General features: G+C 50.4%; 8 protein-coding genes and 1 long non-coding RNA gene across 18 annotated transcripts in view; 3 read left to right on the plus strand and 6 right to left on the minus strand.

Moving 5' to 3' along the window:
* The window catches only part of Polm (DNA polymerase mu), a 10,485-nt gene extending 5,047 nt beyond the window's left edge, over positions 1 to 5,438 (minus strand). Inside the window, exons 1-5 of one of the 2 annotated variants that reach the window (XM_048450056.3) lie at positions 5,138 to 5,438; positions 3,924 to 4,104; positions 3,435 to 3,533; positions 3,136 to 3,306; positions 2,403 to 2,474 (exon numbers count right to left, since the gene is read on the minus strand). In XM_048450056.3, coding sequence (XP_048306013.1) covers positions 2,403 to 2,474; positions 3,136 to 3,306; positions 3,435 to 3,533; positions 3,924 to 4,104; positions 5,138 to 5,325 — 711 coding nt within the window. In that variant the 5' untranslated portion in view covers positions 5,326 to 5,438. The remainder of the gene's footprint in view (positions 1 to 2,402; positions 2,475 to 3,135; positions 3,307 to 3,434; positions 3,534 to 3,923; positions 4,105 to 5,137) is intronic. The other variant, XM_048450057.3, reaches the window with a different exon arrangement.
* A 19,511-nt stretch (positions 5,439 to 24,949) lies between these two features.
* Positions 24,950 to 34,493, plus strand: Aebp1 (AE binding protein 1). Its single transcript, XM_048450058.3, has 21 exons — positions 24,950 to 25,465; positions 26,942 to 27,283; positions 27,638 to 27,709; positions 27,830 to 27,901; positions 28,005 to 28,115; positions 28,190 to 28,258; positions 28,866 to 28,943; positions 29,279 to 29,359; positions 29,442 to 29,495; positions 30,096 to 30,205; positions 30,278 to 30,417; positions 30,714 to 30,798; positions 30,895 to 31,039; positions 31,142 to 31,227; positions 31,466 to 31,589; positions 31,836 to 32,032; positions 32,131 to 32,310; positions 32,512 to 32,863; positions 32,943 to 33,082; positions 33,175 to 33,274; positions 33,652 to 34,493. The coding sequence occupies exons 1-21, from the start codon at positions 25,219 to 25,221 to the stop codon at positions 34,254 to 34,256; spliced, it is 3,390 nt and encodes a 1,129-aa protein (XP_048306015.3). The 5' UTR covers positions 24,950 to 25,218; the 3' UTR covers positions 34,257 to 34,493.
* Positions 34,494 to 34,589: 96 nt separating this feature from the next.
* Pold2 (DNA polymerase delta 2, accessory subunit) lies at positions 34,590 to 40,405 on the minus strand. Of its 2 annotated transcripts, none has more exons than XM_087909162.1 (11): positions 40,330 to 40,405; positions 38,836 to 39,105; positions 37,354 to 37,475; positions 37,082 to 37,205; positions 36,658 to 36,772; positions 36,367 to 36,565; positions 36,066 to 36,146; positions 35,765 to 35,922; positions 35,424 to 35,551; positions 35,065 to 35,166; positions 34,590 to 34,814 (listed from the first exon to the last, which is right to left on the minus strand). In XM_087909162.1, the coding sequence occupies exons 2-11, from the start codon at positions 39,101 to 39,103 to the stop codon at positions 34,654 to 34,656; spliced, it is 1,458 nt and encodes a 485-aa protein (XP_087765288.1). In that variant the 5' UTR covers positions 39,104 to 39,105; positions 40,330 to 40,405; the 3' UTR covers positions 34,590 to 34,653. The 2 variants fall into 2 exon arrangements, with proteins under 2 accessions (XP_087765288.1, XP_087765289.1); XM_087909163.1 differs by having other exon boundaries at positions 40,303 to 40,330.
* A 19,246-nt stretch (positions 40,406 to 59,651) lies between these two features.
* Myl7 (myosin light chain 7) lies at positions 59,652 to 61,695 on the minus strand. Its single transcript, XM_048449842.2, has 7 exons — positions 61,671 to 61,695; positions 61,357 to 61,470; positions 61,113 to 61,188; positions 60,808 to 60,912; positions 60,369 to 60,447; positions 60,174 to 60,222; positions 59,652 to 59,797 (listed from the first exon to the last, which is right to left on the minus strand). Exons 1-7 carry the CDS (start codon positions 61,671 to 61,673, stop codon positions 59,696 to 59,698), a joined length of 528 nt encoding a protein of 175 aa, XP_048305799.2. The 5' UTR covers positions 61,674 to 61,695; the 3' UTR covers positions 59,652 to 59,695.
* Positions 61,696 to 63,719: 2,024 nt separating this feature from the next.
* On the minus strand, positions 63,720 to 102,065 carry Gck (glucokinase). 2 transcript variants are annotated; one of them, XM_085692170.2, is made up of 10 exons: positions 101,585 to 102,065; positions 73,228 to 73,390; positions 72,620 to 72,774; positions 71,425 to 71,544; positions 69,996 to 70,091; positions 69,792 to 69,891; positions 66,912 to 67,095; positions 65,641 to 65,796; positions 64,992 to 65,225; positions 63,720 to 64,772 (listed from the first exon to the last, which is right to left on the minus strand). In XM_085692170.2, exons 1-10 carry the CDS (start codon positions 101,627 to 101,629, stop codon positions 64,628 to 64,630), a joined length of 1,398 nt encoding a protein of 465 aa, XP_085548296.2. In that variant the 5' UTR covers positions 101,630 to 102,065; the 3' UTR covers positions 63,720 to 64,627. The 2 variants fall into 2 exon arrangements, with proteins under 2 accessions (XP_085548296.2, XP_048306019.3); XM_048450062.3 differs by lacking the exon at positions 101,585 to 102,065 and adding an exon at positions 78,495 to 78,680.
* On the plus strand, positions 78,751 to 83,747 carry LOC146893909 (uncharacterized). Of its 2 annotated transcripts, none has more exons than XR_015002779.2 (4): positions 78,751 to 78,930; positions 80,405 to 80,497; positions 82,396 to 82,509; positions 83,349 to 83,747. It is a non-coding gene; the product is annotated as an uncharacterized LOC146893909 (long non-coding RNA). The 2 variants fall into 2 exon arrangements; XR_015738601.1 differs by lacking the exon at positions 78,751 to 78,930 and adding an exon at positions 79,235 to 80,248.
* Positions 102,066 to 106,253: 4,188 nt separating the features above from the next.
* LOC146893910 (uncharacterized) lies at positions 106,254 to 109,617 on the minus strand. The gene is made up of 4 exons (XM_085691410.2): positions 109,537 to 109,617; positions 109,204 to 109,430; positions 108,960 to 109,101; positions 106,254 to 106,877 (listed from the first exon to the last, which is right to left on the minus strand). Exons 1-4 carry the CDS (start codon positions 109,615 to 109,617, stop codon positions 106,746 to 106,748), a joined length of 582 nt encoding a protein of 193 aa, XP_085547536.1. The 3' UTR covers positions 106,254 to 106,745.
* Ykt6 (YKT6 vesicular SNARE protein) lies at positions 109,495 to 121,177 on the plus strand. The gene is made up of 7 exons (XM_048450065.3): positions 109,495 to 109,719; positions 112,774 to 112,856; positions 115,133 to 115,233; positions 116,173 to 116,277; positions 116,537 to 116,602; positions 118,253 to 118,354; positions 119,414 to 121,177. The coding sequence occupies exons 1-7, from the start codon at positions 109,616 to 109,618 to the stop codon at positions 119,447 to 119,449; spliced, it is 597 nt and encodes a 198-aa protein (XP_048306022.1). The 5' UTR covers positions 109,495 to 109,615; the 3' UTR covers positions 119,450 to 121,177.
* A 1,800-nt stretch (positions 121,178 to 122,977) lies between these two features.
* On the minus strand, positions 122,978 to 211,046 carry Camk2b (calcium/calmodulin dependent protein kinase II beta). Of its 6 annotated transcripts, XM_087909164.1 has the most exons (24): positions 210,888 to 211,046; positions 174,799 to 174,893; positions 162,396 to 162,455; positions 153,826 to 153,880; positions 150,214 to 150,279; positions 145,733 to 145,805; positions 142,999 to 143,101; positions 142,842 to 142,925; positions 142,255 to 142,349; positions 142,018 to 142,140; positions 141,649 to 141,732; positions 140,940 to 140,982; positions 139,899 to 139,973; positions 135,539 to 135,576; positions 135,295 to 135,366; positions 133,917 to 133,961; positions 132,616 to 132,664; positions 131,591 to 131,704; positions 131,002 to 131,130; positions 129,948 to 130,076; positions 125,967 to 126,042; positions 125,786 to 125,880; positions 125,381 to 125,614; positions 122,978 to 125,092 (listed from the first exon to the last, which is right to left on the minus strand). In XM_087909164.1, exons 1-23 carry the CDS (start codon positions 210,950 to 210,952, stop codon positions 125,382 to 125,384), a joined length of 2,001 nt encoding a protein of 666 aa, XP_087765290.1. In that variant the 5' UTR covers positions 210,953 to 211,046; the 3' UTR covers positions 122,978 to 125,092; position 125,381. The 6 variants fall into 6 exon arrangements, with proteins under 6 accessions (XP_087765290.1, XP_085548300.1, XP_085548299.1 ...); XM_085692174.2 differs by lacking the exons at positions 129,948 to 130,076; positions 131,002 to 131,130; positions 131,591 to 131,704 and having other exon boundaries at positions 122,978 to 125,186; positions 210,888 to 211,042; XM_085692173.2 differs by lacking the exons at positions 129,948 to 130,076; positions 131,002 to 131,130; positions 131,591 to 131,704 and having other exon boundaries at positions 210,888 to 211,041.
* Between the last annotated feature and the right edge of the window lie 30,570 nt (positions 211,047 to 241,616).

Genomic DNA, 241,616 nt, shown 5'->3' on the forward strand with positions numbered 1-241,616 from the left:
TGCATACACGATCATAGCTGTGGAGAATACCAAATACGTGTCCGGAGGATGGAGGTCAGGTGTGGCCATGCATGCCTGTCATCCCAGCACTCAGGAGACAGATACAGGAAGATCTCGAATTATAGGGCAGCTTTGCACTATAAGCAAGACCCTGACCACAAACAAACAAAATGGAGCTGTCTTGTAGAAGAGCAGTCTCAGCCCTGCCCTTCCTGGGCTTTTCTCAGTCCTGTTTTCCCTGACTCTATCAACTCACAGTGTAAGACAGACCACTGTCATTGCAAATTACAGAACCTGGCTTTCAAAATCTGCTACTAGCTGGGCGGTGGAGGCACATGCCTTTAATCCCAACACTCAAGCGGCAGGTGGATCTTTAAGTTCAAGAAGCCTACCCTGGTGTATAGAGCAAGGACAGCCAGGGTTACACAAAGAAACTCTGTCTCAAGAATACAAAAACAAAAACAAAAAAATATCAAGTACTACTCTTGCAGAGGGCCTGAGTTCAATTCCAGGAGTCTACAACTGCCTATATCTCCAGGAGATCTGTCACCTCTGACCTCCTCACTCACTCATACCAAAGTGAATGTGTGCACACCTACACATGCAAGCATATATGTAATTTCAATAACAAACTGACAAAAATAATCTGACATGGTTTGAATATGGCACTGCATTCTGGTATCTCAGCATCTGGGAGGTGAAGGCAGGAGGAGAGTGGGCTCGGCTACAAAGTATGTTCCTTCCCAGCTTGGGCTGCATGAGCGAGAGGTAGGCGGCCAAAACCAAACCAGTCCCTGGTACTGTGCTACTTGCTTGTAAGTCTAGCACTTAGGAGACTGAGGCCAGCCTGCACTACAAAGCAAAACTGTTTTTTAAGATAGATAGATAGATAGATAGATAGATAGATAGATAGATAGACAGACAGACAGGAAGAAATAGGCTGGTGAAACTCCGCAGGTAAGGCATTTGCTGCCAAAGCTGAAGTTTTGGTTCCATCCATAGACCCTACCTAGTAGAAAGGAACCAATCCTTGCAAGCTGTCCTCTAACCCCCATGTGTGTGTGCCTTTCCTCAAATAAATAAATAAACAAAATTTAGAAAAATTAAATCTGCTGATAGGTGGTGTCATACACCTTTAATTCCAGCACTCAGAGGCAGGTGGATCTCTGTGAGTTGAACCTGGCATACAGAGCAAGCTCCAGAACAACCAAGGCCTCACAGTAAAACCCTGTATTGAAAAAAAACAAAAACAAAAAACAAAAAAAAATCCCAAAACAACAACAAAAAAGACAGTAAAATACTGAGATAACAACTACATTATTTATTTTTATGAGTGGGAGGTCTGGATACATACAATCTCAGCACTTGGGAAGCAGAGGCAGGAGGATTGCTTTGAGTTTGGGGCCAGCCTCAGTTTCGATATGAGAAAGTATCAAGCCTCTTCCATGGAAAAAAAATTCTAATATATAATATATAATTTTCTGCTAGTATGGATATTTTCTCAGACTTTGGGGTGCCCAGGAGGCAGAATGGAGAAGAGATACCTCTGACATCTTCCAATGTATCTCTCTCTCTCTCTTTTGCCCAGAAAACCCTCACGGGGGCTGGGACAAGGGCTGATGGAGAAACCATTCACTTACTACGTCAACATCAACATCACTTCAGCTCAGACTCTATGCCTTAACTACCCAGCATGGCCAGAGTCGGGCCTCTTGGCTAGAGGACTCTTTTCTAAGTCCGCCCTGTCACTGATAGTATTCTGTGCAGTGTTCCATACCGCGAGCCTCACCTTCCCAGGAGGCCATAATTCACTGCCACAAATCTCAGGTCACTGGTCTGACAATCTCCAGCTAAAGAAGGAGAAGCAGGTGTCAGAGCAGATAAAAGTAAAGCACCCAGGTGACCTCCATATCAGGTGAGCAACGAGTAGGCACAGGTACAACAAGTAGGCACAGGTACAACAAGTAGGCACAGGTACAACGAGTAGGCACAGGTACAACGAGTAGGCACAGGTACAAGTGTCCCATGGAGACAGGCAGACCCACAGCACCAAGAACAACACCGTGACCGCAGAGATGGGGCACTGCAAGGTGGCAGCCCCCCTCCCTACACGTCCTACTGCACACACTTTGTTCAGTGTGGTCTCTAACACACACAAGACTATTCCATTAAAAAAAAAAAACCAGACAGTGCTGAGTGATGCAGAAAATTCCCTGTGTTCAAACAGCCTCTACCTGCTCTCCATGTGGCACCTATAAGGTGTCAGCTTAGCTGCCGTGTCTTAGGGACCTACTATGACCCCAAGACTGGGTAAAAAGGCCTTTGCTGGCCTCTGGCTCACACGGAGGATTGTGCTGTGCACCCCTGCCAAGGTCCTAGCTGTCCCCTCCCTCAACACGCACCTTCATGGTCTGGTGCCTTTCTGAGCAGCGGACTTGCTCCACCTCCTCACATGTTCCATGTTCTAGCAGGTCCTGGGACAGGAGACAAAACAAAGCACTCAGTCTGCAGATCAGGCAGTTCCTCCCATACCCAGCAGAGAGAGGGCTCTATGGTGTCAGGGACACCACAGTAGTCTTGGGAATGGAAACTGTAACCCAGGAGGTAACCAAAGCTGCAGGGCACAGCTGGGATGGCAGGGACTCCAGCCACAAAGGTTTTCAGGGCTGGAGTTGTTACAGTCAATGGAATCTGTGGTATGGCTCATTCCTCATATGAGTCCCAGAGTATACCAATGTTTACCTATTGAAATATGTATGACTTCATCTAAAAGTGGCTTTTGCCACTATGGGTTCTTGAAGGAAAAGTATCCAAAAGGCTTGTCCAATGATGGGTCCTCAAAAAACATTTCAGAGTGCTCTCTTACAACACCCCAGACATCCTGGGACTGCTAACAATGACACCAATGCCAGCAGCAACCTCCACTGAGTCTACTCATCTACCCAAAGGTAGGGGAACAACTCCCATACTAGGATCTGTGAAGACAGTTTACTGTGGCCACAAGGCAGCGTCTGTGTGCATGTCCCTATTTCCAGACTGGGCTATGAACCACCTGTTCACAGTCTCCTGTTGTTCCACCAGGCCCAGGTCTCCCCACTCCATACACTCACCCCACTCAGTATGACAAGCACCTACCTGGATTACTCTAGAGGAATGTCCACCAAGGTGGGGCAGCCCCTGCAGCTGGCTCATGGATGTGACAGGCCAGGGAAGGGACTTGAGCACTGAGGCTGCTCTGCAGAAGGAGAGGAAACGGCCCTCATTGCCTTCAAAACCTGCTGCCTCTGCCAGCGTCTCCAGAGCCTCCTGTGGGGAGGACCCTTGGTTAAGTACAAGGTGGCCATGGGACTTTGCCTCAGCCTTTTAGCTACCAACCAGCTCTACCCATACCACCCACTTTCTGAGGTGGGGATCTGTTCATAGATGTGACTTACTGAGAGGGTAGTATTGTGGTGTGTAAGAGGCGTGGGACGTTGGCAGGCATAAGTTGGCATCATCACTGAGCCTGGGGGCTCCTTCCTGGGTTCCGCTATCTACAAAAGGGTAAGGCACAGATCATCATGAAGCTGCAAGACTGGCAGGGACTCTATCCCTCAACTCTACATATGTGGGCTGAGGACTGAGGTCTCAGAAGCGAGGGAGCTTGCCTCCTGTCTCCTAGCAGCCTGGCTCCAGAGCATCCCAAAGACAGGTTCCTGCTAACTCAGTTCATCCCAAGTACTAAGGAAGACACACTTAAATATACTGGAAGTAGGTATGTCCCAAATGATCAGAACGGAGGTGGGATGGTCTAGCCCCCAAATCCCTGCTGTGGCCTCGGCAGTCTTGGGCCCTGAGAACCCTCACTCCCCACCTCCTCCCGGGGACAGAGGCACTGCTATTGTGTCATCTATCCCAGCGGAGCCAGTCCCTCACTAGCTCACCTCCAGGCGGTGCCGGACCTCCTCAGGGACAGGCTGCCCAGCTGCCATGCTCTCTGTAAACCAGCTGATGTCCAGCAGAACTGGCCAGGGGCCGCCTAGATGATGAGCAGCCATATTCTTCTGCCAGCAGGTGGCCTCCTTGGCTGAGGTCTGCTCCATCACCACATGTGTCACCTCTGAGCTGGGGGAAGAGAATGAAACCTAGGGCCCCTGCAGTTCTGCCCCTTATCCCAAGCCTTGGCTCTTGCTGTGCCCTCTGCATGGTGACTGCCCTGCATTCTTAAAACACCCTTTCCTCCTGGAAGCCTCCCCAGCCCTCCTTGGGAGAATCCTCTCTACTCTTTCAGCCGGTTCTATCGCAGCCATACTCACAAGCCAGTTTGACTTGTGACAGTTAACTGTCCGCCACCCTCTGCCGCAGGGAAAGGCGTGCTGTAGGGGCCAGGGCCGGGTGGTTCTGATCTCAGTGCTGACTGAAGACTTACTGTGGAGGACAGACTGGCCTGAACTCTAGCACTCCTGCACCAGGATTACAGGCAGGCATTCCGCTCTGCTAAGATTTAAATACAGACACAAGAGTCTTGCCCTATTTGTTCAAACCCCAGTAGGCAAATTCTTGATGCAGGGAAAGCGCGGTCTCTGTATTTTCTTTACATTGAAAATTCAATGTAAAGAACTATCTTGTCAGCTGTTGTAAAAATGTAGAGCTGTGTGCAATCCAAGCTGTTTTCTCCACTCTTTACAAGTGAGTCTGGCGCACTAGCTTCTAGTAATGTTTCATTATTGGGAGGGGGGTGCAAACAAGATAGCCAGCCAGAGGGGCACAGGTTCCAAGTTCCTTTATCATTCTCAATCGCAAAGTTACACCATTGCCCTGGGCATGTTCTCGACTGGAGCTGGTTAGTGACTTCTGCAAACTCAGGACATAATGGGAGGGAGAGCCGCTAGCAAATATGGTCACTAACTACTTTTCCTTGTATGACTTAAGACGCCTCTGGCATGAGATGGCACCCTTTCAATCTAAGGAACTCCCGAGTTGGAGGAAGGTACCGCAACCGCGAAGTGCCAGGGCTGGCTTAGAACCCAAAGCCGCAGGTGCATCATCTCCTGCCCTGGGCCACGTTGGGTCCATACACTGGGGTGACTGGCTTATATACCAGCCCCTCGCGAGGCTGGCATCCCACCAACACCGGGCCCTAGCGGGAGCCGCACACCTGTAGGCATCTAGGACGCGGAAGCCTTTGGACCGCGCCAGGCGCGTGAGAAAGGCCCGGCGACTGCGGCCCATGCGAGGCTCGGCCAGGTAGATGGCCACCCCCGGGAAGCGCGCCGGCGGCGGCGCGGAGGAAGCAACACCGCGGTGTGGGGACTCGGCCCGCACTCGCCGCCGCTTGGGAAGCATCTGGACCTCAGGAGGCACGAAAGGCGGCAGAACCGAGGAAGCCACGGTCGGGAGAGAAGGCGGAAGGACAGCCAGGAAGCTCGCGAGGAGAGGAAGTGGTGCTTGCTCTGCTGCGTGGGGAGGAGGACTCTATGCAAATGAGGCGCGCTCTGTGTTGGCTTGGGCTCCACCCCTGAGGCCCCGCCTTTATGCAAATAACGCCGAGGACTCGCCGGACGTTGGACTTGCTCTGTGGGACAGCCCCATTGGCTTCGCAGACCTTAAAGGGGAGGGCCTGGGCTTGTGGGCGGGGCTTTAGCCTTCGAGTGGGCGGGGCTTATTTTCTCTGGGGGCGGGGTCTTCACCATCCCTTTTTCTATAACGGACGCCCCTTCTCCCCGCCCCAAAGGGCGGTGCCTCGGTTTAGCCGGCACCGGCTGCCCCTGCTGGTGACGCGGCGCCTGCACTGCAGCCTCTGTGTAAGGGAAGGAGTGTAGATACATAGTCTGTGAGCTGATGGAGTATGAAAGTTTTCCAATCTAACGGCACTGGGACAGCTGGCCGTCCACTTGGAAAAATAGAAATTGGCCCCCTCCGTCATTGCTTAACATCAAGTAAATCCCAGATGGGGCAAACATTTAAATCCGAAAAGAAACCAAAACTGAAAGGGCGGAAACTCGGTTTTTTTTTTTATTTAAAAAGTATTTATTAGACTTATTTATCTTTATTTTATGTGTGTACGTGTTTTGCTTGCATGTGTGGCTGTACACCACGTGCATGCCTGGTGCTTACTGAGTGAGAGAATGTCAGATCCCTGGAACTGGAGTTAAGGGTAGTTGTGAGGTGCAGCCCCTTTGAATGCTGGGAACCTAACTCAGGTCCTCTGCAAGAGTAACTGCCAGGTCATTTCTCTGGCTTCTTAACTTTTATTTATTTATTTTTTAAAAAAGATTTATGTGCTTGATTGTTTTGCCTGCATGTACGTATGTGCACCACATGTATGCCTTCAAAGAACCACCCTTCCTCCATCTTAGGCTTAAAAGCTATCTTATAGTAAAAAAACAACTAGGTTCTGTTTATGATTAAACCTCTGTTTCTCAAGGATTGAGCTATGTCCCACCTGTAACCTTAACCACATATAGTTCTGTACTGCCTGTTCCAGGAATGGAAATCAGGTCTTTGTTTCAGGAAGTTGTTTATAGCCATCTTACAATCCTACCTTTGTTTCAAAAGGTTTAAGACCACCTCTTGTGTTCTGCTCCTATAACCCCACCTGTTTTGCCTGTCAAATCCTCCATTTGAAAATCCTCTACCCTGAGTTACAAAAGCCTTGTCTTCCTCACATCCAATGCCAACCTCTGGAACCCCACCTTAGGGGGAGGCAGCCCGTGTTCCCAAATTTAAAAAAAAAAAGTGCTTTAATGAATTGCTCGCTTTAATTAATTTGGCCATGATGATTTGGGTTGTGGTCTTTCTCCTCCCATCTTTGGATTAACACCTGGTGCCATTGGAAATTTGAAGAGAGTGCCGGATCTCCCTGAGCTGGAGTTAGGAAGTTTGGGAACTGAACCCAGGCCCTCTGCAAGACCAGCAAGGGATCTTAACTATTGAGCCATCTCTCCAGCCCCAAAGGAATATTTTTGTAATCTAAGTAGCACAATCAACTTGGTAATACCGGAGGGAAAGAATGGCAAGAGGAGCCATATATAAGTTTAAAATTTGGCCTGGCAAGGCGGCATGCCTCTGGACTGTCAGCACTCCAAGCTGAGAACGCAGGGTCTCCAGTTCGAGGATAGTTTGGACTAGCTGTGGCTTGTGAGTACTGAGTGTGCTATAGGTGTTTGTGTGTCTATTTGATCCCAGAGCTGACTAAAGAACAGGTCTGTAATCCTCCCGGGACAGGTGGAGAGGAACGAGACAGCTCCTGGAATGCCGAGGGACCTGTTTGAGACTCTCTGGGCACTGGAAGGAGATTTTGCAGTAGGGCTAGCAGTAGGATGTGTAGTCATGGGATTGGTCCAGGACCCAGTGCCACTGAGATGTGCTTGACTGGAGTTGCCTTTCTTGGGGAGGAGTTTTGGACTCCACAGAATGGAGACTTCAGATTCATATATGGGGCGGGAGAGATGACTCAGAGGTTAAGAGCACTGGCTGTTCTTCCAGAGGTCCTGAGTTCAATTCCCCGCAACCACATGGTGGCTCACGACCATCTGTAATAGGATCTGATGCCCTCTTCTGGATGCAGGCATATGTGCAGCCAGAGCCCTCCTACCTATAAATAAATAAATAAATAAATAAATAGATAGATAGATAAATAAAATTTGAAAAAAAATTTCATCTATGTAAACTGTCTTTAGGTTTCATTTCTCAGTTGTCTTAGTCACCCCACACAGTTCTACTGGGGTAGTCACTGTAGGAAGGTGGGAAGATCTGCCATAGGGGCTGTAGTGAGGCAAGTCACTTCCTCTGGATACATCTAATACTAGGTGTCCTGAAGATAAGAGGGATGTGTGGCACAATAGCCTGGAGGAGTCCAGAGAGCGATAATGCTAAGAAGAAAGAACCATGCTGTATAGGTTCCCTCTGCCTACATATATACCCTGGAAACACGGGCCCACAGAGGGTCTGTGATTGAAAGCAGTGGTTCTCAGGAGGCAGGCCCAGGCTGAGGACCAGGATCTGACACAGGTGTGGGAAGTCTCTGACCTTCCCCTTCCTGAATCCCCAAACCCCTCTTGTGACTCTCTGGAAACGGTGACATCTCGCTGGTTTTGGTGGTCTGTTCCTGTGAAGTTAGTTCAGGGGTTCCCATCTAAGTCTCAAGCCTCTTAGTTGCCTCTCTGAGATCCCCACAAAGTCAGAGAGCCTGCAAAAACTCCCGCATGCCGGGGCTCTTTTGACAGCCCCTCCCCCACCCTCTCCAGCCTGGCTATTCCTGCCCATCTCAAACTCATGTTTGGATTACTTTTGCCCAGACGTATGAACTTGTGTTTTTCCAAGATGAATATCCTGCTCCGACCTCTAGCTTCAGAAGACTTTGGCGGTCTGCGTGGGGTATGGGGGGTGGAGGGGTGGGGGTGAAGGGGGATGGGGGGAACGGACAGGGACAGACTACTACTCAGTCCTCACAACCTTTCCAAAACTACCCAACCTTCGCCACACCCCCGCTCCTCACCTCCACCCCACCAGCACCTGTCTTTGGGTTCACTTTGGTGCCCTTTACACCTGAGGGGCTTGGAGTCAGCTCTGCCCCTCCTATCTTGATCTCTTTCCTCTAGAGGCCACTTGCCAGCAGCTCTTGGAAAACCTGTGGTTAAACTCTTACTGCTGCTGGACCGGGATCCTGGGGACTTTTGGCCCTTCAAAGACACTGGCCTGGACCTTCACTTTGACACGCTGTAATCATTAATCTCTGGTGTGCCTGTCCCATGACTGCTATAACAAATTGTCACAAGTTGGGCAGCTTGAACCAACAGAAAAACACTCTCTCCTAATTCTTAAGGCCAGGAGTTTTTTTGTTTTGTTTTGTTTTGTTTTTAAATAAGCTCCGGATTTCAGCAGGGCCACATTCCCAAAGTCTGCAGCTGAGACCGCTGCCTGCCTCTTCCTGTTGGTGACTGTACCAGTCTAGTCTCTGCTGTCACCTCTGGTAGTTGTCTTTCCCTGGGCTCTTCTGACTGTGTGTCCTCTTAGAATGACCCTGGTCAGGAAATATCACTCTAATTCAGGAGGACAGCATCTCAAGGTTCTTATCCTAATTATATCAGCAAAGGACTCTTACTCCAAAAAAGGTCTGGAAGGACATGGATATGTGTGGTGGGGGGAGGGGATGGGGCATGTTACTTTCCAAACAGCTATCCAGGTCTAGTTTATAGATGTGTGTGTGGGAGTGGGGGGTGTTTCTCTTCAATCTGCTACCTGGGTCTAGCTTTACCACCCTTCTCTGACCTTTGTAGACCTGTCAGAACCTCAAGATTTGTGTAATTTTTTGAGACAGGTCTCACTATGTAGCCCAGATTGGCCTCAGTCTTCCAATACCCTACCTCAGCTTCCTCACTGCGGGGATTATGGGTGTGTGCCACCGTGTCTGTCTTAGACTTGGATTTTTGGCATTCAATGTACTAGTGCTGGGGCTTGCCAGGGCCTAACTGATTATGTAACAAATATAGAGGCTTTATTTTTTGAGAAATATTTGCTGCCTTTTAAGGAAAGTTTGTGTCTCCACTTCTGGACAGTCACCACCCACAGTGCCCACCCAGGTGGGCAGTTGGAGGCCCAGGATGGGACCCCACTGGAATACAGGGGGTGGGGAGAAGGCAAGAAGCACCAGGACCCTAGGATCCCCTTCTGCTTAGAGATTTGGCCAGAGGATCTGTAGCAAAGGGATTATCCTTAAAATGAAGACTCATAGGGTTCATTTGTCTAACCAACCCAGGCATAACTGGCAAGGAGGGAATGCCTTGGGGACCCAGAAAGAGAAAGACAAGGGGTGCTTACAGACCCCAGCTCCACTGCAAGTCAAAAATCCAAAGATGGCCAGGTGTGGTGACAAATGTCTTTAATCCTAATACTGAGGAGGCAGAGGCAGGCGGATCTCTGTGAGTTTAAGGACAACCCTTAGAGAGTTCCGGTCTAGCCAAGGCTATACAGAGAAACTCTGCCTCAAATAAACAGACAAAAATAAAATCCAGAGATGATTTCCTTCACACTGCTGCAGAAGTCAACACTATTCCATTTGTTAGTTATTTTCTCATTTTCTGTGATTACTGCTGAAATAAAACACAGGTACTGGGGAGGGAGGTCCCTGGTTGATGGACACCAAGTTAGAAAATCTGCCAGCTTTCCTGGGTTCTGACCCACGGTGTGAATTGGTGGAAATCCCTGAGAGGCTGGACAAGGAGGCCACAAGCCACCTCGATAGCATCAAGCCAAGGTCAAGGGAAAAGTGGGAGAGAGCAGCCAGGAAGGTTTGTGGAAAGACCCTGGAGTCCTCGTCAGGGGCAGGGCCTGCCCCAGAAGCTAAGTGGCTGGCTGAGAGAGAGTGTTGGAAGTAACACTATTTTGTTTTTTGTTTTTTTTAATTGATTTTATTGAGCTGTACATTTTTTTCTGCTCCCCTCCCTGCCTCTCCCCTCCCCACTTGAACCTCTCCCATGGTCCCCAGGCTCCCAATTTACTCAGGAGATCTTGTCTTTTTCTACTTCCCATGTAGATTAGTTTCATGTATGCCTCTCTTAGTGTCCTCATTGTTGTCTAAGTTCTCTGGGATTGTGATTTGTAGGCTGGTTTTCTTTGCTTTATGTTTAAAAACCACCTATGAGTGAGTACATGTGATAATTGTCTTTCTGGGTCTGGGTTACCTCACTCAAAATGATGTTTTCTAGCTCCATTCATTTGCCTGCAAATTTCAAGATGTCATTATTTTTCTCTGCTGTGTAGTACTCCATTGTGTAAATGTACCCATTTTCCTTATCCATTCTTCCGTCGAGGGACATTTAGGTTGTTTCCAGGTTCTGACTATGACAGACAATGCTGCTATGTGTGGAGAGCTGCGTGAAGCCGCACCTTGAAAATGGCGCTGTCTTCCCCCCCATCCCGAAGGCGAGTACTCTCCGGGGTAAACAACCCCATATTTGGAGATGGTCTGGCTCTTGCGTTTCTCACTCGATGATCGCAAGATGCTTGTGTGTGTGTGTGTGTGTGTGTGTGTGTGTGTGTGTACCTATGGACAGTGCCTACATGGCAATCCAGGGTTGGCGGCCCAGGCCTACTTAAGGGCTGGGAGGGGCTTGCCCTGTGAGAGAAGTGAGAAGCACGAAGCGATGTGTAAAAAAGGTCCTGAATAAAACTGCGTGCAAGAAGAGCTCCGGAGTCGTGTAGTCCTTGCTGGTCAAGGAGGGGCAACGACAGCTACGAACATAGTTGAGCACATATCCTGGTGGTACGATTGAGCATCCTTTGGATATATACCCAAAAGTGGTATTGCTGGGTCTTGCGGAAGGTTGTTTCCTAATTTTCTGAGAAATCGCCATACAGATATCCATACTATTTTGTTTTGTTTTGTTTTGGTTTTTCAAGACAGGGTTTCTCTGTATAGTTTTGGAACCTGTCCTGGAACTAGCTCTTGTAGACCAGGCTGGCCTCAAACTCACAGAGATCTGCCTGCCTCTGCCTCCTGAGTGCTGGGATTAAAGGCATACACCACCGCTCAGTGGGAAGTAACACTGTTACATGGGTGGAGGGCTTGGAGGCAGTTATATACCATGCTAATTATTTATTGAGGTTTTGGGTTTTTTTCTGAATATGTTGAATTGGTTGTAGAGGTTCCTTGATCTGTGATGGGGCTGTGCACCATAAGCCCATGGCAACTTGGAAATCTTACAGGTGAAGAGTGATTTGGTCCTACAGAGCACCCAAGCTGAGTGATACAGCACACTGGAGGTCAGTGACTATTTCACGTCCTGGTCAAGTGGTCATCATCGCTTTTATCAAACACTACACATCACTTATCTGGGAAAAGACACAAATTCGAAGTGTAGTTTCTATAGTTGCTTTCATACCACTGTAAATGTGAAAATTTGTCAGTCAGACCATCATAAGCTGGGGCCCTTTGCACTTTGATGGTGGTGGCTTTTCTCTCTCTCTCTCTCTCTCTCTCTCTCTCTCTCTCTCTATATATATATATATATATATATATATATATATATATATATATATATATTGGTTTTTTGAGACAGGGTTCCTCTGTGTATCCCTGTAGACCAGACTGGCCTGGAACTCAGAAATCCCGAGTGCTGGGATTAAAGGCATGCACTACCACACCCAGATTTGTTTCATTCATATAGTTTTTTTATGTGTATAAGTTTTTTTATGTGTATAAGTTTTATGTGTATAAGGTTGAGGGTGTAGCTCAAAGTTACAGCGCTTGTTTATCATGCTGAGTGCCAGTCACAGCAAAAACCTATTCCCAGCAACACACACACACACACACACACACACACACTAACTAGCTATTTAACTTTAGAGTCACCCTTCCAACCATTCATTCAACAAACACACAGCCTGCCGTGTAAGCACATGGAATATAGTGTATGTGACATACAGAAACCACTGCCCACATGGTATAAGACAGACAGGGAGAATCTACATTGGACCAGCAGGTTAGTCAATGACAGTGAAGGTGGCCCCAGGAATCTGTCCCACCTACTGGTTTTCTGTAATGATATTGATGTCCCTTCCCCCTAGAAAGCAGAGTCTTGCTTCTTCTTTTTTTGCTATAGGTTCTCTCCTTCTACCACGTGGGACCCAGGTATCTAATTCAGGTTGTCAGGCTTGGTAGAAAGTGCCTTTCCTAGCTGAGTCAACTCACTGGCCCCTTTTGATGGTAAGTTGGTCCTGAAATTTGCTTTGGCCAACAGAGTGCAGCTGAAGTAATTTTGTAGCCCTGTGTGCTTATACTTGCAAGGTCTTACAACCGCCACGTCAATAGGCTGGTCCATTTGTAGAGAACCAGAAGCCATATACACCAGAGCCACAGACCTAAACACCTGCTGACCACGAACAGAGCAGGAACTCACAAAATTGTGTGTATCAGTAGAGTTTAAAATCAAAACCAGGGGAGGGGCTGGAGAAATGGCTCAGCGGTTAAGAGCACTGGCTACTCTTCCAGAGGACTTGGGTTCAATTCCCAGAACCCACATGGCAGCTTGCAACTGTCTGTAACTCCAGTTCCAGGGGATCTGATACACTCACACAGACATAAATGCATACAAAACACCAATGCACATAAAAATAAATAAATAAATCAAAAGCAGGGAGAAACACATGCCCAGGGCCAGCAGATGAAGGTTTAGCAGTGCTCACGTAGACAAGCACGCCTATCCTTGGCAGGAACTGGGAAGGTCAGGCTGTACTCTGCTTGTTTAAGAAAGGAAGTGCCCATGTGGCTGGAGCAGAACAACAGGGAAGAAGGGCAAGGAAGAGTCAGATCCTGTGGCCCTCTTAGTCACTCGAGTTTTCTCTTCGGGTTTCACTTTGAAGGACAGCAGAGGTTTCAAGCAGAGGCTCAAAGTAGAACTTGACCCTTATCAGCTCTAATATAACGGAATAATGGCAGGAGCAGGGAGACCCCTACAACAGGAGACTGTCCTGCCCCAGGTGAGGAATGTAGGCTCTGGTCACACTGTGATCTGAATGGATCCATTCTGGCTGTGAGAGACAGAGGCAAGGATCTGCTCCAGCAGCAGAAAGGCTGGAGCCGCCATCACCTGAGAGCAGAAGCTGAGTGTGGTACATAAGTGACCTCCAGGGACAGCAAGGAAGGAGGGTGAGGATTACCTTGCTAGACGAGCCACAGTCATGGGCAGTGAGGTCTACGGCTGTAAATGAGGGTACTGTCAGGAACAAGAAGACCTGCAAAGGAGGGGCACAGGCATAGAAGGTGCGAAAGGACTGAGTGCCGCTTCCCACTGAGACAAGAAAGGACAGGCAAAGGAGCTATCCAGAAGCAAGCACAAGGAGGAGGGTGGGGCTAAGTGGGCTAGAGTTGCTGAACTACCTGAGAACTATAATGTAACCCATCCCCGAGGCTTTACCAAGTTCTCCTGGAGGCTGGGGTGTCAGGAGCCGGCTTCCTGACCAGAAGCTGTCTCTGGAAGAGGGGCCTTCATTTTCCATCCACTTGAAGGCGCCACTCTGCCTGTCACTTAAGTTAAATGACAGCTCAAGATCTAGTTTCCTCATTCAGGAAGTAAAATTCTGAGTGTCCTGCAGAAGCTGGATGCAAACTGTGAACCCCTTTCCACCTGGACATCCCTTGGTTACTCACGGCAGCGCCAAGGTGAGATGTGGGTGGCTGAGAACCCGTCTCCGGACACCGTGACTTAAGGACCAGATTCTTTAGTTTGACTTTGCCTTCTGATAGCAGGAGGCCAGGGGGAAGGGAACAAGGCACCCTTGCCAGACTGCAGCAGGGTGGAGTGCTCAAATCAGCGTGAAACCACGCAGGGAAAAGTCAAACTGAGTTTTCAGCATTCTGAGGTTTGGGGCTGAATTCCTGCACACGACAAATATCACTGCATTTGTTTCAGACGTTTGGTGTGGAAAGAAGTTAGCAATATTCAGGCATTGGGAAACTTCTGGAGAAGCAACCTAGATACAGTTAAATGTTCAAGAAGATAAAAAAGACGAGGGGAGCCCAAGGAGATATCCCAGCCCGTGATTTTACATAAATCCTGACTCAAATCAACCATAAGTGCAAAATGAATGGAGTTTTTAGGGACGTTTGTGCTCTGACTGAATCGTGGATATTAATGGGTTGTGACTGTGTTTTCAACCTTGCTAATAGATGGAAAGAGAGAGGGAGAGGGAGTGTGTTTACTCCTTGGAGGAATCATCTGATGCCTTCAGGCGGAGGAGAGACTGAAGCCCAATGGAGCAGGTGGGCCGCAAGTCGAACTGCAGCAGCAGGCACCAGGGCAGGCAGCCTGTGCAGACGACTGAAGTTTCCACAATAAAATGTTTCTAAGGGTGTGAGCATCCTTGCAATGAGGTCAGCCTGGCTAGTGCTCCCTGCCAGACTGTTCTCAGCACTCCACACATGTCAACTCTTTAATGTCCTGTCACTTGGAGTGACATCAGTGCCTGGATTTTGCCAGGGAGGGGTTGGAGATGAAGAGGCCAAACAGTGATGGAATGTGCACCCTCCTTACTTGCCCCCCTTGGGGGTCTCCAGGTCTAAACACAAACCTCTGGAGGATAGTAGTTGTTCTTTCTTGTGGGGGAGGAGCAGCCTGTACTTTGATAACGCATATCGATAATTTTGTTATTTGGCCCGACGTGCTTTCTCATTTTTCTAGAGTGAGAGCAGGATACTTATGCAACCGAAGCCTTTGGAAAGAGCCTTTGCAGGGCCACAGCCAGCACTGACCTGGAAAGGTGTAGAGGGACTTCTGCAAGGTGGAGATGCTGAACCCAGGGCTCCCACCGGATGAAAAGGCATAACTGAGCTAGGCACTGGCCAAGACAGAGACATACTGCATAACCCCCACATTTTGGTAGGGGAGAGGGAATCAAACACTAGAGGCCCCCTGTCCCATCCCTGCCCCCTATCAGCACTGAGCCAATGCCCACAGCCCATCCCTGACTCAGAGTAGTTGGCAGTATTCCGGGTCCTACAGGGAGGTAGGGAGGATCACCCAGGATCCCAATAGCACCAGTATCCGAAAACAAACATGGTGTGGTTTCCAGTGGCATTTCAATACCCCTAGGCAAGAGCCTATTTTGGGAAGGGGCATCTGGGGAGGGGGTCAGTCAGTCAGTGTGGTCACTGGCCATATATGAATTTTTCCTTCACAACTTGCTGGGGTGGGCTCATTGCCTCCTCCTACCAACAGGAGTCTGCTCCCCATCTCTCAACAGGATTTTACTGTGTGTCAGCTGTCTAGGGGACACACCAGGAGTGAGGCACCTCTCCTCTTCTCTCTCTGGGGTTCCCACCTGCTGCTTCCAAGCTTTGCTGGCTCTGTTACCTCTCTGGCCATTTCTTGTGGTTGTGTGTCTGCATCGTCCCCATCCCTCTGCTCTGTGACGGCCACTCCAGTGACTTTTATCCAAACCCAGTAAAGATCCAAGCTCAGGCTGACTTCTCACTACTTCCAATCCCACCTTCACCCCTTCTTTGCCTCCTCCCCCAAGGCTTTTTGATTTGAAGTCTCTGGACACGCCTGTAGTGGGATTGTGGAATAATGCCTTTGTATACTGTAAAGATTTGTCACTTGGATTGGTTTAATAAAACACTGATTGGCTAGTAGCCATGCAGGAAGTATAGGCAGGGCAACCACACTAGGAGAATTCTAGGAAACAGAAAGGCAGAGATGCACTCACCAGCCAGATATGGAGTAAACAAGAGGAGAATGCCTCACTGAGAAAAGATACCAAGCCACGTGGCTAAGCATAGACAAGAATTAAGGGTTAATTTAAGTTGTAAGAGCTAGTTAATAATAAGCCTGAGCTAATAGTTCATACAGTTTATAATTAATATAAGCCTCTGTATATTTCTTTGGGACTGAATGGCTGCAGAACCAGGTGGAACAGAAACTCTGTCTACACACGCCAGCCCTTCTCTGCAGGCCCCACTCAGCCTTCCTTCCAGGGAGTCTGTTGATCTCCAGTGTAGCCATTGTCTCCCCTGCTGAAGAGAAACTTCAGCGACAAGTCTTCCACATGGTAGGTGTCTTAGTTAGGGTTTCTCTTGCTGTGAAGAGACACCATGACCACAGCAATTCTTATAAAGGAAAACCTTTAATTGGGGTGGCTTACTTATCAGAGGTTCAGTCCATTATCATCATGGTGGGGAGCTTGGTAGCATGCAGACAGGTGTGGTGCTGGCTACATCTTGATCAGAAGGCAACAGGAAATGGTCTCAGACACTAGGTGGTATTTTGAGCATAGGAAACCTCAAAGCCCACCCCCACAATAACATACTTCTCCAACAAGGCCATACCCACTCTAACAAAGTCAAACCTCCTAATAGTGCCACTCCCTTTGGGATTATGGGGGCCAATTACATTCAAACTAAGTGGGTAATCAAGTCTTGCTTCCTCACCCTGTAGAAAGGGGATTGTCTAGAGGACTGTGAGTAGGTAACCAAAGCAGGCAAGGTACTAGTCCTTGAGGTTTCAGATACATTTCAGAGCTAAAGGAAAGGGGCAAGATGTGGGACAGGGTTGTCTTACAGGCCATTAGAGTGGGCCTTCCTCCATCGTGTGGAGGCCCTTAAGTCTTTGCGATGGCCTGAGAGTGGTACATGTAGATGGAAGGAGACATGGGGCAGGGGGTGAGTCAGTTGTGATGCACAGACGCCAAACTCCCAGACCAGTGGGAGGCAATGGGGCCAGGGAGACAGCAGACGTTGGAAATAGTAACCCAGACGATGCAATGCCAAGAGAGAGGGCAGCTGGACCTGGTGGAAAGTCAGAATGAAGTCCAGGCTAGACATGGAGAACAAGAGCTGTCTGAGGTGAGGATGGGCAGTCATCTCTGTAGCAGGAGTTCTCCCACAGGGAGAGGACAGGAGGAAAACAGTAGGGTCCTGGGAAGAGTTGGCCGAAGGTTCGGCCTAGTGTGTGCCAGGCCCTGGGTTTGACTCTCAGAATTGAAAAAAAAAAAAGAAAGAAAGAAAGAAAGGATAGATCAAATAATACTCTTGGGACCCCTTACCTCAGAAGGAAGGAGAAGAAAGAGGAGCCACTTGGGAACTTGGGGCAACCCGAACTCTGCCCAGGGGAGATGCAGTGGTTGAGCTATGAGGAACTGCCTGAGGCTAAGGAAATGGACGTTTGTGTGTGTGAACAAGTCCTTCTTGACTTGGGAGGGGTGGGGGTGGCATTAGAGATGGCATCCAGGCAGCTATAGGTCCCGGAATTAGACCCAGGGCACTCCAGTGTCCTGGCTAGCACTCTCGATGCTGGCAGGAGCTGGGCAGCTGGCCTGGGTACCTGCAGGGTGTCTCCCAGGCTGGAGCTGGCACCCACTTCATGTTTTCCTTGGCTGGGCTCTGGCTGAGTCTGCAAACGGCAGGAATATGAGTACCTCACCCCCCCCAGTACACACACACACACACACACACACACACACACACACACCCCACAGCTGTTGATGCTGCTGCCTCTGACTTCTCATGCTTTGACCAATGCATGCGCACACACAGACACACAGACTCACACGTGTGCATGCACACCCACACGTGTACACACACCCCACGGCTGTAGATGTTGTGCCTCTGACTTCTCATTCTTGTAGCTCACACTCTCCTCACCCAGGCACTGACTTTCTTTTTTGGTAATATCCTTATATTTTAGGAATCTTACTAGACACAAGAGTGAGAAGAACACCACGTGTAGCAGAGGCTGCTAATACCAACAACTTTAGTGACAGCCAGGATGTCAGGAGGAAGCCGGGCTTCACTTGGCTTTATAGCTAGCTGCCCATGGCCTGCGACACAGTTGTGACTGAAGCCAGTGGAATCAATGGAATGAATGTGGAGCTTTTGGGAGCTTCTAGAGAGTGTTAGAAGCTTTTGTTGTTTTTTGGTTGGTTGGTTGGCCGGTTTGGGGAAGTAGGGGGGTTCTAGATGACTTTGCAGTGAAGTCTCTTGCTTCTTTTGCCTCTGCCTACCAAGAACTGAGACTATAGATGCCAGCCATCATACCTGGCTACAAAGTCCTAAAGAAGATGTCTGCAGGCTTGGATGTTGTGAAAATGGCCAGATCATAGCCTTGATATGTACTGTGAGAGAGAGTCTATATGTCGAGGCTAAAGGAACAGGTAGGAGGAGCCAGAGCCTCTGACAGTTGTTAGCAGTTATTAGGCTGCTGTACCCAGAATTCCTTGCCTAGATTTAATTTATAAGAGCAAGAATTACATTTTTTTCATATTTTAGCTACTGCAGCACTATTTGTTATCACAGCAGGGTGCTTGCTTGTTGGTGGTCAGCTGCTTGATTTTTCTGTTCTCTGCTGCCAAGTGTTAAGTAAGACGGCCTCCCGAGGTGTTCCTGTTAACAGTGTTTAGACAGTTCCTGGAGACTGGACTTCTTACATGGAAAGATTGTGTGTGTGTGTGTGTGTGTGTGTGTGTGTGTGTGTGTGTGTGTTTGTCATACCTGTGAAGATCAGAAGATAACTATCAGGAGCTCCTCCCTCCTGGAGGCCAGAAGAGGGTAATGGATCCCTGAGGCTTGAGTTACTGATGACTGTGAACTGCTGAAAATAGAACCCAGGTCGGTCCTCTGGAATAGCTGTCAGTGCTCTTAACCACAGAGCCATCTCTCCTGTCCCCTTTGGTGAGGTCAAACATTTGCATACGTTTAGTGGCTATCTGTGTTTCTTTTGTGAATTATCTGTTTATATCTCTTAGTTCACTCTAAAAAAAGTATTTTTTTCACCAGGTGGTGGTAGTGCCCGCCTTTAATCCCAGCACTCAGGAGGCAAAAACAGGCGGATCTCTGTGAGTTCGGGGCCAGCCTGGTCTACAAGAGCTAGTTCCAGGACAGACTCCAAAGCTGCAGAGAAACCTTGTCTTGAAAAAAAAAAACAAAAAAAGTGGTTTTTTTTCTATTTTTATATGTGAATGTTTAGGCTGCTTTTATGTCTGTATACTACATGCATGCTCGTTGTTCATGGAAGCCAGAAGAGGGCACTGTATCCCCTGGGACTGGAGTAACAGCTGTGGGTTCTGGGAATAGAACCCAGGTCCTCTGGAAGGGCAGCAAGTACTCTTAACCTCTGAGTCATCTCTCCAGCTCTTTTAGCTCACTTTTATTCTTTGGGTTTTTCTAGTGGTAGAACCCAGGGCCTCATGTGCGCTGGGTAAATGCTTTCTCAGTAAACTAGACTTTTAAAAGGGAAATAAAATCAAATTAACTTTTAAAATGTGGCTTCCTGCTGGGCAGTGGTGTCACACACCTTTAATCCCAGCACTTGGGAAGCAGAGGCAGGCGAGTTCAAAGCCAGCCTGGTCTACCGAGTGAGTTCAAGGACAGGCTCCAAAGCTACACAGAAAACCTTGCCTCGAAAAACTAAACACAACAAAACAACAACAACAACAACAAAAACAGCTTCCCTTACCAAGCTGCAGTGGCAAACTCACAGGCAGAGGCAGGCAGATCTCTGTAAATTCAAGGTCAGCCTATCTACAAAGCAAGTTCCAGGATAGCTAGGGCATCAAAGAAACCTTGTCTCAAAAAAAAAAAAGTAAAGTAAAAAACAATCATAATTAAATAAAAATCAATAAAAGTAAAAATAATTACTGTTTTTCAGGTACAAGAATGCAGCTGTAAGCTGTATCTCCGTGATAACTTGAACCACGCTATAGAGATTTAATAGTGTCATTTTGACCTATTTCACAGAAGAGAGAAACTGAGACTCAGAGAGAAAGTCATTGGCTTTGCATTCAGGAGGCTGAGGCAGGAGGATCAAGAGTTCTAGAATGCAGTGTTGCGGGGGTTTGACGCCCCAGTAGGTTAGTCCGGGTTGGTTCCAGATGGTTCCTCAGACGAGGCTAAGGACGCTCACGCTCTTTCCCAATGTTCTGTCTCCTTAGAAATTTCATCCCCAGTGACCTTGGTTGTACATGGGGCCAACACTGGTCCACAACAAAATTTTCTGTTCAGGGCGAGAAATCTTGACATCCTAACCTGTCTGAAGTTCATTTTGTTGAAGGTGTGCGGGACAGCAAATGCTCTTTGTGTTCACGGCCCCGTTTTGGAGGGTCTCGTCATCTCCGTCCTCTCCGGTTTAACACTGGGATGATTGTTACACTAATTTGTCACATGTCCTCTTCCCAGAGGCAGGCTGCAGAATTACTCATCAGAGCTGGATGCCTGCCCTGCCTGGATGTGGTGACCCCCCATTCCAGAGAGTCTCCCCACAGCTGGGCCCACTGTCTGCCCTGTGGTGAGTGGAAGGAATTCAGCAGGAACTCTGCTCGCTCAGCAGCCAGGCCCGGGGAGCCTGGACTATGGAAAATCACATGTGGTTTTCAAGCTCTCAGTTTGGAAACTGAGAGGATTGTTCTGCCAGTTGTTGGAATGGCCGGCCACTGCCTGGAAGACTTGTGCTCACACAGCACAGGGAATCACCTCACTCTGTGGGCTTGAGCATCGGACCCCACTGGTGAAGTCCAGGCAGTGGGGCTGCAGAGAAGGAGGACTTCTCCCAGGTCAGGGAAGAGTCTGGGAGTCTGGTCCTTTTCCCTTTGGTCCCTGGGAAGACCCAGTGTCCAAGAGGGGCACTCTCTGAGGTTCCAGAGGCCTGGTGGAGAAAACCAGATTTCTTGAACCTCCAATTCAAAACCACGTCTCCCCAAATACACATGGTGGAACTAACCAGTAGACTTGGGAGCAATTGGAAAAAAAAAAAAAAGAGCTCCTAGAGCCATCAGTACACATGGCTTTACTCTCCTCAGACCTTCCATAGAGCTCTTGCCATAGAGAGTCCACAGGCTGCAGGCTCGGGTTAGAGAGGTCTGTCTGCTGCCTCGTTTCCAGGTTCTTGCCGCCTCCTGCCCATATACAGCTCCCCACTAGAGCTCAGGGCTGATGGGCCTTCTAGCAGGTAAGTCTTGATCAGGAGCTGACCAAAGGGCTTCTGGGAAGAAAACTGGCTTTGCCCTCTCCACTGGTGCTGCTGGGGACCTGCTGACTGTTGACTCGTGTGTGTGTGTGTGTGTGTGTGTGTGTGTGTGACAGAATCTTTAGAAGGTGGGTTCTGTCCAATCTTAGAAGGCTTACCTGGAACTTTGTCTATCACTGATACTCTAAGTACCCTCTCATGGGGAGAAACAGACTTACCCAGCAGGCTTGAACTCAGGGCCCTAACCGGGTTGGGCTTGAGCCTTCATGAGAGGTTTGCAGCCATTCTGGTATTCCTTTCCCCTCCCGCAAGGCAGCTTTGGAGGTCCTCATGTGGGCTTTTCTGTCCAGGGTCCCAGTTGCTGAGTTCCCAGCCTCAGTCTTCTCTACCTCAACTTTCCACGGGAGAGTTCCACATCTTTGGTGGCTGGAGTTCCGGCCGGTCCCAAGCAAACATCCTGTTGAAAGGTCTGTACATTCTATGGTGTTACGTAGATTTCAGCTGAGACCTTTAGGCTTGCCCAGTTCCCTTAGAGCAAGTAACAGCATAAGGCTCCCACTCTGTGGGGTGAGAGGAACAGCTCCAAAGGGGTGATATGAATTACTCGGGAACTCCATGGAAGGCCACAGCATTTCTCAGACATGGGGAACAAGTGAGGAAGCTTGTGACACCATTTGATAAGACAGGCCTCTGAGATCTGGATACAGGGGAGACTGCAGTCACCAGCAAGCAGGAGTAGGTATGACCCTTGTGACCCCAAGTCCACCCAGTGTTTTCTGGGGGCTTGAATGGTACCTGCAACAATGGCATATGCTAACTAGAACTTCCCCTGAATGTTAGGTCCAAAGGGGCAGACCCTTCCTCTCAGAGTCGAACCACTCTTTCCCACTGAAGTGCAGGGAAACTAAGATCCTCCGTAAGGTAGGAAGAAACAGGAAATGCCTTCCATCTCCTGCTCCTCCCTAGTCCCCCCCTTTGCTTCTGATCCATCATCAGTCAGCATTGAGTGACTAATAATAAGTAAGTTATTTTACTTACTTCTTTATTATTTTGGCTATTTGAGACAGGGTTTTTCTGTGCAGCCCTTGCTGTCCAGGAACTCACTCTGTAGACTCAGAGATCTGCCTGCCTCTGCCTCTTAAGTGCTGGGACTAGAGGCATGCAACACCACAGCCCAGCTCATTTCTTTATTTATCTCTAAATATTCATTTTAATTGTGTTTGTACTAGTGTTTGCCTACAAGTACATCTGTGCACCATGTGCATGCAGTGCCCGTGGAGGCCAGAAGAGGGCATCAGGTTCCCCAAAATAGGAGTTACAGAAGGTTGCTAGCTGCCATGTGGAACTGAACTTGGGTCCTCTGCAAAAGCAGGAAGTACTTTTAACCAATGAACCATCTTTCCAACCCTTACTTATTTTCGAGGCAGGGTCTCACTACAGAATCCAGACTGGCCTCAAGAGTGCAGTCTTCCTGCCTTGACCTTCTGAATGCTGGGATGGCCGGCATGCTCCCCCTGACCCGGCCAATCAGATCCAAGTTAATTAAAAACTTACCCTGTTTGCACTCTTTTCTCTCCACACCAAGAGCCTGGCCCCAAGATTGGTCTCTCACAAGGAGGGGTGGGTGTCCTTCCTTCCATGGAGAGATTTGATACTATGAAGGGAAAAGTGATCTTTGTGTCCTTTCCTATGTGACTACTGCACTTCAATGACACCACAGAGCATCGGTCTTCCTTGCCCATGACCCAAGCCTCTCTCTCCTGGTTCCTCTCCTGGGGCTTCCCTCTGGCAGGTAGCTCTCTTGGCAGGATGCTTGTTCCAAGGCCTCAGAAGTGCAAACTACACAGATTCAATGAAGACCTCAGGCCTCCACCCTTGAACAGCCTCCACTTCCCCAGAAACTCTCCTGCCAGCTCTGCAGCACTGAGGGACACCACCCTTCTCTCAGGCTGTTCTGCTGTGCGATCCCTCGAGAAGACCATGTTACGTTCACACGGAAGGCTGGAGTCAGGAGGCCAGAGTGTCTTGAATCCTCTGAGAGCTCTTGGTCATGGAAGCCACCAGCCTCCCACTTCCTCAACTGACCTTGGCTGTGCCCTCCAGACGTTTGATTTAGATGTTATGTTCTTCGGCAGAGTGGAGGGCTCCCCTCACAGGATCTGATTTCTGGTTATCCCCCTGCCCCAGAACTGTGGGCCCAAGTCAGAAGGACTTCCTGAAAAGGGTTCCTTAGGGGAGGAACAGCAGCCTAGCATAGTGTTCCCTGTTTATCTTCCCGGACTCTCAGTGTTGAGGCCTCAACCTCAGAGCTCTGGAACCCAGCTCCTCACAGATATTCTGCTCACATTCCTGTTCGTGACTCACCGAGGCCAAGGACAAGGATCTCTAGACCTTGGGGTTTTTTTGTTTTGTTTTGTTTTGTTTTACATTTTTGAAATGATTTCTGTTTTCCCTGGCAGAGAATATCCAGGGAAATTCAGTCCAAGTATGACCCATTCCTAGGGAAGTGACATCCCATGGCCCCTTGTGCACCCTGTGGCCTCCCCAGCATGACACACTGGACCCCACTGGGTGCATGGAAGCAAATTCCCAGAACTGATCTTCAGGATAGTGATTCAGCGGAGGACAGTGTGGGTGAGACTTGCTTCATTCACTTCACCCTTCCTGCTACCGCCAAGCTGAAGTCACTTCTGTGCAGGGCTAGCTGTGAGAGAGATGTCCTGGGGTGGGTGTTGGGGACAGCACTGAGGGTCAACAGGCTGTGGGATGCAAGTGTTGACCATGTGTGGCAGGCACAACACAACACAATCCATTTAATAAGCATACGGTAAGCTGCGGATTCTGAGGTCACTTGCCGACATCAGCTGGCTAGGAGGGCAGGGATGGGGTAGACCTCAGGGACTAGTTCTTGCTGTAGTAACCCTGCTGCTTAAGGAGAGCAAGTGGGTGGTGGGGACTCCTGGTTAGAGAAAGGAAAGAGAATTAATTGTCCACACTGGGACCTGAGAGCTCAGCTCTAAGTGGGGCTCCTAGCTTCAGGGCAGCAGCTGGCTTGCTGAGGGCAGTTTTTCCACACCCTCCCTCGAAAAAGTGAATCCTCACAAGGCTGTCTTTTCTGTTGTGAACAGTGATTGGCTTCAAAGACCTGGGATGTTGGTGACAACTGCAGGAAGGTGACATCTGCACCTGCAAGCAGCAGGTGATGCACTTTGAAGAACCAACCTGGGGGCCCTCCCTCCCTCCCTCTCCTAGCAAGCTGGGAGGCTCGGAGCAGAGGGAACAACAGGTAGAGCATAGGCCTCCTTAGACCCTGCACACTTCCTTCCCGCATAACTTCTACTCTGTAGTCGCTCCTCCCAGGCCTTCCTTCCCCCACTCGCCCTGCACCCAGACCCTCTAAACTGGGCGCAGACGCTGCTTGTAGTTGGGGCTTCATACGGCTCCGCCTCCCTCCCCCGCAGCCCCCGGTCCAAGGACGACTCCTCCTCCTCCCCCTCCGGAAACCCGAAGCCCCCGCCCTGGTTAGGCCGTCGCAAGCACTCTGGAGGGCGGTCCGCGTGAGAGCTAGCCACGCGGGGCTGGAGCGCCCAGGGCCGCCAGAACCTCTCTCAGAACCCCTTGTCCTCTCTGACTCTCCCTCTCCCACTCCTTTTTGGATACCCTCGACGCCCACGTTGCTCCTCAGGGTCCCTCACGCCCTTTCCCGCCCCCACTCGGGGCACCGCCCCTGCTATCCAAGTCCTTGCTTGAGCCCACCCCGCTCCCGCGGGTGCCTAAAGCCATGGTTGTGGTGCGCACCGCACCTCTGCTCTGCGGCCTCCTGGCACTGCTGGCGCTGTGCCCCGGGGGGAGCCCACAGACGGTGCTGACGGACGACGAGATCGAGGAGTTCCTCGAAGGCTTCCTTTCGGAGCTGGAGACCCAGTCCCCGCCCCGGGAGGACGACGTGGAATCCCAGCCACTTCCAGAGCCCACCCAGCGTGCCCGCAAATCCAAGGCAGGGGGCAAGGTTCGAGCAGACGCAGAAGGTGAGAACCTGGAGGCATGGGACGCTGGAGGGATAGGCCACTTCCCATGCTGCCCAGTGAGAAAGTGCTCTCCAGTGCAACACCGTGCCAGGCGGCAGTTCTAGCCAGACCTGGAGGTATGTCCAACACAGGATGGCACTGGGCTTTTGCGGTTCTGAGGATCCAGTCGTCCAACACTCACGAGGATGCAGGTTTGGGCCAGAAGGGAATTGTGTTTCACCTCCCCCGTTCAAACTGGCCCAAGTCTGTTAGTGGTAAGCTTCTGCCTCCTCCCCTCCCACAGGAACACACAGGCAGGGGAGGGGGATGCGGAAGACCTCTGTTCTCCAAACTTGCAGGTGAAAGTGGGTAGTCTGAGATGGTCAGAACTAGCCGAGGTGATAGCATCACCAAGGCATGTAATCTGGAGCCTCTTACGTAACCAGATGTCCGTAAATCTTGGCTGTTTCTCATGGCCCTCTGGAGGGTGGCAGAGGATCTTGTGATCTCTCTCCCAGGAGACTCTTAGGCACCATTCATCATTCCTGAGGTCAGCAGCTCCCCCTCCAGCCCCGACTGCTGTAGGTCTGTCCTGTTCTCCCTTACCCCTCACCTCTCTGCACCGCTCTGCCTGCAGCAGTCAAGGCTTACTAGACATGGCTGCAAGGGCTTCTGCTGCATGTTTTATACTATTCCCGATGGTGCAGGCAACTGCCGTTCTGTTTCCCATCCACCATTAAATTCTCTGCAGTATTTGCAGCTCTCAGGGTGCAGGAGGGTGGCCCCTGCTACTAGACTTCTCTGTGATGAGCCAACTAGGAGCTACCTACCTGTCCCTCTGTCCTTAAAGTGGTCCCCAGGGCCTTCTGTTGGTTCTGGCTTGCAACCTACTGTAGGCCTTCCTTTTAGGCTTCAAGTCATGCCTGTCTGCCTGCCTGTCACCTTCCTCCTTTGGTGCAGTGCTAGGGAATCAGACACAAGGCTTTGCACACACCAGGGGCTGCTCTAGTACTGAACTACACCCGCAGCGAGACTTGAGAGCCTCTTTGAAGTTCATCTTGTCCCTTAAGAAGAGGCTAAGCCATGCCCTTTAATTTGCCTGGCAGTTTGCTCGGGGAACCTTGCTCCTTCAAGCATTTTCCTGTGCCTTCCCTGCCAGGAAAGAACTGTGCTCCAGGACTAACCAGATATGGAAAATGTGGATTGTGAGGGACCTGCATGGACGTTTTGGCAGATGCCGGTGTCTCCCTAGACATCATGCCTCTTGCCGAGCCTTCAGAGCAGCCGAGAGCTGATGCTGAGGGCTCTAGATGTGCAGACAGGAAGCCTGGACACGGATCTCATTCTGCCACTTGAGCAAGTGGCTAACCTCAGTTTCCTGATCTATACCAGGGGCGGGCGAGTGCCGCCATACCCAGGCTGTGGGCATTCTGAGGGACCACATGGGCACACAGAATGGGCTCTGATTGATTAACCCCACATCTTCATCCTTGGCAGTCCCTCCGGAAAAGAACAAAGACAGAGGGAAGAAAGGAAAGAAGGACAAAGGCCCCAAGGTTACAAAACAACCTGTGGAGGGGTCCACCAGGCCTCCCAAAAAGGGAAAGGAAAAGCCACCCAAGGCCACCAAGAAGCCCAAGGAGAAACCACCTAAGGCCACCAAGAAGCCCAAGGAGAAGCCACCCAAGGCCACCAAGAAACCCAAGGAGAAGCCACCCAAGGCCACTAAGAGGCCCTCAGCAGGGAAGAGGCCCTCAATCGTGGCCCCCTTAGAAACGCTGGAGTGGCCACTACCCCCACCCTCTAACCCCAGCCCCGAGGAGCTACCCCAGGAGAGAGGTTTGTAACAGGCTCCTTGGGGTTCTGACCTCTTTGGGGACATAGGGAAACGAGGAGAGATCCCTGGGACTCTAAGATAAGGAAGCTTTGAGGCCTTGTCACAAACTTGGTGGTTTTATCAGTGAATTCTCTTAAGGCTGCCACTTTGGCAGGGAGAGAGCTTGGGAGTTTATAGGTGGAGAACCCTGCCCCCTGGCCCCAGTGGAGCACTCTAGCCGCAGGGTATACCAGCAGAGTGCCTATGCTTCCTCATAGAGAGTTGCGGCCTTAGGAGGGTATCCGCAGGTCCCTTAAGCTCTCAAGGTGGTCCAGGTGGGCACCCGTGTTTATCCGCTCCTGGGTCTTGTGTTGTAGGAAGAACCTCCCCAAATACCTGGCAGGGTCAAGGAGAGGGGACCCAGGTGGAGGCCAAGGAGCACCAGCCAGGTGAGTAGCTGTCATCGTCTTGGTCTCAGGATGGCCAGCCACTCAGCCCTACTAGACTCAGGGGCTTTCTGGTCTGGACCTGGGTATGGCTGTTAGAAGACCACTGTCATCTCCCCTCAGAGCCAGAGGAGGAGACCGAGGCACCCACGCTGGACTACAATGACCAGATAGAGAGGGAGGATTATGAGGACTGTGAGTAGGACCCCTGCGTGGGCGTGGACTAGACTCTGGCCTGGGCACTGATGGTCCTACCTAAGCACCCAGGATGGCTGCTTAGAATCTGCTTCCCCCTTAGTTGAATACATCCGGCGCCAGAAGCAACCAAGACCGACACCCAGCAGGAGGAGGCTCTGGCCAGAGCGCCTGGAGGAGAAGGTCGAAGAGCCAGAAGAAAGGAAGGAAATCGGTAAGATGGGAGACCGTAGAGGGGACTCAGGGTCAGGGGAGAGACCCTAGTTCACCTCCACCTTACCCCCACAGATCCACCTCTGCAGCCCCTGCTGCCTCCTGACTATGGGGATGGCTACTTGATCCCCAACTATGACGACAGTGAGTATCTAGTATCCCAGAGCCCAAGGGATGCAGGCTCGTGGACATGGGCCTTCTCTGCCTCCCTCCCTGGCTCCTGACTTTGCTCTTGCCTCCAATAGGGGTGTCCCTAGGACTCTGCCTCAGGCCTGTTACCATATGTGGACCCAGCCCTCCCTACCCTGGGGGCTAGCAGGCTTCCTGCCAGCTCACTGCCTTCTCCAGAGGGCTGGGCTGTTGCCCTCGGTGCTCTTCTTTCCCAGATCCCATTGGATCACTCAGCTCTCCTTTCTGGGCTCTTGCCTTGTACAGTCCTTACCATTTCCCTGCCCTTGTGTTACTATTAATGACTCCAGCCCTTGGCCTCAGCCCAGATCTCAGGGCCCGCCCTCTCCTGGCCACATGTGCTAGCTGCCACCCAGGCATATCTCGTGCCCTGGCACCACTCCCTGTTCATCTTTGATTTCTTCCTTCCCATAGGCAGAACTTGCACCAGGTTTGTGACCTCAGTCTTAGCCTGTCCCCCTGCCTTCTCGCCTCTCTCCCCTATTGATCAGGCCTGCCCTGTGAGCTTCTGTGAAGTCAGGAGTGAGGCCAGGACAGCTAAACCTGTCTTTCTCTCCCACAGTGGACTATTACTTCCCCCATCCTCCACCACAGAAGCCAGATGTTGGACAAGAGGTGGATGAAGAGAAGGAGGAGCTGAGTGAGTGAGACCAGGCAGACACCATAGCAGGCCAGCAATTGAGGCCACTGTGTCTGTTCCACGAGCCCTCCTGCTCAGCCTGATCCTTATCTGCATGCTTCAGGCTCAGCCTCCCCCTTCCCCACATGCTCTCAGGTCAGCCTGACCCTCATGTGTCCCCAGCTTAGCCTGAACCCCGTCACATGCCCCCAGCTCAGCCTGACCCCTCCTGCTTGCTCTCAGGTCAGCCTGACCTTCACGGACCCCTAGCTCAACCTGACAGCCTTCTCCATATCCCCTGTTCAGCCTGGCCCAGGGCTAACCTGACAGGCCTCTCTTATCTTACATGCCCCCAGAGAAACCCAAAAAGGAGGGCAGTAACCCCAAGGAGGAGACAGAGGACAAATGGGCTGTGGAGAAAAACAAGGACCACAAAGGTTGGTGGTCAGTCCCCATGGGGTAGCATTTGGCTTTTTGCCTCTGTAGGCCCTTGGCTTCAACCCTTCCCTTTGTCTACAGGACCACGGAAGGGCGAGGACTTGGAAGAGGAGTGGGCCCCAGTGGAGAAAATCAGTGAGTAGGGTCAGGTGTCAGGTGATGGCCCACTCAGGACTGCACACTGGACCAGATTTCCTGGTGTAGCTTTGACCCCCAGAAACCTATCCCACCGTAGATTCTTGTAGCACATGGAAGAACCCCGTGAGCTGAAGACAGCTTTACTCAGCTGTACCTGTGCTCTGACCTGAGGTTGGCCTGCTTAGGGGGTGGGGAAGGGCAGAACTTCTTGGTGTCCAGCAGCTGGGTGACAGTGGGATGGGGACAGGGCCTAGGGGAGGAAGGGAGGACTCCAGCTGCCTTTATAGGTTTCATTTTGAAGCCATGTGCAAAGGGCCTCATCTGGGTGAAGTCCCTGGAATTTATATAAGTGTTGGGCACCATTTGCTCATTCTTCAGATGGTAGCTAAAGCAGGGGAAACAGGCTTGGGTCATACTGGCTCCTGGCCTGCTCTGAACCCCCTGGAGATGGGTGGAATCTGCAGTCTTCAGAGTCATAGCTATACAAGTGCCCTAACTGGCACCCCCATGTAAGGGGCATGGGCTATAGGCCTGTTGGCACTGGACTAGTGAAGGGAGGTTGAGCGTGAGCCGCTGACCCAGCCCGTGCATCTGCAGAGTGCCCACCTATTGGGATGGAATCACACCGCATTGAGGACAACCAGATCCGTGCCTCCTCCATGCTGCGCCACGGCCTGGGAGCTCAGCGGGGCCGGCTCAACATGCAGGTGGGTGAGTGGACGGTCCATCCTGCAGTGGGCGAGGGCTCCCCCGCCCGTGCTCAGCCTCCCCTTTAACAGGCTGGCGCTAATGAAGATGACTACTACGATGGGGCGTGGTGTGCCGAGGATGAGTCACAGACCCAGTGGATTGAGGTGGATACCAGGAGGACAACTCGGTTCACGGGCGTCATTACCCAAGGCCGCGATTCCAGCATCCAGTATGTAGATGGGCTCTTAGGCAGTGGGCAGGGACTGACTCCAGCATAGCTCTGAGTCCCGTTTGGGACATTCCAGACGGCCCTTGACCTGAACTGGGAAGGCCAGAAAAATCAATGAGAGGTCAACCATGCACCTGCCCCTCAGTCCTAGCTAGTAGGTTTGCATGTTCAGACAGACAGACAGACAAGCTTTGCAGCAGCCACTGCCTATGACCAGACAGAGAATCTGGCTCCAGAGGTCCAGGCCATGCTCCACTGCCTAGCTGACGCTTTACTTGGCTATGTCTGCTCCACAGTGACGACTTTGTGACCACCTTCTTCGTGGGCTTCAGCAACGACAGTCAGACCTGGGTGATGTACACCAATGGCTATGAGGAGATGGTGGGTGCCTGAATCTTCTGCTTTGCCCTCATTGTCTGGGCCAGGGTGGGGCCCTTGGGAGAGCAGGGTACTACACAGAGGCCTGTTTCTCCGCAGACCTTCCATGGGAATGTGGACAAGGACACGCCCGTGTTGAGCGAGCTCCCCGAGCCGGTTGTCGCCCGTTTCATCCGCATCTATCCGCTCACCTGGAATGGCAGCCTGTGCATGCGGCTGGAGGTGCTAGGCTGCCCTGTGACCCGTGAGTGAAGCGGGGCTGGCTGTGCTTGCGGTGGCTGCAGTGTGACTTGGGTCTGGAGCAAAGAGCAGCGGATTCAGGCCCTGTATACCTGCTCTTCTGCAGCTGTCCACAGCTACTATGCACAGAATGAGGTGGTAACCACGGACAGCCTGGACTTCCGGCATCACAGCTATAAGGACATGCGCCAGGTTAGAAGCCGGAGTTCAGGCTGGGATGGGTCCTGGGCTGGGGTCCAAGAGAGCTTGTACGTGGCCCTGTCCCTACTATGCCAAAAGTATAATCTCCCTTTAAGGAGTATTGGCCACCCCTTGCTTTAGGGAAAGAACTAGTACTGGTCATCTGAGAGGGACGGGAGTTACCCGCCTCCCATAGAAACCCGTCACGGGAACAGGAGGATAAGTCAGTGACCTGTCTTGTCCCTGCCAGCTGATGAAGATGGTGAATGAGGAGTGCCCCACAATTACCCGCACCTACAGCCTGGGCAAGAGTTCACGGGGGCTCAAGATCTACGCGATGGAGATCTCGGACAACCCTGGGGAGCATGAGCTGGGTGAGGGCCTGGGGACATTGTTTTGCCAATGCCTAAAGTAGGCATTGGCAAATGTCCCCTGCACTGCTTCCCCCTGCTGGGCCTCTACAGCGTTATATAACACTCACCATCTGGTCCCTGACCTGGAGACCCCAGGGTACCCAGGCCTGCCTTGCTGAGCCCCACAAGCGTCAGCTGCCTCCAACTCCTTTGGGTGTATCTGAGCCTTGCCGGGCTAAGTGCTTGCTGTGGCTCCTGTCTTTGCAGGGGAGCCTGAGTTCCGCTACACAGCTGGGATCCATGGTAATGAGGTGCTCGGCCGAGAGCTCCTGTTACTGCTCATGCAGTATCTGTGCCACGAGTACCGCGACGGGAACCCCCGAGTGCGCAGCCTGGTACAGGACACGCGGATCCACTTGGTGCCTTCACTGAACCCAGACGGCTACGAAGTGGCCGCGCAGATGGTGGGTTGTGGGGCTCACAAGGGGTGGGTAGAGATTGGAGACATGGGTGGACCTTCCCTGACTTACCACCCCATAGTCACCCATGGTTTTCCTTGCAGGGCTCAGAGTTTGGGAACTGGGCACTGGGGCTGTGGACTGAGGAGGGCTTTGACATCTTTGAGGACTTCCCAGATCTCAACTCTGTGCTCTGGGCAGCTGAGGAAAAGAAATGGGTCCCCTACAGGGTCCCCAACAATAACTTGCCAATCCCTGAACGCTACCTGTCCCCAGATGCCACGGTGAGGAACAGGTCCTGGTGTGCTGAGTGGTGGCAGCTGGGGTGGAGGGAGGGCTGCCGACAGGGAGCTGAGGTGGAGGCATTGAGACCCTGGAGGCCAAGAGGAAGAATCGGGGACATGGGGAGGATGTGAGAAGTATATCATTAATGTGGGGTTCCACAGACGTTGGGGAACATGGCTTTTTCCGCCACATATCTCCAGGTATCCACAGAAGTCCGGGCCATCATTGCCTGGATGGAGAAGAACCCCTTCGTGCTGGGTGCAAATCTGAATGGTGGTGAGCGGCTTGTGTCTTACCCCTACGACATGGCTCGGACGCCTAGCCAGGAGCAGCTGTTGGCAGCAGCGATGGCAGCTGCCCGTGGAGAAGATGATGATGAGGGCTCTGAGGCCCAGGAGACTCCAGATCATGCGATTTTCCGCTGGCTGGCCATCTCTTTCGCCTCTGCCCATCTCACCATGACCGAGCCCTACCGGGGAGGGTGCCAGGCCCAGGACTACACCAGTGGCATGGGCATTGTCAATGGGGCCAAGTGGAATCCTCGGTCTGGGAGTAAGTCTTCCTGGGGAGAGCTTGGGAAAGGCGTGTAGCCTGGGGAGGGGATGACCGCGGGTCTGTTTTGTCTGTCCAGCTATCAATGACTTCAGCTACCTGCATACTAACTGCCTGGAGCTCTCTATTTACCTGGGCTGTGACAAGTTCCCTCACGAGAGTGAGCTGCCCCGGGAGTGGGAGAACAACAAGGAGGCGCTGCTCACCTTCATGGAGCAGGTGGGGCAGCCTGGGCTACACAGGAGGAGGGCGAAGCTTGGGAGGAGTGTGGACACGGAATCTCCATGTGCGCCCACACCTCCCTTTTGCAGGTGCACCGTGGCATTAAGGGTGTGGTGACAGATGAGCAAGGCATTCCCATTGCCAATGCTACCATCTCCGTGAATGGCATCAACCATGGTGTGAAGACAGGTATTCAGCATGTACCTCCCCACCCCTACCCCATTTTTAAGGATCCCGGACATGTACCTCTGGCTAGCCTAGAACTTCTGCATAGCCCAGGCTGGCCTTGAATTCAAGCCCTACTTCGAGTACTAAGATTATAGAGCTAGTGTCATGACATCTGGCTCATGTGTGTATAGCTTTGCCTTCCCAGATGGGGACCTTGCCCTTCCAAAGTAGTAGCAAGGCAAGCCTGCTTTGTATAGAAACCCAGGACCCAGAGGGTTCTTTGCACTCTGCCAGAGGTACTGGGCCTGCCTAGGACTTGGGAGAACTGGGCCTAGAGGAATCCGAGAGGGTGGAGCTGGCAAGGCCCTGGGAAAACCAGACCTATCTTCTTTATACAGCAAGTGGAGGTGACTATTGGCGCATCCTCAACCCGGGTGAGTACCGTGTGACGGCCCACGCAGAGGGCTACACCTCAAGTGCCAAGACTTGCAACGTGGACTATGATATTGGGGCCACCCAGTGCAACTTCATCCTGGCTCGTTCCAACTGGAAGCGCATTCGGGAGATCTTGGCTATGAATGGGAACCGGCCTATTCTCCGCATTGACCCCTCACGACCCATGACCCCCCAGCAGCGGCGCATGCAGCAGCGCCGTCTACAGTACCGGCTCCGGATGAGGGAACAGATGCGGCTGCGCCGCCTCAATGCTACCACAGGCCCTGCCATAAGCCCTACCCCTCCCCCTACGCCTCCTCCTTCCCCTACACCAGGCCCTACACCAGGCGTTACCTGGAGGCCCTGGGAAATTCCACCTACAACCACTGCAGGCTGGGAGGAGTCAGAGACTGAAACCTACACAGAAATAGTGACAGAGTTTGGGATAGAGTATGGGACTGAGTTGGAGGAGGAGGAAATGGAAGAGGAGGAAGAGGAGATGGACACGGGCCCCACATTTCCATTCACAACGGTGGAGACCTACACAGTGAACTTTGGGGATTTCTGATACTCGGATCGCAATGCCCAGTTCAAACTAAGACAGCACTTCCCAAGCCCGTGCTGGCTGACACTTAGCCATCGGAGGTCCCCCTGGGTGGGCCTCCCCTCCCCAGTGTGGGACATCAAGGCCACCAGGACTCCTAAGCCAGAGTCTATGCAGAAGCTCCAGTTCTACCTGCCAACCTTTGGGGAGGGCAGGCAGGCAAAGAAGCCACAGTCACAGCAATAAAACAAACTCATGGCACCCACGGAACTGTTCTGCCCAGCGGGAGAGGAGGCTGGCTTGCTGGGGTTCCTGTCAGTCCCCATCCCACACAAGCCCAGATGCTCAAGGCCCAGATCTGTAAAAATTCACGTTTTATTTACAGGGCTCACGCGGCAAGGGTGAATGGCCCGCTGCCTCATCAGGGACCCAGCCCCAGGTCTCCCAGGTCATCGTGTTCTGCTCCAAAGCCTGCGAAGCTGATAGGCTGGCAGGCCAGGCTGCGTAGGTTCACCAGACAGGCAGTCTGTGTAGAACTAAAGTCAGGAACGGCCACCAACAGCACCACCTGGTCCTCAGGACCTGCAAGACAACATATGGGGCCTGCTTTAGGCTCTGGGTAGGACCTGCCTTACAGGGATGTCCCCAGAAACGGCAGCCACGGTCGTACCATGTGCTCGGGTCCACCTTAGACCCTCGCCAGTCAGCCCACCACACACCATAACACAATCACCACCACATACACTGTCTATCCTGTAGGGACCTTTATACCCAGGTAAGGCAAAATTGTTTCTGATGACTTAGGTCTGGAGCCCCCAAAGATAAAACTTACCTTGGACGATTTTGGAGCCAAAGCTGGGGGTGTTGCCACAGAAGTAGACATGGGGGCACTCCGCAAAGATGAATGGGTCACTTTTGTAGAAGGGGTAACACCCTGCAGAAAGACCTGTTGTTGAGCTGCCCAATAAGGTGTCCCCCACCCACTTCTCACTGAATGCAACAGCACCCCAACTGTGACAGAGTGCCCGGTGATCACAGGCCCAGTGATGCTAGGGGCTTTATGCTCCTAGTCTGCAATTGTACAGGCCTTGGCCGTGGACAAAATTAGGATTCCAGAGTGACTTCCAGAATGGCTTCTCTGAATATAAGGCTGTGCTGGGAATGTACCCCAAAGTGTAATTGAGCAGATACCTAGGGTGTCCGGAGCTGTAGGGCTGAGGTGACGGACCTGTAGGGTCCACTCTAGGATCTCTAAGTGGTCTTCCATGCTGCTGTACCGGAAGATATCACTCACATTCTGTCCAGACGTCCCCAGGAACCTGGAAGAGGAAGGCTCTGCTGACTGTGGCCTGGGTAGAGTGGGGTGGCTATCACTGCCACCCAGCTACAAAGACTATCTCAGATCGTACCCGGTGGCCCCACGGGGATGCCCAAGCCAACCCTGCAGGGTAGACAGATGCCAGGAGGGCCTTCTGCAGTCCTGTGCCCTCCCAGGCTTACTTTGTCCCCATGTCTTGTGCCATGCTGACTACCTTACTCCATCGATGGTGGCTTGATACGGGTTGGTGACCAGCTGCAGCGTGGAATAGGCCGTGGCCAGTGGGAACATGCAGGGGTGCAGGGGCTGCTGTGGGAGTGTATAGTTGGTTGGATCGAATTCGCCTGGCATCACATCCACAGGTACCGAGGCCTGGAGGGCACAAGGCAGGGGGAGCGCGTAGGCTGCGAGAGGCCCCACCCCTACGACTCTGCCCACCCTACCTTCCCTTCCCCATCCGACAGCAGCTTCACCAGCTGGGTTCCCACAGCCCTGCCATTTCCCAAGCTGCTCACGCTCAGCTGCAGTAGGATCTCATCCAGCATTTTGACTGCCTCCACGCTGGCTGCCTGGGTTTTCTTGGTGAGGTACTTGGCCTGGGAGAAGAGACCTAGGATGTGGCCGGGCCCTCAGTGCCTCAGCTCTGAGAAAGGCAAAGGTCAGCAGCAGGTATCTCTACCTGCTGAAAGGTAGATAGGGGCTGACTGCACAGGTCCTGAACTCCACCCTGGCTCCCATACCTTATGCGGGCAGCCCTGGAGCAGCAGGCCCAGTCATGCTAACAGGCCAGGCTGAGTAGTCAGGCGAACTCCATACCTTGTTGATGGAATCTCTGCTCTGGGTATTGTGACTGAGGAGGTTGCCGGCAAGGATGACTCGAGAGACATGCGCAGCGCTGCACTGTTCTCCTTCGTCCCCAAGCTGTCCTGTCACCACGTCCACCAGCAGCTGGGTGCCCAGGAGGCTCTCACCGCCACCTCCGCCCAGGCCCAACCCAGACACCAGCAGCACAAACCTGCAGAGGTTGGTGAGGTCTTGCAGGTTGCTGGAAGGAGGAGGCGACTCCTCCCCACAGGGACACTGGGGTGCTGGAGTGGGGTGCCTCACCTGTCTGTGTCAAGAGGGGGTACAGGCTTCTGTGGAGCCAGGTCAGCAAAGCAGTGGTCCTCAACCTGGAACCTGCCATCATCTCTCACGGAGCCAAACACTGCCAAGACCGTTCCTGAGGGAAGGTGAAATCAGAACCCCAAGGTAGCCTTTGTGGGTCTCCTACGTCCAGGCCACCCCCTCAGCCACTCCAGTGAAGCCTCGATTAGATGTCTCCCCAGGCTCACTGCTTTTGAATGGAGACAGGAAGATTGATCTCCGAGATAATCCTCCATGGACTGGCAGCCTTTGACCACATGAACCCATATCTACTTCCCAAGACTCTAGGGAGGCAGCCTGTAATTCACAGGCTTCCCCATCCACCTCTTGCCAGGTCTCCCACAGCCACCCTCTTTTCAGGATCCCCACCCCTCTGGGCTCCCACCTGTGACCAACTTCGACACGTCGATGGCGCCTTTCAGTTTGATGCGCTGCAGCTCATCCTCCAAGACCAGCTCATCGTCTGGGTGGATGTATTTGCTCCGAGGAGGCTGGGGGACCAGGTTGTGCTGAGGGACAGATGGAAGGCGGTCTTAGAGCCCAGGTTGCCATAGCTCCTGTGTTATGAAGTGGCACCACATCCCTGCCTGCCTGGATTGGCTTTCCTACCCCCTACAGTCAGAGGACAAGGTTGGCGCACAGGGCAGCAGGGCTCACCTCCTCGCTTATCTCCCGCAGGATGGAGGGCTGGAGCGGCATGGCTTTGAAGAGCGTGCCCACCACACAGCACTGCTCCCCAGGCTGCAGCTCACACAACTTCTTCACTGCGACTCCACTGCCTGGATGTGAGGGCGGAGTCAGACTATGAGATCCCATAGGACCCTGCTGCCCAGCCTCTACCGCAGGACACTTACTGGGGTTCACAGGAATGCTGCTCCCCCGGGCTTTGCCAGGAGGGAGAGCTTGTTAAGTGAAGGTTCCTGGGACCTCAATGCAATGGTGAAGGGGGTCCACCAGAGGGGATAAAGGGACTGTGGGTGAAGTGGGACTTTGATGCCAAACATCTACAGAGGCAGGGAAGGCCAGGGCAAGGCCATGCGAAGACAGGAAAGAGACGAGTGGTTCAGGCACAATCCCAGGGACTCCTGGAGCCACCAGAAACTGGAAGGAACTACCCTGAAGCCTCCAGAAGGAACCAGCCCTGCTGACAACCAGATTTCAGACTTCTGGCCAGCAGAACCATGGGAGAATAAATATGTGTTGTCCTAAGTCCCCTGTTTACAACACTTCATTACCATGGCCACAGGCAGCAACTGCGAAACACATTACCTACATCTCAGTCACATGCTTGTCCTGCCAACTACCATGTCCTTGAGACTTCGGATTCTTCTTTGTTTTTTTCAAGACAGTGTCTCACTACATAGCTCTGGCTATCCTCAAACTCACTCTGTAGAGCAGGCTGGCCTCAAACTCACAGTGACCCAGCTGCCTCTGCCTCCCATGTGCTGGGATTAAAGATGTGTGCCACCATGCCAAGCTAAGACTCTGGGTTCTTATATGCCAGCCTCTGCTCTGCCCTTGCTCACTCAGAGCCCCCAGGAGGCAAACAGAACGCATGTGAATGCCCATCCCATTGTGCTCAGCAGGAAAGATGTGGAAAGCTAAGCTGCGCAGGAAGAAGAATGCCAGTTCCAGAAAGTTCCAGGGATTCATCAGCACAGACCCAATCCTAGAACAGATTGCTGAGGAGGCAGGGTGAAGTGGGGGCTGGGCCAGAACCACACTCATGCCCCGGAACAGCCAAGAACATTCCTCAGAGCTCCACCCAGAGAGCAGGCAATTCCACAGCAGGAAGGGGGACTGGAGCACCACACAGAAGCCTCGGATGCCAACAGAAACAACAGATTCCGAATCGCCACCTGCGGCTCTGCTATGGTTTGGGTGCGGTCTATCCCTCAAAGACCAAGGCTTTTGGTGCCCAGCCTGTCATGATAAGGGGCTCTCTAGCTAGGTTCGGAAATAGCTGTTCATTTTCAGAACTCAGGCCTTACCTCAGACCAGCCTCTGAACAAAACCTAACTTGAACCCTACAGGTAAATTTAATCCTCATTCTTATCTTAAAAAGCAACAGAGCTAAAGGGGCTGTTTCCAAGGTAACTGGAAAGTGTTAATAGGTTAGAGAAAAGTCCAAGTTCTTACCCCAGTGCTGCTGGGCCCGGGTCACCAGGAAGGGTCTCATCTGGACCAGGCGGGTGGCATAAATGTGGGCATACTGACGGCTAAAGCTGCGCTCTCCCAGTCGAAAGGGCTGTGAGGAGTTGGTGTAAGTTGCCACAGGCACCCGGGCAAAGGTGGCATTGCTGGCCGATGGTGGGGAGAGCAGAGTGTGCGCCCTCTGTGCTGCCTGCTCTGAAAACATGGCAGTGCTTCTGGCTTGTCCAGCAGCTGTGTCCAGGCTAAGGAGCATCACTGTAGAGACACATGAAGACATCCCTGCAACTCCTGTTTGAACCCAGAGCAGCTCCCCGGGTGTCTCAACCAAGCTCCCCACACTGCATCTGATGAGCACCGAGAAAGGAGGGGAGCATGTCTGGAGATGTCACCCTGTAGACTTAATCAGATAAAACCTGCAGCTCGCTCCAAACTTTGTCATTACCTTCTCCATATTTCTACCCACTTTCCAGGGTCTCAAATTCAGCATACCTTCAAATAGAATTATTGATCTGCCTTCCTCCACTTCCCTGGAAACTACCCTACTTCTGGGAACGCTGCCAGGCATCATCAAAGAAGCCTGCCATAATATAATTAGTGATAACAAGAAAACAGAGCTGTGCCTGCTCTGCTCAAGGCTCGCCAATGGCTGCTATTTCTGCAAATAAAGCCCCAAGTTCTTACTTGTAAGATCAGCTCTGGGCCCGCTGGTACTCCCCTCCCACCTGTTCCTCCTTCCAAGGGTCCCTACCACAGCAGGGGTTCCAGTAGAGGCCTGGTTATTCCGTGTGCCTCCCAGGTTCACTGGCTCTTCCCCTTCAAGTCTTTCCTCAAAATTCACCTCCCCACATCTAATTTACTACATCTGCCACGCCAAATGCCTGCATTCTTTGTCTTCTCAAGCATATTTACTTTGCCTCCTCCAAGTGTACCTTAAGTTCCAGGAAGGCAGAGGTTTTTTTTTTTTTTTCTTCAACGAGATATTGCACAACGGTCACACAACAAGCGCAATTAAGATGTGCTCGGGGGATGCACGGAGGATTTCAGTAAATAGTATTGGGTGCTTCAGCACATTTTCCATTGCGTTGGTGAAATGACAACAGTCTGAGCGTAGCAAGTTCTGAACACAGCTTTCTTCTCATTTTACTTTTTTAGTACAGCTAATACAAAGTTCAAATTCTTCTGGTTAGCTCTGCTTCCTATAACGCGCAACTCTGGCTTAGGAAGCCGACTCAACGAATTTGCCAAAAGGGCACATGTGAACTCAATACAAGTCGAACACGCACGGTGATGGGCAGAGAGGCCCATACGGTGTCCCCAGCCGGAGGCGGCGGGCGCCGCGCCCCGCCCCGCCCCGCAGCAGACGCCCCCAGCTCGGACCCACTCAGCAATCCGAAGCACCACCGAACCCCCGGCCCGCGGCCCCGCGAGCCCCCGGCCCGGCCCAGCACCCACGTTAATCCCGTTTAGCGGTACACTCACCGCGCCGCGCCGCATCCCGCCAATCTCCGCGCGCCCGTCCCGCCCATTGGCTTATCCGGCCAATCGCCTCCCGCCTCCGCCCCGCCCATTGCCGCACGCCTCATCCGGCCAATCCCCGTGTGCCCCGCCTCTGGAGGCCCAGGAAACCCGGAGCCACGCCTCCTGTTGCCCGGACTACGTGCCTCCCCCCCCCTTACCCCGCGCTACGTTTCTTGCGCACGCGTGTTTGACGCAGGGTCGCAGCGTGTGAGCTTGCTGCTTAGAGTGTGCCGCTGCTGGGCTCTCCATCCGGCTCATCCCTCGCCAGACTCTGGTGGCCTGGTGGCTCCTGGGTGTGTGAAGCTTCCCTCCCACTCTCTGTCCTGCACCGTGATTCTCACTTCTGCTTCGTAAGGCCTGTGCTAACAAGCAGTTCATATTAATCTGTGCAAGCTTCTGAATCGTCAGGCGTTACTGCACCTACTTCTCAGATTCCCTTTCAAGCATGAGCTATTCCGTCTTCTCACAGGCAGGGAAACTGAGGCAAAGAACAATCACTCAGCTAGTGAGCAAAAACTGGGGTTCACACTAGCACACCCTGACTGCTTGAAGTGCAGCAATTTTCATTGGTAACATTGCACTTTTTCAATTTTTCTGGGCCTAATTTCTCACTCTGAAACTTAGTATTTAAGGTAATTTTCTTCTAGCTTGGTGAATTTCTTTTGTTTTCATTTTATGTGTGTGTTTTACCTGCATGTATGTTTGTGCCCTACATGAGTGCAACGTCCTCAGAGGCCAAAAGAGTACACAATAGCCCCTGAAACTGGAAGTTACAGATGGTTGTGAGCGGTCGGAATCCCTCTGGAACAGGAGCCGGTGCTCTTAACCACTGAGCCATCTCTCCAGCCCCTGCTTTGTTTTTGTTTTTCAGCGGGTGTATTTATTTTAGTTATGTGAGTGCATGTGTGTCTGTGTATGGGTGTGTGCGTGTGTGTGCAGGTGGCCTCAGAGGAGTACAGAAGAGTGTGGAATCCTTCGGAGCTGGAGTTACAGGGGCCCCTCAATAGTGGGTGCGCGGAGCCCAGTGCCAGCATTCTGAAAGAACACCAAGTGCCCTTAACCGAGCCCTCTCCCCAACCTCTTGTTTCTGCTTTAGTAATGATCTTAATCATTTGTTTTTAATATTTCACTTTGTCAAATGCTCTTTCCTATGTATGTTGGGATGAGTGTGTGAGGTTTTGACCTGCTGTTTCAGGTAGTCTGTGGCATTTTTAAATACTATGTTGAATATTTCTTGTATTCCAGGGACAAACCCCATTTAATGAATGTAGAAACCACTGAGTGGAATTAGCAACCAGAGGTATAGTAACACTAAGCTTTCTCAAGGCTTGTCTACGTCTACTAGAGATGCTTATTTGGTTTTTAGCTGCTGTCAAGCAGTATTGACGTCAACCCACAGAACTCTTTAGGATGTCTTACAGTAAATGTCTACTGATGATGAACTCCATCACATCCTGCCTGCGAGTGTCTTTATTTCTACTCTTTCTTGAGACAGGTCTCATGTATCCCAGTCTGGCATAGAACTTGTGGTGTAGCCAAGCAGGACCTTAAACTCTGGATCTTTCTGCCCACACCTTCTGAGTGCTAGGCTTGGAGGCATGTGCCAGCGCCCCGAGTTTCATGTGGTACTGGAGACTGACCCCAGGGCTTCATGCATGCTAAGCAAGCACTCTGCCCCTGAACTCTGTCCCTCGCCCCTGCTTCCACTTTGGTTTTGAGTCAGGCATCTTGCTGTGTGTTCCAGTTAATCTCTGGTTTTTAGCTTCTGCCTCCAGAGTGCTAGGATTGCAAGTGTTCTAGTTAGGGTTCTATTATTGCAATAGACACCAGCCAAAGTAACTTGGGGGAAAGGGTTTGTTTAATCTTATAGGGAAGTCAGGTCAGGATGGATATGTTGGTCACCTTGATGGTGTTCACACGTCTTGGGGGATCTGTTCACTTTAGTATTTTTTTTCTGTTTCTTAGATTGTTTTTCTTTTAAAAAATTGTATGTATATGAGTGTTTGCCTGCATGTACATCTGTGCACCACGTGCATGCAGTGCCCGTAGTGACCAGAAGAGGGCATCAGATCCCCAGGAACTGAAGTCACGCTGCCACGTGGTTCTTCCAACCAAACATTTCAGACTCCTTGGATAAAGGGGTCCCAGGGAGCTGAGGTGACGCTTCCAACCAAACACCAGGCTCAAGCAATCCTTGAGTGTTCCAATTAGTGTTCTGTGCTGTGAGAAGGCATCATTTCCAATGCAACTTATTTTTTAAAAAAATCACTTCATTAGAGGCTCGCTCACAGTTTCAGAGGGATAGTGTAATGGTCTTGTCGCTGCTTAGTTAAAATCAAACCAACTGAACAGCCTGGGCCCTCAATACTTTGGGCCTGCGTTGGGCTGAAATGCTGCTCGTGGGAGCACGTGGAGGAGGCTGTTCCCTTCATAGCAGACAGAAGCCAAAGGGTGGGGAGGATACATACCGCTAGCCGTGCCACCCTGGCTCAAAGCTTAAAAGAAAGCCTGTGGTTGCAGGTGTGCTTGGCTATTTCCCATCTCACGCAGGCATTTTGAGCTTGGGGCCGTGCAGAACAGCCTTCAACTGACTGCAAAGTTAAGCCAACGGTCACAGAAGGTGGTTATTTCTTTCTTGGTTTGTCTGAGATGGTGGGGTGTGGTTTTCATGTCCAGGGCTCACTTACATCATCCTGGCCAGAATGCACTTTTCCACATCAACAGAAGCCTAAAAGGATAAACTCTATGGCTGGTTCTTTGTTTTCCTCCAGTTACCATTTTTTCTTGTAAGACAAACCATCCTTTTCCTGATCTCTGCTTCCATTAGCTGTTCCCTTAATGCTTCTTCTAGCCTCCATTTGGTTCGTTGTCTGAGAAGAGGCTCTAGAAAAAGTGTCCCTTACCTAAGGCCACTTCACCCGAGAACCAAGGTGATTTCCAGTTCTCTGGCAAAGGGTGTTGGGAGAATCACTGAATAGAGAAGGACCACCCTTGGCCAGCTGAGCTCTTTTGACAACTCTGGGAATGATGGGCTGACTTTGGGAAGAACAGTTAAAGAAGTCACCAATGTCAGGCGTCATGACAAAGTAAATACAGTTAACATAGGGCTTCCAAAAATGGCCCCGTGGGTAAAGGCACAAGCCTGACAATGGAGTTCCGTCCTCAGAACCCACATAAAGATGGAAGGAGAAACTGACTCTCCATTCTTCAAAATGTTTTTAAATAATAGCTTTTTAAAAGTAAATTATTCTAGATTTCTTTATTTATTTTATATGTATGAATGTTTGCCTGTATGCAGGTATGTGTGCCACATGCATGTCTGGTGCCCATGGTGGCCATTAGAAGGTGTCAAATCACTGAAATTGGAGTTATGGATAGTTGTGAACCACTGTGTGAGTGCTGGGAATCGCATCCAGGTCCTGAGTCCTCTGTAAGAGCAACAAGTGCTCTTAACCACCAAGCCACCGCCTCAGTTCTAAAATGATAGTTTTAACATCTGGTTTCTGGTCAGGCATATGAACAGTTGGGAAGTGACCACTCCATCTACCCGATAAAGAAAAATGCTGAGCACACCAAAAATTAACAGCTTATGTTAGAGCCATGAAAGAATTGAGGTCTTAGGGTAAACCACCATCCGAACTCTCGGGACAGACAGGCAAACACAGAGAACCGCAGCTTGCCCACAGCTGGAACCAGACTCAGACTGGAGAGCTTACACTGTAATCGGGAAATTGTAGACTCTACATGGACAGTCTTTCGGGTCTTGCTTTAAGACAGGGTCTTACTGCTTGGAGCCCACAACCCTCCTGTCCTGGCCTCTTAAGTGCTGTCTTACAGGTGGACACCGCTATGCCTGGCCCTAATATGGACAATACTGAGAAACAACAATCAGGGAGCTAGGTATGGTTGTGAGAGCCCATCATCCCAGCAGAGGGATCGTGGATTCAGGCTAGTCTGGGCTTCACCTGGTGCTGTCTTCATAAAACCCCTAGGGAAGCTGTTTTTCTTTTCTCAGTTGTTCACAATTTATACATAAATAATGGACTTTGCTAATATTTCCACTATCTTTCCAACAGCCCCCTCCTAGTGGGTGATAGGTTTTTGTGTGTGTGTGTGTGTGTGTGTGTGTGTGTGTGTGTGCCCAACCATTTAATTATGGTTGTTTGCATGAGAATGAGTGAGGGGTTATTTACTCAAACAAGCGCAACTTCTGAGTGGCTGCATCAGTAACCCAGGTGTAGTGGTGCATGTCTTTTAACCCCAGCACTTGGGAGGCTGAGGCAGGCGTGTCTCTGTGAGTTCAAGACCAGCCTGGTCTACAGAGTGAGTTGTGAGTTCCAGGACAGCCAGGGTTATGTAGAAAGACCCTGTTCAAGAAACCAAATAATAGTAATAATAAACAATAATAATAAATAAAAAATGAAGAAGGGAGAGAAGAAACGACTCCTTCGTAGCAACTATAACTGTTCTTGGCCCCTCGGAGAGGGGTGGCCTATGAGTCCCTTCCCCATCCGTGATGGAATGTTGATGGGCCCAGTCTTGTGCAGGTGGAAGCTTGGTTTTTTATTTTTAATTTTTTAAAATTTTTATTTATTTATTTTTTATTTTTTGAGACAGGGTTTTTCTGTAGCTTTGGAGCCTATCCTGGAGCTAGCTCTTGTAGACCAGGCTGGCCTTGAACTCACAGAGATCCACCTGCCTCTGCCTCCCAAGTGCTGGGATTGGATTAAAGGCATGTGCCATCACTGCCTGGCAGAACTTTGGTCCTACCTTCAGAAGCCCTGGTAATGATGTTACAATCATTGGGATCCTTTACCTAAACAGAAATAGTGGATGGGCAAGGCAAGCTTTGCCAGTGCTGGAGTTTGACAGCTTTTGTTTCCCTCCGTGATGGCGGCAGTGAGCCATAGCGGTGGGGGAGTAGGCGCTCTCACAGCGGCGCCCTCTAGTGGAGTGCTTTGCGGCCTCGGGTAGGCAGACACTGACTCTGTAAGCATTATAGCTCTTTGAAGTTTTTCTGTTATGTTATTTCATGCATATGTATGTTCTGTGTACCATATATATGCCTGTGACCCTTAGAGGCCAGAAAGAGTTGGATCCCCTGAACTGGAGTTACAGATGGCTGTCAGCTGGCATGTGGGTCCTGGAATCGAACCCCAGTCCTCTGGAAGAGCAGCCAGTGCTCTTGACTGTTGAGCCATCTCTCCAGCCCCACATTAGAGCTCTTGTGTGGGCCTAGGAAATTGGCTACAGTAGGCATTGCAATCGCAGGCAGGCCTGAGCCTAGAACTCCTGAGTCATCCAAGGCAGCAGTGGTCCAGCTCCCGGGCCTGGAGTGTCTGAGACCCTTCGCCCTCAGGCTTGGCAGTTCTCCAGAGCGACTCCTGCCAGCCAGCCTTTTATCCTGCTTCAGCCTCGGCTCTCTGCCTGCCACTGTTCCCCTTGTCCCTGCCCTGGCCTTGATCCTGGGCTCCTGCTCACTCAGCTGCAGCTGCCCCTCTGCCGGCTCTGTTGTTTCTTTCTTCTTTGAAAATTATATTATTTTTAACCATGTGTATCTCTGTGTGTGTCTGTGCACAATAAATACAGTGCCTGTGGGGGCTGGAGGCATCAGATTCCCCCTGGAGCTGGAGTTCCAGAAGGTTGTGAGCTGCCCACATGGGTGCTGGGAATCCAAACCAGGTCCTGTGCAGAAACAGCACACACTCTGATCCCCAGGACATCACTCCAGCCACCCCACTACTGCCACCCCTCCCCCGCCAGCAGCCTGATGTTGCAAAGTCAGGGGTCATATCCCAGGAGAATGTCTCTAAGCCACCCCACTAAATCTAAGCAGCCTGTGAATATAGTCAGAAAAGGGAGTTTGGATCAGTCATAACACACACCATGTGCAGATGAAGGTTAGTGTTTGAATGAGACACTTCTTGCGTGTAAATCCTAGCCTTGCCTCTTTAACATGCGTCACAGCAGTGTCGTGTCCCTGTCCCACCAGGCCACTAAGGGAAGTCTCCCCTTCTGACCTCAGGTAGACATTGTTGCAGGGTCATCAAGAGTTCACGATGACTTGTTAGAGTACAATGTGTCTGGTGTCAACCGTTTGAAACATTCCTGCCAGAAGCTGCACCTTCCAGAGCTAGAGCAGTCAACTGCGGCTGTTGGGTAGTTTTTTTCAAGATATCCAAGGAACATTCAGAATGCTGGTAGAAGGCAGTCTCACTGACTGTCTGACACTGATGGTCCTGTTAAAAATAGATTATTATTATTATTAGTAGTAGTAGTATTGCTATTATTTAAAAAAAATGTGCATGGATGTTTTGCCTGTGTGTCTGTCTGTGCACAATGTTCATGCAGTCTTCTCAAAGGCCAGAAGAGGGCATTGGATATCGTAGGACTAGAGTTTTAGACTGTTGCAAGCCATTATGTGTGTACTGGGAATTGAACCTGGGTCCTTTTGGCAGAGCAGCCAGTGCTTTTACCTGTTGAGCCATCTCTCCAACCCCTGACAGTCCTTTTGCTCAAGGCAGCCGGGGCAGCAACAGAGTCCAAGCTGCCAACTAAGGAGTCACATGTCCTCCCCCATCTTTGCTTATTTACAGGATCATGAACACCAGGAGAGTCTTCAGTAATGACATCATGGATACAAATAGTGGTTTTAACAGATTTTAACAGTGCTTAACACCTGCCCAGAGTGCCAGGGATAGGAAGGTCTCCCTTTTTCTGTCTCCATGGTTGCTACGGTGAAGCAAAAACTGAGAAGTCCCTGAGCATCTTCAACATGGGAGTCCTTTCAAAATAGCAGTTTTAAAATAGGCAAGCTCCTTCTGTTCTTTTAATACTTCCACAATAAAAACCATTTTACCGAGGACATGTATCATACTCCAGTCACCTTCCAGTCTCACCTTAGGGTTAGGAGTGGAGAAAAGAGCCCAAGAGGTACTGGGAAGGTCACAGCCTCGGGCACACTTACTGACGCAGAATCACAAAGCTATGCCTATGCCTGCTTCAGCAGTGCCTGGGAATGTTTGGGCATGCTCAGTGGTGAAGCCGTTTGTACCCGTGCTCTTATGTGTGGCTAGTTTCTCAGTTTCTGATTTCGTCTCTTCAGCATCTACTTAGGTAGCTACAGCATCTTCCTGACAGGCAGTCAGAAGGATGTCAGTAGCGGCAGGCAGGGGCATGGCCGTTTCTAATCAAGGGGCCCGTTGGGCTGTCAGGGTATTTCTCCAAAACCTGGGAGAGGTGAGGATGTAGAGGAACTCAAAAGTTCAGGGGGTCGTGGGGAAATCAGGGTGGAGGTGCCACTGATGACAAGTGGCCAAGGGAGGAGATAGGGTTCTATTTTGGAGCTGTGGAGCTTTACACATCAGCGGTACATTCCGGGAGATGATCTTCTGTCAGGCGGGCAGGGCTGAGGTTAGGAGATGGAATGGCTGACATTGCTTCAGATGCCTAAGGTTGCAGAGACAATGCCCTGGAGAAAAGGGGCCACATATACAAAGGGTGTGAAAGAGAGACCAGGAACAGGGATCTCTCTATTGCGTGAGCGTGCGCGCGCACACACACACACACACACACACACACACACACGTGTTGTGATCCAGCTGCCTTCACTCCCCCTGACTGACAGCGGAACTTCCTTGTGGTCTGTAATTGACAAGGATGTTTGTGTTCTTTCTGGCCAGTGGGTCTCCACAGAAGGAGTAGAGGTATAAAAGGTTGCTGGGCAAAATAAAGGTTGCTGTTCTTTCACCTGAAAAGAAGCCTCCATGTCTCAATCCCGGCACCCCCTGCCAGTCTTGGCTATCTAGGCTGCGCGGGCCGCAGCACACACGCACACGCACGCACACACATGCACACACACACGCAGTGCAGATGCAGGCAGCAGAGAGGTGCCCCTGTGCAAAGTCAAGCCTCCCCTTGGCACCACCTTTGCTTGCAGGGGCAGGTCCTGTGCCAACAGCCTTCGAGGGGAGACACACTCTGCTCCCCAGAGAGCAAACTCTGGCCATAAACTGCTCCCAGTGGCAAACTCAGTGTGGAGCCTGTCTCCAAAGGCTCCTCAGCCTCAGTGTCTAAAGGGCTGGGGGTTATTTTCTCTATTCCTGACTAAGGCGTTGGCAGAGCCTGTTCTGTGTCAGGGTGGAGGGCTACTCTCACATTGCTCTCCTGAAGTCACTGTGAGCCAAGTGAGCCCTGGGAAGAACATTGTCCAGACCTGAGGCGAGACGTGGCCTTCTGGAAGTGGTCACCGCTGGACAGTGTCCTGAAGCCTATGAACACAGGCAGAGAAAGGACTTCTCCTGACAAAGATTGTCTGCTTGGCCAAACTGCATTCATGCCCCTGAGCCTTCTTGGCCCTGGTGGTCACCTTCATGTGTCCAGTTTTAGCAAAGAACCTGCTAAGTCAGTTTGGTCACAGCCCCCACTGCCCATGCCTGATGAGGTTCCTCCTCTCTCCCTCTCTCCCTCTACCACGTGATGTCTGGCCACTCTGGCTTGCCTTCAGCAGAAACTCTGGACAATTAATTTAGCCAGAATTACCATACTCTGGTGTCTTCTCTCAGTTATTTTCCATTCCCCGGTGCTGCCTTTGGCTCCTTGACCACGCTGTCTGGGGCCAAGCATCTCTCCCCACCCCTACAAAATCCATGGTTGTGGTTTCTACACCTAGTGTGATGGTCCAGAATAGAGTCTGTCTTACTGTGCTTTAGCGGCTGTCAGTGAAGAAGGTTGTTTGGTTTTGTTTGTTTGTTTGTTTGTTTGAGTCAGGCTTTCTCTCTATAGCCTAGGCTGTTCTCAAACTAGTGCAATTCGCCTGCCTTAGCTGCCCTGCTCAACTTGTCCACATTTTTTTTTTTTTAAGAGAAGGGGGACCAGAGGGAGAAGGCCTGGCAGGGCTCTCTTGTCCCGTGACGGTGGCAGCAGACACAGGAATCCTCTGTGAATTACTGAAGCTCTTCCCATCTGGATGACCCAGCCAGAGCTGCTCCATGGTCTCAGGCATGACCTGGGTTCTCTGACCTGGTGCTCCAGGCCCTCTCGGGTGACTGTCCAGAGAGCGCTCGGTTCCTGTGATCACCCGACAATTGGGGTGGGAAGGCGGTGATACTCTGTTCCTTACAGCACATGGTCAAAATGAAGTCAAGTCTCAAATTTGTGTTGATCTTTCTTAAATGTTGCCTAACGCTACTGTTGGTCTCCACTGGGGCATTGGCTAAGCTGATGGACCACTTATCTACAGAGTTTATTGGCTCAAAAAAAGATGTTGTAGGCTGACCATGCAGATCCTGGTCTCTGACTTCCTGAGCTTGTACATGGCCATTTGATTGGAGGTAAGGGTCCATGGGAACCTTCTTCCCGCATGTGCAGCCCCAGATGAATGGCTAAGGGCCCCAGATGAATGGCTAAGGGTCAGGGCCCTGTCTGTATATGGCCTCTTACTCTGTTCAACAGGGCCTCACTAGGTAGCCTTAACCGACCTGGAACTTACAGTGTAGGCCAGATGCTTCAAACTCACAGAGATCCACCTGCCTCTGCCTCCCAAGTGCTGGAACTGAAGGTGCACACCCTATGCCCCGCCCATCTCTTTTTGCTCAGCATAGTGAGTGCCCTTTGGGTTCTCAAACAACTGAGGGCAGAACTTCCAGCCTACGGTCGGCATGTCCACGGTCGACATGTCGCAGGCTGTCTTGCTTTCCAGCTTTGGAGCAACAGCTTTGACTCTTTTAAAAAAAAAATTTTTTTTTATTGATTTTTATTGAACTCTACATTTTGCTCTGCTCCCCTCCGGAGATCTTGTCTTTTTTCTACTTCCCCAGCTTTGACTCTTGGTAGGTGCAGCTCGTCACTAAATTCTGTTGTGTCGTCATCGTGGGTCAGGGCTCACACAGAGCTATGGCTTCTAGGACTCCCTTACCTGGAGAGGAGACGGGAGCACTCACTCAGGCCCACGTCATCTGCTTGTTTGGTTGACGGTGGCCTGATGTCAGACAGTTCATTCTCACTGCAGCAGTGGTGGCAGCAGCCTGCCTGCTTCGGCCACCAAGGCCATCACCTGCTGCCAGGTGCCTTTCCGCCGTCAGCTATGCCACACACCGCGCCTCTTAAAAGTGCCAGTCCGCTACAGTCCCCGCTCTGGCTTCTCTAGTGCCTCCTGCTTTCCCGTCTGTCTGTCTGTCTGCCTGCCTCTCTCATGTCCCCGACACTAAACCTCTTGCAGCAGCTGTTGCGTGAACTGTTCTCACTCAGTGGTTTCCTTGACAGGACCCACTGAAAGGTACCCACTTCACCTTTTATTTTTTTTAAAAAAAAAATCATTACAAGATGTGCCCATTACAGGATGACCCAGAATCAGATGACTCCAGAAAGACCACAGAGGAGGAGGCTGCAGGGGAGTTGGATGGGAGCTGTCTGGAGTTTGTACAATGCTGAGGTCTTCATGTATAGCCTTTGGGTATGTGAGAGTCCCAGAAATTTCCAAGCGCAGGGAGTGGCTTCACCATGGGCTGGTTTATCCGTCAGAGACACACCTCGAGACCTGGCCTCTCTGCTCTGGGATTCCTCTGCACAAATTTTAACGCAGGCATTCCCAGGGTTACAGAGCCTACAGTCCGACGGGCCGATCTGAACTGCGATTGTGGAGAACTGGAGCCAAATTATCTCGAGCTATCTTTAGCCACTTGAGAGCCCCTTGCTGTCCATCTCTGTGTGTGACCTGACGTCCTTGTGACTATTTAGGTCAATCATGTTTGGAATGTGTTAACAGAACACCAGCTTCCACCAACCAAAGGCTAAGAAAGTCGTCAGATATCCGAGGTGAAAGGAGGTTCCTCTGTCTGTCTGTTTGTCTGTTAGGACGGAAACTGCTCCTTGGTTGTATCTGTGGGAAAAATTGCTGAAAGTGGAAAGCCAGGAGTCCAGCCTGGCTTAGTTACGGTGGAACAAGGAAGAGAGGGCAACAGTGTGTGTGTTGGAGGGGGAGTGGACATTGAAGGGTATCCACAGAGAAAAGAGCACCATCGCCAGCCATTGGGTGCCACTAAAGTGTGTTCCAGTCTTGAAAGATGAGGAAACAAAACCTTAGAGAGGGTGAGGTCATACACGTACACAGTACAGGGAGGGTATGCCTGCTTCTTCACCCTGGCTACGACTCCCTCTATATTGTCACACCTCCAGCTATTGGTCTAGAAGTTTCCACGAGTTTCACTGCAGATGTGGGCTACTTCATCTGTCTCCATAGCACTCCTGGCCCCTCTGTCCCCTGTGCCAAGTGGGGTCCCACTCTGTGGCGGTTGGTCTGGGTTAGCAGGCCTGTGAGCAGGCCTTGACACTGTGAGGCTGTGACTGGCCCACTCCTGCTGGAGGAAGCAGCATGTGGGGTCACATGTTTCTCATACTAGGGCAACAGTCTAAGAGTCTGGCTCCCACTGAATCAGCGGTGTTAATTCAGCTAAAGAAAGAATGTGTGGAGAAAGGCTGGGTGGGAGGAAGGCAGGAGCTGAGACCCAGGGGCTCAAGGGGTCTCAGCACAAGAGCAAAGAACACAAGAACATCAGGATCCCAGTCTCCACTGACTGGGCCCTTATTTAGGGAGCATCTTGTGTTGTGCACCCCAGTCAGCCTGGTGAGTACTGCCCCCAAAGTCCCTTTGCCACCATGCCTTTCCTTGGCTCGTGAGGGCCCTGGAAGGGTGAATCACTGGACCGTGTTGATAACGCAAAACAAAATCTCCTGTCAATCCAGAAAACATTTCCACAGAGTAGACGGAATAATCATGAAACACTCTATAAGCCTTGTCTCTGACGACATAGAAGAGATCGAAGGCAGACATCAGGCCCCTGTAAGCAGCCAGGGATCGCCTACTCCATCCACTTTATGGAGAGATACAAGAACCATATGTCACACACAGTGAATCCTGAGTCCCCCTCAGGATTGGGCCATCTGGGTTTGCTAATTGCCTTTATCCAAAGAAAAAAATAAACTCCTATCTTTAAGACTGGGAGTGCAGGCACAGCCAGGCGCCTGCTGAAGTCCGGCCTGTGCCTTCCCAGGGAAGCTGGGGAGATAAGGATAGTGTCTCCCGCGGTGATGACATGCCAACTGGGGCCCCCAGAGCATTAGGAAACCGTCCTGGGCTGTGACTCAGGAAAGAGGCTTATTTAACTTTCAGACAGATTTTTATAACTAGAGGCCAAAAAAGATCCGAGAGTTACAAGATTTCTAAGTAAATGCTCTAGTAGAAGATGGGGCAATTCCTACCCTTCCTTCAGGCTCTGGGGGATTAACTTGTTCTTATTTTGTTTATTTTAAAAGTTTTACTGTGTATTATTTTATTGACGAGTGTGTGTTTTACTTGGATATATGTCTGTGCACCACATGTGTGTCTTGTGCCTGCAGAGGCCAGAAGAGGGCGTCAGATCTTCAGGAACTGGAACTGTAGACAGATGTCAGTCACCATGTAGGTATTATTTTATATTTTTTATTTATGAGTTGGCAATGCTGAAACATACACGGGCAGTCCATATATGATGGTTCTGTTGAACTTGTCCATATTGGGTTTCATGGTCTAAGTTGATGAGGACAACTGACCAGGTCTCTTCCTCAAGAGAGCACCAGATCTCATTACAGATGGTTGTGAGCCACCATGTGGTTTTGGGAACTGAGATGGCTCAGTGGTTAAGAGCACTGCCTGCTCTTCCAAAGGTCCTGAGCCCAATTCCCAGCAACCACATGGCTGGCCTGGGACTCACTCTGTAGACCAGCCTGGCCCCAAATTCATAGAGATTCACCTCTGCCTCCCTTTAATTCCTCTGCTGGGATTAAAGGTGCGCACCACCACACCCAGACTGATTATTTTTAGCTGACACACAATAGTTGTTAGCATTTTTTGGAGTACCTTGTCATGTTTCTTTCTAGCCATATATGTAACTGAAATGAAGTAAATACATCTGTCTCTTCAAACATCCACCTCTTGTCTTTTATAAAGACATCCAATGTCTGCCCTTCCAGAGGGTCCGTTATTATTTGTAGCCACCTTGCTGGGTCACGGCACATCTGAGCTATTTCTCCTGTGAAGTGAATTTAGCAGCCACTTCCTTTTACCCCCGCCCCATGACTGTCTCATGTTCAACTGCTAGGAGATCAACTTTAACTTTTTCTTATTTTAATAAGAATCATCTTCTAGATGTCTCTGCTTCTACCCTCAAAAATTATATTAGGCACTCTGCTACACAGCTGGGCCCTGCCCTGAGGGCCAAAATGAGACCAACACCTGCCCTTAGGGAACCATATTGTAGGGCAAAGAGGCTCCCACCAGCCATTACATCCAGGTCTGCTGGGGTGTAGGGCATGAGTGGGAGATGGGTGGGGTCCTTTGTTGGGAACTGTGGATCCCCGGACCCTGAATTTCCTGTGACCCCTCTGCTTGCCGGAGTAAATAACTTGTTTTCCTATGCTTGCAGCTGCTCTGAGCACGAGACCCTCAGGAGTTCCTGATGGCAGAGGAGTGGGTTCTGGTGGGCTTGCAGCTGAGAGTTAGGGCGTGGCCATTAGTCAAGGAGACCCTATATAAGCTGCCCTGGTACACAATAAAGGGGGTATTATTGACTGACTGGTGTGTGTTTCAATCTCCAGGCCCTTGCCCGGCTCACAAACCACACCATAGCACATTGTGTGTAGAGCAGGCATTGTGCCACAAATGGAGGCCCCGGCAAGATTGGGAAATAGGGATCCCAGGGAGATCACCCTCTGGGATGGTGAGGGTGTATTGAAGATGGGTATGTGTCTATGTGTTTTTTCATCCCCAGACTCTTGCCTGATAGCGATTCCGGGTGGTGCACCACGTGAGGCACCATTGAGATCAGACACTAGAGACTCTCTGAGGGATGCCCTCGGAAGACTGGCCAGCAGGAAAGTAATAGAGAGGAGGTGGGAGGGTGAATTGAAGGCCTTGAAAAGATGGAAAATTCACGGAGAGTCTGTATGTATATTATGTGTTTTCTTTGAAGTTCTTGACTGGAGAGAGACATTTGATTCTGAGGACTGCTAAGAAAGGTATCTTGATTTCAAAACATGGGTCTAAGGATTTGTTGCTTTGGAAAAGAGGTTCTGCTTTTGTTTCCACAGAAGATGAGAACCTGTGGAATCCTTCCAGACTAATATGGTTTGATGGACCAAGACTGGTCAAAAGGTTGCTGTGAATACCCCACAAAAAATTACTTCGCCCAACTAACAGCAGGAAGTAGTTTAGAGAGAACTATGCCAGGTTCCCTAAATGATTATTTACTGGAGGTTGTGGTGCCGAGGGGGACGCCATAGGTGGTGGTGGTGCCAGGAGCTGCGGTGGGGAGTGAGGCACATGGGCAACCACAGCATCAAGTGCTGGGACCGAGGTGAGCCAGAGCCACCCAGACCCCACCAGGCTGCCTGTCAGGTATAGAAGGCAGCAGCGGGCCCTGGCTCTGTATGGCATGAGTGCTGGGCTTTCCTGCAGGACCCAAGGGACCTGCACGGTAGCTGTGGAAGGTCCCTGAGCCTGCCTGCTGCCCTGGCTCCTAGCAATGGCAGGAGGCATGTTGCCCTGTCCCAGTCAATGCCCGGCCTGGTGGAGCAGCCCCGGCCAGTTGTGGTGGCACACGCTGGTAGGATTTGCTGAAGGAGACAGAGGCAGGAGGATGACTACTAAGCCATCCCAGCTGAGACTTCGGGATCACCACGGCTGCTATTGTCACTACTGTGGTCTCCTTCACGGCAGCTGGAATTGCCATCAGCCAGATGGCTGCTGTGGCTATCTTATACAGTGACTATGTTTGCTAGGGCATTTTCCAACTTATTGCTATCATATTTGTGCTGCGCTCATGCTGGTCTAGAACCTTGGTCTAATTATACAGAAAAGGGGGAGATGTTGGGGACTATGGACCCCCTGCCTGCTGGAGTAAACACCTTGTTTTCCTGTGCTTGCAGCTGCTCTGAACACGAGACCCTCAGGAGTTCCTGATGGTAGGGGAGTGGTTTCTGGTGGGCTTGCAGCTGAGAGTTAGGGTGTGGCCTAAGGAGACCCTATATAAGCTGTCCTGGTACACAATAAAGGGGACATTCTCGGCTGGCTGGCTGTGTGTGTTTCAATCTCCAGACCCTTGCCCGACTCGCAAACCATACCATAGCTCATAGCGCATAGAGGAGGCATTGTGCTACAGTCCTCTAAAAGAGGAGGAGCAGAAGGTGACTGGAGTCCCCCCAAGGAGATAGGAAAACTGATGCTGTTGTAGAAATAAGGGCAAGAAGCTTGGGGTGTCCCTATGTGGGGCTCTGGGGTAAGATGGGTTGGGAGGATCCAGAGGACCAAGGGCTTCTGGGGCATCTGGAATGTTTACCCTGGGTTAGAATACGGTGTCTTCAGAGCAATGCGGCTTCGGGGTGTGTAGGAGGCAGCAGGACCAGAAGAGGTTTGCATGTAACCTTCTAGTAAGGTTCCCCCAAGAGAGCCTCAGGAAAAACTGGGTGCAGGGTAGTAAGTGGTAGGAGCATATTCAGAGACCTATCCTCAAGCCACACAGAACTTGGGTGCAGAATGTGGGCTTCTGAGGCCCTGCTGCATTGCTTGGGCCTGCTTTCCAGTAGATGCTGCTGCTTGGCAATGGCAGGTGGTACCCGTGTGTGTGTGTGTGTGTGTGTGTGTGTGTACAACCTTGGATGCCATTGCTCAGGAATGTCTGCCTTATTTTGTTTGGTTTTTGTTTTTTTGAGACAGGGTCTCATTGTGTAGCCCTGGCTGTCCTGGAACTCAATTTGTAGACCAGGCTGGCCTCGAACTCATAGAGATCCAACTACATCTGCCTCCTGAGCGCTGGGATTAAAGGCGTGCGCCACCACCACCAACTTGTTTTTGTATTTTGAGACAGTCTTTCAGTTGGCCTGTTACTCACCAATTAACCTAGCTTGGCTGGTGTCAGAGACCAGCTTCAAAAAAAAAAAAAAATACCATTTACCAGGGTAGGGCCATGGGGATTAGAAAAATAGTAAAGAAAGCAAAGACGCGAGTGAAAACAATAAATAGAAACATAGGACAGTGCCAGGGAGCTCCAGTGAGTACTGAAATCCGCCTGCGTTTAATTTCCGTTTGCTTAAATACCCCGGCCCCTAAAGGTAGGAGTAAGATAAAAAAAAAAATCTGCATTGACATATTACCAGGAAATGAATAGACCAGTTGAAGGTTGTGGGCTACATTCTTAGTTAAACATTCTGTTGCTAGAACAAGACAAGTTACGCTCATACCCTAGACCAAAATATTCTGTAGGCAAACCACTCCCAGGGTGGAATCCATTGTTATCTCCCTAAGGGAGTAGGAATTTAGTAGTAACCTTAGACTTTTGTTTGGGGTACATTTCTTCTCTATTCCTGAAATATAAGGTCAGGATATTAGCCACACCTGTTTACAATAAGCTTCCACTCTCTGATCTAAATCTAAGTGGGACCTTTGAGGTAGAAACAGACGATAACCTTGAAGGAATAGGAGTAACCTCCAGCTCTCTGACCTTCAGACAAGGTGGAAATAGTTTCACATTTTTCAGGCCTCCACAGGCTGGTCAGTGAGCTTTGGGAACCCACCTGCCTCTGACTCTGCAGTACTGGGGTACAAGCGTTCACTACCATATTCAGCTTTTTTTCCCAGAGTTTCTGGGGGTTCTAAGGTCCTAGTGCTCACACAACAACTGAGCTCTCTCTAGCCCATTAAAAGACACCCCCCTCCCAACCAGGTGCAAAGCAGGACCTTGACTCAAATACAAAACAAAACGAACACCTTGAAAAGTTTCTGTACCCCGATATTGGGTCTCTAGGCAGATGTAATAAATCAAATCAGGCAAAATTAATAAGTCCAGGTTTAATGAGCAAAGCAACTCCAGGGTGGTCTGGGGGAAGAAGAGAAAGTACCAGGGAGAACCAAGTGGCAGATTGGGGGGGGGGAGGACCATGCCTTAAATAGCCTGTAGGCGTGGTCTTGAGCATCGCAGAGGAGGAGGCGCCAATGGCCAGCTTTCTCAGGGGCAGGATCTGGAATGGAGGAGCGGGGCTGAGGGGAGCGTCCCAACACACCTGGCAAAGACTTATTTGCTCTTTCACAGGGAGCCAAGGAGCTATTAGGACTAGTGTGAGGACAAACTCAAGGAGCACCATATGTGCTGGCAATCAGGAAAGCAGAGTTGAATCTGCTCAGCAGATGAAAGACTGGCTTCTCTCCCAGAGCGGAAGGGCAAATCGCCTGCGCTCTGCTGCCCTCATTTTCATATCCGCCGAGGAAAATCATGATCCGGTGGCTAGTTCCCCATAAACTACAGTGAGAAATCCTCAAAGACAATGAGAAGTGCAAAGACCCCATCCAATCTCTAGAATCTCTTTCTGAAAGAGGGTTCTGCCCTGCGGCCCAGGCTGGCATTGATTCATGATCCCTCTGCCCCTGCCTTCTGGGTGCTGGGATAACAGTCATTCACCACAGTCACACCTGGCCTCTGTGACCTGTCTTCCACAATCTCTCCTGTAGAGGTGGGGGCTACAAATACGTCTTGCTCTATGGAACCCTCTTGTAGACGGGTCACAGCATCAGGACAGCTAGATCTGTCTGTCCTGTCCCTGCTGGCATGCCCAGTGAAGTGGGCTGTACTGGCCTCTGGATGGAAATGTAGTAAAGTCCGTGGTCTTTATGATTACTTTTTAAAAAATTTATTTATTTTATGGGCAGAGTGTCTTGCTTGCATGTATGTCTGTGTAAGAGTGCTGGATTCCCTGTAACTGGAATTACAGTTATGAGTTATGTGGGTGCTGAGAATTGAACCTGGGTCCCCCAAAAGAGCAGTCAGTGCTCTTACCTGCTGAGCTATCTCTCTAGCCATTATGGCCACTTATAAGCCATAGAAAAGGCTGCGATTGTTTTAAATCTCAAGTCTCTATTTAGTTATTGTCGGATCCAGATAGAAGCCAGTGCTGAATACTTCTCCTGGTAAAAAGGCCTTTTCTCTCCCCCTCGCCCCCACCTTCACCTTCAGGAAGGGACAGCGTAAAAGATCTCCCCACCCCTCCTCTGTGTGTGTGTGTGTGTGTGTGTGTTCCTCTGCCTTCCCCTCTCCTCTCCTCTCCTCTCTCTTCTCCTCTCCTCTCCTCTCCTCTCCTCTCCTCTCCTCTCCTCTCCCCTCCCCTCCCCTCCCCTCCCCTCCCCTCCCCTCCCCTCCCCTCTCCTCTCCTCTCCTCTCCTCTCCTCTCCTCTCCTCTCCTCTCCCCTTTCCCTCTCCTCTCTCTCCCGTCCCCCTCTTTCTCCCTCATCCCTCTCCTCTCTCCTTTCTCCCCCCTTCTCTCCCCCTTTCCCTCTCCTCTCTCCCCCTCTTCCTTTCCCTTTCCAATCCTCTCCCCCCCTCCCTCTTTGCCTTCCCCTTTCCTCTCCCTCTCCTATTCTCCCCTCCACCCCCCATACCCCTCCTCTCCAGCTCCAGGCTGAGCACCATTGCAGGCTTGGAGGGAGTGTCGCAGAGAAACTGCTGCTCAGCTCTGGTCTGACTGAGCGGTCACTGGTTTTCTGTCTCCCTTAGGTACGTATGGGGAATCACCTGCTTCTGCAACCTGTGATTCTGGCAGAGAGAATGGGGGGCACTAGCAGTTCTGTGGGGGCAGTCATGTCCCTACTCTCCAGCTGGGTGACCCCATAACAAAGTCCTTGATATGAGGCAGGAGGCCAGTTTCTAGCAGTGCCTGTGAATGGCTCTGCCTCCAGTGTCCATGTCCCACCATGTCCCTGTCTCCTGTCCTTCCAGTATGTTTGTAACACCTCCCCCTTCTCTCCTCTTCTCTCCCTCTCTTTCCCTAGAGGGAAGGGGCCCTTACTGGGAATTGAATACAGGACATGCAACATGCTAGACAAGGCACCCACCACAGGTTCCTCGGTGGCTTTCCCACAGGGCCCCATAGCAAGCACATCAAGAGGAGACTGTTAGTGTCGAGGGGGAGGCTGTGTGGTTGCAGGTCCCTGGGACTGCATCCGCTAACTGAGCTGTTGTGCAGAAAATCTGCAGAGTGTCCAGCAAGGGGTTTCTCCTTGCCCCAGACCTCAAGATCAGGGTTGCCCACTTGCGGCTCATTCCTGGGCCTCATGGAGGTTGTGGACATCCCGTTTCCTCTCCTGGAGTTCAGCAGTGGGCAGAATAATGGTTCATATTTTACTCGATAGGTGGGATCTCACGGGGTCCCATGTCCTCTGCCTGGTCCACCCCCATCCTGTATGTCATAGCCAACACATCAGCTCTAGTTCAGCCACAGAGTTTATTGAGGTGACCCCAGCCTGCCTCTACTCCTCTTTCTCATCCCCGTGGGTGATGATATAGCAGAGGGACTTGTAGTCGATGTTGCCTGCCAGGTCCATGGGTGTCAGGGCAAACAGCTGCTCCACCTGTGGGAGGTACCACGCAGAGATACGGCCTAACGATGCCCTGTCCCGAGAGCTGTACTTTGGGACTAAGATTTTTCAACCCCAAACTGCAGTCAGATGTTTTTGTCTGTTGGTGGACAGACTAGGAAGTGGGCCCGAATGGGGGAGGGGTCAAAGGCTCCCCTGACCACAGAGACAAGCCCTCCCTCTTCTGAGTCTGTGGTCTCCCCTTTGGGTCTTAACAGAGGTCGTGTCTCTTCTGGGAAGATCCTGCCACCCTTAGCTTACACCACATAGGATCTGGGTTCTGAGCCCTGTGGGCGCTGGGTCATGAGGCCTTCCCTGTGCGAGGGTGGCAATGCCAGGAACAGGTGCTGATGGGGCCAGGGTGTCTCACCTCAGCAGGAGAGAACTTGTCTGCCTGGGTCAGGAGAAGCTGCTTGAACCTGAGGAAAGAGAAGGCTGGAGCTGGGAAGGAGAGTGTGAGGGCCCAGGGGAGGACTGGTCACCTGACCAGACACAGAGGACCTGCCTTACCGCCCTCTTGTTTCCCTGTGGTGCCCACCCTGGGGGACACAGGATCCTCACTTACTCATCCTTGTTCACCACCCCCTGGCCGCTGGGGTCAAACATTCGGAAAGCGCTCAGGATGGCTTCCTCAGGGTCTGTCCCTGCGGGTGGAGGCAGCCAGGTGAACTGTCAGATTCCCAGGCTCTAGGCCCTACCCAGGAAGAACTCATACTACCAGGGAGCTAGGATCTTTCCTAGAGGGTGTTGATGGAGGCCACAGAGCGGGACCTGAAACCCCACAAAGTGTTTCTTGAGGCTGGAAGATCAGAATTGGGCTTTGAAAGCAGACGTTTTCTGAGCCCAAGTCAGCCCAGGCTGCCCCACACACTCTGGGTCTACCATGGCCAAGCAGGCTCCACAAGTTTCGGGGAGTTCAGGTGAACTTTGCACGGGGTTCAGGGGTCAGGTGAGGTCAGGTTTGCTTACTTCAGGAGATTCAGACATGAATGGTGCTGACTCACCGTTGAGTTTCTCCCCAAAGAGCGTGAGGAAGACGGTGAAGTTGATGGGGCCCTTCCCTTCCTGCAGCATGGCTTCCAGCTCCTCCTCTGGGACACTTACCCGCCCTGTGAGGATAAGACATAAGATGACCCAAGTTGCTGTCCCCTGCTTTCCGGGCAGTGAGGGGAGAGGCAGGGGGCAACTCCAACTGTGGAACCGGTGGGAGATGGGGAATGTGTGAGGGCAGGGCCCTGTCCTCACTCCAAGCAGGCCCCTAAGATGGCTGAGATGGGCCCCTGGGAGGTGGACCCGTGCATCCACTCACCGAGCTGGGAGTAGGTCTCCTTCAGGTCTGACTTGCAGATGATGCCATCGCGATTCTGGTCAATGCAGCTGAAGGCCTGCGAGGAGAGAGAGCCTTCAGGAGGGAGCTACTACCCCCTCTCTTCCAGGGGAGGCAGAGATAAGGGAGAGCCTTGGGTGGTGAAGAGCAGGTGTGTGTGTGGGGAACCCCTGACCCTCGGAGAAGAGAGGGCGGAGTGAGAGGCTGCTGGAGGTACGGTACTCACTTCTTTGAATTCCTGAATCTGGGCTTGTTCAAACATTGAGAAGACATTGGAAGAGCCACGTTGGGCCTGCTTGGTGGCTGCGGCCTTGCCCCGGGTCCCAGCCTTCCTGCTGGCCTGTAATACTGATGGTGACAGGGGCCCCCTCGCCGGTTCTCCAGAGTCCCCCCTCCCTACCACTTGTCGCCCCAGGGCACAACCAGGAGTGCCAGGCTGGGGGGCCTTTCTCCAGCCCTAGAGATCACTTCTCTGAGCCCTGCACAGGCACAGAAATCCCTGGCTCTGCCCTGGTCTCCTGTTCCCCGCCAAGCACTTACCATGATCTGCAGTGGTCTGGCTGTGTGATCTTGTCACCGGCTCTTTATGTCTCAGCCTTATCACCCAGAGGCCCAAATAAGGAGAGGAATGGGTGATGGGGCTAAACTTGGAAGCCCCCACTGGTAGAGGAAGACAAGGGCCCCAAGCAGATCCCATTCACACTCCTGGTGACCTTCAAGCTCCCAAGTATAACATTCCAGGATCCACCGGCCCTTGTGACCAGGCTTTTCCCTGGGCAGAGAGCCTCAAAGCTTTTCCTGCCTCTGCTCATGTTGAGGGGTCCCTGCGACCCCTCGTCCACCAACCCTCCTGCGAGCCCAGGCTGGCCCTTCACCAGCATCATCCGCACTCTTTGGACTGAGGAAGCAGTGCATGTTCTGAGGATGGTCAATGCCCTGAGTCCTCTGGGGTGGATGAAGACCCTGAGGTCTGGCCTGCCGCCCAGCTGATGACAGCCAGCAGTTCTGAGCAGGCTGTGAGCCCCACAGAGCCATTTGCTTGGTTTGGGGTAACTCAGGAGTGACAGACCCACGACTGCTCTCTTCATGGTCACACCTGTGCTGGTGTTTGAGCCTGCCCTGCTCAGACGCTTGTACCACCCTCTCTGGAGTCTTGTTCACTAAGCTCCATCTCATCTCACACCCCTCCCTTCAGAAAATTCACTCTGACATTCCCAGCTGAGAGTTGTCACCTACTCCTGAACCCACATCTGGAATCCAGAGGGCCTACACAGGACAGGCCTGTGTGAGGTTGTTGTGCAGGGAAGCTTTGGAGCACAGGGCTTCCCCAGGGTTCCTGTGGAAGCGGCTCACGGAGTCCATCTAGTGGTTCTGAATTTCAGACCAAGGGGGCTCCCGTTCCAAGCAGTAACACTGTCAACTTCTTGAGGACCCTAGTGTGGCAGAAGAGTGGGAGAAGCCGCACAAACTTGGGGGCTGCATGAGTAGTTCAGGGTTCATCCTCACCCCAAGTTGTCTGTGCAAGGTGGGTTGGGAGAATGTGGGTGCCCCCCACCCTTAGGCCCCAAGTCCCACCCACACTCCTTCAGTTTGTGGTAGGGTTAGCTATGTAGCCAGGGCTAGCCTGGATTCCAATCCTGACCAGTCCTCATGGCTTTAAGGCTTCCTTTTGCATGAGAATTTTATAACGAACGCCTCCTTTGCTCTCTGAAAATGAAATTCATTCGTTCAAATTAGATGTGCAAGGAGAGACTTTAAAAGAGAAACAGTACAATGGCTCAGATTCCAGGTTTCCTGAGACATGAAAGAAGATGACAAAAGATGGAGAGCTATATTAAAAATCTGTTCACATATAAGTGCTTTCCTCGGATAGTGGCAGAAGCAAATGCTTGCGTCAGTTCAAGAAAGTGGAGATGATCCGGAGCAATTCTACATGAAAACTGCCAGAAAGTCAAGATCTCAAGGAAGATGGGACTTTCCCCTAAATCACCAATTTTGTGAGTTTTCTTTTTTTTTCCTTTTTTTACCCCTGAATGAAACGGAGGACAGTTGCTTTTGGCCTATTGGGTAGTTCCACTGAGAAATAAACGTGCACTAAAATCCTGCAAGTCTGTGCTTACCTGCAGGTATGTTTGTGCTGCAGAGAAAGGCATTAGGCCTTTTGTGATTTCAGAGTTTTCCTCTGCAGGGACCTTGAAAATCTGTGACATCACATAACCCTGGCCCTTACTGCTGCTTCCTCCATGGTTCTGAGGAGACAGAATGCTGCCGAGACCAGCTTAACAGCTGAGTCAGCCCCCACCCCAACCAGAGCAGCATCGGGCCTGATTTCCTGCACTCTATCTTTCTCAAGTTGTAGGGGCAACCAGGGGCTATTCAGTGCCCAGAGTGTCCCCATGTCACCTCATTCCCGTTCCTAAGGCCGACCTCTCACACTCCCCTGGCACAGTGTCTGGAGGGTACAACAAATTCTGAGACACAACCCAGTTTAGAGAGTACCTATGCACACCAGAGATGCTTCTTTGTATACCATCACCACGATCCTTACAACCCTTAGCACAGAGGTCACAGAGCAATGGACAAGCCATGTTTAAGTGTTTTTAAATATTTAATTAAAAACTCCCTCCCACAGTCCCGGGTTGGCATAGAGAGGGTGGCATGGTATTTGGGGAGGATGAGGAAGAGGGGCCTAGGAGGTCTCTTAGAGGGATACTTTGTCCTTCTGAATCGAGGATGTGAGAGCTGAAATGCCATCCTGCTTGAAGGAGGGGGACCTCCCAATAGTTCAAGAGAGGCTTCCCCTTTCTGGTCCCCTTAGGGTAGGAACTTGGGGCTCTATTCTCCGGCATCTCCTGGGAGGGTTCATTCCAGAACCGTAAGTCACTCTGGGGCAGAGGTATATGAAGCAAACAGTCTCTTTGGGAGTAATTTTGGCCTGGAAAGTCTCCTCGATGCAGCTGGACAGTTAGTCTTTCATGACTCCCCAGCCTCTTTGGTCACAGGCAAGAAAACAGCCAGGCTGGGTGATTAGCAGCCCTTGCTCTCCTAGGAGAGCCCTTGCTCTCCTTGGTCTGGTCTGGCCAAGCTGCTGGAGCTACCTCCCCGTGCAGGGTGTGTTCCCAGGGAAGTGAGACCATTGAAAGGACCAGGAGGCACTCACTCCCCTGGGAGGCCAGGCCCCCTGCTGTGAGAGGCAAGAAGTGTGAAAATGCAAGTCCTGAGTGTGTAAGGCCTTTCTCTGTAGTTGATTCTAACAAGAAAGGCTTTGGTGCCTCTGATCCTCTTCCTCTTCCCAGCCCCCTGCCCCTACCCCAGGCTGAGAGCCCTAGGGCTGTCCCACTTGACTGACTGTAGAAACGCCTGCTCAGCTTGCAGGGGCCTCTCCCTATTATCCAGGGGGTAGCAGCTGAATAGATCTCCTGCCCCCGTGGGCTGGGAGCACCTGTGGGGCATGGAGTCCCCATGGAGCCCAGGTCCCTGTCCTTGTGGCCTGGATTTCACTGGCCCAGCATGCAGGCCTTCTTGCAAGCCACCGCAGAGACCAGGGCTGCTCCCCTGCCGCTGCCCTCCTCTGATTCGATGAAGGTGATTTCGCAGTTGGGTGTCAGCCTGCGCACACTGGCGTGGAACCGCTCCTTGAAGCTGAATAGGAGGAGAATAGGGCTGCTATTTCTCCTCCCACCTTTTAGACTTCACCATAGCCACCCATCCATCTACGGTAGGCTCCCCGACTGCAGCATCCTCCAGGCCTGAGAGGAGCCTGGCAGGAGGGCTCACAAATGTCTGCAGCTGAGAGCCACGCCCTTTGAGCCTCCCTTTTTTGGCGAGAGGTTGGACCCGGGAGCTAGGGTGGAAACTAACCTAGGGTGCAACTTGTACACAGAGCCATCCACGCCCACCGTGATACGCATCACGTCTTCACTGCGGCTTTCGCGCATGCGATTTATGACTCCCGCTAGTCCCGCGGAGCACATGTGGGCGGCACGCGTGGACACGCTCTCACAGGCACGGCGCACAATGTCGCAGTCGGTGACGGAGGGCCGAAGCCCCAGAGTGCTCAGGATGTTGTGGATCTGCTTGCGGTCGCCCGAGTCGCTGCGAGCAGGATGGGGGAGAGAAGTCATTGAGGGTCCTGGAGGAATGAGAATGACGCCCCCTTCTCCTCGCTTCCCTCCTCCCGCCCCCGCTGCCCTGCCCAGCAGTCGTTTGGTCAGCCCTGGATTCTCTCTATAGTGAGGGTGACAATGCCACAGTCTCGAGGCTGTGGCATGGATGAAGTTGAGACAGTGGCTCTGGGTAGTGGGGAATGTGTGAAAAACACTGAGTCGGCGGACAGGCCTCCGCTTGACTAGGGGTCAGAGGCCACAGGGACGCTGTGCTAGGATCCATGTCTCCCTATGCCCCTGATCTAATAATGCTCTGCTTCCCCTAGAACCCTGATCCATTCATCTGTCCCCATCCCATTCCTCGTCCTCCCAGACCCTGCCCCTGGTCCTGCCCCTCCAGGCACCTCTCCACCTGCGACACAAAACGGGTCTCGAAGGCGCCACGTGTGCGCAGTTGCTCCGAGGCTTCTCCACGGAAGAGAAGATTCTCGTCCACTAGCTTGAGCAGTACAAGTCGTACCAGCTCGCCCATGTACTTTCCACCAATGAGCTTTTCGTACCTGTATACAGAACAGTCGGTTATGCCAGCTGGCCCTGGGGAAATCCCCACAGGTTCCATTCCAGTTAGGAGGTGACCACGTGGGGCACCGTGATCGCTTTCTCATTCCCACCCCATTTGCACACAGAGGCTTCCGAAAACTCAGGTCCTAGGAACGTGCGCATTTTAAACCCACTTGAGGAAGCACATCTGGCCACCGCTGGTCTGGTATATGAAAGGGGGGACAGAGCTGAGGAGCCACTGTGAGCCTTTGAAACCTTACTGATGATGGCAGGCCTTGTCTGAGTGTACATCCTGGGACTTTAGTCCTTCCTCAACCATGTGAAGGGATGCTAGTCTCATTGGCAAACAGGGTTGGTGCCCAACAGGGCACATAACAGCCTAGTATATTTTTCCCTAATCTGTGAGCCTCTATATTTTCATCTTGAAACCCAGCAGCTATTAATGAGCTAACAGAGGCCTGTGAGGGTCTGAGATAAAACTCATTAAGGAGTTGTTAACATGAGAACGGTACCGTGTAGGTGGCTAGCCTGCAAGAGGCACAATTCCTTTTATTTATTTACTTTATGAGACAGGGTCTCACTGTGTACCCATGGCTATCCTGGAACTTCTTGCTATGTAGGCCTGGCTGGCCTGGAACACAAAGAGATCTGTCTGCCTCTGCCTCCCTAGTGCTGAGATTAAAGGTGTGCGCCGTACTACGTGGCAATAGCCGTGATTCAAGACAAGCTCTGTTCAGCTGATTCCCAAGACATGTCTGCCAGCCTACAGCATCCCCCCTCATGCTAATATTCATTTCTGTGGAACTAGCATACATATGTGCTTTGAGGGATTCTGGCTTAAACCAGATGAGCCTTGCAGGTCTTTCAGAGCTGTCTCTGGTGGGAGGCTACCTATAAAAGTTGAGAGGTCGGACTTTATAGTAACCACCATGACACCTCCACACCTCACAGGGGCAGCTTGTGACTGACCTGAAGAAAAGAGCTGGTTCACAGAGGGATCACTGATTTGCTTCCCCCCAGAGCTCTTTATAAACGAGCTGTTATTGTGGCCCAGCTACGGTGTGCCGGGCAAGAGCAGCCCCAGGCGTGGGTTAGGAGGGCAGGGCATCCTTACAGTTGCTGACCGGGGTTCGCTGAGCTCTCGTCCACCATGCGGTCGTACTCCAGCAGGAACTCATCCAGCTCGCCCGAGTCCCCAAAGGCGCCCCACTCCGTGTTGACACACATGCGCCCCTCATCCCCTTCCACCAGCTCCACATTCTGCATCTCCTCCATGTAGCAGGCGTTGCAGCCAGTGCCTGCAGGGATGGGGCACAGAAGGTCATAAGAACCAGGCATGGAAGCTGTGTAATGCAGAGGAGACTGGTCAGTCTGCGGGCTGTCCTCTGACAAGGATGCATCCTCACTCTACCTGCGTAGTCAGGGGCAGAGAGAAAAGGTGGGCCAATGTGGCTTGGCCACTGGAAATAGGTGTTAGGTGTCATTTTATTTATTTTTTTAATTAAAAAGACTTTTAAAGATATGAGTGTTTTGTTTGCACGTAGGTTTGTGGACCACAAGCATGCCTGCCTGGTGCCCATAGAAGCCAGAAGATGGTATAGATTCCCAAGAACTAGAGTTACAGACAGTTGTGAGCCATCATGTGGGTACCGAGAACCGAACCCAGGTCCTCTGGAAGAGCTACAAATGCTCTTAACTGCTTAGCCATCTCTCCAGTCCCTTGTTGTCTAGCACTTTTGTTTGTTTGGTTTTGTTTTTCAAGACAGGGTTTCTCTGTAGCTTTAGAATGTGTCCTGGAACTCACTCTGTAGACCAGTCTTGTTTTCAACTCATAGAGATCTGCCCGCCAAGTGCTGGGATTAAAGGCACGTGCCACCATCACCTGACTGAGTTCTATCATTTTTTTTTCAATCTTGGTGTTAGATATATTTCTTAAGATGAGCCTCTCCGCCAATGCAAATAATTTCAATCAGACCAAATTAGATCAAATGAAAAATGCCCACGTTTAATGCAGCACTCCCGGGTGGCACTGGGAAAGCATGGCGAAGGGTTGGGTAGGGGACCCAGAGACCACGTGTTCCTTTTCTGGGCGGCAGCCTAAACAGCCTGTGGGAGTGTTCTCCTTGGGTTGTCACTGCTTGGCAGGCTTTCGCCCCCTCCCCCCAGGTGGAGTCAAGACCAAGGTGACTTCCAGGAGGCTTAGGATGGATGCCAGGGGCTGGGGTGATGCTTCCAATCACTTGGTAATTATCACGAATGTGATTTTAAATACTGAGCAGGCACCATGAATGTTTCTGGGTAAATGTGAGTGTTGGGTTACCAAAAGGTAGCCATCACTTTGGATCATGCCACAGGAGGTGTGTCCCCAGGCAGAGTCGCTGTAGCTTGGCCTGGGTTAAGTGAGGTGTCTTGGGAGCCCCAGGAGGAATTATGGAGGACACAGCTTGGGGAATATGGAGGGAGGCACAGCCAGAGACATCTGGAGAGAGAATTTTTCACTAAAAAGGTAAGATAGAAAATAGATATAGCAAACAGAAGGGAGATGCAGTGGGGTCAGGCTAGAGCAGGGACTGATACATGCTGTCACCAATGAAACTGAGAACATTTATGATAGATGAAAAGCTATCAACCTGCGGGTTGGGGCAGGGGTCGCCTAAGACCATTGGAAATATCAGGTATTTACATTACGATTCACAACAGTAGCAAAACTACTGTTATAAAGTAGCAATGAAAATAATGTTATGGTTGGGGGTCACCACAACTATACTAAAGGGTCACAGCATTTGGAAGGTTGAGACCCACTGGACTAGAGTGTAAAAATATATGCACACAGCTGGATATGGTGGTACACACCTTTCGTCCCAGCACTCAGGAGGCAGAGGCAGGAGGATCTCTGTGAGCTCAAGACCTGGTCTAATAGTGAGTTCCCGGACAGCCGGAGCTATATAGTGAGACCCTGTCTCAAAACAACAACAAGCCAGGTGGTGGTGGCACACACCTTTAATCTCAGCACTTGGGAGGCAGAGACAGGCGCCTCTCTGTGAGTTCAAGGTCAGCCTGGTCTACAGAGTGAGTTCCAGGACAGATAAGAATGTTATAAAGAGAAACCCTGTCTCAAAAACAAAACAAAACCAAAACCAAAACCAACAAATTATATATATATATACACACATATATATATGTATGTATATATATACATATATGTGTACATACATTACAAATTATATGTGTGCACCTATAATGTTTTATATATGCATATACATAAAATGAATATATTATTTAGCATGTATTTATTTAGGGGGCAAGTATAAGCACAAATGAACACTTATGGTATTGGAGATCTGTCTCTGAAGGGCCTATAGCACAGGATTTTCTGGGTAATCGGGGCCTAAATTGTCCAAACAAGCATCCCTACACCTGTGTGCACAGTAGATAACTGATTTGGTTGGCACACTCACTGCTTTGGAAGACCACAGGAATTTCTAAGACTGTGCGGGGGGAGGGGGGAGAGGGTTGGTGTTGAGTTCCCATCCCTGGTTAGGAGGTGAGAGCTATGGCTTCTTTTCCTGCAATGGCCTCCCCTCCGAGAGTGGGTTTAGGGCCTGGCAGTTCAGAGATTCAGTGCTGGGCCCCGTGTCAGGGGCAGGGCCAGGGCCAGGATGGGGTGGGGCCGACTGGCGGCACGGATGAAGTCACTTCTGCTGATTTTCTTCCACTTGGACAAGTTTGTCCAGTATGGTCCATTTACTAGACAAAGTGGTTTAATTACATGCAGATAGGCAGGGCGGGTGTGCAGCTGGCAGGCCACCTGATGCCCTGATGCTGCAAACATTGAAACAGTTCCCATCAACACACAGTTCCCTCCACACCACATCCCCAAGGCCACCTGGCCCAGGGGACAGGCCTCCCCTGACTGGCCCTAGCAGTTAGTGCACTGACATAGACTGTTAAGCTCCTGTGCAGCTGGGAAGGGTTACAGGGAACAAGCCCTTACCCACAATCATGCCGACCTCACACCGGTGGTCTTCATAGTAGCAAGAAATCATCGTGGCTACTGTGTCATTCACCATTGCCACCACATCCATCTCAAAGTCCTGCCGAGAAGTACGGAGACTATGGGAATAGGGCTGAGGAGAGGGCCTGTGAGGAAGGAGTAGGGGCCCAGGACAGCTCCTCGGGGAGGCCAAGGTATCCTCACCCCTCTCCTCTTGATAGCATCTCGGAGAAGTCCCACAATGTTGTTCCCTTCAGCTCCGGAGGCCTTGAAGCCCTTAGTCCAGTTGAGCAGGATGCCCTGGAGGAGTAGGAAGGCATTATGGCTGCTGTTGTGGCAAGGGAGCTGTGGCCCTCAACCAACCAGACTATAGGCCCATGGCACCCCCATCTCCTGCTTCACATTTGAGGAAGTAGGCTCACACAGCTTTGAGAAGTATTGGGAATAATTTCCTAAACACACACACACACACACACACACACACACACCCATATTCACACACACACACTCAAAGGAACCCAGGACCTTGAGAATTTGGGGTAAATGCTCTTTGGTTAATCTGTACCCTCCGGCATAAGAATGTTGGGCAGCAAAGCTCAGAACTGTGATTCCAAAGTAGAGGAAGGACAGTCAGGTCCCCGTGAGAACAGTGCTGAATAACGTTGGGGTTCCTCTCTTACAGTGAATCCTGCTTCACATGAGGGTCTCACATGAGTCTTTCTCTGTGGAGCTTGAGGCTTAGAAAACTACTGGAGGTGTGGGTTTGGCTGTTGTTTCTGCCCCTTGGGACAAGACCTGCTTTTTTCTCTGACACAGAGAGGTTGTAGCGATTTGTTTTGACTGTTAACTTGACTTTATGTAGCGTCACCTGGAAGAGAGTCTCAGTAAGGGATTGTCTAGATTAAGATGGCCTATGGACATTAATCTTGATTACATTAATTGAGACGGGATGACTTGCCCCAGTGGTGGTGGGGAGGCACCATTCCCGAGGTAGAGGCATGTTAAAAGCAAGCCGAATGCAAGCAAGCATGTTGCTCTGTGTTTCTGAAGATTGCTAGTGAAGCGCCTGCCTCTGTGACTCCCCTGCTGTGATACACTATAACCTGGAACTGTGTGAGCTAAATTAAGCCCTTTCTCCCCTAAGTTGCTTTCGTCAGAGTGATTTATCATAGCAACTATAAAGGAGACTAATGCAGAGATTGTGTGTGTGTGTGTTTGAGTGTGTGTGTGTTGTAACTTATAAGTTTCCCAATGGGATAGATTCTCAGACCCTTCCCACTTCTGACTCAGCCAGAAGTGGTGAGGTGTCTTTGTGCTCAGTGGTGAGCTGGGGCCCCTGTCTTATGGCCAATTGCCATCTCCCACTGAGAGCAACTTGCTTAACCTGTTTCTTTACCTGTAGTGGGGTGACCAGAGCTTGTCTCCTGAGAGGTTTTGCCACACAGTAAGAATCAGCTGAGGTTGTGGCTGTTTGCCAAAGCTTTACAGATAGGAAGTGACAGGGCCCACAACTGAAATCTCTCCTAAGCTTGGGATCTTTTTCAACCTGGGCTGGGAAGGCAGTGGGAACAGAATTTTCCCTGGGTGTGTTTCCATCCGTTCACCTCCCTTCCCTCTCCTCCTCCTGGCTCACCTTGTCTATGTCTTCGTGCCTTACAGGGAAGGAGAAGGTGAAGCCCAGGGGTAGCTTCTTGTGCTTCATCTGATGTTTGTCCAGGAAGTCAGAGATGCACTCGGAGATGTAGTCAAAGAGCTAGGAGTTGCAGCAGAGTGGCATCGGATCAGGGCTGGGACAGCAGCAGTTCTCCCTAGGGACTGTGCCAGAGTGTCCCTTGGAGGTGTTAAGACATTTGACCCCAGAGGCTGCAACTGTATGTTGGGCCTGTCTTCAGTGTTTCTCATCAGCACTCAGGCCCTGTGCCTTCCCAAATGGAGAACCAACCCTGCAGGCTGCAGTACTGAGAGCAAGAAGTGCAACACAGGCTGATCCCCAGCTTAGCCGCACCTCCAAGCCCCCTCCCTCACTTGCCCAGGGAGGACTGACTGGCATCAAGCCTGGATGGCTGTCTTGTGAAGCTCTGGAGGGAAGCACATTCTTGGCTTCCACATTTCTGTTTCTTTTGCTGTTTTCTAGGTATCCTGGCCACCTGACCCCCGCTGAAGGCTAGTCCCAGTTCCTCCCAGTGAACGGTTCGCGTGAGTGGCCCTGCTGAGTTTGCAGATGGGTGAGGGAGCTGCCTCATAACCAGTCCCAGGCTGAAGTACGCTGAGGGAAAGCTGAGTGACTACAGGCAATCTCCTGCCTGGCTGCCCCTCTGGTAACGGTTTTTGCTTTGTCCCTGGGAATGGCAGGGCGTTCTGGCTTAGCCCACAGCTCCTTTATTTCTAGGTCCCCCGTCTGAGTCTCCCTTATGCGTAGGGGACCCTTGCTGCTTGGGCAGATAGTGTGACTCTTGCTACGCCACTTGGCATATACCTGTTGGTGGATTAGTGATGGCCTATGAGGAAGGTTGGGTTTTGAGAACTGCAGAAGGCAGAAGGCTGGGCGAGCATGGCTCCTGGCTGCTCAGGCCTAAGCTTTGTTTTGCCTCTGGGAAATTGGACAGACGCTGGGTTTTTCTGCTGCTCCTGACCTCTCTTCAGCCCTTCTTGTTCTGAGCAGACTGGAATTGGGACTTGGGACACTTTAAGCCCCTGAGCCTCCTTTTTGGGTCTCTCTCTGAAGCTGGGTGGCTGGCCCACCATCTCTCCTGCTCTTGGAACCCTCCCATCATCTCCCGAGACCCTGGGGGACCTTGACTCCTAGCCCGGCCCCTCAGGCTGCTCACCATCTCTGCGGTGCCCGTCATGGCATCCTCGGGGATGGAGTACATCTGGTGTTTGGTCTTCACACTCCACTGCCCTGCATCCCCCTCTCCCACCTTCACCAGCATCACCCTGAAGTTGGTTCCTCCCAGGTCTAAGGAGAGAAAGTCTCCAACTTCTGCAGGCAAAGGGAGAGATGTTCAGCCTCGCTGCCTATCTGACAGGAGGGTAGGTATGGGGACCCCAGATATTGTGGATGAGGAGAAGCTAGCCTAGACACTGGGGGTGGGGCAATGGTAGAGCAAGCTGTGGAAAGGTCAGAGGTGAGCTAGGGACTATCCGTGGCAAAACCCTGCCTTAGCTAAAGGCAGCCAGAACCCAGAGAACTACACATAGACCTAGAGTAATGGGCTACACTCTGGTTAAGGAGGAAGTTCCAAGTGACCTTAGAGACAAAAAAAAAAAAAAAAAAAAAAAAAGAATGAGCCAGTTCTCCTGAGGATTGATAGCTCCAGATTGGGCCTGAGCACCCCACGGCTTCAGGCAACTGGACAAAGACCTATCCAGTGACTTAGGGATGCCATCGTTTGCCTAGGGGGTCCTGTCTAGGGACAGAGGATCCCTGCGGTACCTGAGCCTTCTGGGGTGGAACGCACGTAGGTGGGCAACATCTTTACACTGGCCTCCTCGTGGGTCTCCAGTCTCAGGCCACGGTCCATCTCCTTCTGCATCCGCCTCATCACCTTCTTCAGGTCTTCCTCCCGCAGCTGGAACTCTGCCAGGATCTGCTCTACCTACACAGGGAGGGGATGGGAGCCGCTGTGGCTGTCGCCAGGAGCCTCCACACACCAAGGGTCTCTTTTTTGTTTTCTTACCCCGGATACAGGATGATCCACATCTCAGACTATTTATCATAGTTTATTTCAAATATTCCAAGGCCAGCCTCCCAACAATTAGCCTGGGTACTCTGGAGGAGTGAACAGCAGGGAGCTGGATAGCCTTTGCAGCACAACGCCTCGTGCCTCCTATTGCCCCAAGACTTTGGATGAGGGGAGGAAAATCATCTAAATAGGACTTTGGTGAGGCAGGACTAGAGTAAAAAGAGCCAGGTTTTTATTTCCTACTGCAGGACTTTATGGAATGAATGGACCAGTATGCACATGCCAAGACTAGAGCAGCTGCGGGACCCCAAGCACCAAGCAAGGGTCTGGCCAGCAAAGCACGGCCATCCACAGTGTGCGGGCTTGAAGCCCAGAAGGAGGACGCTCTGGCCATCCACAGTGTGCGGGCTTGAAGCTCAGGAGGACGCTCTCGATATCAACACAGGAGACCTGTGTACAAGAAGTTCAGAACCAGCGCTGCTGTTCCTGCATGTGGATGGCCCAGATTTGGGTTCACCCTCCACGTACTGGCACAAGGATAGCCAGAGCCTGCAGCTGTGTAGCCGTTTGTTTTGTACAGCACTTGAGCTCATGCAAAAGTTAGTATACTGGGTACTGAGAAGTCATTGCAGAAACACTTGTACTTTGAGTCAAAAAGAAAAAAATGAAGGATCTGACAAATGCCACATATTGATTTTTTATTTTTATGAGAATCTGCACTCTTTGCATCTTGCACATAAGCTCCACATGTTGGAGGAATCTGGATGATAGCAGGGCATCTTTTTCAGTTACCCAGATTTTGCTTAGGGGGCTGGGTAGAACAGTAAACCCTGATAGACTAAGTTGAACACAGTGATTCTATCGCCTTTGCTTGGAGCTGGAACATATGACTCAATTCATCAATGGCAGGTGAAGGGAAGCCTGATTTTAACAGGAGCGGGGAATTTAGGGCCTCTTAGTTTGTGAGCACAGCTGTGTGAGGATGTGATGGTCGGCATTGCAGCAGCCAAATGTAGTCATGCAGAGAAAGACAGGAAGGAAAGGACTGTTAGCCTCTTGCACATGGCAGAGAAGAAAGGTGGATGCCAGCAGTCATGTAAGCCATGAGGCATCAGACTCATGGCTTCCATCAATCAAAAGCATTCCCAAGAGATATGGAGCATTGGTTAATGATCGTTTAAAAAAAAAAAAGCCCCCACATAGAGTTTAAATCCAGGGAAATCAGAAAGAAATAGGGCTGATAAGGGTTCTACAGAGGTACCAAGCAGACACCAGCATCAGCTGGGCGTGAGGTGAGCGTGTGGTCAGTCTCTTCTGCCGTTGGCCCTGCAGAGCAGGCCTCTGGACGTACTCAGCTCTCTGTGGAACAATTTGTGTTGTACCCGGAAATCCAGGATATCCCCAAAGCAGCCCCCTCAGCCCCCTTTGTCTCTTTCCTAGACTTGTAGAATTTATTGAGAGTTAGCTGCTGAAGTAAGCTTGGCTTCTCTCTTGAGGTTCAGCTGCTCAGAAGGACCCAGTGACCAGCTGGGTGTGGGTACTCAGGAAGGCACCCAGGGACAGGCCATGAGCCATGACACATACTTCTAATCCCTGTGCTCAGGAGACAGAGGCAGGAAACCCTGTCACAAAAACCAAACCAAACAAAAAACACCGGAAGGGACCCAATTATAAGATACCTGTGACCTGTGGTTTCATGACACAGGAAAGGCTGATCTTAACAAAAGTTCAACCCTCAGGCCCTGTTGGGCCCCCTTCCTGCCTCTCTGTCCAGTCAGTTCCTCTCGGTGACTAGAAGCTAGACTCTGGGTTAGGGTTAGGGTTAAGGTTAGGGCTAAGGTTATGATTGCCTTCCGGTTAAAATTCTTCATGAAAGGAGCCAATACCTCAGGCTGGGTCCCTGAAGAGTTTCAGGGTTAGGGACTTGGCCCAGGGTGACTTGGTGGTGTGTGGCTGGACCATGTGGTTGATGAGGGCTCCAAGTGACTCGTGCCTTCTTTATGGAGCTGAGAAGAACTTTTCAAGAGCTTAGAGGTCCCGGTGACACTGTGACAAATGGGTGCTGTTGGTTCTTTCTCACAGAGTGGGGATCGGCAGGGCCAACCTGTCTGCGTTATCACCTTCCTGTAGAGTTTGGGAAAATCGAGTGTACTGCATGGTGCCCAGGCTCCACAGCTCCTAAGCCAGAGTGTGTATCCTGAGGGTCTGGACCCCAAGGAAGCCAAACTGATACCACCTGTCCGGAGGACCAGTACTGTCTCTACCAACGCTTAATTTTGTTTCAGTAACTTCGGGATACAGAGTCTGTAAACACTTCACAAGAAGTACACAAGAGCCTCCTCTTTGAAAGAAGACCCCCCCCCAAGTACACCCCAATACCCTGTATTCACCAGCAAGGCCAGGATGAATTAACCTAAGACACCTGCCATTACCAAGTCACCTTCGTCCTTTCCGGAGAAGAAGGTAGAACTTTCTGGCACTGAGGAAGTGAGATGGGGCCTTCTGCAGAGCCCAGTCCCATTCTCAAAAACGGAACTGCATCTGGCCTATGGATCTGCCAACATTTAAAAATCTATTTAAAACTGAGATCCCTTACAGGAAGGCTAGATTTCTTTCAAACTGGGTCTGCATGCTCGCTGAGGATATAGGGAAGTGGGGAGCCTGCCCCCCAGTGGTAGAGCTGGTCTAAGTCACCTGGTCACAGACCCCTCATTTGGAGCCAAGCCTGGCCTATTGCAGTATGTCTCATACTCATCTAGACCACTGGGGCTAGAAAGACACCATCACACACACCCACATTCCTTCCCCAAGCCTGGCGATGCAGGTTGGAGGTGGATGTGAAAGAGTTTACGCTGAAGCTGTTAAGGGATTCTGCTCTTGCTGTGGAGAGTTTTCCTTGGAAACTGAAGTCCCTTCCTCAGAGTGCATTGGGCCTGACAATGCCCACACTTCTGGCACCAGGTCAGTGCACAACTCAGGGCAGGGCGGTCTGACCAGAAGTGGTTTTCACAACTCTTTAGGCTGTGGGTATTGGAGGGCGGAGATGGGCATCACGCCATAATGAAGTCTATCTAGCAGTTCCCACGGCTTGTGCACAGGGACAAGAACTATAGGCCAAGCCCACCATTGTCATTGCTGGGTTTCCCCCACACTCCTGAATCATTCCAAGACACCCCTAGGACCTGAATACACACTGTCCAACCCCTCCCCATCAACCCACAGAGCCAGGAGTGCAGAGTTGGGTGGTGAGCAGATGCCTGGGCTCGGAACCTACACCCACCCATTGGGCTGCTTCCTACATGATTTTGGGACCTGACTTTGGCTGGCATTCAGTGAGACAGTCTGCTGTGTGTGTCTCTACAAGGGTCTCATGTTGCAGGGAGGCACCGTTAACTTGCTTGCTTCTCTTGTGCACCTTGTCCGAGAAGTCACAGGACACATAACCAACGTTCAAGGTCACAAGCAAACATAGGGCTTTTCCTGTGGGAGGACTCCCCTCCTCATCATTCCCTGGAGAGCACTGGAAGGTCTCCTTAGCAGATGCCAGCTCTGGGCAGTGTGCTGTGTGCTGCGTGGGATGTTAGAGAGGAGCTGAGAGCACGTTTGCCATCTGTCTGTCCAGGAGCATCTGTCCCAATGCTCATAGAGAGCCACCGAAAAGAATTACATGATGTTGGACCTGAGTCAGGTGGAGAGGGGAGAGGAGGGGAGGGGAGGAGAGAAAAGGAGAGGAGAGGAGAGGAGAGGAGAGGAGGCAGGTACCATGGTTGGTAAAGAGAGAGTGCAGCTGATGTTAAGGGAATGACTCACACACATGTGAGAAGCCTGAGACTCTGGGCTACAGAATGGGAACTTCTTGAATGTTCCACAGAGTGGAAGTGGGGAAATTAGAGTGTCTCCACAGTCTGGGTACAGTGACACTGAGCATGGACAGACAGAGGGTAAGGTCTAAAGGACATATGCATTTGCTGGCAGCTTGAGGCGTAGGGATTTTAGGTAGAGACACATTGCGAGGATCCCATGGGCTAGCCTGAGCAACTAGAGAAGGGCTCCATTGCGACTGAGCATTCTGGGAAACTGACCTAAGCACACCACCCGTCTGCCTGCGCACATTTGTCTCAAGTGTGTATGTGTGGCCATGTGAGAACAGAGGTCGGGGGGCACAGTGGAGATGCACACTTGAAAGTCCTCAGTATGGAGATTTCTTAAGGCTGCAAGTCTGGAAGAGTTCACAGGTCAGATAGCAAAGTGGGAGGAATGGAGCTGGCAGAGTCAAATACCCTGAACAGGCTTTGAGATCCCACCTTAGAATGCAGTAAAAAAATAACACGCCATCTCTGGTCAGTGAGAGGCAGAGATAGGTGGGTCTCTGAGTTCAAGGCCAGCCTGGTCTATAGAGCTAGTCTGAAGAGAGCCAAGGCTACACAGAGAAATCCTATCTTGAAAAACAACAACAACAACAACAATAATAATAACGCAATGTTACATTTACCAGATGAAGAGGTCTCCCTAGCACCGGGAGAGGTGGTCCCAAGGCACTGTAGATCTCAGAGAATCTGGACAAGGGCTAGAGAAGCCTGTGGATAAAAGCTACAGTGCCCAAGATCCAGAGGTAGTCTCAGTGCCCCCATGTCCAGCCTCAGACTGGCCTCTTTTTTCCCAGACCCATGGTAGCTATATATACAGGAATAAATGACCCTAGGCCAGTCATCCATGTACTCCTGAGGAACAGAGCCCTACAGTCTTCCAAGTACAGCCATAAGGATCTCTGAGCGACAAGAAGCACTAGGAAAAGCCCCCAGCCTAGGCACCGTTGTCCCAGGAACAAGCCCCCTTGGATACCTGAACAAGCCCAGTTGGATTCCTCAAGAGATGGATGAGGGGTACCAGTGAGGAGGGTAGAGAGGGAAGAAGGGCCATATCCAGCCTCCTTCCAAGACTGCATCTGTCCTATGGCCCCTCAATCCCTCGCTCCAACTCCAGGGTACTGGCATCTCCAGCTGCGAATAGCCCTTACCAGAGTCAACTGGGTTCTACTCCTTGTAGTATCCTTAGCCATCTCTCCGAGAGGACAAGCCACAGGGAGCTGGGGAAGCAGAGATGTTCCTGCCTCCTGAGGCCACCTGTGGCAGGTGAGGGCTGTCTGACTGAGTGTTGCAAGAGCCAGGCGGCCAAGGGCTTCTGCTCTAATGGGCCAGATGAGCGGCCTCTGAAATACTCTGCCACCTTACGTAGGGTCAGGGCCAGGCGAGGACAAGGGACCACGTGGGGTCAGGTTTAACAAAGGCCACAGGGATAAGGCTATGAGGCAGGCTGCTGTGCTCTTTGAACGTTGCTTGGGATTGCTATGGAGAGGCTGACAGGGTGACTGGAGCCAGCCCACCCACACCCCACCTCTCAGCCTTGTTAAGGAAGATGGCAATGGGTGCCACGAAGGGTCAGAGGGGAAGCAGGTATGTGTGCGCTGAGGAACTGTGCGTGCCAGTGAGGCTTCCAACGGGGATCCCCATGAGTTTCCATCTATGGAGGGCTGGCTATGCATGTCACAAGGTCTGAGGCTCCATCATGGAACCTGGGTGGGAAGGGGAGGCTGGGAAGGGAAGGAAGCCAAGTTTCTGTGGAAAGAGGATAGAGATTAGCCACAAGGAAGAGGGAGGGAAATGGTAAGGGAGGGGAGGGGAGGGGCACCTGTGCAGTACAAACAAGGGTGGATTCAGGTCCTCAGGGCTGCTCTGACATGTCCCCCAAGTAAAACAATACTGAGTGTTTCATTCAGAATTTTTTTTTAGTGCCGTGGGCGCTCCTTAGACTGCCTTGAACCCAAACAGAAACAGAATGGAGGAGGCCATTACATTTTGTGACAGACAGGCTCAGGGCATGGGATCTCTTTGAGTTCCTCCCTGAGGTTCAGACACCCCCTAGTCCTTTGCTTGGGTTTGGCAGGGACTGACCCCAACATGCTCTGCACTCTCTGGCATCTCCAAGCCCTGCTAAAATTAGCTGCCATTGGCAAGTAGGTCAGGGTACAGAGGGTGCCTTGCCAGGTTCTCCCGCAACTGGCCAGTATGGTCACCCCCTGACACGATCGATCTCTTTCCCAAAATAGAGCAAAGCTGGCCTCATCAGACCTCATGTGACAAGTCTCTCACCACCCAACCCCTGGTTCTGAGTCCCTTTTGCTGTGGGGACAGAGCTCATGCCTGAATTTGGGGTGCAGGCCAAGGAGCAGCTGCCTGGGGGTCTCGCTCCCATCTTCCGGGGCAGGCCAGATGAGGAGGAGGCAAATCCTCTGGGAGGCAGGAGATGGGGTGTTGACCAAGGCAAAGTCAGAAACAAACCAATCCACTCTCTGTCTTGGCAAGACTGTTTGTCCATGAGCAACAAGCATCCTCCCAGAACCTGTTCCAAGGAATGATCTCTTCTCCTAACTGGCTAAGCACACAGCACCAGATTCCAGCAACTCACACCCACGCTCCTGTGAACCCGTCTTGTCCCTCAGCACCGTGGTGAAGCTAGGGTAGTGTAACACAGCGGACTTCCTACACTGGAGGGTTGTGACTGGATAGCCTGTCCAGAGATGGGGGATCCGGACAGAGGTGCCTTGGGGGCCAGATCTCATGATGCATGCTCACGACACAAGAAGCTGCCCAAACACCGTGTCTGCTTAGGATTCAGAGAAAACAGTAGAGCTTCGCAACCATGACCGTCTCTCCATCTTCATCTTTTTCTGCTAGAGTGAGGGAAGCAGACCAAATGGATCGTTTTCTGTTGGTAATATACCTCCTTCTGTGTGTGTGTGTGTGTGTGTGTGTGTGTGTGTGGCGTCTGTGTGCAGGTGCATGTACCTAGGCGCTGCTGTGCAGAAGAGGCCAGAGAAGGCTATTGGGTGTCTTTCTCTAACACTCAGCATCTTATTTTTTGAGACAGGATCTCACAGTGAACACGAGGCTTTCAGCTAAGCTGGTGGCTAGTGAGTTCCTCAGATCTGCCTGTCTCTGCCCTCCAAATGCTGGAGTTTCGGTAACGTGTCCTCACACCCGGTTTTAACGTGGGTCCTGGGAATTCAAGCTCAGGTTGCACAGCAGTGCTCTTACCCAGTGAACCACCCCTTCCCCACTGCTGTGCCTTCTTCCCTTCCTCCTCCTCCTCCTTTTTCAGACAGTTGTGAGCCACCATGTGGTTACTGGGAACTGAACTCAAATCTCTGGGAGAGCAGCCAGTGCTCCCAACCCTGAGCCATATCTCCAGTGCCCCCCACCCCCAACGCCTTCCTATTCAAGAAGTTAATTCATATGCAGGGCTGGATTTTCTTTTTCAGTAACCTCAAAGCAATGGCATGACAAGTGTAGTAACTGATATTCAGGTTTATTCATTCTAATATCACAAATGGAGCCGGGAGGTGGTGGTGCACACCTTTAATCCCAGCACACAGAAGGCAGAGGCAGGCGGATCTCTGTGAGTTTGAGGCCAGCCTGGTCTACAAGAGCTAGTGCCAGGACAGGCCCCAAAGCTACAGAGAAACCCTGTCTTGAAAAACTGCCCCTCCAAAATGGGCCATAGCACTGTGTGGTACTTCCACGCAATCATAACAAAGGTAACACTGAAACCTGACAAGATGGCTCAGTGGGTGAAGCCACACAAGTCTGATCACATGAGTTTGATTCTGGAACCCATGTAAGATGAAGGAGTGAGAGCTGGGGAGATGGTTCAGCAGTTAAGAGCACTGGGTGCCCTTCCAGAAGACCCAGGTTCAACTCCTAGCATCCACATGGTGACTCACAACCTCGGTAACTCCAGCTCCCTCTTCTGGCCTCTCTGGGCACCAGGCACACACATGGTACATAGACACGCACATAGGCAAAACATCCAGAAATATAATGAAAGAAAAAAGGCAGAGAGAAGCAACTCCATGGAGCTGTTATCTGACGTCCACCAGTGTGTCAAGGCATGTGTGGCACCCACCCCCCCCACACACATGCAAGAATAACAAGTTAAAATGTTGAAAATAAAAATATTTTTTGAAAAAGTAAGGTTGATCTAGATTATTTTTAAAAATCAATGCATATGGCTGTTTTGCCTGCATGTACGTTGGTGTGCTATCTGTGTGCAGTGCTAGAGGAGACCAGAGGAAGTCATGGGATCCCAAGACTGGACTTAAGACGGTTGGGAGCCCCTGTGTGGGTACTGGGAGTGGGACCCAGAGGAGCAGTCAGTGAGTGCTCTGAACTGCTAAGCCTTCTCTCCAGCTCTCAGGTTGATCTTTCCCTGTTAGCATATGTGGTCGTTAAATATGAAATAGCCCTCACAGGATCGTGTGTTTGAACACTGGGTCCCCCCTTGGGGGCGCTATTTTGGAAGGCCTTAGAATCTCTAGGACAGTAGCTCTTAATGTGTAGGTCATGACCCCTTTGTGGGGGTTGAATGACCCTTTCACAGGGGTCGACTATCAGATAGCCTGCATATCAGATATTTACATTATGACTCAAAGCAGTAGCAAAATCACAGTGATGAAGCAGCAATAAAATAACTTTATGGTTGGGGTCACCACAACGTGAGGAACTGCATTAAAGGGTCGCAGCGTTAGGAAGGCTGAGAACACTGCTCTAGGAGATGGTGCCTCCCTGGAGGAAGTGAACCCCTGCCAGGCAGGTCTTAAGTTTTACAGCCAGACCCCACTTGATGTTTTCTCTCCACTTCCTGACTGTGGACTCAGTGTGAGACCAGCTCCTCACAGTCTACAGCTATTCCTTCCCTGCTACGATGGACGTGTCCTCTAGAACTACAGGCCGAAATAAGGCTTCCCTTATATGCTCTGGCTGTCCTGAAACTCACCCTGTAGACCAGGCTGTCCTCTGCCTCCCGAGGGCTGAGGTTAAAGGAGCGTGCCACCACTGTCCAGCTCTCCATTTACTTCTTAGCAGGTACTGTCACAGCAAAAAGGAACTAATACAGCATGCAAAGATGTCAGTGACATTCCATCGAAAGGGATTGGCAGCCACCCTCCTGTAGCTCACTACTGGACACTGCCTCTGGTATGCACTTTAGGTATATCCCCCGTGCTGTGTAGGTCTAGCCTGGGTAACTGCCTCTGGTATGCACTTTAGGCATATCCCTGTGCTGTGTAGGTCTAGCCTGGGTAACTGCCTCTGGTATGCACTTTAGGTATATCCCCCGTGCTGTGTATGTAGGTCTAGCCTGGGTAACTGCCTCTGGTATGCACTTTAGGTATATCCCCCGTGCTGTGTATGTAGGTCTAGCCTGGGTAACTGCCTCTGGTATGCACTTTAGGTATATCCCCCGTGCTGTGTATGTAGGTCTAGCCTGGGTAACTGCCTCTGGTATGCACTTTAGGTATATCCCTGTGCTGTGTAGGTCTAGCCTGGGTAACTGCCTCTGGTATGCACTTTAGGTATATCCCCCGTGCTGTGTAGGCCTAGCCTGGGTAACTGCCTCTGGTATGCACTTTAGGTATATCCCCCGTGCTGTGTAGGTCTAGCCTGGGTAACTGCCTCTGGTATGCACTTTAGGCATATCCCTGTGCTGTGTAGGTCTAGCCTGGGTAACTGCCTCTGGTATGCACTTTAGGTATATCCCCCGTGCTGTGTAGGCCTAGCCTGGGTAACTGCCTCTGGTATGCACTTTAGGTATATCCCCCGTGCTGTGTAGGTCTAGCCTGGGTAACTGCCTCTGGTATGCACTTTAGGCATATCCCTGTGCTGTGTAGGTCTAGCCTGGGTAACTGCCTCTGGTATGCACTTTAGGCATATCCCTGTGCTGTGTAGGTCTAGCCTGAGTAACTGACAGAATCTTGCAGAAATGATGGCAGCTAAGCCATAAGACACTGTGGCTCTTGTGTCTTTTTCTCTTTTAGTCTGTTCCCTCTGAGGGAGGCCCAGAGCCATTGGTGAGAGCATGATTCGAGAAGCTGAGTGTCCTCATGACATTGGGAGAAATAAATGAAGAAATCACTAATTTGCCATATTGGAAACAGATCTACCAGTCATGGTCAAGCTCCCTGCTGCTGCCCAGACACTCCTTGAGCAAATCTCAGGGGAGAACAGAAGGCAGACTGCCTGCTGGACCACAGAGATCGTGGTCAACTTGTCTTGAAAGTGGCTTTTTTTTTTAAACACAGCAGCAGATTTCTAAAACAAGACAAATGGTTGTTTCTTTTTGATATTATTTGTTAATGACATTTTCCCCATGGATATGTGTAGATGATGTTGACAATTTTCACAACGGAGCAAATACAACAAATGGGCCACCATAAGGGTGTCAGTATGGATAATTTTATTTTTATTTCATGTGCCCTGGCATTTTGCCTGCATGTGTGTCTATTTGAGGGTGTCGGATCCTCTGGAACTGGAGCTACAATCATGAGCTGCTATGTGTGTGCTGGGAATTAAACCCAGGTTCTCTGGAAGAGCCATCTCTCCAGTCTGAGTAGTTTTATTTTTATATATCTGTATTTTATACATTTTCTGTGATGAATGGAACATTATTTTTACTTTTAAAAAGACTTATTCATTCTTATTTTATGCATATTGAAGTTCTGCCTATGTGTATGTCCATGTACCACATATATGCCCATTGCCCACAGCAGCCAGAAGAGGGTAATGTGTCCCCCCTGGACCTAGAGTTATTAATGGTTATAAGCCATCATGGGAATAGAATCTGGGTCTTCTACAAGTACCCTTAACTGATGAGCCATCCATTATTATAATATGTTGAAACAGGGTCCCACTGTGTAGCTCTGACTGGCCTGCAACTTGCTGCATAGACCAAGCTGGCCTCAAACTCACAGAGATCCACCTGCCTCCACCTCCCAAGTGCCAGGATTAAAAGCAGGAACCACCACATATGGCTGGCATATTATTTTTAAATTAGGTTTTAAAATAGAACAGAATGAAGGGGCCACATAACTGGTTTTTTGGTTGGTTTTTTTTTTTTTTTTTTTGGTACAAAAGCTCCAAAGCCCAGATCCACAGTTATATTGGCCAAATTTCCAGGCCCCTTATGCCAGAGGGAAATAAAGAGGATGCCAGGGGGCCCACAATGCCAGCCCATCCCCCAGTTGGCCTGTTCTCTGACTGCCCTCAGCACTAACCAGGCTCCGGGCACCCTGATGCAATAGGGTGTGGAGGCCAGTGAGTGTCGCAAGTGTTTACTTACCACAGAGTAAACTAGAAATTGGCTGGGCCTTTGTGTAAAGGGGCAGGCCATGAGCCTGGTGAGTGGGAGGTGTCAGACAGTGAATGGGTAGTGGTTTGTGACTAGGATGCTGGGAATGGAGAGCCAGAGGGAGGTAAACTGATGGCCAGCAGAGCACACCCTGACGGACGCCACAGCTCATCTGAGAGCGGTGACTGCACCTTGTCGGGTGCTATGGCAGAGTTTTGACACAAATGACAGTTGTGTGCTTGTGGAGACTGAGGCCCGTGAGAGTTAAGGGATGCAAGGATGCTCAGCTAGTAACCTTTCAGTGAGTTCATGCCCAGGCCATTCTGATTCCAAGATTGTTAAGATTTAACCTCCTCCTGCTCTCCTTCCTCCTTTGAGACAGGGTCTGGCTATAGCTCATGATGGCCTCAAACTCATGATTCTCCTGCCTCCACTTCCCACCCAGAGGCTGGGATGACTGTTGCTCAAGACTTCATTCTTCCTAACTAGATGTAGAGGGAGAGCATTCTAGGACCAAGCACACATGGCTGAGGAAACAACCTCAGAGCAGCTTCCATGGGAAATAAATGTGGAGACTTTGGCTTCAGCTGGCAGGTGAGGGGGTGTTGTAGCCAGTCTGCTTGCCTCCGACAGCCGGTGGGGCTGGAGGTCTGGGGCCCCTGTCACGAGCAATGCTCAATCCTACAGGGCATGGGGTGGGGACAGGACAGAGTGCAGGGCATGTAATGGAGACAGGGCAGAGTGAAGTGCGAGCGGTGGGAATGGGGCAGTGCGTATGGGGCAGCGGGTGCAGTGAGCATGTGGTGGGATGGCGCGCAGTGCGGGGGCGGGGGACAGTGCAAAATGCGGGTGAGGAATGGAGTCGTTTCTGTTTCGATACCAAGTTCATCTTCTTTGCTGCTGCTCACTGCTGTTGCCTTCCTTCCGTCACTGATTTCAGAGCCCAGCCTCCTCGGGCTTCTTACTATCGACTGAGGCTCTCCGGGAACCATCCTTGCCTTCAGCAACAGTCCAGGCCCTCCGAGGCATCTAGACTCATGACTCGTGGCTACCACAGTCTTAGCCTCTCCAGTGTGACAACCGCCACTGTTGGACTGCCCAGACCATATGGTGGAAGTCACTCTAATAAATCCCCCTTTTATCCCTATTAATTCTATCAGTTATGCTCCGCTAGAGAACTCGAACTGATACAATAAAAATAGGAATCATAGTGAAGAAAAGAATCCAAAAGAAACTAATATCCAGGGAGCTCAGACATGGAAGTCAGAGGTTAAGTCAACTGTCTTAGACATGCATAGTGGATCGAGAATTAGGGGAAGTCAGGAGAGACCATAGATAAAGATGATAATAAAAGCACTGAAATTATTTTAAAAGGAACCCAATGGAAATTTTGGAGTTTAAAAGCAGAATAACTGATGTGGAAATATCTCTGAAGGGCTCAATGGCAGAGTTTAGGTTCGTTATTTTTATTTATGTGTACGGGTGTTTTAAGAGAAAGTATGTCTGTGCACAACATGCGTTCCTGGTGCCTTACAGGCCAGAAAGAGGGTGCTGAATCCCCTGTAAGAACCGTATATGTGCTGGGAATTGAACCTGGGTCCTCTGGAGCAGCAGTCTGGACCATGGAGCCATCTCTCCAGACCTCAATCAGAGATCTTAATGGGCATAAGATGGAATCAGGGAAGTTGAAAATAAGGCAATGGGGAGTATTCGGTCTGCAGAACAGAGTAAGAAAAGCGAGAGAAAGTGAACAAACCTGAGGGGCCGATGAGACCTACCCAACACATTATCGTCAAGACGGCGGCTGTGGAGGGAGAGGGGTGGCGAGGGGCGGGAGAGTAGTTGAGAAGTAACGGCGACACCGTTTTCCAAGTCTGCTGCAAAATAAAAACGCACATACAAACTCCGAGCAGAAGCAACCGCGAGTGATCCAGGCAGAGACGGTTTATAGGCATGGTGTCAGCAGGCCGAGACTCTTGAAACCCGCAAGGAGAGTGAAACCCGGCACACGCGGAAGCCGCAGGGAGACTGGAAAGCTGCCTGTCATGGGCAGCAGCGGCACCCTTAAAACCCAGAAAGAAAAAGTCATAACTGAGAGCTCAGTGCCTTCAAAACGTGTCTCCAGCAGAAACAGAAAGGAGAGACTGAGATATTTCAGATGAACGGAACCAGGCGGAATTCATCCCCAGTACACCTGCCGCACAAGATAGTCGAGAAACTGCCTGTGGCTGAGAGGGGACCCAGGGTGGGACAGGACAGTGAGAGAGGAGAGTTGTGGTTCCTATAAACGTCCCAACCCGTGGCACCTGTGATATGTCCCTTCAAGTGACACAGACGGAAACACAGCTGACATTGTACTCAGTGGTGAAAGACTTAATTTTTTTCTCCACTAAGTCAGGAACATGACATTTCTCTTCAACACAGTGCTGAAATGCCTAGTCAGAACGGTTGCGGAAGGAAAAACAAAGATACCCAAACTGCAAAGGGCTAAAGTGTGGGCATGTTTGACTCTCAAAACCCGTATGTAAAACCCCAATTACCAGTGGGACGATCTTAGGGTGAGGTCTTTAAGAGGTAGTTAGAGCACAAGGACAGAGGTAATTAATGCCTTTCCGTCGGGTTCCAGGGAGCTTCTTGCCCCACCCACCATGTGATGGTATTGAAAATGAGAATGGGCCCTGACCACAGCGCAGCTTCATCTCGGACTCCTAGACTCCAGAACTGTGAAAAAGTTTACAAGTGTCTTAATTTGTAAAATTTTCTTTAGCAACCAAATGGACTGCAAACCGTTTCCAATTCAGATGGCGTCACTGTATCTGTAGAAGGGCACAGATAATCCACAAAAATGTGTGGGTCAATTCACCCATTCACAGAAAAGTCGTTTGCATTTTTACCCAGCTACAGCAAGTCATTCAAAAACAGTAAGGAAGCGACTCCATTTACAACAGCGCCAAGGAAGGAGCTCCTGGGGAATAAAATCAAGGGGATGAAAGACTCATTGACAGCTGAAAACAACTAAAGGAAGCAAGAGACACCTTAACAGATGGAAGGAACCAGTGTTTGTGCTGTGGAGACACCAGAGCTGGGGAAGCACTATCCCAGTGACCTGCAGTCTCGGCAGGCCCTAACAATATCCGATTATGTTTTTTTTTAAATATTTATTTATTTATTATGTATACAATATTCTGTCTGTGTGTATGTCTACAGGCCAGAAGAGGGCACCAAACCTCATTACAGATGGTTGTGAGCCACCACGTGGTTGCTGGGAATTGAACTCAGGACCTTTGGAAGAGCAGACAATGCTTCTTAACCACTGAGCCATCTCCCCAGCCCCCCGATTATGTTTTTTGCAGAAGGGAAAAACTTGTTTTAAAATTTAAAACAGAATCTCAAAGAACCCTGAATATTCAAAACAATCTTGAAAAAAACCAAACAATTAGAGGATTCCGTAGTTCCAGTTTCAAAGTTACTGCAAAGCGGCCTAGTAACCGAAAGGGCATTATGATCGATGTTGCTTTAATGGCGCACACAACCCAGTGAGACAGAACAGCGTGTCCAGGAACAATCCCCCTTGCATGCCACTTGATCTTTGACAAAGGTACCAAGACAATTCAATGGAAGAAAAACAATCCCTTCAGATGGGTAAATTTGGTGTCCATGTACATAAGAATAAAATTGAATTCTTCCCCAACACCATAACAAAAATGAGCTTGAAGTGACTCAAAGGGCGAGAGGATGCACATGGTGATGCTACATATGTGTGAGAACAGTACAATGAAATCCATCACTTCTTATGCCAATCAAAAGTTAGTTACAAAAGAAATGTAATGAAAGGATGAAGCCAGAATACTCTTAGAAGATACGGGATAAATCTCAGTGGACTTAACAGTGGCCTCTTTTTAACTTTTTGTAGTGTTGAGGATCAAGTCTAGGCCTTTACACCAGTGAGCTACATGCCCAGTCCTGGAATAACTTCTTAGGTGTGACACCAAGGACACTGGCAACAAGAGGTCACAGATAATCAGGCTCTATCAACAGTTAAGGGCTTGTGCAGTGGCCTGTTCAGTAGCTACAGCCTCAGGAGCCTGAGACAGGAAGATCATTTGAACCTAGGAGTTCAAGGCTAATCTGGGCAACACAGCAAGAGCCCTATCTCAGAAAACAACCACAAAGTTAGTGGGTAGACGGGCACTATTCAGAGGGCACTGGATGAAAGAAAATATTGTAAATCTTGCATCAAGTAAGGAAGGGCTTAATTCATATAAAACAATAAAGAAAATTCTTACAATTCAACAGTAACAAAAAAGTAAATAACGCCATGTGCTGGGCAAAGGATTAGAACAGACCTTTTTCTCAAGAAGATTTAAGAGTGGACAAAGAGCATGTGAACAGACGCTAGTCACTGGGGGAAATGCTAAGCATAACTCTGAGATATTCACCACTAAGACAGGTGTGTTTAAAAAAGGACAGGTTTTCTGGGTGGGGGACAGAAAATAAATAGGTGTTGTTGCCATGGTGACGTATTGGCAGAGGAAAGAGTTTGGGTCCCTCATACATTGCTGGTAGGGATGTAAATAATTCGGTTGTTGTGCAAAACAATTTGGTGATTCATTGCAAAGTTAAACATGGTAAATGTCATATGACCCATCGATTACACCCTTAAGTACACACTCTTAAAGAACTGAAACGGGGACTCAAACAAATTCTTGCATGCAAATGGTCAGTCATTAGGAGTGATATTCACAATACCCAAAAGGTAGACACACCTCAACTACCTATCAACTGACGAATCAATGAAGGAAAAGATATCTGTACAAACCAGTAAATGTAATTTAGCCATGAAAAGGAATGAAGTTTTGGTACACAATATAGCACAGATTAACCTCAATAATAGCATGCTAAGTAAAGTAAGCAGGAGAGCTGGCTCAGCGGTTAAGAGCAATGACTGCTCTTCCAGAGGTCCTGAGTTCAATTCCCAGCAACCACAAGGTGGCTCACAACCATTCATAATGAGATCTGGGTGACCTCTTCTGGCATGCAAGCAGACATACAGGTAGAACACTGTATACATAATAAATAAATAAACCTTTAAAAAAATAACTCTTCTAAAAAGGAATGATTCCATTTTTGCAAATATAGAAAGGTAAATTCATTAAAATAAAAAGAATAGTGCCTGTTAGGGATATGGAGGAATAGGAATCTAGTGAGTTTCTGGGTGGAATGATAAAATAGTTTTGGAAATAGTGGGGTGCTCTGGAATATTAGTTGAAGATGTGTCACATTTGTTTATGCTGTAGAACATTTGTTTAATGACACTTTAAATGGTCTTTATTCATTTAAAGATTTATTTACTGTGTATACAGTGTTCTTTCTGCATTTTGCCTGCACACCAGAAGAGGGCAACAGATCTCATCATAGACGATTGTGAGCCACTATGTGGGTGCTGGGAATTGAACTCAGGACCTCTGGAAGAGGAGTCAGTGCTCTGAGCCATCTTAACAGTCCAAAAGAGGTTTCGTTTGTTTGTTTGTTTGTTTTGTTTTTTGTTTTTTGGGTTTTTTTTTTTTTGTTTTTCGAGACAGGGTTTCTCTGTAATTTTAGAGCCTGTCCTGGAACTCACTCTGTAGACATACTGAACTGTATTTTTAAAAATTTCTCCTGGGGAGAAAGCCCAGCAGTTAAGAGTGAATGACTAATAAGCCTCCCATTTTCCTAGTAAAAGCAGGTGTTTACTTCCTTAGTCACAATCACACTGTTCTCTCATTCAACAATGGAAGGTGCTTTGCACAGTTACCACATGGCACCTAGACTGGGCCCGAGCAGTTCAGTACTTCTTTGCTGGTCCAAAACTGGAGCTAAACTTGAGGGCATCTTGGCAAAGGCCAGTCTGGATATCTCAGTGAAACCAAGGGACTCACAAGGTTGAAGACTAAATTGATGGAACTTCTCACTCCAGTGTGCTGTTTCAAGTGCCTCAGAGTCCCACCGTTAGGAGAAGGTAGGGAGCTATACAAGTCAGAGGAGGAGGATCCATGGGCAACCACACGAGAAAAGAATTGAGATATCATGAGGTTTTTGAGGGGGACATCCTAAAAACTTGGCTGGAAAAGAAGACTTTGATTATTCAAACCAAAAGATAACTCTTGGGACCCATATATTATCAGCAGGGAGTGGGCTGCGGAAGGATAGTGCACATCCAGAGTGCCCACAAGTCTTCTGAAGGTAGAGCTGAGGCTGGGGAGGGTGTGAACTCCGCACAGAGAAGAACCAAGTGCTCTCAAATACACTCACCAGCAGGGTGTCCTCCCAGGTCCTGCATGGTGACACTTCCTCATTGCTGTGAAATTTTGTTTCTCATTCTTTCTCTTTCTGAACAGGAGCTGACGTTTAAGTTTGGTTCTTCAATGTCCTCCCAAAGTCCAATAGGGATAGGGAACATTTTAGGTCAGGGTGGGTGGTGCCCCATGACGATATAGTAAGAGTCCAGCCTTCCTCTTCTTCCTTTCACTTTCCAGTCATGAGGTGGTTTTACTCCATTACATTCTCCTATCAGAATTGTCACGAGTCCTAAGCAGCAGGACTAAATCAGCTGTGGCACTGGCAGAAAGTGAGCTGGAGACTGGACTATGCTGTGTCTGGGCTATGCTGCAGTCAACACGGTGGCAGCCAAGGCTGTCCTTTGACCTCCACATGTGTATATGGTGTCATGTGTTCCTCTGTATTCATTCTCTCTCTCTCTCTCTCTCTCTCTCTCTCTCTCTCTCTCTCTCACCACATGCATACACAAAAGATAAGAAATTAGAGACTGGGGGGCTGGAGAGATGACTCAGCGGTTAAGAGCATTACCTGCTCTTTTAAAGGTCCTGAGTTCAATTCCCAGCAACCACATGGTGGCTCACAACCATCTGTAATGAGGTCTGGTGCCCTCTTCTGAACTGCAGGCATATACACAGACTATTGTATACATAATAAAAAAGAAATATAAAAAAGAAATAAGAGACTGCCATTGCATAATATGATCAAAGATAGCAGAAAAGACACAAACAACTCAAAAAAGGGGTTTAGTTATGGATGCAGGGAGTTTGTAAGGCTCATGAGACTTATACATGACTTATACGAAGGCATTTCAAAAATGAGAAGAGATGGAAGATTTTCAAATAATGTAGATTATTTAAAACTTCCCTCAGGAAGACAAGAAGAGAGGTGCCAATAGTTGAAACAGGGATTCATGTGGAGCCTTTCCTCTTATACAAATGCCAAGCCCAGATGCTAAAAACAGAAACAAAAACAAAAACAAAATGATACATTGGGGCTAGGGATGTAACTCAGTGGCAGAGCACTTACCTAGCTACCTGAGAGCCTAGGGTTTGATCTCCAGAACAACAAAAATATGCTTATGAAAGCCTTGCCAGTGACTCGGACAAAAATGACCTATTGAATGAGTGATGACAGTCAAGAGGTTTTGGTGATCAGGGAACGAATGTGAGGGTGTAGAGGTGGGATACCTCATGTCTGGCTGTGACAGCAGGGTGGGTGGGGCTTGGGGAACAACGATGCTCTAACTCTTTACTTCTGTCTCTAGGACTTACCTAGAATCAAAGATCTACCTGCCTCCAAGATCTGGAAGGAGGGGCAAACAAGCTGGGGCATCATATAGCAGGCATCGGAGTGATGGATGAGAGAGGCTGGGGTGTATATACAGAGAGTAAAGGCTGTGGACACGGTTCATAGGTATAAATGTGGGCGTATGCCCTCGGGATCTATCAGGGCCACTCACCTCTTCAAGCACACACCTGGCAAAATGTCCAGGACTAGGACATATAAGAGCCTTGCCTACTCAGTAAGATACAGCATCTCTATTTTAAAAGAAAACATCTCACCGGGCAGTGGTGGCACACACCTTTAATCCCAGCACTCGGGAGGCAGAGGCAGGTGAATCACTGGTGAGTTCAAGGCCAGCCTGGTGTACAGGAGCTAGTTCCAGGACAGCTAGGACTGTTACACAGGGAAACCCTGTCTTGAACTGACAAAAAACAAAAAACAAACAACAACAACAAAAAAAAAGAAAGAAAGAAAGAAAAGAAAGAAAAAGAAAAGAAAATAGCTCCAAAGATTGCCCAATATAGACACAAAAACATATATAGCATCATTAGTCCAAAAGATAAAATGGAAGAGTACCCTACCCTGAATGCCACTGCATAGCCCCAGGATGGCTCCGACTTAAACATGGACACAAGCAGGAACTGGGGGGGATGTTCAGCAACTGGGGTCATCTAACCCTGCCCTGGGAAAGGCAGATGCTGCCTCCAATGTGGAACACAGTCTGTCAGTTCCTTCTAAGGTTTCAATGCCTACTTACACAATGTCATTCTCACAGCTCACTGCTCGCCAAATGAGCACTCGTGTACACACAAAGACTTGTACTAGAATGTTCACGGAAGCTTCACACAGGACAGCTTGGGCTGGGAACAACCCAGATGCTGACACTGCTGGGCAGTGGGAAGGGGCAAAGAGCAATGCGCTGCTGACAGTGCAAAGCTCGTTTCCAGGGAAAGAGCCGGCTACAGCAGACTGGACTCAAGGCCTCTGCTCACAGATATTCTGGAAGGGGAAAATAAAGAAGGAAAAAACCAAACTTAGATTCCCAAGGACTGGAGTGGGAGAGATGATTGACAGCAAGGAGGCAGGATCAAGAGGCCTCTTGGAGTGCTGGGAGGAGTCTTTTATTGTTATTTTGTTTTTTGAGACAGAAATTTTCTGTGTATCCCTGACTGTCCTGGAACTCACTCTGTAGACCAGGCTGGCCTCCAACTTGCTGGGGGAATATTATTTTAAGGTGTGTTACTTTTTTATGTTGAGGAACATTTGTTTTAATGTTGTAAAGATGTGTTGCATTCCTCTATGCTGCATTTGTTTAACTCTGTGAAGCTGTGATTTTTTTTTTTTTTGCCTGTCTAAAACACCTGATGGTCTAATAAAGAGCTGAACGGCCAATAGCAAGGCAGACGCAAGGATAGGTGGGGTTGTCAGGCAGAGAGAATAACTAGAAGGAGAAATGAGGAAGGAGCAACCAGAGAACAAGGAGAGGAGAACACCAGGGGTCAGCCACCCAGCCACCCAGTCAGTCATGGAGTAAGATAGACAGACATAAGGAAAAGGAAAAGCCCGGAGGAAAAGGTAGTCGGGATGACTTAAGAAAAGCTGGCAAGAAACAAGCCGAGCTAAGGCCGGACATTAACAAGTAAGAATAAGTTTCTCTCTGTGTGATTTATTTGGGAGCTGGGTGGTAGACCTCTCAAAAAGCCCAAGGAATAAAACACCAACAACATCAACTCAGAGATCCACCTGCCTCTGCCTCCTGAGTGGTAGGATTAAAAGCATATGCCGCCATTACCCAGCTCGATAGGCAACTTGGTGGTTACATTTGACCAAATTCATTAAACTTCACCTGAAAAGATGGATTTTATGTTTTCGTTGTGAGTTTTTGAGTTTCAGTCTTGCTGTGGAGCTGAGGCTGGTCTTGAATTTTTGACCCTCTGGTCTCCACTTCCCGAGCATTAGGGTTACAAGTAGGTGTCACCACACCTGGCTTGAAGAGGTGGATTCCACTGTAGTAATGCTGCACATTCAGAAGGAAGAGCAGAGGACCATGCTGGAGACAGATACGGCGGTCTCCTGGGAAACTTTTTGGGTATCTAGGACTACGGAGGTTGTAATTCCTGCTCTGATGGTGGGATGCAGGGCAAGGGATGGCATGGGGACTCTTTCTAGCTTCCTTCCATGAGTAATTCATACCTCCAAAACTGCTGCTTCAATCCTATTCAAATAGGGATTTGATGCTAGAACATTTGACAGAACTGCGTAGGGATTAGAAGAAAAATCTTGCCATTCACACAAGTCTCTATTTTTATGGGGCCAAGGTGATATGCATCCTAAAAGGTCTCTGGTCAAGAGAGTCAGAGCTTTCTGGAACTCAGGCTGCCTCGACTGAATGGGAGAGCGAATTCCCTTGAAAACAGCTTCTGGGAGGAGCTCCTCCTCTCCATTTTAGGTCCTAGCCCAAGTATTGGTTGGTGATTGTCACGATTAGAGCCCACATCTCGCTGTGTGCTTAGGTTTATAGTCTTTGCGTTCTGTGCGGCAGAGCCAAGAGAGCAGAAGACTGCACCTCCTGCAGGTCCAAAGGCCCAGGCCTGGCCCGTCATGCTCAGCAATGGCTCTGCGACCTGGAGGTTCTGCCTGCAACTGATCTATGGTCTCATTTGTCTGACGTCCTGTGACTTTGAACTACTGTGGCCCCTGGGCTAGCTTCTTGCCTGTGGTACTTCCAAGGGTGGAGTAGATACCTTTTTTTTGTTTGTTTGTTTCTTAAAAAGCTAGTGTCCTTTCCTGCCTGGCCATAGGGCCTTCATTCTGCCCAGGGTCAGGCAGTAATATGCCCAGCACTGTGCACAGAACTGTCTGGCTTGTCCTTGCTGTCCTCGCCTGCTGGGTTGCTTTCTAGACCATGAGGCATCTGGGAGGTGTGACGATAGAAGCCCTTCCCTGTAGGGATTGGATGAAGTCCTGTGTGGATGTTCGTGGTTGACATGGTGCAGTCAAGGAGCCCAGGGCTTTGGCCCCACTGCAGTAGTAAAGTCTTCCCTGGGTGAGGCTCAGAGGAAAGGCAAACTCTTCTTGGGCCCATGTGTGGACACTGATAGTCTGTGCAGAAAATACCCACTGTGGCTTCCCCCTGGGTATGTGTGATCTGAAGACTGCTCCTACTCGGGTTAGCTACACCTGCCTCCTTGTTCATCTGTGTGCAATAACTCCTCTTCCTGGCTTAGCTCTAAGTGATACACACACTAAACTCCTGGTATGCTGAGGCTTCTCCACCCAAGAACCCAGTGCATCCAATCCCAGTGTTTCTGTCTGTTCATATGCTTGTTTTTCCTTCCGTCTCTCCACTCAGGTCAGTTCCCAGAGCCATGCAAGGATGAGGCACCATCCATTTTTGCTTCTGGAAGATTGCTTGGTCTCTTTGTGCCCAAGGCCCTTGTGATACATCTGGCAGTCATCAGAAAAGCTAACCTGAGCCTTTTTGAGACTGAGAACCCCTGACTTCTAGGCTGTCGGCCAGATGACATGTATCATGTTACCTTTAGATGTGCTCAGTTTAATCTTGTATCTGGACTAGCCCAATATCCCTAATGGACAGGGTGCCACTGACATGTCGTCCCTCGGCATCAGGCAATTCTAAAGAAATGGAAACGAGGTGAAGTGGGCATAAAAAGTGACCCTGGATGGATCAGAAGAGAGGAGGTCAGGAACTTAAGCAAGTCAGGAAGTGAGAGTTCCCAGCAAGGTGACCGAACCCCAGTGTTATGCGGGAGGAGAGCTAGCAACTAGCTTTTCAGGCGAGAGTCCTAAGTGGCCTTTGCTGTGTCCTCCATTGTAAATACTGCCAGTATGCAAGGGAGCCGAGTGGAAATAGCACTAGCTCTAAGTTACTTTTCTGTCACTAAGGTAGAATACCTGGACAAAAGCAGCGTGATGGAGAAAGGGCTTATTTTGGCTTGCAGCTCCAGGAGGATACAGTTTTTCAAGGTGAGAAGATGTAGCAGCAGGCATGGGTATCAGGGAGGCAGAAGCAGAAGGCTGGATGGTTACATCGTATCCACACTCAGGAACCAGAGAATGAAGAAGAAATAGGACAAGGTTGTATCTGCTCAAGGCCCACTCCCAGTGACCCACTTCCTTCGGGGAGGCTCCACTTCTTAAACCTTCCATAACCTCTCCAAACAGCGCCACCAGCTGGGGATCAAGTATTCAAACACATGAGCCTATGGAAGACATTTCACATTAAACCACAACAAGCTCCCCCTGAACGCCGAGATCTGCTCATAGAACCCCTCTCCTAACCTAAGGCTTGCTTTCTCTACCAAGTTGCCTCCAAGCCAAGAATTTTGCTAGACCATCTGATCCTTCAGACTCAAGGGAGAAGCTACTTTGCCCACTTCCAAGAGGCCGAAGTTCTCCGGGAAGGCTTCATGGAGAGGGTTGAGCCATGCCTGAATGAATTCTACCTGCTAACTTTCTCCAGATAATCCAAGCCAAATTGCCCCTCTTAAACTTCCTGGGTATGTGAACTGCTCAGGAGTTTTTTCAGTTTTACATGGTGTGTGTGTGTGTGTGTGTGTGTGTGTGTGTGTGTGTGTGTGTGTGCACGTGCCATGGCATTCCTGAGGCAGTCAGATAACAACTTGCAGAGGTCAGCTCTCTCCTTCCATCGTGTGGGTCCTGGGGACCAAGCTCGGGTCATGAGGCTTATCAGCAGGTACCTTTCTCTACTTAGATCTCACGGGCCTTGCCACCTTCTTGTTTGAGATACAGTTTCTCACAGAATCTAGAGCTTGCTGATTTGGCTAACCTGAGCTGGCCAGTAAGCTCCAGGTATCTGCTGTCTCTGATTTCCCAGCTCTGGGATTTCAGGTGTGTGACTCCACGCTCTGCTTTTGTTTGGATGCAGGGAACACAGACTCTGGTCCTCATGCTTTGTTGAAAAGAACTACACTGAGACATCTCTCTTGCCCTCTTTGCAGCCAGTCTGAAAATGCGTTGGGAGTTAATTTACAGATGGTAGGATTACTCCACAGGAAGCCTGTACTCCAGGGTTAAAAGTTAGAGAAAGTGTGATACCCACCCAGAAACTGTCATTAAAACGCTCTCCAGGTAAAACAAGCCACTAAATATTTCCACACGATATGAAGCAATTTCAGAATCACCTACCCAGTTAATGAACACTTGATCAGCTCTGTATTAGGCATATTTACATGTATGAATAATCATCCTGTTCAGTGCAAATATTCCCACCCACACTTTGGTACCTGGTGGGCCATGGTCCCTCCCTAAGGCTCCGAGATGGCAAACTCACAACCAGACTCACTTGAGATTTGCACTCCAGATGGAATCAACTCCCCCAGAAAGACTGGAGGAGTTACTCTTTTCTTAAATTTGGCAAAGAAAATACAGTGCCCGTGGCCTATTTGGGACACATAATGAAACACTGATTGTTTATCTGAAGTTCAGACCTAAGTATCCTAATTTTTTATTCACCGAATCTGGAAGCCCTGGCCTCTTTCCAGGGTCCCAGGCACCGGGAAGCATAGGAGCGCAAAGGCTGGGCTGGTCTCAGAGTGGCTCCTAAGTAACAAGCAGAGAATCCTGACCCCAGCCTCTGCTTTTATGACCCAAGAAATCCCTACCAGAACAGCCCTACAGTCTGTCTCTGAGGACCCTTTGCTCTTCAACAGGAGGCCCCCTCGCGGGCCATGGACGGAGCCCTGAGAGTCTTTGGCTCACAGAAGCAGTCAAATACCAAGAGTGTTTATGGGGAGCAGCTGCACAGGTGGTGGAGAATTATGTCTGTCCCCATAGATTCTACATCAGTAGGTTTCTCTTCTGTATCCAGGAGCTGACTGACCGCCCCCCCCCCCCATACTCTGAAGGTATTTCCTACTTCAGAGCCCTCCTAGGACAAACAACCAAGGGACAGGCAGTGTTCTCTACTGCTGAGCCTTCCATGCAGGCTGCTCAGGAGGCAACACTGGATGGAAGGCTGAGGACATGGGTCCCGTTCACAGTACACTAAAGACCTGTCCATGCCCGGAGCTCCCTCCTCTCGCCCCCTGCCCCGTGGCTCACTGGGCCATGCAGGAGACTTCAGTATGAAATGCAAAGGCCGTGACCTTGGAAAAATCTGAGCACAACCCACCCCTCTCCTTTATCCTCCTCAATGCTGCTCAGAAAGGCAATGGTCCTATGTGATTGTTTTATATTTAAATGTAAGAATTTAATTAAAACTCTGTATAAAATATACTTTTCTTATCCGTGATGGAGGTGCAGTCCAAGACCCTCAGTGGATACTTGAAGACTTAAGAGACAGAGAAATATATATATATATATATATAGGTGTATATATATATATATATATACACATATATATAAGATTTGGCATGGTAAGAGGCCAGCAGCAACAACTGATAATCAGACTAATTATAACGACTGTTCTTATAAGCAGTGTTCTTTCAAAACACACTGCTTTCCTGCATTCCCCCTTCTGTGAGGGGAGGTAATGGGGCAGCCACGTAAGGAGATGGAGTGAGGAAACGAGACTGGGCGTCATGAAGCAGTTAGGCTACTGCAGAAATGTTATTTGAACACAAGTTTGAGATATTGTCAATCAATCTGATAATGGAGAAAGCTTCTAAATGAATATTGGGCAGGTAGCAAATATAGCCTTGCTATATATTACTCTAAATATATAGTAAATAGTGGATACATTTACAGAAGTATGATTTACAGAGAAGCATGTGAGATGTTTCATCATGCTACACAGAACAACATACAGTTTTAAACTTATGTTGGGGAACTTGAGAGACGGCTCGGCACTTAAGAGTACACTGCTCTTGCAAAGGAACGGAGTTCAGTTTCCAGCACCCATGTTGTAACTCCAGTTCCAGGGGATTCGACGCCTATTCTAGACTCTAAGGGTATTTGGACACACATGTGCACATTCTCAGATACAGACATACATATGTACATAATTAAAAGTAAATCTTTGAAAGTTCTTGTTGGCTTATCTTTGGAATTTTCTACACATTTTGGACAGCTGTAGGCCACAGGTACATGAAATCATAGCGAAACTGCTGATGGGGGTGTGGCATCTGCAGAGGACTGTGGCATCTGCCCATGGGGGTGTGGCATCTGCAGAGGGGTGCGGCATCTGCCGAGGGGGTGTGGCCTGAATTTGACTGCATCTGCTGCTGACTAGAGAATGCTCTCAAACCCAGAACCGCTAATGTGCAAGGCCTGTGGGATGTCAGGGAGAGTCAAGGAAGAGCTTGTGGGTGAGGGGGTATTAGTGTGGGAGACAGGACAGTAAAAGAGGCAGAGTCATGGTTCCTACAGATGTCTCAACCCTTGGGACCTGAGAGTGTGTCACCTAATGTGATGAGAAGGACTTGGGAGATGCGATTGAGTTAGTGACTGAGAAAGCCCTGGGTTACCTGTTTGGGCCAGTGTTGTCACAAGGAGAGCAGGGAGGAGAGGCTCTGTGACGATGGAAGCCTGGGTGAGAGGGGTGCAGCTGCCACCTCTATAGTGCCCAGAAGGAGCCAGGTCTGCCAGCACCTTCACTTTAACCCCAGGAGATTCATTTTAGATGGAGAACTTTAACAGAGCAAGTATGTGCTGTTTTAAGCTCTTATTGGTGGCAACAGGAGACTCGCATTAGGACCTGTAGATCCGTTTAGTTAAGCACCCACATTTCCAGGATGTCTACCCGGCTCCTCAGTGTGCTCAGCCCTGCAGTTGACCATCCTGACAGGCAGAGCTCCGTCCTCTTAGCAGCTGGCGGAGGCAAACATCATTGTTCTAATTAATTAGCAATCAGTCATAGGCCCAAAGAGGCCAAGTGGTGGCCTCCAGACTCAGCCTGGCCTGTCTGTCCGCTGAGGTCCAGACATCACCTCCCTCAGGGACAGACTCATACTGGGGAGTGAGAGAGAAGCACAGATCTGGCCGCGGATTACAGAAGATTCCACCCGGCAGGACCCAGATGTATCAAGTCAGTAGCAGAGGCTACAGGGAACTAGAGGTTTGGATACGCAGCCTATGTAGGTAAGAGCAGGAATTAGGAAGCTGACGAGTCTAATGCCTTCTGAATCCAGTCCTGCCAGCAGCTTCCAATGCTACTTTAGCTACTCAGAGCAGCTAATGTGCCTTGCTTGGCCAAGTCAGGGACCCCTCTGCACACACTAGCCATAGACAGACACACCCATGTGTGTGCTTTAAAGACTCTTGGGGGGACGACGCAAAGGAGCTCTGGGAAGTCAGGGCATACACAGCAGCTTACGAGGAGAGTTGATGCCCATCTCCCTTCTAGTGGGCAAGGTCCAGACCTCAAATGAGCATGAGGCCATTGCCTGCCCGAATCAGGTGAACATGTATGCAGTCACTCCATAGCTTTTTTCCCATTATAGAAAAACCACCAGCTCTCCAACCCATATGTTCACCACCTTCTGTTTCCAGCCACCTTGTGCTCCCCAAGGGTTGTGGAGTGGTTCTCTGGTTTGGCATTTCTTAACTAAACCAGAGCGCCAGTGGAAGACACATGTAAGACTTTGTTGGGGTCCTGGCCCGTCGCTTTCTGCACCATGTGGGCCCTCTCATTCAAGCTGGCCCGGATGGATGTTTTCTAACATCATCAGCCCTGGCAGAGGCAGGCTAGGGGGTGTTTATGCTGACCTTGCCATTTCACACAAAGAGGAGAGAAGCCAGGCCGTGCCCCAAACAGCTGAAGCCTGCTCACTTGAGAATGGGAATCCTGTTGTCTCCAGAAAGGGAGACTGAATCCTGCTCACGTGAGAATAGGAACCCTGCAGTCTTCTCTACTCATGTTTCACAGCAAGCTCACTGCTCAGCCCAGGGCCAGCACTGACAACACCTGGAACTCTCTATTGTTGGGGAAAGGACCGCCCTAGGCTCTTCACCAGGGAGCAGCCGCCCTCAGGCCCCCTGTGAAGTGCTGTGAGGAGAAGGAGGCCTTTGATTTGTGGTGGTTCGGTACCACCTCAAAACTAGGCAGTAGGTTCGTCCCAGTAATACTTCAGGCAGCCAGACACCCCAATTGGATCTCTGACTCCCCCTCCCCCCACCTCAGAGTGTCCAGCAGATCGCTTCCCAGATCTCTGTGCAGCTCCTCTCCTGGCTCACAAGCCTAGGAAGAAGAAATCTTTCCACCCCACAAGTGCCCCTAGCCCCATCTTTCTTAAAGATTCTGTAAAGAAAAGCACATTCTGAGATGCAGACCCTTCTTGGTGGCAGCCAAATCTCTGAGTGTCGGGGACACACAAAAGGATGCTCCTAAAAGGAGGTGGGTACCTTTTCCTTCTTGGTGGTCTCCATCCTGGTTCTGTCATCCAGCATCTGAGCCGCTGCCAGCCCAGGCGAGCTGGGACCCCTCAGTGTTCCCCACCAGATCTCCAAAGCAGAAATAGCCCAGGTTTCTCCCACACAGCCACAACCAGCGCCGGGCCTCAGAGACTACAGTCCACCGCAGCTGGCTGAGGTCACGGTTTCCTCCTTTTCATGTTCTCTTCTGGCCCTCTCCCCACACAGGCACCCTCAGGCCCAGTGTTCTCCAGGAGGAGCCATGTGGTTCCAGGGAAATGTCCTCAGTGTTGATTGACTTTCTTCCAGTTATGCTGAGCTGCGCCGGCTTGGTGGCCTGAGACAGACTCAGCAGAAAAGGTGTCTCCCTCCTGTGGCTTGGGGGTGGCTTTCGAGTGATGAGGCAACAGGTAACTGTCCCTCACGACCCAGCTTTCTTCTCTGGGCTCAGTCACAGTCAATGCTGCTGTTCCTACCAGGTGTGGAGTAGATTTCTCCTGCAAGGGCCTCTGTGCTCCTGAGAGGCCTGTGGTTTCTATGGTGACCATTCTGTCATTAGAGCTACCATGCAGAAAACTAGGACTGATGGCCAAAGGCTTCTACTCCTGTCACCATGGTGACCACTCTGTCACTCTGTCACCACAGTGACTGCGGGCCTGGTAGACATTACCACCTGGAGTCCCCAGGTCAGCGCCTCAGTTCCTTACTTACTGAGGAGTGGTGGCCTCTGTGTCTGAGAACCAGAAGAACAGAGAAGGCTTGGCTTCTCTTGGCTGCCAGCCTGGCTGTGTGTAATGGGGACAGCTAGCAGCTTCTTGCTGCTTTCCCTTCCTCCTGTTCTAAAACCTGAACTGGATGGTGGGCCTGAGCCACACACGCCCGGCTGAGCCCACACCACTAAAGCAGAGGCCCATGCAACTGTGTGTGTTTGTCGCTCAGGAAGCCCCAGCCCAGGGTACAGCTCCACTGTCACCAGCCCAGCCCAAATGTTCCTAGTGAACTTGGCCTCCGCAGTGGGAAGACCTAGGCGATGGAGCAGGGGACCAGAGCGCTGGCTGAGAGTTCAGTCCTGGAGCAAAATGCAGAGTTTCTGACCCAGAACTCTGAGGTCTCGTGTGCATTTCACACTTAATGGCTTCTTAGTCGGGCCCGGCCTTTTTCAAGCAGTCAGTGTAGCCAGTGGCTATTTTATTGAATGGGGTGGCTACCAACCCCTGACCTGAGCCACCGCTGTTCTGGAACGCAACAGTGGGGTGAGCAGGAATGGTGGGTAGATCTTTCTAGACACTGTATTTTGAAATCAACTTCCACTGACAGTTTCAGGTTTTCAGTTTCCAGGAAGGCCAGGATAGAAATCTTGGCATTTTGCCCAAGTAAATATGTGTGAGTGTTTGTCGTTGATGGTTTGTAGAAGCAAACCTCTGGTTCAAAGGGTGTATGCATCTTACATTTTCGGCAGCTAGGACCACATGACCTTTTCAAGTGGATTTACCCATCTATTAATACTTCTGCCAATATTAGCAGTTTGGCTGCATTGTCATCAATCATTGAGAAGATAAATCTTGATGGTTTTTCTGTCTTCTCATTGTGTTTGAACTGTGAAGTGCTGACTCTCTTCTTATGTGTCTATTGAGTCTTATGTTTCTTCTTTTTATTTTTAATTGTGTGTGTGTGTGTGTGTGTGTGTGACTATGTGCAGTGAGAATAGGTGCCTACGAAGGTATCAGCTACCCTAGAGCTGGAGTTCCAGGCAGTTGTGAGATGCCTGATGGGTGCTGGGAACTGAACTCAGGGCCCCACAGAAGAGTGGTCAGTGCTCTGAACTACTGAGCCATCTCTCCAGCCCCAGTGCTGCTGCTGTTGCTGCTACTGCTGCTTCTTCTTCTTCTTCTTTTTGTTTTTTGTTTTTTTTTGTTTGTTTTTGTTTTTGTTTTAGAAACAGGGTTTCTCTGTAGCTTTGGATCCTGTCCTAGAACTAGCTCTTGTAGCCCAGGCTGGCCTCGAACTCACAGAGATCCGCCTGCCTCTGCCTCCCGAGTGTTGGGATTAAAAGCATGTGCCACCACTGCCCGGCATATGTATGAAGTGTACAAAGTTTCATAATGGCAGGTTCATTCAAGTGCGTCTTTTTGACACCCACGAAACCATCCTCTCTTCCCCAACTTGCTAGGGCTCTGGATTTCTTCTTTTAAGGATTACTTGTTCGATAACTATGTTGTTATTGACCTGTTTTCTGCCCATCAACTGTGAAAACAATTTTTATATTCTACCTAAAATATCTAATAATCTTTTGTTTGCCAAGTGTGTTGTATTTCGCAGTTTGCTGCTAAATTTACAACTTAACTAATAGTGTCTTGCATCATACAGTAGTATCCATTTTCATAAATCCCATCCTCTTTCAGGGATTAATATTTTGCTAAAGAAAGCCTTTTCCATTCCCAAGTTGAAAAACTAAAAATGTTCTTATACCTTTCAATCTAATATTTTATTTGGTTTATGATTTTTTGAAATTAAAGGATAATTGCATATCCTTTATCCTCTCCTCTCTCTCCAACCCCTTTCAGGCCTCTGTCCCCTGGTTAATAAAATACATAACCTGTTCAATCTGGTTAATGTTACTTTGTGTATATGATTTCAGGGCTGACCACTTGGTATTGGATAACTAATTGGGGACTCATAAAAAGGGACTACTATTTCTCCTGCTCTCAGTGTTCCTTGGCTGCTGGCAGTTCTTTATTTCTGGGTGGGGCCCTATGAGATTCCCTCTTCCATGTAAGCATGTCTATTGGTGCTATACTCGCTCAGGTTTTGTTTAGGTAGCCATAGTGTTGAGGTATCATGGGTAAAGCTTCCTCATCATTTCTAAGAGACACAATCTTACAGCAATCCCTCCTCAAACACTTTTTAAACCACCTATTTAACAATTAGTCTTTGTGTGACTATGTTAGGAGTATCCAGAATTCTGATGGCATTCCTTGTGTTCTGGCTACTCTTCTAACACGTCTTGCTACTCTCACAATCCCTAGGGTGGCTTTTTGTGTGCAGTGTGAGGCAGGAGCCCTTTGGATGGCCCGTGTTGGTGTGATGAGGTCTGGTCTGGTGCAGTAGGTGCTTCTTGATAGCTAAGGATTGGGCCAGATGGGCCATGAGGATCAGCGACATCCACAACCCACGGCACAGTTTCCTTGCAGGAATTCTTCCTCTGTGACTGTTGCTATGGGTGCCGCCAGGCTTGGGTTGGTGTGTCTAGCGCCAAGGGCGTACCTCATTTCCGCTGTATGCTCATATCCTCAGATGGGATCCATGCCCACTGAGGCTAAGGGAAGTCCCTGCAGGCTATGGAGAGGAGTTACCCCCTGAAGGCTCTCCTGCATGCTCCTCCATTTTCTCTGAAGCTTCCCCTCCGCTTCCTCTGCAGGGCTGGCCCACAGCCATCAAGTATCAGGGATAGGATAAGCGAGCTGCCTAAATGACCGTGTATTCCCATCTCAAATGCCTGGCGTTTGTCCAGCACATTTAGTTCCCAGCCATGGAAGGCTGTCTTTAGACAAACACAGCTTTGGGAAAGCCCCTGCAGGGAAGGCGGTTTGCAAATCCCCATCTCACTAACCCGGAAAGCTCTGACGTGGTTCACCTGGCCTGTCTTCCTTGGCTGTGATCCCTTCTTCCCCAAGTACAGTCTTATCCCTGCCCTTCCTTTGTACTGACATAGCCAGTGGCAGAAATAAAATTTTGTGGCAATCCAAGTCTATCTTCGCTGCTGCCTAGAGAACCCAGGGGAAACTGGGACATCCCTGTGTCGAGGTATGGGAGTGATGTTCCTAAGGTCAGGGTCTGCTGAGAATTTACATAGCTTATTAAATCTATGCACGGAGGGCACAGATTTGTGCAGGGATGTAGCAAGTGGGAGAGACTTGCTTAGCATGAATGAGAATCTGGGTTCTAGCCCTAGCTAGAATATATATATATGTGTATATATATATGTGTGTATATATATATATATATATATATATATATATATATATATATTCTTGCACCTACAGTTTGATAATTGGTCTCACGGAAGTCTGACCACACAAGTAATCCCTTTCAATGTCTCCTTGGTTTCTTAGGGGCTCTGCTGTGAAACTGGGGTAAGGACTTACCTCTTGTGAGTTGGGCAAAGTTTCAGAAGCAGGTGGGTGAATGCATAGGACTGGTCAAATGCATAGGACTGGGTCTTTGGTCATAGAAACTGTTATTCTAAATATGTTTGCAAAGAGGCCTTTTAAAAATTATGATCTGGGAAGATGGCTCAGTGGTTAAGAGCACTACCTGCTCTTGCAAAGGTCCTGAGTTTGGTAGCTAATAGACATCTGCAATTCTAACTCCAGGGAATCTAATGATGGGATGCCCTCTTCCGGCCGCCGTGGGCACCATGCATATACGTGGCACCTGCACATATATGTAAGAATAACATAACAGGCAGTGCTAGTGCAGCTGGGCGGAGGTGGTGCACACTCTTTAATCCCAGCTCTTGGGAGGCAGAGGTGTGCAAATCCCAGAGAGTTCGAGGCCAGCCTGGTCTACAAAGTGAGTTCAAGGACAACCAGGACTGTTGCACAGAGAAACCCTGTCTCAAAAAACAAACAAAGCAAAAAAGAATGACACTCATACACGTAAAAAAAAACTTAAAATTTTATTATAAATATATGTTTTTAATAATATTACTATGTGTTACTGTACCTACATACATGTGAGTATGCAGGGGTTGGCATGTTTGTTACTGTGTGCAGTAACAAGGTGAGACAGCAACTTGGTTCTCTCCCACTAGGTGGGTCCCAGGCATCAAACTCAGGTCAGCAGACTTGGCAGCAGACGCCTTTCCCCACTGAGCTCTCTCTCCTGCCCTACAAGGGGCTTTTCCTCAACATCTCAGGGCTCATGGGGAGACTGGACACCAGAGGCAAACCATCTCACAGCTGTGAGGCGGAGCTCCTCATCTCAGCGAGCCGCTCGCAAGCTTTCCTCTTCCCACATTCCTGGGTTTCCTGAAGGTCAAGGACGGCGCAGGACTTTCCAGACACTCTTCAACTGGATCCTTTAAATCTTCTTTACTATGTTTGCTTTGTCTTTGGCATTGTTGTGAATAACCTTGGCTGTGAAATTAACTTCATCTGGAGTCAACTAACACACAAGCCACTGGGTGTTCCCGTGGCAGATTTTCTGGAGCGGAGTAAATGAAGCAGGAAGACCCACCCTGAATCTGCGCAGCACCTCCTGGTGGTGATCCAGATAGAAGGACCTGCAAGAAGGAAATTTTGCTTTATGCCTGTTGGCTACTGCCCTGTTGTTGTAGTCCTTCACCTATATCAGAGCCAAATTCTTAGGGATTCAAATGTAGGCTGAAGACCAATCTCTCCAGGTGTACAGGCTGGTTTTGTGTGTCAACTTGACACAAGTTGGAGCTATTAGAGGGGAAAGAGCCTCAGCTGAGGAAATTCCTCCATGAGATCCAGCTACAAGACATTTTCTCAATTAGTGATCAATTGAAGGAGGGTGCTGGAAATGGTGGGCAGTGCCATCCCTTGGCCAGGTGGTCCTGGGAAGGTGGGCTGCATGCTGGAGGGATGGCTCAGGGGTTAAGAGCACCGGTTGCTCTTCCAGAGGGCCTGAGTTCAATTCCCAGCAACCACACAGTGGTTTACAACCATCTAAAATGAGATCTGATGCCCTCTTCTGGCCTGCAGGCCTGCATGCAGACAGAACACTGTATACACAGTAAATACACAAATCTTAAAAAGGGGGGGAGGCTGAGCAAGTAATGTGAAGCAAGTCAATAAAAAAACAGCACCCTTGAATAGCCTCTGCATCAGCTCCTGCCTCTAGGTTCCTGCCCTGTTTGAGTTCCTGTCCCTGACTTCCTTCAGTGATAAACACCAATTTGATTTTCAGCCATGGTGTTTCAGTTAGGATTTTTGAAACCCTAACTAAGACACCAGGAATCCTCCAGACTTTTAGCACCAGATTGAGTCTGCTGAGACAGCCAGTCTCATGTACTGAGCAATTACCACATTCTTGGCCTCACCAGTGTGAGACAGCCATTGTGGGACTACTTATAGAGCATCCTGAAGTCAAGCTAATAAATCCTTTTTAATGTATGTATATTTAGTCTATCAGTTCTGTTCCTTTAGAGAACCCTAATACAGGCATATATATATACATATATATACATAAACATATACATGTTCTGTTCCTTTAGAGAACCCTAATACAGACATATATATAATATACATATATATATACACGCACACACACATATATACAAATAATACATGTTCTGTTCCTTTAGAGAACCCTAATACAGGCATATATATATATGTATATATGTATACACACACACATATATATATACAAATATATACATGTTCTGTTCCTTTAGAGAACCCTAATACAGACATATATATATATAATATACATGTTCACATACACGTACACACATATATACAAATATATACATGTATACAGATATACATATATGTAGATATCCCATGTGTAGAAATATATGTATATATGCATATGAACTCTTCACAAGTAAGTTGTATACATGATATTCATTTACTTCTACTCATAAAACCAGAGAATTTTCTTTTATGACCAATCAGTGACTGAAAGCTAGAAATAAAAATACAGTGCTATTATCTAATCTATAGACCTTGCTCAGACCTTAGACTGCCTTTAAATCTCTGCTTCCAACAGTCTGTAGGGCACCTTCAACCTGTCATGAGCTTGCTTTTTCTTTCCTTCCTTCCTTCCTTCCTTCCTTCCTTCCTTCCTTCCTTCCTTCCTTCCTTCTCTCTCTCTCTCTCTTTTCCTTTCGTTATTGAACATAGATAACGATGCAAATCATCATCATCGTTGTTAAACATCTGCAATGAGTAGGGCTTGGAATCCTATACTTGATCGTTTTTATCAACATGTCTACAAAAAGGATATTTTCCAGGCTAACAGGGGGAGGGGAGAATCCTCACTTTTGTGGTGTGGAAGTCCAGGGGCTGAATTCAAGTTGGGTAACAGCTGGGGAAACGGAGTGGAAGACAAATATCCTTTGCAATAGATTAACAAGCTTGGCTTGGGAAATTCGCATATGATCAGATGAGCTTTCCTGGGACCAAGGGAGGCTGAGTACCGAGAGGAGCATGAAGAGGTGCCAAGAGTGGGGGGTGGCTGTAAGGGATTTTGTTGAGCGTTCTAGGGTTCACGGTTGGACCCCAGCTCTGTCTCTTACTAAATCTCTTTCTGCAAGGTGGTTTGTGCCCACTCACTGTCCTCCTGGTCATTTTGTTTAATTTTAGGTGAAGCGATTTTCTGCAGAAATGGTTCTCACCTGCCGCCTGTAGAGCCACTGTGTCAGTGCAGGCGAATGGGGCAGGATGGCAGCATCTGGCCGCTGGGCTTGTCGAACAAGTGTGCCCATATCAGGGGTTACTGGGCCTGGCCACAGCCAGTGACGTTTCTGATGTTTATTACTGCAATGGAAGGGATTGAGAACATTTCTTTTAGTCCTCTGTTTTGGGGCTACGCAGGGAAGAAGGCTGGTTAGCCTGGTGCCTGCTACATGGAAAGCGTACCGAGAAGTCGAGCGTGGGGACAGGTATAGGTTGCTATGTAGCCGGATGAGGAGGTAAAAGCGACAGCACGGCACAGCACCGTCTATGACCGCCAGCCAGGGTCTACGCGACAGCCCGGAAGAGAACACACACCGAAGCACTGCCACGCAGGCAGAGCCCGATGCTCCTGGCACCGACCTCGGCAGACAAAACGCGTCCTGCCTCTTAGATGTGCGCACGCGCGTACTCTAACTTCCGTCCTCGGTTGAGCTTTAAGCACAACCCTCGACCGGAACCGGAAGTAGACCACCAAGCTAGGAGGAAGAAGCCGGCGCGGCCCCGTCAGCGGCCGGCGGCGGCTGTTCTGAAGGACTGTGGCCGCGCTCCCGTGAGCGGGTCTGGAGTCCAGCCGGCGGCCCGAAGGCGAGGCGCCATGAAGCTGTACAGCCTCAGCGTCCTTTACAAAGGCGACCCCAAAGCGGTGCTGCTCAAAGCCGCGTACGATGTGTCTTCCTTCAGTTTCTTCCAGAGGTCCAGGTGAGTGGGCCGGGCCCTGGTGGCTGGGCCGGGAGGGCGGGGAGTCAGTTCTCTCTCGGGGGAGCCCCATCACGGCCTCGGGCAGCGCGCTGTGCCTGAGGAGCAGTCCCCAGCGTCCCTGGGAAAGGGCTCTGCCTTCCCACAATACCGCCCTGTGGTAGAAAGTCGTGCGAATTACCAGGTTCGCCACGGAATGTCGTGAAGTAGGGTATCGAGACCCAGAAACAAGCATTTTGACTCCCACCTCGCACCCAGTGATTTAACCAGTGTTTGGTATCTTTACAGCCTCTTTGGTATTTTGTCAAAGCCAGCGGTTTGCAACCTTCCTAACGCTGTGACCCCTTAATACAGTTCCTCACGTTCCCGCCAAACTATAAGATTATTTTCCTTGTTACTTCGTATCTGTAGTTTTTCTACTGTTGTGAATAGTAATGCAAATATTTCTGGAAATAGGGGGTTGCCACAGGGATTGTGATCCACATGTTGAGAAGCGCTGGTCAGAGCCCTTCCCTAAAATCTGTATGAGCTGTATGGAGGTGTTCTTTTTATGACTGAAGTCACCAATTCAAGGATTAGGCGTAGGGCACAGTTAGAAGTCAAACTCGTATTCTCTTTATTAGTGTTTAGGCCCTGGCTATCAGAAAGGGTCCACAATTTTGATTTGGAAGGAAGCATTGAATTTGTAGGACTTACTGGCTTTTGAAAGGTTCTGGGGTGCTTTAATTGGAAGTGCCACAGATGCCCAGTCCATTGTGGGGGCGGGCATAGTGACTCAGACATAAAAGAGAAGGACCCAACAGGATAGGACATGTGGTCATTTTGTGTCAAAGTCTGGGGGAATCTGCCCTTTTGGGCTCTGTCTCTGATCTTGACTCCATATAGTTATTGTCTTTTTGTATCCCACTGATTTTACTTAGAATGGCCCCAAGGTTTGTCTATGTTGCTGCAGATACCATTTTTTTTTCCTTTTGAAGTCTATACACTATTGAGTTTTATGTAAACATGGTTTTGCTTATGCATTTTATGTGAATAAAGTTAGCAAGGGGTTGGGAGATAGCGTGAGCTAGGGAGTTAGCCTATTCAGGACAGTCCTTGCTACTTGAGGGCCTGAGTCTGGTCCCAAATAGTCAGGTTAAAAAAATAGCTGAGTGTTGTGGCACATGCTTGTACTTCCAAAGCTGTGGGGTAGAGACTAGATGATGGGGGTCAGGGCAAAGTGACTGGCCCTCTGGCCTAGCCTACTCTGTGAGCGCCAAGCCAGCCTCATCCAAGGTGGATAAGTCCTGAGGAATGGTGCCGTGTGTGCACACACACCTGCCCGTAGGTGTGCACCCATGTGAACACACAGAGACCCAGCTCACAGTTTCTGGTCTATTCCCAGAAGAGGAATCGTTGTGTCAGCTCTTGGCTCCTTCTAGCTCTTCCTGCTTCTCTACTTTATGTTCCCTGGCCTCTGTTCTGTGCTTGACGTTGTTTTTCTCTGAGGGAACCTTTGGTGCCAACTTGGCTCTAGATCTCTCAGTTTTTCCCTTTCTATTTATATGCAAGACTCCCAGAGCTTTCACTGTACCACTGTTGTCTTCCTTGGCATCCTTACGTTAGCTATTTCAGATGACCAGCAGTGACACGGAGAGTTCCCATTCAGTGAGACCCCTTAGTTTCATCTTTCATGTTACCATGGTTACTAAAGTCTTTGACTAGTCTCTCACATTTAATGCACTTCCTCCTAATTACATGACTATACTCCTGCTCTAGATATTGTCTTTTTAGTTTTATTGCAAAGGCTTTCTTGGGGATTTAAGAAAAAAAATTAAAGAATTTTTTTGTGATTATTCTGACCATGTCATTCCCTCAGGATAATAATAGTATACTGTGTGCCAGGTAAGGTACCAGGGCTTTTTCTCTATGAACTCATTTTAACTGTCACCCCAGACTTTCACTACTGAGTCAGCACAATTATTTTCATGACCCGTAGACTTGAAAGCTCAGAGTTAGATATTCAGATATTGCAGTTTAGAATCCTTACTGCAAGGTATGGTGGTGCACACCTTTAATCCCAGCACTCAAGAGGCAGAGGCAGAGGCAGAGGCAGATCTCTCAGCTTGGTATGTGTAAGAGTTCCAGGACAGCCAGGGCTACAAAGACCCTGTCTCAAAGAAGCCAACAGATAGCCCTGTTCTGACTACCCTTTATCATGCATCTCCAGTTGAAGGTTTTCATCTGTCCTGGCTGGACCATCTGCTGAAGCTCTTCCATTCTGACCAGGTCTACACCTCTCTTTTGGGGCCATGACAAACCTCCGCTGCAGCTTTATGGGCCACTTTTTACCCTGACTAAGCTGTTGCTTTCCATTCCTTCCACGGTGCTCAGGACATAGCAGACCTGACCAGGCTCTCTCTCAGGGTGTAGGTCTGTGGCATTCCCAGCCAGGGTCTACTCTGTGGCCACAGCCCTTACTGGTGTGCTTCTGCCTGACAGATTTTGCCACTCGTGTTTTTCTAGAGCAGTGTGTATTTATGCTGCTTCTTGGGAACCAGTACAAACGCTGCTTTCTGTTTTGTCACTAGATCCCAAGCATGTTGGTTTTCTAAAAATCTCAGTCACATTTTTATTTCCTGTGTGTGTATGTGTGTGGGCGTGAACACATCATGGGATGCGTGTGGAGGTCAGAGGACAACTTGTGGGAGTCATTTCTCTCCTTCCACCATGTGGGTCCCAGGGATCAAACTCAGGGTAGCAGGCTTGACAGTAGGTGCTTGTATCCAAAGAGCCAAATCACTGGACCCCAAATCATGTTTCAGTTGCAATGTTAAATTGACTGAAGCCTAAAGAAAATGTCTCAGCTATCTGGAAGTGGTTGGTACACAGATATGACTTGAATAATGGCATATGCGTCGTCTGTGTTCATTTATAATGTGTTTATTATTGTTTCTAAGGTTAAGAGGGAATGAAATAAAACCAAGAGGCAATGAATGTCTCCTTAACTTTGAACCTCAGGGGTTTTGTTCCACTGTGACTTGGAAGAAGGTTATAAATATGTGTTGTATTTCTTAGTGTTCAGGAATTCATGACCTTTACAAGTCAGCTGATTGTGGAACGCTCGACAAAAGGCAGCAGAGCCTCTGTCAAGGAACAAGGTAAGAGGACTCACCACCTTCTGAGTGCCGGCCTGGGCGTCACACTGCAGACAGCACACGCTGCTTCCTGTGCCATATCATGGCTCCCAGGACCATAATCTTTTGCTATCCCTTCTCTTGTTGCTTCTCCCATTTATACAGAATTCTGAACCCAATGCTCACTGTACAAAACTTGCTATGCAGCTGTACTTGCACAGCTTGCCTTGAGTAAAGATTAGACTCTCCCCCAGCTGGGCTTGATGGACTGAGCAGTGACAGGGACTGATTGTCCTAGGCCATCAGCAGCTTTCCCATTCTACTTTTGGTTTTTGGTTTTTGCTTGTTTGTTTTGGGGGGTTTTTGAGACATTGTTTCTCTGTGAAACAGTCTTGGCTGTCCTGGAACTCCCTCTGTAGATGAGGCTGGCCTTGAACTCACAGAGATCCACCTGCCTCTGCCTCCTGAGTGCTGGAATTTTAAAGGCGTGTGCCACCACCGCCCTGTTTTTTTTTCTTTTTTTTGCCATTCTACTTTTCCTCCCAGAGTTGCAGATACTTCAAAAGAGGATTTCTAGCACTTGTGAGGTAATACTGTGTTCTGTGCTCCTTAAGTTGGTTTTATTTTGTTTGAGCAGAATCTTTCCTTTATTTCATAACTCAGGTTTTAGATATCAGTTTGGGGCATTTATTTAGACTCACACACGTCACAAACAAATTTGAAGTTACATGAATTTCATCAGGCACAAACAAAGACGACTGTGTTGGCTGGTTTTGTGTGTCAGTTTGGCACAAGTTATAGAGTCATCAGAGAAGGAGCCTCAGCTGAGGAGATGCCTCAGCCATAAGGCATTTTCTCAATTAGTGATCAGTGGAGGAGGGCCCAGCCCTGAGCTGGTGGTCCTAGGTTCTTATAGAAAGTGTGCTGAGCAAACCAAGGGAAGCAAGCCGTTGAGCGTCTCCTCCATGACCTCTGCATCAACTCCTGCCTCCAGGTTCTTGCCCTGCTGTAGTTTCTGTCCTAACTTTCTCCAGTGATGGACTATGATCTGGAAGTATAAGCCAAATAAACCCTTTTCTCCCCAACTTTCTTTGGTCATGGTGTTCATTGCAGCAGTAGGAACCCTAACTAAGACAGTAGCCTCATATAGACGGTAGCCTGAGGATCGAGTTCCTGAATTGATGACAGAGGCACAGACATAGGTTTTGTCAGCAATACTGACCATGTATTCTTCTAAAGAATATCTGTGATGTGATGGTCACGGAAGTGAGAAGGACTCGTGATTGTATCTCTGTGCTCTCTCCTTCATGCTGTCTGCCCTTCCTGGTTTGATCACTTAAGGACTGTTCCTCACACTGGCAAGCTTCTCAGTTTCTATGGAAACTGATTCCATGTTTGGTTCTTTCTTATTTGTGAGTGTATACAAAATAAGGTGATAATTCTCCATCTCACCTCCTCTCTGTTCTTGTTGATCTCTGTCCCTCTCTGGTTCCTGGGACTTGAAATCCTTTCCTCGTTTGTTTTTCTCTCTGTTTAATATGGGAGTCTTCTGGGTCAGATCCTTAGAACAAGAGTGTTGTTATTTGTAAGCTCCTGTCCTTGGTCCTCTCTGGGGATGTGGTTAGCCATTTCATCTCTTCAACAGTCCTGTGGATTATGATTATTTTGCAGAGGCTTTCTGTAAACCATACCCTTTAATCATATGGCAGCTTTAGTGTAATAACACTAGAGACCTCAGTCAGGAGTGGCTCATTTTTTTCTGACAATTCCTCTCAGCCACCCACCACCTGCTGGAGTAGGTTAAACCATGTCGTATTACAGGAGATTGAAGCCCTAGGAGGCAATTTTCTGCTTCTTGGCCACTCTGAAGAAGTTGTTTTAAGAAAATAGAATCAGCTTGTCTTGCCCAGTATACCCTCAATTTAGGAACTGCATAGAGCCTCAGAAGGCCATAAATTGCCAAGATTTAGCCAGGCCTGGCCTGAGCTAAAGGCGGTGATCTGGAATTTCTCTGAGGGATATTGCCTCCGGTGTGTTTTCCATCCCTGGCAGCTCATTTCTATCTCTTTACACACATAGTCTTAGGGAACTAAGGTATCAGTGAGTGCCTGGGTTCGGCCCACAGAACTGTGGTACAGAGCCTTCATTGGCCTCACTCAGAGCAGGTGAGTTCTAGAGGAGTGTCAGAGTGGCTTTGTTTGACCTAGAAAGCAGGGGCCAGCATTATGATGCATTGGCAGATTCAAAGCGTCTGAAGCCCTCATGTCAGCAGCCACATGTGAGTTCTCTTGTCTCCTCAGAGTATCTTTGCCATGTCTACGTCCGGAGTGACAGTCTTGCAGGTGTGGTCATTGCTGACAGTGAATACCCTTCGAGAGTGGCCTTTACCTTGCTGGAGAAGGTGAGTGTGTTGTGGACTAGGCTAGGATGGCAAGTAGGAAACATGGTAGACCCAGTACCTGAAGCACAAGGGGTGATTGGTCCAGAGGCCACATTTTCAGTCATCATTTCCCCCAAAACCAGGAGACATTTAAAATCCTTGCCTATATATATTTCCTTCTTGGTGCTAACTCTGCCCTTCATGCCACTGGTTTGCTTTACCTCTCCTCCGAATAGGGCACAACTGCCACCCTCTCTCCTTTGCTCTTGTTGAAGGCTCCTGTTGTCTTCCTGTTGCTCCTGCAGGCAGTCACTATAGCTCTCTCCCGTGGTGTAGGTCAGTGACTTCATGGAGTTTATTGTTTCTTTTTTTGAGACAGGTCTTACATGTAGTCCTGTTGGCCTGGAACTCATAATGTAGCTCAGGTTGGCCTCAAACTCAGAGTTGCGCCTGCCTATGTTTCCTGAGTACTGAGGTTAAAGGCAAGTGGCAACACCACACCCATTCCCACCCACTCTATGTAGTTTAGTACCCAAGACTTGTAATTATAAACTCTGAGGCAGAAGCTGCCTTGTCCTAGTCCTACATTGCATTAAAACACCTCTAGGCACGTGGAATCTGGTAGTTGCTTACATCCAAAGAACCTAGAACACTTTCTGGAAGAACTACTTGGAAAACTAGAGGGCCAGTTTAAAACTAGTATAAAATGTGAATTCTTTTATCATTCTCCAGGTGCAGTTCAGGCTGGGCACTTTACTTTGTTTCTAGACTGCTTAGAATGTGTTTCAGTCATAAACATTTGAGAAGAGGGACTTAAACCTAGACTGCTCTCTTGCCATTAGATGTCCTGGTACTCCGGGGAGCCTGGAGCCTCATTTGTGATGAGTGCTATTGGTGAAGCTGGGTGAGGGTGCTGGTGAGCATGGGTGGGAGATATGTTGCGTTTCCTTTGTTTTGCAGGTACTAGATGAATTCTCCAAGCAGGTCGATAGGATAGACTGGCCAGTAGGGTCACCTGATACAATCCAGTACACAGCCCTGGATGGTCACCTTAGCAGATACCAGGTGAGTTTAGGGAAATGTTCTCTAGAGACAGCCTAGACATGCTGTGGCCTGGGCAAGGTCAGTAACCAGGTAGTTCAAGGCTGGTGCACAGGTGAACTGTCTGTCTGGACAACACGGACTTAGAGTTCTAGCTCTAGACAGGCTTTTGAGTTCTCTGTTCTGTGCCTTTTTATTGTGACAGTTGGTTCAGCTTCCTTAGTTCAGGTTTGTTTACAGGTAACGACTCCATTTTTAGTCTTGCTTTTGTTTTGGTTCCTAGAACCCCCGAGAAGCTGATCCCATGAGTAAAGTACAAGCCGAACTGGACGAAACCAAAATCATTCTGGTAAGCCGGAAGGTGGAGAGCAAATGTGGGAACCAAAGGATAGAAGTGCCGCAGACAGAGTCCCTTCTTAGTTCAATGATAGTCACAGCATGCTTCAGGAAATGGTGATTGCCACTCCACCAGCTTCATCAGACTCTCTCTTGTGTGCCCCATATTAGTTCACAACACCCTCTACTTGGAGGGGACCAAGCTGGGAATCAGTGTGATCCTAGTGTAGACTGCTGGGTGAGCATTCGCCTTCAGCGAATGCTTCATCTTACATGACTTGCTCAGCTGTGTACAAGAATAAAGGACACTTTGCCTAATTCCTCAAGTGATCCCATTTCACACAAGGGTATAGCTGCCCGGCACTAGCTGTCTGGGGAAGGAAATGAGCTACTCTTTATTATGAGTCAGGTAACAGGATCACTGCTCTTGTGAGGGTCTCCATCTCTGTCCTCCTATTTCCCCAAGGCAGAGATTGTGGTGCTGACAGAGAAAAGCCCATCTCAGGGACCAGTGTTGCCTGTCATGGTGCTACCAACAGGCATGTAACCTATTGAGTATATGATTTGTATGTATAATTTTGAATTTTGAAGGAGCCATATTTTTAAATGACAAAATGAAAGTAGTTGAAACTTAATGTTATTTAATCCAGATATCCAAAATCTTTCCTCCATACCTGTAGAATAAAAAACTCACTTTTTATAACTTTTTTATTTTTTATTTTATAGTAAGAGTGTTTTACCTTACATCCACCTGCATGTTACTCCTGGACACTATATTTGTGCAGTGCCCTTGGATGCCAGAAGAAGGCATAGGATCTCCTGAAACTGGAGTTAGAGGTGGTTGTGAACTGCCATGTGGGTGCTGGGAATTGAACCCAGGTCCTTGGAAGAGCAGCCAATGCTCTTAGCCAATGAGCCATCTTGCCAATCCTACTAATGAATGTTTTGTATACTGAGCCTGAGTCTCTGAAATCTGTTCTGTTTTTGCGTGAAGCACATGCTAGAACTTGTCTCATCTCAAGCTGTCTGGCTCCTGAGTCAGATAGCACAGCCTTTCCACCATACAAGTTTCCATGGCTGCTCAGAAGTAGCCATAAACTGTATGACTCTGAACAACACAAGTATGCTCTCTCCCAGGAGACTGGAAGTTTGAGTCAGGCTGGGGCCTTTTTGGGGCCATGTGAATAATGTCTGCTCTAGGCCTTTCTCTGGTTTCTGATGGCTGCTGGCAGTGCTTGCTATCCTTAGTTTGAAGATGCTAGTTATGAATTCGGGCCACCCTAATCCAGCATCACCACATCTTAGACTGACGAAACTTGCCAAGACCTTATTTCCAAATGAGGTCACATTCAGAGGTTCTGCGTGGATGTGAATTTTGGGTAGCCGCTACCCATCCTAGTACAGTCATGTAGTACTCATGTATGTCTTCCTCTGCACATGCATGCTTACAGCACACAAGTACAAACACAAGCTTTCCTAGGACAGTTTTTAACTGAATCTGTGCTGGGGAGAATATTGGGAAGGCCCGAGGCCCTGTCCTATCGGCTTGACTGTGTCCTAGTGCTTGTTGGTGTCTATTGGGGCCCAGCGGAGGTGGTTGTAGCCATTCAGCCTCCGTAAGGGCCTGTTGTCAGCAGCCAGTTAACTTCTCTCTTTTGTTTAGCATAACACCATGGAGTCATTGTTAGAGCGAGGCGAGAAGCTTGATGACCTGGTATCCAAATCAGAAGTACTGGGAACACAGTCGAAAGCCTTCTATAAAACTGTGAGTAGCGCTGCCTGGCCCTCCTGGGTATCCCCTCCCATAGAGCCATTGCAGCTTGTTTCCCTGGCACTCTTTATTTAGCCAAGATTGGATATGGTACCACTCCTTGGGGTGTGGGAGTCTAAAGTACTTGAGCCTCGGTGATTGGCAGCTTACTCTCAGGCATTCTACTTGACTAAGGTTATGCCTGGCTGGGTTCAGAGCCAGCACCCACTTCCCATTCTGATTCCTCTGTTGGCAGAGCAGTCTGTTCGTTCTCTACCACATTTCCCTTAGTGGCAGGGCTTCTTCTGTTAACTGAGTTTCTCTCCAGGCATTACTTAAATTTCTAATTGTGAATATTGTGTTTTGTTTAATGCATATGGATGTTTTGCCTACATGTATGTATGTATACCACATAAATGCCTGGTGCCCTTAGAGGCTAGAAGAGGACATAGAATTCCTTGAACCTGGTGGTAGAGGTGGTTGTGAGCTGCCATGTGGGTGATGGGAATTGAATCCTGACCCTCTGAGAGCAGCTAGTGCTCATAACTGCTGAGCTATCTCCTCAGCCCCAGCATTGTACTCTTGGCCCGTTGTGGTATTTACGCTGAGTTGCATATTGGTTAGGAGGTGGCCTTTGATGAGTAGGCAAGAACAGGTACAATAGCAGCCCTACAAACATGAGCCAGAACCCTGTTTCTTCTCAGACGGACCATTCTCCAGAAACACCATCAGGGTGGTCGATAGCACTGAGATACTCAGCCAATCCAATTTCTATTACTGCTTCTTTTGCTTACACATGGTCTGACATCAGGAACTTTATGAATTTATTGAGAGCGTTAGTGGGGTGTGAAATAAATGTAAGGAGCCCAGACTAGCAATGGAAGCAGTGTCACTGTGGGCAGCTTCCTTTGAAGCCCTGAGGGCCATCCCAGTAGTTGATTTTACTTTCTCTTATCTGCTCGTTTCAGTGGAGCTCCGTCCCCTGCACCCTCCAGCCCTTCTCAGCACCCTGTAGACCTCCAGCCCTCCTTGGCACCCTTCATCCTCTTTTTTTGCCTTTTTCTTTCTTTCAAGGCCCGGAAACAAAACTCATGCTGTGCAATCATGTGATATAGCCACAGAGGCAGGCGCTGGATCGTCATGTCACATCAGAACTGCAGCTCCTGGAGATGAAGCGATACCCTGAAGAAGATCTGGAGCCAGGCAGACTGGCTGTTTTTATTTTGACGTTCTCAAGAGGAATGGAGGGATGACTTTAAGGGTGGGAACATTGATGTTCACATGTGTGGCTGTGACTTCAGGAAAGAATGTGAGGTCCTCAAAGATGTAATGTTGGGAAAATGAAACTATAAACTCTAAGTGGCTCTTATAGGTGCTGAAGGGCTTATTCTCAGCTAACCCTGGAAGGCTCTTTGGGAGAGAATCTTTTTCCTGATCCTTGATGCGACTTAGGATTTCATTTGTGCATTAACGATATTAACTCTCCAGTGAATGGGGTGGGGGGAGGGGGTCTGGGTGATAGGGCTGGGTGGGCAGAGTTTGAACACTCTGGAATTCTAGTCTCTTGCACTGTGGGGGCTGGGAGAAGCTCACCATGAGTAGCATCAGGACTGTCAAAGTGGTCACTGCATCTCCTCTGTTTGACTTAACTGTCTGCTAGAATTGGCATCTACCAGGAACAGGGCCCATCCTAAGTACCTTCATCCAGTACCACAAACTTGTGGGAGGTACTTAGAATGGGTTAAGAAGGGCAAGATGTGTGAGTTGTAGTTTTATCAGCCAGCAGACTGTTAAGACTGGGGCTGCTCTGGTGTCGGGAGGGTCAGCTGGGAGTGTCCATCTTCAAGGGAAGAAGCAGACACAGGTGCCCTCAGCTGTCCAGTGTGGAGGCACACGCACCTTGACTTGCAGTTGGACTTTGACATTACGATCAAAGTAGTGGGTGCTGTCATCTCTCAAAGCTGGTTTTATTTGTCTCTGTCAACAAGGCTGTTTTGGCAACTGCTTGGGGCCTGCATGTTTGAGTAAGTCATTTCTGTGGGTACCAGGGACAGGTGCCAGCAGCCTGAAGGGTTCCAGCACCCATCTGTGGTCTGTCCAGCTCTGGCTTACAGCCCCTCCCCAATCAGAGACAGCCACAGAGTAGAAGATGTTGACGGGTTGGTCTGAGCTAGCACCCACTGCCAGCACAGTCTGTGTGGTGAGCCCAGGATGTGCTGGGTCCCACATTGCCTCTTCATGTTCTGTGCACAGAGTATGTCATGAGATCCTGTCTCCCCAGAAACAACTGCTAGGATGCTAGCTAGCCTCTGAATTTTGAGCCAGAGTTGTCTTACTCTGATGATCCCTACCCTGAGCCTGTTGAGCTACCCTCAGGAGTGCCCGTATGGGGAGGGGGATGTCTACTATGGCTTTCAAAATCCTTACTTATTGGTATATCTGCCTGTTTCTCTGGGTACTGCTAGCCAAAGGGCTCAGGCTCCCCCTGGAGTGGCCTGCTGTCCTAGACCTCCCCCTCCCGGGGCCCGTCTGTTGTTGGCACTCGAGGTGGAGTCGATGGCCTGGGTGTCGCCTGTTTTCTTGCTCTGGAGGGTGCTGGGGAAGAGTGGGGGGGTGGGTGGAGGCAGGCACTTATGGGGAAGAAAGAGCTTCACCCACATATGGCTGTCCTACGGAGTTTCACTTGCCCTTCAATGGATTGAGTTGCCATGTGTTTCGTGCCCCCCCCCATTATATTCTAATGTTAAATCACTTGGCAAAAGTGTATTTTAATAATGCCTAATTTCTCTGTTCTGTTTGAAGGTTTCTGTCTAGATAAAATTGTCTTTTGAAATTCCAGTACTGTCCTGTGTTTACTTTTAGCTTCAGGGAAATCTCTGTCTCCAACCCAACCACTGAGGGGTGGGGAGATACCTGAGTACTTTGTTCCTGCAGGTACTAGAATCCTGTCCCAGATAAATTTCCAGGCTTTCCTGGTAGGAATCCTATTTCCTTATTTACTGGTAACCAGGTGAGGGAGCTCTGGAGTAGCCTTGCCATCTCAGAACCCAGTTCTCTGCACCCTGGAGAATTTGTCTGGGAGAGCTGCCTCTTAGCAATAGAGCCCTGGAAAGGCAGCTTTCCTTTGCCCGAGTTTCTGAGTTGTAGGCTGACTCTATACCACCTAGCTTTCCAGAGTTTGTGGGGACTCCTGACCCCTGAGGGGCACAACTAACTTGTGAGGGTCAGGATAGAAATATTCAAATCTGGAGTGTGTTTTTAAGTTTTAGAATGGCCCCAGTGGCTAGCAGTTTGTGGCCTGAGGCGTCTGCAGCCTCAGCAGGTCAGCTAGCCTTGCTTTTAGCCTGTACCTGGTGTCCTGGTTGTCAGAGACTCCTGCCTGACTTGGGCAAGCAGTCCTGGATCCAGTGTGCTACCTCTTCCTGATCTGTGGACCCAGTAGAGTTCAGAGTACCCTGAACCTTCTTGGGTGGCAGATGCCTAAGGAGCTTTGCTCAAAATAAAAACGATGAATGAAATATTTTTGAAGAGAGTCCCCTTTGCCTGTAGTACTCAGTCCCATATGGAATGGTTAGCCCTGGATACTTACTGCCTTGAAAACCCTGTCAGCACTGCCCTGCTGTCCAGCATCCACAGAAAGGCTTCAGGAATAATGCATGGGGGAGGCTCACACTCTGCAGCTTGTTGCCTTCCTGAGGGAGGCTGGCCTGGAAACGCTCCTCCGATTACAGCTGATAGGTTGTCTGGAACCCTAGATAGAGGGCCCATTGCTGCTGCACCTGTGGACACTGGCCTAGATTCTTTGTATTAGCTCCTGAGACCTACTGCCTGCCTGCCCATATACCTGAAAGCACCTAGGTGTAGCCCACAGAGACCATGAGGTAGACATCAATAGCCTCCTTTACAGAGTGGAGTGTTTAGAAACATGCTTAAGAGAGAAGAGGCAGGCAGTTGGGAGTGGTGGCCAGTTCTGAACCCCTTGGGCCTCCCTACTCCTAGTGGACCAGGGGTATAGGGGCTCATCTTGGCCAACTTCTGAGCAAACCTAGAAGACAGGACAGGGCCAGCACAGGTTACAGAGAAAGATTTGCCCTATGCTCAGGGTGGAGATGCAGGGGAGAAGCTGGGGAGGGGGTTTCTCTGCTTTGTAGCCATGACAAAGTTGGCCTACAGACCCTGCCACCTGGTCATGGTCTTGGCTGGCTTTTTTCTGACTCCTGGATACCTCTGCTCATGGTTAAGATCTCTGACTTGGACTCCAGGTTAAGCCTCTCTGCGAAGCCTCGATAACCACCCATGATGGCTACCATATAACTAACTACACTGTGCTGTTTGCATCACGCATGGGGGCAGAGTTGGGGGGTACTTAACACATGACTTCATGTCTGGAACAGTCAGCATGTCAAACTGGAAGGTCATGAAAGGAGCTCGAGGGGAAGGACACTTGGATCTTGGACCTGGGTGCTTCCCTGTACAGTAGCTGCCCTTTCTGGAGGCCACCCTTCTGGTGACTGGGATGAGGGGCAAGAACAGGGCTTTGGACCCCATGTCCTTCCACCCTGACCACATATAGCCTAGGGAGCAGATGAGTCTGTACCAAGCAGGGTTGGCAGGGTCCCAGCATAAACTACTCAGCTGTACTTGAAGCAAGTTGTCCTTTTTTTTTTTTATTTGCAGTTTCCCGAGACAGAACAAAATAATAAGTTTTGTACACCTACAAGGCTCAGAAAGAAAAGACAATGGAACTCAGCAAAAAGAGAAGAGGGAGGGGCCGCCAGTACTGCAGGCAGCAACACGCTGCAGCACTGGCCAGCGGCCGACGCCACCACCCGCGAACACCTAGCCAGCGGAGCAGGAGTGACCTGCTCTTTAGAGGGTCATGCAAAAGAATTGTCCCCCAGAAAAAAAAAATCCCCAAATTATCCCAGACAGGCAGCTTTGTGGAGATAACAAGGAGGGTGAGGAGAGGGAAGGAGACCCCAGGATGCCAGGGTGGCTGGTCACAGGGCCTCACACTGTTCGTGGCAAGCCCTGCCACTCCATGGCCTTGGGCCACTCAAGTGGAGCCTGACAGATGTTTACCCTGTGTCCATGGGTAGGAGACAGCTGTCCTGGGCACAGTGTGGATGAAAGGTGGTATCCACTGAGTGTCTGTAGGTGGACAGTCCCCTTGGAGTTTAGGATCCTGTGTCCCGTTCCCACTTCATGCCCCTCCCCTGACTTGATTTGTAGAAGATAAAGAAAATCCTGGTTGAAAATGATGTGAATTTAAAGTGGGCAGCACTGGGTGGAGGCCCTTGGACTTCTGCAATCAAAGCTCCTGACCACCCCCACCCAACCCGGCTTCACACCGTTCTCCCTAGCCTGACTCTGCAATGTTGCCAGCCTCCTCGTGACTCCTTCTCTCACCAAGGGCCAGGGCCAACCACAAGAAGCAGTCAGTACGTAGGAGCACCACTAGGCCCAGGAGGTGGCACACCACCCTAATGGACCTTCCACCCACTACTATCCAGGCCCACACCCATAAGTCTCTACCTCCAGCCTGCCTTCTCTCTAGACTGTTTCTGGCCCACCTGGAAGGGCCTCACACGACACAGTCCTAACCAGTTTTATCCTTCCATGTGCCCCTGGATGGCTCACGCTCTGACTTCCGCTCCAGGCCCAGGTTAGGAAAGCACGCCTACTTCATCAAACAGGGCCTATGTGGCCCTGCATTGCCCGGAGCCTAAAACCCATCGTCTGGCCCTTCTTCACCACACTCTGCATCATTCGACCAAGACTCGAGCACCCAGACCCCAAGCTCAGTGAGCAAACATCCCAGATACAGTAAGGCCTACTCCCAGCATCCATCCAGTATTTCAGGTCCTCAGTCCTTGGTGGGTCTGCTGCCAGCTTCACAGAAGGAACTGTCCAGGCCAGGGGTGGGCCACTGTTGCTCTGCTGCTGGTGGCAGGGAAGGGACAAGTGCCCCAAACAGGAAGGAGCCATCCTCTGGTCCAGTCCTCTCTTCACAGCTAGGTGCTTTCTCCACCAACCCTTGCCAGGCACTCCCTGAAGAACTAGAGCTGAGAGCCCAAGCTCTTGTCTGATGAGCTCAAGGACAAGCTTCTTCCACACACTCCATGGGGCAAAGGTAGGTCCTTGGCTAGAAGGCACCCACCCAGCCCTGCACAGGATGAGGGACGGCAGGGAAAGCAGGGACAGCAGCGACTCTCAGGCACAACTAGCAGGAAAGGAGGCAGCCCCCAGCCCTTCCCAAGACACCTGACACCACGACAGCCAGGTTAGCATGTGGGGCCCATGCATGGGAGGGAGGATGCAGACGCCCAAGGTGGGGTGAGTGCGGTACCTACAGACTAACACGGTCAGCACGGGCACATTCACGCCCTGAGGGTCCCCAAAGCCAGGAGCGCAACAGACACATGTGGAGCTTGGGTGGGGGGGTGGCCCCACAAATGCCAGATTTTTACAGCTTTTTCCTTTCTTTCGTTTTTTTTTTCCATTTCATCCGATGCCAATTTTTTTCTTTTTTTCTTTTTTTCTTTTTTTTTTCCTTTTTTTTTTTTTTTTGCGTGTGGTTGTTGTTGTCATCATCTTATTTTTAAAAACAAATCACATCTGGTCTTGTTTTTCTGCAGACACAGGCACCAGGGGAGGGGACGAGGCAGACACAAACATGCGACAGGCAGGCCGTGCGCCCGAGGGCGGCTGGGCTCCAAACACCAACTCTGTCCGGCGAAACCAGGCGCAGCTCTGAAACGGGGGACGGGGTGGGGGCGGCAGGTCACCTTCCTCAGGACATCACCCACACCCTGAGGACCCAAGCCTTTGCTAGTTGGAAAAAGTCCTGGCAAGAACCATTGAGTTAATGTCTCTTCAGGATGGGGCCTGCCAGGAGAAGCAATTGCTACCTCCACCCTTTATAGGCAGCCCCTGCCATGGGTGCTAATAGTTCTGACTAGAGCCCAGGGCCCACCCTGATCCCCGGCTCCATCTCTGACCCAATCAGCTCGCCTGCCAGGCCACACCCCAGGTACTCACCTCACTGCAGTGGGGCCACTGGAGCGCCCGAGCAGTGGAAATGTACGTTCTGCCACTTGCCATCGCGGCGGTGCCACACGCGGGTCTCCTCGGACTGGCTGGTACGGGGCCGGCCCTGGCCATCGATGTACTGTGTGAGGCGGATGTAGGCGATGCAGGCTGCATCCTCACCAATGACGTGCACGTGCGGGTTCAGGATGGTGGTGTGGATCGGCTTGCTGTTCTTGGCCAGCACTGCGGACAAGCGGGCATTCTGCACCGACAGCACCAGGCACAAACACCTCCCACCCCTCCACCTTGAATCCCCTTCGTGGGGGCTGCCACAGCCCTCTCCCCTGACTGAGGGGTTAAGGGATCCCCTTGATGGTGTCTCCCCATCATGCCCACCCCGACCTCCTCACTCACGGTTCTCAAAGTAGAATCTGTGGAAATCCATCCCTTCGACTAGGTTGCCCAGAGCTTCAGGCTCAAATGAGGTCAGGCCTGGGTCACAGATTTTCCTGGGGGGCAAACCCAAGTGAGGAGGGGCCCCATCCTCCATCCTCGCCCTCCACAACCCCCCACCCCAACCCCCCCGGAGACTCACGCATAGGCCTCAAAGTCGCCGTTGTTGACTGCCTCGATGAGCTGCTCTGTGGTCTTGATGATTTCCTGCTTCCGGGCTGCAGGGAGAAAACAGGGATGACCACTAGGCGCTAACCTGTTTCACCCCCAACTCTAGCAGAGCCCAGGTAAGCGGCCTTGGAGAATCGAGAGCTGCAAGCAGCATCCACATAGCTGCTCCCACCCTGGCTCAGGTCTGTCCTCTTCAGAAAGGGCTTTCAGTCTCTGGCACCTGAATTCAAAGTATCTCCATCACCCTGCTCCCTGTGCCACCAGCGCTTTCCTCATTTCCACATGCAATGGCTTCTTATCAAATAAAGTATTTTTAAGAGGCAAATACCCTATCCAGATTAGAAAATGTCTTCAAAAATGCAGAAGGGAGGAATAAACCTGCCCACAATCCATGCCACGGTCACCTCCCAGCATCTGCTAGCCATAACTGCTGGACTCCCATTCTGCCTCTCCCCTGGCTTGTTCTGCCTCGTTTTCTAACAATGCTGTGCCCACTTAATAACTCCTTCCCCCAACAGTTCTTGGGTGGAGAAGAGCCACCATCAGAAGGCATGGTCATAGGCTTCGGGTTCCTTGGATATGAGTAGGGGTGGGAGTGGGAGTGGCTTCTGGGAAAGACTGAAGGGCAGGATGGCCGGGGACTCTTCAGAACAAACAAGTTGTCTCTCACCACTCTCTCCAGTTTCCCAGCCTCTCACCTGCTTGGAGCCCTGGGCCATGTGCTGTGCTAGCAAAACCCACCCTTAGTGTCTGCAGCCTCAGTCCCGTTGCTTCTCCTGAGCACTAGCTCTTGGCTTTGAGATGATGAACCTTTTACTTTAACCATGAAGAACATACAGAGAATAATCCTACAGCAGGGCTTTCAGTACCAGTGGGTGTCTGGGTGCCCACCCCATCAGGTGCCCTGAAGGACTGAATCCACAACAAAGAGGTGGCCTGCTTCATGGGAATGCCATGTATGTGCATGGACACCAGCCTCTCCTTGTGAACAGATGAGCTGTGATTGCTCCGATGTCCTAGACATTGGCAGCAGAAGTTGATGGAGAGCACCTTAGGGACTTAGGTACACTTATGTAAGGGCATATGGAATGCATATGGAGTCCACAGCATGACGTGTACGTGTGCATTCAGTTCATGAGTGTGAATAGCTTCATGTACATGAGCAGGCATACACGAGTGTCATGTAGATGTGTGTATGTATGCATGCATACACATTTGTTTGTGAGACACACGGTAAGTGTCCTTGTGTTGTGTCTATGCATGCTGTGTGAGCGTGTGTAGGCGTATGCACTGCACCCATGAGAGTACCCCAACTTGGAAAAACATTCTGTCCTAACCCAGCTCCCCTTCTGCTATCTTACTTCAGTTTCTGCCCTATTCTTGAGTCTAAATCATATCGCCATCCGAACTCAGGGTAAGGTCATCACCGTTACCCAGCACCTCTGACAGGGATACCCGGAATGCTGAGTCTAGGCGGTAGACTGTGACTTCCAGAGCCCCGTTTCTTCCTGTTCCCATTCCTAACCACACGCCTATGTACCCCACTCTAGGAGAGTACCAAGGCTCCGTCCTAAGCATGCAACAGCCCTTCTTGTTCTTACCTTTTGGATCCCAGAGCACACCTGATGCTCCAGTCCCCAGAGCAGTGCCCACTCTTCCCAGGGCTCATCACTCTCGGCACCTCACCCCCTCCCATTTGCTCCTTCTGGAGATGTCTCAGGCTTCAGGCCAGCTCCTTTCCCCAAACCAGGCTTCCACTCTGCCTCCCCTGAGGCTTGCTAATCCCTTTTTAATAGATTCAACTGCCCCATTCCTCTACAGGACTCCCTCAGCACACGACAAAAGTGGCCAGAACTAAATGGCATTACTGCTTGGTTTCAAGCATTCAAGATTCTACCTTCCACCGTGGTTAAGTGGACTAATTTTCTATTTAATGAAGTTAGGCTGTGGGAGCCAATGTTAAATCAACTAAGAGGAGATCCATGATCACAGCACCAGTCAGAATGTGCTGGAGTTTGGGACCAGCATTCTTGTGAGAGCCACTGGCCCATCTGACCCTCAGGGAAGCTGAGGCTGCCTTATGAACAGGACCTGGACACCTCCTGATCTGCAGAATGGCTGCTGCCCAGACACCAGTGGAAATCAAACGTGAGGGAGGGACCAAGAAGCTCTCCTACAGGGATAACCCAGGTGAAGAAGCCTGAGACCAAGGACAATTGGTCCCATACCCTGCAGGTCTAGAGAAGAAGCCAAAGAGGCGGGCAGGGTTTTTCAGGGGCCCAGAGCGGGAGTGCTCCACAGCACTCCTATGCAAAGTCAAGCAGCCTAAGGGAGGCTGAGGGCATCCAGGTAGGACCAGTGAAAGTTTGTGCCCCTCCCCCGTCCCAAAACCCCTCACACTGGCAGGCAGAGCAGCTGACTAGGGATCAGCCAGGATCAGCCTGAATCCTGTGCAATCCCTGATTAGGAAGTGAGGCCTGGGGTACTGAGAGCATGGGGTGGGGAGGGGCTTGAGCCTGAAGAGGGTTGATAGGAACCTGTAACCTAGTTGGTGGGTTGTAACCCTCCCAGGAGAGAGGGGCCCAGTGCCATCTGATGTCACCCACATGTCCCTGTATTTTACTAAATGTCTTTTCCTTCTGCCCAGCCCCTTGCAGGATGACCAGATGCCACCACCCAGTTGTTCTCACAACCCCCTCCTGAAGGACCCCTTTCCCTAGCCAAGCTCAGCATAGACCTTACAAGGGCAGATCAGTGTCATAGCCTCTAAAGTGACGTGGTCACTTGGTGCTCCCCACAGACCTGGCCTTAGAGCAACCACCTGGCCACTGTAGAGACCCCCCAATGCAGATCATGTTTCAGGCTGACCCTCAACAAAAACAGTGTGGCCCTGGAGATCAGAGGAGGAAGCACCCGAGTGTTGGCCAGAAGCTGTCTTGCACCCACCAGTGGAGAGCATCCCCTCCATGCTTTGTGAGTACCGGCTGCTATCTACCCCCGACCCTGTCCCTCACCCCACCACCAGAAATAACCTGGCTGCACGCCTCACAACTCACCTCTGATCCCCTCAGCTGACCATGGAGCGCCCTGGGGGTTCACACCCTCCAGAGGCTGTCCCTTACCCCGCTAAACCTGCAAACTGTGGATGCCCACCCTTGTGTGCCGCTGTGACCGCCTCTCTGTTCTGGCGATCTGCAACATCCCCCGACTCCGGCCTAACAGGTAGAGGTGATGGGGTAGGATACCCCAAGCCCACCGCTCATAGCTACTCACCCAGCCACTGCCCTGCCATGCTGCGGCCCTGGCCCAGCAGCCTGTTCTCTGAGAACATCTCAGCACCACCCCCAGCCCCGTGTCTCCCTGGAGGCGGGGGCAGCGGTGGCTGCAGCCTTGGATGTCATCCATCCCTGTAAGTGATACTGGCAGACAGTCGACAGACAAGCAGAAGAGCCACCTGCCTGCTTCTCTCCCTAACTCATCCTTAGCCCTGGCTGCACCCCCAACCTCCCCGCCCAACGTCCAGCCTGGCATGTGCCAGAATCCCCAGGAGTTCCTTTCCCTGCCATCTTGTCCGCCAAGGTCTACTCTCACCCGGGCAGCCCTTTCTCAAGGATTCCTCATGCACTGGTGGGCACCTGCGCACCACCGGCTCCTATCCAAATGTGGTGGCTGCATGGTAGCAACGAGTCCAGGTCAGTAAAGCATTTGGGGGAGCCTTCCCACATGCATGAGCTCACACATAAACGCACACACTTTATGTCCGTAATCTGCATGTACTGAAACCCACTGCTTTCTTCATGTACTTTGACATGAACCTTGTGACCTGACAGATGTCGTACCCCCCATATATCCACAAGTTGGGTTATTCCCAGAATCAGGCTAGTTGGCCATGCACCATAATGGGGGCTTGCTCCTCCATGGAGCTGCCAGGGCCACTTGAAGTGCTACTTACATGGGGTGGGTAAGGGGCCAGGGAGAGTCGGAGATGGGCAGGGTGGGGGGCCCACTGGTGGGAGGCCCTCAGCTTCTGGGGTCCCTGAGCCCCGCCTCACTGAGTTCAGGATGTCAGAGATCCTGGGGGCTGGGGCAGAACAGACACACGTGAATACAGGCGGGGGGATCATGCAGGAAAGAGACAGAGAGCCAAGCCAGATAGTAAGGGAGGCTGGAGAGAGCTGTGAGGGCACCAGGAGTCACGGGGACACGGGGGATGGGAGGCATAAACATTGTGGAAGGGGACATCAGGAATGCAGATGCTTTTGTCCATTTTAGTGTGCTAAGCCGGAAGCTGCCCGGGCAGAGGATACCCTCCAAGGAGAGGCAACCTGGCCCCCAAGAAGCCAGAGGCTGTGGCTACAAGTGGCAGACCTTTGAGAAGTACTTGACAGGTGGGTAGAGGAGTGGATGGAGGGGAGGAGGGGTGTTCAGAAGAAGGACCTGTTTTGGCCCATGTGGGGCAGCCCAGGCCAGTGGAAAGCCAGGCTTCTCTTCTGAATGTCTCCTTACCTACAAGGCCCTGGTTAAGGTTCCCATTCTGACACCTTCCTTGACCTCCCCTGCCTCGGTTAGTGAATGATGCTCGGGGGCGGGGGGGGGGGGGGACACATCAGGAATCAGGGGCTGCTCTGGAGACAGGCTCCGGGGCACTGTGACCAGGGCAGGGTAGGGCGTGAGTGGCCAGAAAATTCTTGGCAGAGATGATCTGGGGACACGCCCCCTCCCCAGCTAATTATTTTGCAGGGGTGGGTCTGAATGAAGTGAGGTGAGCAGCGTGCAGGAAGGGAGTAGAGGAAGGAGATGAGTCAGAGGTGGGCCCAGGAGAAGCCAGGTAGCTGCCCAGCTGTGTTAATGCATGTGCCTTGGATAAGGCCAGCCAGACTGGACACCCATCGGGCATCCTGGTCTGGGGGAGCTTGGCCGTGCATGGCAGGTGCAGGAAGCTGAGCACTGGCCATTCTCAGCGAGCCCTTGGTAGCAGAGGCAGCAAGCCCGGGGCTACTACTTACACGGGGTGGGCAGGGGGCCTAGGAGACCCGGAGACAAGCAGGGTGGGGGCCCCACTGATAGGGGTCCCTCGGCTTCTGGGGTTCCACAGCCCCTTCTCACCGAGTTCAGGATGTCAGAGATCCTGGGGGCTGGGGTGGAACAGACACACGTGAACAGAAGGCAGACAGACATATGAGGAGACCGAGGAGACAACAGAACTGGCAGGACGCAGGCAAGAAGGGGTCCTGTTCTCGCCACAAGGGGATTTGGGACCTGGCTTCCTGTTTGGTGCCAGTCTTAGGAGCAAGAAGCCCCCAGAGGTGGTGTAGAGGGAGGTTTGGGTGGGCTCTGGAGGCCTAGAAGTCAAGGCCAAACCCTTCAGGGATCATTTAGTGGCCGTGAGCAGGAAAGGAGGCTATGACAGCACCCCCAGAGACCAATAGAGGCCTCTGGCTGGACAGAGGGAGAGCCCCAGTCTGGGGGCTGTGTGAGGGTATGGCTACAGCCAGGAATCCGGGCCTGTCCAGTCCTTGGCTCTTAAATGTCCCCTCAGAGAGTTGCCAGGCCCTTCAAAGTCATCCCCACAGCGGCAGGGCCCAGGCTACTTACACGGGGCTGGAAGGGGGCTAATGGGAACTGGAGATGGGCAGGACAGGGGGCCCTCGGCTTCTGGGGCTCCTGAGCCCCTCCTCACCAAGCTCAGGACATCAGGGACCCTGGGGGCTGAGGCAGAACAGAAGCAAGCAGTGGATGGTAGACACTCAAGACAGAAAGTGGCAGAAAGAGCCAAGAGACACAGGACGGCTGAAAAGGTTACAGTGTAGAATCCCAGGCCACTGCCGGGGACCTAGAGGACAGAGGTGAGGAGGTCACTCTTGGGGACACCCAGAGGTATCAGCAGGGCTCATTCTGTGGGTTAGGCTAGGATTATAGAGTGGTCCTCACTGAACATGGTGGCTTTGGGAACTGTCCTGGCTCCGTCTTAGCTCTTGGACATGACTGGGGTTGGAGTATGGAGGACACTCAGGGACAGCATCCTAGCTGGGGAGGAGCAAAGGAGTCAATTCTATCTGACCATCCTAAGGGCAGGTTAGGGCTCCATGGACAGCCTGGAGTTGTCAGACCTCGTTCTGGGGGAGTGGAGGGGCAAAGAAAGTGGGAGAGGCTAGGAGGACACTCACTGATAGCAGGTGACTAGGGGCATCTGTGAGAACGGACATCACTGGCAGGGCTCAGGGTGTGGCACAGAAGCCCACCTCCAGAGGGAGCTCCTGAGTCATCAAAGGAACCAACACTTCCGCTACCTGGCCACTCACTGGCCAGATGGACAGAACCGAAGCTCAGGAAATTTAAGTTGTATCTTGATCAAATATCACACACATACTTCACACCCAGTGAGAAGCGAGTTCCTGGCTCCCAGGACGGAGAACTGTGACTTCCTCATGTGTGCACTATGCCTGAGATACCCCAGCCATGATGTCCCAAACAAGCTTTGACTCACACCAGACGGGCCCTGAAGCAGGGCCCTGAACCTCTGTACCATGGTCTGCGCAGCAGGACCAGAGTTGCTGCAGAAGGCCCACCCACTGCCAACACCACGGCCCAGATGATCATCGAGGTCTCTGTGCAGGTACCTTTGGCATCTTCATCCTCTATGGTTGTGTTGGTGCTGTCGGAAGACTCCTGAGGAAACAGAGAGACAGGGGTCAAGATGTGGTCAAGGACAGGCAGGACACCTCCACTTGTGGAGTGAGCCTGGGTTCCAGCTTGCAGACCCTCTCTGTCTTTCTCTGAGGAGAAAGGTCTAACTGTGTATGCTCTCAGGAGGGCTTCTACCCCAGAGCTCATTCTGTCCCTTGCAGGCCACCACATTTCCAACAGCAAGGGCTTCAATCTCACCTTCCCCAAGAGACAATGAGATACTCGGCTGACTCTGAGAGCAGACCTTTTGAAACCCCAAGATGGAAAAACATGGGGCTTGGCTGAATTTTAGTGATGGAAGGCCTAGAAACCTAGGCAGTGGGCAGTTGTGGTCAGCAGCTTTTAAGAGAGGGTCACCTTCCCTGAGAAGAGATGAGATCCCTAATGCCAGTGTCCAGCCTAGGCCTGGAACTTTAGCAAGGCCCAGCTTCTACCACCTTCAAGTGGTGGCTGACTTCTGAGCACTGCCATACCAACACGTCCCCAGAAAACCAAAGAAACCTCTCACAGGTCTTTGGTACAGATACTGACTGAACGTGGCTCCAGGGGAAAACCGGGGGCCTTCAAATATAAGGTCAGGCCTTACCCTGGCCCAAAGGTTGACTAGTATGACCTCACCTGACATGAGGGCCCAAAGGGTACCCATCACTCAGGTGGGAGGAAACACAGACATTTGGCGTTTTGAACATATATAGCTGCCCTTGGTCCCTGGCGTGGAGAAGGGCCAGGTGCATATTCTGGCCTAAGGAAGTGGGGGTACCCCCCGTGTCACCTTGTCGGACAGTTGGGGAGCCCAGCGCAGTGGCTGGACTGTAAGTGGTTCTAAGACCTGCCCGTCTCTCCCACCTCACAGAAAGCCAGCCCCTCCCGGACCCGGGTGATGATGCCAATGTGATGGGAGCAGATGGCAGAGCAGAGAGGAGCAGGAAGCGCTGGGGCCACGCTGGGGGGTGAAGGTGGAGAACAGTCAAGGAGCAGAGACCAGGCTCCTGGGAAGCAGACCGAACCCAAGGCCTGCAGCAGGCGGCACTGCTGTGTGAGCCCCTCAGTGGCGTCACTGTGTCCCTGCCATGGCCCCAGGCAGGCAGGCAGACTGGGGGCTGCTTATCAGGTCACTACACATCTGCTCTCTAGCATAGGCACAAATGCTTCTCCCAGGTCACCGTCCACACCCTCCTCCTGGGCCCACACCTCCTGCCCAAGGAAAGGGCGAGGAGAGAGGTGGCGGCAGTACCTTAATCCCGTCCACTGGGTTATGGATAACGGTGGTTTGAGGCTCCTATAGAGGGCGGCAGACAGAGGAAGGAAAGAAAGAGAGGGAGAGTGAGAAAGAAGGAAGCAGAGGATGGGGAGCCGGGGAGCCAGAGGAGTGGGCAGCGACCAGGGTCTGCCCAGAGAGAGTGGAGCGCAGAGGGACAGGGATGGAGGAGGCAGGCGGTCAGCAAGATGGCCCAGTAGGGATGGAGGCAGCGGGTGGTCAGCAATGGCCCTGGGTGGGGGCAGAGTAGACTCAATATGAGGGGACCAGCAGATCTGCCAGGCCAGAGGCCACGGAAGATGGAGCTCACGGGACCTGAGAGAAACTGTAGGTGTGTGTGGGCTCTGGAAGTTCTCCCCACCTCCTGCCCCAGCAGATGTTGTGGGGGTTGGGGTGGCACATGGGATGGACGGGGTCCAAGGTGGGGCTGGCTGTGAGGCCGGTGTGAGCCACTCCAGGCACCAGGTGAGCGGACGCCTGGCACTCTCCTGCCGTAGCCCCACTGCTCTGAGCGATTCCCAAACTACAGCCAGGATGGATCTCTTCTGTGCTCCCCTAATTTGGCAAAGCCAGATCCTATGGGGAACACCTGCCTGGGGCCTGTGGGGGACACTCAGTGTACTACTTCACACTCCAGACCCATGAGCCACAGCTCAGAAGCTTGATGCCTGAGACCTCAGCTCCACATCCCAGGAACACGATGTTCACCTGAGCAAGTGACCCAGGGCAAGGGGGACAGAGGACAGAGTTGGCCCATTGCCTTCTTAAGGAACAAGAAAGAATCCTCAGCAGGGGTTCCTGAGCTTCCTCCCCTGTAATCCACAGACCAATACGGTATGTGGCTTTGATGAAACAGTCCCAGATGGACGAGCCCACTGTTTCTTCAACCACACGCCCCCCCTCCACACCAACATGGCCCTGCTTCTCCTCTTTAGACTCCAGGGTACAATCCCTGAAGATTCCAGTCTGAGCCCTCTAAGCTACACTGGCCAGCTGTACAAGGAGACAGGGATCCACAGCGCCCCCCCTGTCCCCCCAGGGCATCCTGATGGCCTTTGCTAGAGCTTCTTGAGGTAGAATGGTCCAGAAGTCACTTCCCACTCCAGTTGGGAAGCCAGATCTCTCCCTAGCACCGGGTACCTCAAGGTCCCAGGGAAGGGCTCACCAAGCAGTCTTGCACCTGCCTGATTTGGGGGCACCCTGACTGTGGCTTCTCCTCTTGGGATTCAAACCCCTATTCATGCCAATCTGTCTCCTCGTGGGAGTGATTTGGTCAGAGACAGGCAGTCTCACCAGACCCTGCCTGGCAAGGCCTCTCTGTCAGTGAGCTGAGGCAAGGGCAGGGGCTCAGTACCAGGGCGGCAGGAGGGAGGGATCCTTTGGGGCTGGTGATGGCCGAGCTGTTTTTGGTGCTGTTTGTCTGTGGCTGTGGAGAGAAGGGAGAAGAGTCACTAGGGAAGAAAGGGGACTCTCCCTGCCAGCATCTGTGGAGGAAGGCATGGTCAAGCTTCTCAAACTAGAACCTTGAGGTTAGTGGCAGAGCTGCAGGCTCTGACATCCTCCCCTGTACCCTACAAAGGGCTTAGTTGGTGCCTCACCTTGACTCCATCTGCTTTCTTGTTGAGTAAACTCTTGGCTGCTGCATTGGGAAGGAAGGAGGGATAGTGAGTTCTTAGGGCCTAGGGTCACTGTAGGCCCCTCCCCTCCCCCATCCTCTCCCTTTCTTCAGGAGTGAAGTTCAGGACCTGAGGCCCAGTAGCCTGAGGCCGGAAGCAGATGTGGCCTTGACATCTGACCTGGCCCTAGCAGCAGCAGAACCTCCAGCGGTGCTGAGCCAGGCTGCCCGGGGAGCCTCATCCACGACCACCCTACCCCCAGTAGCTTCAATGATTCTGGAGCTCCTTGCAACGCACTCAAGAGCCTCCTTGTCCTTGCCTATGACTCCTGAAAGGCTGGTAGGATGATCTGCCCCCGCCCCCACCCCCCACTTCCCAGGACGGCGCCAGGTCAGGATTGGTAGGTATTAGGATGCAAAGGGAAAGTCATGCTCAACCTGGCCTTGCCCTCTGCAGCCCTGGGTTCCCACTAGAATGGTGGTGAGCCAAAGCTGGCTGTCACACCAAAGGGCTAGTCCCAGCCCCTGCCCCTCCATCTTCTGATGGACAACAAACTTCAGCACCAGGGCTACACTGCTTGGCCTCCCTGTCCCTCCCCTTGAATGACCCCAGCAACCCTTGGCATGAGACCACTTGGTGGCTGTTACTGTAGCCAACACCGCCCCCTTTGCCCACAAGCCCTGGCAGACACCTGGGCTCAGCAGATGGAACCCTTGGTTCCAACACTGCCCTCAGAGATCAGGATGGCCCTCCCTTTGCCCCCACCCTTCACTCCCAGCACTTAGGTCCTTAGAGCAGAGCTTAGTGTCTTAATTACAGATTTAAAACAAACAAACAAAAAAAAATGGAGAGTGAGAGAGGAAGTCAGCTTACCTTACAGAAAAGGAAAGATGAGGAGAGGAGGGAGTGAGGGAGGAAGAGAGGAAGAGAGAGAAAACAAGATTTGTGTTGGTTCAGAAAGGCCCCACGCGGGGCAGCAAAGCCAGCCTGTCCTGGCCCAGTGTTCCCCAAGAAGAGTCAAGTAGCCATGTGGCCAACACAGCAGGTTAGAGGCAGCCATGGTTGGCACAACATGGGGGCGGTACACAGCCCCTTGTCCCCAGGGCCCTTACCCATAGCATCCCTTACAGCTAGACACTGGCTGACCATACCCAAGCTTCGGCTCTCCTGCCCTCTAGGGGAACCTGTGCTGCCTACAGCAGACTTGGTGGGGACATGGGGGCAGCACATTTAGACCTAGGGCCGTAATCCAATCAAACCCAGTCTTCTGTCGCAGCAGCAATGTCACTGATGTGATCAGAAGCACAAACTTCTCGGCCACACCTTCTCGAGTGAGAACTCTGAAGGGTGTTGTATTTGCCTACGGCTCTGAGGGTGATTCTTTCCAGAGACCAGAACCAGGCCCCACTGCTGCCTGCTGACCACTGTCCTCACCAGTCAGGTGACACAACTTGATTGGGCCCAGGCTCTGTATGCTGGGACACGGGGACATGGCTACCTGAGGCCGCTGCTGTGGTGCACACTGGTTTCTGACAGCCTTCCCTCTCAGAGTTTTAGGTACTTGTCTCAAAAAGTTCTGCTACAAGCAGGTCTCTCTGAAATGACCCTGCCCTTCACATGTCGTCTTCAGGTCTGGGGTCCCCTAGATCCTAAATCCCAAGGTATCCCCAAGGAGTCTTCCTAGGGCTAGAAATGCTGACTTCTCATATCGCTGCAGAGCAAACTGTGAAGCGCCTCTGGCACTGTGGCTAGACTCTCCCTAGAGTTAAAGACAGGCTGCCGTTTGTTTGCCTGTGGGTGCTGTTCCTTCTCTTCTCCATCTGCCCACATGGCTCATCTCGAGAGACACCAGCATGTCCCGGCAACATGGGCTTTCTTGGCCTGAGCGCTGGCTCTATTGTTAAGGCTGCAGGCAGATAGATATCTGCTCTCTGCTGGAGACAGAATCCTCCCTGGAGCCCAAGGAAGTAAGACAGTCCTGTCTTGAGATGCTTGTGATGGCTCTCTGGGCAGCAAGGGAAGAGGAGCATTTCTAAGATGTGGCCATTTCAACAGGCAGTTTGCAGAAAGCAGGCTTGCCCCTCCCCGCCCTCCCTGGCAGACCATACAGCCAACCCAGCATATCCCCTAGTGGATTCTGAGCTTGAACCAGTGAAGGTCAATATTGGCCTGAGAATCAGTTGTGGTGTCGCGGTACCCCCAGGCATCCTTGAAGGGTTCTCGCAGGAAAAGGCCCTCTGGGAGGGTTAGGCCCTGAGAGACCCCAGCACTGTCCTTGATCTTAGAAGGGTTCCATTGAAGTCTTCAAGTCTATCAAAACGACAGTTTCGAGCTGTGCCATAGGAGATTAAGTTATTTGTGGAAAGCAAACAGTGCTGGTTTGCAGGTGGACGTGCTATACCGCAAACTTGGACGTGGGGTGGGGTCGGGGGGAGCCATGTCGATGGCTCGGGCCTAGAGAGCCCAGACAGACATCAGTGCCAGCTCAGCATCCTTCCCACTCCTGGCACCAGGAGCCCATGTGTGCTCCAGACATGGCATGGGTGCATGGCCCAGCCTCACTGACTGCATTAGCCCTCTGCTTCCTGGAGGTCGTCTCTCTCTAGCATTCACATCTGTCCTGGACTAACTACGGCTCACCGCCGCCAGGAACCTGTGCCTACCACTCACACCGCAGTTCAGAAGCAGAGGGGCCACTCTTGGCGGAGGGGGGTCTCGAGTCAAAAGGATTGAGTAGGGGCAGCCGGAGCCAAAAGTGGACTGAACTACCACGGGATTCCAGACGCCTAGAGTTGCGGCTCTTCTGGCCTGTGCCTCCAACTCAGGAGGACAGTTTTCAATCCCAGGCCTCAGGTCAAGCAATTACACCCAACCCACAGCCAGCCTGACAGTCACAAGGCACAGATCTGCTCAGTGGGGGAGGGGTGGTGGAAGCCAGATTGCAACACGCTCTATAGCAAGGGTCTTTCTGCTGTCCAAGGGTCTCTGCCACACTGGAATGTCTGACAGAGACATGGAGGAGGGAGACCCCCCAGTGTGTGCCCTTAGTGTGTGGTGGGGCCAACCTAATGGAGTCGATGGGATCTTCATCTCTGCCTCGCCCACTGTCTAATCACTATGGACAGCCATGCTGAGCTGTTTGCGTGCACTGACCTCCCTCCGGGACAGAGTGACCCTCAGCACCCGGGGCAGAGCCACAACATGCAGGCAGCCTCATGCAAGGTTGCCCTCGCTCACTTGCAGGCAGGCGAGCATTGCAGCAGGAATCTTGGGCAGAGTACGGCTCAGAGGTGACCTGTCTCACACCACTGTCCCCTGGCAACAGGGCCTCCCTGGCAGCCACTAGCGTCATCTTTTTTATTTATATATATATATATAATATATCTATATCTATATCTATATCTATCTATCTATATATATATAATAAATCTAGCTCCTCATGGGCTTCAGAAAGGCTATAAAATAGACTCGGGACCATCCATGCTGGGCCCGGATGGGCAGAACAGACCCCTCCTAGGATGGACAACTTGAGCATACCTCAGGAGAAGGACCTGGGAATTGTGAGGTAGATTCAGGCAGGTCTGTGGAAAGGGCTGGGACCTCAGGCTGTGAAACCTGCACCCTGCCCTCTACCCACATTTGAGGCCATTGGGGAAACTGAAGCTTGGCTGAGCCTGTGTGCTGCTCTAATGTACTAGCACTCAGTGTGGATGCTGGCTGTGGAGCCCAGGAGGAGGCCTCGGGGTTACTTAGTTCTCAGAGGGTCCCACACCATCCAAAGGAACAGGTTGTCAGAGGCCACCTCCTCCCTCAGGGAGTATGGGATGAAGTAAGAAGGGACTTCAGAAGGGAACCTCCGTCCCCAGACACTGACACTATCCCCACATTCACTCTGGGGAACTCAGGAGCACAGACCATCAGATCCATCTGTCCCAGGGGAAGAATGGACCTTGAGCCCTACAGCTCCTTGGGACTTCCTTACCTCCCTAACCCTGATCTAAGGGCTCCCCTCCCAGGACTGAGACCCTCCAGCAGCAGGTCAGGGTCATTCTGAATTGGGTCTCCAGACTCCCAGAGGCCAGGACCTGAGGGTCTCAGCCAAATGCATCTTGGGTTTGATGTGACCTCTCTTTTTCTAGAGAGACAGGAGCACGGGGCAGCCGTATTGCCCAGGGTGGGGCCTCTCCTGGGAAGTGACTGTGGCAGGAGCAGAGCTCCCGGGGGCTGACAGCCTCTTGGGGAGGCTTTGGGGGCCTGGCCAGTGGCTGCGTGCAGCAGGGGGGCTGCATGCCAACAGGAGGGATGGGCAGGAGCAGGTGGACACTGGGCAAGACACATCTACCTTGTTCCACCAGCCCCATGGTGGTGCCGGAGGCCGCGGTGGACATTGTGGCCGGAGCGGTGGTCTGTCTGCCCACTGTTAGCACCAGGTTAGAGACGAGGGGGGAAGGGGGCGGACACAGACGGGGTGGGGCGAGGTGAGGAAAGAGAAGAGACAAAGGAAGCAGAAGAAGATTAGAGTTAAAGTTTAGGTGGGGGATGGCTCCAGAATCCCTTTCTCAGGAGAGTGAAACAAGATTGGGCCGATAGACACTGAAAAGCGTTTGCCTCCTTTCTCCTTAGAACACCCCAGTGGGGCTTCTTGTGCCCGGTGGGGCATGCGGGGCACACAGCAGACAGGACAGTCCCATTAGTGTTGGTGTGACCATGTGCCCATTCCTGGTAGGACAGCATCACAGCAAAGTAACAGGAGGCAGGGTACCAGATGCAGACGGACAAGGAGAGACGACCATGAACGCTCGCACACTTAGTGTCAGACGACGGAGAAGCCACAGACACAGCTGTCCGGGCACTAGGGCCAACAATGTCTCCCCAGGTGGGCCCCATGGGTCTCTAACAGACCCTTGAGACTTCATTTTCCCATCACCCACCCTGAACAACCAGGGCAGGTGGCCTACCCAGAACTGACCAAGTTTCCCTGAGCACAGACCTCACTCAATCTCGCCCACCCGCCTTCAGTTATCTCCCACACACAACATGATGCTTCAAGTGCCGAGGACACGGAGGCCACAGGGCTGCCCAACAGACGCTTGGACGGATGCAGGTGGCAGGCCAGGTGTTGGCAGCACAGACACTGGGGCGTCAGGTGAGGGACACAGACCCAACAACACAGAGGAGGCGGGACTGGGGCACAGCAGACCTCAGGAGCTACCCAGTGAGGGAAGCCAAAAGGACTTCTTGGAAGTGGGTCTTAGAGGTGAGGACGGAAGTTGGGCCCCACCAGCCTGGAGGAATGGGACTGGAGGCTGGTGAGGAAGGAAAGGGCTTTCTGTAGAATGAGGGCAGCACGGAAACACGTCCTCCCTGGAGAAGAATGTCTCACCTGAGAAATTCCGTGTGGCCAACATAGTGGTGAGGATGGCTCCCTAAGAAGAAACAGAGCCAGGGTCAGGGTCAACCTGTTAGTGTCTGTAGCCTGCTGGCTTCTAGCAAGAAGATCTTGTGTGTACACACACACACACACACACCAGCTCAGACTTCTGCAGAAGTAAGAGTTCTAGAACCTAGACGCTGCACTGAGACAAGTCATGTCCACAGTTAAAGTTCACACTACCCACAAATCATAGCATCAGACTCCTGAGAAACAGGCATGACCAGGAATGCCGGCCACCATGACAGTTCCTCTGGTCCAGGCAGTCAGAGGTATCCTCGGGACCTTGGGGAAACTCCAACAATGGTTCACAGGCCTAGCCCTGGTCTTGACTAGACAGCAACCATCAGGGTCAGCCCTGCTACCTGCCTCCCCAGCCTGCCGGGCCCAGCAGGATGCTTCTTCAGCTCTGCCTTTTACAAAACCTGCTCTGGGCCAGTACTGTCCTCAGGATGCTGAAGTGGCCAGCCCTGCACCCAGGTAAAGCTCTGACCCTGACTTGCACAGACAAGTCTGGAATCCTCGGATCTGGACTTGGAAGCAGGCGTAGATTTGGGGGCTCCTCCTTCCTCCTTGTCTCCAGATCCCACTGACACTCCCGCTGCAGTATGGGGCCCACTGGGACATGTGGACACGAGGATCGGGGAAGAGCCACACCTACCTTGAGCTTCCTCCTGGCATTGAACTTCTTCAGGCATTCCACAGTCTCCTGTCTGTGCATCATAGAGGCCACCGTGGAGCGTTGCTATCGGGGAAAAGGGAAGTCGTGGGACAGTGAGGAGCAGGCTTAGGAGACATGGTCAGAGTAGGGGCATTTTAGGGCCCCACACACTGAGTACTGCCAGCCGCCATGACAATGGGAGACCACTTGTTCCCACCTGCGGTCCCCAACTTATTTCCAAGTTCAAGTCTTGCCCTTCACAGACCAGGAGGGTGGCCAGACATGAGGAATAGAACCCCAGAGCCATCTTGGGGGCCCTGGATGTGCCCACCAGGAACTGAACCCTAGAGGTTGCCGAGGATGACTTACGCAGACCCATGGATGCTTCAGGGCCTCATGGGCCGTAATGCGTTTGGCAGGGTTGATGGTCAACATCTGGTTGATGAGGTTTTTGGCTTCAGGAGTAACGGTGTCCCACTCAGGGGATGGGAACTACAGGAGGAAGTGTGCACAGGCAAGGCTGAAGCCCCTCCCCAGGCAGAGGCCACGAAGAGGAAGGGAGACCCGGGGCGTGGCAGTCCCCACCCTCCACACTGGCACACTCACGTCATAGGCCCCAGCCTTGATCTGCTGGTATAGCTTGTGCTGGTCCTCATCCCAGAAAGGTGGGTAGCCCACCAGCAGGATGTACAGGATCACCCCTGTGGATGGGGAGGTGAGCAGCATAGCCCTGGAGGGCACCAGGGTCAGTCCTCGGTGTCCCTTTGCCCGCCCCATGCCATGGGGAGCATGGCGCTAACAGCCTGTAATTCCTGCTCCATCTCCACCCTACTTCACTGGGGAGCCTGGCCAGTCCCCTCTGTTGTATGCCCACCAGAAAGAGAAGATCCCACCTAAGGAGCCTGTGGTCTGACAGCCCCTGGTCCCTGTATCCTGGTGTCCACTTGCTCTGGACACAGACCTATAATGAGCACAGGCAGACAAACAATGGCCTGGGGCAGGCACACTGGTAATTCTAGTCAGGGTGTGAGATCCCTGCCAAGGCAGCCCCAAATGCAGGTGTGACACACACGACCGGTTCACAGCAGGGTAAGCTGGCCCTCTGCACACGCTGGGACAGAGGGAGTAAGCCCTGAGATACACGGCCCCACGGTCATCATGCACCCCGACCACCTCTCACACACAGGTCTTACCACATGCCCAGATGTCCACAGGCTTGCCGTACGCCTCCTTCCGAAGGACCTCGGGGGACAGGTAGCCCGGCGTTCCCGCAAATCCTATCAGAGGGGAAGGGACCATGAAGGGTCATGAGGGGCTGCCAGGACCCCCTGCCCATCCCCTGACACTCACCAAACCACGCCTGCTGGTCTCCCTGCACCTCGATGGCCAGGCCGAAGTCTGCCAGTTTCACTGCGGCCCCTTTGCATTTGCTGGCCAGAAGCAGGTTCTCAGGCTACAGGGAGACAGCCGTCAGGGCAGTGTTCACACCGCAAGCAGTTGTGGGGGGCAGGGGACAAAACAGAGGTGGCAGCAGTTGGCTGGACAGAGAGGCATAGCCTGCTTCCCAACATGGGTGTCCCTGGGCACAACTGAGTCCTAGACCTATATGCTATACTCGATTCCTCTCTGGGGACAAGGACAGCCATCTTAGTCATTCAAAAGGAGTTGGCTCTCATCTTGAACTTGGGTATCCTGCTTCCTAAAATGGGAATAAAACACGTAGGTCACCCTCACGAACAACCACACCAGGTTCCACTGCTGGGCTACAGGGCTACCCCACTGACAGAGGGCCAATCCTGTCCCTCATGTTTCAGACATGGTGGAGAGTTCAAGATTTTGGGCAGTAGCCTTCAGAGGACATAGAAGAACACCCAGGGTCTACAATGCCTGGGTCAGTCCAGGGCATCTACCTGCCAGCCACAGCCTGTTCACCAAGTCCCACCCAGCTCCAGCCAGCACTATCACACAGGATAGAAAGGAGGCATGGGCCGCTAGGTTGGCTGCATCCACAGGTGGGAAAAGCTTCCTTAAGGAGAAGCATCCTTGCTTCAGCTCGAGGGCATTTGTTTCATCCTGAAGAAGCGACCAGAGAGACTGTTGTCTCTGGGTTGTTGATCTGAGAGACTTTCCTGCTACTGCTTTTCCTGGCCTTTCTGGCCAGCCTCCACTCACAGTAGCATCCTGGCTTGTCCCTCCTGTCTCTGCAGCTGCATGAGCTCCCCAGGAGCAGGTCTCTGGATGTCAGTTCTCAGAGCTCAGCAGAATGCTCCTGGCTCCTGACCACCAGGGGACTCCTCAGCCCTCAGGTTCCCTTGGCAAACTCATAGGCACCCTCAACATTCCACAGAGGCATGCCAATCCTGGGATCATACTGCAGCCAGACCACACACTGCCACATGGCCTGCTTTCGTTTTCTGTCTCAGAGACTTTACATGGCATAATGGTGGCTCTTGGAATTGAAGTGGGACCACCCTATACAGAAGGATGTGGGCTTCCTGAGTTGGGTGCTCTGGGCCTATGCGCAGACGGGAGCTCTAGCGGTGGATGCAGAGTTGGCAAGCCCAAAGCTACAGTCCTCCTAGAACTCCCTCCCCCCGGTGATAAGCAGGGGTCAGGCTCAGCCTTGCCCGTTTTGATTTTGCCATTGTGAACATGGCAGGGGCCCCAAGCTTCACTCTGGGACCCCCACCCCTTCCTACAGGGAAATACATAATGGGGCAAGCAGATGGGGGCCCCGAGAAGGTACAAGGCAAGGACATTCAGGACCTTGGAGGGAGGCAGTGGTTGAGTCCTAGAGGCTGGCTTCTGCATAGCCACCATGGAGACACAGTGGCTAACCATGCTCTCTCCTGCCTTGAGCGACTGTGTAACATCAACCTATTGTGCCATTTGTGGGTCTGCCTCATCAAGACGGTGGGATTTCTCTCTGGGAAAGGAGGGACAGTATATCCTCTCCACAGGAAGATCTTGTTGGTCCAGGACTGCAGACATGAGGGGACACGTACGTCCTCGTCTATGCTTCAGCCCCAGCATTCACTCTCTGGGAAAGGAGTGGCTGCACCTCATAAAATGGGGGGCATGTGCCACCATCTCAGGGGCCTTGTTCCAGTTAAGACAGAGAGGACCCTCAAGAAAGCAAGGACACAGGGAGAGATGCAGGGAACATCAGGAACATCCCGGGTCTACTGTGTGTGACACTCTCCTCAGAACAGCTGCAAATGTTGGCCCCTGCCTGTGGCCTAAGGAAGGAGTGACCACACCAGTCCACACCAATGCTGAGTGTAGACTGGCATCTACACTGTCCCCAAACAGGTGGACTTAGCAAGAGGCTGAACCAGGCCTTGGGAAAAGAGATTCTAGGAAAGAAAGGGGGAGGGAGAAAGAGAGGAAAGAGAGGGGCTTCTGAGAGTTTGTAGTCAATTATTTTCTTTTCATAAGGCAGGGTCTCATGCAGACCTGGCTGGTCTCAAACTTGCTATGTAGCCTAGGATAGCCTTGAACTCCTAAGTTTCTTGCCTCAGTCTTCTGGGCACTGGAATTAAAGGGATGAGCCATGACATCCAGCTACAAATTTTCTTTTGAACAGAGCCTAGAGCCCATAGTCTAGCCATGGACAGTAGAGAATTGGAGAGAAGATCTGAGAGGAGCTGGCCAAGCTGGACTAAGCTACTCTCGTCACCTCTCTCTGGTCACATGTGTCCCCACCCTCGAGAGTCGTATCTTGGTAGATGATTAGAAAGTGAGAGTCTGAGTATACGTCTGTTAACAGGATGGTTCTAGAAGGCTGGATCCTCCAGCAATAGAGGCACTGGGGTGTAAGTGTGCAGCTACTTCTCACATATATGCACACGCATGCATGCACACACCCAGTTACTGATATACACATGCACCCATGCCTCGGTGTACACATGTATGATGTGGCCCTGTATGGAGACAGACACACATGCACTCACACTGCTTCATGCGAGCATACAGTATGCACACACATCTTCCCCACCCCACCTCCCTCTTACTCCACACCTCCTTTCACACAGTTTGTAGGTGTGGAGAACAGAACCTATCACAGAGCAGGGTAGAGACTCACCTTGAGGTCTCTGTGGACGACCCCCATTTGGTGACAATGGAGAACAGCCTCCAGGATCTGCTGGATGCAGTGACTATGGCAAACAGCAGGCAAGTTAGTCGAATGGTCTGGGGGTGGCAGGAAGGGAGCAGCAACAGGAAGCATGGGGAAAGGCAGGCTGTGGAGCACTGGGGTTCAATCCCCAGCCTGGGGGAGCAAGGAGGATGTAGGGAATCGTGGGGAAAGGCGATGCTAACCACAAGGGAGAGGAGAAATCCTTGCTCAGCCTCAAGGGCAGCCATTCTAGTCCTTGCTCTGCCTCTTCTTCTGGGCCCAGGTTTGCTTAAGTCCAAACCAGATCCACAGAACTAACTCTGAAGGGAAAGGCTCTGGTGTGCAGCTTACCCCTTTAAGGCTGAGATAGGCTAGGCTGACCCTAAGCTGTGGGCAGGGATGCCAGCAGTAAGTGAGCACCGTGGACTAGAGAGTCCAGAAACTAAGGTGAGGAAGGGTGGAGCAGGTAGGAGCATGGGTGCTGTGGTACGGAGATGAGCTTGTCTGCTTCAGGGTAGAGACGATGCATTAGTGTGTGCTCCTTTGTTGGCACCTGGACATCCATCAGCCAGCCCAGCTCAATTCACGTGAGGACATCTAGCTCTGTTTCCAGGAACCATTGTGCAGGGTGTCTCTCTAGCCAGGGGACAGCTTGAGCACAGGTGTCCCCTCTATTCCAGCTCTCTCCTAGTTAGTGACATCTTTCAATGTCAGCCTCAGACTCTTCCTGTCCGTCCACACATCAGACTCTGGGCCACCAGTGCATGTACACAGAAGCTCTGTAGCCTGTGCTCAACAGCCTCCAGTCCCCGTAGTCCCTGGAGCTAGGCACAAGGTCCATGGGCTCCTACCCTCGAGACAGCGGAGTGACCAAAAGTTGGCTTGCCTGGGGTAATGGAGCACAGCCTTCTCAAACAGCCTTCTCAAACAGCGCCCCTCCCCTCGAGTCTGGCCGTATGTGGAGAAGGCCAGCACTGTGCTGAAAATTCATTTAATTTTTCTATCCCGTGGCGCTCACTCCTGACATCCTAATGGGTAGGAACCTGAGGTTTCTGAGTTCGGAAAGAGCCATGTCCACTAGGTGGGAGGCAGCCTCTGTAATGTTGTGGGCCAGAGCTGGTACCTTCCTCAGTGAGCTTCCTCTAGCTCGGCCTCTCAAGAGATTCTTGAAGTCCCCTCTAGCTCGGCCTCTCAAGAGATTCTTGAAGTCCAGTCCAGGCTCTAGGCCAGTCCCTGTGGCCTACCGTCCATGACGGTATGATCAGTATATGTGTAGTAGTGCACACTGTCCTACCCTCCTGTCCCCCGAGGCACCCTTCCTGATGGTACTGGGTCCCCTGCAAAGGCACCAGAGACCTCTTGAGGTGCCCAGAGACACTAGCCCTGCTGCTGGGCTCGTGATCTTCCCTTTCTGACATAGTCCAGATCTCACACAGGTGGAGGCACCTGCCAGACTTCACAATCACCTGAGAGGGTCACTAGCACCCAGAAACAAGCTGGCCAGCAAGCCAAGGCTCTCCAGAAGAATGTGGTACCAAGATGCATGAGGGAAAGTAGCAGACTACTCATGAATGGCCACACAGGGAACTCTCTTTAGGGACCTTTCCTCAAGTGGTTTTGGCCTGACTGCTAGATCCATCGCCAAGCAAAGCCAATACTTTTCCTAATGTTTTGATCCATTTAGAAGTCACTCTGTGGCCAGAATTTTGGACACTGGCCAGGTTCTGGCCATGGTTCTGTCTTGGACCTAGTCAGCAGCACAGAAGCTGGGCCACTGTGTCTGACCTCTGAGACCTGCAAGAATCAGTCTCAAAAGTCTTGGAACTTTGTTTTCCTTGTTTTGCAAAAAGACTTGGTCACCTCTAAGTTTCCCCTACAAGCTCCAGAATATAAGCCCCACGGTACTCTGAAAGAAACCTCCAGCATCCTTGGATAGAAAGTGTTTCAGAAAAGCCACTCTTGTCTGCTTCCTGCTCTGGACATCAGGAACCTGCCTCCCCTACATCTGGCCAGAGATGTCGGTCCATCTCCCCGGTGCTCTTTCTCTCAACCTGGACACACGTTCTACCCTAATCGGTGCTGGAATCCAACCTGGGGTGAGTCACTGGCTGCAGGGTAACAATCACATGGCCGGCCTAAACAGACTCCGCTAGGCACCAGAGTCTGAGGCAGAAGCATAAAGGTCCAGTCAGAAGACCGCCAGAGACCTGAGTCCCAGCTGTGTGTTCTCCTTCGGTGCAGGGAGCAGCCCAGTGAGAAAGAAAAGCCTGGGCCGCAGAGGAACCGCCCTGTAGACACTGGGGCCGGCATACAAGTGGGGTGCAGACTCTCCATGGGGATTCCTTGAGTGTTTGCCTCTCTTCTCAGGACTCAGGTTACCCACCCTTCCTCACAGCCTGGTCTACGAAGTGTGTCCCTTCCCTTGGATTCCCACATCCCAGAGAGACAGAGCTCTGTGAAGAGCTGGGTGGTGAGACAGAGTCCATGTCTTCTGGATCAGGGCTAGGTCCAGGAAACCTTAAACACTTGAGACACTCTCCACATAGGGTTTCCCCGGGAAGCAGTAAGGATTCCTGTCCTCTGAGGAGGAATGGAGGTGCCTGGCAAGGGCACAGAGCACAACCCTCTCCCAGACAGGTGCCTATGACCTGAACAGCCCAAGAACTTGGGAACTCTCAGCCACTCCTGGACTTGAGCCCTTCTGGACCCAGCAGACCTTGGACAGGGTTGTCCCCCTATTCCTCCATCCCCTTTAGCAAGAAGTCTAGGGGTCCACCAGTTCTGCTACAGGCCAGGTGCCTTAGAGACACCAGAAGGCGCTGTGAACCAATCAGAGATAGGCTGAGGCTGGGCCTCTGACCTCAATGGTAGAAGCCGGTCTCAGGTTAGAGGACAAGGCTTACAGGGACACCTCTCCCCATCCCCCGCACTCCCCCTACATGGATGGAGGGGGGCAAGGGCTGGAGAGAAAGAGTGTTAGACACCCCAGCATGTTCTTGAAAGGCCTGTGACATCCCAGCTTACTGACACTTCTTACCAGCACTTTAGGTCAGAGAAAAGGGGCTCCCCTCCACCTTCTGTTTCTCTCATAAGTAGAATATAAGGGAAAATTTTACTTTCCTCCAGTCCACAGGACAGACCTCTTCTAGAATATTTTTCAAAACACAATGTTTTTCCTGAGGGAGCCTTCAGAAGGACCCAGCAGCACCCTTAGTCTCCTCACACTGAGAACTGGGGCCACAGGCCTGTCCCACCCTGCCCTTCTCTGTGGCTTGGCCTGTGCCGCCTGGCTCCACGGGGAAGACCTAAGAGGCCATGATGACCCAGGATTCTCACGGCTTCCTACAGGGACTCGGGGCCCGGGGTGAAAAGCAAGGATGCCTGCTAGCGCAGACCAAGTCACAGAAAGCTCCTGTAAAAATAATATTCATTTTTCTCAATTAGAGATGTAATACATATTCATTAAAGACGAGCTTTAAAAGAGACAAGATAAAAAATTTAAAACCACCCATAACTCGACTGCTCGGAAAGGACCCTTTTCTTTTTGAAATGCATATCTATCTCTGGGGCCAGGCAAAGGCGGGCAGGGCCCACGGGCAGGGGTGACAATCTGCAGATACCTCAGGGACACAATACAGTCTGGGTAGCATCTGATGTGGACCCAGGAACCCATCCAGAGGCCACAGATAACACCCTGCCTTCTGGACCCCAGCAGCCATGTCATAAACAGCCATCTCTGGGTCATCACCCTTCTTCATTGCCCCGCAAAGACTGGCCTGGAGAAAGGCTGTTTCCTCAAATATCCACAAGGAATACAGGCCTGGGTGGAATCCATGTACCTCCACTCACCTGCACACCAGAGGCCCATAGGTCCTGGATGGGAGGACACAGGGCCCTGTACTAACACTAAGGCTTTAGGTCTCCCCTGACCTCTTCCATTGCCCTGGCGTGCGGTGAGTAGGAGACCAGGAGCTCCGAGAGGAGACCAGGAGCACCTTTTCCAATGGCACCGCTAGTACTCTCTTGGGATCATGCTGGTGGAGAGGATGTCATGGATAGAGACTGGGTCCTGGCCTGTCTTTCTTAGGAAACCACGTGGACATGCTTATCTGTGAGGCCAGTGGACTGTGGATGGGATGTCCAAGAGCAAAGCGGGAGGATGTCCAGGGCTCCTCCCCCGTAAGCCACCACAAGAAGAGGACCCCCTAATGTGCATGTCCACTGCTTCCCCTCGGGCCACACCTCTGTGCAGCTGGCCTTGCTCCTGCCTCTTGCTCAGAGTTCCCAGTTAGCCCTAGACCTGCTAACACTTCTGCTCAGTTGACCTCTGAGGGGCCATGGGAATGACATGGGACAAATGTGGGTTACAGGAAGTGCAGGGGTGGGGCTCAGAGAGGACGGAGCTGGAGGTCAGGAGAGGGGAGCATGGTGCGGAGCTCTGGACGCACCTGGCATCTGCTTCACTGTAGTACTCTCGTGCCACGATGTCCTCAAAGAGTTCCCCACCAGTGACCCTACAAGGAAAGCACATGGTCGTGGACCTGGAGATCCTCATCGCCGTCATACCTGCATCGCTGCCAGCACCATCCTCGCCCATCACCGCCACCATCACCACCACCACCACCACCACCACCACCACCGCCACCATCACCACCATTGTGACCACTGTTATCACCTGCCACCAGGACCACCATCATTACAGCACCATGGCCATCACTGTCACCACCATCCTCGCCCATCACCGCCACCACCAGCACCACCAGCACCATCACCACCATGTGACCATGTCACCACTGCCACCAGGACCACCATCATTACACCACCATGGCCATCACTGTCACCACCACCATTGTGACCATTGTCACCACTGCCACCAGGACCACCATCATTGCTACCATCATGGCCATCACTGTCATCACCATCACTATCACTACCACAGTCATGACTTCCATTACCACCACCATCACCATTGCCATCATTGCTACCACCTCACCATCACCACTACCAGTACTAGCATCACCATCACCACTATCATCACTGCTACCCCCTCATTGCCACTGCTACCATCACCATCATCATCATCATCATCATCACCGCTATCATCACTGCTACCCTCTCATTGCCATTGCTACCATCATCATCATCATCATCATCATCATCATCATCATCATCACCATCACCGCTGTCATCGTCACTGCTACCCCCTCATTGCCATCGCTCCCGATCACCATCCCCTCCATCCCAGCACATCGACAACTTATCAAGGGCATGCTTGCTCACACCTGATGACATTTAATACTCCTGTCCTCACAGCCATCCCTAGAGAAAACTGAGTTCCTCAGGTCTAAGTGGTCTCCCCAGAGTAGGCAGCAGGGGTTTGAGCCAGGTTTGGTTTCTCCACTTCAATACTCTCCCATTCCGGGCCAGATTGGAGGCCTCGGCTGTGGTGAGAGGTCCAGAGGGTACAGTGCTTGACTCTGGCCTCCACAGTGCGCTGAGGGCCTGAGGTGCCTGAGTTCCTGTCTCCGTGAGACCACAGATGACAGAGGTAGTTACTCTGCCCACACACCCTCCTCTCCTTTGTCTGTCTCCAGCCAGCCAATGCCCACCCTGAAGTGGAAAAAGCAGCACCGTGAGTGTGTAGTTTGCACACATGTGCAGCAGAAGAGTCGGGTTCAAGGGCAGCCCAGGGAAGGAGTTGCTATCCCCAGCACTGGGTGATTGATTGCTAGAGTCTCAGCAAAAAATATTCTTAAACCAGATTTTGCGAAGTCAAGTCTGGGCAGACAAAATGGCATAAAGTCTTGGTGCAGAGCTGTAGCTCAAAAGATGCCCTGGGAGGTGCCAGAGCTGCACCAGGCCCAGGCCCCATGAGGTACCTTGAGTGTTCAGGAAGTTACATTTTGGTGAGTGGGTGCCAGGGCCATTTCCTGGTACAGAGTCTCAGGGCAGGGAGTTGGGCATCTACTGAGCTGGCAGCTGTAGGAGATTGGAATCACTGCTGGGATCCTTGCCCTGTAGCTTCTGTTCCCAGGCCTGGTATGTACATTCATCTCCCAGGCCCGTGTGTACACAGTCATCTCCCAGGCCCGTGTGTACATTCATCTCCCAGGCCTGTGTGTACATTCATCTCCCAGGCCCGTGTGTACATTCATCTCCCAGGCCCGTGTGTACATTCATCTCCCAGACCCAGTGTGTACCAGTCATCTCCCAGGCCCAGTGTACACATTCATCTCCCAGATCCAGTGTGTACACAACAATCATCTCCCAGGCCCCATGTGTACCAGTCACCTCCCAGGCCCCGTGTGCACAGTCACCTCCCGGGCCCCGTGTGCACAGTCACCTCCCAGGCCCCGTGTGTGCATAGTCGCCTCCCAGGCCCCGTGTGCACAGTCACCTCCCAGGCCCCGTGTGCACAGTCACCTCCCAGGCCCCGTGTGTACCAGTCACCTCCCAGGCCCCATGTGTACCAGTCACCTCCCAGGCCCGTGCACCAGTCACCTCCCAGAACCTGCAGAGCTCCAAGTTAATAAGGCCTCAGAGCCTGCTGGGGCGCTACTAGACCACCTCAGAACCCATCACACTGGAGGCTCCAGAGGTATGGAAGAAGGATATTTAGGCCTCTGTCCAGACCCATCCTCAGTCTCCCTGTGGCTGCCTGCCTGGCATATCTTGGGAGGTCTGAGAGATAAATGTGTCATACACACACACACACATATATCCCTTCCCCCCGTTCTCTTTCCTCCTCAGCTCCTGCAATAATTGTAGCCATCTGTTGGCCACCAGGGACCCTGGACAGGACCACCCTCAGTCCGCAGCCTCGGTCTTTGAAGAAGAGAGGGTGGTAAAAGTGGTTCTTGGGCACACAGGGGAAACAAGTGACCCCGTCCACCTCAGGCCATGGGACTGGTGTCTCAGGGCACAGATTCAGGCAGACTGTAGTGTTATCTAGCTGATAATTCTAGGCAGGGTCTTGTGGAACACACAGAGGTTATCTGAGAAATAACCAAACTCCACGAAGGGGCAGCCTAGCTTCTTCACCAGAAGACCCTACAGGGACAGAGGACGCTAAGGCCTGCTTGCCCAACAGCCTGGACATCTGTCACCTGAGGGAGGAAGAGCAGAGAAGTAGGCCTAGGAAGGCACTTCCTATTCCCATTCAGCCTGTTGCTCAAGGGCAGCCAGAGGGCATGCAGTAACCATGGTAACAGCACCAGATCCAGGCTCTCCTGGTTGTGCAGTCTGGGGCCACCAGGGCAGGCCAAAGCCCCTGGGCCCCCACCCAGCCCAGGGTCCCGAAGCAGCCCTGATTCACGGACAGCTAAATATAGAGCTGCTTAGCAGAAGCTGTCAGGAGTAAGGGAGATGAGATCATCGCTTCTAAATCCGGCAGGAAGTGAGAGGCGGAGTTGGCCCCAAACGCCTTCTCACTCAGCTACTGCACACACTCTCATGCAAACACACTTACATGCTCACACACACATATGCACACACACACACACACACACACACACACACACACACACACACACACCTGTATCCCCAAACCACACACAGGTTCACACTCATAAAACAGACATCATGCATGTACACCCATGAACCCTTACACAAATCAGCTCAGTACTTACGCTCTCTCCCAAGCTCAGGTATCATCATACATGTGTGTATACATACATACATCCTTTCACTCATGCTGAAACACACATGCTCGTGCCAGCCAGCTGTGCCTGGCGTGACAGGACTTGCAGCCGTAAGGTCTCAGAAGGGAGGAAGGGGCGTGGGCACTGACTGTTCTCTGTGGTCTCCCCTCCACTGCCCCCACCTCCCAGCTTTCTGCGTGATGACCTCAGCACGTCAGACACAGACTTATGGGTAAAAACCTGCGCATAGCCAAGTCAGAGGTGGGCAAGCTGGATATGTCTGGAATGAGGTAACGCCCTGCAGAAGTGCACTCAAGGAGTGGCCTGATGTGGGGACAGAACTCTTCCTGAATCTGAGGAGGCTAAGGGCCCCATGCTGGGAGTGACAGAGGGCGAGGGGTCCTTGGCTCTGGCACTTACAGATCGAAGACCAGGTAGTGGAAGCCTTCTTCAGAGATGCTGTCGTGGAGGCGTACTGCAGGGACAGAGAAGTCATGAGGAGCTGGAAGTAGACCAGGATAGACCCCCGTGCCCACCTCCACCCTGTCTGGGTCCACATCAGCATCAGCGGTGCAAGTCCTGGGTGAGGGAGCTCCTCTCTGGGACTGACGGGGTCTCCCCCAAGACAAGAAGGCTGACTGGGACTTGGGGAGCTACAAGCTGGCCTTAGGTGCTGCAGGCCGAACCTGAAGGAACGCCACAGAGCTGTGGGCAGCACCTGGCCCTTTCACCTGGCTTCTCTCTGCTCTCCTGTTTCCAACCCTATCAGAGGAAAACAGGAAACACACGGCTGCTGAGCCCCTGACAGAAACCACACCATCATAGGAGAGGGTTCTGCAGGAAACAAACCCATTATTCATTCTGGACCCTAAGACTGGCTCAGCAGGACAAAGACTAGGCTTGGCAGAAGGCTTCTTCTGAGTGGGGTAGCGCTTAAGGCTCAGACCTTAACTTGTGATTCTCTTTGGCCAGCGGGGCCTGTTTCCTTCCCTCGGGTCCCGTTTCTACACTCCTGTGAACTTGTATTCAGGTTCTCTCCTGGTTCCTGCTGGGCAGGGGTTGGCAGGCTGTGAGGAATGAGGAACTCAGGAGCACTGAGGAAGGAGCGAGGGAGCTGCACTCTGCACCAAGCAGGAAGGATTCTCTAGGAAAGAGTCCCTTTGGACCCTGCTCGCCCATGTGCAGATTCGCCCCTTTGCTAGACCAGCACTGGATGCCAGTTTACCTACCACCCCTCCAGGCTGCAGACAAGGGGGCAGCGGCAGAGTCTGGCTAATCACCTGAGGGTACACAGCCCACGGAGGGTGAAGTGGGGCTGTGGGATCAAGGGTCTGGCTATGGTGAGCGCATAGTGTGCCCTGGTCTGTGTGCTCTTGGGATCTCTAAGTCTCCCACCACCCAAGACTGGGCCACGAGGCTGGAGGGCGAAGAGCGGCCACCTTCTCCCTGGTCCCACAGGGCTCCAGGACCTCAGACAAAAACAGCCCACACACTTCCTGCTCCTGGCACCCTCCCCCACTGTCCTAGTTTCTAGCTGGCTGCTAGCACCTTCTTGTGGGTGCTGGTTCTCCCAGGCACCATCCTGATAGTGTCCTTACGTCTAGGAGCTCTGATGTTGCCTTGCTCCCCAGCCTTGGCCCAGCGCCTTGGCCCCATGGGATCCTTCACCTTGTGTCTACCTTTGAGAGCACACCAGGCCCTCCAGAGTCAGGAAACAGACGGATTCTCTCTGTGGCCTGTGTGAATTGGGAGGGACCCCCCAGTCACCCTCCCAGTCACCCGAGCCTCAGTCTGCAGCTCTGTAAAGTGGGAGGAAGTCACACCTGCCGGTAGGTATGCGCTTACATGAAGCAGTGGGTGTTCCTTGGGTCTGCCATTATTGCCACTGTCATATGGGTATAACCCAGATGACTGAGACTCCAAGTCTGGAGCCACTTAGGGACCTGGACTGCTTTCTAAAGCCCATAGCAGTGGCCTGGCAGCAGCCACAACAGACATTTCTTCCTCCATTTCCCAGCTCTAAGATCGGCAGCAAAGCTTCCCCCACCCCACCCGACCCAACCCATCCCCTGGGACCCACATCCTTGTCAGCTCTCTGGGCCATCAGAGACCCTCAGTGAGGACGGATACATTCTACTTGGCCCCCTACACCCTTTTTCTAACCGGACCTCCATTCTGTCCAGGCTGACCTGTGTCTCCCTAAGATGAGTCCCTGGTGCCTGCTGGCACCCTCCTTCCAGGACCTGCCAACAAAATTCCTCGAGATTGAGCTCAAAATGCACATTCGCCTGGCTCCTTCCTAGTGGGGGTCATCGGGGTGGCCTGTCTGAGATGCCCCAGCTGCCTCACTCCGGGACACACCACTCTGAGCAGAGCAGGCTCCGGCAGTCACAGGAGAGCTTTCTTCCCTGTATCCCCGAGGATGTTGCCCTAGAGAAGGTCCAGTTGGGTCCCTGGAGTGTATAGAGGTTTGAATAGGAATGGCCTCCATAGGTCCACAGGGAGCGGCACTATTAGGAGGCGTGGCTTCACTGGAGGAGGCGTGGTTTCACTGGAGGAGGCGTGGCTTTGCTGCAGGAAGTGTGTCACTAGAGGGCGGGCTTTGAGGTCTCAGACACTCAAACCAGTTCTCTGCCTGCTGCCCCAGGAACCTGATGTAGAACATGGCTCCTTCTCCAGCACCATGTCTGCCCGCATGCCGCCGTACTTCCTGCCATGACGACAACGGACTGTAAGCCAGCCCCAATTAAATGTTTTCCTTTGTAAGAGTTGCCGTGGTCATGGTGTCTCTTCAGAGCAATAAAACCTTAAGACAGGGTTGCTTCATTGCCCACTAGGTCCCCCAGGAAAGGCCTGTTGGTGGGACTGCCTGTCCTCAGTCACCCGCTTAGAGACCGAAGAGGCTTGGCCGAGTGGGTCCCATCTCCTTTCTAGGACACAGGTTTCTTCTGCAGAAGGAGCTACAGGGCCCTGTGTGTGTGGAACTAAGGGAGTAGGGATGTGGACACCATTTTTAAGAACAGGTGCTTATTTTAATAGCTTAGAATAAACCCTAATCAGCACATCAGATCTGTGACTTCACAGAAGAGGCTACGGAAGAACTGAACTCTGACAAAATCTCTTTAAGAACAGAAAGTAAATGGCACTTGGCTGACTGGGACACAGAGCTGGTGACGGGTAAGTCCACCGCGGCTTCTTGCCAGGCCAGCCAGGAGGGTGTAGGTCAGGCAAGCAGCGGCAAATCTCACCCGGAGCGAACACACCCACCTCAGTCTCCCAGGGGAGGGGAATGCAGAAGTATGGTGGTTCCTTTGCCTGTTCCACTGCGGGCTTCCTGCTGCTGGGACTCCTTTCCCTTCTGCTGAGCAGAGCTCGAGGGCCCAGACCCCTAAGTTCAGCTGGAGTCACGGTTTGTGAGGGCAAAGAAGTTCTGGGTGCCCAAACACTGGAGGACTTGGGGGTCCTTCTGCTCATGTGCCCCTGACCCGCAGTGGCACTGCAGGTGAGCATGTGACGTCAGTGGTGAGCTAGCTATCAGAAGTCCTGGCTGCAGCTCCTGTAACCTGGGTGGCTTCTCCCTGGGCTCCTTTTCCTCACTGGGCTCCATCCTTTGGGTGCCCCTTGCTTAACTCCTCAGTCCTAAAACTAGACAGAAAGGTCTTCCTGACTTCTAAGCCAGGCCTGGAAGAGAGTGAGCTGGTGCACAGAGGGCAAGTCCTCATCCCTGGACCCGACAGGAGCTGTGTGCAGTCATAGGTGCTGTGGAGGCGCCACCTGGTCTCTGTCACTATTCAAGGGGGAGGCTTTGGGATCAGCTCTTTCCCGAGCAGAACCGTCCTCCACACCTGAGAGCTAAGGACAACACCCACAGAGGCACTGGCTCCCACCGGCAGGTCAAGCACATGGTGTCAAAGGTGGGCTTAGCTGTCAGAAGCCCTGGCTGCAGCTCTCGCGAGTGACCCGAGGCAACCTGGGACTGACTGCCTCTCCTGGCACAAGGCAAGCATTTATAAACATGTGCTGAATAATGAATTCTGAAGCCTCCCTGGGGACGGCGCTGAGCTCAGGGACACATTCAGGTGAGGCACAGACCCTCTGTGCTCAAGGGTAAGTGCCACACAGATACCGACTTTACTGTCACATGGGTCCTTCTGTTCATTCCACCTTCTTCCAGAGGAACCCCCTCCCCATACCGGGACCACCCCCCACACACACACACACTAAGGCCTGTGGATGTTTCCCTGTTGGTTCTGTTTTGTGGCTCTTCGCTGAGTGTCTGAGGGCCTCTCTACTGACACCAGGACACCTGGAGTCCAGAGACTCGGGTGACAGAGTGAATGAGCCGGGCTGCTTCCCAGAAGGGGACCCAAGCAGAGTTTTTTGCTACTGCAAGTGACTCACTCAGACCTCCCCAGTCTCCATCTTTACTGCAAGTTCAGGCCACATCCAGGGCTGCTGCACCTTCTCAGCCCTCCCTGTGACTCTGAAGAAGACTAGACCATTCTAGAACAAGCACATGGCCAAGCCCTGTCTAGATGCTAGGGAGCTGGCAGATGGGGGTCGATGAATTTACTTTATGGCTGGTACTGGGGTCAGGCCCTGAGCCACACTCACAGTGAGACAGCTCAGCAGATAGGACCAGGCCCATAGCCTCGGGTACTCATCATGGAGGCTACAAAATGCACCCAACTCTATAGAGCATTTCCTCTACGGGAACTGCTTGCCCTGCCTGTGGGTTTCAAACAGAGTATGCAGGAGTGATGCCATGCATGGAGGTCGGTTCCTCAAAGGGTGAAACGGGGTTCACATGAGAACAACACTGCTCTCAGGTGTATATTCAGGGCACTGAAGGCAGGGACTCACATACCTGTGTATCCCACTAGAACAGCACCATTCACAATGGCCAAGAGGTAGAAGCAGCCCCAGGGTCCATCAAGAGATGGACAGAATGTGGAACTTCTGTCTAACAAAATGTGGAACTGCCACGTAATGAATATGATTCAGTCTTCAAAAGGAAGAGATGCTAGCTGGGCAGTGGTGACACACACCTTTAATCCCAGCACTTGGGAGGCAGAGGTAGACATATTTCTGAGTTCAAGGTCAGCCTTGTCTACAGAGTGAGTTCCAGGACAGCGGGGGGCTACACAGAGAAACCAGGTCTCGAAGATGAAGAAGGAGGAGGAGAAGAAATTCTGACAAAGATGACCCTAAAAACCATCCCTCAGTGAAAAACGCCAGTCACGGAAGGACAGACCACGGATGGCTTGGCTCCATCTCTATGAGGCTTTGCGTCATCAGTCACAGACACAGAAGAAAACGTCAGGTCCTGAGACAGGAGGAAGGGACTGGAGAGCTGTTTAACGAGGGTGACGCTGATGAACAAGAGGAGAAAGGCCTGGCTACAGGTGGGGAGGGTGGCCCCCTGCACTACACGCGTAGTTAAAACCACAGGCCTGCATCTACGCAGGAATACTGTCACGTATTGCTGTATCATAACTTTTAAAGGCACCATGCCCTTCATTTCCTCTCTGTGTGTCTTTCTCTGTTGTCTCACACCTGTCTCCTTTTTCTCTGTTTTGTCTCTGCAGATTGTGTCTGGAAGTGTCCTCCAAAGATCCACACGTTGAAGGCTTGATTCCAGCACAGGCCACTATTGAGAGAGGGCTCCTTTAAAGGGCGGGCCTAGTGAAGGGAAGTTAGACCAGTGGGGATGTGTTCCTGAAGGTGATCTTGAGACCCCCAACTCCTCTACCCATTGTTCCCCTGGTGCCATATGTGAGGTGAACACATATCTTCTGACATTTTCTTCTTCCACAGGCCCAAAGCAATCAGGCCAAGCAATCATGGGCTGTGACTTTGTGTGTGTGTGTTCATGTTCACACATGTGGGGGACACATGTGTGTGTGTGGTTACATATGGGGGTCAGAGGTTGACACTTCCTCAATTACTCTCAGCCTTAATTATTATGAGGCAGGGTTTCTCACTTGAACCCAGAATCATGGGTTCATCCAGTCAGCTTGCTATGGGCATCCCTTGTCCCCACCTCCTGAGCACTGGGATGGCAGGCTGGCCACTCCACCTGCTTGGCATCACACAGGATCTGGGGATCTGAACCTAGGCTTCTCTGATAGATAAGTACTTGACCCACTGAGCCGCCTGTCAATTCCTGGACTGACATCCCTGTAACAGTGACCTAAAGCATGCTCCTCTTTGTAAGCTAATTAGCTCAGGTATGTCGTCACAGCAATGGAAACTGATGAACACTCTCTCCCTCTGTCATCCCTGGCTTTGGAGGATCTGGCTGCCATGTCGCAATGATGCTTACATGGCTCTGGGGAGACAGTTACTTATGGAGAGAAACTGAGATCATAAAAGGAGCCATCTTGGAAATTAATTCTGAGGTTCCAGTCAAGCCCTTGGCAGACACAGCCCTGGCTGTATTCACCATACGTAACGTGCCCTGGGTGTTACCTGTGCTGGGCCTGCAGTTGGGGAGGAGCCTGGACAGCTCAAGATGGTTCTGTTCCTGCTGCTGCTTTGAAATCTTTTTTAAAAATTATTTATTTTATTTTATGAGTATTTTACCTGCACATAACTATGTATACCAAGTGTGTACCTGGTATTCACAGAGGCCAGAAAAGGGCACTGGATTCCCTGGAACTGGAATTATAGGTGGTTGTGCATTGCCACATGGGTGCTGGGAGTCTGACTCGGGCCCTCTGCAGGGCAACACATGTTCTTAAAAGCCATCCCTCCAGCCCTGCTGTGGAATTCTTAATACCTTTTGGACCAAGGACACACAGGGGCGCTTTGGAGGGAGTCCCACAAGCTCTGTGGAAGCCTGCACCCTACCAGCTGCTCTTGAGAGCAGATGCAGGGACAAGTCTGTCTGTCTGTTCTGCGGGACAGATGGATGCCATGCTTGTGAAGCCACTCTATAAAAGAAGCTCTTCTGCCAATAAGAAGTCTGCTTGAAGCATGTGGGCGGGCCTTGGTTCAGGCCTCTGGAGAAGAGGGTCTGTATAGTGGCTGCTGCTTCCCACAGGGAGCTTTGTTCTATGCTGTTCCCCTCAGCTCATCCTACCAGGCCCCTGGGAGAGTGGCAGGGCCCATTTCCATTATCTGAGGGGACACAGAGGTCCCTCCCCTCCTCAGCCTGCCACACACTGCTTCCAGACTTACCCCCAACCCAGGGCTACTGCCCCACCTGTCCCCAGCACTTGCTCATGGTCTCAGGGTGGCCTGTGGACAGTTTTCTGTTTACAAGTGGCAGTGAAAGTAAAAGAAGGCTGAGGGTAGGCTAGGATTCCCCCTCACCTCCTCAGAGAGCCCCCAGATCTTCAGAGAGGACTCCACAGGGACCCCACAGCCTTAGGTCTGTGTCCTGGAATGTTCCGGTTTGGGGTCCTAGCCTGACTGAAATAAACCTGCTACAAAAGGAACTTCTCAAGGCCTCTTCTCCCTAGTCCACATGGGAAGCTGGAACCAGACCACTGCTTGGAACCTTCCCAGAACTACACCAGGCTTCTGGCCAGGTCAGGGAGATGTCTTACTGAAGAACCAAACAAAACAGCAACCTAAAACATACCTGGACCCCCACTCACTAAAATAAGGCAGTCATGCAAACACAGAAAGATTTATAGCTCCTGGTTGCTGCACAGTTGGGTACACATGGGCTTGGAGGTACTGGAGGAGTTGGGCCATCTCCCATGATCCCCAAGAAGAGATGCAGTACCCAGTAGTGAGGTAACGGGCTCTTGACAGTGAGCTGCAGACACCCAGCAGCCCAGCGGTCTCATGGGCACTGTAGAGATTCAGGTTCCCGGGCCCCCCCAGACCCCAGAGTCAGCTCTCCAGGGCAGGCCCAGGCACCCGAGGCCAAGAGGGTGAGGTTCGATGCTGGGTGTGGTGGTGCGCGCCTCTAATTCCTGCACCTGGGAGGCACAGGCAGGTAGACTTCCAGGAGTTTAAGGCCAGCCTGGTCTACAGAGCGACTTTGGGACCAGCCAAGGCTACACAGTGAGACTTTGTCTCAAAAAAAATAAAAAAATAAAAAAATAAAAAAAAATTAAAAAGAGGGTAGGGTTCTGAAACTAAGAGGCTAATATTAATCAACTGGTGGCTGAGACCCAGAGGGGCTCAGAAATGGAGGCTGTAGCTCTTCCCTGCCAGCTCTCCCCAGCCAGCTCTCGGTGTGGGCAGGTGGGCAGCTGCAGACTTCCAGCACCTGGGAGCGAGACAGCAGCAGGAACTCCCACACTCCCCCAGCAGATTAACCTTCCCTCTCCCTGTCAGGCCCTGGGCTTGAAAGAGATGTAGAAGCCAGGCTCCCAATCCGGCCATTCCTCAAAGTCCCTGAGGATCCCTTTAAAATGTGTTCTTGGGCTGTGTCCTGGCAAGACTGAATCTTTGGGGGGAAAAGCCTAGGAATCCACGGATAACTCCCAGTGTCTCTAAGGTCAGCCAGCACTTCATCTGTAGATGTGGGCAGCCACACCCAAGGTTTCTCCAGTTGCTTCCCCAGCATGGGTAAGATCTGAGCTCCCAAACTCTTCCTCAACTCCAGAGGGCCCAGAGTTGGGAAGAACAGGCACTTATGATGTACATGCACAGCAAGGGCCTCGCGATAGCAACGGAAGGACTGGGTGGCCAGGGAGATCTGAGCCGTCTTTCCAGGTCAGCACAACCTTGGTCCCTGCAGCTCCTTGAACATTTGTCTGGGCTTTAGGAAGGGAACTGACAGGCAGAGCAGCTGTGCTTTCTGGAGCCCAAGAGTTGGCAGGGGAGCCAGCATCCTCGCTGTCCTGTCTTGGCTCCCATCTGCGCAGGCTGTGGGTAAACGGGACTGATAGACTCTGTCTATCCTCCCGGCAGGACCCCTCACCCCATGTGTGGGGCTTGGATAGGTCACTGGCCACAGGTTCTGCATGCTAAATATCTCCATAGGCATTCTCAGAACCACCTACTCTACCCCCCTCTGGGCTGCTCACCAATGTTGGAATGCTTCAGCAGGCGGCAGATCCGAGCTTCTCTCTCCAGTTTCTGGTGATCTGGCAACAGAAAAGGGCAAGGTATCACCTCGTTTCTCAGCGGCTGAGGACTCACGGCTGCCACATCAGGATAGGTCCCCAAGTGTGTGTGTGTGTGTGTGTGTGTGTGTGTGTGTGTGTGTGTGTAGCAGCCACCAAATATGAGGCTCCCCAGGAGGTTTGATGAAGGTGTCCACCCATTGCCTGGCTTCTGGGGCACCCACCTGGCTGGCTGCAAGGGAGAGGATGGGTATGGGTAGCTAGAGCCATAAAGAACTGGTGTCTGGGACAGAGGCACACATAGGAGGCAGCGAGTAATGTAACTCTGGGCTGAGAGTGTTCCCAACAAGGTAAAGAACAGGAATTCTGTTAGCGGCACACTGACTGAATCCTTCATTTACTGTTCTGATTCCGCTCCTAGCTAGTTGTGGGGTCTGTCGAACAATGTGCCTGCCAGGTGGCAGCAGGCATGTGTCCTCAGAGGCCAGAGTCCACTGCTTCTGCTTGCCCTGCCAGACATAGATCTGGCTCTGAGACAAGCAGATATCAGACATCTGGATCCTCGTTCTCAGAAGAACTGAGAGTTGGCTCACTTGCCTAATACCCATCTCCTCCCGACAGGGCCAGCGGTCCTGACTGCTCCTCTATTACGCCTTCCTTAAGGCCCCCAAAGATGGAACAACTTACTAGCCAGAGTTTTACATTCCAAACAAAGGGGCCAGGAAGCTTTTAAGAACAGATCGAGGGGCTGGAGTGATGGCTTAGTGGTTAAGAACTCTTCCAGGGGACCAGGGTTCGATTCCCAGCACCCACATGGCAGCTCACAACAGTCTGTAACCTGGTCTGGCCTCTGAGGGCACCACAAATGCATGTACACAGAAGAGATTCCACACCCGCTTCTGGCCTCTGAAGGTACCATAATGCATGTACATAGACATATATGCAAGTAAAACACTCATACAATAAGATAACAAAATAAAAAAGCTGATCGAGATAGCAATAGCAAAACCCCCAAAAGCCCCGTCTAGAAGGGAGGGGTCTACCTGACCACAGCCACAGCCTCAGCCTCAGAGTGGAATGCGGGGCAGGAAGGAAACTGCAGCTCTCGCTCCAGCTCATGCACTTGCTAATTAGTGCTGCGGCTGTGCACAAATGTGTGTGTGTGCGCGCGCGCGCGCGCGCGTGTGTGTGTGTGTGTCAGTGTGTGTGAAGAAAAAAAAAGGCAGGCTTTTCAGCACTAGCGCTAAGGACAGCGGCTGCCTCTCTGCCAAGATTGGGAGGGGGTGGACAGGGAGGGGGTGGAGCTGGTATTTTGAACCCTACCTCTTGCTGAGTGCTGAGCCCCTCCCAGAATGGCGAGCCCATAATGAACGTGCCAATCCAGACCTCAGAGGGGTGCCTTCCTCACTATGGGAACTCCCTAGGACTGACAGAAAGGAAGACCGCAGGCACCCATTACAAAATGCTGTTTGGGAGGTGTGCAAAGGAGTCTTCGGGTCTCTGGTCCCCAGTGCTGGAGAAAGCTGTCCCTGCAGGAACTCAGGCCTGGCTGAGCCTTCTCTGTCGTTGGATGCCTGAGGTGGGATCCATGTGGTCTAGGGTATGGACTGCTGTGGAAATAGGGCACCTATGCCTACAACAGGCATGTCCTTGAAACATACTGGGAAGGCTTTCTTCATCCCCACAGCCAGGCCTCACCCCACTGTCACCAGAAGCCCTGGCCTCCCCACTCCCTCAAGGAGATCATCCACCCTGTACTCCAGCCCCCTGTGGAGTGACAACAGAGAGGAGGGGTGGGTAGGGGTGACGGGGAGCAACCCATCTTTTTCTCTCTGAGACGGAGTTCCTGAGTTCCATCGCCTATTAGGAGCTCAAACACGAGGAGAGAATTTACACCCCAAACAAGAAAAGGGCACATAGGGGGGCTGTAGATAAGCTGGCTCATTTACTTTGGCAGTGGCCCACACACACGCGCGCGCACACACACATTACACACCTGCTAACCCAGGGGGCTGGTTAGGGAAACTCAGGCACTATTTATTCCTCCTGCCAGAGGAACACCCCTCAGATAGAATGCAGCATTCACCACACTCCCATGAAAGTACTTATCAGAAAATAACAAAACAAAAAATACCCAACACAATTTTACTCAAATTTTTCACTAAAGCGGAGCCTGCAATTATCCACCCGCCTGCCTGAATTCTAATGATAGTGCAGTGTCCCGAGATGCCACCCTCGGGAATGCCGAGGCCTGGAAGCTTTTCTAGGTGATTCTGCCATGATCTCAGTATGCAGGCCTACCTGACTTGCTAGGTTGTCTACTCAGTCAGATACAGACCTCAGATGTCTCTGAGCTCAGCTGCATGTGTGGGGCCCAGGGCTGAGCGCCAGCAAGGCCCAGGCCATCAGGGGACCTGGGAGAAGAAGCAGCTCCAACAGAGCCTGCACACCCATGCTAAGTGACTCACAGCAGGGTGAGGCAGCCCCCTCCCCCACACAGGATGCACCCCTCCTCCCCCGCACCAGCGGAGCAGGTGACCCAGTTCAGCCTCAAAGCCAAGGCCTCTCCTCCATGTTCAAGGGCTGTGACAAAGCCCTGGCCTGCATCCTCTGCAGCCTCCACACACTGAAGAGTATGTGTCCTTGTGAATGTCGCTACAGAGGCATAAGCAAAGCAGCCAAGAGCCCAGTGACAAGGTTTCCCTCCTCCCTCACCCCGCGGCCCCATGAAAACCACTGTAAGACCCCAGACAGTCTGCATCACCCACTTGCAGAAACAGGACCAATGCAAACCCCTTTGACTGCCCTTGGATAGGACAGTATACGACCTAAGGCTCAAGCTGCCTTCCAGATCCAGGGACTATCCTGACAGCTTTTGGGAGCCGCTGCGAATCCCTCGGGGTTCAGGGAGCAGAACAGAGCTCTTCGGTGCTGTCACTAGACAGGCGACAGAACCAGTGTCCATCACCTTAAAGATGACAGAGGCAGGGCCTGCCCCCAGGTGCTGGCAGCCGGGCCACAGCACCTGCCACATGACAGGCACCATCTGGGAGCATTACAGGTGACAACCTGTTTAATTCCAAAAATGCCTGAGAGGCAGCAGTAGCAAGCTGGTGGCTGGGGACAGGAGGTACAGCCCACCTTTGATCCCAGAGACACCCAGGGTGTGGCTCCAGGGACGCAGCAGGCCCAAAGGACAAGCTGAAGTGACAGTTGTAGAACTCTCTGTAAGTCACTCTCATTTCCCCGCCCTTTTTCTAGAGATAAGAAGGTTGAGATCCTTTGCCCTCTCCGTGCACCTTCCCCTCCCCCAATTCTCCACCCGTGTGCCCCCCCCAACCTGCTCCCTGGCAGAGGTGACTCACAGCAGGGGGGTTGGGGTGGCAAGCAAGAGGAGCCACTAAGCAGGGGACAGGAGAGCGTAGGTGGCACCAGCCCTGCCAGCTGCAGGCTGTCATGGGAGGACACTGGGTGGGACGGAGGAGGGGCAGGGAGAGGGAAATGTGAAGCCCACTTACACAGGAGGGGCTCCCTTCCCTCACTCCCATCTATGGTCCTGGGTCTCTGCAAGTCTGGGAACCAGAGCCCATCTGCAGCTGTGCGGGCCTGAATCCCACATGTCGTACAGCTTAGGATAAACGACACTCTTATGCTGGGCCTCATTTGGGTGATGGAACAGTAACAGGGTCTGGTTCCAAAGGACTGTCCTGGACGCCCGAACTGTCTAGAGGATACACCTACACCCATGCCTAGTGCAGAGTAGGTCCAGGGGGGTCACCCTATCAGTGGGCATCCCTGCCTCACCCCAGGAGGCTGCCAGCGATACCTGGAGAGCCTCTCCATTCTGTAGGGACACTCAGGACCTGTGAGGGACCCTCAGAGATACACAGGCCAAGTGGGAAGGGCTTGGGGATGTGGACATTGCCAGTGGGGACAGCAGTGGGCCCCTACTCACACTGCCTTTGTTCAGATACACAGGAGGCTGGGAATGGGCTGGCCATGGCTTCCTGGGTTGTTTCTTTGGGCTAAATCAGCTGCATTGAGCACGAGCCTAAAGCCAGCATCAATGACTCGGTGAATGTCAGCCTGTCTGTGGTGCCTCGAGGGACTGTAGGGACACCAGATAAAGAATAGCTGGAGGTTCCTGATTGCCAGGGCATGTCACCAGATTCTGGCCCTCCCCAGTGAAGGGACACAGACTACCAATAAGGCTTGGGTTGGCCTACTTGCAAGGCTCACTGGGGGCTCAGAATCTCTCCACTCAAAGAGTAGCAAAGATGCCAAATCCATCATTGCTGGTCCTGTTCAAAAGCAGCCAAGGTCACAGCAGAGAAGGGCTCTCCCTCCAGCCTGACGCTCACTCGGCTCATGCCTAGCCAGTGTTCCAGACTGCGCAGGGATCAAGGGCCTGCTCCCATTGTCTTTGGCCTATGGGAAGACCTGTCCCAAGGTAACTGGCACAGCCATAGGGTTCCGCTTTCCTTCTCATCTCTCTCAGCCACGTACATCCTGGACAGCCTGGGGGCCGGTCTTCTCAGAGAGCTCAGAGCAGCCACATCATATGACACCTGGGTATATTGGCCCAGCCTGGTCTGGTAACGACACACTTCAATCCCAGATCACATCCACCTGGGAGCTCAGCAGCAAGATTTCACACTCCCAAGGGACAGCATGCTCAGGATACCAGTTGCCAGTTCTTTGTGGCAGTGAGCCACTGGCCTGGAGACTGTGGGACAACCTGGACCAGAGACTGTATAGATTTCTTGTCAGGCCCACGTATGAGGCTGAAGAATGGCAGGTCAGAGAAGCGGAAAGAGGGCTCTCACTGTGGCTTTCTGTGCATGCTTTGTTTTGAAGAAAGCATCAAGGCAATTAGCCCGACAGCATCGGTCAGCAGCCATGAGGAGAGACGTCTGTGCTCGTGGCCTGCAGCTGCCTGCCAACCCACAGGCATCAAGAAAGGAGGCAGGGCTCTCGAGGGACCCTGACCACCTGCATGCAGCACAAACCTCCACAGGAATTGCCACCCACACCACACCACAGTCATGGGCCTCTGAACTATTTTCCAATTAGTTAGGGATGGCTGGCATTCTGGGGTCTGGGCGTAGTCACTCTGGGGCTGCAGGGCAGGGCCACTGTCTTCCCTCCAAGGGGTCATTTGTCATTCCAGCTGACGCTCCCGTCCCAGGGCCCGGTTCAGAAATGAGAGCCTGCCCTCTGCATGTGGGTGCGTCTCAGCCTGGAAGCACAGGTGTGGCTTGGCATTCCTGCTCTCTCCCTGCTGAGCTGGCATCCGAAGCAAGGCTGTGGAGTGAGGCCTAAAACTGAGGTCAGTGCTGCGTGCTGCCATAACAGTAAAAGAACCTGGGGAGTCCTCCCACACTCAACCCTATATACCCCTGACTCAGTCTTTGAGGCTAGGACACCAACTACTCCCCAACCCAGGACAGGGCATGGCTCCGGCTCATTCTTGCAAGTCACAGAATTATACAAACATCCTCGTGCGGACATCACACAGCCTGCCTCCCCGAGTGCTGCGGATTCTCTGTGTTCCAAGAGCAGCCGGGGGCCCTGCGAGCATGCTCTTCCCCGGTCTCTAGTGCACGTGACTGCAGCTTCCAATTCATCTCATCTGACTGGTATTAGCTGTTGTGCTGGTCATGCCCACGGCTGTGGGACAGGACTCCCACATCAATACTAGGAGCAGGAGGGATCTAGGTGAGGAGCCTTGACCCTGAGGCCTCAGTTCTGTCAGCTGACAGCCGAGCTGCCATCCTCCTTACAGTAGGTATGGTCTGAACCGCTGCCTCCTTTCCCAGTGTGGGGGTCACCCGGGGTGATGTCTCCCCACACGTCAGCCCTGGAGTGCCTCACCCTCTCTCCACCTCACAGGTGAGGCTGTCAGGGGCCAGGGTTCCTCAGCCACGGCCTGTCTCTCCACTTCTGACTTCTCTGGGTCTAGATTTCAGAAGCTTAAACTAAATCAACAGAGTCTATGAATTGCCTTCTACCACCTTGTCTGCTCTACTGGATAAAACAGGATGCCCAGGTAACTTTAAATTTCAGACATATTTAGTCTAAGAATTCAATACGGGACATAGTTAGAATTTTTTTAACTGTTTATCAGACATTAAATCTGGCAACTCCAGTCTGGAGCCCTCCCTTCCAGGGCTCTTCACTTGTCCCCTACACCCCAAAAGCTCAAGTCAAGTCAAGTCAACAGAACAGTTATAGGCTGACCCTGGCACTGGAGAAGACATTCTACGTGCCAAGCCCCCAGCACGGTTCCCTGGGCTCCCACTGACAGAGTTGGGAGGATTGTGGTTTTGGCCATAGATGGATAGGAAGGGGGGGGGGGTCTCCGGGAGGAGAGGACACTGCCTATAGCACAAGCTCAAGCTGTTGGGCGCTCCAGCACCTTGTCTCTACTAACCCAGTTCTGTGGATTCTGGGTGCTTTATCCCTTGGATAGGGGGTGTTTGGGATTGTGGGCAGTGAGGCTAAGGAAGGCATGTTGCCAACTATAGCTAGAAGCTCACATGTAGACCCTGGAGTCAAACACACCCCAGGCAGGTCTCTGAGAAGATGTGGACCTTCTCTCCTGCCTTTCCTCTTCTGGGGTGCAGTCCCAACACCTCAAGCCCCCGAGACATCAGGACAACTTCTTCCCATTAGCTTTGGGCAGGATGTGTCTCCTAATGCAGAAGGTGCCATGTGAGCCTTTGGGAGACCAGGGGCCAGGCATGCTGGAGCCAGCTGGGCATGGACCTGGGGGCAACAGAGCTTGCTGGGCATGGATCCTCATCTATAAGGTCAGTCCGCTAGTGACAGCAGGCCCGCCAACAATATGAGCTCCTACCTGGGACATCTGATCCCCTGATCTGCCTTACCTGTGATCCCACTGCGTGCCCCAGCTGGCTTCTTCTACCCACCAGCTGCGGGACTCTAAGTTCTCAGTGTCTTACAGACAGTCACCTCCTCTGTACCTGGTGAGTGCGTGTTGTCGTGGGGTATGGGACGGGTATCTCAGCAGCAATGGGGACCATGATGAGGACACATTCACACGGTCCACCCAGGTACAGCCACTAGCCAGGGGCGACCTATGCACAGGTTTCTGTAGCTGCACCTCCACACGGGGTGTCCAAAGAGACAGCAAAAGCACCCCCAAAGGAGCAGCTGTTTAGTGTGGCAGTGTGGGAAGGGAATAACAACATAAAGTGTTTCTGGGACTCATATGCCTAATGATCTCCCTACTCATTTCCTTTAGCTGCTTTTCTTAAGAGTAGCCGTGTGTGTGTGTGTGTGTGTGTGTGTGTGTGTGTGTGTGTGTGTGTGACTGTGAGTTCTGTCATTTACTGGGAGGCCTTGTCGACTCTGCATTCAGTACCAACTTCCTCCTCCCAACAGCTTGAAGGACCAGAGTCGCCTCTATCTGGGTGCACTGGATGTGGGGGCCACAGTACTCCCCATAGTCCTGGGGTTATCTGAGGAAAACTGAGGTCCCCTTCTCTTCACCGAACTTGAAGAACAAATGTAAATGAAGGTGTCAGGTAGGTGTCTAGAAATCCCCCAGTGTTTTGGGGGGCCTTTCTCCCTACTTCAAGAAGTCTGAACCCAGTATATAGGAAGGAGGATGCTGGGGCAGATGGGCAGAGACCCCAGGGAGAGCTGGACACTGTGGAGAGCACAATTCTGTAATATTCTCAGGTCGGAGCTGGGAGGCTTCAAGGTGAGCCAGTGGCCCCAGTGCAAGCAGGGCTCAACCAGCTGATCCAGGACAGTCAGTGGAGAAGAGGGTTGGGTGCACAGAGGACAACAGTGTCCATGTGAAGCCCCGAGAGTCAGGGCGCCAATGCTATCAGGCCAGGAGAAGGAGCAGTGGGGAAGGGGCTGCAGGCATGGCTACACTCATGCTCCCAGCACGTTCGTCTGAGTAGGCAGCTTCATCTCCATTTTCACCTGGGAAAACTGAAGTGTGGGGAGGATAAAGCACAGAGCTGGTGCCAGGCACCCCCTCCAAGAGGAGTCACCCACCTGACTCCCTCACCCCTTCCAAAGGGTGCAAGAGGCTAAGGCTAAGAATGGGGACCTATGGGAAGGCAGCGGGGACAAAGGACAGAGAAATGCAGACAAAGGTGAGTGGGGAGGCAGGGTTCTGTCTGTCAACCAGAGCCAGGCAGGAGCCTCCGCAGCGCCATCTCCCGGGCATCACCATCCTCCTGGGGCCGACTGTGGACACAGGAGGGAAACAGGCAAAGCCCATGGCAGCCAAGTCAAGGCCAGCTCCGGGTTATTGCTCAGACTCGGATTTGATCCAGGGTCTGTAGGGTCAGCTTCCTTGCAGGCCTCCCTCCTGGCTAAGATTCTGGGGCCATACCACAGTGGTGAGCTCCTGGGAGTCACTGCAAAAGTTGCACTGGCTGAGTGTGGTGGGTTAAGTAGAAGTCTGTTAGGGTCAAATAGAAAGCCATCTGGTCCAGCAGGTGTGACAAGGTAGACCCAGACCTGGAAATGGCCCCAGCCCAAAGAGGTGCAGATAGCTCAGGCTCCACCAGGGCTCGGCAGTCTACAGGCTGTATGACCCCCACAGGGCCACTCACTGGGCACCTTCCTTCACAGCTGGAGGACTTGTGCCCTCTCCCCACTGCTAACAGCCTAGCACTGTGCTGCTGGCCCGTTTCAGGTGACCTCATCCCTGACAGCTTTTTCTGACCCTTTTCACGTTTAATCTTACCTGGGGGCCCATACAAGACCCTGATGTGTCTAGACAGACCCCCACTCATCCTACAGATTCTCCCCACATGCTGGGGGGGGGGCTGGGATGACTTCTGGGCAGTCACTCTGAGATTCTGCCTGCAGTGGGGCCAAATGTCAGTGACGACCCAACTGCACGATCCCATTGCCATCCTGCTGCACCCGAGCACATGGCAGAAACAGGTCTGAGCATCCGATGACGACAAGGAAGTGCCACACTGCCTCTTCTGCTGAAGATAGAGGCTAAAGCCTCCCGTGCAGGATGCTGAGCCGTCTGGGGGCTGGGGCACACATGGGCAAGAGCAGCCAAGAGCTGATACTTGAGGAAAAAGTTCTGTGTTAAAAGTTTATCGTGGAAAAAAAAAAAAGGCTCGTCGGGTGGCGGTGCACGCCTTTAATCCCAGATTAACTCGGGAGGCAGAGGCAGGCGGATCTCTGTGAGCGAGGTCCAGGACAGGTTCCAAAGAGACACAGGAAACCCTGTCTCAAAAAAAATTACTCAAGAAAAGGTTGGGGCAGTGAAGAGGCCTTCGGTGGAAGCAGGCAGGGCCGGCCTGCCTCCTGACAGCAGACCACAGCAGAACAGCCCTAGTGAGAGTGCCGGGGAAGATGGTGTGGGGGTGGTGTTTGCAGATGTTTGTAACTTCAGACCTTCCTCCACTGTTCCCCGCCCCTCTCCCCTGCCGCCAAACTGCCATCGCCCACCACACACTGTCCGGCCCAGATGGCAGGGAGCACGTTAATAAGGGTCTCCCTCCCACACCCATGCCCCCACACACTGGCAAGGCATTTCAACAGCCTGACAGCTAAAGGGTTCGTGGGCACTCTGGTCAGGGTCATGGGAAAGAAGAAGCCAGACCAAACCTGGGGTCTGGTGGACCAGACCAGACCACTCCCCTCAATCCTCCCAGCTTGTGAAGCACTTTGAGGATATAAATAGGGGGTTGATTAATCCAAGGAGGTTGCCAACGTCTATGGAAAAATAGATGGTTTTCTGCTCAAGCCTAACAAATTTCTACTTACCCCTCAATACTCAGCCACCAATGCAACTTCTGGGGTGACATTTTCTGACCTCCAGGAACTCCTTCCCAGCCCCCCCCCCCCCAGCATGCAGGGAGAATCTGTAGGATGAGTGGGGGTCTGTCTAGACACATCAGGGTCTTGTATGGGCCCCCAGGTAAGATTAAATGTGAAAAAGGTCAGAAAAAGCTGTCAGGGATGAGGTCACCTGTAACGGGCCAGCAGCACAGTGCTAGGCTGTTAGCAGTGGGGAGGGGCACAAGCCCTCCGGCTGTGAAGAAAGGTGTCCAGTGAGTGGCCCTGTGGGGGTCATACAGCTTGGAGAGTCCACCACCAGCCCAGGTGGGGATTAAGCTCTCTGCACCTCCTTGGGACTGGGCCAAGGTCTAGATCAGCAGGGCTTCTGAGGGCCTCCCCGTGAGAACCAACGAGGACTGAGGAGTGACTACTACCTCTCAGTGGTGGGTGGAGAGGCAAAGGGAGACATGAAGCATTAGGGACTTGAGTTGCTTAAGTTAATCCATCTGGATGGGGTTTTTAGGCAATTAAATTGATTGAGAAAGCAGCATGGTTTTGCCGAACATAACTCATGCAGCTTCTACCAAGCAACTGGCTTGGCCAAGGCTCCCGTGGGTCTGCTAGCATGGCCAGGAACCAAAACAGAGCTGGGAGAAGAGCAGTCTTTGTTCAAAAGCACAGCACACAACAAGGTGAAGTAACCTGTCTCCCAGACACCCTTGCACACCAGGCAGCCCTCACGGCAGCAAGGGACACAGGCGGGACAAATCACGAAATGTGGCAAAAGCCGTTTCAGCCTAGGGATGGTGACAAGAGGAAATGGGGCTGACCACAAAACTCAGTATCCTCCCGGGTACATGAGGCCCATGGTCCACCTGCCTTGAAAGGTCAAAAAATTTGTGCAAACCAACACCACATCAGTGAGCACAGAAGTGTCTCGAGTTCGGGCACAGTGTACACAGCAAGCCCTCTGCGGGAGCTAACGCCAGCATGATTACCGCCAGTGTGGCACATTCATACCACAGAGTCAAAGTCACACATGTGCACACACACCTAATGTGCCTCGAATCGTGACCTTCCTTTGTGCTCTCTCCCCAGCTAGGAGCGTGCAGGCTCCGGGATGTGGCCTGGAAACCATGGGAACTGATCTCACACGCGACCTGGGCTCACTCTGAGCACAGAGGGCTCCACTCTAGTTCTATGTCTTGGCAGAGAAGAACCCACAGCCCCAGACCCTGAATCACAGGTCAGGACAGAGGGAGGGCCCACTGACAGCAGGTGACCCACATCTAGCACGAGGAATCTCAGGAGAAGGGGCACCCAAGACTCTCCCATTAAAGCTGGCTCCCCATCTCGGGCACAGAAGAGAACTTGCTCCCTGTTGTGGCCAAGGTTCCTGCATACCATCACCCTCCCTGGCCCTTTGGGGCTGGAGGTTCACCACGTGGAGGGACTAAGCAGCCCGGGGCATCACCCAGTGATGGGGATAAAGACAGCAGCGGATACAGAAGCACCCCGGGGCCTTGAAGGCCTTGAAGAACCCTATCATAGGTTCAGAAAATGCTTCCAAGAGGAAACACATATGAGAGCCCTGACGGTCTGGTATACGGCAGGTGCTCAAACATGCTCACACATATGTCGATAAATTGTAGGTGTGGTATCAGCTATGTGACCTGTGGGTTGTCAGATTGGAAACTGGAGACTGACCCTGCCATCAGCAGGTGGTTCACACCCTCAACACGCCCACTAGAGGAGACCCTGCCTATGCCCTAATTCAGCTCCAAAGCATCTCCCACTCAGGATAAGAGAGGTGAAAGGTCAGGGCTCCTTGGTCCTCAGTTAGCTCAGATTTTAAGCTCTCTCCGGCTGCAATGCCTGAGGACGGGAGGAGGAGGATGTGGGAGGAGAGGGGTGACGTGGCAATGCCATCTCACATTGGCAGCCACCCACTCACCACCCCCATGGCCTCACCAGGCCTCCAGCCTGTCCCGCTTGGGGATTCTATCCAGATCCCTATGCAATGCCAGGACCCCCACTCACTCTGTTCCCATCCCCAGGAAGCCCCAAGAGTGACTTCTGATAACCTGCCTGAAATGATGTGCCCCTACCAACAATGGACCCTGGCTCTGTCTGGGTGACCCGCCCAGCCAGCACCACGAAAGACCCCTCCTTGCACACCTGCACTCCTGCAGAGGCCTCCCTGGGGAAGACAATGCTGTACTCTGCTCAGAAGACTCAGTTAAGAAACCATCTGGATACCCAAGGTGCGCCAGGGACGAGACTTCACCAGTAGCTCACCATCACCCACCCACAGCTTGGAGTCACTGCTTCTCCTCGGCCATACTTTTTAGAGAAATACTACCTAGTTCCCCAGTGCCTCACCAGCCTGACAGTCTCTTCAGGTCTGGAACGGAGATGGAGCAGCTATGTGGGACCCCAGAAACTGCAGAGTGAAAGTTGTGAGCTGAGGGCAAATTCCTCCCATGTCCACTCAGCCAAAGCCATCTTGAAGGCTTTGGCATTGCCTGACCCCTCACCACAGTCCCGATAGGCAACCCCTGCCGGATCCTACCTCTGGCTGACAGCTTCTTGGTATTAATGATCTTGGCTGCATATTCATGGCCGGTACAGAGCTTGACACAGCGTCGGACCACAGAGAAAGCCCCCCTGGAGATGACACGAGGCAGGAGACACAGAGAGAGGGAGTGAGAGGGGGAGAGGGAGAGAGAGAGAGAGAGAGAGAGAGAGAGAGAGAGAGAGAGAGAGAGAGAGAGAGAACCAATTAATCTCCCAAAGACACTTGGAACCTAGCCACTGCCAGGCCTTAGGCACATGGCCAGTGACCAAAGAAAGCCTGTGCCCCTCCCACACAGTCCCCACCACCCTACTTGGCATCAGCAGGACAGGCCACTCTTGTGGGGACTCTGTGAGGAGGAGACCAGCTGGTCTCCTTGAGAGGGTCCACATTCCATTCCTGTACAACACCAGGTCCTGATCTGTCGGTCAGGTGGAATGAGTTCATTATACCCTGGCATGTCCTTCCAAGAGGCAGGGCCAGTCTGAAGCACAGGTGTACTGGGAACCGGTGCAAGCCGGATACAAGGACTCATGGAAAGCTTGAGAGTAGCATTATATCGCTTAACTGCAAAGCGGGAGGCAGGGAGCCCCTGGGATACAATATTGTCACCGTACCACAGAAGAGGACGTGGCGGTCCGGGGTGCATGGCTTACAGGGACAGCATCAGGCAAGGCTCTGCATGCTGCCCACAGAGATGACCCGCAGAGATCTGGAGTTGAGGGGAGAGGAGGCTGAACCAGGCCGAGCGCTCCCTGGTCCAGCCTCTCACATCTACCTCTGCACCCCTAAGGTACTCTTCTCAGAACTCCATGTCTCAGATAGTGACCACCATTTCCTTTTTGGTACAGTCCTTTCAGATGAATCTTTGTAAAAATGTATTATTCACTTTTCTAGGAAAAAACAAGTAATAGATCTCCATTTGATTGGCTCCTGAATGGCTCGGGCCGCTATAGCCAGCGGTTATACTCCACAGCCACACAGGACTCAGTGGCTTCAGTTCCGGGGCAGAGACCAGGTCTCGGGCTGGCCACCACAGCCAGCTGCTGTGACCCTGTGGACAGGGTGAGGGCTGCTCAGGGGCGGGGGTGGCAGGCGTGGCCTGTGTTCTATCAGTAGCTTCTTGTTCCATTTTTCCATTTATGTGAGAGTTACAGTCTCAAAATATTCCTTTGTAAGGAAACTGTAAAGAAAGAGTTATTCGTGGGTTTTTTTTCCTCTCCCAGTTTTCTTCTTTGGTTTTGTTTCTCGCCATGTTAGAAGGAACCCAGAGCCTTGTACACTGTAGGGAACGTACGCCACCTCTGAACCATACCCTACCTGGACTACTGTCCCCCACAGCCACTGTGTCGGTACCAGCTTCCTCCTGCCTGCCACTTCCTGGGTCTCAGTTTCCCCATCTATATAATGAAGCAGCAGGCCTCACAGAGCGGCTATGTGGCTCTCTGTCTGTCCCAGACAGCCTCACCTTCCCTTTGCTTCGGGCATGAGCTGCCATCTGTGTTGCTCAAGCCCAGTGGGTGCAATGCCCGCAGTTTGGCTGTGCAAGCATCTTCTGGGAGGTCCAGGCCAGCTCCCTTGCTTTCCCGTGCCAGGGCCAAGACCTCATAGGAGGCCAAACTGTGCATCTCTGCAATGTCAGACACTGTCTCAGGTGGGGAGCCCATATGTAAAGCGGGGTAGAGGCCCCCCAAATACCCTCTTATCAGCAGAATGGGCTCCTGGATGCTGACCAGACCCAGAGAAGGACATGAGTGTCTGTGAGCCACAGCCCTCCTGCAGTGCGAGCGTGTCCAGACACAAAACTACCAAGAGTCTGTAATTGGTGGACAGCCTACAGACTGCTTGGAGAGCTCCCTCCCCGGTCCAGATGCCCCCTTTTCCTCTGCAGAAGGCTCTGTACAGTTAGCCCAGGCTTGGGCTAGGCACCCAGCAGGGAAGGGAGAAGCCAGGGCTGGGCAGCTGCCAAAGGGAAAAAGCAGGGATGAGGCTGTGAGGAGGGGAGGTGCAGGAACAGTCAGGTAGCCAGTGAGTTCTCAGTAGCAGCAGCGAATGGTGAAGGAGGCCTTGGCCTCAATCACAGACAGGAGACCCCATTCCGGCGACTCAGACACCCTCCAGAGAGAAGGAGGCTGCTACGAAGGGAGAGGAGGAAGGCCGACCCCCGGAAGCGGCTGTGTCTGTGCTCAGTGCCTTGGAGTCACCTCCTCCATTGCTCTGAACAGGCTCCTCGCCATCACAGCATCCCCAGACCGCTGCAGGCCTAGAGAAGCAGCTGCAGAACGACTCTCTTCTTCCCCGGCGACGCTGCCACCTGCCACATGTCACTGTCTCAGGAATGCCCCCTGCAAGCAGCCATAAACAGTTTAGCCTGTATCACACAGGCAAGGTGGGGGGCCCTGACACCGTGGCCATTTTCATAGCACCGCTGTCCCGGTCAGGGCTCACAGCACTGTTCACTCCAGTTAATAATGACTGAGAAACAGTACAGACCAAAGATCCTCGGTCTGAACTGTTACCCCTTCCCTGCCTCATACGCATCCTTTGAGACCCAGTTCAAATAGCTTGGTCTCCTCTGAGGATCAACCCCACAGGGTCTCACAAGAATTTCTCATGTTCCTTTCAATCCCCACCCCCACCCCACCCCATACTCCCTAACACTGGATCTAGGATTTCTTTCACACGAGGCAAGCGCTCTACCATCTAGCCCCCTTTTTATTTTTTTTAAAGACAGACTGCTACCAACTTACCCAAGCAGACACCCTTTTTTTGATTAAGAAACTACCATTATGAGCAGGACAGTGGTGGCTCACGTCTTTAATCCCAGCACTCAGGAGGCAGAGGTAGGTGGATCTCTGTGAGTTCAAGGCCAGCCTGGTCTACAGAGCTAGTTCTAGGACAGGCTCCAAAGCTACAGAGAAACCCTGTCTCAAAAAACCAAAAGAAATAGAAAAAAAGAAACTACCATTATATTACGATTTTGCGTCTCCACTTTTAAAATTGTGACAGAAAAATACCTATTTTAATATATTATATTTTAATTTATTCTTTTGAGAACTTCATGGAGGTACACAATGTATTTTGATCATATCCACCCCCACTCCTCTCTCCTAACTCTTCCTGGATTATCCCAACACATCCCTGGACCAACTTCACTTTTCCCAGAGCCCACATAGGCCTTGAACTTTTGATCTTCCTGCTCATCATCTTGAGAGATGGGGCTTAGTTTCTCCACTTTATTATGACCATTTATCTGCCCATTTCTGTCCTTCTCCCCCGGGGCTCTCTACAGGCAGGCTGTGTCTGCCCACCCTGAATTCTGGTGCGAGGCCCAGCCCTGAGTCCATGACATGGAAGTCAGGACAGACGGGAAGTGACAGAGGTGCTTCGAATGCTGGAGCTGCCAGACCTTGGTGCTGGTCCAGCCTAGCAGTGCAGGAGCGGCTGCAGGAGGATGATGGCCAGGGAGAGGGGCAGGGAGTAGGAGGGGTTCTCTCAGGTTCCCATGAAGTAGGCAGACCCTATTAGAGTGGCCCAGAAAAAGGGGGCCACCTACCAACATTGAGACCACACGGTCAGACTCAGAACCAGCAGAGCCCGGAGAAGGGGGGATTACTGTAGCCCCTCTGCTTCATAGCAGCATGGGCAGGTGGGTTGGGCCATGGCAGTACTCACCTCAGAAAATACTACTGACTCCAAAACCAGCCACCTACCCGTGGCAACGGGGGCAGAAGCGGAGCCATGGGCAGAAAAGGGTCCAGAGGGAGCTGGACACAAAGCAGTGCGGGCCGACACTCCTGCTAGACCCTGCGTGAACTTCATCTGAGCACCAAGGTCACCTGTGAGATGCCTGGTGCTGGCCGCCTGCTTCAGAGCTGAGGAGAAAGTGATTTGAATAACCTGTTCAGATCACAAGGCCCCAGGGCGCCAAGCGCGGTATAGGGCTTTTAAAATCAAATAAACCTAATTAAAACAAGAAAATGCTCTTTGAGCCCTGATTTGCCGAGAGCTCCAAAAACTGTCTCATTTACAACAGGACCAACAATATCTGGAGAAGGGACCTGAGAAAGGGGGAAGAATTAATTCCATGCAGGATTGGAGCTCCAGAACTGGGCGACCTGAGGCCACTGCTCTCCACACCTGCTTGTCACTGGGGTGCCGTCTCCACTGCAATCCCCCGGGGAGAGGCTCCAGGGGAAAAGCATCTGTCCTGTCAGATGACCACAGATGACCGGAGGAAGAGTCAGAAGGCGGTCAGTCTTCAGGAAACCCGTCTGTCCCCATCTTCTCAACAGCTTGGCAATTCCTGCTCTGTGACAAATAGTCTGGCCACCTACTACCCCCGCCCCCTTCACAGGCAGCATCTGGCTTCAGGATTTCCAAAGGTCCTGCCTCCAAGATGCCGCCAAGCCAGCCAACACCAGGAGCCTGCTGCCTGTTGCTGACCACGGACTTCTGTCTGAACTCCCTTCCCATTCCCCTCTGCGGCTCTCTGTCCTCCACCAGCCTCTCCTGCTGTCCAGGCTGCTTCCTGCTGTCCAGGCTGCCCCCTGCTGCCTCACCACAGTATGGCTACTGCAGATACCGAAGCTGATACTCACAGGAGATGGTAGACCAGTAGTCTCAGGTCCGTAGTTACTGACTCTGGCCAAGATTCCTGGTGGGGAGGATCAAGTCACTTTCACACTGGCAAAGACTGAGTTACCATGGTTCCCAGGTCTTGGAGTATGGTTAAAAGATACTGGCAATGACATCCTTTGTCCTACAGACCCTGTTCAGACGTGCTCTGGGGACTTTAGATAGCAAGTGGATAATGGCTGTTCATCTTCTCCTAGACCATGTCTGGGTGAGATGAGATGACCCCTGCAGATGCTATACAGTACTATCCAGCACCCAGAAAGCATCAACCACATGGTTCTGCTTCTAGGATGGTGTAGATAGGAACCAGATCCCTGCCCACCCCTACAGGTCACAGAGCCACTGCAGACTGCACTCAGGACCGACAAGTCAAAAGGGTGCTCTTAGTCACCCCCACAAGGTTTGGAGTCTATCCCCTTAGTAGGCGTTTCCCCGCTCCTTTCTCTGCATCCTCACCCTGTATCCGTGCCTTATGGCCTCTTCTTGCTACCCTGGGCTTTTCCTGCCTCTGTCTTGAGTTTCTGCTGGCCTGTGCCTGTGAGGGAAGTTAACTATTTGCATAAGTACACCTGCCACCAGGACTTTGGCCCTCTCCCACAAGCGCCTCTGGTTGCCTGACAACCAAGCACAGCGCATTTCACATCCTCCTAGAGCCCAGCTCCCGCGGCAGCTCAGAGCTGAGTCAGGGACTTTGCCATCCACAGAAAGGCTGCTGGCAATTCCAGGGGCGCCTACATTTTAGGTAGGAACCTTGAATAAAAACCAAAGCTCCAACCCTCCTTCCTGGCCCTGTTGACAGACGGACGGATGTTACCCAGAAGATCCTCTCAGCAGGTCCATCCCATCAGACCCCTCAGTAGATCTACCCAAGCAGATCTGTACAGGCGATCCTCCGCAGCAGAGCCTCCCCACCAGACACCACCTTCTACCTCCAGCAGAACTTTTTGGAATAAGCTGAGCAGGCAATGGTTTTATTCCCTATTCAAAATCACTGAATGGCTATTTTGAAACCGACTTCGAATTGTCTCATCTTCTGACCTGGTCAGTTCCAAGCATACTCTGCTAATCAAGTCAGAGTTAAAGACAGATGAGAAGGTAGAAGGCGTGGCCACACCGAGGGCCTTCACAGTTTATTTATCCTTAAGTTGCAATTTATGTGTTAACGTAAACAAAACACCTTCCTCCCTCTGCTCATAAGGGGTTCTTAAAAGTGAAGATGCAGAGAAGCCTTTTCTATCATCGATCTACCCCTTCATCTGTCTGTCCATCCTTCCATCCATCTGTCCATCTGTTTATTCTAATCTAAGATGGAGTTTTCCAGGCTGATCTGAAGCACTGGTCTCAAACCATCCTCCCAAATCAGTCTCCTGAGTGGCTGGGACTACACGCTCACATCAACACGCCTAGTTCTCTCCTAGCTAACAGTGACCTAAGCAATTTGCTGGAAACATTAACCTCTGCTTAGAATAAAGTATCGATGTTACCACAAGATTTTTCTTTTATGTGTTTTTCAACTTCTAAGCAACAATACAAGAACAGAACCCAGCTGGGCAGTGGCCTTTAATCCCAACACTCGGGAAGCAAAGGCAGGGATGGAGGCCAGCCTGGTCTATGAGAGAGAGTTCCAGGACAGGCTCCAAAGCAACACAGCACAGAGAAACGCTGTCTCGAAAAACCAAAAAAAAAAAAAAAAAAAAAGAGAGAGAGAGAGAGAACAGAACCCATCTATCCACCTATCACTAACAGGAACTACCTTTGCATTATTATAATTATGATTACAATGTGTGCACCGGAGTAACCAAGGTCAGTAAGAACACACTGGAGTCACTGTGCCCTTCCCGATGGCAGGTGTGGCTCTGCACCAGGAGACTTCTTGTTACATAGGAGCAGTTTGTCTATTGTTCTGCTCCCTGTCCCTGTCAGGACTCCACATGCCTTGGACACATCTCCAGCAGCGCTGCTTTGCTGTGTGGACACCCTGTGAGTGACCTGCAGAGTGACCCTCCACTGCTTCACTGACCCTGGAATCAGAGCTGGTGAGGGGAGCATTCCAGCTGTGTATCATTCTAGACAGAAGCAAAGTCCTCACGGAGAAACGCTTGCTGTCCAGTACCACCACAGATGGCTGGAGGGCTAGCTGAGTTCCCAGACTGTCTGTCCAGCCCTGCCCAGCATGCAGACATCCTGGATTCGGAGCACTGGGCTTGAGGCGACCCTTCTGGGGACAAGCATTTGAATAGCCTGAATTCTGTCCACATGCACACAAGTTCCACATGGTCTCCAAGCACCAAGCGTGGCTTTCTCAGCAAGCCGGTGCTTGGAGTTTGCCTTTTCCATGGAATGGTACTGCACACGCAATGCCCACACTTTGCCAAGCGCCCCTTCTCGAGCTGTGGAGAACATCCCTCATTTGCCAGCTGGGGACTTCTCTGGCAACTGAAGGGTTGTTTCCAAGTTGCCATCCCTTAAACTGCCTGCCGTGAGCAATTTGGTTATTTCCACGGAGTTCATTTCCAAAAGCGCAATCGTTGGGTGCTTTTACATTAATTTATGACCCTAGCAACAGCCAGTCATGTTCCAGCTGCCAGGCACTCTGGCCCTGGCCTGAGAGCCCCAAAGCTCCCCCTGCTCTGCCCTGGGGCATCTGTTTCTTAGCATGTAGATGGATCGCCCCAATCTATGCCTGAGTGATCACATGGTGTCCTCTGTAAATCTGTGTGACCTAACCATGACAGCACCAGTTATGTCTCTGGTGTGGCCCCATTCTAACTTAATGATATATGAAATTACCCTCTTCTATTTTTAATTTAAAAGTTCTTATTTACTTACTTTTTTTGTGTTTTGACAGAATCTCTCTGTGTAGCCCTGGCTGTCCTGGAACTCTGTAGACCAGGCTGGCCTCGAACTCACAAAGATCCCCCTGCCTCTGCCTCCCAAGTGCTGGGATTAAAGGCATGCGCCACCACTCCCTGTTCTATTTTTAATATTTTCATCTTATTTATTTTGTGTTTGTATGGGCATGTGCTTGTAGTGTGTGTGGAGTGGGACATTAATTTTTTTTCAGTGTAAGGCTCCCAGGAAAGCAGCTTTCTGCTAACCTATTGACTATAGAAATCTTCATTTAAAAAGTGCTCCAAGAGAACTGAACACTTTGAGAAGCGAACACTGACTCCTGCTGAACGCTCTGTGTGACCCACAGAAGCCCGTCACGGAGGCTTCTGAAGGGTGAATGTGGTCACCCATCAGAATTCACCATACACACCCAGATTCCTTGGCCTCACCCCAGGATCACAGCTGCTGCCCTCGGAGGAACTGCGAGCATTATCTCCGAAGGGGAGAGCCCTAACAGGGCACCCATCTTCTCCCTGCAGTCTCGGCTGGGTAGGGACACCCTCGGCTTCCTGTGACCAGGCCTGTTGCCCAGCGAAGCTCATGTGTGTGCAGATGGCTGTACACCGGAAGGAATCCTGTCCCTGACACCTCACAAGTTCAGGTGCTGTTGGCACAAGGATGTCTTTACCCTGGTGAGGAGCCGCCACGACCTGTGTTCATCACTCTCTAGTAGAGCTCAGTCTCACGGCCATAGAACCTCTCAATCTGACTCCTCCCTGCTGTAGCTGGACTGTCTGGTTACCCTGGGTCTCAAGGCAGCAGGATTCATGTGTTGGGGTGGTACTCTGGGACCAGGTGTGACCTAACAGGCTCTTCGGGGCTCCTCCCCACTCACGTTTCTCTTGCCCAGCACCCCTTACATTCAGGCCCCTGTCTGAGGTGTGTGACAGGGGTCGGGTCTCTACCACTCTTCCTGGATCCTTCCCATTCCCATCAAAGTCCCCAGTGTCACAGACTGGCATAGGATGCTTCTGTCTACTGCCCACACAGGGACAGGTCAGGAGGTGGGAGCAGACCACAGGCATCCTGGGCAGCTGCCAGTACAACGGACAGCTGAGAGGGCATGCTTGGGCAGAAGCAGGGGTACGGGATGGCTCATCAGTCACCAAGCCCTGACTGCTGACTCTCCTGTCCCAGCAACAGGCCAAGCATTGGCTGCAAAAGTAACAACTGTGAGGCAGGAATAGAGCCCTGGGCCACAGCTGCCTGCCTGCACAGTGGCTCAGCGGCAATGTCTGCCCTGGCGCTGTATATCACATGATATCTGGTTTAGAAGGACCCACAGGTCCACAGGCCGGCTCTTGGCTTTCCAACGTGAGTGAGTCCCACCTTCTGGCCCTCTACTCCTCCCTCCATTCTGGCACTGAGTGATCTGAAATCTGCTCTTGACTTGGCAACTGGCGTTTCCACAGTGAGAGGCCATAGAAGCAGGGTGTGGGTGGTCTCTGGCAACTCAGACCCGCCCAATATCCCTTTTCTGCTGTAAAATCTAGGAGAATTGCCCCCATCTTGGCCCATTCCCCATTTCCCCAATCCTCCCCCACAATGTACCAGGAAGCCCATACCAGTCGAAAAGGTCACACAAGGCTGGCTTGTTCATCTCCCTGGCACCCCAGCCATGACTCAGCGGAGACTCATAAAGCATCTTAATAAATTCCTAAGGTGAACATGTAAACTACTGACCCCTCCAGGCTCTACCATGGCCATCCTTGGACCACAGAAGTGACCTACCCCCACCCCAGCCAGAGTCAGCCAGGGGGCAGCAAGGTCAGATGCAGGCGGCGGTGAAAGCCTGCATATAAGACTCAGCAGACATGGATGATGTATTTACCCTAGTGGATACGCTTGGAACAGGGGATGCCAAGGAAAAGGATCATGGCTCATCCCTCCCATTATCACTCCAAACTCAGAGATATCAAGGAGACGGTAAAGGAGTGTGGCTTTGAATCAGGCAGGCAGGATAAAATAAGTTTCAGGTGCTTATGTTTTGTTTTGTTTTAAAGAACCTACTGCGGAAAGCAAAGCTGAGGCATCTTTTGGTCCAGCATGAAAAGTTTAGGAACGGCCCCTCTCCTTCTCACACACAGATCCGAACATGCTAGAGGTCATTAACTCTTCCTAGGTTCACTAGGCAAACAGCTGCTCATCCTTGCTCCCAGACTGGAAAGACAGAGAACTACAACTTAGCAGAGCTCAGGCTTCGGGAGTCAGGGCTGGGGAAGGCATGAACTCACCTAGTGCTGGAAGTTCAGTGAGGACAGGCCAACCTCAGTGGCATGCACTCCTAACCTACTGGAGCCCTGCCAGCTCCCACAGTGAACTCAGAGGAACAGTCCCTAGGGCTTCAGGCAGTGGGAGGCGGGAAGGAGTCATTTTAAAGACATTAGAGTATTCTATTCCTCTTAACAAAGCCTACTGGCCAGGATGCTGGCTAACTCAAGCCAGAGCTGATCCCAGCCCCTTCTAGCTATCCTGTACCATGTATGAGGGGAAAGGAAGGGAAGGAGAGGCAGGCATGACGATCACAGCCTGGACACCGAGACCTGAGCACGGAATGACAGAGCTTTGTCCCCAACACGCAATCTTCGGGTCTGAAGGTCTGTCCTTCCAGAGCTGTATCCATGACATATGTCCATCTTTCAGCCAAAAACCACAGATAGAACAAAAGGACAAAAAGACACAGAGCAAGCAGGCTCCAGTGTGGCAGGGAGACGCTGGAACTGGCAGATTGGGAGTTGGAAACTGCTACAATCAACATGTTAGAGGCGCTAACGGGAAGACTGGAACACACGCAGAAGCCGATGGGCACTGTGATCCGAGAGTGGAAATTCTGAGAGAGAATGAAAAAAAAATTCTGCATATCAAAGACACGAACAGAAAAGCAGAATGCCTTACAGGAGTTCAAAACCAGACTGGGCAGAGCTGAAGAAAGGACAAGGGGACTGGAAAGCAGCAACGACAAACAACAAAACCAAACTGTGAGGGGCAAAATGCCCAGGACCTGCGATACAGCTAAGAACGGAAACAAAAACAAAAGAGACAACAACAGAATCCTGGGAGGATGACTGAAAAGGAGCTCAGACAATGGGAAGCAGAGTAAGATGACTAGCTATCGCATTAGCTACTGTTTTCAGTTTTTTCTGCTTCTTTTTGTCTTTCCTTTTCGGTTTGTTCCAACGAACATTTTATATACTGATTCCATTGTCTTCTCTCTCCTTTCTCTCATCCCCGTCCCTCTCTTCTTCCAGTGTATCTTGCTTCTCCAGTAGCTATTGTTTTAATAAACTATAATCCACTAGACCGAGTAATAAATAGAATTATTTATTTGTTTATTTATTTAAAACGTATTTCACGTCACCTTTACTTCTTCCTTCTCTTTCTCTCGGTAGATCCCAGTTTCTGACCTATGCCATTTTTTTCTTTTTCAAATTATGTTTCTTAATAGACAAGTTTACTGGTGAACAACTCCCCCCATGTGTGTTTAAGAACACTTTACTTCACCGGGCAGGGGTGGTGCACACCTTCAATCCCAGCTCTTGGGAGGCTGAGGCAGGCATATCTTCATGAATTCAAGGCCATCCTGGTCTACAAAGAGAGTTCCAGGACAGTCACAGCAGTTCCACAAAGGAACTGTGACTCCAGAAATTAAAAAAAAAAAAAAGAATACTTTATTTCTCCTTAAGAATGGTGGCAACAATGTACTTGACTTTGACTAAAGCCAGCAGGCAAGTGAGAGCGAGCGATACAGAGAGGCCTACACAATGACACGCTACCTTGCCCCCCGAGAGCCAGGGCGGTGTTGCGTGTGGACCTGTAGCAGCTGTGAATGCACGCTGCACACTCCAGTGTGGCCACAGGGTCAGAAAAAGAAGGATTCCTGCCACACGAGACAGGAGAAGGACAAGACTGAGAGGAAGGAGGGCCGGGGAAATGGAATCAGTATACAAAAGGTTCAGTTAGGCCCCATCAAACGGAATAGGGAAAACAAAAAGAAACAGGAAAAAAGGAGAGAGAACATAGCAGCTGATGTGATGGCTATTTACCTAAGGAGGTCAGTTCAACTGAGTCTAAAAACACCACTTAAAAGACAGCACTAAAGCCAGGCAGTGGTGGCGCACAGCTTTAATCTCAGCACTTGGGAGGCAGAGGCAGGAAGATTTCTGAGTCTGAGGCCAGCCTGGTCTATATAGTGAGTTTCAGGACAGCCAGGGCTACATAGTGAGATCCTAGAGGATAAAACAAGACTCAACTATATACTGTCTACAAGAAACCCATTTTTAAGTAAAGACACAAACAGGTTAGGAGTAAAGACACAGATATCATGCAAAACAATTTTAGACTCAGTACTATCCTATCAAAATTCCACTGGCTCAGTCAGGCAGTGGTGGCGCACGCCTTTAATCTTAGCACTCGGGAGGCAGAGGCAGGCAGATCTCTGTGAGTTCGAGACCAGTGTGGTCTACAAGAGCTAGTTCCAGGACGGGTTCTAAAACTACAGTGAAAACCTTGTCTTGAAAAACAAAAAACAAAACAAAACAAAAAAAATCTATCCCCAAATTCATATGTCATCCTAAGAGACACCAAAGATTCAAAACAATCTTAGGTCAGGGGAAGCTGAACAAAGTTAAAAGACTCACATTTCCTGATCTCAGAACTCATCACAAAGTCAAGGTATAAAAACGACACAGTGCTGGCCCAAGAACAGACAGACAGACACAGAGACCAGCAGGATGGAATATGGTCCACCAAGAACAGACACAGAAACAAAACAATCATGGAGACCAGCAGGATGGAATACAGTTCACCAAGAACAGACAGACAGACACAGAGACCAGCAGGATGAAATACAGTCCACCAAGAACAGACACAGAAACACAACAGACACAGGGGCCAGCAGGATGGAATACGGTCAGCCAGTTCCCAACAACGATGCAAAACCATTCACTATGGACCGGGCAGTCTTGTGAACAAATGGTGCTGGGTAAACTGAAGAACCACATGCAGAAGATGAAGCTGGGCCTTATTATCTACCGTAAATAAAAACTTGCTCAATATGGACCAAAGCCTAAAATCTAAGGATCCAATTATAAAACACCTGGAATAAAACAATAAAACATAGATGGAAATCTTCATGACATTAGGTGTGGCAATGATCTCTTAGATGTGATACCAAAGGATGAGCAAAAGCTGGACTTCACAAATATACAAAACTCTCAAGTATCAAAGGAAACTACCCGGAGTGGAGCCTACATGCATGAGGCGGAACTAAATCCCCAGATCTCTCTCTCTCTCTCTCTCTCTCTCTCTCTCTCTCTCTCTCTCTCTCTCTCTCTCACACACACACACACACACACACACACACACACACACACACACACACGTGGATAAGAACATGGGCAGAGACACTACCAAGACAGTGAAAAGACAATCTACAATATCGGAGAAAATGTTTGCAATTCATCTATCCTATGAAAGCAGAAGCAATAGCACGCCCATTGAAGGCAGAATGGCTGAAGGCAGAAGCAATAGCACGCCCATTGAAGAAGCGTGGCTGAACAGAGGGCAGCACATGCCCACACAGGGCAGGTGTCTCAGCCTCAGGAGGAAGAAAGTCCTGACACACAGTGCAACATTCATACACTTTAAAGATATTCACTAAATGAAACAAGCCAGTCCCAGATGATAAGCAAAGCAGAACTCCCCTCAGACAGGTGCCTCAGATAGGCAAATCCATAAAAAGTAGATAATAGGGTAGCAAGGGCCTGGAGAAAAGGGGAATGGAGGAGGGTTGGTGTCACACGGGGCAGGGCTTCACCTGGAGCAGGCAGAAAGTCACACAAAGACAACGTGAGTGTACTTAGACTGAGCTCTCTCCTTAAATGGTTAAAATTTTGTAACATATAAAATAAGATATAAAAAGTATTTTGATTAGTCATATAGCAATGTAAATAAATGCGCTGATATGTAAATTAGGAAAAACAACAGTACATAGGGTCAATAACTTACAACAGATATTTTATTATTTATTCATTTGTCCATTTCTTGACTGCCACATCCTTATTACACAAATGACCTTGAGATAAATTTTCATCTGTAAATGAAAATACTTTATCTAGAGTTTTTGTAAAATTAAAAACAGTGCATGTGACATTATAAACAATCAAATGTCACCTATGAACATAGTTTTAATAGTTACAACAGCAAATTTTATGCTATGTATATTTGACCACATTATTTTTGTTTTTTGTTTTTTTCAAGACAGGGTTTTTGCAGCTATAGAGCCTGACTTGGAACTAGTTCTTGTAGATCAGGTTGGCCTCAAACTCACAGAGATCCACCTGCCTCCGCCTCCCGAGTCCTAGGATTAAAGGCGTGCGCTACTACTGCCTGGCTGGCCACAGTTTTTTTAAAGTAGGTGGAGAAAGACACACTCCTCAAAATGCAGCTGGAGAAGCCACATTAACCTCAACAGGAGGCATTTCAGAATGAGGGAAACTGAGGCACAAATGGGCCAGGACATAGCAATGGAACTTTTTTAAGACACGGACATGCCCCACCGCAAAGTGTTGGCACAAGAGCAAAGCTGCTAGAATTGTGTGGAGAATCAGACAAACCCACCACCACAGCTGGAGATGCCAAAGTCTGGATCAGAAATGGACAGAGGCAGGGGCTGTGGCGATGGCTACTGAGCAGACAGAGAGACCTGAGGCTGAGCCCCAGAACCCACATAATAAGTGTCAGGAAAAGTGGCACACACTCATAACCCAGCGTTTTGGAGGTGAAGACACTCTCCTGGGGTTTGCTGGCCAGCCAGCTTAGCCAAATTTCAGGCCAGTGTGAGATTGGGTGGCACCTTAGGATGAGAACGGAGGATGTTCTCTGGCCTCACACACACACATGAATGTGTGCCTGCACACACATGAGCATATCTATGCACACATGCCAATACATACAAAAATGGAAAGATCTCGCAGGCAGGAAATCAGGAGTCACTACTGATCTGGACATGAAGGAGGTCTAAAGTTAGACCACCTCATCCAGCCACCGCGGAATCTACCTACCATTCTCCAGCTCCCATGGAGCTACCTCAGTTCACTGAGGTAGAGTCCGTGTGGGGCAAAACACACCTTGGTTTAAAAGAACAGAAATCAAAGTGTGCATTTGGGCTGCGATGGAATCAAACTAGAATAAATATCAGAAAGCTTGAAAAATCCTAATACCCAGTTATTAAATGCCATGTTTCTAAATTGTATAAGGATCAAAGAAAAAGGCTGAAGGAAAAAAATCTAAAAGATATTTTGATAAGAGAAATGAAAGCAGATCTTATCAAAAACTGCCAAATGCAATTAGAGTGGAACTCAGAGGAAATTTTATATCATAAAATGCATATAATTGGAAAAAATATAAAATCAGTAGCCTGAGTCTCTCCTTATGAAATGAGAAAGAGGGGCTGGAGAGATGGCTCAGTGGTTAAGAGCACTCACTGTTCTTGCAGAGGACCCAGGTTCGGTTCCCGTACCCACACTGTGACACACAGCCATCCTAACTCCAGTGCGAGGGGATCTGAAGCCCTCTACCAACCGCTGTGGGCAACAGGCACACGTGTGTTGCACACGTACACACACAAGCAACGCGTTCATATACAAATAAATAAGTAAAAATAAACAAGAGAGAGAAAGAAATTGAAAGCAAGCAGAAGAAAAATAAAAACCAGGGCAGAAATCAGTGGAACTGCAGACAGGAAATCAATACAGAAAATCAACACAGCCAGAAAGATCAATGTCAGTGAAAAACTGCTGGCCACGTTGGAGTGAAAGATCCAGGTGAGCTGGGGGAGCGCAAGAGTGGGGTGAGGAGAGGACACGCCCCCCAGACACATGAAGGCAGGACCGTCACCACTGAGCCGACCGGCTAAAAGGATGAGTAGGGATGGGGTGGACAGCCCTAGGGCCATAGCAGGACAAACTTAGGTGAGCTGTAACCACTCCTGGAAAGACTGAATCCGTCAAAAGTCACACAAAGGTAGCACCTACCTGTAGCTCTAGCGCTTGGCAGGCAAGAAGGATCTCAAGGTCAAGGCCAATGTGGCCTCCACTGGAAGACTGTCTCCAACGCCAAAGCAAGAGCGAGGTACTCTGACAGGTCTAGATCTCTCAGAGAAGCGCCGTGAGTAACTTACAGCTTTCCCAAGTGGAAAGAGCCGTGATCTAATTTGTGAATTCTTCAGACAGTTAAGAACATATAACAAGCTGGACATGGTAGAGCACATCTCTAATCCCCGCACTTGGGAGGCAGAGGCAGGAGGACCTCTGTGAATTCATGGCCAGTCTGGCCTACTTAGAGAGTTCCAGGCCAGCCAAAGCTCTATTGTGAGACTTGTCTCAAAAATAAAACAAACAAAAGGAAAGTGAGCTAATTCTCTTCTAGAAAATAAAGCGAAAAGGAATACTGAGCTCATGTTAGCCAGCCGATCTCACCGCGACCCAAGTGAAGACCACAGGAGGGAAATCTGTGGTGGAGACCTTTCAAAAACTAGCTGTAAAACTCCTTAACAGAGACCTCCACGTTGAAACCGGTCGGTAAGACTTGCCCTTGGTATACAAGGCTGGCTCATATTCAAAATCAATATAATTATGCCACCAACAAATTAAAGATGAAAAATCATGTAACCATGCAGACAGCAGAAAGCACTTGATAAAATCCAACACACACACACACATTCACACACAGGTGCCCTCAGCAAACTAGGAATCTAGTAGAATGCCCACAACTTGATAAAAAGAATTGTCAAAGACCTACAGTTTCTATCATACTTAAATCTAGATACCGTCCCACAAGATCAGAAGAAAGCAAGGCTGTCTCCTTTCCCACTCTACTCTGCCATCATACTGGGAAGTCCCAGCTAAGGCAAGTAAGACAAAGGGAAGGAAATACGGATCATACTGGTGGGGATGGTAAAATATAGCCATCTTTGATTAGAAATGGCGCATCTATGTAGAAACCCATCCGACCAACAAAAACCTAATCACAAGTGGCACAGAAGGGCTGGAGGTTATTCGGTTGGTATTTAAGATCAACCGCCGTCTTATAAGCCATTGGAATTTGAAATCCAAAATATGATAGCATTTACGTCAGCACCACAGAAAGGAAAGTAAGTGGTCATATCTCTGGGAAAACACGCACCAGGTCGAATAGGGAAAGAGGTGAAATTCAGATGAAAAACTGAAAGATGGAACTGACTGAGAGGTGTCAAACCATCATGGATACGCTGACCCAGTTCATGACCTCAGTCAGCTCTTGCCAGCTTCATCTACAGAGGAAAGATAAACATTTTGTGGCTATAGACAAACTCACTTGAAGGCTGACGTGGGAAGGGAAAAGATCACAGAATGGCCAACACAACACTGAACAGAAAGAACAGTTCCAGGCCCCTGGAGACCCTGTAGGGAAAGGAGGGTCCTGTCCACAACAGCGCTGGAACGAGCGGACGTCCCGGGGGAAAATGGAATCTAGACACAGATCTCTATTTTTAGACAGTAGTTCTGGTTGGCCTAGAACTCACTCTGTAGACCAGGCTGGCTTCGAACTCACAGAGATCCATATTTCTCTGCCTCCCAAGTGCTGGGATTAAAGGCCGTAATACTTTGGGGGCACAGTTCTGTGGTTTCCTACATAATTAAAACTACTCTGCCACCTGAGCCCACAATAACATTCCTGATGATGTGCTCCAACTAGTTCCGGAGTTATAGATCCTGAACACAGATGCCGGAAGCAGCTCGAGTCAAACTGCCAAAGCTTAGAAGCCACCACAAGTCCCTCCACGGGGAACACAGACATAAATGGTGGTCTGTGAAGACAATGGAATGCTAGCTAAAGACAAACGAGCGTCAAGTCATGGAAAGACATCGAGGAGCCTGATGTGGGCACCAAATAAAAATCAGAGGCTATGCCCTGATTGGTTCCCACGCCCCGACATTCTGGAAAAGGATTCAGGGACAGTAAAAAAAAGTTAGAGGTTGCCAAGGTTTAGGGATCAGGGAAAGGGATGAAGAGGGAGAGCCCAGAGGGCACTCAGGGCAGTGACACCATATGATGACAATGGTGAACACGTTCGTCCAAACTCAAAGAATGGACAAGGTGACCTCTAATGTCAACTGTGAACCTTAGTTAAAAATGACACATTGGGGCTGAAGAGGTGGCTGAGCAGCCAAGAGCGCACACTGTTCTTACACAGCACGAGAACATGGTTCCCAGCACCCACATCCAGAGGCTCACAAGCTCCTGTAACTCCAACTCCAGTGGATACAGTGCCCTTTCCTGGCCTCCTCAGGCACCGCATACATGTGATGCTTATGTACATATAGGCAAAACATACATTCACACAACATAAAAACAAACAAGTCTTTTTTATAAAAAATTAGAAGAATACAGGGAGGGTAGGTGTTATGGTTAGAATGTGAAACACCCTCATAGGCTCGTGCGTTTGACCACTCCATCCCCAGGAGTTTGACCACTCCATCCCCAGGTGTTTAACTACTCCATCCCCACCCAGGTGTTTAACCACTCAGTCCCCAGGTGTTTAATCACTCAGTCCCCAGGTGTTTAACCACTCAGTCCCCAGATGTTTGACTGCTCCATCCCCAGGAGTTTGACCACTCCATCCCCAGGTGTTTAACTACTCCATCCCCACCCAGGTGTTTAACCACTCAGTCCCCAGGTGTTTAACCACTCAGTCCCCAGGTGTTTAACCACTCAGTCCCCAGGTGTTTAACCACTCAGTCCCCAGGTGTTTGACTGCTCCATCCCCAGGTGTTTGACCACTCCATCCCCAGGTGTTTGACCACTCTGTCCCAGGTGGTGGTTGTAAAAGCTTCACGAGGAGGCTGTGAGACTTAAAGATTTCTTGAGATGGTCTTCTGTTTCCTGACTGGACTTGATGTGACCAGCTGCCTCAGCTCCAGCTGCCACGCCTCTTGGCACAGAAAGGCTTTCCCCTTAAACCAGGAACCCAAATGAAACCTCCCTCTGTAAGTTTCCTGTCAGTACGTGATCACAGCAGTGCGAAAACTTATGAATACAGGGTTGGGAAGGGGACAGAAGGGAGCTCCATCATTTTGTCTGTGTAAGCATTAAAGTTACTCTAAAAATGAAGCCTGTTTAATAAAACAAAACATCACTGGCGACAACAGCAAAAAACTTTCTTTTTTTCTTTTCTGGGTTGGAGAAAAAAGGAAATTAAAAAGAGATGAAAATATTTTTCTAGGATACCAAGACAGAAAAGGATTTTAAAAACCAAATGCAGAGGAGTGCTAGCCACAGGACAGCATTGATCACACAGGGAAATGTCAGTACTTGAGTGACAAGAACCCACACAGCATTAGCCGATGATACTTCACGGTCCTGGGGGGCAGAGTGGGATAAGACATGCCTTACACTGAGCACCTGGGTGAGGGGTTGATTGTGACACCCCTACCACACACACACACACACACACACACACACACACACATCTTGCTCTGCAGTAGGAGACTGTAAGCAAGGAAGGGGAGAGGGGCAGGGACAGGACAGGGAAGAGGGGACAGGGAATAGGGGAGAGTGGACAAGGGAGAGAGGAGAGTGGGCAGGGAAGGGGAGAGAGGCAGTGGAACAGGCAGGGGAGGGGAGAGAGGGCAGGGGAAAGAGGAGCTGGCAGAAAAGAGGGAAGCAGGCAGGAGGAAGAGGAAAGTGGAGGAAGGAGAGGGTGGGGGAAGGGTGAGAGCAGAGGGAGCAGGGTGGTGGGGCTCATTGTTGGAATCCCCATACTGTTAGCACTGTCTGGCCTTCGGCATTAGGGACAGCCCTCTGGCTTGCCACATCTCTGACATTCCTTAACTGCCCACATGGAGAGAGGCCTTTAAGCACATTGAAGGCCGACCCACCCCCAGGCTTGGTGCTTATAGCCTGAGCTGTGGTCCTCATCCACAGCAGAGTGGAGCCTGGGCCTGGGCAAGGTGGCCTATCGCCACATGATGGCTGAGGACCTGAAAAACAGACAGCAGCCGGCTCTTGTTTCATCTCTCGGTTTTACAGACACAAACCTGTGCTTACTCTGTGGACACTGCTGCTTCATCCACGTATCAGCTGGAGTTCAGCTATTTTCTTACTGACCCCTTAGGTGTCCTTTATGTGAGGGAACCCCCCTCTTCACCCTCTTCAGACCAAGGCTGCATGAACCCACCATGGTCGCAGAGGACGGAACTGTATCTTCTCTATGTCTTGAGAGTCCAAATGTGCAGCCATCTCTGCCCATCAGGGGATGCTGACACTTGTCACAGGGTGGCCTCATCCTGACTCTAACCTTAGAAAGGGCAGGGACCATCCAGAAGCCAGCAGGCCCAAAGCGACAGTCTTCAGAGGATGGCTGGAACCTCTCCATGTGCTGTGGCCCAGTCCCTGCCCCCCTCACACCTACTGCCCTCACCACCTGCCCCTGCCCTGCCAGGGCCACTGGTGGCTCTTCACCCAATGCCTACTTTCAGGGCTCTCCTGTTGCTACCCCTTTGTTGGGATGCCTGGGGGCAGGATAAGGTCACCCCACTTTGCTTAGAGGGGACAAAGGTGGGAGGAAGACTAAAGAGACAGGGCTGGGAGGTGCCCCAGACATGGCCTGTGTCACAAGGTTCAGCCCTAATCCTGTGCAGAAAACTCAGGTGACCACTGGCACCCAGACCATCTATGCGATGCCTACAGGAGGCGCTTTGCCTAGCAACAGGCCTGAACATGCAGCACCATTCCGATCTCTCAACACTCCCCGCTGTGAAGCCAGGGACGGAGTGGCCATCTCTCCCCAGGCATCTGTCCATGCTGCTCTGTCCTTATTGCCTGCCAGGCTGGGCAGGGCCAGAAGGTGCCGCAGGCACGGAGGGCACTCGGTTATTGATGGTCCTCTATAGAGGGTGGCTTGTGTCCTCAGCCTAGATCCCTGTCTGCTTCGCATGCCAGGCACCCATGACTACCACAGTGTCCTCAAAGTGCTACCTTAGCACCAGACACTGTCCCGAAGAGCAGCCAGGCACCAGACCAGCTCCAAAAGAAAGGTCTTCTTACAACCAGAGTGGGGTCTACCTTTAAGCAGGCTGTCCAGTTGAAGGAGGGCTCTCAGGTCAAGGCCATGCTACTGGCCTGGCAGGGACAGCTTCAAAACCACTGTGCTAGTCCAGAACCTAAACTCTGTGGATATGGGAGCCGCGCTGCACCCTCGGGGCCTGTCGTGGATGCTTAAGCCCTGGCTCCATCAATGAGTTCCACAAGATATCTCCAAAGGCAGAGGAGTCATCTACGCGCAGGTTGAGAACATAGACGGGTCAGGACAAAGATGCCGACACAGTCTGGAATGTGCGATGACTCCCTGGCCCAGCCTGACAACTTCAGTCTCCCCTCTGCGGCCTAATAAATAGCACACCAGCAGGAAGGGGTCACCTTGGATAGCAGCCTGTGACATTGAGACATCTGTGGGACGTGAGCATCTGAATGTGTGCCAATGAGGAAGAAACTGTCCCAAATCGTGAGCTGACAGAGCATCAACCCAGCAGCGACTCCCACAGAAGGCCACTGGCAGCAGCCACATCACCACCTTCAAAGGCCTCCCTCCAGAGCCTGCCACATCCTCCTGGCAGAGGCTGCTGGTCGCTGTGCCCGGGGAAGGGACAGTGGGAAAGTCACCACGCAGAGACAAGAATTGCATCAAACCCCAGAGGGTCTGAAATTACCTTTGAACAGAGTGACAGCCAAGGCCGTGTTGGCTCATGGAGGACAGGCGAGGAGACATGACATTCCTAGTCTGAGGAGGGTATCTCAAGAACGCTGGCCACTGTCTGCACAGCAGCTACACTGAGAACACACAGCCTCCCAACTCAGAGCGCAACAATTCCAGTGTGTGTCTACTCCGTTTCTCTTCCTTGCAAGGTGTGAATCATTCAAAGTTTCTCAGAACTAGGGATCTGTGACACTTCAGATCAATCTGATTCACCTTTCTTGTTTTATTGTTTTGTTTTCAAGACAGAGTTTCTCTGTGTAACACTGGCTGTCTTGGAACTTGCTCTGTAGACCAGGCTGGCCTCAGACTCACAGAGATCCGCCTGCCTCTGCCTCCCGAGTGCTGGGATTAAAGGCGTGTGCCACCGCCATGTGGCTTCTTGTTTTATTCTTAAGGACTCTCCATTACACAGACCCGTGTCCATGCCAACTGCAAGGCACCAGCCCATCCTGCAGGAAAGTGCAGTGACCAGTCTCATCTGCAAGAATCAGGTTTCCACAGAAACAACAGAGGGGCCTGCTCCTAGTTTACAGGTGGGAGCCTGAACCCCACAGATGCAAGGCCGTCCACGGTCAAACAGACCAGCAGCCTGCAGAAGGAAACACATCGCACGTCCGTTAAAATGTCCTCTAAACAACGACATTCAAAGCCGCACCACTCCTATGGCGGATGAACCCCGGGTGTCCAGTGATGGGTGAATGGACGCATAAAATGTGTCCTCCTTGGGCCATGGAACAGACTCAGGAGGGAGGGTCCTGCAATGCTCCCACGTGAGTGACCCTGGTGGACAAAGTGCTGAGTGAGAAGACATGCTGTATGCTTCCGCTTGTGAAGTACTTAGGAGAGCAGCCGCAGAGGCAGAGGTAGAATGGAGGGAACGCCAGGACTGGTGGAGGACAGGAAGTTGGTGTGCAAGGCGGGGTGGGGGGGGTGAGCAAGCATTGTGAACGGGGTGACTGCCATACGGAGGCGAGTGTCGTTGATGCTACCGAATCACATCTGTGAGCCATCGAGAGGCTAAATTTCATGTGTATTTTACCACGGATAACAAAGAAGTGTTCCAGTGGTATACGTGGCCATGTCTCTGGAAATCTTGAAGAAATAATGAAAGCGGGCTGGAGCGATGGCTGCTCTCCCAGAGGACCTGGGTCTGAGCCCCAGCTCCCACATGACAGCTCACCACCATCTATAACGCCAGTTCTGGGGGATCCAAAGTCTTCTTCTGCACCACCTCTACCCCTCCACACGCACACAGGCACTGCACACAAGGGGTGCACAGATACATATGCAGGCAAAACGCATATACTGAATAAATAAAATTAGTTAATTCATTATTGAATAAAAATATTTTTAATAATCAATGAAAATAAAAAAAATGTAGTAAAAGAAATGAACAAGCTGGCACTCGAAACACTTGTCTTTAAAATGTTCTGTTTTGGTCGTGTGGTGCTGAGGTGGAATCCAGGGCCTCACACACCAAGAAAGCATCTACCACTGAGCTACACTCCAGTTCTTAAAACACAGGTCTAAGAAGAACTCCTACAATACTGTGTGACCTTAGCCTCTGGCAATAAACACTAAGGATTCAAGGGGGAAAGCCTATAATGGTTCCAGGCAGTAAACAGTGAACTAAAAGCCAGCAGGGATGGGATAAGCTTTTTGTGTGGGCCCTTGAAGCCACACCCAGAGCAGGCAGCCTCTGTCCCTCCCTCGCGCTAGCACCTTGGAGGCTACCTTGCCACAGAGACAGCGACAGAGGTCCTTCCAACAAGACAAGTTATCCATCGTGTCTGCCAAGGTGAAGACGAGTTCCAATCAGTGTAAAGATAAAAGGAACCCGAGCCTGCAGAGGAACTGAGGTGGGAGGCACCAGAACCATGGATCTGGGGAGGGGGGGGTCTTCATCTCTGCAGAGAGCAGACGGGCTGAGCTACATTGGTTTCTGGGGACATGACGAGATCTGAGAGTCGGGTGTATATCCAGCCCATGGTGGTCTCATGACGCCACATTCTCACCGACCAAGGCACACCGCCCATGGGACCCACCTCCCATTCTGCCATCCAGCCAGGGTCCTGAAAGGCAGTCAGTGCCCACGGGCTCTGGTCTGCATCTCACTGATCCTCAGCTGACTTTCAGGGCAAGCCACACACGTGTCCTGGGAGGCCCCCCAGCGGAGGAAGCTGTACTCCTGTTCTGTGGCCCAAGCATCCACGAGAGAAAAGTGGGTAGTGACGGTTACAAGGACAAGTGTCAGGTCGAGCTGCAGTAGAAAGTGGGGCAACACTTGGGAGGAAGGAGAATGCGGTGAAGCCATGGTGGCGACATTTGCATCCCTGGAAGTAGAACCTCCAGGAAGGGCCATTCCGGAAGTGGGAAGTGAATGGAACCGGCCAGACTCGCCCTCGCCCTCCCCTGTCTCTAGAAAGGGTGTGTGGCGTGAGTCTTCCATAGTCGGCTGGAGCTTTTCAGTTCCTGGCTTTGCCCCGAGGAGATCCCAGATCCTAGACGCTTCTCACCTAGTGGGAACCTGACTCTGACGGGCCTCGGGCCTGAGCTCCAGGCTGAGCTCACATTAGGCAGAGGCCCAAGGAATGGCTAAGTTTAGAGACATGGTCACCAGGCACCTGTCAGGTGCTCTGGTGACAACAGGGTTTCTCACTGAGTGGTCTGTGAAGGCTTCACAGGGGAAGTTGCCTTGACAGAGCTGGGCCGTCCACACCTCCCTTTGGGGAGACCTGCATATTAAGGGAGACCCTAGGGCTTCCTGAGATATAATTCATATAAACAATTCACCCAGTGCATGACCCGATGGCTTGTAATACATTCACATAGCGGGCATCCATTACCATGATCTAAGTTTCACATTTCATTACTCCACGTTCTACTCCATGACAGTCAGTCCTCTCTCTCTCTCTCTCTCTCTCTCTCTCTCTCTCTCTCTCTTGCGCGCGCGCGCGCACACACACACACCGCCAACTGAGATCAGTGACATGTGGGCCACAGCCAGTGGGCCCTGGCTGGGAGAGAGGGGGGTCTTCGAGCCACTTGGGTGTGAAGATTGCACGTGCGTGTGGAAGCCGGAGGAAAACTTTGCATTCCCTCAGGTGCCATCTACTTTCTTTTCTTTTTTTAAACACAGTCTCTTTTGGCATGGAGCTCACCATGATGGTGAGGCTGGCTGGCCAGTGAGCCCCAGAGAACCACCTGTCTCTGCCGAGCTCTGTGAGTGTGTGTGTGTGTGTGTGTGTGTGTGTGTGTGTGTTGAAAAAACATGGGTTCTGGGTATAAAACTCACTTCCCCATTCTTGCAAGGCAAGCATAGTTCACCAACTGAGCCGGCCCAGTCCAGCCATTTGGAAAGCTGGACTATTTATTTTGCTGCGGTGAGGGCTGTTAAGCATTCTGCACGCAAACTCTTCCATACATGGTTTCCCAAATCCGCCCTCCCATCCCATCAGCAGCCCTTTTTGTTCATATTCTTTGAAATACAGATGTTTTAAGGCTGATGAAATCTAATTTACTTGTTTTTCTTTTGTTGCTCATATTTTAGTGCTGTATCTAAACACCTGCTGCCTAACGCAAGGCCACACAGACTCACTCCGTGTCCACCGAGGCGCTTTATGGTTTTCTCCCTACATTTAGCCTACGATCCACCTTGACATCATTTTGTAGGGTGTCAGTTTCAGCTTCGTCCTTTTGCATCTGGGTACTGTTTGACTTTGTCCACTTGTTTAGAAACACAGTCTTGTTCTGTGCATCCTGAGCTCACAACCCTCCTGCCTCAGTCTCGGCACTTATGGGATTTGCAGACAGGTCCCACCACAATGAACAACGACCCAGGTATCCCTTTGTTGGATGAGCTGCTATTCTTCCCCCACTGGACTGGCTGGGTGTCCCTGCCGAGCATCCGTGGATGGGCAGGAGGTAGCTCAGTGTCTGGCTCGACCTCACAAGGTCCCGTGTTCAGCTCGCAGCACCAGCAAAACCAAAACAACCAAACAAAAATTGAGCATAAAGGTACAAATGTATTCCAGGCATTCAGTTTGGATTTACTGGTCTTGCGTTATCTTTCTGTCAATGCTACAATGTCCTGATAGCTCTTATTTATGTCGTTCTGAAACCAAGATACTGGAGCCTCCAAATTTTTTTCTTTTATAAGACTGTTTCAGCAATTCTGCTTTCTTTGTTCATTTGTTTTTTCCAAGAAACAACTTCTCTGTGTTCCTGGCTATCCTGGAACTTTCTCTGTAGACCAGGCTGGTCTTGGGCTCACAGAGATCCGCCTGCCTCTGCCGCCGTGAGTGCTGGGATTAAAGGTCTGCGCCACCACCACCCGGCCATTTTGGTTATTCTGGATCCCTCAAATTTCCTAAAATTCATGTAAATTTTAGGACAAATTTGTCAAGTTTGGTTGAAAGAAGAACTGTGGACTCTTTCGGGTATTATATTGAAACTCTGGTTCAACTGGGTGTGGCGTACGCCTTTATTCCCAGCACTCGGGAGGCGAGGTAGGTAAGTGTGACTGAAGGCGAGCCTGGTCCACAGAGTGGTTCAGGACAGCCAGGACTACACAGAGAAACCCTGTCTCAAAGACACAAAAAAACAAACAACAAAAAGACTCTGTAGTTAAATTTGGACCATCACGCTGCGATTTGAATCTGAAGGACCCCAAGGCTTGAGGGCGGCTGACAGGCTTTGGGAGCCTGAGGGATTCTGAGGCTCTAACTTATCAATGCGTTAATCATTGATGGACTCAAAGTGTGAACATATCCCTGGAAGGTGGTAGGAAGTAGAAAGTGGGGTCTAGTTGGAGGTCACAGGGGTGGGAGGCTGGTAAAGAAGAGGCGTTTCTGCCTGCTTCCTGCCTCCTGTGCGCACTGAGGTAAAACCCTTTGTTCCAGCGGACGCGCCCCTCATGGCTGTCAGCTGCACCTCGCATGAGCCCAGAAGCAACCAGGCCAGTGACCAGGGACTGCAGCTTCTGAGGAACTGAGCTGCGGTCAGTCTCCCATAGGCCAGCCTCCTGCAGTATCGCGTTTCAGGAATGGAAAGGTGGCGACATAGCCCTTAATAGTCATAAGCCCTTACCCCATGACCAGGAGGTGCTGTTCCGTTTATTTTGGTCTTTACATGCTCTCAAAGTGGTTTGTGGTTTTCAATGTACAAAGTCTTCTCTTCTTTTGTATTTTGTGTGTGTGTGTGTGTGGTAGTGGGCATTGAACCCAGGGCCTTAGGCACCACTAACCTTACCCCCAACTCCTCTTTTGTAAAACTTAACACAATATTTCATTTGATGAATTACGATGGACTTTTGTATCACTATCCTGAAATTAGCTGGGTTTTTCTCTAACAGTTTTTTAATGGATTTCTTAAAATTTTGTACAAGATTGAGTCATCTGCAACCAGTTTTATCTATTTTTTTCCAATCTGATTATTACTATTTTTTTCTTACACAAATATCCTTGACCACCTCCTCACTGTGATCTATGAATAAGGGTGATGTCATTGAGGATTTTCACAAATACCTTCTGTCAAGTTAAAGACGTTTCCTTCTACTCCAGTTTGCAGTATTTTTGTTCTGTTTTTAAGTCAAGAAAGAGTATATGATTTTGTCAAATGCTGGGACGGCTTTGAATGCACATTTCCATTCACCATACAGGTCCTGTGTTGAAGGCTTGGTCCTAGCTGGTGGCACCATCTGTGGCATCCGGTTGGCGGAAGAAAGGCGCCAGGGGCAGGTCTTGGAAAGTGAAAGCCCAGAGCTGGCTTCTTTAAGCTCTGCTTATGGGTACTGTGGAGAAGTGGGGGCTCTGCTCATGCTCCCAACACCACTGCGCCACCTCCCCTCTCCCCCGTATGGCTCCCACAAGATGGACTGAAATCCCCTGGGGCTGTGAACTCAAGTCAGTCCCCCCTCCTTTACGGTACTTCTGTCAGGTATTCTGTTACAGAAACGGGGAAAAATAACCAACAGAGGGGCCGGGGAGATGGCTTAGTAAAAGTGCCTACCGTGCAAACAGACCTAAGTTCAGATCTCAAGCACCCACTTAGAAGTTGGACAAGGTTGTGTGTTCATAACCCTAGCTCTGGGGTAGAGGAGGGAGAGTGGAGGCAGGTGGATTCCTAGAGCTCACTGGCCGACCTGTCTCGAGATGCATGAGCTCTAGACTCAGTAAGAGACCCTGTCCCCAAAACTAAGGTGGACGACAACAAAAGAAGGTATCTGATATCAACCTCTGGCCCCAGCACGTATGTGAATCCACACCATGCACACATGCACACACATGCACACACACATACTACTGCACACACACACACACACACACACACAAAATTTAAGTAGCCAATGCAAATGGTTTCTCTGTATCCATTGGGATGGTCGTAGGGTTTCCTTTCTATCCACACCGTCTAGTAGAGAGATTTCTTTCTGAATGTTAAACCAGCGTTTGCCATTTCTAAAATAAATCCTACTTGTCATATTGTATCGTCTATTCATGCGTTGAGAGGTTAGTGTTATTAACTTGTTTAGGAAGTTGCATTTATATTTGTAAAGGACACTCATCTGTAGTTTTCTTCTAACATCAGTGTCTAACTCCTTCTAACATTAGAATACTAACATGGCCTAGCATCATTACTGACTGAAGTCAGCTGGGACAGTGACCATGGAGGCCATGGTGAATTACTAATACAATCTCTAGTACAGGTCTATTCTGATTTTCTATTCCATTTTGAGCCAGTAGTTTGTGTCTGTCTAAGCATCTGTCAAGTTCACCTAGGTTATCTAACCGTCGGCACACACCGTTCGTATTTCTGTGTACTCCCCTTTGTGGGTGGTAATGCCACCTCTGTCTTTCCTGGTCCAATAGAGGTTAGTATTCCTTTCTCTTGACCCTACTACTCTGTCTACAGATGCACTCCTTCCTCCGACCTAATGTTCCCAGATTCCAAGAGGCGCCCATCACGTGTCACCCTAGCAGGTGCCCATCACGTGTTGCCCTAGCAGGTGCCCATCACTTGTTGCCCTAGCAAGTGCCCATCACATGTTGCCCTAACAGGTGCCTATCATGTGTTGCCCTAGCAGGTGCTCATCACATGTTACCCTAGCAGGTGCCCATCCCATGTTGCCCTAGCAGGTGCCCATCCCATGTTGCCCTAGCAGGTGCCCATCACGTGATGCCTTAGCAGGTGCGCACCACATACTGCCCCAGAAAGTGGTTTGCTAAGCTCCTGAGTCCTTTACCCATGTCCCTCCACTGTAGGAGGCAGGCACCCTTGACTGCTTTCTTGGCTCACTATTATTTCCCGAGCAGCCAGAAGAATCCTGAAATCAGATTTGTACAAAGAATGACCAGGTCTACGGTGAGGGTAGAAATCAGGAGCAGACTGTAACTACCACCCTCAAAAGAAGCAACAACCTCCAATCTGACAACCACTGCCATCAGGCTAACACCAGCACCTGACCTATGACTGCTCCGAGCTGACACACGCCATGAGTGTACAATCACAGTGGGTTTCAAAGTCATGGTATAAAAAAGGAATGCAAAATATGCAATATTTCTTCACATGTTGAAATATTTGGGAATGTATGCTAAATGCATTATTAAGGTCATTTACTGTTTCTCTCTTGATTTTTTTTAAGTACTAGAAAATTCTAAATCACACTAGTTAGCTTTCCTGTGCAACTAGATTTTCTTTCTTCCGGATGGTGCTGTTCTAAACGCACGTATAGGGTAGGGACTCATGTCATTGTGCATCAACAGAAAACACATGAAAGTTCCAAATGCAGTTAGTGAGGCTTTCAGAGAACAAAGGGATCAGGTAAGGCCATGGGAGCCACCTGGAAAGTTTGCAGACTTCCTGGCATTTCCCCTTCTTACCTGATGAGGTAACTTCCTGGTGCTTCTCCCCCGCCCCCATCTGATGAGGAGACTTCCTGATGTTTCCTCCCCTTATCTGATGAGGTGGGCTGGGGTGAAGCTGAGACACTCCCTGCCCAGGTGGAAAACTACTCCCCTAGTCTCTCCTTCCGCAGACCTTGCTTCTGCTATACCAAGTCCTCTAACAAAGGATCCGATCAAACCCTCCAGACTCTGGGCACCAAAATCTCTCAATGTGCAAGAAATAATGGGAAGTATTCCATTACAAGACAGCGGGAGGATGTAAGTTGCCTACAGGCTGGAAGCCTGTGGATGTGCCTCTCCTCTTGGCAACATCAGCAGACCACTTGGACTAGCCATCTGGGTACCCGCGAGGACCCTCATCTGCCTGGAGTGGGAGACTGTGGTAAGGTTCTGGGAAGCAGTCACAGAGTAAGGCTTGACTGGCCCATGGCATTGCTAGCCACTGCTAACACCTACTATATGCAAGACATGGTCCTAAGCTGTTGAATATGTTGGCTCCTTGCTGCAAAAGGCACTGTGGATGCACACGTCACACGCAAAAACAGCTGGCATCTCCCCAGGGGCAGAGCCCACCTCTCCGCTCTAGGTTTAAGGCGCTGCTTACAAAATATGAGGACAATATCAGAGAGGTTCAAAGTTCATCCCTGTGCAACCGCGGACCTTGAGCTCTCCTATAACACAAACTTAAATCACTGCCTGGCTCTTACCAATCTGTTCTAGAACTCAACAGAAATGTGTATCTAGTCTGACAAAGAGTCATAATTTCGTTATCTGAGGATCATTATGCCAATACTAAAGCACCCTGTCCAAGGGCAGATGAGCCCTGATCAAGTTTGTGACTCTAGCCCAGGAAATAAAAGCCATCCCAACTTAATGCAGCTGGTAATGCCACCTCTGAAAGAAAACGATGTTTTTATTGTCAATAAATTCAGATTTTCATGTGCCTAAAATACAAGCTTGTACGTACTATGCCCATATGATAATGCTTGAAAAACCAAGTTGATACATAATGCACCCTGTCTCACCGCTAACCAAGTGATTTCACACAAAGCTGGGTGTGGTAGCTCAAGCCGGCAGTCCCCGCAAGCAGGAGGTGGAGACAGGGGGATCAAGAACTCTAGATCAGGGGAAGCTCAAGGTCAGTCTGGGCTATCTGAGACCCTGTCTCAAAAAGAGGAGAGCAAACCAGATGCTTTACCAAGAACACATCAGATTTCTTGTCCGAAAAGGAGCTAGAAAAGCGGGTTAGGTTTAGAGCTATATTTAAAATTTCCGGAAAGGCCACAGGTCCTGTTGGACCAGGAGATACAAGCTGAAGGAAGTTCTCCTAGGGTCGGAAATTACGCTGGAACCTCCACTAGTCCTTCTACGAAATTAACTCCTTGCTGAGTTCCAGGGCGGCTCCATGCCGACCCTTAACCTCCCTGCCCTCCACAAGAATAGATACTTTGGCTCCTTCACGGAGACCCGAGACCCTAGCTCCCTGAGTACCAATGACCTTGACTTTGGCAAGGATTTCCCTACCAGAGCCCAAAGCAACACTGAGCACACAGCCCCTCCTTCAGCGCTATCCCATGTTCCTAACGACTAACTGGGCTCTGACTTCAAATAAAGGGTCTTCCCAATCTCCACCATTTATCACAGGATTGGTGCCGAATTTTGGTTTTCAAAAGATGGCTGATGGTTGCACAGTCATCTCTCTTCTAAAGAGGCACAGTCGGTGCCCACCCGAAAGATGTTCTAACACGAGGGAGCTCAGGAGATGGCTCAGGCAGTCAGTAAAGCATTTGCCACGCAGGCATGAGAACCCAAGTTCAGCTCCCCGCCCACCCAGGGGGAAAAGTTGGGTTTGGTTGTGTGTACCTTATCGTCCCTGTGCTGTGGGGGAGAGAGACAGGAGGGTCCCCGAGGCTTGTTGGCCTAATAGTGTAGTCCTAGGGAGAGACCCTGTGTCAGCAAACAGGGTGGAGAAGGAGCGAGGAAGATACCTCACTTCTGGCTCCATATGCCCCTGTGCACACATGAACATCAGGGCAGAAGGCTGGCTTTCTGACATGAGGGACTGTGGAGACATGTCAGGATAAACAAAATCATAGAGCTACATACATGGAGAGCCTGCCTGTTTTCAAATTATAAACATGATATAGATGTGGATGCACTACGGTTACACATACACACGTACCCTTACGCTGACAGCCATGCTTTCTGGGTGGGGGGGGGGGTGGATTATAGCAAAGGGTCACATTCTACTGCACATATTTCTGTATTACTTGACTTTTTTCATAATGATACTATATTACCCTAGTTTGTTTAACGAATAAAATAAAATCCTAAGCCCTGCTGGTCTCGAATTGGGTCAGAGTGTTAGTGGTTAGGGAGAGGTGAAGAAAGAAGTGACATTTTCACAAAGGAAATATGGACAGGGCCCTGGGTTTGGGAATGCACAGGACAGCATGACAAGCCACTGGCTGGAAGACAGTCATGGTCCTCAGGAGCCAGGGTCCGGGGACCACAGGCTAGCCAAGAGTCTGCCAGCTGAGGGAGAATACTTCTGAAGCACAGAACAGAGTGGCTTTGTCAGCTGCAGTGAGCAGAACTGGATTTCAGAACAAACCCCTCGATGGAAACCCTGACCTTCTCCGTGCCCCTCGCTATCTCCCCTGAAGACCAGGAAGGACCACAGTACCTGTTCCGCAGATCCAGCATGCTAATGTAATAAGCACCGGTGAAGGGCTAGCAACTGTCACCAGAACAGTCCGGTGGCAGGCATGCAGATGTATTCTTAGCTCCCAGCAAAGTAGGTTATGGTATAAAAATACCATTAAATAGTAACTAAACTAGCGTCACCTTAATGCGCATCTTGCCAGCAAAGCCAGCATGTGCGATTTCTTTTTAAATTACCCTATATTAGAGAATCAAGACCAGGGCTCATTCTGGAGAGCAAACCATTAGGCAAAGGCCAGAGGTCCAATTATCCCATCCCCTCAGATGATGTGAAACCCACTCTGGCCAAGTCCTGAGACTCAGCTCCCAGGCAGGAGTCCCAGCCTCTGCTTTCATGTGAGCAAGTAGTCCAGGCCCAGGGCACCCAGGACAACACAGAAGAACGGTGTAGGTGGCGCGGTGGGCACAAGCAGATGGGGGGCAGCCCTAGCAAAGGCCCTGAGGCAGAAAGGGTGTGGGGTCCTCCAAGGCGGGAGGGAGAAAGCCAATACAAGAGGAAACACAAGGTAGCGTCCAACGCTGAGCTGCCCCGGATGTCCTAAGTTTATTAAGTATCAAGCAGGCCACCCAGCGGTCCAGAGCAGATCAGAAGAACCAGCAACAGCAGGCAGCGCACAGACACCCCAGCCTGCAAGGGACGCTGACTGGGGGCAGGAGATGGAGTCAAGGACACATTAAGGTCAGCTCTGGGCCTAGGGGGTGGGGCCAAGAATGGTGGCCGTTCTCTGGGCTGAAGGTCAAGGGTGGTCTCCACAGCCCAGGCTTGGTGAGGGAGCGAGTCACCATAGATGTTGTCATAAGAATAACATTAAATAGGAACTAAGCTATAGGCCAAGATCCCAATGCCCTCTCTCCCAAAGTACGTGTGTCCACGAACCCCCAAATTATATCCAAACCTTACGGAAGTGCTTTTCTCCAGGGAGACCGCCTATATTTTAATAAGACAACCGTCCTCAGAAAGTGGAAAATTCACATGCATTAATCCAGAACTTCGTGCACTTTCTACCGTCGGCATTTCCTATCAGCCAAAGCCAGGGCTGGCGCATCGGGCTGGGAGCCAGTGGAAGTGAGCATGGCAAGGCATGGTAAAGCCTCACCAAGAACCCTACCATCAGGGCAAACACCAAAGTAACTCTCATCCCTTGCACCGGCAACCATGTGCACAGAGTTGGTCATGTGACGAGGGAGGAGGAACAGGAAGGAGGCAGCCTCGATTTCCGTGAGGAGCAGAGCAGATACCATGATCACCACGTGGCAGCCTGTCAGAGCCACGGATGTCCGCAAGACAATCCAAACAAAATCAGCTCTGGATTTTCACATCAAGTTATGAGAAACCTGGGAATGATCATACATTGATAGGGATATGAAGGCAGCAAAGAACGGGAGTGCTTGAGCCAAGAGAGGAGAAAGCGGGCTATTTAACATTTATTTGTCATGCATTACTTGCTATAATTTTAAGACAGGATTTTAAGAAAAAGTGATGAACAATTGTCAGTTCTGGGAAAAAGAGACACCAATGTTTATTGTTCCCAGGGTTTCTAAATTTTTAAAACACATCCAATAAGAAAATAATTTAAAGTACCCTAAGGTTGCTCCATGTGGACTGAGGGCTCCCCCACTTTGCACAGTCCTTGCTCTGGGACCCTGGGTTCATGGTATCTGCACCCCAGCCTATGAACCTCCAAGCAAAAACTAGCTGCAAAGAAAGACACACACTGAGGTGTCTCACGGGCAGGGCCCCAGAGAGCCATTCCCCTCTGCCAGCCCACCTGCTGCTCAGGCCTCAGGAAGGAGGGATCTGGATCGGAGAGAAAGCCCAGAGCTGCCACCAGACAACCAAGAGCAGCTGTGGGCCTGGGACCAACCCTTTGGACAAGCAGGGGACTCAGCATCTCCTGACTGGAAGCCAGGAGCTACAGCTTTAAATAAACTTGGATGTGTCTACCTGGGGCTGTGAAGTGACACCAACTGTGCCCCGGGCAGGCACCGTCAACAACTAGCCAACATGGCTACTGGGAGGGGGGGGTTAGGGGGACTGGTGAATTCCCACAGTTTATCCTGAGGGCAACATCCCCTTCATTCCTCTCCTTGCCCATCCCTGGGGCCTGGCATCCAGCAGTCTCCACAAAGGTACGCTGGGCTGAGATGACCACTCCTGACTAGCTGGCCTCTCCACACCAGGCTTGGGTCTCACCCTGGCACCTGTGTGGTGTCCCCACACTTGGGTGAGTGTTCATTCTTTTGTACCTAGGGTGGAGCCGGCAGTCTCAGCTCTCACCTGTGCCTACTGCAAATGTCACCCTTCAGCCTCCACTTCCCAGCGGGGGTGGCAGGCAGCGACCACTTTATGCTGCTACTCAGCACAGGACAGCTCGCACCAAGATGGAGACGCAGACCAGCTAGGTGACCTGTAGGTTATGGTCTCTTGACATGAACTGCTCGGAAGATACTAAGAGGCCCAGTGTGGGGATATAGGCTCCTGGGCACACAGAAGGATACAAGTAGGTTCCCTAGGAAGGAGAGACTTCCCACCGCTCTGTTTTGGCAACCGCCATCTGCCCTGGCAGCACAAGACAGCTGTTGAGGAAATGGGCAAGACCCCTCTTACAGCATCAAGAAGGTCTGAAGGGTTGCCCCCTCCATAACCTCAAGGCTGGCTCACCCCCACCTGAGGACTCCCAGCCATCACCTCTTCCTCGCAGAGGACAGCCCCCACTGGCTACTGGTAGCTTCTTCAATGGTTCCAAGTATAAGAGGAATATGACCCTGGAGAAGGGGTGCCGGGATGGCTGTTCAGGTCCACCACCCAGCCTCGGTCCTTGCAATCTGGCATAGGCTTCCTCCTGCCACTCCACTTGGCTCCTCATCGCCACCCCCCCCAGGCCTGACCCAAATCCTCTGGGCACGTGCAGGAAGAAGTGGGGAATGCACACACCCCCACACTCCTCCAGCTGGGCACTCCACAATTATCAATGATCAGCGTCCCTCGCCCACCACAAGCTTTCAGACGCTTTTTTAGTAAAGGAAAAAAAAAGGATTTGCGGCTGGATGTGTAAGAGGAAATCTCGCCAGCGCCCCCACGGTGCAGGAGGGATGGGGGAGGGGACAGGGAGTGGGAAGGAGGACCCAGCTCTGGAGTTATGCAGCTAGCACCTAAGGATGCCCCTGCAGTCACCTTAAATCCCAGAGAGAAGCTCCAGGCTGATACGAGGCCCCGGGGGACTTTGGTATTTCAGGTACCCTAGGGGCAAAGGCAGGTCTGGACGCTTTAAACCATGGCTTATCCCCACATATTGCTCGTGCTGCGGAGCAGGTCTTTGCGCCAGGGCACCTGTTCCCCACGAGGCCCTACCCGAAATATGCCTTCAGAGTCCCTCCCCAACCCTCCCATCACAGGAGAAAAAAAAATAACATAAAATAAAACGGCCCAGAAGCCAACCTCTGTCTGCCTCGATGACCCTGAAATCAGTGGCCCAACTGGTTCCGGGCTTCATTCTCTCACCCCCCCATCCCATGGCCTGATCCTGGCTTCCTGACCTCGTCCACCCCCTCCAAATTCTTGTTTCCAGAAGAATCTGGGGGAAAAAATCCGCCAGAACCCAGATTCCCCAAGGGACCCAAGGCAGAAGCTGCTCCCACGCTGCTCCCCCAGAGCAGATGGGGCCACGCGAGGAGCAGGCGCGGAGCGGGTCCGCCACCGCTGCCGCCAGTCGCTCGGGTGGGGGTGAGGACAGGACCGTGGACGACCCCCTGGGGCCATGGCCGACCCCTCGGGCACTCTAGGCCTGGCAGCCGCCCCCGCGTATCGCTTGTCTCTGACCTCCCCGCCGCCAAATGCGTCACGTCTGCCCGGCGCTCAGGGGACACCTGCTGCCGCCCCCGCCACGCCGAGTCCAGATCCCCGAGTCTCGGTCCCAGCCAAGCTATGGCACGGGGCAGGGTCGAACGTGCTGCGGTGGGGCAGCAGGGGTCCAGAACCCGAGGCTCAGGGGTCCGGGCAGCACGGGGCAGTGAGCTTGGGCCCGCAGCCCTAAGGAGCCGGGGGCGCGCGGGGCCGCAGTGCGCGCGGAGCCGGCGGCGATGGGGTCCCCGCTCCCCGGGGTCTGCGGACAGCCCGAGCGCGCCGAGACTCTTACTTGCCAATATCCTCGTATAGCTGGTACTCGTCGGTGAAACGGGTGCAGGTCACCGTGGTGGCCATGGCGGCGGCGATCGGACTCGGCGTGCGCTCGGCTGCGCTCGGGCGGCGGCGACTCCGGCTCCCGCTCGCGGGCACGGCGGCGACACGGGCGCGGGCGCGGGAGACACCTCGGCTCGCGGCGCCGGGCGGGGGCCGGGCTGGGCTGCGCCGGGCGGCGAGCGCACGCGAGATCTGCTCGCTCTGTCCCCGCCAGGAGCGCGCCGCACACCTACGCGCGCAGAGGCGCGGGCGCCGCTGTTGCCGCCGCGCCCGCCCCGCCCGCGGCCCCTTGCACGCGCCTCACCCGCACCCTACACACGCCTGCACCCGCACACACCGCACCCGCGCCTTGTACCTGCACTAGCGCCCGCGCCTGCACGCGCACTGCGCCCGCACCCTGCACCCGCACCGCGGCAGCACTCGCACACACGTCGCGCCCGCGCCGGCACCCGCACTGCGCCCGCACCATGCAATCCCACCCGTGCCCGCGCCCTGTCCCAGCACATGGGCTGCACCACGCGGTGCCCACGCACTGCGTCTGCCCCTCTAGGCCCGCGCCCTGCACGGACAAGCCACTGGGCTGGCTTTTCCACTACTGCAGTTGAACTGTGAACCCAGACTCTTCTTCCCTTAACGACCCACCTCCCCTAAATAGAAAGAGAGAACTGCACCCTATTTGGGAGGGGTCATCTGTTGCCCTCCGCTGGGGTCCTCTATTCCCCGTACCCTCATAAGATGCTGCCAGACTCTGCCTGGCCTAGCAGAGCTGCCCATGAGTCTCCTGGAGAAATGGGAGGAGGGGGAAAGGATGAGGTTTGCTGGCAGTGGTCCCAAGCCTCTTCCCTGCTTCTCCTGAGATTGGTGATTAAGGTGCCTTCTGTGCTGGGGTGAACAAGTCCAGATGGGACCTTGAGCCAGCAAAACAGGGGCTGCTCTGCTCTTGTCAGGGATTCCTGTTGCCTGGATAGCTTGGTCCAGCCCTTTGCCTCTGCTCCTGCCAGGAAGAGAAGCCTCCATTCTTTCTCCTTCTCTTTCCAGTCTCCCTTGAAAGTGGCCCTGGGACACCGGCAGAATCCCACAAAAGCATCCCTTTGGCCAGCATCACCAACTAGACTCCTTGTGTTTGGGACCAGGTCCCCCCCACCACTGGCAGTTGGAAGGGGACACTCCAGTCAGCTTGGATGGCCTTGGCAGGCGCCTTGATTCTTTCCCCTTACTGATTGCCCAAGAGCAGATTTGGGGGTCATCCTAGCAAGTGTCTTCTTAGATGAAGGAGCAAATGGTTCTTTGCTGGGCAGCTGGGGGTCCTGCCCAAATGCAGATTTGACAGAGTGTTGCCAGGTGACAGCAGGCTTCCTGGAAAGTCCCTATCATGGGTGACCAGACTCAGCCTCCATTCGAAGACCAACAGCTAGAGAACACGAGACACGCATGGGCAAGTACGTCCCATTCAGAAGTGTCTAGCTGAGAGAACAGGAATCCTTGCCTTGACATCAGCAGGACCCAAGCAGGAAGAGAAACCCCACTGTGCCAAAAGGTATATAAGCTTAGACACGGAGGACCCCAGAACAGGCACGGGGAAGGGTGGGGAGAGGGTGAAGGTCAGGCTGAAGCTTGCTCTTTGGGAGTGATGTAACCTCTGTAGCACCTGCTGAGAGCAGCTGCTTCTGCTCTTTCCGAGCTCTGGAAGGAGACGAGGCAGGCTGCACAAAGGAGTACAATTAGCAAAACAAACAAAACAAAATTGCACCCCTCGGTGAGTTAGGCTGTCTTCAGGCTACCAAGTCACACACCCTCCCGCCGGTGGTCTTGGTGTCTGAATCTTAAAGGTAGCTGCCCTTGACTGTACTTGCCTGAATGTTACCCATATTTTACTGTTCAATTCTCCATCTATTACCATTTTATCCTAGACGGGACAACACAGAGACAGTAGATGTCCTGGGGGTCCTGGAGCTGGGGAGAAGGCTCAGGCAGTAAAGTGCTTGCTGAACAAGCATGGAGACCCAAGTTCAATCCCCAGAACCTATAATGTTTTGTTTTCCAAGAAAGGGTTTCTCTGTGTAGCCCAAACTGTCCTGGAACTTGTTCTGTAGACCAGACTAGCCTCAAACTCGGAGATCCACCTGCCTCTGCCTCCCAAGTGCTGAGATTAAAGGCATGTGCCACCAACCACCCAACTGTGTGTATGTATTAGTATATATGTTTGTGTGAAAATAAAAAGCAAGGGAGGCCTGTAATGCCACTGGAGATGGAGATGGAAGATCCTGGGGCTTACTGACCAGATTAACTAAATTGGCAAGCCCCAATGAAAAACTCAGTTTAAAAAAAAAAAAGTTGGAAAGTAACCAAGGAAAACAGACATTGACCTCTGGCCTACACATGCTTACATGGAATACATACATATACACACATTTATAAAACAAAAATAATAAATTCATTAAAAAACAAGGAGTGGCTGAGATTTTCCATAAAGCCTCCCTTGCATCTTATTTTCGCACAAACATATTGAGGCTAGCCTGGTCTACGGAGCAAGTTCCAGAACAGTCCGGGCTACACTGAGAAATCCTGTTTCTCAGAAAAAAAAAAAAGCACGCACACACATATACACAGACATGCAGACATGCACATACAAAAACATGCACATAAACACACATACATTCACCATACATATACACAAAACCACACAAATGTACACACCAGACAAGGACACAGCAACACTCTGGGTGCTCTTTTGTTGGGTCACCTTCAAAAGAGGATGGGTGGTGGTATACAAAAAGTTGCAATCACTGAAGAGTGCAGTCTGAAGCCCGCTTTGTCCTCAGCCTCTCCCCTACTCTATTCCTGTGAGCCCCTGGACAACACTTGGAGCCACCCAATGGGTCAGGAAGGGTGAATAATGCAGCATTAGACAATGAGGAAGCGGTAGCTGCCAGAGGCACGCAGGCTCTCCTTGCCCAGATAGCATAGCCCACATTCTACCTTCAGGCCCAGAGGGCTCCTCTCTGGCAAAATGAAAAGGCTGGGAGGGAGACGGGTTCCAGCTGTGACTTTTCTGCTCCTGGACCCCAGCGGTCTTCTCATCTGGCTTCAGCTCTGGATCAGAGGGGCAGACTCCTCCCTCATCCAACCTCTTCCTCCACCTCCCGCCCCCACCTCCTCCCCCTACCCCCATGTCATCTCCACCTCCCACAGTGTCCCTTTGGGCTCACTTTTGTAAGCTAGGAGGGTTCTCCCTCCCAGGTGGCAGCTGGGGTGGTTGTGGGGAATATCGGTTCTGGAAGGTTATTGTTAGGACAGTCACCATGGCAACAAGCATCACATCTGCAGAGCCACAAGTGATGCACATGGGGCTCGTTCTCCCAAAGAAAACCACCACTTTCTGATGCCTTTACCGCCAAGGTCTGCTGCCGTGCAGGGCTATGTCACCTCTCACACCATCCACAGGCATGGCAGCCTGCCCAGTAAATCAGGCTGTGTTTTCTGAGCAGCAAGACGAGAGCCCATCAATTCCCAGTCACCTGGCCCTGAAGACATCGGTCCACGCTGTGGCAGGCGTATGAGGTGGTGGCAGCGATGGTAGGGGTGGTGATGACGGTGAGAGTAGCAGTAATTGTGGTGGCAGTGGTAGTAGTGGATGACAACAACAGGCTGACCGGCTTAGGATACCAGGCTAGTCCAGGATTGGCATCCAGATCCGTCTTTATACCTGGGGTGTTTAACTCTGATGCTGTGCTCAAGAGTGACCCTTGTCGCTCTTGGTGCAGCTGCTGTGTGCCAGTGTGTGCACGGACCTGCCCAGGCATGGAGTCACACCAGTGAATGACAAGGCAGTCGTGCCTATAGGGCTATACGTCTGAACCGGCAAGAGCACAAGCGCTTTCCACAACACTCGACACACGATAACACCCGCACCCATGACTGCTTGACATTTCATGATTTCAGTGGCCCCAACCAGCTACAGAAAAAAAAAAAACAACTTAAATGGCGGATTGCAGAAAGAAACAATCCTTCCATTTCTCAATTGCATGCAGTCCTGGGTAGAGTGCGGCTACACTAGGTCCTGTCCTGGCTGTGCATCATCCTTTGGCACTGTATCTCCACGCTATATTGTATGTATGCATGGGACAAAGAGCACATAGGGTCCAACTCTATTCATGGCCACCGGAGGCCTTGGAACACCACATGTGTGCACGCGTGCCCTTTATGATTAGACTGGAGAAGCTAGTCGATACTGAGTTAAAGTAAAGTAACCTGCCAGAGGGTGACCAGTAGTGCCTTCAAAGTGAGTGTTTATGGACGGCGGTGACACGTAGCTTGAGGTCTGGATGACCTTTAGAGCATAGGAGAAAAAGATGCTGGCAGAAGAGGTAGCTATGCCAAGGCCCTGTAGGTGGAGTGGGCTCATGTGTTTAAGGAAAAGAATAGGAAGAGTGAGCCAGAAAAAGCCCCACTGTGTTTTGTTGGTGGTTCCTCTATAGTAGAATCTGTCTGGCACCTGAGTTCTCCAAGAGATGTGAGCCTGCCATTACGGCCAACAGCAGCATGATAGATGGCGATCGTCAGCTCTGAGCAATGCCCAGAGGCCTGGCTCTAAGGTTCAGCCTGAGGGCACCAGACGGTAACTGCAGACTTGCTCTCCGCTAACCAGGCACCAAGCTTAAGGTGGACACTGCCATGTCCAGAAGAAACCAGACTGTACCACTGATTGGGAGAGGGAGGTGAGAGCAGTCCCAGTCAACCCACTCCCAGACTGCAGCTTGGCATCCTCTCCTGTACGCTGTACGGGCTTCCCCTCAACTGCACGCTGTACGGGCTTCCCCTCTCCTGTACACTGTATGGGCTTCTGGCTGTTTGAGATTCCCTGGGGTACTCCTATTACTCCCTGGCCCCTTGGTGAGGTGGACTCCTTCAATATGATCTCACCATGCTTATTCTGGTTGATGTCACCTTTGCTCTCTTGGAACGGCCTCAGACCTGGACATAGAGCACATGAAACTCTTCCCAGCTCAGCATAACCCAAGCAGTTATACTAGCAAGAAAGACCAGACTGACAGGGACAGCTCCAGCTCCTCCTTGTCCCACAGTGGACACTAGGGGCTTGCCGTCATGGGAACTCCTTAGTCAGGGAGGGGAGGCAGCAGACTCGCACTGAAGCCACCTCCCGTGCTATCCTAAGCAGCCTCATCCATGAACAAGCCGACTAACCATGTGAGGCCTGGAGCTGGGCTGGGCTGGGACCAGAATCCGACCACAAACAGGTCTGCTACCACAGCTAGGCTGATCACAGCCAGACAGAAGGAGCCACCATGATAGTCAGGAAACCACAAAGTTTGAGGCTCCCTGCACAGTCAGCTCTGGTGGCTGACAGTAAGCATGTTCGTGTGCTCTCACACCAAGATTCAGCATCCCCTCCCTGCCCCAAGCAGGGTTGATAGAGGAGGACAGGGGAGCATACAGAAGAGAGGACTAGGGGGTGTGGGCAACTCTTTCCCGGTGCCTCTTAGTACCAGGAGCCAATGTCTGATGGCGGTCGGCGCTTCTGGGACAGCCACTCTGAGGAACTGTTTGCCTGCTTTATAAAATGAAACAGATGTCTTCCCTACGACCCGCCAGCTCCCCTCTTAGGCACTGACCTGGAGGAAATCTAAACATGTTCAGGAAGACAGAAAGAATGGAATGTGTGTAAGAACTGTCATGGTCACGTGGTTCACAGAGCTGAAACAGAATGAGTGCAGGTGAGCAGACCGACGTGAATCAAAAGGTTCTCGCTGGCACACTCACTGCACAGACAGATCTCTCGGACCAGACACAAACGCACCGGGCAGGATTCCATCCTACAGAGTTCTACGGGTGTAGACTCAGGACAGCGATCATCTCTCCAAAGGGTACCAGGATTCACTCGAGGGGCCCAAAGGAATTGTTCTGGATGACAGAATTGTTCTTTTTCTTTTCCATGGTTACACAAGTGAATATATTTGCCTAAAATGTTGGAAACTTAAAATTGGTGCATTTTATGTAAATGCAGTGTACATGAATTCCATGTAATTACGTGTGTATTTCATACCTCAACCTAAAAACTACGCCAAGTGTAAGTTCATGTTGCTATTCCATATGGTGAATATACTCTTTTTCATTCACATGGAACAATCTTAGCCACAAAGCAAAAGTCACAAAGCAAAGCCACAAAGGGTCAGGAGACAGAAAAATCTCAAAAAAGTCTACAGAAGCAAAAGCCACTGACAACAATGAAAAAAATTAAGAAATCGCCAAAGGAGACCAAGTTGTCTGAGCAGGAGCATTAGTGATAAGGGGCTATGGAACAGAAACTTAGAAACACACAGGGGTAAGAGCACTTGCTACCATGAGGCCTGGGCATGGCCAAGGCCGTGCTCAGAGATGCCCTGTGCTAGGGCACACTTACGAGGAAACCAGTAAGACCAGACACAGTCTATAGTTTCCAGCTCAAGAAGCTGGAAAGAGGCAAGATGGCGCCGAGAAAAGTGGGAGGCTGCTCTTGACCATCAGAGATTAGCAAACACAAAGGAACAGAGCAGCTCAACAGTCACCCCAAAGGAGATATTCTATTTATTTCATTTTTTTACTGCGATGAAGAATGAATTCAAAGCCTTGCTTACGAAGCAAGTACTCTACCACTGATCTCAATCAATCCAAATCTTCCAAATTTTAAAACAGTAAACAAGAAGAATCTTTGACAAGTCTGGTCAAAAAACAAAAAACAAAGCCAGGAAAGTAGGTATAGAAGGAAAAGGAAAGAAAAGAAAGGAGAGAGGAAAGGGAGAGAGGGGAGAAACAGCTGACCCTCTGTAACTTCAGCAAAACCCTAAGCAAAAATAGTTTGGGGAAAATGCATCTGTATTAGACATTCAGACATCTTTCCTTGTTATTATTGCCCACGTAATGGAGAGTAATACTATTGACAGAGCATTACACTGTATGGGGCATCAGAACCCGTGTAGAGATGATCGAAAGTATGGGAGGGGCCAGGGCAAAGCACAAGCCCTGTGCTAGAGTTATACAGTCAGAGACCCTGTCTCGGAACAGTGAAAGGGGAGACACCGGCTTCTCTCTCTCTCTCTCTCTCTCTCTCTCTCTCTCTCTCTCACACACACACACACACACACACACACACACACACACACAGAGAGAGAGAGAGAGAGAGAGAGAGAGAGAGAACATAAAAATAAAGTCTGAAAGGATATGTGTAGGGTTTATGCAAATTCTATACCACTTTCTAGAAGGGAATTTAGCATTTAAGGATTCGATGTCTACGAGGGGCCCTGGTGCCCTTGCCCCTCTGATATTCAGGGGCAACTGCATCATGCTCACTTTACCAATAAGTAGAAAATGTAGTTGAAATTCAATCAAGCTGCTCATATTGACTCCAAAAGAAAAAAAAAGTGGACAGAATAAATGTTGAACTTTACACAATAAGAATGTGTTCACGCATTATAAACATTATTTGAACATTAAAAAATAAAAACTGTGAGCATGAAAATAGAGAAAGGAAAAAACCAAAACCCTAGGTGAGGTGGGGGCGGAGCGATGGCGCCAGAGTTAAGAGAGCTTGGTGCACTAACCCGAGGGGTAGAGTTCAGACCCCAGCACACACCGTGTGCTAGACACACACTCTCTTTCCCTCTCCCTCCCTCTCCACCTCTCTACACACACACACACACACACACACACACACACACACACACACACACACCACACACACACATAAAGATCTTTCAACGTATTTTAAAAAGGTGACGCTCTTTCGCTCTTTGCCACCTGGGCCCTGGTCTCCCTCATTCCCAAACATACAAAAGGATCTTTAGATCCCACGGTGTAGAAAGTAGAGGGAGGTGGTGATAGAGGACCTTTGTAGCTTTCATTTTGCTTGTGTTCTGCCTGTGACTTGCAGGGACATTGGGCACCAGGTTCTAGTTCATCGAGGTTCCCAGGTCTGCCGAGGGTTTGTCCGGCAGTGAGCCTGGGTTCCGGATGCCTGGGTTCCAGATGCCTGGAGGCTCTGCAGCTCTGGGTTTCAGGGTAAGCAGGGAATCTGTAATGAAGATATGTACAGCAATGCTATTTATAACCAAGAAAACTGGAAACAGCCCAAATTGCCCCCCACAGGGGACAGGCCTGGCAGAGAGAGTCCCGCAATAGGAGGCAACTGTTGGCCACGTGATAAGCAAGGAGGGCGAGGGCTTGTGAATGCGAGAGCCTGTCTTGTGGAGGAAGACAAATGTAACGCCATTTGTACACAGCCACCGTAATTAGGGAGAGCTGCTGGCAGCGACACACGCTCAGCGTTGGGTGATGGCCGGCACACAACAACAGAGCTGCTTTCTTGAGAGCTTCTCATCCCAGTCTGCAGCTGAGCAATGAGGAGTCCCTGAGTAGCTAAGGGAATTGTCTGAAGGCCAGCAGCAGTGAGGAAGGCGGTGGGAGGCTGTGGGGATTCAGTCCCTGCCTCCCCCTCCAGGATAGGCCAGAATGAGGCCCTGCGCAAACCGCGTGTAGGAACAAGTCTAGTCTGCATAGGGATATACTCGAGATCCTGAGGCCTTTTCCCAGACAGAACTCCTGGGGGCTCCACCAGCTCCTCCCCAAGATCTTGGTGTCCTCTGGAGTGGGAAGTGGAACTGGGAACTGTGCCAGGACCTCATGTGTCCCCTTATCCTACCACTGAGTCGCAGACTTCTCCCCCAGCCTTTTAAAAATTTCTTTGAGATAGGATTTCACTAACGTTTTCAAGTTGACCAGAACCGAATGAATTTCCAATCTTCCTGCCTTGGGCTCCCAGGTGAGGGTGGCCCGGCAGCAGTGCCAGGCTTGGATGGGGATGTTTTAAACTCACTTCCTCCTTTCAGAGCCTCAGCTCCCTCCCTGTGTCCTCCAGGAAGTCTTCTGGTTGACTGAGACAAGCACTTTTGGAAGGGCCTCTGGGTCTCCTGCCCTGGCCCTATAACTCAGTCCTGGCAGGGTCAGGGGGATAGAGAAGCGGACAATGGATAGGCCCTGTGGATCCCAGAGTAGAGTGCTCCTGCCTGATTCCCAGCCAGGCTGCATCCTGCATGTGGCCTTCCCTGCATCTTAGGAGTTTGGTACAAGGGACAGAGCTTGAACACCCCAGTCCTGCCCCACTTCCACTGGACCCCAGCCCAGTGGGCACCAGGACTCAAGGGCTCAAGGGAGCCAAAGACAAAGGCCATGCAGTATGCTGGAATGCAGCTACACACAGCATCTGGGATCTGTCTACATCGAGCTGGACTGAGGTCTTAGTCTGTCCTTTCTGTGCTCCTCTCTGAGTGCCCCTCTGTTTCTGGTCTAGTTACACTGGCCACACACATGGACTGCAAGCCTTCTGCTGGAGCCTCAGCCTCCAGTCAATGGGCCCAGACCTCACAGGGGCCAGTGTGGGACAGAACCAACCCAGACAGACCCTGAGACAGCCACGGTGGGGTAAGCCATCAGGTCAAGGTACTCCCCGTGTCCCCAGAAATTCTTATAGCCTGGGGTATAGAGGTAGCAGCTGCACCCCCATTTAGTTCCTATCCCAGTGGCAGCTGCACCCCCATTCCTATCACAGTGGCCCTTGCTTTTCTGCCTGGATCATCAGTATATTGTTGGTTATGTTCTGTTGTATGAAAAAACAAAACCATCAACCGAAAGAATCTTGGGGAAGAAAGGGTTTATCTGGCTTATACTTTCACATCACTGCACATCATTGAGGGAACTCAGGGCAGCAATTGAAGCAGGGACTATGGGGAAGCACTGCTTGCTCTCTTAAAGTACCCAGGACCACATGACCAGGAATGCCACTGCCCACAGTGAACATATATCACTTCTATATCAACCTTCTATATCAACCATCAATCAAGACAGTACCATACAGACTTACCCATAGAACATTCTGATGGAGGCAATTCTTCAGTTGAGTTCCCTCTTCCCAGGTGACCCAGGTATGTGTCAGCACAATCAGCCTCTGCAGCGACTGGGTGGATCCCAGTGCCCCCAGGGATCTGCTCAGTGCCCCTTACTTTCTTCCTTCTTAGTCATGCCTCTGTGTACCCCAAGGTGAATTGCTGGGGCCAGGCCTAACCAACGCCCTACCATAGTTTAGAAACTATATTTACAGTGACCTCACCTTTGGGTGAGGTGAATATGAACCACATATTCATAATGGTTATGAATGTCATTTATTGGCAGGGGACAAGAAGTGGTCCTGTTGGGAGGTAGTTTGGAGTCAGGATGTGGTAGCCCAGAGACATAAGGAGTAGAGGGAAACAGGCGGGATGGATGAGAAAAAAGAGTAAAATAATCTTGTGACAGATACTAAATTCTACATTGGGGGGCAGTGAGTGAAGAGGCTAAGGGACTCTCAGAAACCCATTCCTCCAGGGTCAGGTGGAAATAAGACTTTCCAGAGTATCACAGGACCACAGCAACAGAGCAGAAATGTCCCAGGAGGAGAGCACGGGCCATGTGGGTCTCTGATGATGGAGATTAAGGAGGAGGCCTGAGGAAGGCGTGAGTAAAAACACAAAGAGAAACAAAGCCTAAGAAAACCAGAGCAAAGGGTGTGTCGGGAAAGTCTGTCAAGAAGTTGCAAGACAGTCATGCCAGCAGGGCAGTAGGCCCCAGCCAGGTAGGGCTCTGGTCAAGGAGGGAACGGTGCCAGTGAGTAAGGCATCACCATCTCTCTATCAGGAATGGCTTATAATTTTTATATATTATGGACTGGCTTATTTCAGTGTGGCCTCACTCCTCATTAACAGCCATAAACCTGGGCAAAATCCAGGAAGCAATTGTTTTCAGGCAGGGGACACCAGCACTGAAAAGATGTGACCCTGACAGACTCACCCCGACCGCCACTCCATTCTCAAGGACAGTTTGAGTTGTCATTGTGAGAATCATGGTGACATTCCACATCACTGAGCCTCAGCTTGACTGTGCTGTAAACCACCCTTTGTTTAGTGTAGGCATGCTGTAGACATTCCCCACAATCCTGCTCCCAGTTTCTTACATGCTTTAGAACACATAGGAAAACATGCAGTATATGTGGCTCACTACTATGTATGGTCTTGGCATCTGCTGGGGTCTTGCAGTATGTCCCCTGGGGGTGGGGTGAGGTCTTCTGGACACCACGGAGTTGTAGTGGTGACTGCAATTCCCACCCCAGTCCAAATCTCAGGGGGAACACTTTAAATATTTCATCATTAAAGTCGTTTTTTTTTATAGCTACTCTTTAACAGAACAAGAAAAGTTCCCTTCTATTCCTGGGACATGATCTGAATAATTCTGATCCTTTAAAATGTGTTGAAACTTATGGCTCAGCCATATGATCAATTCTCGTAAGGCTCCATATGCACTGGGAACTAATGTGTATTCTGTCATTACTGGGCATGATGTTCTGAACGTGCCAAGCACACCAAGTTGCTAACCACGTTACTCAGATTCTTTGCTGAGTGTTGTTGTTTGCCTGCTCTCCCATTTAGCCTGGGAGGTGAGTTAAAATTGCCTGCTGAGGCTGCCAAAGTTTCTGTTCCTCATTTGAAGGTTGTCAGCTTTCTGCTATGAAGTTACTAAGTTCTGTGAAATTTTAGATTGCGTTTCTGGTGAGCACACCCTTTCATCACTATGGTATACATCTTTAGCTATTCTTATTTTCTTAGTGCCTATTTTATTGAAGGACAGTTCTGTTAGGGTCCACGGTGTGCAGGAAAGGCTTAGTTGGCTCAAATGCTGTGCGCTCCACAAAGGAACCTGCTCTGAATAGACTACTGGGAAGCAGCTGCTGAGCCCATGGCATCCTGCCCCCCCGACCATGTGTCACATGGCTGAGGCTTTAGGCCATGCTATAGCTTCTAAATGCCCCCCCCCAAAAAAACCACATTGAAATCCTAACCTAGTGCCCTGGAATGTGACACCGAGGAGGTGATTAAGGTAAAGATGCGGTCAGTATGGCAGACATTAATTCGGCAGGCATGTTTAGAAGAAAGAGAAATGGTACTTCTCCCAGGCCAAGGAGAGGCCCCAGAGAGACCAGCCCTTCCCTCATGTCTATCCAAGACTTCAGACACCAGGACCAAGGGAAAGCCCTCCTCTGTGTTTAACATGCTTGGTCTTTACAGAAGACCTGGCACACAATATGATCAGACTGTGGATGCTGAATGTGATCTACAGGGATGGCCTCTGTACCAAGAGGTCACGTATCTAACCCCTTGGCAGCTTATGGGATATATTTTCCATCCTTTTACCTTCAACCTCTGGATCTTTATTAAGACTTCAAACTTTTAATTTACTTTTTATTGCTTTATAAATAATACCATTCAAAATTTCCACGTCCTCCCCTCTTCCCATTTTCCTCCCCCTCCCCCTCTCCTCTCTCCCTCCAGTCCCAAGAGAGGGCAGAGTACCCTGCTCTGTGGAAAGGACTTCTAACTTCTAGCAATGTAGTTTTTTGGTTTTCCTTTAAACTACCGTGGTCTTTTACATGGATAATTTAGTCTGCTTATATTTAATGTAATCCCTGGCATGCTTTATTTTCTACGCACTATGTAATTTTTTTCTATTTATATCAGGTATATTTTAATTTTTCCTCTTTATTGCTTATATTGAATTAAATAGTTTTTGCTTTTTATTCTCCTCCGCGTTAGCCTTTGGTTACATGTTTCTTTCCTGTTGCTTTATCATTTACTGTTTCCATGCTTGTGCTGCTTGTGTAGTGGCTGCTTCAGGAACAAAAGGCCTGTAAAGCTCCGTGTGCACGTTTCTAACTTCTCCCCAAGAAACTCACCTTCAGTTTTGAAAAACATTCCCACTACAGAATTCTAAGAAGTTCTAGGTTGGCGGTTATTTTCCCAACATTCTGAAAATGTTATTGTCCTCTGAGACGTGTTGAAAAGCCTGCTCAGGCTCTTTTAAAGGCTGTGTATCCTGCTTGGCTTCGTCGGCTCCCCCTGGTCGTGGACTGTGGTATTCTGTTGCCTCTAAAATGATCATAATCTAACATTGCTTCTTGGCTACCATTTTCTTGCACCTTTCTGAGGTGACTGTGTCTCTTTTAGAGATTTCCAGTATGTCCCATCCACGTCTTATCTAAAACTTTGTACCCAGTCTCGATGCTGTCTACGCTCCTATTCTCTGCGTCTCCAAGTCCTGCTAGTTCATTTCCATTAATCCTCTCTCCTAAATCCTAAATCCATCGATTCTAAGTATCAACTGTATTTTCACACACACTATATATGTGTGTATATATGTATGTACATACACACACTATATTATGTATATATGTGTGTATTATGTGCTATGTATATGTGTACACACACGTGCATATATTACTGACAGAGGTTGTTCTTGTCTCTTAGGGGCAGCTATAGAGTGAGAAAACCGTGGCCCTGGTGAGTTTCATTGTGCGATGTCATTGGTCAGACCTGCTCCATTGTGCGATGTCATTGGTCAGACCTGCTCCATTGTGCAATGTCATTGGTCAGACCTGCTCCTAAGGTGTTGCTCTCCACAGAACCAACCAAGATCCTGAACTCCATTTTTCTCTCATCAGAACCAGGGGATCACTGAAAACTCTGCTTTCCACCAACTTTCTTATTAGTTTTAGACTCTCACCATGTGAATTTTATACACAGGCAAACTCCTTGGGTCCTGGCTGGCTTGTGAGCCTTAGAGTTAAACTTTTCCCCTGCCTCATGAAATCCCTGGAAGTTCTGCCAGCTTCTTAACCTAGCAGTACTGGGCCCATGCTTGAATTCCTAGAATGTCTCTTTTCTTTTTTGGCTTTATTATAATTTTCTTTTTTGATAGTATAATAACCCTAATCCCTCCTTCTTATTCTTCCTCCAACCCCTCCTATGTACTCCCTCCCTTGTGCTTTCTCCATTCATGGCTTCTTGTGTGTCTGTGTGTGTGTTCCTAAATATGCAACTTAAAAACTGCTCAGCCCATATAATGTTGCTTGTATATGATAATCAATGGGTGTGGTCTTCCTGGAGGAAGGCTATTTCTCTGCTCCCAGCATTCCTTAGGATCATGTCCTCCTGAACTTTATTGTGGTTCACTGTCGCATCTGCCTTATCAGCAATGAAGACGCAACACCGGACTCTTCTTAACCGCGGTTTATTCAGGCCCTTAAAATAATCTTCTCACCCTTTGACTACCTCTTGCAACCTCTCGCCCCGGGAAAAGCCAGTCTGCAGCTTAAATAACCTCTGGGTAGCCAACCCCAGCAAGCCACGTGGGAGACACAGATAGGTCCAGAAACGCGGAAGCAAGCCAGATCTTAGCGTTAGCCATACGTGGAGTTGTTGCGCATCTGAGAGCATTCACCGTTGGAAAGGTGGAAGGCGGGAATCAGCGCCACCTGTAAGGCGTGGCATCACGCGGCTCTCTACAGTTCACATTTGTTTCTGTTTCATAAATAAAAACACCCAGGGACTAAACAGTGTGCGTATCTCACACTGTCCAGTTTCTCTTCTTTGGAAATGCAGTTCTTTAAGTTCTGGTTGTCTGCAGCTGTCCAGTACATTCAAGTAACTTATTAACCTGGATTTTCTGGCTATTCTCAGTGTGCTCCTCTGAGAATGTTACTTTAACCAAGCTTTATTTATGTGTGTGTGTGTGTGTGTGTGTGTGTGTGTGTGTGTATACACTACATGTGTGAAGTGCTTGTGGAGTCCAGAAAAGTGCATCAGATCCCCTGAAGATGGGGACACAAGCAGGTGTGAGCCACCAGATGTGGGCGGTAGAAATGGAATTAGGGTCCTCTGTGCAGACCAGGTTATCCCTAAACTCATAAAGATTTACCTGACTTCGTTTCCTGAGTTCTGGGAGTATGGTGTGTGGCAGGAAATGTATTTTAAAAAAGATTTATTATTTTTATGTGTCTGCGTGTTCTGCCTGTACAGATGTGCACTGTGTACATGCTGAGTGGTGGTAGAGGCTAGAAGAAAGCATGGATCCTTGGAACACGGTTGTGAGGGACCATGTGAGTGCTGGGAACCAAACCAGCATCCTCTGCAAGAGTAGTGAGGGTCCTTAACCACTGAGCCTTCTCTCGAGGTGGTGTCAAACAGTGTATTTCTAGACAAAACAAAAATGGTTACATGAAAGTGGTTGCCCTATTGAACACTCATGACTGACCAGACTTGTGTTAAGTGCTGATGTGAAATTATGCCACTGGATTTTGACAACTGCCTCACAGGCTGAGTGCTCCACCTGTTCCCACTGCACAGAGGCCACACAGTAGACTCAGAGGTAACTCACTTGTCTAGGCAGTCTGTCTCTCTCCTGGAATCAGTATGCACACACTGTTGGTTTGCATTTTATTTCCTTTGAGATAGTGCCTCCCTGTGTAGCCTAGGCTGGCTGAGAACTCCTTGTCATCCTTCTTCCTCAGACTCCTGAGTTCTGGAGGTACAGGTGTGTGCCACCATGCCACTTCTAACATTTTAATACTGGTGATAAAGTATGGATGTAACATAAAACTGCAATTTTAATCCAAGTATACAATTCAAGAGGCATTAAGTACTTCCACCAGGTTATGCAACCATCACTCATGTATTTCCAAAACTATTCATTATCCCACACAGAACTCATTAGCCAAGTATCACTTTAATCTACCTATTCCTGTCTTGATGAATTTCCTGAATATTGAAATATTCAAGTAAACGGATCCTACCTTACTCTCCCTTCCTGTTTGATGGGCTTCTCTGAGCATGTCTGCAAGCTTACCCATGCCAGAACTCATGCCAGACCATGACCTAAACCACCTCCTCCTTCTTCCTGCATCTCTACATGAGACTGGCTTCAAATTCCCTATGCAGCTGAGAATGACCTTAAATTTCTGATCCCCCTTGCATCCAGCTCTTAAGGGTTCAGGTCACAGGCATACACCACTAATGCCTGGTTTTATTTGGTGCTGACAATCAGACTCAAGACTTTGTGCACACTAGGCAAGTGTTGTAACAAAGGAGCATACCATCAGCCTGCAAACTGTTTGTTGTGGACAATGCATAGATGGACCACAATGTGTGCATCCCTCCAGCAGCTGCTGGACACTGGGGAGTCTCTCTTCTTTGGGTGATCGTGAATACTGCTACACTGACTGCACAGATCCATCTGAGAGGTTCCAATTCTTTGGGGTCTATACCCAGAAGAGAACTCTCTGGGCAAATGACAGTTCTGTTTAACGTGAAGAAGTGTCAGAATGTTTCCCACAGCAGCTCTCCCAGCAGTGAATGAAGGCCTTCACTCCTCTACAGTCTCAGTGACATCTCTGATTTCCTCTTGAGGGTTTAGACATTTCAGTGTGTGTGAAGTATAGACTTTTGCCCACAATTTTCATTAGTTTGTTTCTTTTGTGTTGAGTAGACGAGGTTCTTTCTGCAATTGTTGTGGAATATTATTTTTAAATGTGTTACATTCTTTTATGCTGTGAACATTTAATGATGCAAAAACCATTGCACTCTTTCATGTTGCGTTTGTTTAATTCTGTGAAGCTGTGTTACTGTACCTGCCTAAATCACCTGATTGGTCTAATAAAGAGCTGAACATCCAATAGCAAGACAGGGGAAAGAACAGGCAGGGCTGGCAGGCAGAAACTAAATGGAAGGAGAAAATGATCAAGGAACAAGAAAAAGAGGAGGACTCAAGAAGCCAGCCAGCCAGTCACACAGCTAGCCACAGAGTAAGGAGTAAAGAAAGGTATACAGAAATAGAGAAAGATAAAATCCCAGAGATAAAAGGTAGACAGGATAGTTTAAGAAAAGCTGGCTAGAAATAAGCCAAGTTAAGTTCAGGTATTCTTAATAATAAGACTCCATGTGTGATTTATTTGGGAGTGGGGTGGCAGGTCCCCCAAAAGAGGCAAAGAGTTCAAACAACCAACTACATACAATTTTTTTGAGACAGTTTATTAAGTTTATTATTTCAGGCTGTCCTGAAACTCACTATGTGAACCAGACTGACTTCAAACTCAGAGATCACTTGCCTCTGCCTCCTGGGCGCTGGAATTAAAGGTGTGCACCACCACTAACCAGCTTCTTCCTACATTCTTGACTTTGGACATGTGTTAGACTTAGGATCAAAACATTTATTTCATTCTGCAGGTGGAAGTATAGATTATGTTTTATCTTCTTGGTAGTGCATTTTGATGTACTAAAACTCTCAGTCTTAATAAAGATCACTAAATCTATGCCATATCAAAGAAGCCACAGCCAAATCCAAACTCATGCTTTCGTCAGAGTTATGTGGGGTCAGCTCTTGTATTTAGGGTTTGATATATTTGGAGTAAATTTCTCTTTGTGGTGTGAGGTAGAGGTTCAACTTTACCCTATGAAGTAGGTAAATCTGATGAGGCAGAATTAGTGTGCAGCTTGACTGACTCGGCTCTGTGGGGATGGGGTGTGACTGTCAGTGGATATGGATTCTTTTTGGGGTAAAGAACATAGTCTAAATTTAGTGGCAAGGGCTGCAGAATGCTGTGAATATCCTAAAACACTGGATTGCACACTTTAAACACTGAATTTTATGCTATGTGAATTATACCTCAATAAAGCTGTTATTAAAGGAACAAACAAAAAGAACAGCTGGTGGCCCAGATGAGGGAGGACAGACTGACGCTCCTGCCTCTTGCTTCTAGGAGAGAAAACTTGCTGTACAGAGCCCTTCTGTAGCTGTGGCCAGACCCCTCAAAACACAAGGAACATGTTCTAGATTCAACAGGCACCCCGGGCTCCTCCTCTTCTACAACGTGGAACAATAGCTCTCTTTCCCGTGTGGTCTCACTCCTGCCTCAGGCTTCAATGCTGCCCCTAGCTCTGTAATCTTGACGGATTAACTCACATGAGGGAAATCATAACAAAACCACAAGCAGTTGTCTCTCCTCTTGGGAGTAGATGGTCTGAGGGAAGGGCGGGAACACTGGCAGCCCAGGGAATCCTGGCAACAGGTCAAGGTGAGACACAGGTCTTCCCTTACATCTCCCAAAGGAGACAGTCTCATTCCTCGGGGACAGAAGAGCTGGTAAGGAGTGGAGTAATTTCTGTTTTGGTTTTTATAGTCAGCTGGCATTCATTTGCTGATTAGCCCACCGTAGGTTACCACTGGGATTTGAACGGGTAAACTGGCTGGTTCACTGAAGCTTTGTTGAAGATGGTAGGAGTTGGAAGTATGCTGGGATCCAAAATTATCTCTGTGTAAAGCATAGCCCCGCTGTCTGACACCAGAATCCACAGGAACTACCAGAGTTTGGTCCTTGGAGGATAGAGGGTGAATAAGGGGTGCAGTGTCCTAACGGCACCCCAATAGCCTTCCTAGACAGACGACCATGGAGGACTGGGATCTGCATTTGGGTCTCCAAGGGTTGAATAAACCTGGTGATGACACTGCTGAACAGATCCTGGGAGTACAACCTGGGAAGTTCAGAGCCCTTCCAAGGCCCCAGGCTCTCTGGATTCTTGCCCCCCACCACAGAAGTGATGGAACCCCCCGCCTCCCGCCAGACCTGAGAGGCCATGAAGAGCCTCTGAGATATGGCTGGCTTCTCTGGCTGGCACTGCCACTCCCGGTGAGCCCTGAGCCTCCAAGTGGCCTGGCTGGCCCTTTGGCTTTCACACGGCCACCTGCAGCCCTTCATCAGGTCTAACTAAAGTTTTGAGGTCATGTTTTAATTTACAGTTTTAAGATACACTGTGAGCACCTAACCCCAGTGTAGCCCTTCCTGGGTGCCTTACACAGCTCCCCACCCATTCTTCCTGTCCCCTTGTCCAGATCTTCAGTTAGAGAGGCGACGTATCCTCCTTTCACACCTCGACCAAGGTCACCTCAGGGGTTAGACACTGCGGAAGGAAGTGGAGGGACAAGGGCACTTTCCCTCAAAGTCCTCGCCCCTGCTGTCTAGAGCTGCCTGACCCTTGTCCCTCTGCTAAGGTCCACGCAGCTCTTGGGGTGGGCATCATGGTGTCGCCCTGCCCACACCCCACCCTGATCAGTTCCTTGTGTGCACAGCCTCCACACAAAGGCAGCTCAAAGGCAGCTCTGATGGACCAAGACTAGTCCTTTCCCATGAGCCTTTCTGTAGTTCAGTGGGATCTGCGTTTTTGTTTTTCAGTCTGTCTGTCTGGCATTAGGGGTGGAAGAGCTGACAATAACCAGGCTATACCCCATAAAAGCAACAGCCAAATGCCTGCCTTCTTGCGCCTCCTCCAGGGGCCCAGAGCTAGCAGGCGGAGAGTCTGATTCCCGGGAAAAGCTGTTCAGCCAAACTTAGCACAGAATAGCAATTCAGGAGCTGAACTCTACCTAGCAACAAGATTAGCAGCTGATTTTGCAAGCTGGTATTTTTATCCTAGGATGGGAACGGCGGAGAGTGGCCACCTCCTGCTCCTCTGAGTGCTGCTCCTCCTGTTCCACCCAGGAACCTTGCTCCCTACCAATCCCTCCTGGCCCCGTGCCCAGCTCCATCTTCCCTTCTTGCTATGGCAGTTTCTGAATCATGGAGGCTTGGGTGGGGCCTCAGAGCTTCCAAAGGGAAGAATCTACCCTGGGTCCACAAGGAAACATCAGAGCCCAGGGCTCCTCTCCCCATTGCCTTGCCTTCCTTTTTCCTGTCCTCCTCTCCCGTCCCCAGCGGTGTACTTTCCATGCTGTCCCCGAAGCCCCTGGCACTCTGCTGCCTGCCAGACAGGTTTCTCTGTGGGAATGGGGCACACAGTGAGCTCCCAGTGTCTGATCCGTGACCTCTACTTGTACACCTGCTTGCTCTCTCGCCAGCCTTCACAATGACAGGATCCTTTGGCAGCCTGAAGTCCAGGAGCTTTCTGTATGAACGGCCATCCACAACTACCCTCTTTGGAGAGGAAAAAAAAAGCATGATGTGATGGTGAGATATGGCAGAACAGGACTTCCCTTGTGAGAACAAGATAGTGGATCACTTCCCCAGGTCTTCGCTTCACACACAAAGAACCCCGAGAGCTGCAGAGAAGGCAGCAAACTGTCTTGAGAGCTCCACTGTGGAGCAACTCCTGGTTGGCTGTCTTAGTTCCCATATGCTCAGGTCAGACACAGAGGACCCTGTGGACAAAATTTCTGCAGGAATAGATAGAGAATAAGCAAACTACAGAGAAACTTGCATCTTGTCACAGGACTGGGAAAGAGAACCCATCAGAGCTAGGACTCTGAGGGGAGAAACAATACAACCATTTCTCCACCAAGTGCTACAAGAGCTCAGGCCTAGTGGGAGGACCATCTACCCTGGCAAGCATCACACCCCAACAGCAATACAAGGTCTCTGAAACTTCCATGACAAGGACCTCCCAAAAGTAGTCCGCATGCTCGCTTAGGTTACACCTAAAAAGGACGGCTACCTGCTAAAGTAACTGAGAGTCCCCAACAAAATCTTCACAGCTTCATGATATAATCTAAGATCACTCACAATACCAGCAACCAGGAAAGCCACAACTTAAGAGAAGCAATCAACCGATGTGCACGCTGGGAGAATCCAGCACTAGAACTCTCTTACAGAGTTGAAATTGGCTATCATTAAAATGTTCTGGCAAATAATTATGGATTATTTTGAATTAACTGAAGAAACAGAAAATCTCAGCAAAACATCTGGTGTTTATTGATTGATTGATTGATTTGTTTGTTTGCTGTGTTTGGAGACAGGATCTTTCTATGTAGCCTTGTCTGTCCTGGAACTCACTATGTAGACCAAGATGGTCTCAAGCTCACAGAGATCCTCCTGCCTCTGCCTCCTAAATGTTGGGATTAAAGGTGTTAAAATATCACACCAAGCTTTTATAAGTTTATATTTGAAAGATTTGTCATTTTAGGTTCTTTGATTGTTCTGGGCAGGGTTTCCTCCCTGATGATTTGGCACAGGGGTCCATGAGAGGCTCCCCAAGGAGTTTTCCAGTGGCAAAGGGTTACATTGACTGTCTAGTTGATCTACATTTAATAGTCCAATGCCTGTCTTTGCCACACCTTCTGCATAAACCAGAAGGGAGGGATATTCTGGTTGGATTATGTTTAGAGAAAACTTGGTTTCTAGGAATGCCCTGTTTACAATCCCCTTTTAGGTGACCTTGTTTACTGCAATTGAAACATTTGACATTTCTATGTTTTTTTTTTTTCAAACTTCTGGAAATCACCTCTCCTATCCAAGTATCATTGTGGTCATGAGATTCAATATTGATCGTATCTCGGATCCATTCTTCCAAGGGTGCTGATCTTGCCTTTAATGGCCTAATTATCCTTTTACATTGTGAGTTAACGTTTTCAAAAGCCAGAGTTTCAATTATTATTTGTCTAGCTTCTGGATTTGGTATCATTCTATTACAGCCAAAGTCAATCTTTCTAAGAAATCTATGAAGGTTTCCTTTGGGCTCTGTATGATTTAGTGACTGTCTCAGTTTTCTTCCCTACTTCTCCAGTTCCGTCAAGCATTCAAAGCTACTGCATGGCATAAAACCAAGTTGTTGTCATCATATAGAGATTGCCTTTGTACATTAGCATAATCTCCCTCTCCAAGAAGTTGTTTTTGGGAGATTTCCAAACTTCTAGCCCTACTTCATTTTTCAGTGATCTTAGCTTCATCTTTCCATCAAGTCCTCCATTGTAATTGAGGGCCAGGCTCCAAGACTGCTGTAACCAAGTCTCTCCAGTCTTGAGGGATAGTTCTATTACAAGTTGACCATGAATTTAACATCTGCTTCACAAAGGGTGAATGCATGCCATATGAGACTATCCCTTCCTTGAATCTCCTTAAATGTAACATTTCCACAGGAGTCCATTCAGCTCTTTCACAACCTTGGGGATATCTGTCATTTGGCAGTTGTCCCTATAAGGCTACTGGATAAATTAAAGTTAGCTGTTTGAAAAACCTTAAGCTGTTTCCTCTTATCCTTAAAGTGCAATGCTGAGATTGGTTCCCCTTTAAATTCCTCTGTCTGGGTCTGAATATATCTATGATCTGTTTTAATTAGTTTTTCTAAGGCTTTTGATATTAACCATCTTTTAAAAGGATAAACCAAGAATTATCAATAATAATTTATTTTCATTTAATTATTTTATTTTAATAAATTACTTTATTTAATAATTAATATTAATTTATCAACAATAAAAATTATCAAAATAATAATTAACATTATGTCTATCCCAGTTAAATTGATTATCCCTTCATTTCATTGTTCCAGTTTTAAGCCATGCATTGTGTAATCATAGAGACCTAACTTTCTCATTTGTAATGTTTCACATTTTTTAATGTGGGAAAAAACTCTCTCTTTTAAGTAATTCCTCCCTTTTAAGAATTCCCAGTTGCTTCACCAAATCTGCTGACAATGACAGTGAAAAGTGACGCGTAGCACGTCTGAGTGGAGAACACAGGCGTTGAGCAGCCTGGCTGAGTTCAGCTGCAGCTGCTAGAGTGTAGCCATGAGCTGAGAGTGGACCCTGAGGAGAGGGGGTCTAGGTGGAGCCAACAACCCAGGGGGGAGAGGGAGGCGGCTGTCTGAAAAATGCACACGGGATTGTGCAGAAGAAGAATGTGTGGCCGGAGCTACCTGAAGGCAGAGCCAGTCAGACAAGGGTGGGTAAGCTCTGTGGTAGCTGGAGACTGTTTTAGAAAGACTGCAACAGGAAAATCCCAAACTTGTTCAGAGGCTTAGGGGAAAAAAAGAAAAGAAAACCTAGCAGGTTGGATGACTCCGGCGGGAGCAACCACGTGCAGCTCAGGCATGTGCCCGTGGCTACAAAGCCACAGGCTAGCAGCTTTTCATGAGTTTGTGCCTTAAAGCCAGGTGCCAATTGTTGCACGAGTTCTAATTGGTCTTAATAACAAAAACCTGGAGCCAGATATTGAGGTAAATGCTGAAAAATCAGAGGGGCAAAGGAGTAAGCCACAGCCAACTCCTTAACCTTGTTAACTGTTCAATGAGAAAGGGTCAAGCTCCTGTCTCCTCCCACTTTATATTCCTCTCTCCACTCAGCCATGTCACTTCTTATCTGTCTGTACAGACCTCCAGATCTCTCTGGTTAACTAGTGGCTACCTCAGCCCTCTGATCTTCAGGCAAGATTTATTTGTTAGAGCACAAACAAAATATCATCACATGGCCCCTTTGGTCATTATTCCTGTTTTCTTTTTTTCTGACTTTCCTGCAGATGTTTTGAACTGCTGTTATGATTCCATTCAGTTTTTGTACTGTTTCGGTGTGTTTCTTTTTATAGTTGTTTTAGGGGTTGCTTTGGCCTACCATATGCAGCTGTGACTCCTCATTTCTACTAAGTGTCTAAACCTTAATTCTGTTAATACTCCTTTTACCTCTCAGGTTTAAGAATGTAATTGTTGAAGGATTCCTTTAACACTGAGGAACCACAGCAGGTGGTATTGCAATTTTGTTTTAGTCATTGAAAGTGATTAGAGAAACCCATGAGTGGGCAGTTTGTTTTTCTTACCTTATTTTTATTCTTTACATTAAAAATATGTTTTATTTGTGTGTATGTGTGATAGCACAAGTATGCAGGCACTAACAGCCAGATGATGGCATCAAATCCCCAGGAGTTGGAGTTCTGGACACTTGGGAGCTGCCTGTTGAGGGTGCTGGGAATCCCAGTTGGATCCTTGGGGAAAGCAGCAGTATTCTTATCTGCGAAGCCATCCCTCAGTCCTAGTATTCTCCCACTGCCTTCCTTTTTCCTGATACCCTCTGCTCATCTGGGGACGTTTATCCCTTGAGGTTAGGCTGCTACCAACCAATTTTCCTTTTTCTTCTTCATCTGAGGAGTGATTTCTCATACTCCTGAAGTGTAGTTTTGCTGGATATGAAGTCTTTCTTTCCAACACTTGAAACACAGTCTGCTTACTTCTGATTGCCCTGGGTTCCAGGGAGATTTGCTGCGTGTAGACCAGTGTGCTCTGTGCTGACATGCCGGCTTCTCTTGCTGTATGTAGACCAGTGTGCTCTGTGACTAACATGCTGGCTTCTCTTGAGCTGCTGAACTTTCCCCTTTCCTTGGGTCTTTAGACGTTTTGTGATGTGCAATGAATTGATTTGGATTTGTATTGTTTGGCATTTGATTCACTTCTTAAAATTGTGGGTTTGAGTCCTTTGTAAAAATTGAAGTGTTTTCCAGCATTAAGTTTTGGATCATTTTGTTTTTCAAGACAGGATTTCTCTGTATAGCCTTGGCTGTCTTGGAACTCAGACTGTAGACCCGACGGGCCTTGAACTCCACTTGCCTCCACTTGAGATCCACTTGCCTCTGCTTCCCAGGTGCTGGGATTAAAGGCAGGCACCACTGTGCCCAGTTTGGATTTTTTTTTATTTCTATACTCTTTTCCTTTAATGAACACTATGATAAGAATGTAGGATTACCTGCTTTCCCCCATACACTCCTGAGGCCTTATTCCTCTCTTTTCCTGGCCTGTGTTCTCTGCTGTTGATGAGTAAATCCCCTGACCTGTCTGAGGCTCTCGACCCTGTTGTCTCAGGAGTCAGTGCAGCAAGGATTTGCACCCAAGGACCATATTTTTCAGTTTTATAATTTCTGGTTGGTTCTTTTCCTAAAGCATAGGCCTAGAGACTGCAGATCTGGCTCAGCAGTTCAGAGCAGGTTCTGTTCTTCCCGAGGACCCAAGTTTTGCTTTCAGCATGGCTTGCTAACAGCCACCTGTAACTTCAGCTCCAGGGAATCTAGCTTCCTAGCACACCTTCACATGCATGCAAATACCACACACATTGGATTATTAAATGTAGATCAACTAGACAGTCAATGTAACCCTTTGCCATTGGGAAAACTCCTTGAGGAGCCTCTCATGGACCCCTGTGCCAAATTTGGTTCAGTCATCAGGGAGGAAACGCCTGCCCAGAACAATCAAAGAACCTAAAGCCTACTGTAAGAAACCATACTGCTCTGGGTGGTAGAAAAGCTATAGAAGAGAGAACAAAAAACTCAAGAGAAAACTGTGAAGCAAATATTTTGGCAAACTTCTATGAATGAACAAAGACCAAAATTAAAAATGCAAATAAGTGACGTCACTGAAAGTCTTGTAGACACAGGTGCAGATGTAACAATAATTACACCAGAATCCTGGAATCCAAATTTGCCTCTTCAGGATGTAAATGTCTAGTTTTTAGGGATCAAAACTTTATCTCAGGTAAAATAGAGCACGAGATGGGTCGAATGTATAGGGTCAGAAGGACAGAGAGGAAATTTAAAGCCATATGTGGTTAACACAACAATGAATTTCTAGGGATGTGAATGTTAATTGGGGGATTAACATTCCCCCAATATTAGAAACAAACCACAAATTAACACATTTCTGAGGAAAATATTAGAAGGTATTTCAAAGAACAGTCACTGACTATTCAGGTTGTACAAGAACAGGGTACAACGGCTATTGATCTTTCAAAAGCACCAACAGCCCTACCTTTAAAATGGTTGATAGACAAACATGTATGAGTTAAGCAATGGCCTTTAACAATAGAGAAAATGCAGTCTTGTAACAGCTGGTAGAGGAGCAGCTAAATGCTCAGCATATTGAAGAATCAACCAGTCCTTGGAATTCTCCTGTATTTGTTATTAAAAAGAAATCTAAAAAATGGGGAATGGTAACAGATCTAAAAGCTGTTAATAAGATGAATTAGTCAATGGGCTCTCTACAGTCTGGCATTCTTTTGCCTTCCCTATTGCCTAATGGATAGCCTCTTATAGTTATTGATTTAAAAAATTGTTTCTTCACTACACCTTTACAAGAAAAAGACAGAAAAATTTGCCCTCTCAGCACCTAATAATAATAATAATAATTCTCAGTCTTCTGAGAGATATCAATAGAAGGTTCTCCCACAGGGAATGCTAAATAGCACACCCTGTGCCAATATTATGAACAGCAGCCATTGGAAATAATACATAAGTCATTTTTTCAATCTATAGTTTACTAACTAACAATATTTTACTAACTAACTCAAATGTAGATACATTAGGAACAATGTTTGAAGTAAAGAAAATTTTGCCTTGTTGGAGATTACAAATTGCTCCTAAAAAATACAAAGAAGAGATTCTATTAATTATTTAATATATAGATTAGGTCTACAAAAAAATTAGACCCCAAAAGGTGCAAATTAGGAGACTGATTGCAGACTCTTAATGACTTTCAAAGATTGCTAGGAAACACTTCCTATCTATGGTCCACTATTGGGGTAAAAAATGATGAAGTGAGTTTGTTTCAAAACCTTAGATTGTGACAAGGACTTAAATAGTCCAAGAGAATTATCAGCTGAAGCTGAGAGAGAACTGACTTTGGTGGAGAAGAAGTATCAAGATGCACATGTGAATTGTTTGGATCCAGAGCTTGATTGCATTCTGGTTATTTTACCCTCTATGTATTCTCCTACAGGACTATTAATGCAGAGAGAAGATATTATCATTTTTACCACATAAACAGAGTAAAAAAAAAAATAAAGAACTTAAGTGGATACCTATTCAGGTTTTCAATGGGCAACTACTTTGAGTTTGGAAAAGGCTGATTTGATAATTGTACATTTCCTAGAACAAAAACTATGAATACCATAAAAATTGATAAAGGTTAGATTTGAACAAGGGAGTCCTCTTAATTAGAAGAGATGTAGTTCATCAAACAACATGGCCATTCAACCTAAACCAATCTATAAAACTAACAAATGCTTTTCATTTGATCATATCTAACTAGCCAAAAGAGGATCTCCCCAAAGTTAGGGTTGGAGCCAGGTTTTCTTTATGTCTTTTCAGGAGAATAAAGGCATCCAGATAAGGAATCCGAAGACCACTGGACAAATGAGACATCTGAAGAAAAAGACAAATCGTCCAGAAAAAAAACAAGAAAAAGAATAAATTGGCCTATTAGTATACCACATCTCCAACAGAATAAAATTTTATAAATCTACCCAAATATTTGTGTTCTTTTTGTAGTTCCAATCCAATTAAAAATTAAAACTGGCTTTGGAGTTGGAGTGTGGTTCTCTCCTCCTCTAAACCCAAACATGCTTGTTAAAGTAAAACCCAAAATCTCTGTCTCTTGTTAGAAGAGTCACCTGATATGGAAAAGAAGAAAAACCAAAATTAAGGGATTATTTTGTCACTAATCTAATAATCCTTTGATTTTATTTTGAATCTTTGAAGCTTTTCTTAATGTGTAAATATCTCAAAACTTATAGGATTAATATATATATTGAATTTTTTCATGATATTAACAGTCATACAGAGTACTACCTAACTCTAGAATAAGGCTTCATCTAACTTCCTGCACATAATTTTAGGTTTGAGGGAACAGACTTTCTTCATGTATATTGGACTTCAGGTATGTTTTTGTACTATGGATGTACATAAAAAATAGTAATTCTTTAACCTCTTTGAGATCTGCTGCATATGACATTTAAAATGTTTAAGTTTTAATGTTTAAGTATTCTGCGGTGAACCATGACCATGCCTAAAAGCAACCTTTGAAGTCTCCAGAAGGGTTATGTGAAAACACAACCTTCTACATGACTTTTTGTAGATATATGTATTTGCTCTAAATTCTAAAATTTATATAGAAAGAGCTTACAATAAGCAAAAGAGACATGAAGAAAAGGTTCATGTCAGGGTTTACAAAGTAGTTATGGAGTTAAAACGGTGGTACTGGTGGAAGGCTAGATACACAGGTGAATGAAATTGAACAGAAACATCAGAAACAGAAAATAAATATGCCCAATGCTCCTCCTCCTTTGGGTTGTGTATTTCAGTGTTCCAAAACAGTTTCTAGGACTTAAGTGGTCAAGTGATCCTACTGCTTCCGCTTCCCCAGTAGTTAAAGCCAGGCACACTCACCGACATGCTATAGCAAGAGGGTACGTTGGTCATGAAGAGAGAAAGGCATCAAGATTGATATAAAAGCCAGTTATGAGGGCTGGAGAGATGGCTCAGTGGTTAAGAGCATTGCCTGCTCTTCCAAAGGTCCTGAGTTCAATTCCCAGCAAACACATGGTGGCTCACAACCATCTGTAATGAGATCTGATGCCCTCTTCTGGCCTGCAGACAGACACACCGACAGAATATTGTATACATAATAAATAAATAAATAAATAAATAAATATTTTAAATTAAAAAAAGCCAGTTATGAGAAAGATAGGAAACCATCCCTCACAAGGGCTACAAGTAAGGAACAAAGCAGGCTCTAGAAAATGATATACACAAATATAGGTGGGAGAGGATGGATGGTCTGCAAATGACATAACCTAGGTAGGTCTTGGCGCTGGGGTCGAACTTTGGATCTTTCCCAGCTCACTTCCATTTTGAGAAGAACCTTTCCTTCTCCTATTTTTTTTTTATTTTTGAAAATTTTGCTATGTAGCCTTAGTTGTCTCAGACCTCAGTATGTAGACCATGCTGGCCTCAAAGTCATAAGAAATCCACCCAAACTTATCTCTGCCTACTACTGGGCGCTGGAACTAAAGGCTTGCACTACCACACCCAGCCCTTTTCTTAAACTGTCTCATTTTATCCATATGCCCCGATCCAATTTATTCAGGAACACAAGATTCTGGAAATATCAGAATGTGTCCCTCTAGATTCTGATCCATTCCTACTTCAAAATCTCACTTCTCAACCTTTTATTAATTGTGCATATGTATATGCACAGACGTATGCACATGTATATGTATATGCACAGACGTATGCACATGCATATATATGCACACACGTATGCACATGTATATGTATATGCACACACGCATGCACATGTCTATGCATATACACACACATATGCACATGTCTATGCATATGCACACATATGCACATGTCTATGCATATGCACACACATATGCACATGTATATGCACACACGCATGCACATGTATGTGTATGCACACACGCATGCACATGTATGTGTATGCACACACGCATGCACATGTACATGTATATGCACACACATGCACACGTATATTTGTGTGCACGCACGTGTATATGTATATGCACACATGTATGCACGTGTATATGTATATGCACACACGTATGCACATGTAGAGGCAGGGGACAACTGTCAGAGTCTATTCTCTCCTATGATGTGAGTTCCGGGACTCAAACTAAGGTTGTTAAGTTTGGTAGAAAGAACCTTTACCTGCTAAGCAATCTTGCCAGTCCCTCAATTCACTTTGAAAAGGAAAAAAGTAATTCAATGGAGGGAAGATAGTTCTTTCAAAAAATAGTGCTGAATAAAAGAGACACTATGAAAACAATGAAAGGCAAAAAAAAAATTGTTTTATTTACAAATTGACTCAAAGTAGACTGAGGACTTAAATGTAAAATACAACAATAAATCTTCAAGAAAACCGTAGGAGAAAGTGTTTAAGATCCAGGATAGAGAAAAGATTTTTTTAGAACTGTCACCAGAAGCTTAATTCATAAATGGAAATTTTCAAACACTGGATCTCATCAACATTAAAAACTTCTGCTCTGAGCAAAACTATGTAAGGAGGATAGCAAGACTTTAGAAAAGGATGAATTTCTAACTACTATGATGTTGTCAAGTATATATTTGGACCACTTAGATTCTCGGCATGCAAACTCCAGAAATTCTCAGAACCTGTTGGAATGACAGGTTCTTTTTGTATGCTAATGAGATGACTTTGTGGCTGGTGTATCCTGGGTAGCTTAAGGATGGTGGATGGCCACTATAAAGTTCAAGGAAGGATTTAGGGACTGAACTTTTTGCCCGGTCCCACCAACCACCCATGACAGGGAAGGGCTGAAAGTCAGACTAACCACCAATGGGCCTTCATCAAGCCCCACTAAGATATGGTTCCAAGTTTTGGGAGGTTCTGGACAGTTATAATCTATGAAGGTTCCTAGGCTGTGGTTTCAGGAAGGACCTTTCCCACACACGCTGCTCATCTTTCATCTGTATGTTCTGCTCATGCCTTTAAAGTACACAGGAGTTTCCCTCAATTCACTAAGTTGCCCAAGCAAAAGAACCTGAGCAGAGGGTTATGGGAACCCAATTTATAGCCAATAACTCAGAAGCACAGGTGAAACACCTGGGGCTTTTAATTGATGTCTGCAGAGGGGATAATCATGGAAGCCAAGGCCTCAATCTGTGTGATCCAACACTATGGCTGGGTAGACAGGATGAGAACTGAGCCAGTTGGGAAGATAACAGTTTACTGGTTGTTGTGGTATAAAAGTAGACACACACACACACGTGTATGTATATATGTATGTATTTGCCATGGGGAAACATTAAATTACAAAGCCAGAAAATGACTTTTATCTAGAGTATATAAAGAATGTACATAACTTGACATTTATAAAAACAGTGGATTCAATTATAACTCAGCCAAGAATCAACAAATTTCTCACCATGTGTGGCAGAAAGCACATGAGAAGATGCTCAATGCTCATCAAAATCATTAACCACTGGAGGCACGCAACTCAAAGGAGGAGATACGTTCACGTATCTATTAGAAGGGACCAAGAAGAAAAGTACAGAAGTCAGATGCAATGGTACATCTTTAATCCCGGGATTTGTAGGCAGATCTCTGTGAGTTCCGTGCCAGTTTGGTCCTACCCAGCAGACCTTGCTTCAAAAAACAAAACAAGCCTGTTTAAACCTGCATCATTTTCCATTACCTCTGTAGTAAACTGTAAC

The sequence above is a fragment of the Myodes glareolus genome, chromosome 8 (genome assembly GCF_982192425.1).
Source record: "Myodes glareolus chromosome 8, mMyoGla1.1, whole genome shotgun sequence".
Classification (NCBI taxonomy): Eukaryota; Metazoa; Chordata; class Mammalia; order Rodentia; family Cricetidae; genus Myodes; species Myodes glareolus.

Coding starts and splice junctions, on each gene's coding strand:
- Aebp1 (XM_048450058.3), top strand. CDS start 25,219: ATGGTTGTGGTGCGCACCGCACCTCTGCTCTGCGGCCTCCTGGCACTG. Junction 30,799..30,894: donor CCAATGGCTATGAGGAGATG/GTGGGTGCCTGA, acceptor GTTTCTCCGCAG/ACCTTCCATGGGAATGTGGA. Junction 33,275..33,651: donor CAACCATGGTGTGAAGACAG/GTATTCAGCATG, acceptor TTCTTTATACAG/CAAGTGGAGGTGACTATTGG.
- Pold2 (XM_087909162.1), bottom strand. CDS start 39,103: ATGCTCCTTAGCCTGGACACAGCTGCTGGACAAGCCAGAAGCACTGCC. Junction 36,147..36,366: donor GCAGAGATTCCATCAACAAG/GTATGGAGTTCG, acceptor CTCTTCTCCCAG/GCCAAGTACCTCACCAAGAA. Junction 35,923..36,065: donor AGATCCTACTGCAGCTGAGC/GTGAGCAGCTTG, acceptor TGTGCCCTCCAG/GCCTCGGTACCTGTGGATGT.
- Myl7 (XM_048449842.2), bottom strand. Junction 60,223..60,368: donor GGGGTGGTGAACAAGGATGA/GTAAGTGAGGAT, acceptor CTCTTTCCTCAG/GTTCAAGCAGCTTCTCCTGA. Junction 59,798..60,173: donor ACAAGTTCTCTCCTGCTGAG/GTGAGACACCCT, acceptor TACCTCCCACAG/GTGGAGCAGCTGTTTGCCCT.
- Gck (XM_085692170.2), bottom strand. CDS start 101,629: ATGCTGGATGACAGAACCAGGATGGAGACCACCAAGAAGGAAAAG. Junction 67,096..69,791: donor TGAGGTCGGCATGATTGTGG/GTAAGGGCTTGT, acceptor CCATCCCTGCAG/GCACTGGCTGCAACGCCTGC. Junction 64,773..64,991: donor GTGTACAAGTTGCACCCTAG/GTTAGTTTCCAC, acceptor CCTCCTATTCAG/CTTCAAGGAGCGGTTCCACG.
- Ykt6 (XM_048450065.3), top strand. CDS start 109,616: ATGAAGCTGTACAGCCTCAGCGTCCTTTACAAAGGCGACCCCAAAGCG. Junction 109,720..112,773: donor AGTTTCTTCCAGAGGTCCAG/GTGAGTGGGCCG, acceptor TGTATTTCTTAG/TGTTCAGGAATTCATGACCT. Junction 115,234..116,172: donor CCTTTACCTTGCTGGAGAAG/GTGAGTGTGTTG, acceptor TTTGTTTTGCAG/GTACTAGATGAATTCTCCAA.
- LOC146893910 (XM_085691410.2), bottom strand. CDS start 109,617: ATGGCGCCTCGCCTTCGGGCCGCCGGCTGGACTCCAGACCCGCTCACG. Junction 109,431..109,536: donor AGTCCTTCAGAACAGCCGCC/GCCGGCCGCTGA, acceptor GACGGAAGTTAG/AGTACGCGCGTGCGCACATC. Junction 109,102..109,203: donor TCCCCACGCTCGACTTCTCG/GTACGCTTTCCA, acceptor CTTCCATTGCAG/TAATAAACATCAGAAACGTC.
- Camk2b (XM_087909164.1), bottom strand. CDS start 210,952: ATGGCCACCACGGTGACCTGCACCCGTTTCACCGACGAGTACCAGCTA. Junction 142,926..142,998: donor AGACCAGCAGGCGTGGTTTG/GTGAGTGTCAGG, acceptor CCCCTCTGATAG/GATTTGCGGGAACGCCGGGC. Junction 125,881..125,966: donor GGCGACTTTGAGGCCTATGC/GTGAGTCTCCGG, acceptor TTTGCCCCCCAG/GAAAATCTGTGACCCAGGCC.